The 288358-nt window shown below is 43.6% G+C and overlaps 3 protein-coding genes and 1 long non-coding RNA gene across 8 annotated transcripts; 1 reads left to right on the plus strand and 3 right to left on the minus strand.

Annotated features, from left to right (window-relative positions):
* Positions 1 to 1804: 1804 nt before the first annotated feature.
* Positions 1805 to 13683, minus strand: BNIP3L (BCL2 interacting protein 3 like). Of its 2 annotated transcripts, XM_059490876.1 has the most exons (7): positions 13512 to 13683; positions 9041 to 9227; positions 8485 to 8557; positions 7113 to 7216; positions 6184 to 6333; positions 4956 to 5047; positions 1805 to 2200 (listed from the first exon to the last, which is right to left on the minus strand). In XM_059490876.1, exons 1-6 carry the CDS (start codon positions 13594 to 13596, stop codon positions 4999 to 5001), a joined length of 648 nt encoding a protein of 215 aa, XP_059346859.1. In that variant the 5' UTR covers positions 13597 to 13683; the 3' UTR covers positions 1805 to 2200; positions 4956 to 4998. The 2 variants fall into 2 exon arrangements, with proteins under 2 accessions (XP_059346859.1, XP_059346858.1); XM_059490875.1 differs by having other exon boundaries at positions 1805 to 5047.
* Positions 13684 to 19656: 5973 nt separating this feature from the next.
* Positions 19657 to 63851, minus strand: PPP2R2A (protein phosphatase 2 regulatory subunit Balpha). Of its 3 annotated transcripts, XM_059490769.1 has the most exons (11): positions 63789 to 63851; positions 60051 to 60114; positions 55666 to 55740; positions 28185 to 28282; positions 25200 to 25365; positions 24626 to 24738; positions 23509 to 23686; positions 22722 to 22886; positions 22030 to 22199; positions 21449 to 21540; positions 19657 to 20642 (listed from the first exon to the last, which is right to left on the minus strand). In XM_059490769.1, the coding sequence occupies exons 1-11, from the start codon at positions 63834 to 63836 to the stop codon at positions 20363 to 20365; spliced, it is 1449 nt and encodes a 482-aa protein (XP_059346752.1). In that variant the 5' UTR covers positions 63837 to 63851; the 3' UTR covers positions 19657 to 20362. The 3 variants fall into 3 exon arrangements, with proteins under 3 accessions (XP_059346752.1, XP_059346754.1, XP_059346753.1); XM_059490771.1 differs by lacking the exons at positions 60051 to 60114; positions 63789 to 63851 and adding an exon at positions 58163 to 58266; XM_059490770.1 differs by lacking the exons at positions 60051 to 60114; positions 63789 to 63851 and adding an exon at positions 56352 to 56388.
* Positions 63852 to 69699: 5848 nt separating this feature from the next.
* On the minus strand, positions 69700 to 71924 carry LOC132085304 (uncharacterized). The gene is made up of 2 exons (XR_009420194.1): positions 71844 to 71924; positions 69700 to 69897 (listed from the first exon to the last, which is right to left on the minus strand). It is a non-coding gene; the product is annotated as an uncharacterized LOC132085304 (long non-coding RNA).
* A 22119-nt stretch (positions 71925 to 94043) lies between these two features.
* Positions 94044 to 226132, plus strand: EBF2 (EBF transcription factor 2). 2 transcript variants are annotated; one of them, XM_059490873.1, is made up of 17 exons: positions 94044 to 94540; positions 96614 to 96770; positions 97737 to 97800; positions 98064 to 98119; positions 98479 to 98552; positions 104376 to 104444; positions 189860 to 189941; positions 200682 to 200799; positions 201479 to 201481; positions 202556 to 202686; positions 203576 to 203702; positions 209235 to 209323; positions 211636 to 211701; positions 212341 to 212518; positions 214783 to 214968; positions 216658 to 216825; positions 223788 to 226132. In XM_059490873.1, the coding sequence occupies exons 1-17, from the start codon at positions 94410 to 94412 to the stop codon at positions 223817 to 223819; spliced, it is 1731 nt and encodes a 576-aa protein (XP_059346856.1). In that variant the 5' UTR covers positions 94044 to 94409; the 3' UTR covers positions 223820 to 226132. The 2 variants fall into 2 exon arrangements, with proteins under 2 accessions (XP_059346856.1, XP_059346855.1); XM_059490872.1 differs by lacking the exon at positions 201479 to 201481.
* Positions 226133 to 288358: the final 62226 nt, after the last annotated feature.

A 288358-nucleotide genomic window follows, 5' to 3' on the forward strand; every position in this document is an offset into this window, starting at 1 on the left:
AATGGTCACACAAAGCTCCTCCCAGCACCTGGGGACAAGGACCCTGCCTGCTGCTGCCCACAGAATGAGCTGCAAGAACCAGGGGTGCATTTTGTGTCTAAATTTCACCATGCACTCTTTACACCTTGTTAGCTCATAAGCTCACGTAGCACTGTTGAATTAAATGAGGAATTACTATTTTTTATAATGAGAGGCAAGGAACATGCTTCACTCAAAATTTTGCATATAAAGTTTTTTCTGTTGATAGTTGACAGTCTCCCAGCTTGTATTTAGATGCAGGTTACATGCCAGAAGTAAAAGGCTCTGAGAAGATTGGTCTTAAAAGAGAATTTTAAATTAAAACGCTTACTTAGAAGACACAGGAAAATGCAGTTGAGAGTCAGAGGCTCCTTGATCTACCATAGAAAGGCATTCTAGGATCCAGGGGCTGAAATTTAAATTTCAAAGTAAGGTAGAAGTTAAAGACTGGAACAGCTCAAGGTGTAGGTTCTGCACAACTCCACACACTGACAGCCTTGCAAGGATGTGTCCTTTTGTAACCTAAATTGTAACCTCAATACACTGCAAGAACTTCAACAGCTGTAGGCCTATTCTCTTTTTTTTTTATAAACACCAGAATAAAGCATTTTCTGGCCTTAAAATTCACTGATTTGTCTTCAGATGACAAAAGCCAAGTTACGCAAACAGCACCACTAAAAAAAAAAATCTCAAAACAAACTTCCCAGTCTTATCAGAAAAGCGTTAGGAAACAGTTTAAAATAGAAAAATGCATGTTTCCATACTCGAAATTCTCTGGCAGCAGCTCAGAAAGTGAAGTCATGTTTACTTTCCTTCCTGGAAAAGCACCCCTCGCTCTGCCCCTGATGTCAGCACAGCCCAGCTGAGGCAGCTCAGCTCACCTTGGGCAGGGCACAGAGGCACCCAATGAAGTGGAAACTGATTGAGCTTTCTCTTTTTCATGGGATGCTGTATCCAGCACGAGGTTTTCCAGGAGTACCTCCAGGTTTTTGTTTTGTTTTGACAGCGCTGGTTGAACTACAGGGCAGAGTTCAGGAATCCTGGTGGTTTATTTTGGTTTTCAAGGCCCAAAACACAAAGGAGTCTTCACAAATCACAAACACAAGGCAAAGATCCTTGCAGGGAATCAGGGCTTCACTTTCAGATAGTGAAATGCATACTTTACAGGTATGCATTCACACAAAAGTGTAAATAATGTTTTTATAGTGAACTTTGCCACTAAATTCAAATTCTAAGCTTTTCATATGTGTACAGTGAAGCCTGAATGCAGCGTAAGGAAGACTCAACATCCCACCACTGAACTCAACCACAGAGCACCTGGAGATTCCCTCAGGTCATGGTAGAAAGGAACTTGCCCAGAATCTGAAATCCCTGGACAAGAATGAAAAGAAACTTGAAGACAGTCCTCAACTCCATCAAAATGTGATTCACACCAGAATAATGCCAGAGCCAAGAAAGTGCTGCCTTATGCAAGATGATCTTGTATTTATTCTTGCATTGTAACCAAAAAGGTTTTGAAGCAATTCAAAAATTCAGGCCCAAGTTTCACTGTGAGACCTAGAGAAAGAAACTTTCTGAAAGTAGGGTTTATAACTTTTGCTTATTCCTCTGGAAAAAGAAAATCCCATTTACACGAAGTTCTGGATTTACAGATTAAAAATATAGAAAAGAACTAAAATGGGTGGTACCAGGAATCAGAATGGTGCCTTTTCCACCTAGAATAAACAACTCTCCTCTGGATAAACAGAAATAACCTGTGCTCTTGAACCAAGAACAGGGAGGCAGATTAACAATTAGGGTTTATGTCCCTTACTCTTTAATCTGCAAATTAAACCCAATGAGGAAACAGAAGAAAATACAAGGAATACAACAGAGTTGATCAATCATACAAAATCTCAGCAATTCTACTTTACATTTAATATGCCACCACATTATTTTCCTTCCAGAGTTTTTCCTGGACAAGGTGCTGGAGGACTTGGAGAAGGTACACAAAGCCATCCAAGGGGAATATTTTTATTAAGTGCTTCAGGAAATGAAGCGGATGATCCCATGTCACTAAAAACCAAAACAAAAACAAACCCAAGCAATCTTTCAAAAAAATTATTCCAGTCTATAAACAGCAGCTTCAATGTTCATGTCACCCAGAACAAAACAGTTCCATAAAACATCTTAAAAAGCAGACCTGTAAAAAAAGGGGAAGAGAAGAAAGACAAAATAAAGGCGCAGCATGAAGTCATTTCAGACAAGCAGTTTTGTGAGAGCTTTAATGGCACAAAATGTTTATAAGCTACAACTTATACATGTAAACTGTATATAATGTTACAAAGTGCTAACTAATTTATGAAGAATGCATAATCACTTTGGCTCAGTTAACTCCAATATTTCAACAAATGTCAATTAAAAATTTGAATTTCTAACAATCTTCAGCTTTCACTTTTGAAAACAGTAAGTAAATATGCATTTGCTGCAGTTAGGTCAGCCTGCATCTTTAATGTGCGAGTTTATGCATTTTTTCTTGATCCTATTTACAAGTCTAGGCCAGTTTTCACTGAATGTAAGAAAAATGAAGCCTATGCTTTTTTTTCCAAAACTGTAAACAGGTATAAAGCTTTTTAAACAACATTTATCTTAACAAAACATCAACTCTCAATAATTGAAACCCCTTAGTGAATGATACAACACTCTATTCCTGTTCATTGTAAAAGTGGAAGTTGCAGATTTCCCTCCAAAGCTTAGAAAGGGTCTCAATAAATACTGCATTGTATCCCAGGCAGTGTTCCAGTGAGCACGGGGCATTCCTCAGCTCTGGGTTTCACAGGTTTCACTCCAAGTGTCATTAGTGGTCTTGATACTCCAGCCACAAGTTAGCACTGTTATTTATCAGATATTCTGAAGAATTACTTTTAATTTAGAAAGGTGTAATTCACTGGGTTTTCCTCTTTAAAAAATATTCCCTACTAAGTAAAAATCTCTTTTTCCACTACTCCAATTTCATACAAAACAAAGTGCTGTGTTAGAAGTAAAAGTGGTCCAGCCTTTCTCCTGTCCCCTCAGATTTTAGGGCTGTAAAATGAAGTATTTGATGCTCTCTAAAACACCCTCCACCAGGTTCCCCTGCCCACCCCCACCTCTGGGTGAAACCCAATATCCACACCCAAAGCAAACCTGCACTTGTGGGCAGCTCAAGTGCCACTAAGTACTCACAACTAAAAGGAAAAAAAAGCAGATTACTCAAGAGGATTTGTTGCTCACCCTGAAAGCATTCTCCGACAGTATTCAGAAGTAGAGAATGAAAATAAATACAGTTTAGCAGTGGATTCATACTTAACTTTTTCACTTCCTGGGAGCTAACTGAACTTTTTTTAACCCTAATCTCAGCTGGGATTTAGCTTCTATGCATCAATTGGTTCATGCAATCACTGCTCTATCAAATAATCAACTTTATAAAGTCTGATGCAAGCAAACAATCATAGGTAGCTGTTTTCACCAAATGGCTGACTGGATTTTCTTATTTTCTACAAGTCAGCCGACTAAAGTCTTTATTTAAATGAGATTTTTGCTAGTCTAAAAATTAGCATTGGTTCCCTAAATACTTAGTATTAAAGTCTATACCATATATATATATATATATATTCATATATATATATATATAAAAGGAGTATTCTATCCTTCAGAGTTCATGCTACATGTTCTGAAATCCAATAAAATATACTTAGGGACAAGACTGTCCCAATGCTTTGTAACAATTTGATACTAAAGCTTCACATTTTGAAAAGAAGTGTCACTGAAGGAGGACAAGGCTTAATGTTCCCTAAGATAAAAGTTCAACAACATCAGTGAGAAATCTACCCTAACATGAGACATCACAAGTGACTTTCAGGTTCCAAGTATCCCCAAAAAGGAGATTGTACAGTAAACAATGAGAGAGAAGAATATTGAGAATTCATTTGCAGAAGATATTTCAGAGCTTTTACAACTTCTGAACCTTTATGCACCTGCAAGATTGTCCCCCTTGAGGATCAGCCAAACGCTTTTCCTGCTGAAATCGCCGAATCTTCAGAGATGTAAATGGGTCCACCACAAACAGAATAATTTCCTTTTACACAGAGCCTACCTACACTACAGCTGCTGGGTTTTTCCTTAATTTAGAACTACTGTGAAAAGGAAAATTTCACGTTGAAAATTTTCCCTTAAGAAAACAGGTAAAGAAAAAAAAAGCTTCTTCACATGCAAACAATGCAATTTTTCTAATAGTTCCTAGGTATCAGACAGGTTTTCCTACAAGGAATAAGGAGCTGACTTCATAGAAAAGACAAGATTACAACAATTACCTAGTATTAAAATATGCTGATGGATTTAGTTATCCTACTTTAAAATTTATGCAGTCTTTGCCTCCTGCAATTCAAATGGTGTTTGTTACCCAATACAAGGGGCCGAGCAAATTCCCCCCGAAAGCTGATTTAAACTGGATCTTTATTGCCAGTGATTTCTTCGTTTATTCCACAACCAGCTGCTTTTTTACAAAAGAACAACTCTTTCCCACTTCAATCAGTAATTTCCTTCCAAAGAGACTGTTTTATCACCACCATGCAGTCAACACTTAGATCATGCACAACTGCAACTGAAGTCAGGTTGCACTAAGGAGGCAACAGCATCACTGATAAAATTAAACTTGCTGGTGGCATTTTGCATTGAGAGAAGCCCTTGCAACATAGAGACAGTTGTAAACTCCATCCAGCAACTCTGACGTGTCTTGCAGGCCAAGAGGCAGGGGAATGGGAGAGAGGGAAAGAATGTGGATAGCCAAACACCTCAACAGAGTTCCAACACAATACTGAATTCCAGAGTTAGCAAAAACCTGAATATGGAAGGAAAAGGTGAAGTCAAGGTCATGCTTAAAATGGTCTCAAGTCAAATGTACTAAATGAGACAGTAACACCTTCACAGGTCACATGGGGTCCAGGTTTGCACTCCATGGCTTCAATAAGTGCTGGCTGAAGGTGTGGTCAGGCGTTTCCCAATGTAGATGCTGAAATAAAAAGTATAAGGATAACATATTGCACAGGAATACTCCCTGCTTTCCCACAGTCCCCACACACCTAGCTGCTCTAATCCCTCTCAAGTCTGAGATCCATCCAAAGACTTCTCCAAAACTACTTACAGTGAGGTTTTGCATGAGTCTGGAAGGATCAATGCTCTCAGTACTCACCCAAAGTGGGTTTTCCTCCAGTGCCAGCTCAACTGAAAACCCCAATCCAAAAGCTTTTGTGTTTTGAGTACCTGACACAGCAAACCTCTCAGACAACTGAGGTAAAACATAGCAAGTGCTGCCTATAGGGAGTGAGGGGAGCTTTAAGACTCCATCCAAACACTGACCACAAGCAAGATTTCAATCATTGCAGAAATGCACAATTTTGCTGTAGTACAAATATTTCACAGTATATCCTCCCATATTCTATCCTAATTTATTTCAAAGTTTAGAAGAATTTAAAGAGAAACTTAAACTACATCCACAAAATCAAACACAAAGCTAAACAAAACCATGTTTTGAGTTCATGCCTTTGCCTCATCCCAGAATTTAAGTTGGATAAACAGAACGTAGGGATTTAGGCAAAGTGAGAGATTATATTGGATTACACAGGCAATGAAAACACTGCTGAGGAGAGACACAGCTCATCTTGCAGGACACATCCAATTTTTCATCTCTCTAAGTATCAAACTCTGACTTTCAGTAACACCACACTGCAGCATTACATTGGAAATGACAGGGTTTGTGCCACACACACCACCTCAGCATCATTATTTGTACAGTGGAGTTTCATATTGGTCAGTAGAAGTTATTTTTCATCTATTCTAATTTTCCCCCTTATAACCTGAAGCATTTAAATAGAAGGCACATAATCAAATTGCATATGTTACAATTGCAAAGGTTATTTGCAAACTCATCCATGCATATTCAATATAACTTGATTTATTCTAGAAATAAAGCACATTAAAGGCTGCAAAGTTCTAACTGCTGCAAAGTTTTCCTGCTTTTGTAAAAGTACACCAAGTCTGAGTGATGGCCAAAAATCATTCCTCTAGGAAAAGCCCTTTTCAGCAGGACCTGACATATAAGCAAAGTGGAAAGGCAAAAGCTGAAGTGAGAATTAGGTTAATACTTACCCTAGTCCCAGAGCCAAAACATGAGATATGAACAGAGATGGAATGAAAACCTTAAGAAATTCTGCAGAGAAAATGCCACCTTTTTTCATTGCTCCACTTTTTCTCATACTTAGAGACACTGAACGTTTAGGATGTCTGAAATGGAATTCCCTGGAAGAAGAGGGGGAGGGGGGAAAAAATTCAACAAGACTTTTTTGTTTCTTTCCCCCCCCCCCTTTTTTTTTTTTTTTTTTTGCACACAAATGCACAGATCTCTGTAGGAACATTTTTTTTTAAGTACAAAGAGCTAGAGATCAAAGCCCAAGATCCCTTACACAGAGTAAGGAATCAAAGAGAGTAAGAGGAGGGATTGTGCAGAGACCACTTACACAGACAGTATAGACACAAAGGGAGCAGGAGCTGCAGAGAGAGGTAGGTCCGAGAGAGGGAATTTCAGCATGATATTTGTTAGCAAGAGGCCTCATTTTTTGTTCCAAACACAGATACAGAAGTCTGCCAGATTTAGACAGCATCCTCTATTTTAATAAAAATGCTTTGCATTCAAGGATCTCAAGGTTTCCCCTTCCGTGGATGAACATTACATATTTTACATAGAAAGAAAAAAAGGGACAGAGAATTTAGGAGACTTGCTCAACACTCTTCCATTCAATAAGCCAAGACTAAATCTCATGAATCCCAGCTCCAAGTACCCAGCTCTCCCACTAATTAGAATTTTGTCACAGCTTGCCGTGGCTTTGTATTACCTTCAAGTCATTCTGTTGCTATTTTGATTTTCATACTTCATTTTTTCAACCTTTTTAGCCTCCCGACAGAGAAATCAATCTCTTCCTAAGATAAACTTATTTTGATTGTGAGACTGTGACAATCTTTTCCTTCATCTATTCATTAAAATAGATTAATATTCATTAAAAACACGGAGTTTAACTCACTTGGGAGGAATGTTTTCAGGCCTACTTGACCAGTCTGACACCCAGTCTGCACTTTTCTTCAAAACTTCCAATTCTTTCTCTCCTTCTACTGCTTCTTCTTCGGACTGAAACACACAGGGGACAATTGTAACACACGATCAGCTGCTCCTCAGGGTGTTACATTGAGAGTGACAGCAACAGTGGTGACATGATAAGCACCAAATGGTGGCACCTGATAAACCAGTAACTGTTCTTGGACTGCTGATTACTTCAAAGAGATTTGATTTTGCCAGCAGAAGTTAGGAAACCACAAATTCTATTACTGTAGCCAGGATTTCCACATTATTGCAAGCTATTTGTTTTTTTTAACTAACAAAAACAAATGATTATTTTAATCTTAAATGTAATAAACCAGAACTGTGCAAAAAATATTTACAAATGGCAAAGAATATTAGGTTGATGGCATTCCATTTAAAGCCCACGGAACGTGACTAAAAGCATGGCAAGTCAAATAAAATGGTTTCAAAACCAGTATTTTGACTTTTTAAAGGTGTTATTAATAATTTAAAATTTACATTACTTGCAACTAGTAGCTTGGACTGGGTGAATCCCAGATGCAAGAGGGAAAAGCAAGCACTCACTCTGTATATAAAGATTTAACTTCACATCAATAGATGCAAATGTTATCATACAAGAAAAGAAATAAATTAGGGACAGCAGAGAACACCACTGACTTTAACTCCTACTTAGTATTAAAACAATCTCCTCAGTGACTCTTATTAAAATAAGATAAGCCACTTAGAACATTAAGTGAGAAGCACAGCAAACCCAGAGGTAATCAAGTAGCACAGTCACAAGTGAGACGCAGAGCTCACCAACACCTTCATTCAGACCCTGTTGGCTCTCAGGGCAGAACTGCAACAGTCCCAGGTCTTTGACAAAATTAAAGGCAAGGTTTCATTCTTCCAGGAATGCTTTTTATTTATACTGCTGAAGACAGCAAATTTTATGAAATTATCCAACTAAGAGTTCAGCATGAGTCTCCTCTCACTTTGTGTTATGGAGATTACTCACTGTCACGTGAGTGTCTGCACAGCAATCACTGAACACCCTGAAGTCTTGTGCAGAAATGTGAACATTTTAAACCCAGCTTTGACACCCAGGGCCAGCAGGGTTACACAGTAACATGACTGCCAGGAAAGAAGCATTTCCCAGCTGTACAGATGGAGACTCATTTTTCCCTCACTCCAACACTATTCATCTCCAAGTCAAATTTAAATTAATAGAGAATATAAGTCTTTTGACATCACAAAGAGCATGTTCTATACCTCAAGCCCAGATCAAATATCCATAACTTACAAAAGTATATTTTAAAAGTTAAGGAAGAAAATACCTGAGAGCTACTGTCTTTACTTGTGTGCATTTCCACATCAAAAGTTATCTGTCCATCATCTTGAGGTGACGGGCTAAAGAGAAATTGATATCATAATGTCATTTTGTCAACTAAAGAATCATCAGTGTAGGTAAATCTCAGCTGAATTATCTCCTCATGTACTTTTGGACATCATTCAGCTGAGTTACTGACTGCACCACCCTTCAGATCCCAAATACCAGCACTAGAAAGTCTTCCCAACTCCCCTGCCTTTTCAATTATTTTAGAATTTATAATCCTACCTTTCTCCACAGAGTTCACAGTTGCTCCCCAAAGCAAAGAAAGCACTACCCAAAAGTTCAGCTGCTACAGAAAAGATGCAACTCCCTTTGTTCTTATAGGGAACACTACCAGTACTGTGAATTACACGTGTTTTTGTATCATCACACAGTTACCACGAGGAAGCAGCTATTCCAAATAGCGCAGCACAACAGACTTCACCCTGACAAAAAGCTCGACCGATCCGCAGGACAAACTGGGCCATGAATCACAGGCAGAGTAGCCAACACTCCTTTACCTGTCACAGTGGGAACTACCTCTTGAACTGCTCTGTCCTGACTCGTGCTGGGCATCCAGGAGGATTTTCTCCATGTCTCCATTGTGGATGGAGGAGGAGGATGGCACGTGCTCCAGGCCCCCGTTCTTGCCGTTGCCGTTGTCGTTGCTGTTGCCGTTGCCGTTCATCTGCAGCTCCACCCAGGAACCTGCGGGGCAGCCACACGTCACCTCACGGACAGCCAGCGCTGCACACACCTTCAGTTTATCAACTGCACCCAGAGGGAAACACCAGCATGCTGGGCTCAGATAACACACACCGACCCGAGAGAGCTCATAAACACAGGACAGGGACAACAGCCACAGGATTCTTCTTTCACCAACACAAACACCCCCAAAAGCTGGGCTGCTGCTCCCTAACTCTGGAGCTGGTCAGTAAGATGTCTCCTTTCTCCCCAACTATTAATTCTTTAATCAGCCACATGTCTCTGCAGTTTGTGAACTACAGATTGCTCCATTACACCTCATCCTGTTCTACATTCCTTTCTCAAACAGAATTTTCATTCCTATGCCCCTACTACAGAACTCCCCCCTGTGCAGCTTTATATCCTCCTTTCCTTTACTTCCAAAGGCCTTGGATCAATCCCCAGTTTTTCTATACATCAGGCAGCCTGCCATTCTCAGGTCTCCTTCAGCTTGCTTTGGCCTGGCACAAACATCTCTCATAAAGCTCCAATTTACTGTTTTCCCCCCATTTTTTGGTAGTTTTACCAATGGGATATCTTCACGTGCACTAAGATCCAACAAAGAGCAAGAGTGTACTCTAGGTGACAAGGGCAGCTGCTAAAAAGTTCACACACTGTGTAGATAAAGAGAGGATTTTTATTTTAAAATGTATATCACTTCTATTTTATGTGCAGATTAGCCAAATATGAGAGTGTATGTTCTGATACATTCTTTAGTGATATGTTTCAATTGGTGACATGCAGAGATACACGTCACCACAACTCCTCTGTAATTTAGTTTATTCCACCTGAAGCAAGGAGCTTTCAGGGTTCTTTTTGTATTTGGTTAACTATTTTTAAAAGTTTGGACATCTTCCCCCAGGATGGAAAAATATCCAAGTAAGAAAAGCAAGCCTGAAGCTACAAATACAACATTTTGAGCATTATTTGTACAAGTCCTACATTTTAACACTGATTTTTGATTTCTGAAATGCACCTGGGAGTGCCTGCACTTATTTTTTGTAGCATGGTTTTGTCACTGGGAGCTCCATCAGTGACACAGGAAGGGATGTTTAATAATGAGCCTGTTTCCAAGTTGATTTGATGAAGAATTCTCCTTTAGCACCAATTATTCACCGTGCCATTACAGAGATGTCCATGGAAGCACCATGCTCTGGTGGTTCCCAGCCCAGCCTCCCCAGGCTGGACTCACAAAAGGGAATTTTGGGAGTGCCCAGCCACTGCTCAGCACTGCACATCAAGCTTTCCAGACAAGCGGGTGTTAACTGGGAACAGGCAGCTTTGCTCAGTCAGCAGCAGACAGAGACTGTGTCATTCCAGATTGCTGATGATTGCGCTGTCCCAATCCCTAAATAAAATGGCCAAACTCTAAGAGCTTCATCAGAAAGGTTGTTCTGCCTTGCACAAGAGACCACACCTGCAAAAAAGCAGGCAGCAAATGCAATTAGCAAGTGGTCAAAAGTTAGGTAAAAGAGCTTTATATTCCCCAACAACCACTTGTGGCTATTGGAAAAACCAGGATCTGCAAAGCATCTAGGACCAAAAAAATCAGCAGAGGACAAAAGCGTGATGGGATGTGTTCCTCTGACACTAGAACACCCAGAGGATGGTGATCAGATCTCCTTACTCTGACACACAGCTCTAAATCCACTGTCACAAATAAAGTTTTTACTCATTTACCTCGGGCTGACAAATCCTGTGTTTATCTAAAACACACTGTGGCCGTAGTAGGAAGAAATCCCCAATTTTCCTGTGAGTAAAGAGTCCCTGGGAGCTGAGTAGGAGTTGACATGAGGAGCAGCACGTTCCCAGCTGACCTCACTGGGAATGACTCAAAATACATTAAGGAAGCATAATCTGCCATCAAGCTCCTGCACGCTGCCCACTCCCACGGCACTCAGGGAGTGGGGAATGTGACAGGGACTCATCAGAGGGACATAAACCTCTGTTCCTTTAAAGAGATGGACAGGAATGTATTGGAGAATAACCTGCCCAAACAACAGAGAATGGGGTTTGCCCCGAGCTTTTCTGTACATTAATCACCTGCCTGAGAACTTTTACTTTCACATCTTTCTACCTGACAGTAAAATAGGAAATGTGGCAGAATGAAGAGCGGTAGATTTAAGAGTAATACAGTAAAGAAATGTGGCAGCATCTCCTCCCTTCACAAATCACATAACACACACACTCTTTGGAGAAAAAGAAAACACAAACAATTGTTCATATCAATGGTATTTTTCTCCAAAATTGTCTGAATTCTGGCTTTGCTCTATAGCTAATTATTTCACTACGAATTTATATACACCGACTTTAATTCTATGTTTTTCTATGACTTGGGGGACTGTTTAAACAGCAGGGGTTAAACATGTTGGGGAAGACTGGTCTCATTTTGTTTATTCCCTCTGATTTCAGCTCAGTACATGAAGTGGAGATATCAAAGGCAATATATAAATTAAATACTGTACACATTTTATAGATATAAAAATACTCCAAGCTACTACCAAGTCAGTTGCTCACAAGTAGTCTGAGACATGATAGACCTGAATTAACTAATAAATATTACTTTTACAATGAAGTACAACATTAACAACAAAAAAAAAAAAAGAAGAGGGAAAGGAAAAGAAAGTCAACCAGACTCCCAAAATGGTAATTATTAAGCAGATTTTCCATGACAGAACTAGATGGGCTCTTGCCTAAGGTGGGATTTTTTTTGTCAATATGTAACAGAGCTTTATAATAATTAAAATATAGGAAGCATCTAGAATTCCCAAAGCAAGCAACTTGGGTTTTTTATCTCTTTAAACCCAATAAAGCACAGGTTACCAGTTTTATTCCCAGCTCTTCTGCCTTCCAAGTGCTATGGGAATCTTTGAATAAAAGGCCCTAAACACACACAAATGACACACAGAACACCATGAAAAGGTGTCTCAGTTCATTAGGCTGAAAAGTTCACTGAAAAGCTGAGAGAATGGCAGCAAAGGCACCTCTCTCACCAAAGCATTGTGCAGGGGCTGAACATCTAAAAGCACCACTGAGTCTGAGGGGAACCGACGGGGTGCATTTGTTTTGTTGCTGGGGCACAGCATCCAACATTTCCTCTGGTACCTGGTGAGCTGGGTGAGCCTCTGAGGTGCCCCAGCAGCAAAATCCCCGTGGGCAGCTCCATCCCCGGCTCACAGAGCTCTCAGCTCCTGTCGCCCCTGTCAGCAGCACATTAATGACTCCCGGAGCTACCACATTGCCAGAAATTAAACATAAAATACACAGACATCAAATCTGGCCATTTCTGAAGTAAGGATTGAGTCAGGCACCCAGCACGTCACAACTTTAACAGCCTAATTGTTATTTAAGTATAACAGGCCTGAATAATTTGCCAAGATTATTGACTCGGGTAATATTGTTTAAGGTGCCGCGGTTATCACACGATGGAGTGTTACCACAACACAATAGCAGCATTATGAAAAGGACACAGCTTATTCTTCCTTTCATACAATTTCCACTGAGTTATGGAAAAGGAAAAATAACGAGTTTATTTTGTGGTCAGCTAAACTACATCGTAAACCACGGAGGTTACAGTTAACCATTAATGCAATTTATTCACCTCTTCCATCCTTAAAATTTAGAGATGAAAAGACATACCGAAGGAGCTGTTTATAACGAAGGGAAAGCATTGGCCAAGTAAGTACCAGAGCCTACATGATGTGCCTTACTAGTGTTATCCTAGGAACAAAAGGATGCAGCAAAGCAGCTGACAGAGATGCCGGATATAGAGGGAAATAGCTCACGTCAGTGCTATTGACTCAGCCACTGAATAAATTTATTCCCACAGCCACGCTCCTCCCCCTACCCCGCTGTATCCCATCGTCGCTGTTCGGGTAAACTCCGTGTAACCACGCAACGAGCTCGGGCCGTTTCTCGGGGGACTCGATGGCCCTCAGTCCCCTGCGAACGGAGGCGGCTCGGGTCCCGCCAGGGCAGCACTCTCCCGGCACCCGGAGCCCGTTTGATCCAGCCCAGCACTGGCGCGGCCCTCGGGCTCTCCCGAGCTCCCCCGGCCGCTCCCGCCGCCAGCCGGCCCCTCACGGCCCCCGCCGGGCCATTTATACCCGCTGCGCCCCGGCCATTGGCCCCCGGCGGCTCGAGCGCCGCGTCCTACGCCAATGGCGGCCCGGAGCGGCGCCAGGGGGTCGCGGCCCCTTCAGGGCCCCCCGCGCCATTCCCCGCCCGCGCCCCCGCGGCCGCACTCACTGTTGAGGCCGGGCTCGCCGTGCGTCCCGTCCGCCGGCGGGTTGTTGTTGTTGTTGTGCTGCGGCTGTTCCTGAGGGCTGGACATGGCGACGGCGGCGCGGCTGAGGCGACTGAGGAGCCGCTGGGGCAAAAACAACAAACCCGGACTCCGTTCCGGGCCCGGCCGCCCCGCCCCGCCCCGTCGCGCTGCGCAGGCGCGGCACGCGCTGCTCCCGCCCTCCGCCTCCATGGCGCGACCCGCGCCCGCGCACGTCCCGCGCGTGCGCAGGCAGGGCGGGGACTGAGGGAGCGGGGAGGGGACGCGGGGACAGGGAGCGACTGAGGGACCGGGAGCGACACAGGGACCGAGAGTGAGTGACACAGGGACCGAGAGTGAGTGACACAGGGACCGGGAGCGACACAGGGACCGGGAGCGACACAGGGACCGAGAGTGAGTGACACAGGGACCGGGAGCGACACAGGGACCGGGAGCGACTCGGAGACAGGGACCAGTAGTGACAGAGGGACCGGGAGTGACAGAGGGAGCGACAGAGGGACAGGGAGTGACAGAAGGACAGGGAGAGACACAGGGACCAGGAGCGAGTGGCGCGGCCCGTCAGGCTGGGAGAGCCCTCCCAGAGCCCCGAGCCCGAGCGGTGCCCGATCGCCACCTTGTCCCCTCTGAGTGCCACCTCCAGGGGACCCCTCCAGGGATGGGCACTGCAACCCTCCGTGAGCAGTGCCAAGCCCTGAGCCCCCTTTCCGTGGGGAAATTCCTGCTGTGCCCACCCTGAGCCCCCTTTCCATGGGGAAATTCCTGCTGTGCCCACCCTGAGCCTGCCCTGAGCCCCCTTTCCATGGGGAAATTCCTGCTGTGCCCACCCTGAGCTGCCCTGAGCCCCCTTTCCATGGGGAAATTCCTGCTGTGCCCACCCTGAGCTGCCCTGGCCCAGCCTGAGGCCGTTCCCTCTGCTCCTGTCCCTGTGCCCTCCTGGCAGGAGCTGGGCAGAGCCACAGCCCCCCCCCCCTGCCCCCCGACTGCTTTTCATCTTGTTCTTTTCATTCTGTTTTGTTGTCACTTCAATGTCAAGATTTATTTGGAGGCCTAGACTCTTTTTGATGTAATTTTGTGACTTCAGTTTCATGTCTCTAACACGTATATCTATATTTATAAGCATTTTGCTTACCAAAAGTTGTAAAGGAGCCTTTTACACCATAAAGTCCTCCCATCAACAGCCACAAGAACATAAATTGTGTTTTTTTCATTACTCTACTCACTGAAGGAGTTCAGTAACAGCAACACTATCAGAGTGAAGCCACGCAGAAACAACTCCAGTAGTGTTCTTTGTTTGCTCCCCATTACAAATGTGAAAAAATCACTTCTTTCTGTGTCAACTTTTTTTTAGCGAGAGAAAAAGCTTGTATGCACAAGTGTCACAATCATCCTATACTACAATACCTGTTATAAGTATTTTTTATCTTCTATTCCTCTACACTAATGTTGGAGGTTTGAAATCTGCCTTTTGTAACAGCCTTTCACTTCTCTTGAATTTGACTGCAGGCCTTGCATGACTGTACCAAATATCTGACCCTGTGGAAAATCTGGATGGCTCTGGGGTAGCACTGGGAGAGAATTAGCTATGTTAGTAGTAGAAAGAAAGCAGCAACTGAATTAATTTGACAAAACATCTATTTACAGGTGGAGGGGCTGCAGAAACACTTGAGATTGAAATCAGAACAATGAGCTACTTGTGATTTTAAATAAAAAACCTGCCCAGGTAACCTAACCCTACTTTGCAACCCTCAAATCACAGGCTAACATGAGCATTTGTCACCACCCTCATTCAGGAAGCATTTGCTACAACACTTGTGACATTAATATTTATCAGTCAAGTGTGACTATTAAAATTTCTGAGTCAGAAATAAATTGATCAAGATTATAGAGTGAGTCAATGCAGAGCCAGAAATAGCATTCACAAGGCCTGACTTTCAGCCCTGTGCTCAAACCACTCCACAGGTTCCTTGAGGCACTTGAATGATGTAATTAATGTTTGTAATTTGAATCCTCGGATGGAAAATGCTGTGACAATGGTGGCATTGGATGGACACAAAACCACCTATTAATAGAAGAGAAACAATGGCCACAGATTCCTGGGAAAAGCTTTTTGTACTGGAGTGCAATACAAAGGTTTTTCTTCCAGGAAAAAACCCAAAACCTTTAAGTCAATTGAAATCAAACAGTTAACAAAACCTGTGCTAAGATAATCCCATGTCACAGGGCTTGCAAGGGTTGCAGGATGAAGAGAGAGGCAAGAATCTTGACCTCATGTTCAGAAGTCTTGATTTATTATTTTATGATATATATTACATTATGACTATGCTAAAAAGAATAGAAGGAGAAGTTCTCAGAAGCTAGCTAAGCTAAGAATAGAAAATGAATCAATAACAAAGGTCTGTGTCTCAGCAGAGAGCGAGACCCAGCTCTGCCGTGAGTGGTCAGTAAATCCAAACATCCACCCGAGACCAATCCCAGATGCACCTGTTGCATTCCACAGCAGCAGATAACCATTGTTTACATTTTGTTGCTGAGGCCACAGCTTCTCAGAAGGGGGAAAAATCCTAAAGAAAGGATTTTAATGAAAAGATGTCTGTGACAATCCCACTGGGAATATCTCATGGTTCCAAGGTATTCTAAATGTTTGAAACAAGTACAGAAGGAGAGCTCTGTCTGCCCCTGGATCCCTGGAAGTGTCCAAGATCACGTTGGATGGGGCTTGGAGCACCCTGGGACAGTGAAAATGTCCCTGCCCCTGGCAGGGGATGGTACTGGATGGGGTTTAAGGTCCTTTCCAACCCAAAACATTGCATGATTCTCAAGCCTAAAACATGCCACGATTATTTTTATTTGGTTTGTTTAGTATTTCAATTCCCCAAAGCTGAACAAGTGCCCTTTCCTGAGCTGGACACACCCAGCATCCGCCCTGCACAAGGGCTCTTTGCCCTGCACACCTCGGCTGAACTCTTTGTACTGCATTAATCCACCCTGGAAACGTTTTTATAGTCAGAAATAGCAACAAGTGATGGCTGTTGATTCCGGAGGTGACTTCGAGGGACAGTGACCACACCTCGCCGTGGCCGCTCGCGGTTCCAAACCTGCACCTCTCTACGGTAGCGTTTGCCTCCTAGTGGAGAGCCCTGGCTCAGAAAAGCGTTATCAAAACCAGCCAGGGCTGTTTTCCTCCTTGCAAAGGTTGAGACTGTTCAGATTGGAGGGTAAAATTCACTGTGTAGAGAAATCGAATTCACAGTTTTTGTTCTCGCAGCTGGGAAACAAACATTGGTTTTAGTCCACTGCTTATCTTTACAAGCCCAAACCAAGTTAAATAAGATGTTTGCTGCAGGCAAACAAACAGCTCCAGACAGCCACAGTCAATACACAGCAGCCTCACTCCCAGCACACCTCGATCCAAGTCCTTCCCTTTACAAGAGCCAATTCCATGGAAAAGGGCAAAAGGAGGCACCTTTTATTCAATAAAAGGAGTGTTTGATGGGAGTCAGGATGTTTTACACCTCTACAGCCCGAGGGGAAGAGCAGAAGAGCAGCACACAGGAAATTGCTTCCCAGCTCTGCTGTGCCTAAGAGGATGACAATAAAAGTCTCTATTAAAATATTGGTATTCCCTCTCCAGGAGGGGAAATCTCACAGGTTTTTGCTTGTCAGCACCACCCGAGCTTTTTCCAATCAGGCTGATAATAAAAGGATCTGCAGTTAAGCAATAAATGATCCTGTCCTCCCTGAACAGAGCAGTAGGGGAGCAGGTGCTGCTGCATACCCAGCGTGTTTTCCAGGCAGCAGCCACATCCTAGCGGGGAAATGACAAAGGACTTGAGGCACGGGGCTCTCCTGCACCTGGGCATTGTGTCAGCTGGACAAACACTTCACTCTGAACAGTAACTGGTGGCACGAGTGACACTGCTGCTGTCACATTGTAGATACAAACGACCCAAGTGGTGGTTGGTGGCATTTCAGTACCATCAGTGGCATAAGGACAAGATGCAGGGAGGAGAATGCCTTCCCCTTGTTCAGTCTGGCATTCAGGGACTGGGAATTGCAGATTTGCACTGGTTTTACTGGGCACTGAGGATGCTGTGTGACTGGAGCAGCTGAAGGCAGTGACCAGAACCATCCTGCCCACGACAGGAACAGGGACACAGTTCCCCAGGCACAGGGAAGAGACCACTCATTCAAAAATACCTGCAAACACAGAATAGGGGCAGGAAAGAGCATAAAAAGCATCCTGACAAAGTGTATTCTCTGTGTACTTTTATTAATAAAATATATGATTTACAGCATGTATCAGCGGACAGTGTGCTTAGAGAATTCTCTAATGGATAGTGTGACAGCACAGGCAGGAGCTGGGTTTGGTGAGGACAAGTTAAACCTCAGGTGAATGACAAGGACCACCATTACCAGCAAACCCGAACCCTTTCCCACAGTGAGCTTTAACCCATCCCAGCAGGCCCAGCTGTGATGCCAGAGGAAGCTGTACTGGAGTATTGCTCTGGGTGACTGCACCCGGTCACTCTGTGCCATCTTCACCTGCTCAGCACCTTCAGTGCATCCCTGGGGCTCTGGTGGCACAGGAACAGCAGCCTCAATACCATGGCCCTCATCTTCCCAATCCAGCATCCTTGAACCTACACCTTCACAGAACAGGATTTTACCAGCTCCACAGCAAAAGCATCTCATCACCTCAGTGCCTTCACAGCAAGATAAAGAATATAAGCTTTGGCCCTGGAAACAGCTGCACATGTGATTAATGTTACTCAACGAGTTGTTTCTCAAACTGTTGGAAGGTCTGGTTGCTGGAGTAAAATTAGTCACATGCTACTAAATAGGAGTAGGGCCCACTTATTTATTCACCCACTGGAAAACAGCTTCTGTTCCTGGGGATATTCATTTGTTTTACAAGGCTAACAGGTGAAAAAAAGGTCAAATCCTTACAAAGGCTCATGGTCACGCATGCACGGTACAAGACAAATACTGTATTTAAGAGAACTGGATTAATAAATATTAGAATTTTTACATTTTCACACCACTGCAGAAGGACTTAAAAAAACTGAAGAGTGATTGCAATAGTAGTCTTGTTAATAACCTCTAACCCAGCCAAAATTTTACAGCAGAAATAGTATCTCAGTTGATCAAATCATAATTTCATTTTAATAACTACCTCTAAGCCACAGAAATAATTAAATACAGGTAACTCAAAAGCAAAAATTCTGCCAGTCAAGGTAAATTCACCATGAATTCAAACTTTACTGAACATTTCCATGAAGGAGGAACAAAACCTAAAAGCACAATCAGCAAAAATACTGGAAGTAAAAACTCATGAGCCTTATAAAGCATCAATATCTAGTTAATCTTTGGATAAGCCTTATGTGCTGAGGAGTTGAAATCTCTCACATCACTATGAACACTTATTTCATGCAGCTTCTGTACTCCACGTTTGGCTCCTCGCACCAGTGAACATTTCTATAAGTGCAGGAACTTTGCAAAGCCAAAAGCCAGAAGAAAACATTTGCATGGTTAAACTACATTTCCAGTTAGCAATAAATACAGAAAATAGAGCAGCAGAATGCAGTGCAGTCATTAGCTATGGAACCATGGTGCTGGCTTGTACTACAGAACACCACACAGGAGCTTGGACAATTTCTCACAAAGCCACAGGGGACTTGGTGCTCTAAACAAGGCATTAAAGGTATTTTATCCTAAAACAAGGCATTGAAGAAACCAGGATAAAACTAAACATTAAGACATCTGTCCCAAAAAATGGAATTTAAAACCTGAAGATTCTATTCCCTTTCTGATTAAAGCAACAGGTTAAAAAGAGGAGCATTCAAGGGCACAGGAAGTGGCTGCTCAGATCAAAACCTGACAGCAGTTATGGTGCTGAGATGGAAGTGGTCATACACTGGCTGGTGCCCAGATTGCTCAGGAGTGAATGCAGGTACCTGTGAAATCCCTCCCTCTCTTCATTCCCATGAAAAATAATTAATACTGGTTAAAATCATTACAAAAAACATAATTTTATTTTCATGCATCTAAGGTAAAACACAGAGTATTTGTATAAAGAGGTAGATTAAAAAAAAAAAAAAAGAAAACAGATTCTCCATTCTTTGTCACTTTTATTCAGTAGTTTGTTTTTTCCTTATTTTCTCTTTTTTTGGTGCCAGACATGGCAAGGAGTGATTACAGTCAACTGTTTATTAAAACACTTGTTGCAACACAGACCCCCTTTACCACTGACCCCAAAAGGACCCATTTTATGTGCTTTATTTTGTTTATTTTTTTTCCATACACCACCACCAAGGCGAGGTGGAGGGGGGACGAGGGGGAAGGGGGAGTCCAGGAGGCCAGAAGGAGGAGGAATGCTACAAGCCACAGCAAGAATGAGCTGTATTTAATAAAAAAAGGGGGCCACGAATGATACAGTAATGAGGTTACACAATTAAATCCCATAGCATGATTGAAGGCTTTCCCTGTGTCGGACGTCATCACAATGGAAGGCATAAAAAGTGGAGTAAACCGATGTTGAGACAGTCCAGTCTAGTCCATTAGGCAAGATGGTGCAAGTAGTCATTTAAATTAAAAAGTGCCCTATCCTCACCTAAATGGCTAGCAGGAACGGAGACAACAGAACCACAGAGCCTTCTCCATGGAGCTATAAAAGTGTGTTGTCATATGGCACATTTTTAAACACTGGAAAGGGGTGCCATAATGGACCTCTCACTTGCTTTTGTTACAGGTACAAATGCTAGATTCAACTATTTCAACTATGCAGGAAGTGACTCTTCAGTTAGGAATGCCAACCCTAATTCATCTTGTCTTGAAATATATACAAGTTGTTTGTGGTAGCTACAGCAATGATGTTCTCCTTGGGGTGCCAGGCTGTGTGCAGGATCTTCTTGTTGAAGTCTAAGCTGTCGACACTGATCTCGTCCTTCTTTCTCTTGCCGCTGGCGCACACCTTGCGTGGCTTCAGCACCGTGCGCGGTTTGTTGTTCTCCCGCGACGCCTCCAAGGTGATGTCTCGCTTTGTGTTCCTGTCAAACATCCTGAAGAAGTTGTTGTAAGACCCTGTCATGACAATGCTGCACAGGGGGAGAAGGAAGAAGGATATCAGTTAGGAATGCCTTCTCCTTTTAGCAAGCCAGAGGGTCTCGACTGAGATCACGCAAATGGAAGGCAGGTGGCATCACCCACACCTGCTACAGCTAAAGGGAAGCAGGTTTTATAAATCTAAAACTTCCCAAAAATACCCTTTTACCTTCCCTGGGCCCTTTGAGATATTTTGTTATCTAAGCACCTCGAATGTCATTATTTAATTTGCTTTTCACACACACACGGGAGAGAGCCAACACGTTGGATTTTTAGTGACACACAAGGTGGGCAAATTTAGGTAATAAGCAGCACATCTAGTTTGTGAAAATTCCTTATAGCCCCTGATTCTGCATCAGCTGTTCAGTAAGAAAAACAGATTCACAGGTTTCCTTGTCCTTCCTCTGCCTCAAAAAATATTTGAGCAGACAGATGTCAGATTTCAAAAAAAATAAAAAGAAGCACACCATGTCTGACAGTACTGACAAGGAACCACTGAGCTGCTTTAAATGCCACAAATAAGCAGTTAATGGCATGATTAGCACAGAAGCAATAGCTGTCCTAAGTGGTGCTCTTGGCAGGTCACTACCATGGTAAATCACTGGAAAAAGAACATTCCTGGAAGTTTTACCCATGGGTTCCCCTAGAGGTCTGGTACAGATCCTTACAGTTAATAATGCACCTTACAGTCTCCTAAAGTACTACTGCATTGTCCAAGTCCAGGTATTTGAGGTCCACTGCCCATTTTAAGAATAATTTGGAAAGATTTGAAGTGCACAGGGATAAGAATTCCACTTGCCTGTCTGATCCATTCCAACAGCATTCAAACTTGTCAAAAATGCAATCATTCTCATACAGTGAGCAGAGTTTACTCCTGAGGTATTCATGCACCTGGAAAAGAGGGATCAGAGAAACTGAGTGAGCCTTAGACTCATACCTGTAAAACAGCCTTCCCAGACTGTCCCAACAGCAAGGAACCTGAGACTGTTCACAAGAGCTCTTTCTTATAATGAAAACAGCAACTTTCAGTGGCAGCTAAAAACATTTTACAAAAAGGAAATGTTTCACCTCCTGTTTTCTTCAGGACAGAGCGCAGAACATAAAGACCTGTCCTAGTCTCATGGCTGGAGATCGCCTCTCCACATCCCAAATCCCCACTGGGTAAGAGTGATGCTTTTCCAGGCCCAAACATGGCTTTGGGTTCTGCCACCACCCTGCAAACAGCACAACCTTTCAGCAGGAGTGTGGAATCCCCAAAGCTCAGGGATGCTCTGCCTGAATCTAGAGACAGAACTGTAACTGCCACATCAAGACCATCAGTAAGATTCACCCCTTGTCCATGTTTTTTAATTCCCAGCCCACATGATTTTCACCCAGTACCTGGTATGTTTCCACAGGTCTATTTTCCATATTTAAATCCCAGATCTTCACTGACAGATAATCTCTAGTCATCATATATCGACCACTGTGGCTAAATTTGACATCAGATATGGAAGAGATGATTTCAGAGAAAAATGATCTGTTGCTAGGATCCTCTGGTTCTTCAAACACTGCAGGAAAATAAGACAGACATTTCAAGAGGTCAGTTTGTGTCTCTTTGATACAAGATACACCTGGATTACTTTAACATTGTCTCAACAAGCTGTCTACCTTGTGTTACTCTGTGTTACATAAAATAACTTTTCAGAAGAAACATTGGTAATACAGTTGCCATACCCTCTATTGTAGCAAGCTGAGGTCAGCTCCTTAGTGAATGAATTATTTGGTAATATGTAAAGTCTTGATTGACACATGCACTGGATTTCCAGCACCAAGTGCAGACCAAATGGCCTTTAACCACCTGAAGTCTGCAAAAAGCCATTCCTGGTGTCCAAACAGAAGCTGCTACTCATTTTACTCACTACTTTTACTCCAGGAAAACATAAATATAAGATTTATTTAGATTTTAGGCTTTAAATATAATCAATATACTACAGGAATTCTATACAAATCCACACAGACTATTCAGTGTTTGATATACTCTAACAGCAAATGTCCTCTGGCACAGGGAGACACTGAACTGCAGCACTCACACTTTGAATGTCTGTCACAGAGGGCTGATGCCCTCATGTCACACAGGCGAATTGTGCCTTTGCTGCTGCTGTAGACAAACGTGCTGCAGCTGTTGGGGTGGAACTCTGCAGCTGTGATCACCTCTGTCAGCTCCTCCATGTTGGCAGGCTTGATATCTACAATATCTGCAGCAGCTCTTTAAGGAATTGCCTCCAGTAAATGGGTTTTTCCCAAGGTATTTTTCAGTTTTAGATGCTTTCAGAAATGCTACCTCAGGCTTGTGGGACCCAGGCACAACCCAGGTAAGAGTTAAAATCAAGCCACACAATTTTTCTACAAAGCAAGGTGGTAACATCACACTCTGAATCGGTTTCAGGATAGTTCTTACAGCAGCAGAAACCTGCTTCAGTTCTGCTCCACACTCCAGCAGTAATTAATTCTATACTACAAATTATCTCCCAAGTATTTAATATAAAACTTCATTCTGCTTAAATTCTAATTATACTGCTATGTTATAAAACGCTATTTTGTATTAAAAACTTCACACAGGTGTGGCTGCTCCATCCCTGGAAGTGTCCAAGGCCAGGTTGGAGCAACCTGCTCCTGCCCACCTGGATGAGCTTTAATGTCCCTTCCAAACCAAACCATTCCTTCTCCAGAAGTAAAAGCCCTTACAATGACTAGGGAGAAATAGCCAGGATTAATGGAGATGAATTCTCTGTATATATACTAAACACTTCTCATGGAAGGAACTAAAACCCAACAGTTTTCCTGTTCCCATCCCACAGAACAATGGCAAAAGGATACTAAAACTTCTGTCAGTGATTTCTAGGTGCCACAGGTTGATCCGCAGGTCGTCTGCAGACAGGTACGTCTCATAGTCACTGTTGATGGAGATGGAGTTGATGTGATACGTGTGAGCATTGGCAAATATCCTGCGTGGGCTGGCTTCCACCATGAGGTCCATGGGCCTGAACACTGGCACCTGCAGCACACAGAGAAGGGCAAGAGTGAGACCCCAACCTAGCACAGATAGCAGCACTGCTCAGCACACTCCTTCAACGTCCCAAGCTGGATGAAATATCTTACAAGTCAGTATTCCTGCCAAGGGCCAGCACAGGAAAGATGAAGTTAATGATGTGGTGGGTGGTTCTGTGGGATCTCAGCACCTCAGGATGGAGGTGCAGAGAGGCCGAGACCACCCTTGGGGGGCTCGGGAGTCCTGGAATGTTGCCAGAAGTGTCTGGTGGCTGCACTTTGATCCTGCACAGGAGATGACACCTGTATGAGGACTGGGAAGGTTTCACTGGGTGAATGGTGAAGGGATAAGTTAGTTAAAGTGTAAAACACAGCGTTTAGGATTTTAGTACAGGGGGGTCTAAAGAAGTAAGATGGAGGAATTGGGGCGTGTCCTGTCCTTCTTCTTCTTCTTCTTGGCCTCCATCTTCTGTGGTGATGGTGGCACTTTGGGATTGGTTATTACTAGAAGTGCACCGGTTAATAAGGGTAGAAGGTATTGGGGAGAAATGATAAATATTGTACACGTAACTTCGGGTATAAAGATAGGTGACCGCCCCGGGGGCTCTCAGTGTGCCCATGGCTGACTTGCTGTGCAGACCTCTGTCGGGCTGAAAGAAAATCTTTTAGATAAACAATTAATAAACACCAAGACCGAGACAAGATCAGAAGTCTCTCCTCGTCCTTTGAAGCGCTGGGCTCTTCAAGGCCATCCCTGGGCCTTTCCAGAACACCTAAACAACACCAGAAAACTTACAAGCCTAAACAGCCGAGAAAACTAACAAGTGGCGTCCCTGAGCTATCATCTCTGGTCAATAAATCTGCCAGAAGAAAACCGAAAAACGAACAGGTTCCTCCAAGAGCCATGGGCTGGGAGAGGGGAACGAGCTGATTGTGAGCTACTCACCCGTAGTGTTGTAACTGTAGTAGGATCCCTATACCGTCCATCCTCCTCCTTTAAATTATAACCCTCGGGTCTTTTGTCCCTTTCACTGATTTTCCATAACTTTATTGTTTTATCTGCAATGAAACAAGCACAGGTTAAAATGAGAGCTGTGGAGAGACACCAGTCATCGCTGCTGATGCCTTCTAAAAAGACAAGGCCGCCCACGCGCACAAAAAAAGACAAAAATGCTGCTTGGGGAAAACAAGACAAAAAGCATTAAAGAACCTCCTCCAGAGTTTGTTCTTTTTATAAGAGCTCCAGCAAGTTTCAGTCAGGACAGGGACTGCTATGAATAATTAATGTAAGCTCTGCCCCAGGGACTCTCACACACAGCAAGGTCTCAGTGAGCTGCACACAGGGGCTGTAAAATCCCAAATACCCCACCCTGTGCTGGCACACCTGTGCCAGGGAAGCCACAACCACGTCACCAGATCCCTGCAGTTAAACCCTGCTTGATTCCAGCCTTTTGGAGAGAATTAGACCAAATCCTAATAACAAACCTACATAAGAACATGTTATGGTGCAAAATACTTACCATTTGTAGACAATAAAAACTGAGCAGCATTTTTCTGGGGTAACCACCTAATTTTGTTGATCTTCTCTTCAATTTCTAAACTTTTCAAGTAGTCAAACTCTGGTTCATGGCTTTGAAAGGTACTGTAAACATTGTACTCTCCCCTACTGTGAGACTGGGTTTTGTTCTAAAAAGAGAATTAAATGATCAAGACATGTATACAATGTACATTTGGGTACAACCTACTTGATTTTCATGATCCTGTCAACCAAATAAGATGAGCATCATCTCTGCGGCAAGAAATTTATTAAAGTTTCTATTATTTTGGCTAAGAAAACATCAGAGAAGAGACAGTTCATGCAGCAGCTTAAGTTTCCAGAAACTCTCCACAGAATGTAACATCTCCAACAAGTTTTCACATTAATGCTGAGCAGCTGAACAAACTAATATTTTACCTATTAAAAAAAAACAAAAAAAACCCCACCAAAACAAACTACAACTTATTTCATCTTTAATTTTTCCATCTTTGCTGTTTAAAGGGAATATTTCTTCCCCTGCAACACAGACACACAAATGGCAAATCTACTCTGTGAGTACACTCAGCTTTCCAGGCACACTATGGAAATCCCACATGGCACCTCTAAATTTATACCAGCAGCTCCACGATTCTGGTTTATAATCTCCAAGTCCCCTAGTAGCTTCTGAACTGCTTAAGCAGCTTTTTCTTCCTCTTTCTAGAAGGGGAAAAAGCTCATCACCTCTGCTCTGGCATTAGAGTCACCCCTGCAGTTACCTGACCAGGTGTACAACTGGTTTTACAAAACTGAAAAATTGCACAATTCCTCTTTCCAAAAGCTGTGTCTTAAGCACCAAAATATTGCACTGCATGGACTGAACCTTGAATTTCATCCACTGGGTGCAAAAAATTGGATCCATTTCTGATGTAGTACTCCCCATGTTCACTTGTAGTGGTTTCAAGCTGAGTTTTGTGATTTATTCCTGTCCCACCAACTCCAGAGATTGCACCATCAGATGCCTTTGCTGTGATATGTCCCTGGCTGGGGACTTTGCTCCTTCCTTCTCTGGCGTCTCATGTCCATGGGCTCATTTAATCCCTGAGTAGCTCACCAAAACACATCTGATACAACCCTTGCTAGCCCACATTTGTCACATTCTTTGCATCATTTTCCCATGCTTCATACCCTGAGAGCTGGCAGGAATTCTTGTACTTGAAAATAAGCTGGGGGCAGGGAAGGGATAATGGGGCAAAACAGTCAGAAATCCCATTTTGGCACCAGATTTCTGTACCACACCTGTCCCTTACACTGCTTTTCCCACCCTGGAGAATGGAAGGGACTTTGTTCTAAGCCTCAGTCAGAACTAACAACTGAAGCTGGGTCACTGCATGGAACAACTTGGAAAGGAAATCTATTGTGCTTTAGGAAATGCCTTAGGAAATCCAGGGAACTGGGAACTTTTCTTCAAGTCCAGACTGACCGTAACGACTGAGGCTAAATATTCTATGTGTGCATTCTAGTAAAACTTTACAGGATCACAATAATACATAAGCCCAGTAATATGTGAAATCCATCCTTGGGCTAAAATCCAAATTTAAACTCTCAGTCTCATGGTGCTCAAAGGAAAACAAAAAATTCCAAACAAGGCGAGGTGTTGGTCCAAGCGGCCGATGTTAAATTCCAGTTTAGGTAATTGCACCGTGCCCACGCAAATTCCTGCTCAGTTTCTGGGAGCTGTGGGATTCACTTCCTGCCTGGCACCCAGCTGATGTCACTGGCTGCCACATTCCAGCCCGGAGGTGGCAGCACTTTGGCAGTGGGGAAGGCACACAGGTCTGCACAGCTCCTCACACAGCCCTGGGCAGTGCTTCTCTTCCTGCAGGCGTGGTCTGCAAAGCTCTGCAGGGAGCGTGGCAGAAAGGGGCACAGAACTGCAAACAGAACACTTCTATTTGATATACTTTCACATAAAATCTGCTCTAGACAGTTTGTTGGAACAAATCATTCCCTAAACACTGAGAAGTAAAAAAAATGCCAAAAACAATTCTGCGCAATTTCACCTGACAACCCAGCTGTTCTTCCTACCCCTGGATCCCAGCTCCTAAGGATGTGAGCTTGGATTATGCTCCAAAAACCAAGGAGTCATTGAAATACAGCTCACCTAAAAGCAGGCAAGGAATTACTGCAACTTTAAGCTACACAAGAGGATTCTTAAAAGTGTCAAGCGACAACTCAAGAATTAAAAGTAATAAAGAAATAAAAGGAAAACAATAAAAAGCCACAAAATACTCCAACAGCTGGTGCCACACAGCCCCACTAGATGTCCCCATTGACCGAGGGGAGCTGCTGGCACAGGGACGGTGCCTTGCCCACAGATCAGCTCTCTGCTCAGGGAAGCAGAAATGCCAAGTTTTGGGAGTTTTAAAATGGACATTGAAGGAAAAACTACACAAAACTAACAGCGGCATCTCCCTGAAATACATTATAACCACAAAAACTTCCAACTTCCAGCCTCGGTTAAAATCAGGCACTGCAGCTCAGCTGCCCAATGACAGAGGTAGAGCCAAAAGCCCAAAAACCAAGGGTAAAGGAAGAAAAGAGACCTCTGCTATGGGGATTCTGTGGTTTTACTTGATTGATGTGGAAAAGGACATCTGAGGTCACAGTCACACACTTACTAGAGGGCAACTTTTAATATCCCCAGTTCCACTGAAATCATCATCACAGCCAGAAGAGTCACTGTGTAAGAACCAACTTCAGTTCCCTCAAGGGGCTTTTGTGTCCTACCCCTTTTTGGTCTTCCCTTTCAACATTCTTTATACCACAACCAAAGAGTGTTTAAAATAACTTCTATCACCAAGTTAATTAAATATCAGTGTTGTAATCACTTATCACACAGGCATGCACTTTGTGTAAGGGGTTTTATAAAAACATGCTCCTTGTCTTTGAAAAGGGAATAGGAAAAACAATGGAATTAGACAGCACTCACCTCCTGCTCCTGTTGAAAGATGACAACTCTCCCTCCTTTGTCTCCTGTTGCTAACAACTCTCCAGAATGGTTAAATTCTACTGTAGAAATTATATCCGCTGCAGAACAACAAAAATAAATCCCCCACGTTAATCATTCTTCTAAATACCAAGTGGCCAAGAAGGCCATGATTAAAAAAACCCCCAAACCATTAAAAAATTATACTTTATTTAAAGGACACCTATAAAATGCAAGTAAAGGTTTCTTCCAAAAAATAACCCTAGTTTTTCAGCTGTAGATTTGAGAAGCATTTCTAGATGACCATGCCAGAGCTACAAGCACAGTGTTGTGCATTACTTTGTTCCTAAGGTTTAATATCCTCAGCTTCTTAGAACTGCTTTTTCTACTCTGACTCTAGATAATACAGACTGTAGCTTTCTAGAGCAACTGTGCACCTTTATGTTCTCCATTTTTCCTAATGCATGATTTAGATACAATCATTATCCATATCACCTCAAAGCACCTTTGTTTTTTAAAGGACTTCGTACACATTTGATAACTTAAAGGCAAAAGGTATCAGGGGAGAAAAGTTCAGATATCTGTGTTTAAGGAATGCAAAGAATAAACAGCTGCAGAAAATCAGGAAAAAACCTCAACAGTCTTCAAAACACCCAAGTACCTCTTCTGGATGACAAAGGTTTACATTATCACAAGTGGTTTTATAGGGAGTGCTAGAATTAAATGATAAATATACAGCGACACGAACAGCAATCCCTAGTATCAAACTGAGCTGTTCATACATCAGAAAGGACAAATTACAACTTAAGCTCAAGCCCATCCATTCACATTTCCAAAGGTACAAATGCTCCTTGGACTCCCAAATAGTTGAATCAGAAGCCAAACTATTTTTGAAAACACAATTCTATAAATCTAATTTTCTGCCACAGAAACTACTTGAGAGTTTAACATCCACAAGTCTTAAGGCCATTTCACTTTCATGCCAGCCAGCAGTAGATAAACAGTATTTTCTGTGGGATAGTTTCTTTTTTCTCCATTGCATTCATAACATTTTAGACTTAAACAAGATCAATACCTGCTGGACTTGGAGCCAACCATCAGCTCCACAGAGTTTTGTGTTCTTTGGCACAAACTACCCCAGAGACCCCCCCCAGCAATGTCCCTGCCACTGCCACTGCTTACACTGGCTGCAATGTCTGCAGACAGAGCTAAAGACACAAATACACCCACAGCCTGTGCCTCACTGAACCTGGACCCACATCACACACACACAAACTTTCATTGCAGAGCTCATCATCTTTTCATTCCAGAAGGCAGCAGTTACTGCAGCCATTCTTCTATGTGTCACCAGATGAAGTGATTATCTCACATCTGTAAGGGGCAAAGCACTGAGCTGCAGATATGGTATTTCATAGGTACCTCTCCCAGGTGAAGGGGGCATGGAGATAAGAAACAATTCATCCATGTGCAGAAAGAGGGAGGTGCAAACCAAGCAGTGCCAATGCAAAGCACATGGTTGTACTCCTCCAATAGGAAATGACCTTACTTAAAGAATTATCAATTAATTGAAGAAAAACACACTAACACATCTCAGCAGTGAGAAATACACAGAATAATTACTACTGAGAAAAACAAAGACTTAACACTACATGCTCTGACAGTCTTGAAACTGGTGAGAAAATACAGTGAATTATTAGCAAACTCAATGTGTCCAGGTATGTGGAAAGAGCATAGAAAAAATGGCCTTAGAAGTCTCATATATCCATACAAGAACAAATGGATAAATTAAATAAAGTACTTATTTCATGAAAGTCGCTGGAAAATTTAGAACAGGCAGCAACAGCAGCCACAAAAACCTTTGTTTAAGGACAAAAATCTCTATTTTCCTAGGTCTGATAATGCTATATATTGTATTTAATAATAATACAAATCTCACATAGCAGAAAGACAACCACTTTTCTGTAGATCCCAGACATTCTTGCCTTTTTGATTTTCAGGAGAATCCAAGCTTTCCCCCAGTGATTTCCAAGCTGATGCAGATCCAGCTATCACAGACTCAAATGCACAAATAAATTTTCAGCACCCATATCCCACATCTCCAAAGAGTCCAACAGGCTCAGGCAGTGGTGACAAGGTACTGAAACCTCTCCAGTGCCTGACTGACACCATGCAGATCATTCCAAGGATTGGATCAGTTTTAAATTAAAACCAAATACATTCCTTAGCAGTAATGAAAAAATATGAATTTGTTTTAAAACTCAAGATACATCAATAAATCCAATGCGCCTTCCACAGTGTAATCTTGGACTATTCCCTCTCCAAAGGAAAAAAAAGGTGCTAAAAATGTGACAGAAAAAAAGTGATTTCTGTTTAAGTAATCCCAAACCAGGGCCAAGATATAGATTTTACAAAGAAATCTGTACTAGAAAGCAAAGAAGCAGCTGTACATGCAAACCCAGCAATGCCCTGTTTGCAATTCCACATTCCCACACCTTCATCAGAGCAAACACTGGTGCTGAGCTGGGTGGGTTTACAGGTGTTGGAGAAAGGACAGAGGGAGCTTTTCAACCTCCCCAGTGCCTGGATTTGCTTGTGGGCTCTCATCTGTGTTAACATCCTCATTGCCCACAACGTGTACCCACCTTACTCTGCTTTTTTTCCGGTGATAATTGTAATTTTGGCCCTTCAGCACCACCAGAGAGTATCCCCAAGCTGTGGTGTTTCCTCTCCTCTCCCAGGTGGGTGCCTGCAAACAGAGCTGCTCCTGCTGTCACACACTGGGCCACGATCCCCTCCCAGTGCCAGCAGCTCCTGAAGGGGTGCTGCAGGGAGAAGCAGCGGTGCAGGGCCCCACTGCCACCTCACTGATGGCTGCTGGAAATGGATGCATTTCAGTGCCCTTTTCTTCAGCACAATGTCAGAGATAAACAACCACTGAGCCCTTATCTGATACCCAAACCCCTGCCAGGCCACAGCTTATCTGCTGTCACACCATCAGCTGGAGATCAGATCTGTCCTCTCCTCCTCTCCAGCATCTCAGGACATCTCTGACACCAAGATGTGACAGTGCCAGCGCTGAGGGTTGCAAACACTGCATGGCAGCATCAATCGTAGGAGATGAAGACGAGATTGTGACAGAGGCAAAAACCAGGACACAGCAAGGTACACCTCATTCCTGCAGGGCACCTGCAATACCAGCACCAAGTGAACCAGGTTTCTCCTTCTTGCATAACTTGGGACAAAGAGTTCAGAGGTTGTTACATCATTTACAAGTATGTCTCTGCACAGATCTAGATCTGTGTCCTTCAGTTCCGTTCAACATCCCTTCACAGACATTTACTGTTGTAGAAACACTTCTGAGACTGCTAAATGGTTTCAAATAATGTTTTTAGTGACCTGAAAGCAAAGGGGTAGTGGGGTAGGAATCACCTACATAACCTGAAATCTATTTATGAATGAAAATGTTCTACAGCAGGTTGAGCAAAACACTATGGAAACACAGAGCTGCTGCACAGTTCTATCTCCAGCTCAGAGATACAAAACTCTATAGTCAAACCAAGGCACTGATCACAAACATCTCAAACTCAAGAGAGGTTTTGGTCCCTGATCCATCAGCACACAGAGACAGGGCAGAGACTGCTTCCCCCAGAGCCATCCAAAGCTTCCTACAGCTCTCCCTGATCCTGGAGCTACAATCTGGCAAAGCTTTCCTCTCCTTCTGCACAGCATCTTTATTTTCACAACCTGCTTCAAGTTTTTTAAGTTTCAATGAGACATCTTCACTTTTCAAGTGCTCCAACAAAAATCAAAACCACCAGCAAGATCTGGACACTTGACTGGATTCAAGCAGGACTAAATACTTACACAGCAGACATGGAGACAGAAATTGGAGGAGCCAATAAAATAAAACCAAAACATGGTGTTTGATAGGGAATAGGAAAAGGACAAAACACATCTCAGAGCTTCAGGTAAGGCTCTGAGGCCACTAGGCCAGTGCACTGGAAAGAGAACCAGTTCAAATTTAAAAAGAATAAAGGAATCCAACAGACCTCAAATGCCTTTTCCCCTGTTAAAAGCAGTGTTTGGAACCAGAAAAACTCAGTGACAAATACTCAAACACTTTCACACTCTGGGGGCCCTCCACACATTGCAGTGAATGCAGAATGTGTGCACTGTCACCATCAAGTTTTCCAAAACTTTAAAGAAAGGATTGTGATGGAGTTTTATCAGTGTCCAAATGTCTATGGAAAAAGGGAATAAATCAGCTCCATCAATCCAAACCAGCACAAGCAAACTGTAATCCAATGACTTCATTCCAGAGGCCCATCACAAACCTGAAAAGCAATTCTGTATTAACTTTGTTTCCAATAATATAATAAAGAGGATTTTATTAGTAGAGAAGAGGCTATCTGTTTTAATGTTCCATGAACTTTATATAAACTCTGCTTAGAAAACATGCTTGGTAGGCAAAACATGTCACCCACTCTGCAGCAGTGAGTCAATCATGGCAGAACAAAGAGAGTCTTTATTTCACCAGACCCAAAAGGTTTCTGTGCAAGTTTCTGGAATCACGTTGATCTGCTGCCTGAACAGAGAGCAAGTAAATCAGTGTTTACACAAGTGCAGCAATCTCTTGATGTTTCCAAGGACTGAACAAAGAACTGTAACATTTAAAAAGCATTTTCAAATTATTTAGAAAGTACTGTTTATATACTTTCCCAGTGGCTCAAAATACCATTTCTGGAATTTTCCAAAGGACCAACTCAAAATAATCTTTAAAAGATTATAAAAATCCATAAAGCAGAGCAGATGATTTACAGGTTGGCAATTCTGTCTTGGCAAGTGAAAACTGAATTTGCTGACCTAATGTGGAGACCACATCCTCAGTTTATCAGCCTGGAAAAGCTATTTTCATCAAATTAAACATCAATCAATCATTCCAAGGACACTTCAGAAATGGTCTCAAAAGAAAAACATTAAGAAACCAACTTTTAGGATTAAAATTAAAATCCAGGGAAGCTCAAACAGCCTCAAATTGAGGAAGCAGCAGAGGAGTGGATAAACATAATGAGAGATAGAGACAGTGAACTATTTGAATTCCATGCAGAATTGCTGAATATACCTGAGTCATTCTTCTTAGAGAGACCAAGCGTATCTGTCCAGGAGAAGCTGCACACATTGTCTGGAAATCACTTGTGGGTTGTTTGGTCCTTTCCAATCCAGGGTGAGGCAAAACCTCCCTGCTTCAAACTACTGAACAGATGCAGCTTCCAGAAACTCCAGCTCAAGTCACAGCTAATGACAGAAATTTATGGCTTTTGATTGGACTTTCTTGTTTCCAATAATGGTTTTGTTTTGGAATTATGTACTTCATCATTGGGAACAAACCCCAATCAAACAATGAAAGACACTGGAGAGAAAACAAAAGCTCTTCCAAGGCTTCAAATATTTTAAGTAGCTCCACAATGCATTGAGTCATCCCACCAACAACCCACTGTTTGTGATTTGGATTTACTCCTTTATCCAGAGCCCTGATGTGTTGTGTATTTATCTCTGAAGGTAGCTAGTGATGTGTTAATCCTAAAGTGAACAGGAAGCTGTTTAAACGAGGTTAAGGCAGGGTGACCACATGTCTGTGTGCAGAGGAGAGCTCCCAACATAGGGTACCCCAATTTCACAGCCCAGGAAAAGAGTGAGAGCAAAATGCCATGAACTGTTTAGTGCTGGTGGTGTAAAAGAAAACACCCTCTGCATTCCAGCCTCATCCCTCATTTAAGTCTGTGGAGAGGGGGAAGGGAACACAAGGGTTGTGTGCTCTAAAGTTGCCATGACCAGTCTTACTATTGACTTCATTTCCCTCCTCATTCACTTGCCTGAAGGATTCCCTGCATTCATTCCACCTCCCTGAGGTGACCAGGTAACAAACCCAAAGGCAGCTGGGAGAAGGCATTCTCACTGCTCAATTTCCTACTTGAGACTCATTCCAGAAGTCCTTTCAATAGATCTCTTCTCTACTAGAGAGGGCATTCAAAATATATTAATTCCTTAAAATCTGGGGACAGGAAGAAATGCACATAGACATAGACAAGGCAGAAAGGGGTTATTGCCCCTTGTGGCAAAAACCCTCCCACTGTGCCATGCATCTCTGCCAAAGGCAGCTGGTTCCTTGTTCTCTCCCAGGTACTGGAATTCTGCAGCACAAAGCTGCCCTCCTTGCCAGGGAGGGGAACTTGTCTGATGGCAGCTCTCTCCTCAGTGCTGCTGCCCTGCAGGGGCAGACACAAACGCACAGCAGCCAGCCTGCAGCTCCAGCACACAGTGATTAGGCTGGGCTTGCTGGGCTTTGCTTTGCAAACCTGGGAGCTGTACAGACAGGAGGAAGATTTACTGAGTGCTCCCTGCCCTGCACATTCACTCCAAGTGAGTGAGCTCACTTGAACAGCCCTGGGAGGCTGACAATTCAAAACACGACCATGACAAAGTCATCATGTTCCTGCTGATGCTGAAAGCATTCAGTGCTGTTTGGTGAAGCAGCACTTGAGAGCTGAGACTCACCCAGTCCTATTTACATCCCTACCCACATGTAGCATACACAAGATACCAGTGGCCAAACAGGGAATACACATAGTATTGTATCCCACAGCATAAATTACTCACCTAAGTAAAATAATCAAAATATAAACCTCGTCAAGCAGGCCTAAGCCACCGTAACTTCACTCTAATTGCCTGGACTCCTCTATATTCCCTTTTATTCACCATTTCTTCTCCCTTTCCTTCTCCAACTTTGCCAATCCTTTGAGGAAAGATACACTAGGGAAGTTCTAGTTCAACAATGAGTTCAACTTTGGATTAGAAAGCCATTATTATTACTCATTATTATTACTACTACACGTTTAATTTTTAACTTTTTATTTAGCTCCCTAAAACAAAAGTTTGATACTGCTTGATTAAGCTTTTCCTGTTACTTCCTAAGCCTGTCCTGCTCACTGTGGGCTCCCAGGTAAGCAGGACTCTACTCTTGCATGGCAAAGCCCAGCTCACGCGCCACATCCTTCTGAGATCACTCTTGGTGCTGTCAAATCCATGCAGCAGCAATGACATCAAGAACACTCTGTTATCACCAGTCTGTAGAAGCAGGAGCTGGAATGAGTCACTTTTTTTAATGGGAGGTGGAACTGGAGGCAAGGGAAAGAATCAGTACTCCAAGACTGCACAGGATTCATGTGCAGCATAGAACTGAATTTGTAACACATAGCTAGAGATAATGCAACTCAATACTCAAGTACAAAACAATGTTATTTTGGTGGTTTTGCAAATTCATGCAAATAACTTTTGTCAGGCTTCATGGCTTCCTAGAAAACACAAGAGCAAACTTCCATCCCCTCCCACAGCAGAACAGTGGCACCAGCCCTAATCTTGCTGCCATTAGTTTCATGCAAGGCTGGTAATGCTCCTAAATTGCTTTATTGGGCACTGAGAGCAGAACAACTCCAAATCCATCTGGCCCATGCACCAGAAGCTGCTCCTCCCTTCAAAGCCAAAGTGAGAGGATGGCATTGAAACTGCAGAGAACAGGATTATCCCAGAAGTGACTCCAAAGCTTCTACAAGTTGGGATAGGAACAAATATGTAGATTAAGTGTTTTACAAGATCAGAGTAAAGCAGAGAACAGAATCACTATCTGCTAATCTCTCATCTAGAACAGCAGCTTCTTATGCATCCAGAAATCTTGATGGGATCTCAAGTTAACTGTGGCATCAAAGTAACATCCTCATTTCAATAGAATTCTGAGAAGGCACAATCTATGGTCAACACTACAATCCAGGTCAGATAGGCAGCAGCACACTGAAAGTTTTAACTCTTGTGTTTGGCACACACTTGTGCCTCCCTTGGGCAACTGCTTCAACACCTCCACTCAGGGCAAGTTCCCACCACTAAATTTACCATTATGTTCCCCCACAGTCCATTCCTGGGCCAAGGTAAGAGACCAACAGAGAATTGTGCAAACCCAGCACCTCTCAATAGGAGCAGAAATCACTACAGGGAACACTTCTAATCCTCCTCAACAGACACCACCACCACTTCAAACTTCTGTGAACAATGGCAACACATTTTATTTCTGTTAAACAATTTGTGTTCTGCTAAGCTAACAGAGCTCACTGAGACTGAGCTGAAGGCATCAGATGGGCAAATCTGCAGTGGGGGAAAGCAAGGAACACAGGAGCAACCACATCTCCAGCTAGACAACTGGATTTACACAGGCCATCGAGCCCACACCCAAAGTGCCAATGAACTGCATTTCTGTATGCAGTCTCCACGAGCTTCCAGCTACATCAAGGCCAGAATCTAGCTTTGCTAGAACAGAAAGAAAACTTATTTAAAGCTCAGCCCCCTGGCTTCCTGTCTCCATCTATAGTAGGAAACTCGAGTCTCCAGCACACAGGACTCCAAGACACCTGTGGTGGCAGGGAAAAAACAGAGATGACAAAGAGCAGCACACCAAAGCACTCTGAAGACAGAGGTGTCAGATACTGATGTGGCCCTGCTTCCTACCACTGAAAATGCATAAAATTGCTCTGAATTTTATCTTTGTGAAGAGAAAGCATTCACACTGATAAATAATACCATGAGCTTTAGGAAGGAACTTTTACACCTTAAATTGATGTAGAACTGTGACCCACAGGGCAATACCTGTCCCATGCTCCCTGTAACCACTGGCTGTGGGTTTTATTTCTGCTCACCAAGTCTGGCACCACACTCTGAAACTCCTTTCAAGCCAACTTCACTACAAACCTACAGAAGAGAGAAACCCTATGGGGTTAGGATTTCTTAGCAGGAAACAGTCCTGAACTGGCCCCTTGAAACCCTTGCATCTGATGAGAGAGTTTAATAGTTTTGGGGTTTTTAACCCCAAATAAGTTTTTATTTGTAAGTGTTTCAAAAATTATTGTGAAAAATCATCTCCTGTTACAACAACAGCAGACAGAAAAATGTTCTCTCTACAAAAACAAAGGCAAAACTGTTTGGTTTCTGGATAGAAACCATTAACCCTCATAATGCTGATTATTGCTTTCTATTTTTAAACATTAAGACATGACTGCAGTTCCCTTCAGAACACATGCAAGGAGATCAACAGGAAAATTCCCTCCTTCCAACAAGAAAAAGAATATCAACTAAATGCATTTAGTTCAAAAGATGCTGCAAAGCAAGTTCCCAGTACATGCATTGCCCATTGGCTGGACGTGATCTAGCTGGGAGAACAGAAGAAGGCGCTGTGGGATCTCAGCACCTCAGGATGGAGGTGCAGAGAGGCCGAGACCACCCTTGGGGGGCTCGGGAGTCCTGGAATGTTGCCAGAAGTGTCTGGTGGCTGGACTTTGATCCTGCACAGGAGACGACACCTGTATGAGGACTGGGAAGGTTTCACTGGGTGAATGGTGAAGGGATAAGTTAGTTAAAGTGTAAAACACAGGGTTTAGGATTTTGGTACAGGGGGGTCTAAAGAAGTAAGATGGAGGAATTGGGGCGTGTCCTGTTCTTCTTCTTCTTCTTCTTGGCCTCCATCTTCTGTGGTGGTGGTGGCACTTTGGGATTGGTTATTACTAAAAGTGCACCGGTTAATAAGGGTAGAAGGTATTGGGGAAAAATGATAAATATTGTACACGTAACTTCGGGTATAAAGATAAGTGACCGCCCCGGGGGCTCGCAGTGTGCCCATGGCTGACTTGCTGCGCAGACCTCTGTCGGGCTGAAAGAAAATCTTTTAGATAAACAATTAATAAACACCGAGACAAGATCAGAAGTCTCTCCTCATCCTTTGAAGCGTCGGCTCTTCAAGGCCATCCCTGGGCCTTTCCAGGCCACCTAAACAGCACAGAAAACTTACAGGCGTGTGCAGAGAAGCAGGCAAATAAACACATTTACAACAGACCACACAAATAAACTGCCCAAAAATTCCTGCTAACTGGGCTGCCCACACCAGGCACTGCATATTTAACAGGTAAAGGTTAACCTGGCTCCTGTAGTAGCTGATGTGATGTGAGAAATGTGGAACACCTGGGATCAGCAGAACAGGAGGCACGGCCCTGGCTGCAGCTCCCAGCCCTGAGGATGTGTTTTACAGGTACAAGGCAATCTACCCTACAGTCCAACCTGGAACTGAGGGCTCTGTGTCTGAAGCTTCTTCCAGAGCTCCACAACCCTGGGGGACTGCTGCTGTCCCAGTAACTCCATGTGAGCACTGCTGCAAAGTGGGGACCTCACCAGTTCAAGGCAGAGTCATTTTTCAACTCAACATCAGCTACATCAGCTTGAAAATACTTCAGACTCAATAATAAAGGATTATTTAATACCTGACAAGAATTCCCTGGAGGCTCCAAAGGCATTTTCTGCCCAGAAACCACACAGAGCAGTTGCAGCACTCTGTGAAAGGCAGCTCCTCTCACTTTTTAACTTTTTATTTAGCTCTCTAAAATAAAAGTTTGATACTGCTTGATTAAGCTTTTCCTGTTACTTCCTAGAGCCAAATAAAGAGTTAAAAAGTGATTATGAAAGCAACAACTAAGTCAATTACCCCTTTTTAATCTTCATTACACAGGTATTGAGTTTTCCCCCAAAGAATATCCTAAATAATGTATTCAAACAGGGAACTCCACCTTATGTTAGCAGCACTGCAAACATATTTAGGAAGGTAACAGAAACACACAGGGAACATTTTGCTGGGGACAAAGAGCAAGTGATGAGCATTTAGTGCACGTCTTAATAAACACACTTCCCAAACTCAAATATTCCTTCAAATATGACAGGAAGTGCCTATTTGCTTTTCCTATTCATACTAATTCAGGTCTATTGTTGGCTGAAACAAAGCTCTTTCAACCTGCAGAAAGCGTTCCCAGGACATTTGACACCAGTTTATTAATATCATTAACAGGAGAGGCCAGAGTGGCAGAAATCCAGCCCCACTCCTGGTACCCAGCTGAAATCACCTCAGAAAGGAGGGTGAGTGTTTCACAGTTTGTGTAACTACAACATTTATCCAGGACCAGGAATGAGCAGTTGAAAGTCACAGCATCTCCTTGAGGCTTTTCCTTGCAGCTACTGCAATATTACAGAATAATAATAATAATTAATTTTTTTAAAGGGCTCAATCTGTCCACAAGCTATCCTCCTTCCAAGCAGAATTGTTCTGCTTTTAAACAAAAATGTAATCAGCAGTAAATCCAGCGTTTCAGCATTTTAAAATACCAGACACCTGTTTGATGAAAAAGCTACTGTAGGGTTCAGTTTCCCAACAAGACAAAATTCAGCTGCTCAGAGCTTCCAGCTCCTGAAGCTAAAATCTATTTTCAGGCAGGGAAGAGAAAAAGAAGAGTGGCCCTCCTACTGAGGATGTGTCACACTCACTGTTGCATCAATCCCCTTTCAATTACAGTGCAAACTCCTCTTCACTCACAGTCTAGGATTACCAAAAAAAGCCTGGGAGCAGCAGTTATCCAGAGGTTAGATAACACCACAATTGGAGGCTGTGCACCTCTAAGCACTCCATGAGAAATTATGACTTTGATAGGAAATAGGGGGGAAAAAACCAACCAGACACATAAAATTTAAAAAAATCCTACCTAAGCAACATTTATGTTAAATATATTATAATTCTTAAGTCACTTTGTTTCAAAACATCATCTGCCACAAAATCCACCTGACACCCTGGGTACCTGGCCTAGGTTTGCTTGCGCCCTGCTGCTATCACAGCCACGTCCATTACACTTCATCTGGAGAAATTGTGTTCCTGTTTTGATGCAAAGCAGCCCAGAACCTCAAGCTTCCATCCAGTGCCACAGAATTCTGGGAACCAATGAAGTTTTTAACAACCCACAAGAGTCAGAACCAAACCTTCCTTAAATGCACTGAAAAAAATGGGCATGCACATGTTCTTTGGTGCTGCAGCAATAAAACTCTACCTAAAAGTAAATTTCTTTTATCCCCAAGTGAAATATTTGCTAAAAGGCAAGAATATGAAACCTACTGTTTGTTTGGAGACTGGCAGTGTCAGGGTACTCTGCTTCTACAGTTTTGAATACAGATAAAACATTAGGGATCACTGTAACACAGAGATAATTTGGCTAAATCACACAAGAACGAGTTTCCTTTCCTTGGAATTTTCCTGTTTCAACCACACCTCATCCCTTTAAACAAAGCAGCTGCACTGAGTGCTACACACAATCCACACCAGCTCCAGCTCTTTCAGAAACATTGCAGCTACCAAAACCTACACTGATTTCTGAGGCAGAGATGACAGAATGGTTCAGTTACATTTGTGTTGTGTGGAATTTAGTTTCGGAATTACTCATCATTGCTGTCCTTTGTACAACTGCATACAGATCATACAGATCTAATGACAGGGGAACAAAATTAACTCCAGCAGGATCCAACTCCATGCCCACAATTGCCTAATCTGAGATCCCCTCAGGTGCCTGAACCGTCTGTCACATCACTCACAAAACCGGGACTTGTTGAGCAATAGAAGGAAAACTGAGACAAAAAAACTTATAAATAACAGATTGGATTATTTAACTTCTAACACAGCATTTGCCTGGGTTTAATACTCTGGTACATGACTTGCTCCAACATCTCTGCCTGCAGAGCTTTAACTTACAAGCTTGATGACCTCTCATTAATAAACTGCCTATCAATTTCCAAGAGGGTAACAACTCAATTTTAGCACTGCTGAAGCCAAAAATTCATGTTTACTGATTTTCCAGAATAAACTTCATGCTGAAACAAAGAAATTAAATGTCTATTTATGACATTTGTGAGCTGTAGAAAGCACCCTTGCAGACCTGGAGATAAAGGAATCTACAAAGATTCAGGAGACCCCAACTCCATCTCATGCCACCACTGCCTGGAAAACCTGCATGCACAGAGCTAAGGCACAGTTCATTCTCTCAAAGCTCCTCAGGGTTTATCCATAATGCTCACACAAGTGCTCCATAATTCTCCTAAGACATGCTTTGAAATGCAAGTTACACAGAGTATAAGGATTCCCCAAAATGCATTAGAAGTATTTGACTGAGCCTTATTGAAGCTTTAAAGCTTTATTTCTTCTCTCCATCATAAATATGTTGGCAATGTATCTGTTTTGCAAGCCCAGGCTAATTACCCCTTGGTAGCAGGAGCTTTGCTGAGTGCAGAGCTGCTTCATTTACACTTCCCAGTTTCTCAGGGAGCTACTCTCAATGTGCCTCCAAAGAATGAAAAAGAGTGTTCATGAAATAAAAAAATGTGAACAAGCTCAGAAATACCACCTAGGCCTTCAAGAGGAAAAGGGTGTCAGCAGTGCAGCTGCTCCTCCTACCGAGAAAGATGGAGAGGGTCTATTTACAAGGGCCTGGAGACACAGGACAGGAGGGAATAGGTTCAAACTGAAAGACAGTAGGTCAAGATGGGATATTGGGAAGAAATTCCTCCCTGTGAGAGTGGTGAGGGGCTGAGATTGAATTCCCAAGGTCTGTCGCTGCCTCAGACCTAGAAATGTCCAAGGTCAGGTTGGACAGGGCTTGGAGCACCCTGGGCTAGTGGAAGATGTCCCTGCCAATGGCAGGGGGTGGCACTGGATGGGCTTTAAGATCCCTTGCAATCCAAAGCATTCCAGGACTCGGTGACTCCAAGTTCTCCCCAGTTCCAGCACAAAGTCAGCGCCTCAGAGCTGTGTCAGAGCTGATCTCCACTGCAGCCCTGTGGGCACCCCACACCCAGGGCAGGAGCTCCTTCAGCAGAGCTGACTTCACACACCCCAGGCTCTGGGGAGTGAGGATCTCAGAGGTTCTGAGACTGCTCAGCGGCCACAGCTGAAGATTCCACATAAACATCCAAGAGGGTGAGAGACCTGCACTGAGACAAAGTCCTCGGGATCTCCTGTGGGGCTGCTCCCAGTGATCCCACCCCTGCTCTGACACCTGGCAAACACATTTGCTATGGGAACCAGGGGCTAAGGACACTCCAGAGTCCCCACTCTGAGCAGGGATTGCTCAAATGCCAAAGTTATTTTTATGCTCTTTGATTGCTTTTAAAATAGGATTTATTCTACCTTAGAAAAAAGTTTATGAGCAACAGGACCAGCAGAGAATCTGCCCTGTGACCCAGGCAAAACACACAAGTATTTATTCACCTCTTTTCTATTTCACAGGATGTTTAAAAGTTCCTCCTCAAGACTACAAGTCACTCAAGACAGCTTACACCAATTATAACTGAATATTCTATAAAATATTACTGTATTGCTTATTCAGGTGGGTGTTTACCTACACAGCACTGAAAAATACAGCCCATCTCCCAGTGCAGATATTAATTCATATAACAAACATCCAATCAGCACAAATTTTGATGTCTGTTCATGGAAAAAATAAATAATTTTAATTTCAAGTTGTATTTACTGGAACCCTAACCTAATGCTTAGTTATTACCTAATAGCTTTTCTTTTAAAAAATCCAGAAAGAGAATTTATTTGCTTCTCCTCATATTTATTTTTTATTATCCTTTTTTCCCCTATGCTCAAGACAGGTGATTTGTGAGTCCTTGGATCTAATCTGATTGCTAATTATTTACTTTTTAATTCCTGCTGACAGCCCCTACATAACCCTATAGAAAAATTCCTCATATCCAGCACACTACCTACCCAGAAGTACACACTAATAAGAGGCTAAGCAGTCCCTCAGCAGACCTTACCTCAGATCTTTTCAGGGTTTGTTTGTGTTCCCAAGTAGTACAGAGCTATTTATGGAAAAATCTCTGCTGGAATCACAGCCAGAATTTCAATAGGCTGCACAGCACAGAGCAGCCAGGAGCTCTGCTCTGTTTGCAAATAACAATATATTTGGAAATAACATACTGGGCCATTGTTCTGCACCCAGAGAAAAGAAGCCTTCAGGCAGTGCCTTTCTTGTCACTGAGAAAGCTACAGACAGAGCTCTGCAATACCTTTGTTTTCTCTTTTTGCTGAAGCCACTCCAGAACACACACCACAGGTTAAAATTTAGCATTATTACAGAAAAACCAATACTTCAGCAATGCCTTTCAAAATTAGAACTCTCTGAGTTGATGGGCATTCCTGTTTTAGATATAATAAAAACAACTCCTCAAAACTGTCCTGCCGTTTCACACCCTTCTAACATATTCTTGGACCAAAAGATTGATTTCAGGTGCAAAGCTCAGGCCAAACATTTGGAGGCTTTTCATCTTGGTGTGTAGAATGCAGGAGGCAATGCATGAAGTGCCTCCTTGTAAGCAAGAGAAATGAAATCAGAAATTCCTCCTGCCTAGCAGAAAGGCAGGGAGGGAGGGCAGGAGGAAGGGCTGCTCTCCAGCAGAATTTCAGGCAGCCTGCTGGGGAGCACAGGGCCTGTGAAGGTCACGAGTACAACTGAAGTTTCCAGCAGAGATAAATACACAGCTCCATCAAGTGACTGGAAAATCCAAATTTCCCATTACTTCTCACACTGTGGTCACTCATTCAGCTCTCAGATCCTTTCAGTACCTAATGCACCTTCAGTAGCACTTGGAACCCTAAAGAACAACCCTGCATTGCCCTGCTGCCTTTTCCTCCCCCACCCCCAGCCTGGCAAGAGCTTCCCTGTGCTTCTATTCTGGCCACGCATACATGCTTCAGCTTCTTTGAAAAAAATCATTATTAAACACAAGCCAATTCTAATTTCTGGCCTGGACTTTGAGAATCCTAACACATGGAATCTTGACAACTCCAAGGCATATTTATAACACCTCTTAAGATTATATATATAGTCCACTAGTCAAAGCAAAATACCAACCTTTATTTTTAAGTGTTTGTTCCAAATATGTCTGTTTATAGACCAGGACCTTTTCTGTGGGTTTTGGAAGAATTGTATAACAGATTATATATACATATATACATAACTATATATGTAAAAATTATATATATATATGTAAATTATTAGATATAATTTATATATATAAATTATATTAATTATATACAACTTAGAAATTAAATATATAAATTATATTTTAATTTTTATCTTTAAATATATAAAAATTATATATATAAAGATTAAAATTATATATTTACATTTGTTCATATATGTTTTATATATAACAAAGTTGAGTATTTTAGTAGCGTTAGTGTCCTGCAAGACTGTCAGAGATCACTACAAAAAAACTATCAAAGGCTTTGGAACCTTATTTTGGGAAACACCACACAGGTCTCACAAGTAGGGAAAATAAAGTAGGGAAGGAATAAAATTACTCCAAAGAAAACAACTGCGATGAATTCCTTCCAGTTATCTCCATTTCTAGTCTTCCATCAGTCTCCCCACTATGCCCTGGGACAGTGACACTGAAATTGAAACTGAAGTTGGCAAAAAGCAAAAGAGTAATAAGAGTTCTGTAAGAAAAGGGACCTCAGACCAAAGACCCTGGTTAGAATAAACATGAACTGGAAGATGCCAAACAGCTTCCAGCTGAATACAACATAAAACCACGGAAAAAGAATTTCAGTGTATGTGGGATCTCAGCACCTCAGGATGGAGGTGCAGAGTGGCCGAGAACACCCTTGGGGGGCTCGGGAGTCCTGGAATGTTGCCAGAAGTGTCTGGTGGCTGCACTTTGATCCTGCACAGGAGACGACACCTGTATGAGGACTGGGAAGGTTTCACTGGGTGAATGGTGAAGGGATAAGTTAGTTAAAGTGTAAAACACAGGGTTTAGGATTTTAGTACAGGGGGGTCTAAAGAAGTAAGATGGAGGAATTGGAGCGTGTCCTGTCCTTCTTCTTCTTCTTCTTGGCCTCCATCTTCTGTGGTGATGGTGGCACTTGGGGATTGGTTATTACTAGAAGTGCACTGGTTAATAAGGGTAGAAGGTATTGGGGAAAAATGATAAATATTGTACACGTAACTTTGGGTATAAAGATAAGTGACCGCCCCGGGGGCTCTCAGTGTGCCCATGGTTGACTTGCTGTGCAGACCTCTGTCGGGCTGAAAGAAAATCTTTTAGATAAACAATTAATAAACACCAAGACCGAGACAAGATCAGAAGTCTCTCCTCGTCCTTTGAAGCACCGGGCTCTTCAAGGCCATCCCTGGGCCTTTCCAGAACACCTAAACAGCCTAAACAGCTCACAGAAAACTTACAAGCCAAAACAGCCGAGAAACCGAGCAAGTGGCATCCCTGAGCCATCTCCGGCCAGTCATAAATCAGAGAGAAGAAAAACATGAAAATCTTACAAGTGTATACATAAAAAAGTCTATGGGCATAGAGAAAAGCTTATCTTGACAACTCCTGCAAAAGGCCAGTGAGCAAGCAGCAGGAAGGAAATGCAGGATCCAACTCTCCCAGGCATTTTCTAACACAGACATGCTGCTAAGCAGAGTGCAGAAACACCTGGCAGCAGCGCTGCACCCTGACCTGGCTGCACAGCGGTGATGCCAATTCAGAGCCAGCAGGATGATGGACATCCTCCAGAAACAGGCAGAATATTCTATTATATTAATATTCTAAACAGGCAGATGTTTGGTACTGCCAGGCTTGGGATGAGCTTCCTCAGGTCACAGCAAGCAAAAGCATCCCCAAGCTGCAGGGAGCCAAGAACCTCATGTGCAGAATATCCAAGGATTTTGTTTTGTTTCAAACGCTCTTTGTCTTCCTCCTGCCCTTTCCTCTGAGGCACCTCATTACTGGGAGACACAAACGAGCTGGGTTCAGCACAGCACGTGTCCTGCTGCAGGAACACAGCCCTGCTCTCAGCTCCTGCTGCTTTCCAGAGCAGGTCACCACTTCCAGAAGGATCTGGAATCAAATGAAAGACTCTAGATGCTTCTTTAACATGCACACACACAAAAGAAAGGAGTGTAGGATTTAGCTTAAACAAACAAATAAAACTAAACCAAAACAATGACACAAAGCTTTGAGGAGAACTGACTGAAAAAAGGCAGAAAGGATTATGCAGAAAGTTTTAAACTTTGGGCAAAAAGCCATTCCTGCCAGTTCCACATTCCAGTAAAACAGCCTATGAATGTTTGACTATTACCTCTATAAACAGTGCCATTTCTCACTGCTGGGCTATAGAATGAACACTGTAGGCTTCAACCTCAACTGCTGTTTGTTCATATTGATCTTTGAGAAGAAATGTCCTCAGATACAAATCTCAGCGCACTGAAAGCTGAATTTTCATGTGAAAGGCAGACATGAACAAGCAGGGATCAACTGTGAACGTGAAAAGGCTGAGGAGGCTGAATTGTTCCCAAATCCACAGATCCCCATGCTGCCTTAGAACCATGACCAGCTCTCCACGAGAAGCAATCCGTCCTTGCACCTCTCATCCCATTCCTGTAGAACTCCACCCATCCCGCCACCACCATCTGCTAAAAGCTGGACAAATTAAGTCCAGAGAAGCTGATGTGGAATAAAATGAATCCAAAAGGAATCCAAGAGATGTAATTTTCATTTGGGTTGGTTTCCCCAAGTGCCCACCCTGGAGCTCAGGGATCCCCTGGCTCAGCTGAAGGCACTGACAGGCAGAGGCACCAGGAAGGACCATTTCTCTCATACCTGAAGTGACAACAAACCTACAGGCAGGCTGGGGTGGAATCTGAATTCTAATTCCTCTTCCCACACCAAGGTCACACTTCAAAACAAGCCAAACTGGGTATTTATTAAAAAATAATCCAAGTTTTTCTTTATTATCTTCAATATTTCTATATATTATTCCCTACTCAATGCACCAAAAGCAGAACCAGAGAAGTCGGGGCTTGTTAGGCAATTCCACTGGAAAATAGCCCAAGGACGCTCAAACAAGTGTCTTTGAGAGTCATTACAATTTTATGAAAGCCAAAGCTTTATTTCAGTATGTAGTTCTTGTCCACTGGACCAATTCACTCCCAAGTTATCTGAAAATAAAGCAAGGCCTTCAGACTACATTTATAAGCACTATACACAAACACAGCTCATGACTTCTCAGATGACCATTTAACAACAGCACAAATGACAGCTAAAATAACTGCTTCTAAGGATCAAAGAATGGTCACTGAAATACTTTTCATAGTCATTGAAAAAACATTGAAAATATAGTTACTGGCATTCAACAAACAAGAATATAATAGAAATTACACTGTATTTACCATATTTTAAATAAGCAACTATAATATGAAGTCTCAGCTACCTCAACTGTTCCTGAATTAATGCAATTATCTTTGCTGATGTTCTCAAAACCAGAGTGCCAACTGTGTATGTTTGGAGCTCTCATTATTCCCAGAGCATTACTTTAAGAACTTCAATTGAAAATGCAAAAGGGAACATTTCCACACAAAACACCTTCTATATATTTGGGAAAAATCAATCTCTCTTACAATACAACTCTTTAAAACACTTTTTTCCTGACCCTAAAATTTTCTTCCAAAATTAGATGCAAACAGAACTGCCTCAGGGACTGCACATGACCTAAATATGCTGGTTCCCTTCATGGTGCTGTCACTTGGGGATGGCTGAGAGGAAAATCCATTTTGGTGAAGAATGGCTGACCAAATGAATAGCTTCTCCTCCCGTGCCTAACAAAAGATTGATAAGTTAGGAGAGGAAAGCAAGAAGCTTCCAGCCACTTGTGTTTCTCTCACTGGATTACAGGCACACACAGAAGCCTCAAATAATTGTTTTCAGTAACATCAGTGCACAGCAGCAGAACCTGATGGTGGTACTGAATTTCAAAGGGAAATGAACAACCCAAAACCTTGCAGCCACTACAGAGCCAGGCAAGAGCACACTCATGGAACAGTGCTCCACAGCAGGCCTGTGTGGGAAGCCAGAAAGTGAGCAGGACTACATTCAACCAAGGAAATCCTGCTACATAAAATTATTAACAAGTGTGCACACACAAGGTATCAATATTTTACCTTTTAAGACTTTTTTTATGCTTTCCCCATTTTCAAAGACACAGAAGAAGGCAATGTCCCATCTATTTCCATTTACTGACACACTGACCTTACAAAAGCAGCATTTAGCTGGTGCATGTTGCAAGAGCACAACTGAGCTGACTCAATGTAACAAAGCCATAATTACACGTGTTCCACTCAAGTTTAAAGCCTAGGAAACCATCCCTGCATTGTTATTTTGACTGCAAGAGCTACCACTGCTTCGTTAAAGAGATTATTCCAAATTGGTTTGGATTAATAAATACTTCCTGCATTTGTCTGCTCTCATCTTCACTGGAACAGGGTAACTGTTCACACTCACAACCTAAGCACCAACCTAAGCCAAGGCTTTTTACTCCTTTCAATAACTTCTTTGAGTGCAAACCACAGTTTCACGTGATTGCTGAACATTCATTTATGCTGCTAAACTTTTCACTCCACACTAAAAATACTGCAGACACAGTTATGGTGCTGCATATACTACAGAGCATTGAAAACAGGAGAAAAGGTCTGAAAAATACCCTTAAGGCAGTTATTAAAACATCTTCTAGAATGAAATTATTGTGGGAGCACAGTGTTTCCCACAGATGAAAGGACAAACTGCAGCCTTAACTGGGTACCATCAGTAATTGATGTTTTTGCTCCACGAGGCACACAGAGCAGATTTAATTGCATACACACTTTAACAGCAGCTAAAACAATGGCAGACTAATTCTGCAGCATTTCATGCAAGACAATACATCCATTTAGGTGAAGATGAAACCCTAAAAAAGGGATCCATATTTCAAATCATATTAAGACTGATAAAACATGACAAGAAAAGATTATAATTTGTCAGATTATCTTTTTTTTAAAGTGCTTTACAATAAAGCAATCAGTAATAACCCACCTCCCATTTAATTGGTATTATTTCCTACAACAACTTCAAAGAAACTTAACTTGCACTGATATTAACGAGCTCATTTCACTAACAGAGCTCAAACAACAGTGAATAAATCCCATTTCCACAGACTGCTTGTGTGGACACAGTGGAAAACCCACTCCATGTGTATTATAAAAAAATACATCACAAAATAATTCTGATACTGTAACAGTGATTTTTATTGCTGGCCTGCAGATAGCACATGTTCAAAGTATGGAGCTTGAACAGCAAACTTTAAACAGGTTTAAAGTTCTTTTTAGCAGCTGATTTTACCCTTCATAGTAGCACGGCATTCAGAGATCAATCATGGTCCTGCACTGCCTTGCTCTTTGTAAGGTCCTACAGAGAGACCGATCTTCTTCCAGAGCTCCTCCTGCTCCTCTGAGCCACTTGAGCACTCTGCACACTGCCATGAGCACAGGCAGAGCTCTGACAATCACAGCAGGGCTCAATTCAGCCGAAAAAGAATCCAGTGAAAACCAAGATTTTACCAATTTTTCAGATGGATCAGCTTCCCCAACAAACTCACCGTCCTCTGAGGTGAGCATCCATGCCAGGGAGTGGGAAGGAGCGCCTGTAACAGAAACGCCGCCAAACCAAACTGGCCAAACCAAACTGCAGCTGCGGCCTGAACGGGCAAGGGAGGGGAACAGAGAGGGGGCGGGGGGACAGAGAGGGCGGCTTGGAACACCGGAACCCCCAGCTTTAACCCTTCATTGGCACCCCAGCTTTAACCCTTCATTGGCACCCCCAGCTCTAACCCTTCATTGGCACCCCCAGCTTTAACCCTTCATTGGCACCCCAGCTTTAACCCTTCATTGGCACCCCCAGCTTTAACCCTTCACTGGCACCCCCAGCTTTAACCCTTCATTGAACCCCCAGCTTTAACCCTTCATTGGCACCCCCAGCTTTAACCCTTCATTGGCACCCCCAGCTTTAACCCTTCACTGGAACCCCCAGCTTTAACCCTTCATTGAACCCCCAGCTTTAACCCTTCATTGGCACCCCCAGCTTTAACCCTTCATTGGCACCCCAGCTTTAACCCTTCATTGAACCCCCAGCTTTAACCCTTCACTGGAACCCCCAGCTTTAACCCTTCATTGGCACCCCAGCTTTAACCCTTCATTGGCACCCCAGCTTTAACCCTTCATTGAACCCCCAGCTTTAACCCTTCATTGGCACCCCCAGCTTTAACCCTTCATTGAACCCCCAGCTTTAACCCTTCATTGAACCCCCAGCTTTAACCCTTCATTGAACCCCCAGCTTTAACCCTTCATTGGCACCCCCAGCTTCAACCCTTCATTGGCACCAGACAGCACAGCCTGGAACACCCAGCTTTATTTAACCCTTCATTGGGACAGCACAGCCTGGAACATCCAGCTTTAACTCTTCCTTCAGCTCTGCAGCCACTGGGAGATTTAGTCTTCATTTTAGCTCTGCAAAAATACATTCTACAGCTGCTACAGCAGAAATACATTCTACAGCTACTACACTTTTCATGCATTCAAGACAAACTGAATTCCTACAGTAGAACTAGCCAAAGCAGAAGCATTCAGGTAGCAGCCATAAGATGAAAAGCTAAAAGGTTTCACAAAGCTGATGCAGAGCTGTTCTCCATCCAGATTGCTGCTGACAGCCTAGCTTGCACTTGTGTGTGCTGTGGGGTCTGACCACACTCCAGCAGTGCATTTCCAACACAAAAACCTTTTTAATAACTCATTTTTAACTTCGGACAGAGATTCCAAGAACAGCAACGCCTCACAGGGACAGAAAAATCCCTGAGTGACAAGCTGGAGTGCCCCAGCATCCAAACCCGTGCAAGAGAGAGAACTGAATTACTTCTGGGGAGCTGGACAGTTACTGCTTATTTATCTGCCTGCTAAATGCTCTTTGTCTGGGGGACTGCACACTTTAAATGCACACTCTAGCCATGCAGAGCAGCAGCTCCTAGAACACAGTAGCCCATTTCTCTCTCCAGATACATTCTCTGAACAGCTGAAGAGCTCAAATACAGAAGCACACTCAGGAATACAGAACAGGACTATAACCTTGGCTCTTTCTTTTCTCATCCACAGCATATTTCAAACTAGCTCTTAAAAACAAACCTATTACTAGGCCTAGCTCCCTGTAAATGATGGTACCTCATGAGCATAGAGAACATAACCACAGCTCTTAAAACCCAAATTAGCTTCCCTCCCACAACTATATCCCAATCTTCCCTCAGCAATATTATTGCAACCTCACTGTCACTCTTATTCTCTGAGAGTTTTTTCTCCTCTCCAATTCCATTGATCCTCATAGAAAAAGCCACCAGAAAAACAAAAAACCACTAAACATAAGAATCCCAAAATAAAAAAAAAAAAAAACAAACAAAAACCAAAAAACAAGCCACCAAACAACCCAAAACCTGCAGATTGCAGTAAACAACCTTTTTATAGCCATCCATATTCCTGCCTTCAAGTCTCCTTATTCAGAAATAACACTTTTCATGCATTCAAGACAAACTACCATTGCTGAAGCGACATCAGTCCCCATTGCTGCTCTGCAATTCTGAAACCTGTCAAAAGTAAGTATCAAACTACACTTGACAGACATAACACACCTAGAACCAAACACAGAAAGCATTCCTGAACCAGGGAAATGCCCAATTTTGTTTCAGTCTTCTACCACACACAAGCCAGGGACAGAATTTTATCTGATCATCATTTGCACTCTAAAACAGACACAGCCATGCTTGGCTCTAAGAGAAGACATGAAGCAAATCACAGCTAATTAACAAAGCATCACAGAAAGGTTAAGCATTAAGCATAAATAAAGTTAGTAATAGCAACCACAGCAGATATTCAAATGCTTCTTTAGGCATGAAACAGTTAAACAACTTGTCCAAGATGAGCAGTAATCATTCAGGGTTAAAGCTTAGGACACAAGTTCGTGGCTCCCAGCCCTGGACCTGGACTATCAGACCTTTACATATCTTTGAATTACACCTGAAAGAATATTGATAGAGCTGCTTGACTCTTCTCCTTCTGTTGAGCAATTAAATTGACTGAATGAGTTCTGAAGTACAAACTCACTCCATTAAGCAAGTGTGTAGTTTGCAGAGGCAGTTCAAACTCAGAACTCTCAGCCATTCCCAACTGCAGTTGCTATTATGTCACATTCTGAAGAACAGCAAAAGAGTATAACCAACAAAATCTTTGTAATCCTTTTCTATAATTATCCTCATAAAAGAAGCTTCCACTAAGAAAACACCAGAGTATTTCTGGACAATTAAGTCTCACTTGTACGGAAACTGTGATGGCACAAAAGTAAGAAATCTGTATATTACAGACACTTTTGATAACCTGATACTGAACTTATCACAAACAGGCACTCCGCATTCTCCAGCCCAGAAGACCTGGCTATGAAACTATGAAAATACAAAACTAAGTAGGGAGGAAAGCTACTTCAGAGAGGCAGCACACACTACAACAACCTTTGTCCTCCTACAACACACTGATAAATCACTAGAATCAATTAAAATTAAGGACCAGAGTTATAATGAAGCTGACACTGGTATTTCAATTTATAACCTGATTTCTGTGCTCAACTGTGATCTGACACAGCCAGGCCACAGCTTACAAGCAAGGGTAAATTCCATACATGCCAAGGGAACAGAGGCTACTTCTGCCCCTCACATTCACATTTTCAGTAGAAAAACTTTGCCACAGCAGTAACCCATGCAGGCCCCACATGCAAGTTCAGTACCATCCTTGCCCAGGCTTTAGTGACACAAATTTCTTCCCCTTCCCCTTCCATGTCACATCCATCCATCACACAGTGGGTGGAAGGCCAGAAAATTAACGACTGTGTATCAGAGTTCATGTTTCAGCCACCAAAGCCACCAAATATTGACTTTGTAACAACTAGCCAGCCTAGTGCAAGTATCTAAAGAACTATAGGTGATACATGTGATGGGAAGGCTGGAGGTCAGCTCTGGCCTGATCCATACTGGAAGCTACAGAATAGCATTTTGCACAGGCTTTTTAAAGTTGGTACAACTGTCACTGTATTAAAAATGTTACTGTCCAAAATGTTGTTCTCCACGGGCCTGTTTTATAGACAAAAACACGTAGGGAGACCACTGGGTTTGTATCCTATTGATTGATGCAATTAAATGATCTTGTTTTCCTGGTTATCTCTGCTTTAGTTCAGTTCAGGACAGCTTTCCAATGTAAATATTGCAACACCAAGTTACCAACAGAAGGAAAACAGAAAGTAAAACTCCCAATTCTTTACATTTGTTTTCAGTGAAAGTTCAACATTCCACAACAAACTGCTATTTAGATTTTGAGCTCTGTAGCTGTTCAAATATCAGACCTTCACAGCCTTGCACACAAACTGGTGCCATGCTCACCACAGGTGTGACTGGAGTGCAGACCTGCTCTCTGGCAGCCCACAGTGGTTACAGAGTCATTACAGCTTGAGACAGAAGATTTCCTTTAGCTTTCACTGCAGGCCTGCCCCAAGAAAGCAGAAGGAAAGGCAGGGAACAAAAAAGGTCCTCAGACTGCACTTGGACCCACCATCAATTTGGCATTGGACATTCCAACAGACCAGAAGCCGCTGCTCCAGTTGGTGCAAGAACCACACCAGGCTCCATGTCTGTGTGAAGTGAACCATGAGGTGAACCTTAAAGCCAGAAATATTGCTAGGAAATGGAAAAATGCAACCATCCTTATACATAATGCTTCCAACAGAATTACAGCGAGACACTGTGATGTATAACCAGAAATCAATAGAAACAACTGCTTTCACCAACTTCCAGTAGGGGTTGTGGGAGCCAGACACACGGGAAGAGGAGAATTTCAGCTCCACACACGAATTACAGCCAAGCACAACATCAACAACACTTGGGATCTCTCCCTGGGCAGCTCAGTTTCACAGCACCTCGCAGTACAACACACTTTGGACCTCAAGACTCATCCCAAGTCAGGTATAGCTGACAATGACACAAAATTTCTTTTCACTCTTTGGGTCACAGATTCAGAAGGCTATAAACCAAAAATGGGACATAGTTACAGTGTTTTGGAAACCAAGCTGCCTGCCTTGCTGAAACTGCAGCCAGTTAATTCTCTCAAAGGCTTCCCTGAAGTCCACCCCAGGATCCCAGCAGGGCTCAGTGCAGCCCCCAGCCTGGCAGAGGCACAAGGCTGGCAAGGCACCTTTCCTCACACACTAAGGGCAACACTTCACAACAGCTCAGTCTGTCCTTCCTGCCTATTTCCTCACTTCTGAATTCCAGATCCCTGTAAAGGCTTTTTTTCTATACCTATATATAAGTTCATTACTACTAGAAGCATATCAACATCTATCTTAATGAAGAATTATTTGCAAGCACCACAACTTCACCATAACCACAACTTCTGCAATACTTGCACTTATTAAGGATTTTGTTTGATATGTAAATAAAACAAAGGTTACAGAATTTTAAATCTGTCAGGGGAAAAATTATACCACATTTAACAGTACTTTTGAGTTCAAGCTTTAAAATCTACTTCCTGTTTAATTTAAAATTAAACTTGAAATTGTTATAGATTTCTCATTTCCAAAAAACATATTCCGACTTGCAAACAACAGAAGCCTCGGGGCATAGTTTGCCACATGCTGCAGCTAATAAATAAAAACAATTCAATTCTGTTTATACCCTTATTTTCTTTTGGCCTTTGGAAGCTACTCTGAACCACATGTCAAGCAGAGAAATAGTGGAAACTGTAGTTACTGCTTTTCTAAATATAACATTCATCTCATTTGTATGCCAGAGCATTCAAGATATGCAAGAAAAAGAAAAAAACCCAGGAATTACATGTGACAAGGCCAACTGCTTGCAAAAGACAACTTTTAACTCATGAACTTAAAGGCTGCTTGGTGCCAACAGGACTCTATGGCCAAAGAAATTCAAAAGTCAGGGGATCTTTCCTCGAGGACAATCACAGCAGAGATTCTGCTCTCCAGCACAGAGAAAAGCACTATTCCTCCAATGATCCCAAATCCAAGGGGAAAAAAAATAAAAAAAATCAAACAGTGCAATTTTTGCAGTGAAATTCAGAGGCAGCCATCTTAGTGTAACATGACACTTGTCACTGCCAGCTTGGAAAAGTTTCAGACAATTTCCAGTATTATTTCAAAGCCAGAGCTGCTCCTCACGTATTAAGTAGGCACGCACAAATATTCAGATTTCTTCTGCCTCTTGTTAATAGGAGCTAGAAAGATTGGGGTAATTACTTTATCTAGTACTTAGATCTTCAAAGAGCACAAATGTTAATTCTAGCAACACCTCCTTGTGGAATTAAAGTATCACATTCCCCATTTTGCAGATTAAGAAAAAACACAAATCGAAAGCCAAAAAATCTGAAAAATATTAACAATCTTAGAAAACAATTCCAGCAAAAAAAAGTTAGGAAGCCTGAACTTTTTTACAAGAGTGTTGAATGATACTTTCAAACCACAGTTTAAACCTGAATCTGGATATGGGAATGCACAGGAAATGTCCCTTTGCTTTGCTCAACGTGCACTCAGCAGCACTGGGATACATCCACATCTCCCCACCTAAGAAATGGTTAAAAAGTCAGAAAACAGTAAAAAATATTATTCTTACCTTCTGCTACATCATCATCTACAGCGCCTTTCACCTGAGAAAAACACCACTGAATGTCATTTCCTCCTCCAGCTCCTAAAAAAATGAAAACAATTCAATAAAGGGAGCCCCCCCAAGAGCAGCAGCACAAGCACACAATGGTTGCAGATTGCACATTTCAGAGCCTGTGCACGCCCACTTCCTCAGCAGGGCTGAGGCACAATCACACACCACCCTCCCCACCTTTTTCCTTTGGATATTGTTTTTGTCAGCCTTCGATGCAGGGTTTGTCAAAAACAGGGAAGCACAAGCAGAGTAAAAGCCTCACTCAACCAAAGCTCGCTGGACTGAGCAACATGAACTCTGAATTTAAAATTCAAGTGCACTATCGGCTGTGTTTCACACAAAGCTTTGAGCAGTCAGAACCCCCCAAACACATACAAACAGCTTAAATATAAACTCTCAGAGCTGTGCTTTTTCAGAAAATTTCAATCTCCCAGCCAATACAAACCAAGCACACAACTCATCTCCTCCTTTCACTAACCCACTGTGCCGACCCTATGCACTCAAAGCTAAAGAAAAAGAATTTTACCACAATTTTAGAGTTTCTTCGCAGAAGTAATGAAAGCAATTAGCAGCCTAAGAAAAAAGCAGCAAATCCGAGCAGAAAAGCAAACAAGCAATGGGAGGAAGGCAAGTTCTACTACCGTAGAAAACGGATCGGAGAGAAAACTTCAGGAACATTACTGCCTCGGCTGAAGGCAGTGATTCATTTGAACTGTGCCACCAAAACACACACCAAAAATCACCACCCATTTCTTTTGCATTTCATTCTGAGCAAATCACTGCAGGGCTGAGGACATACAGGAAGAGCCAGAAATGGGCTTGCCTCAGTTGTTTTTTTTTTTCTGTTTTTTTTTTCCTCCAAAAGCCACTGTCAAAATGGAACTTTTCCTCCACACAACTCAAACCGGCTGAGCAACAGATGGCATTTACTCATTAATCCCGAGCTCTGGTAGGGCTTTGGAGATAACAAAGAATACAGGAGGAGACTCTTCCCAAGTTAAGGGAGTCAAAAAAACTCAAAGAGAAAGAAATCAGAAGCCTGAAAATAATCTTTCCAGAAAAGACGAAGCGCCTCAGAATAAGAAGTCCTGGAATAGAGTTTGCATTTTTCACTTGCTTTAAATTCTTCCCTGAAGGATTACATCGAGCTGCATAACCTGAGGAGGTGAAGGCAAGCAACAGAACCAAGTTATGCAGGAGATGGCAAAATGCTTTCCCTCCCCCATCATTCCCCCAAAATCCTACAACACATTCTCTTCTCTTCAACTTCATTTGTCATTTAGCAGCCAGCACCACAGCAGCACTTAAAGGGAACAGCTTGGAGAGAATCACTGCTCCTGCTACTTCCAGCTCAAGTCCTCTTTTCCATACAATTTACTTGAACTAAGTTGGCACTTCTTTCCCCCCACGACTAAAACGGCAAGAGGAGGGTGGAGCATGTGCATATGGTGTAGGGGGGAAAGGCAAAGCACAAGCCTCATAAAGCCTCCTATGCTTTGCTCCTCCACATGCAAAGCACTGAAAAGACAATTCATGTGCAGAGGAGGGGGATGAATAAATTTCCAAATGAAGGAATTGCAAGGAAAAGTAAGAGGGAAGAGATCCGTTCTGCACAAACACTCCCAAGCCTACCAACTTCGGGATGTGAAATGGGGAGCAAGCAGTGGAAGGAATGGCAAAGAAAACACAGCGAGACCTGTGCTGTTTAATTACGCCCTGTGCCAAATTTTACTGGCATTTGCAGATGCTCAGAGGCTGCTCCCTACAGAAGGGTGCGACTGCAATCTGGACACCGCCTGCACCTGGAACCTCTCCGTGCACGGCAGCACTTCTGAGAAATAACCACAAGCACCAACCCCAAAGCCCCAAGGGGGAAACTCTTCACCAGAGCGTGTAGTGACAGCACAGGGGGGGAATGGGCTCAAAATCAAAGAGTAGGTTGAGCTGGGATATTGCGAAGTAATTCTGCTCTATGAGGGTGGGCAGGCCCTGGCACAGGGTGCCCAGAGCAGCTGTGGCTGCCCCTGGATCCCTGGAAGTGCCCAAGGCCAGGCTGGACGGGGCTTGGAGCACCCTGGGATAGTGGAAGGTGTCCCTGCCCATGCCAGGGTGTGGAACTGGACAGGTTTTAAGGTCCCTTCGCACCCAAATCATTCCATGATTCCACGAAAAGGCAGCAGACCCGCCCTGCCTGCAAGCTCTTCAACTCCAAAACACACCACATCCCGCTCCACCTTGCTTCTTCCATGCTTTTTTTTTTCCCACCGAGAACGGAGGGAAGGAGGGGTGGGTGGGAGAAAAGCACGAATTCCAACAAGAGAGGATAAAAAAACCCACCCCACAACCAGCAAGGCGCAAGCGAGTCGGAATAGGAGAGGCGGCCGAGAGCCAGAGAGGCAGCGGGGAGAGCCCCCCGAGCCACGCCGGGGCAGGGGGGGCAGGCTGCCCTTACCTGCCATGTTGTGCTGGCGATAGCGGCCGCGGCGGGTCGGGCGGAGCGGGCTGCGCGGGCGGGGCGGGCGGCGCGGGGCGGGCGGCGGCGGCGGGCGGCGATGGCGGCGGATGGAGGAGGCGGCAGCGGCGCGGCCGCGGCGGGGCTGGGGCGGCCCCGCTCCGGCCCCCCCGGCGGTGAGCGTCCAAAATGGCGCCGGCAGAGCTGGGGGTGACGTCAGCGTGGGGCGGGAGCGAGCCGCCCTCAGGAGGGCGGGCGGCGCCACCATGTTCCTGCCCAGCCCCTGTCAGCCCTCATGGCGGGGGTGCTGCTGCTCAGCTCGGCATCGATCGGCCGCCCTCAGCCCGGCTCCACCTGCCCTCTTGGCGGGGCTGCCGCCCCTCAGCCTAGCATCGACAATCCCCGTGGCGAGGCTCTGTCGCTCATCGGGGGGGGGGGGGGGGGGCTGGGGGCTACCGACCCCCGCTCAGCTCGGCCCTTGCCCGCCCTCATGGAGGGGTTGCCGCCTCTCAGCCTGGCATCGATGTGCCGCCTTCATGGCGGCGCTCCGTTCCTCAGCTCGGCCCCAGCCCGCTGTCACGGAGGTGCTGCCGCCCCTCGGCCCGCCATCGCCCGCTCTCAGCCCCTCCGCGCTGCGGTGTCCGCCACCCGCTGCCCCCCGGACTCCCCTGCAGGAAGCGCTTCCTTCCTTGACCCCTCTCCCGCAGGCTCGCCCTTCATGAAGTCAAATATCCAGAACTGGAAGGGACCCACCGGGATCATCGATCCAGCTCCTGGCCCTGCACAGACACCACAAAATCCCACCCTGTGCATCCCTGGCAGCGTTTGCTCAAATGCAAACGGCCTTGGGGCCGTGCCCACTCCCCGAGTACCTGTTCAGTGCCCCTGTTCAGTACCCCACCGCCCTCGGGGGGAAGAACATTACCCTGATAATCCCTTCGTGTCTCTTAGAGCATCTCCCTTTCATTTGTCCTTTGGTTTTGTGGTTTGTTTTTTGTTGGTTTTTTTTTTTTTTTTTCCCCTCCCTCCATTCCTTTTGCTCCCTTCTGCCATTTCCCCGTGCAGCAGCCACACATAACCTGTTTGCTTGTGCAGCAGCCACCCCCTTGGATGCTTTCCACAATGTCCAGGGCTCAGTCTCTTGATTTCACTCCGTTCTCATTGCTATTCCCTGCATACACCAGCCAAGCTCCCGAGCCATTTTTAGCCTCCATCCACCTTTCACACTGAGAGCCAGCAAGATCCACAAAGAAGGGCTTTCAGCCGAGCCAGCTTGGCTCAGCTCCTGCTGGCTCAGGAAGGATGGAGGCTCCTTTTTAGCTTGCTGGGTCCCAGTTACAGTCTTGTGTGTAGTTAACTACAGGACTGGGATAATTAATTCAGTACAATCTATTTAAGATCTTGTGAAAGTCATCAGTTTCCCTTAAAAGATGTTTGTGCAAACATTTTCTTCTTGGGCTGGGTAGATCTTGCTAATCCAGATTTCACTTGGAGATTCATAAGCTCATCCTGCAAACCCAGTGCTGCCACAAACTTGAAATGTGACTTGGAATAAGCCTCCAAAACCATCCCATACACTGATTTCTGCATTTCCAGGTCTAAACACCTAAGAGGATGCTTTTATAAATGAAAAAAATCTTTGAATTGCTTGTCAAGTCTAGCATGAAATAGAGCTGTGGGAACTGAATGCCACTGATGAACACAAATAGACAGACCTCCACCAGAAACCCACAACTGGCCCAAATTACAAGTTATTTTGGAATTCAAATTTGTCTCTGCATCCCCAGTAAAAAAAATTGCACTGGCAAATAAATCAATCTTGGAAAGAACAATAACATTTGAAAGAACACTCAGCATGTATGGGATGTTCTAAAGAATTGCAACTTACCTAAGTTTGGAAATCTCCAAAACCAAGTGTTTTGCTTAGATTGTTTTGAGAGCAACCCAAAAACCTAAAAACAAAAGCACTGCATGTTTGGAAAAAATCACAACAAAGACAAACTCCCTCATCCCAAACATCCCAGTCCACATTTCCCTGAGCTCAAGAGAAAATTCAATTCTACAAATTTGTGGCTATGTTTACTTGATACCAAATCCTGCATGAAAGCTGGCGTTCCTCTCTTTTCAGAATTCCTTAAATTCTGAATTTAAATAATAAATTAAATTAATTCTTTAAACATACTCTTTTCAACCTAAGCAGAATTGTCCTGCAACTGTTTAGCAGGAAAATTTGTAAATCTAGTCCAATTCATCCATTGCCTTCTGTATAATTACTGCAGAATTTATCCTCATAGTAGAATAAGCATTGGTTTAAGAACTTCTGTTGCTAAAAAAATTTAAATAAGGAAAAGAGACCTGCAATTAGCTCTGTAATAGAAACTAATGAAGCCTTAGTACAAAGATTATAATTAAAATAAAATTTCTCTTAGAAAAGATTTAATATCATGGTGCTAGGACGATGGATTTGAACTCCAATATTTCAGGGTTTTGTTGTGAGCTAACTGAGCTAGAGAAAATAATGGAGTGTAATAAATAAATAACATTAAATCACAGCCAGAGCAATTAGCAAGACATCTTGGAAACCACAACCTTTGCCTGGGTGTTCACTTGCTTGGTATTTCAGAGCTCTCACACTATGAATGGTTGGTGCAAATTAGGCAGATTGTGTTCCATAGCCCTGATTCAAAGTTTGTCAGCACATACTCAGATTTCTCTGGAGCTTGAGCATTGGTTGAGGTGCTCTGGGGGGATTGTAACTGTATGATGTTAAATTTATACACAGCCACCAACAGCACAGAGCTTTAATGAGCATTTGTGTACCTTTAATGACTAATTCTTACTCTACACACAAACTCCTTCAGCTGAGACTGAAGAACACCTCTGGGAAGTGGGAGGGACTTACAGGAACAAGGACTCACAAAACAGCATTTCTGGATCTGTTTGCTGTGATATTTGTCAGAAAACTACATAAAGAATGGTCAGTTCACAGCAGCCTAGACCAGGAACTGTGGAAGTTAAAATAACCTAAAAATCAAAATATAATGTGACCAGCAACCAATAAAAACATATAATAATGTAAAATGACTGATCAAACAACTGAGGCTCCAAAGAAGAGCACTATCAGCAACTCATTTTGCATCTGCTTTAGTTTTCCAGTAATTTGACCTATTAGATAAGACTATAATGAATTACAACAATTCAGTTTAGAAATAAAGGGAACAATTATCACCAGAATTATCACTGGAATTTAGTAATAGCAGAGCCATCTGAGGCCATGAGCACGTTAACATCAGAGCAATGTAATTCCCTGCTTTCTGTACTTTATTCTGTTCAGCTTCAAGTGTCTCACTGAGAGGTTTCCATTGTGTTTTTGCAGAACATTTCAGAGAATAACAGCCTTAACTCCTAGAAAATATTTGCTAATGTTCACCCCCCATTTCCCACTCTTAATTTCACATAAACAGCTATTACCAAACCAGCACTGAGTCACATCTTGGTGCTGCTGCCGGAAAGCTGAACAAAAGGTCAGGCAGACCCTGCTTCTGCAATGAGTCTCAAGGAAAATTACCTGTGGGACAAGTCCCAACCCATCCACTCTCTTCACCTCTTACACCAAGCTGGCTCAGGCAGCTGGGTCCCTACTGCTGGTCTTGGTGCCAGCTGCCAGTCCAGGGCCTCTTCTGTGGGCACACACAATTCCATTTGCTTTTTCTGGCTTTGCTCAGCCCGATTTCACCTTAACCAGGTTCCATCTGCAAACTCTCAACTGCCAGTGGCCACAATTTTTCAGCTAAAAGCCAAATGAAAATAAAGGTTTAAGCATTTCCAGTTCCTGCCACACTGTGTCCTAAACCTAAACACTATAAAGATATTTCTTGTGCTCTGTATCACTGGGGCACTTCCAAAGTCACTGGGCTTTATTTTTGGAAAGGGAAATGTTGAAATTAAAGTTTCTTACATAACTGAGCATCTGTGCTGTTGGGGGAAATCATGGAATGCTCTGGGATGGAGGGGACCATCTACATCCATCCCCTGGGCATAAAATATCATCTGATCAGTCACTAGGTAGTTTAGTTTAAGTCTCATCAATGATAAAAAGTGGAAGAGGATAATACATATCTTGCAGTTCACTTTACAGCTGCCAGGAATTTTTTAGTGACCCAGTTCCAAGAAAACCCAGTCTAACAACCAGCCAATGGTTCTGCAATTGAGTGCTCCAAACTACTCCTCATTGAGAAAACCTCTGCCATGGAAACTCACTAATCCTGGTAACAAGCAGTTTGTGTCACCCCAAAACTATAAAGTTTATTGGATTAAAGCCCTGCTATTACAAGAACCCTCAGCATTTTTTTCCCATAAATTATTATGACTTTTATTCTTAACTTTAGCCTGATATAAGTAAACAGAAGAGGTAATTAGGCTTGGAAAAACAATTCATATGTTCATTACAGTAGTAGTTTGCAAGACAGGTTTAAAACCAGTTTCAAATTTGATCTGTTTAGAGCAGGGCTAAGACGCTGTTACTGAAACTACAATTTGCAACACATTGCTTTAATTGATTATTTAAGCACATTTTGTAGAGGATTCATGCACCTGAATTTTATTTTAAAACAAATGCAAAAATACAGGGAAAGATAAGGGGAAACAAAGCTCCTGGAAAAGAAGGGAAAAACTGTTAGAGGTAGTCAGGAAGCACCTGTCTGGAGGGAAGAAAACAAGTATTTTTCAACTTGGAGAGCTTGTTGGTGATGAGAGGAGTGTCCCAGTATTTCAGAATTAAAAATTAAGAGAAGAGGGGTAAATTGAGGTTTATAGAAAATTTTCATTCTTATTTTTGTTTATTTTACTATTGGGTTTTTTGTTTGTTTGTTTTTGTGTTTTGGGTTGTTTTACAAGCTGTAGTACTGTGGAAAGATGAGTCCAACGGAAAAATAAGAGAACTGATATGGCATGCTAATAATCCTATTAAAACTAGGAGAGGAGCCATAGGAGAAGATAAGAAGTTCACAAGGTATATGTTTAACCCTCCCTAAAAAGAGGTAGCTACAATTAAATGTTTGGTTCAGGATAACCTGGCACTTGAAGTCTTCCAACTCGGGATAATTTGGACATAACTTGGAACTCTGAAAGCTAAAACACTAGGAAAACAACAACATCAATGAAACCAAATGAGAACAGTCATCCCAAACTACACGCAAGGCTCTCACAAAGTGGTTTTATTCTACCGAAAGTGATTAAATACTGAACTACATTGCCAGAAAACACTTACAGCACACCCACTACAAGGCACTCTGAAGCCCAGAGTCCCTTCCAGGGATCAGGCCAAGTAGAGCTTCTCCCTGCCTAAGGGTAAGGGATGCTGCTTTAGTCTTTTCCAGCCCCAGTTTCATCACCCAACAGAGAAACAGATTCTGCAGTTGAGAACACAGGTTCTTTGTACCAGTGACAAAATCAAGTTACACCAAAACCAATAAATCCTTACTCAGAGAATCCTTTTAAAGCTATTAAATTCTCATCCTATTCAGTCTTTAGAAAGGGGATAATTAATATTTCTTGACTCTTTGAGTACATTTAGATCAATGAAAGGAACATAACAGAAATAAAAACAATAAGAAGAAAAAGTTACCTTGGGGGGGAACCTCAGCCCTTGATGCACAGCCCTATCAGATAGCATGGTGCAGTGCTCAGGAGCACAGGTAACTGAGATGAGAGGTGCCTCACTCATCCCCACCATCTTTAGCAGGCACTTTCCAGGAAGGGGAGGAGCTAGCATACACAACTCCAAAAGCCTTGAGGAGTTTTCATTTAGGGTTGGGTTATTTTTGCTTTTTAAGCCTTCAGACTCTCATGGCCTATACACAGAAATGTTTCTCCTTTTGGGTGAAGTATTGCAGGGTTATTGAAGGAAAAGAAGTATTAATTTTACCTTACTAATAAACCTGCCTAGGGGATCTAAATAAGTGAAAGAAAAACCTCAGAGACTTTTATGAAATATTTTTGTTTAACAAAAGCAGGAAGCTGCAAAGCAAGCATGTTAAAAACACTGCTATCCATAGGATTTCCCTGTTATTTTTAACAGTGAGCTTTAATGTCTTCTATTTTAGATTCTTACTAAGGCAAAGTGCTTTTACACATTAATTGAGTTAACAAGCTATTGTCCTTCAGTAGAAGACCAAAAAATTAAACCTGTGCAGGTGTATTTGAAGAGGGTGATGTAACTACTAGTCTTAGCTCAGGCCTGTAGTTATCTTGTATGTATCACTGAAGCTGTTACTAAAACACACCTAAAAAGCCAACTGATCTAAAAGGAGCAGGATCAGCTCCTTGGAATCATGTTTTTGCACTTTGAAGAGGCCTGTAATTTTAGTACCATTTTGCAGTAAGAAGTTGATTGGTAGTTCTGAGTGGTGCTAGCAGGGAATATGAGCTTATCAAAGATCCCACTTTGCCAGAAAAAATGTTCCTTAAAAACCATGGATTGTGGGGAATGATGATTAAATATTGAATTTGGGCTAAAATGTCACCTTAGGCTTTGAGCTGAGGCATTCTTGCTCTTGATCCCAGGCCATAGACAATTTCAATCAACTTGGTGTTACCAAATTCCCATAGTATTTGGTAGGGTGTGAATGCACTGATGTCCTAAGCCCTGGAAACATAGAAAGGCATGAAAAATTTTCAGATTATATTTTTCCAGGAGCTTTTAGCTCTTGATTCCAGGAAATGTGAAAATGTAACTTAAAAAAAAAAAAAAAGAGGAAACCAAAGGTATTGTCTCTTTAAAACTCCGTTGATAGTAACTTACTCTGAGTAGTAACACTATCACTCTAGTGTTGCTCAAGTCATGTGTACAAAAAATGACATGTGCAGGTAACTACCATGATTAGTCATTCATTAACTTACTCCTTGGCTTAGGAGTTAGTTTACCTTTTGGTTTCATTTTTCATAAACAAGAGCACTGTATTTTCAGGGTATGAAGCACTTTTTCTAAAGTGCTTCAAACTTCTTTAAGCAAACAAGTATATAAATCAAAATTCAAGTATTTGCAGCTGAAATATTTGTTCTGAAATGTTCTTTTCTTGCTTTGCTTTGTCCCACAGTTCTTCTGGTACCAGATTTGCAAGAACCTGAAGGTAGTGCCAGGAATGAACTGAGAAGGGAAGGAAGGGAGGCCAAAATAGCAGAATTAATTGTTCCATTCACATGGCTTTTCTGCTTGGGAATAAGTTCACATTGTAAACAGGAGAGAGGTGTGGTTTGCAGATAGGACAGGAAATCCTTAGTTCTAATCCTTGCTGTGTTGTTGGTTCCCTTGGAGACCTTCAGCAAATGCATTCTGTCCCTGGATTTTTAATTGGAAGTCAACTGGGGATGATAGCCCTTAACTAGCTCAAAGGAGCAGCCTTTCACTTTCATAAACATTCAAAATGTGTGTGAAAACAGCTCATGGCACTGGGGCTTGAACTCAACTCATCCCCTGTTCTGAGGGTATCTCCTTACCCTCTCTGCTCTGAGGGCCTTTGGGGCTGGAGTCACCAGAGCACACACGGGGCTGTTTCTCTCACTCATTCAGGTGTAAAGCAGATGCTTCACAGGGGACAGAAGGAAATGAGCTCTCCTATTGCCTGGTGTGATTTTCTCTGTCATTCTCTGGGCCAAGTGTAATCACGTTTCTTACGTTTTTCACCTTGGATTGCATCCTCGTGAGTGAGGGCGTGTTAGGGGGAGGCTCCACTGAGGAAAGTGCCTTTGGAGGTGGGGCTGTGCCTGACCCTCCTTAGAGGCCTCAGCTCTGGCTGTTGAGCAGTGGCAGTGTGTCACTGACATCTTTTCATAAAAATCCTTTCTTTAGGATTTTTCCTCTTCTGAGAAGCTGTGGCTTCAGCAAAAAAATGTAAACAATGGTTATCTGCTGCTGTGGGATGCAACAGGTGGATGCGTGATTGTTCTTGGGTGGATGTTTGGATTTACTAACTACTCATGGCAGAGCTGGGTCTCACTCTGTGCTGAGACACAGACCTTTGTTTATTCATTCTTTTTCTATTCTTAGCTTAGCTAGCACTTTGAGAACTTTCTATTTTTTTAGTATAGTCATAATGTTTTAGATATAACCTAATAAATCAAGCTTTCTGAACATAGAATCAACATTCTTGTCTCTCTCTCCACCCTGCAACCCTTGCAAGCCCTGTAACAGCAGTGCCCTGTCCCCTGGAGCCCCACACCCCATTGGGGGCTGCCTGGCAATAATTCAGCCATGGCTGATGGGAAGGGTCCTGGAACCAGCAGAGGATGGTGCTGGGAATCATGCAGGAACACAGAGCTGAGAGATGTGACAGCCCTGCAGGGAGTCAGGGCAGAGATTCTCTTTTTTTTTAGTGCAGATTCTCTGTATTGAGGTAAATGATGGTGTAAGTGATGAATCAGACTTACAGGCTTGTCATCCTGCTTTAGTTAGGGAGAACTGCAGTGAAAGTGTGTGCTAATAGTAGCAGGAAAAGGCTGAAGTCCAGACTTGTGGGAAGTGTCCATACCTCAGGTACTTCACTTTTGTTTCTCTCTCACTGCTTACAGACACAATTTCAGAGCTACTGAGCACACACAGCTTGTGCTAGTACTAGTCCAGAGGAGTGATGGAAAATATCTAGAACTGAGTGACAATTTTCTTCCATCACATAATTAGAGGAGGAAAACTCACTAAAGAGTTGTCTGTTACTTACCAAACCTTGTTGGCTTTTCACTTGACTGCAAACATTTTGAATTGTCAAAACTTCTAAACTGTTGCTGAAATTTAGACCACTTTCTCAGTGCTTGTTTGTGACTACTGGTATTTAAAAACACATTTCATCCTTGCCCTGAAAAGCTATTATTAACTAGGCTAAATCTGAAAAACAACATTGAGAGCCTAAAGAAACTTGGTTTTGATTTGTGTATCATTTGTCCTGAGCCTGGTATGATGTCCTGAATTTAGCCATGAAGTTTTACATGTGTAGAACCCTATTCTCTTTTATTGCTGAGCTATAAGAATTGTAGAATCAGATTCATAGAATAGTCTGGGTTGGAAGGGACTTTAAAGATCATCCTGTGCCCCCCCACCCTGCTATGGGCAGGGAAAACTTCCACCATCCTGGGTTGCTCCGAGCCCCATTCAACACGGCACTGGGCACTTCCAGGGATGGAGCAGCCACAGCTGCTCTGGGCAAGTTTTGCCAGGAGTTGGCACTCACCACCCTAACAAGAAAGAGTTTCTTCCCAGTGTCCCATCTAACCCTTCCCTCTGGCAGGGAGAAGCCATCCCCCCTTCTCCTATCACTCCGGGCCTTTGTAAATAGTCTCTCTCCATTTTTCTGTTGGCTCCTTCAGGTGCTGTGTGGTGTTCGCAGGGGTCCCAGGACAAGGGGAGAGATGAGGATCTGACTCCATGTTTCAGAAGGCTGATTTATTATTTTATTATATATATTATATTAAAAGAAAATTATATAATAAAACTCTACTACAAGAATAGAAGAAAGGATTTCATCAGAAGGCTAGCAAGGAAAAGAATAGGAAAGAATGATAAAAAAACCTTGTGACTGACCAGAGAGTACAAGACACCTGGACTGTGATTGACCATTGATTAAAAACAATCACATGAGACCAATCAAAGATTCACCTGTTGCATTCCACAGCAGCAGATAACCATTGTTTACATTTCATTTTTGAGGCCTCTCAGCTTCTCAGGAGAAAAGATCTTTTCATAAAATATGTCTGTGACAGTACTGGAAGGTCCAATTAGATCACCCTGAAGCTTCTCTTCTCCAGGCTGGACAATTCCATGTCTCCAAGCCTTTTCTCCCAGAAGAGTGCTCCAGCTCTCTGGTCATCCTGGTACCTCTTCTGGACTCTCTCCAGCACCAACCTGTCCTCCCTGTGCTGGGATCCCAAGGCTGGAAGCAGCTCTGCAGGTGGGGTCTCACAAGAGCAGAGTGTCCACCTGTCTGTCCAAAAGCATCTTCCATTGTTTGCATGATCTATTCTTCCTATGTTTTCCCATTCCTTCTTACGTATTTTCTGTATATTCCCCTACTTCACTTCCTCCCCTTCAAAATCCAAACCTTTGTATGTCAAAGAAGCAAAACCAGGACAAAAGTTCCAGCAAGCACATACATTTTCTTTTCATTTGACTGCACTGTGCTAGTTCCTCTGCAGGGAAGGGCCAGTACATGCAGAAGGCCGAGTAACTCCTGTGTGGTTTCCAAGATCAGAATTCTGATCACTGAATTATGTGTTCGTGCTTCAGACAACGTCGTTTTCAACTTGGCAAATGGGAAGCTAATTATAAGACACCAATGAAAGACACGGTTATTTGTAATTAAGCCTGGCAATAGATCACAACAATACTGCTGCAGCCAAGTACTGCCATGAAGGAGGAAAAGGTGTCCCCTTCTACAAGGAGAACTGCAATGGATCCATGATCTGCAACAGAAGATACAGCTCAAAAGGGCTGTGAAGGGAAGACCCCTGAGAAATTGGAAAAGGGCAAGTTGTTTAATGTGATTCTTAGTCGGTCAAACCTAGATACTGTTTAAAAATCCTAGACAACAGGAAGCCCTGGATTACTTTCCTTATTGACTTTCTCTCCTTTCCCTTTCTGTGCCTGTATCATCTTTGCACTGCACTACGTGGAATAGAATAAATTTTCCTTTGAGGTTCCCTGTACGTACTGGCTTTGACGTGATCTTGCTTCTTGCTTTGCCCATCAACAGAGGGACCTGGGTGTTTCTATCCCAGGGGAAAAAGCCATTTATTTTTTAAACTGAAAGTTATCTTATGAAAGACTCCAAGAGGGATGGAGGGATAGAAAGTAAAAACTCCTTTACTGATACTTAACTATCAATTCATTCAAACTATTCTTGGCCAAATATAAGTGTGCAGAATGCCAGAATTAGGTATCCAGGGGTCTTTGAAAAGAGCCATCCCTATAAACCAGGTGGAATTAGAATGTGGTCACACAAGGACACAAGATCCAGCTGATAATGTCTAACAAGCACTGCACTGAGCTGCAATAATTAGTTACAGAACATCTGCCCAGCCTGCTGCATGCAAAGAGAAATTAGTTCATCTGAGCCACTAGCACAAGGTTTAACTATTAAAAAGGGGTTCAGATTGACTTTTTTCACTTTGCTTAACAGCAGATGAGATTTTTCATGGAGTTTCAAGTGTTATTCCCAGCCTTCAGCCGGACCACTGGGTAAAGCTATATTTCTGCAGTGTCATTGTTTTTGTTTTATGGTCACTGACATAAAAAGTAAGCTTCTCCTATTCCCATTGCTTCAACCAACATGAGGCTTACATGGTCATGGCCTCTATCTCTACAGATAAATTCCTATTTCTCTATTTCCATATGGGAACTTTTTCCTCAATTATCCATTCCAATTAAGTTTTATAGTAATAGATGTTCCAAGAATATTGAGCTGCTAACAACTTCAAGAAAATTAAATTGAGTTTTTGCCTGCGCAGTTAATTTTGACCTGGTAAACTCCAGAAAATATACACTGGAAAAGTGGTATTAAAATGATTTATCTGTGCAAAACACCTTAATCAAAGTTTGCATCCTTCTGGACAGCAGAGAGTCCCACCATGAAGAATATGTGTCACAGGGACCAGACTTGCCAAGTCCTCCTGCTTCCCAAGCTGCTCATTTCTGCTTTTTGTGTAGAACTCTCTCCTCTTGGTGACATTGAATCCTAGGAAGAACCACCCTGATGGACAAAACCACAAGGTTAGAATAAGTCAGTTTTCACATTCCGTATTTTAGCACACTTGCAAGAAGTGATAAGAAAGTGGGTGGCAAATGAGACCCGCTCTTTGAAATTACAGAGCTGTTCTCTAGAAAAATCTGAGCCATGAGAGAATGCACGTAAATACTCAGTGGCAGAAAATTACCCTCTACCCAAAAAGCAAAAGCATTTCTGGTTTGAGAGAAACTTCTTCCTTCCAAAACTGGACAAAGCTAGGAATCTTTCCCAGAATCTGGAAGTTCTCTGGACTCTGGGAAACCAAGAAGTCAATCAGTTGTGTTCCTGGTGGTTATACAAGAAAGGCTGTAGGAGCAATGCATCAGTTACAGGCAAAATGTGAAAGTTTGAGAACTTCCAGTGCTTCAAATGGAACATTTGGCACTCAGCAAAACAGTGTGTGGTTTCTCAGAATGTGTTTGAGCAACTCTTGTCAATATTGTGAGCACAATAATGAGTTGAATCAAACACATTGACAGCAGCTATATTGTACCATAGCTGGATGTTGCAGCTGAAATAGCTGCTAGTAAAGTCCAGGGTAAGGAAGCAAAAAAGGGCCCTTGCACAGTATCCACATGTGAAAAGTACATATTATATGGCTCTATGCAGATATTTACTATCTATATATTTTTGTATTGATAAATAGTGCTATCTTAACATTTTAATAATATGGTAAATGTCTTTTTGTAGTTAAAATAAGACCTATGTATGTGAGATTTTTTAAAAAGAAAATAATGAAGTACTTGCACCAGATAGCAGCCACAGAACACCTAAATCTTTCAGAGAAAGAGAATTTATTGCTCCATTATCAGAAGAAACAAACTTCTTCCTGCCTCGCTCAGCCCTAAAGACACCATTTAAGATTAAGAAAAAGAAGTTGACACTGACCAGACGGAATCCTGTGTTTGAATGGAATTTATGCATCATGGATGAGGTGTATGAATATACAACAGGTTGTTGCTTTTAAGGGTTAATCCTCTGTTAACGTGGGTCCTTTTTCAGAAAGAGGTACCCAGCCTGTCTGTAACTCTTTGTTTCTATTGTCTCATATTGTCCTAATCTAAGTTGTCCAAATTATTATTACTCTAATTATATTGCTATTTTTTATAACCATTTTATTACTATTAAACTTTTAAAATTTTAAAAACAGGTGATCGGCATTTTTCAACCACAGATGTTTAAATCAGCCACGTGGTGAGATGCTCAGGTCCCAAAGCAAGACTCGTGGTGGGAGTCCAGGTTTCTGTGTCTCGAGAGGCAAGGGCTGAACAGGGGCATGGGGCAGCACAAAGATGAGGGCCAACAGGGGAATAGGGAGTGGCTGAGGGACATAGGAACAAGGGGAAGGAGCCAACAGCCTCTGTTGATATTATATTTCTAGAGTCCCATACCTTCTGAGTGGTTTTCTCACACACAGCTCTTCACAGCAGTGTTGTTCCTGCTTCCTCATCAGGGCTCCTCCAAGGCTCTCCCTGACCTGCCCAACTCACTCCCTTTTATCCCAGTTATCTTCATTAGCCACAGCTGCCACCCAATTAAGGACATCACAACTGCAGCCCATTTAGAACAACTAGGACTGAGGCAAGGCCACTTATACAATACATATGTTTTACTAAGACTCCTACTATATTTCCCCCTTTTCTTTTACTTACAGATATTCAAATACAATATAGATATTCAAGTACAATACATACATTTCCCCAGGACTCAAAGGCCATGTACAACACACACAGCTCTGTGCTCAAAGGCCATGTTCTTCTACAGCTCTTGGCTCTCCTATCTTCTATCACATCTTGTTGTTGTTATATTTCTAGAGTCCCAGCTCTCGGGCTGCCGCAGCTCTCAGCTGTCCTATCTTCTATCACGTCGGGGTCACCAACAGTTGCTATTGTATTTCTAGAGTCCCATACCTTCTCTGTCTGGCTGGTTTTCTCACAACCATCTCTTCACAGCAGTGTTGTTCCTGCTTCTTCATCAGGGCTCCTCCAAGACTCTCCCTGACTAGCCAACCCACCCCCTTTTATCCCAGTTATCTTCATTAGCCACAGCTACACAATGAAGGACATCACAGCTGCAGCCCTTTTAGAACAACTAGGATTGGGGCAAGACCACTTATACAATACATATATTTTACTAAGACTCCTACTATAGGCCTCTAACAGCTTTTCTTGTGTCTCCCAAACTAAGGGAATGCCTCTCAGGGTCTCCACACCCAGAGACAAAGCTAATTATAGCATTTTATTTAAAGAGAGGCTGTAATCTCAGTGAAATGGTCTAAGATAAGAAGAGAAGGTGGAGTGTTTTGGTTTTTTCTAGCAAGGGTTTCCCATACACAAGAGGGTTAATTTAAGTTCTTGTTCTGCTTGATTCTGCCCAAGTTCTTGAACTTAGTCTGCCACACTGCAAATCAGTGCCCTAGTTAAATTTGTTGCTGGCCATCATCAGCAAAAGCTGAATCTCTTTCTCTGTACTTTGCCAAGTAACAACAAAAGGGTTTTAAAAGGCCTTAGTTTTTCTACATTGTAGAAAAAAAGAGTACATTTCAAAGCTTGGAAAACTTCCTTTCCCAGCACAAAAATAAAATGTAAAACTTACAAAATCCTCTCTGCCTGCTCTTACCCAGCACTAAGGAAACAGGCAGACTCTTCGGGGATCCTCAGCAACAAAGTAGTTGTTGCAATCAAAACTTTGGTTTACTTGTACTCTCTAAAAATCAGGTCATTTTGAAAACCAAACATAAAACCCCTCCTCATAGCAGGTTATTTGAACACATCGACCATGACTTTAGTTTAAAGTACATATAAGAACTTCTGTCTGCAGGAACCAGCCTCTAGTGAGGGACCATAGCCCTGGCACCTTGCTTCTGCTCTCCTGCTCAAAAAGAGCCTTCTATCCCTTCAGCCACATACAGATCCACCTTCATGTCCCTGCTTTCTCATTTTTTTGGCCATGTTTTTGCTCAGAGCTTCTCTTCTTGCATCAGCTGGGATAAGGAGGCAATTGTTTGCTTAAAGCACTATATTTCTGTTGTTCTCTTGGAATAGTGAGGAGCCAACTGGACTTATGCTCTGCCATGAGAAACCAGAAGCTGCAGTGTTCATTTTGCAGCAACCTGAAATAGATTCTTCCTCTGCTGCTCCTCCTGGTTTCCCTGTGCAATGCCAGCATCAGCAGAGCTGTTGCAAACAGCCTGGGTGTAGGACCAGTTTCATACAGCATTGCCAAAATGTGCAGCTCTCAGAGCCTGCCCACTCCTTCCCTCCCAAGCTGGTGGTGTGTTTGCCATCCTCACAGCTTCTGCAGAGTGCTCCAGATCAAATTGGGCTCCTCTGGAATGAGCACCTTGCCTTTACTTTCCTGGTGATGGGTGGTTGTTTTACCAGGAGAGTCCTGTGAAATCTGAAATGTGTTAAATTGTGGATTCATTGCCACATCCCTCCAGAACTGGAATGGGACATTCCCTTGAGGGGGAGGCTGGAGAAGCAATAAACAGAGCATTGGAAAACACCATCTACAGGGCCCAACCTGACATCCCTAACTCTGCATGAACCTAGAGGATGTTTATCCAGCTACTCCTTGCACTTGGAAAAGAGGTTTTGGCCACAGGGCAACTCAAACTGAGAGCTCTGTGAGGAGCATTCCAGTCCACCTAGGTCTTCTGTTGACAGCAGTAATAAGCTATCAAACCTTTGTTTTCCCAGTCTCTGATATTTCCAGGACTCCTGAAGAGGGTATGGTGATGTGCACTGTTAAATATTGCTGTTCCCCATTTTGTTCTGGTCCACACCAACAGAATAATCCAGGCAAGTCTTTTTACTTGCATCATGTCAAAAATCACTCCAGAGCTGAATGTGAAGATAAAAGAAGTTTATTGGTCTTGGAAACAAGCTTTATTCCCTAGGAATCAGCAAACCCAATGATTCTGTCATGGTTTTAAGCTGAAACTTCCCTTTTTGCTTGACAAATTTCAGTTGTATCTATTGTAGGATCTGATTCATGTAGCACTGAAATGCAGCCACCTCTGGGGTAGGTTTTGAAATCCGTTTGGTGGAAAAGATCACATCATGGATCAAAAAGAAACAGATCCTATAGTTTTATTTTACAGAAATGAAGGGCAAGTTCTTCATTAGAAGATTGAGAAGGACCTTAAGTGATCTAGATTTTGTTCTCTGCTCTGTTTCATGTTTGGTGTGCCAGCTAAGCATATATCTCATTTCTTCCTTCCTTTTTCTTCTAAAAGTAGGAACAATAATGGCTTCTTTAGCCAGATCCATACATTTGGACATCTTACTGCACCTAGCATTCAAGAGCCTAACTTCTTACTGCCACACAAATGTCTAGAGTTGCTATTTACTAAGAAAGACCTGAAAGTCTTTTGGATCTATGTGTAAAATAAATTCTGCGTAAGATTTCATGTGATCTCAGAAAAATTATAAAAGAACACAAGATGAAGACATCATAAAATGAAGAAGGTCAGGTTTAGATTAAATATTAGGATGTAATTATTGCTTGTGAGGGTAGTGGAAGGCTGAGATGGAATTTGCAGAGACGCTGTGGTTCCCACAGCCCTGAAGGTGTCCAAGGCCAGGTTGGATGGGGCTTGGGGCTGGGACATGGGAGGTGTCCCTGCCCATGACAGAGGGGGGCACTGGATGGGATTTAAGGTCCCTTCCAACCCAAACTATTCCACGATTCCATGGTTCTATGTAAAACTGGGAAACTGAAGGCAGGGAACAATGACCCTTGGTAGAATTCAGCTAAGAACGATGAAAATAACACCCTGAAAAAATATATAGCTATAAAAACCTCTTTAAAAACACTAAACATGCGAAGGAAAATGAAGTCATCATCCCTTTAACTGTATACACAAGGCTCTTGGGTTTTTATTTCCTGTCTGGGAAAGTGTTGGGTTTCCAGGGCCGTGCCAAGCACTGGCCATGCTGCTGGATGCCCCCAGGCTGAGGGAACACTTGCTGGGTTATTTTTGGCCTCATGAGTACATCACTCAATGCTGCCACTGTTTGCAGCTGTGACAAAGAGAGGCCTCTGTGTCATAAAATTCGAGTGGATGCATGGAGGAGGGGAGGAGAAAATGAGGAAGGCATCACCCAGACCACGTTTTGCTAACAAAATTAATTGCTAGTTTAATTAAAGAGTTAAATAAGTTCAATCTGTGTGGTAGACAGAACAATTAATTGCAGGCTAGTTGCATTTTTCAATTTGTTTAAAGAAAACAAAAATGAATTCATCATCATCATTCCCCTGGATTTTGCTTACCTCTCAGAGCACTGATCTGATCGATCCTTTCTAGGAATCATGGGTCATGGCAGAAGAGATTCCCATGCTTTAGGGAGGTTATTCAAAAAAGAGTGGAAAAATGTACTAAAATAGGAATGGCAGCTTGGTTTGGGTCTCTTTAATACAAGGAATTTCAGCGCAATAGTTGAAGAGGGGAGGAGACTATGGGGAAGAACTTCGCTGGAGGAAGGTGTTGGAGAGTCACGAGAACAAACCAAAAAATCAGATTTTTAAGTTTTATGAATATCTAAAGAACAAATGCAAACTTTCCTTATTTTTAGTGGGAATGGGTGCTGTTTTGTTAAAATGCTGTGAAAGAGGAGGGAAACCTAGAGAAAATACAACTAATTTTCAGATCCTTAGAGTAAAACTATTGTCAAAATAACAATTAATGTGAGATTTTCAGTTTCTTTTTTTCTTTTTTTTTTTTTTTTTTTTTTTATGTAGGAGCCCCAAAATGCTTCAAATCAAAATTGAAATGGGAACACCCTTCACCCCCCAACTCTGAAATCTGTTTTGGATCCCTTCAAAAAGATACCCTGAACAGCCTTGGTTGGGTCCCTCTCATCTGTGTTCACTTTGTGGAATTTAATGTCATCCAGGAACACTTCCAGGATCTTCAGAGCAACTCAGGGTATTTGTACTTGAAGGTTAACATTTGGGGTGGGCACAGTGTCGGCTGTGGCAGGAGTTTTGAGGTGGGATTTCACAAATCTCAGGTAATTTCTGTCCCAAGTTTCCATTGTCAGTGTGGTTTGTAGAACAGGGAATGTCTTCAGCCTCCTTTAAAAGGATTGGTTGATGCTTTTGCCTTTTCCTCCTTATTTTTGGAGATGGAATCAGCTACAAGAGGGGAGCAAAAGCCTCAGTGGGTGAGGCAGCTGTGACACAGTAGCAGGGAGGTGCCAGGCAGCTTTCTCTGGGACATTTCTGTACCAGTGTCCTAAAAAAGAGATGAGAAAGGGGAAGGAAGAATTCTGAATCACATGCACGTTATGAAGCTGATTGAGCAGCTGAGGAAAATCAGCTTCTGGAGGCTTCTGCTCCTCCTGTGGGGGTGGTGGTGGGACTCTGAAAATTACTTTGTAGATGAACCTCTGTTTTGGGGTAACCCCCTTATTCTGTCTCTGAAAGCAAAAGCTGAGTTTATTGATAATTATAGGCCTGTTAATAGCCACAAATTATCAATCCAGCCATAAATTATCAATCAATTATCATTATTAAGCCTTGTTTGGCTGGAATTCCTCACCCTTCATTTCTGTAAAACAAAACTTTAGGATCTTTTTCTTTTTGACCCATGCTGTGATCTTTTCCAAAAAAAGATTTCAAAACCTACCCCAGAAGTGGCTGCATTTCACAACTGGATTTTAAAATGCATCGCCTAGGTTTGTATGGCAGCCTGGTCTGGGTGACTGCACTACAGAAATAAAATAATTATTTCCTAGAAGGTTTTTCCCATAAGGGAGATTCCTGTCCATGCTGAAGCATCATCCTGGTCATCTGGATTTCTCCCTAAAATCCTGCAGTAATGCTGCCACCTATGGAAGGTTCTCCAGTCCTGACCTTTGCAGGCTGCCTGATGCATTTACAGCTGTGAAAACAGGATCTGAGTGTGCTCCTCTGACCTGCTGATAAAACTCCCTATTTTCTATTGGATATTTAATCCTGACATGAAGAGGCACAAATTCACTTCCTCACAAATAAATTAGTTTTGAAATTGAAATTGCTTCTGGAAATTGGCCCTTAAGACAATATTTTTGCTTGACAGTGGCAGCTCAAGGTCCCAAGGCAAAACATCATTTTAAGTGCTGTAAAAACACCACAAAGAGCTGGGCAGCATTTCCAGCTCCTTTTTTTTTTTTTAATGATACAGCTGAGGAAGGTTTCATGAAAAATTCCTTCTTCAGGGATATACTTTAACTTGCTGAGTGTATATATTTTCTATGATGTATATGATGGGGAAGTTCATCCCCATCTTGTCCCCATATATTTTCTAGGATGTACATGATGGGGAAGTTGGGGCCTTTTCCCTTTAATTTGTGTCACTTTGGGTATGAAAATAGAAACCTGGTAGGAAATTTGCACATTGGGTCTGGGAAGAGGCCACATTTTTGGAGTTAGGAGAAAGAGGAATGTGCTTGACCACTGCTACAGGTTCTACAGTCAAAAACAGTCTCTTGGCATCAGTGCCTGTTTTCCACGCTGGGACTCACAAGACAAAATCAAGATACTCAAAATGTTCAAGAAATGTTGAAATAAATGTTCAGCAAATGCTGAAAATGTGTTTTTCTCTGCTTACTGGGTGCTGTGGAAGCCAACCCCAAAGGCTGGAGATAAAGCTCTGTCTGCAAGTGCTTTTTTCTTGGAGGAAAGCAAGAAAAACTTTGACCACCCCCCACCTTGCACAGGGCCCTGGAACAGAAAATTTTGATTAAAAAGTGATAAAAGTATTCATATTTCTCTTCTTGTGGAGAAGAAAGGAAAATATTAGGAGAAAGGGAGGGGGCAAATTAGCTTTAAAGGCTGTGGGGGGAGGATGAGAAAAGTTACATCAGGTGTGAGCTGTGCCAGGTGTTTCCTCTGAAGGGCTGATGGCTGAGGGGGTGCTGAGGGGGCTGCAGAACCTTCCAGAACTGGGGGGGCCAGCCCTGGTTCCTGATGTGCTGAGGTCTCCTCTCCCCCTTCCCTGGGGCAGAAGGTGGTGGGGAACGTTCTGTGGTGGAAAAACAACTGTTTGAGAATGCTCTCCATGTAGGAGATGATTGAATTTGCTGCAGCAGAGTGGTAGGATGGAGTCATGCCTCTATGTGATGCTTGAAGTAATTTTTTTTTCCCTTTGGTTTGCAGCTTCCCGTGGTCCTGCCCAGATGGTGCTGTTTGCTTTTGAGCTTCTGGGAAGTTTTGGGAAGGGCTGGGCTGCCCCTTCTTGTCTGTAAAATGGCTCTTCAGCTTTCTGGCGGTGTTCTTGGGTTGTTTCCAGTTTAGGGGGGTTTACCGTAATTGGTGTACTGAAATGAAACAAGGAGCAGTAAAACTTCTCCAGAATGTTGGTGGGGTACCTTGAGGTGAAGCACGAAGGCCTGCAGAAAGATGAGTTTATAAATATTCACAAATGGTTTTGTTCTCTATTTTAGTCCTAAAAATATAATAAATGGAAGATGCTTTTACTGTGGGGTGAAATATGGAGAGGAATACCAGGAAATCCAGGGATAAATGAGAGCATTGCTGTTGCACCTTTTAGCAGGAAGGGATAAATTTTCAAATTCTCGGGTGCTGTTTATAAGACAAAGTTCAGTTATCACTAGCATGGCTTTTGTGTCATAATCTGGCACTCAGTTGCTGCAGGTAAGATTGGAGACTTTCCTGTGTTTATGGTCACCTCTAACTTGCCAAGATGTGATTTTTCTTCCCCCTGAGAGTTTTGAATGCACACAAAAAGACAAGTATTTAGCAAAATTTAGCACAGATATGCTGCTATCTGTGTTGCATTTGATAAAGCATTTCCTGCTGACTCTTTGTTCTGCCAGCTATTTAAAATGCCTGTAAATCAAATTCAAGCCCTAGACCATAAGGTTACTTTTTTCCCCCCCATATGTGCTTTTTATACTAATAACTGTGCAAATGCCTGTTGGTGATGAGGATCCTGTTAAGTGTACTAAAAGGGCTGTAAAGAGGCTATAGAGTTTGTAATTTAGATTAAGAGGTTTAAATATAGCATGTGAATGTAGCAAATGCCAGTGGGATTTAGGGGGAAGACTTTATGGGCTGAAACTTTCAAAGAGAGCCAAGGGAATAAGGTGCTCAATTGCATACAGAGATTGGACCCTAGAACTTGTCTGAGCAAGGAAAATGGCAGGAATGACTCCATAGCTGTTATTAATCTCTCCCAAAGCAGATGTTTCCAGTTCAAGATCCTGGCTTAGATCGAAGATCCTGGTCTCGATCTGCTTTGGAGAAAATGAGAGCAGTTTTAAAAGGCTGATTCTGTAATAAACTGCTCCAGCCACCCTTCCCCATGGTTCGCTGACAGACCTCTGAAGCTGCTCCTCTGAGATGGGAAAGAAGCAGCAAAGTAAAGAAAGAGAAAGGTAGTAGCTTTCAATGTTTCTGGAATGAGTTTGACCATGATGTAAGACTCTTTGAGGTCCATGACTATTTGGCAAGTGTAAATTGGAACAATGGAATTGCAAAATTAGCTGGTAAAAGAATATAAAACTGGCAAGGCGGTGCTTTTGTCCAAGAGCAAACAGAGGATAGAATCCTCTGAGGAGGATGCTGCAGGCTGACAATGTGCTGTTCGTGGCTCTGATGTTACCCTGAATCTGTTCTGTGTTCATCAGGGCAGGAAAAATTGTTGTCAATGCTTTTGTGCACTGGAAAGCAGTCTGGGCTCACATCATACTGGATGTCTTGATTGTATCAGTAGAAGATATCCAAAGTATTTTTATATCTTTATGGTAGCTTCAGATAGGGTTTTTCTACTTAGGATTTTGCAATAAATGCTCATGTGACCAAACATGAGAAGTTTGATATCCACTCTTCTTTTTGCCTGTCACCTGAGGGTCTTTAGTCACACTGCAAAGGCAAAACTCCTTAGCAGAACCTGGGATTGTTAATCCTCCATTTGACTTGTGTGGGCACTGAAAGCTGGATCTAATCCAGAGGGAAATCTGCCTTTATGCAGAACTGCTCTGGAGTGGTGGGGACAATTCCTTCCTTTCCTCCTGTACAGAGCATCCCTTCAATCTGCGCTGCCATTTGTGCTTGGGGGACAAAAGCCTGATGTGGAGGAAGGCTTTTATATCCTGGCTCTGTGGAACTTGGTTTAGATTGAGGCCATTGTGTCTTAACAAATTTCACTGAGTGGGGCTGTAAAATTGGGCTTCTGCTCAGCGACCTGCAGGGCGAGTTACTGTCCCAGAGAAACTGCCTGGTGGAGATGATCTTGTGCTTGAAACAGGCAGCATGTCCAAAACAGCCAAAAGATGTGCTTCAAATCCATCAGAGGGGCTGCCACTGACTCCCGAGACAGACAGTGATTTGTGTGTGGTTTGTTTGTCACCGACATCTTTTCATAAAAATCCTTTCTTTAGGATTTTCCCTTCTGGGAAGCTGAGAGGCCTTAGAAATGAAATGTAAACAATGGCTATCTGCTGCTGAGGAATGCAACAGGTGCACCTGTGATTGGCCCCTGTTGGATGTGTACAATTAATGGCCAATCAAAGACTGAGCTCTCTCTGGAACAGAATCAGAGAGAGCTCCTTTGTTATTCATTCTTTTCTATCCCTGGCTTAGCTAGCCTTCTGAGAAACTTTCTTCCTATTCTTTTAGTATAGTTATAATGTAATATATATCATAAAATAATAAATCAAACCTTCTGAATATGAGGTCAACATTCTCATCTCTCTCTCACCCTGAAAACTCTTGTGACCACTGTCACATTTGTTCATGTTGTTGTTTGGGTTTTGGGGGTTTTTCTGAGGCCAGGAGCTGTCCAAGTGTTCCCTTATCTTCCCAGGTGGTGGCACCAGGGTAGTGTGACAGGGAAAAGTCAGGCTTGAGGTTAAAATATTTCCCTTTTGGTGAGGACTGACTTTTGTGGTGCTGCTTCTCTGACTCTGCTGCCACTGCTGAAGTAATTCCATAGTCAGAGTCATTATCTGTGTGTGCCTGGGCCGCATGGCAGGAAATGTTCCATCCTCTTGGAGAGCAGGCAGTGCTGACAATCCTGATTTCAGGCAGTAAAATAGTGGCAGAACACTGAGTTTCTGCTCTGAACATAAAGAGCAAGCAAACATTTCTATGAAGTGTCACTTGGGAAGCAAAATATGTACCTGTACTGCTCAAAGTGGTGAGTGGCAAGACTTTATGGGAATCAGTTTGACCTCAAGATGCTGTAAGGAAAAAGAAAAGTTTGGATGGGAAAGCCTGTTGGAATAGAATATGGTTCAGAAGAGAGAAAAGGAATCTATTCTGGAATAACAGTACAAAAAAGGCCATTTTTCAGAGTTGCATGAATAGGAGGTATTGTGCTCACTGGGTAAGTGTAACTTTGTGTTGAGAATAGGTATTAATTTGTGCTAACACTAGCTAAAAATCGTATCTAATTCAATTGAATCAGTGGCACCCTGCTAGGGCTGTTCAGCAGTGGGGTTTGAGCAAAGGTCCCTCAAAAGAGAACAGCAAGCAGCTCTAGGTTCAGTCCCAGCTGAAGATGTTGGGATTGGAGCAGAGTTTCTGTGCAGACCACAAGGTGGTGGCATTGCCCAGGTAAATGGTCCGTGAAATATCATGATTTTAATATTTCTGTGTGTTTGAACTGCAGGTTTGTCTTTTGTACCACCATTATTATGGGAAAGGAAATACCAGTTAAAATATTTGACTCTGTTGCATAATTAATCAGGAATGTAAAATACTTTTCTTGATGGCAGGGACTCTTATTTTCACTTTTAGAACATTTTCTTCTCCTGCTTTCCCAATACTAAGCAATTTGAATAACATTTAGCTGTGCTACAAAGGGTCTGAGTGCAATTGTGCTCTGAAAGACAGCTCTGGAAAGTGGGAGAGCGGGGCTGAGTTCTTCCTGTATTATTTCAGGAAAGTGGCTTAAATTTCATGGACCTCGTTTCTGATCTGTAAATTGGGAATGTGCCTCTCCCTTCTATCCTCCATGTCATGTGCAGCTGCTGCCTCCCTCACTAACACCCTCTCCTTTCCTGAGTATTTAAAGTGTAATCCTTGCACAATCAAGAGCCACAGCACCAAAACATCTTTCATTTGGTCGTTGTTAATAAATTTGCACAAATGAGTTGAGTGTTGGGGGTTCAGTGCTAGGAGCAGCTTGTGTTGAGGGAGTGCTGATCCCAATTCCCGGACCTGTGCACTTGAAACTTGAATAAGCCTCAACACTCACACCTCAATAACATTTTAAAGATCTGAGCCTTGTCTTTCTACCTGAATTTCCAGGCTTGGGCTGTGGGACAGGGATGTGCTGCCCCTGTGGTCACGTTGGCAGTGCCCCCCATGTTTGTGGTACTGAGGGGGATCAGTTTAGGTGTTGGTTCAACCACACTGCCTCCTGCTATTCCCTACCCCATCCTTTCCCAGGATCTTTCCCTGGCCTCTTTGGGGCCTTTCCCCGGTGCTGTCAGAGCCGTAGCAGCGTGTTCTCCATCACCTTCCAGCTCAGCCCTTCCTCCTGCAGCACCTGAGGAGAAAGTGGCCTGTGTGAAGGTCCGCCCGAAATGAACGGGTGACGAATGATTTTTGGGTGCAAAAATAACCAACACAAGGCACAGGGGTTTTGCAGTAATAAATCAACAAGGTGCAATTTATTGATTATAACCACAGCTAAATATGCGTTTGGTTAAGGGATCCGGGGAAGAGAAGGGTAGGACAAGGAAAAAGGGCATGGCGTGTTCTGCAAACATCACTTGTGAACACACTAGATAAGCAGGAGACTTTCTTTCCCAACCGGCTCAGCAGTTTTAACCCTTTGGTAGTCTTTTCTCATGACAATTGTGAGGCAAAAAATGAAGGATTTTTGGATGGACTTCTACAGCCTGACAAACTCTTCACACTTTGTAAAGTTTCAAACAAGATTGGTGATCTTCTCCCTTTGCTTTTCTAGGAATTCTCTAGATCTGAAGGTGACTTTTGTAGTAGGATATGGGGGAAATGTAGATCATAATTCATCTGCTTTGTTCTGAAAAGCTTTAAAGTGTGTTAAAGAGTTTAAATCACAGAACTGTGATTTTATATTGTTTGTGTTGGGCTTCTGTCAACTGAATGGACTTCTGCTTTTGTACTAATTGCTCTTTTATTCTCAACCTACACACATATCCTTTTTACTTTCTCTAACCTGTATTTCTTGAGTTGCACACAGATTCTGAATTCCTGGATATTTGGAGTTTCTGGGTCACACTGCACAGCACAAGAGAAATTTGGTCTGGAGCTGGGGATTTTCTTGTGACAAAGAACAAGTCTGGGGTGTGTTGTGAAGTCAGGGATCCAAGAGCAGCTTTGCTGTTGCTGAAACTGAGAGTGAAACTTCACCAGCCCATCAGATCCCTGATTCTCATCTGTTGTATCATGAACAACAAATGTACCCAAGATCTGGGGACAGGAATTCAGTGCAGGTGTTGACACCTCAGATGAACAAATATTTAGTTCCTGTCTTACCAAATAATTAGGCCAGGTGTAAAACAGGAGATCTGCAAACTATTAAAGCTTGTAAATCATATTTCCCATTTTAGAAATGGTGTGGTAGTGGAAACCTTCCAGCCATTGAGAGAACATTTTATCAATAGCTGAAGTTTTACCTGTAGTGGCAAGATGAACTTTATAATTTTATATTAGAGATGTACATATCTTATACATGCGTACCATGAATATGTAAGAGTGTGTAAGTGCAGTAAAATCAAGTTTTTAAATGATGTTGTCAATCCAAGTGAATGTCTGTGGCTCATGTAACCAATCCTTGGTGGAAAGGCAGAAGTTGTTTTGCTCCCAGCCCACAAGGACATTCCCTAAAACAGATGTTTGTGTTTTGGCTGGCTTTGGTACTTGTTCAGTGTTGTTATTTTGCAGGGCATGTGGCAAATGTGCCAGTAATTGAGCTCTGGGGACATGTTTGCATGTGTCCATGGATGGCATTGTCCCAGGATTCAGGAGCTCCTGAAATCCATTTCCATCCTTGCCGTTGACCTGAAGAACTTTGGCTTCCCTGTGCTCCCACCTTGTATGGGACAGGAATGGTACAGCAGCATTTACCTACAGCAGATGCTGAGCACCAGGGCTTGGTGTTCACTGAAATGGGGTTTGTCACCTTGGGTCCGAATAATGAGCAAACAACCCTTCTGACTCTGACTGGATTACATCATTTTATTGAATATAAACTACAGTGCTCAACAAAACCAGGGAAAAAAGAATCGAGAAATGAAAACCTATGGGAAAATAGGAAGAATTTAACTGTGTCAGTTCTCCCAAGCTGGACTAGTCACTGAAGAAAACTTCTTTCTTTTACGGTTTGGAGATTAGAAGTGTTTCTTGATATGATTTATTAGTTAATACAAAGTATTTTGCCTGATTGGTAATGCTGCTTATCCTAGCTGATTTATAAAAAAAAAAAAGGAAGAAAAAAAAAGAAGTGCAGTGGAATGGTAGAATGTGTATTTTTTGTTTTAAAATGCAGGTTGTTACCACTTGGCCAAATCTGTTTAAGCTGACTGCTGTGCTGGACTAATAATGCCCAGAAAAATTCTGCTTTCTTACTTATTTCATCCTGTAGTCTTATTTCTTCTCCCGCTTGAGTTCTCATTGGAACTCTTTATGATATCCAGTGAACAGCTTAGCACTGGGGAGCTCTGGATTCTTGGTTTGAGCCTTCATGTGCTGTTTGGACAAAGGATGATAATAAAAGTAGGGATTTCTTTCATTGTCTTCCCAACCTATGTTCTGGTTTGGAGCCTTGGCAGCTGAATATGTGAATAATAACAATTTCCTTATTCATTAGAAATATATATTAAAAACCGGGGCAGGTATGTGTGAAACACAAATTTCTTCCTGTCTGCTTTTTGGGGGATTTAAAAAAAAAATGAAAATATAATACATTTTCTTTGTGTTTTCTCACTGGAAACCAGTAATGCCATGTAATTCCTTAATGGCCACTGGTCCTAGACTGGAATAGGAAGTGCTGGCTGGCTGTGGCAGCTGGCAGGGAGCCAAAGCAAAGTTTGGAGCTGTTTGATACCTGCCAAGGCCTTTTATTGCCTGTAGGCTCTGTCACCATTAACATTATTCATATTGTGCCACAGGAGAAATCAGATGCCACAGAGCATCCTGTGGTCAGGCCTTCCCCTCCAGGGCTGTGCTGTTCTCCAGCCCGTTCTCCCTCTGTGTGTGCCCCTGCCTGCTCACCCCAACAGAGCCAACCTGGGCTCTGGGGGTGCCTGGCACAGCTCAGGGCAAAACCCACGGCTGGGGGGTTTATCCTGGGGTACAACCCATGAACACCTCAAATTTTGTAGCTCAAATATCAAGTCTTGAGTGCTTTGTAGGTTTGAGGCAGTGCACATATCCAGGGCTGTCCCTCCTGTGCGTTACAGGGCTCGCAAGGGTTGTGGGATGAAGAGAGGCGAGAATGTTGACTTCATGTTCAGAAGGCTTGATTAATTATTTTATGGTATATATTACATTATGACTATACTAAAAGGAATAGAGAGAAAAGTTCTCAGAAGCTAGCTAAGCTAAGAATAGAAAAGGAATGAATAACAAAGTTCTGTGTCCCAGCAGAGAGTGAGACCCAGCTCTGCCGTGAGTGGTCAGTAAATCCAAACATCCACCTGAGACCAATCACACATCCACCTGTTGCATTCCACAGCAGCAGATAACCATTGTTTAAATTTTGTTGCTGAAGCCACAGCTTCTCAGAAAGGGGGGAAATCCTAAAGAAAGTATTTTTCACAAAAGATGTCTGTGACACCTGCAGGGTGATGTCCTCCTTCCTTCTGTCCTCTGGGTACTTGGACACTGCTCTGAACAATTGGGAAGTGAAGGGGAAAGTCAGGGAACATCAAGTTCTTTAGTTACTTACTAACGACATTGTGTCGTCCTACTGATAGTGGAGCCCTGGAAAAAGTTAAAGATAGAATCTAAAATGTTAATCTTTGTGTTTTCCCAGATCAACTGCACCTGCGTGAGCAGTATGATAAATGATATAATTGTTAGATGTGATGATTGTTTAGTAATTAAATATAATTATTATATAAGCATAAGAAGAATAATGAGAAACTATGTTGGAAATTCAGAGAGGGGCTAAATTTATGTATACAATAGAACAATATAAGTTTAATAATTAACATGAAAGTTATGTAACGATAGAGTATAAAACATGATCATTTTGGATGTATGGTCGGAATCAGATTTGGGTTGAATATACCCCGATTCCCAGAGCTCTTAATAAAAAATCCCTCTGTGATTATGTGTTTTTGAACGCTAACACTAAGTGTTCTGGTGTTGTATTTTCTCCTCCTGGCTTCCCTGTCTGTGCCTCTGCTCCATCTTCATTTCCCTCATTGTTTCTTCTAAAGTTTGGATTGTGAGCAGTGCAATGAAGGAGCTTTATCTCATCTAGGTTAGACCTAGATCCTATACTAGGATGGTGTAAAAGCACAAAGTCAGTTGAAAGCATCATAATTTGGTGCTTTGGCCTCCAAAATGAGGCATCAGTGGAGGCAGAGGGCAGATAGAAAATCTTAGAGGTTTGTGACATGTCTTAAAGATGTGTGACGTGCGTTTGACCAAGCAAATTGCTCAGCCCATCCACAGCAATGGTCACTGAACACTTTTCTGATACTCACGTGCCTCAAGATGATGCTGAAGACAAAAAATGACCTTGGCTGATCCCAAGTCCCCAGGACATCAGTGACAACAAAAGAGATGAGCAGGTTCAGAGGGTTTCAGAGCACCCTGAGCTGACCCAGCTCTGCGGTCCACAGGCAGTCTTTGGCCTTAGGGAAGGAAAACACCCTCTGTTGTTTTCAAGAGCACGTGTTCAGAGCATCTGAAGGCTGGAATATGTGTAAGCATATGGCATATAATTTCCTTCCTTTCATTCACAGGCTGCAGCAAGATCAGTCCTGGTAAGAACAAGCTCCAGCTTTCTTTTGAAGATATTTCTGTAGCCATTTCTGTCTAGCAAGCAGAGCTAGAAATTCAGAAATAGAATCATATTATTTAGTAAAAGATATTATTTTTTACTCACCTAACTGATGAAAAGGTGGTGGTTTACAACCAGGCTGAGCAAATTCTTTTAAGTATCAAAACTGTTTAGGTGTGAGACACTTTCAAAGCATTGCAGTTTAGCCTGTTAAAATCAGTGATGAAAGAAACAGTTCAAATGGTAAATTGTAATTAATCAGTGCAGAAGGCCTAAAACTCTGGGAAAATTTCTTACCTTCTGGAGGATAATGTTTAGACTAACCTAGATTCTGATGACTTAAATTTTGAGCTTTTGTTTTTGGTATTTTTACTGGTTATGGGAAGTAAATATGGAAAAATCTGATGAGAGGAGCTGGTATCACATAAAATCAGCTTCCCTGCTTCTGATACAAGTGCAAATCTTCTCACTATCAGAATCTGGCTATGTAATTTGGCAGCTTTTGTAGGGCAATGTACTGAGATCCTGTTGGCTTTCTGGAGTGAGGTGTGTTAACAGTTCTTTTCCACCAAATAACCTGAAGTTTCTTTGTTTAATGTGCTTCAAAAAAGAGCTGAGCTGTCTCTCCAAGGTTGTAAACCTTTAATTGTAGAATTTTGGGCTTTTAAAAGCCTCTTTCTTGTAGCTTATGGAAAGAATGTAGGAATAGTCAGATTAGATTAGATTTTTTTTGTGTGTGTATTTCATTTTAACTTCTGTTACCAGATGCTTTAAAAGAAGGCACAGGACATTTTACAGGAGGGCAGGTGTTATGATTATTGACCATCCTAGTGATTTTCCTAATCTTAATGTGCCCCACCTTTCCTATCAATCAAGGGCAAAGCTGGCAAATTTGGAGTTAAACACAATTTGCATATTCCTGCTACAATACCAGTTTGCATCAAGATTGTTTTATATCCCTGTCACTCAAGAGTATTCTAGTTTAAATGTTAGGTTGTACTTCATGGAAGAACTACAGAAATCTACAATTCTTACATTTTTAAATACTTTTTTAAAAGAAGGGGTTTTGTCTAGTGAGTTGCTTAAGGTTTGCTGACTTTTGAGCTGGCAAAGTGTCCCTGTGGCATCACTTGAGAGTCACTATTCATCTAATTAAAGTGAGACACCTGTTTAAGGCAGAGCTGCATTCAGTTGAGTCAAGAAATAAAAATTAGGCCCTCACTGTGCAGATGTTTGAGCATGATGTTAAGCACGTCTCTATTGTCAAGTAATTCTTGTAAAACCACTTGAATGACTAGAGTAGGTTAAGTGCCACTATAACAGTGTTTGCAATTCTGGGGACCACTTTTATTTGGTTCATATGTTAATGAATTAATTGAATTCTGGTCTTCAGTATGTCTGCATTTATCCAGTTGCTTGTGGAGACTCTTTCTGACAGCTGGGGTTGCGTCCTAAGCACGCACCTGGAACTAGAAAGGCTGTGATAACCTAAACTCCTTCCTGGTGAATATTTCAGCTAGTTTATGTACAAAGACATATTGAAAAGTTTATTTTGATTGCTTTCCATAAAGTGCAAAATGAGGGAGAGGATCCCAGCACAAATATACACCCCCTTCAAGTATTTTTCCTGAGTGTGGTTGTTGCTTCCAACCTCCATGTGGTTACAAAAACAAACTTCAGTGCTACGACTCCTCAAATTTGCATTATAAAATAAAATGGAACACACGCTCCCCATGGTAAAATATTATTTGCTAACGTGTTCCAAAACTATGCTAGGCAAAAGGCAGTAAAAGTATCTTTTAAAATAAAAAAGTTGGATATAAAATGGAGCAGATGTGTTTTTCTGTTCTAGTGAAAAGAAAAACACCTACTTATTGGAATGAACAGGATACTCAGAAGTGGATCTGATGGATACAATGTTTTCTCTCTTTTGGGAAAGATGAGGTGGGGAGGACGTTATTAAATGTTTACTTATGCGTTTGTGAGTTTGAAAGCATTCCTTTGTTCACTGCTTATAAATATGATTGGTGAAATCTCTGCAAGTGGCAGTTTGTGAGGGCTGATGAGTGTGGAGAGCTGCCTCCAGTAAGTAGTGCCTTTATGGTGCCAGAGGGAAGGGGGAGAGAGAGAGGCAGAGACCAGGTAGGCTTCACAATTTTCCAGCTGTAAACCCCTGCTTCTGCTTATTTACTGATGGCCTGGGGAGCCTGTGATGAGGATCTATTGTTTTATACTTGGGAGTTCAACTTTTTCCAGCAATCACATGGAGAGTTCTCTTCTGAGAAATGTGTTGATTGTATAAAACCAGGTTTATAATAAATATAACGGAAAGCACTGCAACACTTTAGACCCTGTTTTGCAGTTTCCACCGTTAAGAGCTCAAGCTGCTTTCAGGATTTAGTAGCTCCCACCTGAACCACTTTAAACCTCCCCTGTTAAAAAGCATTTTTTCATTTTGTATGTTTTTATTTTAGTTACATGGAGAGTCGTGTAAATCCAGAGTAGTCTTGTATCAGCTGGAGCAATTTTCTGCTCTGGTTCTCTCTGCAGTGCTCTGCCCTCCTCACACTCTTCATTCCACAGCTTAGGACTCAGCCTGCTCCTGATTTTTGTAGCCACAATTCTGTCACAAGCTGCAAGCTATCCCATGCAAGTAAATATTTTGTTTATGCTGATGTTCGGAACTTGAAAGTTTTTTTCGGGGACTTCTTTGTTTGGTAAATACCGTTACTGTATTGCCCAAAGTGCAATTGATGTGTGCTTAAACACATGACTCAGAACTGGAAGCTGTTACCAGCTTAAGAAAACATTTCTAAAAGGCACATTTATTTTTCTGGTACAGGTGTACTGGAAAAATGAACCTTCCAGTGAGATTAGTGGATAAAGAGGAAAATATATTAGTTGTCCTTCTCCGTTCTGACACTCATAATTTTAACCTCCAATTCGTTCCCTTGAGGCACCTGAAGGTTGGTGAATTCTCACAAATGAATAGGAACAAGAATTAAATGTTTCCTTTCAAGTGTCGTCTTTAGCATTAGTTCACTTTTTTTTTTTTTTTTTTTTTTTTCCTTCCTGCTGGCATTCTCCCCTCAAACCTGAGAGGAAATAATAGTACTTGAAGGTTATGCTTTTAAATGGGTTAAATATTATCTTCTATCCATCTTTCTTCGCGCTGGGAGTTGGTGAGATGTGCCGAGGAGCGAAAGTTGACTCCGGAGTATGAAACGACGCTGCTAAAAACCTGCTAACAAAGCCGAGCATCTCTCTTTCCCACGTCGAATCTGCCTCACCTGTCACTTTGACCCCTGCATGTGGAAACGAGTGCGGCAGTCCGGAGGGGAATAACTCTTCCTGCAGGAGGGAATGATCAGCACTCACCGAACCAGTTGCTTTGCACCCTCTCACACCCCCCACCCCCCGCTTTCTCTTTCAGTCCGAGGAGGAAAATCGCTCGAAGCGCTCGGCAGAATGAGCCCCGCTGGATGCAGAGCTGCGGGGATTCGGGGGGCCGGGAGGGACCCCCGAGCCCGGGGGGTGCCCGGCCCGAGCCCTTCCCCTCCCTCCGCCCGCAGCGCCTCTGCCTCCGGAGCCCCTTCCCCAACCTTCGGCTCCCGGTTGTAGCTGCAATTGTATTTAGGGCTCGGCAGATGCTCTGCTGGACCCTCCCCGCGCTTTCCGGGGGCTGCAGGGCTGTTTTGGGGCTGTTTTGGGGCTGTTTTGGGGCTGTTTTCCCTCCCCGAGTCCCGCGGTGCTCTTTACCTGCCGGTGGATCCGACTCCCCGAGCCGAACTGCGCAAACCTCTAAAGCGCAAATCCAGATTTATCGCCGATCGCACGGGTTTAAACACTGCTCTTTTTTCTTTATTTTTTTTTTTTTTTTTTTGTTTCCGGAATGAATTTGCAACAGAAGAGTCCGAGCGATGGGCTTTTCCCTCGGTTTAACTACAATTTTGGCTTGAAACGGGGAGTCTAGGTCAGCGGTCTATAATTTCAGAAGTATTCAAGGACTCCCGTGCTTTTGCAGCGTATCTTAAAGGCGAGAAACTTGGTTGGAGGACCAAATTCTGTCCCCGAAGGCGCTTCCGTGGCCGGAGCGGTGCAGCTCCCCCGCTTGAGATGGTGGGGAGGGGGCGGCCCGCGGCCGCAGCCCCCGCGGGGCCGGAGGGGACGATGCTCCCGCATCTGCGCCCCGAGCGCCGAATTCAGGCGGCAGCTGCTTGGGGCGAGGGGAGCGCTTCCCCCTGACCTCGCTGCTGGCCTCTGACCCGCAGGGATCCCCCCTGCGAGCGGGGTCCCCCGGGGCCGGGCACACGAGTCCCCTTTGTTCGCGGGGCTGCAGCCCCCGGCCCGGGCTGGACCCGACCTGGCGGGGATGGGCTCGGCTTCATCTCCTGGGGAGATGGGCTCGGTTTTTTCTCCTGGGGAGATGGGCTCGGCTTCATCTCCTGGGGAGATGGGCTCGGCTTCATCTCCCGGGGAGATGGGCTCGGTTTTTTCTCCTGGGGAGATGGGCTCGGCTTCATCTCCTGGGGAGATGGGCTCGGCTTCATCTCCCGGGGAGATGGGCTCGGTTTTTTCTCCTGGGGAGATGGGCTCGGTTTTATCTCCTGGGGAGATGGGCTCGGTTTTATCTCCTGGGGAGATGGGCTCGGTTTTTTCTCCTGGGGAGATGGGCTCGGTTTTATCTCCTGGGGAGATGGGCTCGGCTCATCAGGGAGCGTTCTCCCCTTGCGAACGCATCGGCCAAGGTTGCAGCGAGAGGGAATTCCGCCCCCTCCCCTTCCGCCCCTGCCTAGGGGTTAGGAACAAACGTAGGAAGGGTCGGAGCGGTATTGCCAGAAATTATGTTGGGGCTTTTATTCGAGGAAATGTATCCCCGCCTATTGCAAAAGGGTAAAAAAGCCCCGCTATAATATGCCTTACCATCGCCGATATATTTATCTTAAATGCTCTGGTTTTTCACTTTTTTAAAGTATTAAAAAAATATCTTGCCCTGTTTGGGCTTTCTAATACAGAGAAATTGCGTCTCAGAGGTGCTAAGATCATATCTTGAAAGATTAACCTGCACCCTCTAGCTCCGTCAAACTGCTGTTGCTTTTCTCTAATGTTGAAATAACGCCAGCCTCGCCTTTTGCTAACCTGGCAAAATCATTTCCTGCATATTTATCAATTTGGGGAGGTGGGTTAGCATGGCGAATTTCCTTGAACAAAGATTGGGTGAGATGTATTAGTTCATCCAATACCATGTCTGTCACTTATGTAGACAGAATAAATCTGAGTCCTGGCTTTGCCCTCAATCGTGCCTGAATTAAGGATACATTTTAATGAAAGTTTCATGGGAAGATTTTAATTTGAGATTGTTTTTGGAGAGAACTGTATAAAACTCCGTGAAAATAATCTTGCATTTAATAGGTGGCATTTTGAATCGCGGCTGAACGTGGATGGAAGGAGTTCCGATTTATTTGGAAATGGAAATTATACTTCGATCCCGTTAAAAAAAAAAAAAAAAAAAACCAAAAACCAAGCAGGTTAAAGAGAGGAGCTGCACATAATGAGTCAAGGAAATCCTTGAATCCTTGTGCTGTGCCTTTAACTACCGAACATCTGATTCCCTCATCTGGCAGATGGTCTCTGAGCACAGATTTGCATTCATTGTCTTGAAATCTGTTTTCGCGTTGGTGTTATATAGATTTCAGAGGCAGATCTATACACAGATCAGAATACAAAAGGGCCAGGAGGAAAATATCGCCAAGGCAGGGCAGTTTTAAGAAATAAACTCAAATAAATGCAGACGTAGGTATGGTCTTGGGTCACCGCGGGCCGGGCTGGGGAGAGCTCCGGTTTCCTTTAATGGGAAACGCTGCCTCCATGGGATGTTAGAAAAAGTTCTAAGGTGAGACCTGACAGCTCTCAGGGTGTAACTTTGGAGTCTGCCGGGTGCCTGGCAGCCTTGGGCTGGCTCTTGCCCCGCAGGCAGCCTCTGCCTACACCCTGCCCCAGACCCATTGCTCTCCCTCTGGGCAATTTTTCATTTCAAATCCCGCGCCGGAGAGCGAAGCGGCCGCTACCCGTGCGGGGCTGTGGCAGCCAGGGCGGTCAGACGGACAGAGCTTTCAGCGGGCAGAGCTTTCAGCGGACAGGGCTTTCAGTTTGGCTGTTCTGGGGCAGGACAGCTCGGGGTGAGGGTGCCGGGACACGGGGATGAGCCCGGGACACCGCAGTGATGAACCCGGGACACAGCGATGAACCCGGGACACGGCAGTGAGCCCTGGGCACGGCGATGAGCCCGGGACACGGCGATGAGCCCGGGACACGGCGATGAGCCCGGGACACCGCGATGAGCCCGGGACACGGCGATGAGCCCGGGACACGGCGATGAGCCCGGGACACGGCGATGAGCCCGCGGCTCCCGTGCCCGGCTCCGTGTGTCCCGGGACGGGCGCGCTCCTCCCGCTCCGGCCCCGCGCTTCCAGCGCACTCTGTGCGGGCTGGGGCCGCACTGCTCGGTGTGAGGCTGCCGGTCCCTGGCCATAACCTATCCCGATAACCCGTCACGATAAACCGCTGTTCCCGTGCCCGGAATTCTGCAGCCGCGAGGCGGCCGGCGGGCGTGCTCCTGGCAGCTCAGTCCCGCAGCTTTAGCACAGTTTGTGCGTTCTGGGGCAGCGCCGTTTGCTGTGGAGCTGCCGAGCTGTGGCGATAAACCCATCACGATAAACTCGCCGTTCCCCTGCCCGTGCTCCAGCCGTGCCAGGGTGCGCGGCGGGCGCGCTGTTTCCAGCCCGGTGCCTCTGCCCTAGCACGGTTTGTGCGGTCTGGGGCAGCACGGCTCGCCGTGGGGCTGCCGGGCTGTGACCGTGACCCGTCCCCACAGCCCGATCGCGACATCCCGGTCGCGACAGCCCCGGGCGCGCTCCCTCCAGCCCGGAGCCGCGCGGGGGGCGGAGCGCGGGCTCGCCATCCAGCCAATGGCGGTGCGAGATGCAAATGAGATGTCCTTATGTGGTCTGGGCCCCGCCCCCCGCCCCGCCCCTGTGGCCATTGATGGCGCGCGGGAAGCGCCGGGCGGGACCGGCCGCGCTCCGGCCCCGGCGCTGCTGCCATCGCCCCGCGCATCGCGGCTTTCCCCCTGCCTTCCCTCCTTCCTTCCTTCCTTCCTTCTTCCTGGATTAGGCAGATCAATCCTTCTCCCCGTTGTCTGTTTGAGGAACGGGTGATCCTCGTTAGCGGCGATCGGTTTCTGGATGCGGCTCCCGGGTGTGCGTGTGAAGGATGATGATACCCGGCGAGGCTGAATCAGCGTAACTTTCACTTGGCAAGAGGAAAAACTTTCTTCCCCGTTTGAAGGCGTTAAAAACACGAAGCGTTAAATAGCAGAAGAAGTTGGTTTTAAAGCTGAACTTCACTTTCCTGGGATTTGTGTGTCAGATTCAAAGGCTGCGTCGTCTTGTTTTTCTTTTTTTTCCTTCTCCCTTATCTCCCAAAAGGAAACTGTTGCTAGTTTGCATAGACTTTTTAAATGTTTGGAATTCAAGATACTTTAGGAAGAGGACCAATTCTGAAAGATAAATCTCTAGGTTCTGAGATGGATTCCGTCAGGTCCTGGGTCAGAAACGTTGGGGTTGTGGATGCAAACGTAGCAGCACAAAGGTAACTGAGACTATTTCTCTCCCACTTTACCTCTGCTTGGTTGTTTCATTTTTTTTTTATTTTTTTATTTTTTTTTTTTTTTTTTAGCAAATCTTTTCATTATGCCCCGTTGTTAGCACAGGAGCCCTAAAACCCAGTGCGGGGCTCAGATGACAGCGAGACGGGATTACCCTTTGATTTTCTGCCCCGGGAAGATTGTGGGGCTCTGGATTGGTTGTTCCCAGCGATCCAGGGTACTCCTCCCTGCTTGCTCGGCCACACAGCCGAACAGAGGGGACCAAGTTAGAATTAACTTCAATGCAGATGTCAAACCCGAGCTCCCCCGGCCCGTCTTGTTTTGCTTAATTCACGGTGGGCATTGCCGAAATGGTCACCGCGGTTTCAGGGCACAAGCACGGCGGATCCCGCACCCTGCGGCCATCCCGTGTCTGCAGCACCTGCCCGAACGTCCGAGAGGTCCCTGCTGGGCTGAAATGGCTCCGAACATCCCGAAATTGGGGCCTGGCTCTTCGCTTTCTACTTGTTCGGGCGGGTTATCACCCTTTTACGCCCCCTTTTTATTTTCTCTTCCCAGCCAAGTCGGCACAGGACAGTTATTGCTGTCTCTTCCCGTTAGGGGTAAGATGATTAAAACTCTTTGGGGTAATTTTTTCCCCCTTGGAAAAAATTTCCAGCCCCTCTGGATAACTTAAAAAAAAAAAAAAGTTAAGTAGTAGCGTCGGGCAAGACTAAATTGGGAACCCCAGGAGTAAGCAGGATTTTATTTAGTATTAGAGAGAGGTGAAAGGCATGAAACAGCAGAGGGGACTTCAGATGAAGCAGATGTTTTAGAAATAGCACATCCATGCCCCCACCCACGGCCTGATCTGGCAGCAAGGTTTTCCAAGCACCATGGGAGGAGTTATCAGAGTTTCATGAATGTCGATAGAGTGTTTAATAAATACGGTTGAGGGGGAAGAGTTTTATCCTTGAGGAAACTGAAAGTAAAAGGAAACAGCTTCTGACAAGGCTCCAATTCACGGGAGCGTGGAGGTGCAGCTGTGTTGTGCAGCCTGCTGGCATCGCCAGGTTTTTCTCCCAGATATTCCTAACAAACCAATAAATCCCAATTTTTACACGCAGAATGAGAGGAATCCCCAGGCTAGGTGCAGTTGTGGCGGATGTGGTGATTTCACACCGTACCTCATTGGCAAGGAGAACACCGGGAAACATCTGTAGTGCTCTGAAAGAGCCAAATACTTTTGCCAGTGCCGTGGATCTGTTTTGGGGACTAAAACCCAAAGCTGTCCAACTCCTAACTAGTCTGGCACATAGACTTAATTTGTCTATTAAGTAATTTGGAGGTGCTCATACTCACCTATTTTCTTCTCGGTAAGTAGAAATTTGCTTTAGGGAGAGGGAACTGCAACTAATTTCACAAAGAAATAAAGCTGCAGTCGGGGATATCGTGGGTAAACAGAAGCATTTGAATCTTCCGAAGCCGGGAAATGCGTGGGAAACATCACAACGTTTTCTGCAGTCAGGGACAAGAATTTCTCAAGGGCTGGCTAACCCGAGACTAAATTCTTTCAGCTTAAATCAGAGATTCAATTCACAGGAATCAGTTCAAGTCAAACTTCGCAGCCGAGGCAAGCGGCTGCTCTGCTCGAAAGTCGTTGTCTCTGAGCAAAACGAGGGGTCCTCGGGTTGACATCCTGCCCGTAGGAATGATTTTTAGGGTGGCTCGTTTTCTCCTCCAGGGAAAGGGAGCAGGACCGGGATGTGCAGGGAACCCTTCCAGCCCCTCTGACGCTCGCAGCGCTCCCCACCGCGCCGCATTCCGGCAAGGAGCGGTGACAGGCAGGGAAACAAGCGGGGCAAGGAAAGCACTCGCTGCCTTTAGCACCAAGCCCTCTGTAAATGAGCGTGTCCTGGGCTGTGCAGGGAGCGGGGCCGCGCCGCAATCGGGGCTGCAGGGCAGGGACGGTCCGAGCGAGCTCTGCCTTTGCTGTCGTTGTTCTGCCCTTTCTGCTGCACAACCTGGTAATGTCTTTGTCTCTCCCCCTCACCCCATCCCGTGTGTTTCCTCCACAGCGGAGTAGCTTTGTCCAGAGCCCACTTTGAAAAGCAGCCACCCTCCAACTTGAGGAAATCCAATTTCTTTCACTTTGTTCTGGCTCTCTACGACAGACAGGGGCAGCCCGTGGAAATAGAGAGGACAGCTTTTGTGGACTTTGTAGAAAATGATAAAGTAAGGCTCCTTACTCTTCTTCTTCTTTTCCTCTCCAATTTTGATCTTCTCCCCGCACTGACTGCCAGCTTCTAATACCTATAAAAAAATATAACCATGGTTTGGTCAAGGTTCAGGTGCTGTGGTAGAGCTGTAACCCTGTGTGTGCTGCTGTGGTTAAAAAGGGTTGGAAGCCTCTGCTCTGTGTCGTGAATTTCATTCACCCACTAAAACGAAAATAAATAAAATTCATGGGGGATAAATGCACTTAGCTTTTTTTACCTACCACATCTGCCAGGTTTTATTAGTACCCAAACAGAAGTGGAATCTGACCTGTAAATATGTCAGATTATTGTTGAGTGTGGTTATATGTATTTCCTAAGGCTCCAAAGTCAATGGCAGGACTTGAAAAGCATTTGCTTTTGGATTTTAATTCCATGTCTTGACCACTTTGCATTTTTTTCTGTTATTTTCTTAGCCATGAACAAGATTTTTTTGAACTGTGAATCATAAATAATTATTTTACAGGAAATTACATTAAAAAGGGACATAAGAAATATCCCTGTAACACAACCTTCAGGAAATAAATATCAATTTTGACTCAAAGTAACACTATTGAAAAGCAATGATCACAGTAAAATCAAAAGCCATTGTGTTTTCCTGGTGTCAATCTGCTTTATATTAAATTATTTGAAATGCACAAATTCTTCTCAATGTATTCCCTTGAAAAAGTTGAGAGCATAGTGGCAAATAAAAGAGGGAAAGAAGTTCTTGAACTCCTACAGGAAAAGATGTCAGGAGTATTTTGTAGTTTGTCCTGGGTCACTCGGAAGGTTAATACATCCCAATCAGTGGATTCACCTCTTGGAATTTTAATCAACTTTGTTGTCACTTCCATCATGATTATCAGCTCTTGCATTTTAAATGTGCCAAGTGTAAGTTCTGGAAGGATTTTTTCCCCCCTCCTTTTTTCAAACTCCCTTTCAGGAGCAAGGCAACGAGAAGACGAACAACGGCACGCACTACAAACTCCAGCTGCTCTACAGCAACGGTGAGCGCCCTTCCCTGCTCCTCCTGGGGCTGTGCAGCGAGCCAGGGTCTGCCCGTGGCTGCTGTGGTGTCCAAAATACACTGAAAGTCCCTTGCATGAGCCTCTTCAGCTCAGGGATGGGCCCTGGGCTTCGGATGGGCTTGGGAGCCACAACTGCCTGGGATGCTGAGGGTGTTTAAACTGAGCGGGTTTGGGTTTGTTCTGCTGCTCTCAGGGCAAGGTGCCTGTGGAATGTGATTTATCCCCGTTCTCCCTCACTCCAGGTGTCAGGACAGAGCAGGATCTCTATGTGAGGCTCATTGATTCTGTCACCAAGCAGGTGAGCAGGGCTGATCTGTGCCATGCTGTCCTGTCCCACCTCATCTTTCCTGTTTGCTCAACATTTCCTTGCATGTTTTTCCTTCTCTGTTTCATTTTGATCTCTTGCTCAGCTGTATTGCAGACCTATTTTGGAGAGTAATTGAAAATTGTGCTCTTAAGTCTCTTTTTTTTTCCCCTCTGTGGACTGTTGGTTTTTATCCACTTTGTAGCAATATTTCTGTAAAGCTGTTTTCCCTGCACATAAAGGGGAAGACGTTTGTTTGCAGGTGGTAAAATCCCTTCCCCTCACATCTGAAGATTCTAAGGAATAAATAACCCCCGATGCTCCTGGCTTCACCCTTCTCTTAATTTTTGTAGCCCATAACTTACGAAGGGCAGAACAAGAACCCAGAGATGTGCAGAGTGCTGCTCACCCACGAAGTCATGTGCAGGTAAGATGACTTGATTAAGACATCATTTGTGAGCTTTGCTTCCCAAAATGTTGGAAAAGCCTCTCCAAGGAAATTTTAAGTAGGGAGATTTTGATTTTGTTGTTTGTTTATTTTGTTGCTAGCTCAGAGAGGGTCTTCGTGTAGGAAGACTTTGTCTTTATGTGGGTGATGCTTGCTTGGGTTCAAAACACATTTTTGGGGCAGGTTTCCTGTTTTTTTGCTATTAATTTTTCCTGAAGGAGATTCAGCAACCACAGCTGCACTATTTTTGTTTAAAGTAGGCCTTTGCATGTGTTGTTTAAATCAAGACTTTTATATGCTTATTGCTCATAAAATTTCTGCTCACCTTATGAGTTTAAGTTTAATTTATATATTTTTGCCTGGAAACTGCAGGATGTTCTTAATGCAATTTCCTTTGGTGAAATATTTTCATTTTCTCAGTTAAAGTGGCGTCATTAATGTTCTTTAATTTTGGACAGTTCTACCCCACAAGAAAAAACCCTCAAACCCTTCCTTTCTCTACATGTGAACAATATTTAGGGGCCTTCTACTTTTTAATTAAAACAAAAAAAAGGACACTATTTTTAGCATTTAAATTTATAAATTAGAGGGTGAAATGACTTGAGGATGTTTTTAATAACTTTTGTATAAGTCTGAACTTACATGTACCTTATGTATGTATGTCGTGCTTCCATGGTAACTTATTACTTTTCCTGTTCTGGGGTAATTAAATTTTTTTTTCAATACATATAATAATGCAAACAGTCAATGTTCTTGTATTAAAATGTGCTAAAATGTGCATAGAACGTTCATAAAACAAGAGACAAAAACCATTCGTGACCTTTATTATACCCAGTTTGTGATTTATTGTATCAGTGGGAGAGGGTTAAGCTGGTGGACTCAATGTTGCTTCTTTTAATGGCTCAGCTTGCTACCTGATTGTTGTTTTTTTTAATTAAAGTAGCCTTTTTAAGTTAATGTAGCAGTGAGAGAAGCCTATTTGGACAGAGTTTTTATCAAGGGGAAGTCTCAGTTTCAGTACTTAATTATGTCAACAATTCCGTTACTTTTTAATAGAATATTAATCAGGTATTCAGTATGAAACAAATGTATTGTTTCTCTGCTGTGTGTAGCTCTCCTTAATTAAGTAAATTAGCTTTCGAACAGTATTTTCATATTTATGCCCAAACACAATGTATATCACGTATGAGGGTTACACTGGGTGGGCTTTACATGGGTGATGTAGTGGCAAAGATCAAAGGTGTGTAAGGGACTTTCTGGCACATTTAGAACTTGTGTATATAATTATATATATATATATATGTATATATGCATCCATGCTGTTGAAAGGTTTCACTATAACCCGTGAGAATTAGAGAAGAAAAGTCTGATTTCTCGTGCAGTTGGGTTGTGGTTTGTGATAACATAAGAGCAGTGAGCCCATTTCTTTTCTCCACTCTCCCTGCACAGAGCGCAGCTCTGGTTTGGAAGTTCAAGTATTTCAGCACCTTCTCATCCAAATGGACATGTTTGATTTAAAATTAATTTGGGCTTTCCCCCTGCTGCCTCTCCCTGCCTTTATGCTATCAAATGCTCTGCTCAACTTTGATATTTCTGAGCTCCAGTGATGCCTGCAAACCTCCTCTGTGCTTGATTTAAGGTAGCGTTGCACAAATCTAAGCTATTATTCTGATTATTCTCAGCTCTGCTGCTTGATAGATTAACCAAGGAAGAATTACAACTCAGGGACGTCCTTCCCATGTAAAACACAGATTAGTGAAGGGAATCAAAAGCACTCTGTAACCTAATGAAGACATTTGATTTTAAATGTCGTGTTTTCCTGAAGTATCTCTGAGCAGGACGCTGTGTATTCTGAAGAGGCATTACACACATCACTTTGAATAATGCCAGGGGAATGGCTCCAACTCTAGTTAAACTTGACATTTTATTTTATTTCTTTTAAGTACAATAATCAAATCTTCCTCATTGTGTGCTGCTTAAGTGGCAGCATCAATTTTTAAAGCCTCTAGTTTAGTTTGCATTAGGAACAGTACATCAAATTTTAATGCACTGTACCCACTCTGCTGTCGAAATTGATGCCTACTGCTTCTGAAAAGGAAAACAAGAAGGGTCTGTCTGTCTTTCTGCCCCCCTTCCAATCCTCCCTGGTTGGAGGTAGGGTGTTTTAGGGGGGATTTTTCTGTACATAACCACACATGAAGATATTTTTTGCTGTGTGGAGACGAGCTCCTCGGAAAGTGCCCGTCTCTCCCTCAGACGGTGACAGATGCCTGCTTAGCAGGAAAGTTGTCTAAATATTGATATGGCTGCACCAATCTGTCACAGCCATTGAAAGTCCAGCTCTCAATAATTAGTGCTTTCAGCGCTTCCAGTGCAAGCCTCTATTTATTCATCTCCAATCTTTTTTTTTTTTTCCCCATTTGCATCTTATGGCCTAATAGGAACAGTTCCTATTAGGTGTGTTTGTGTGGAATAAAACATCCTGAGGGTTGGAAATCAAGGTAAAACACCTTCCTCTTCTGGAATAACTCCCCCCCATCCTCTTCCTTTTCTTCCAATTATCCACTAAGAGGAAACTCGTTGTTATGCTGCTGCCAGCAGCCCCCTACGCCCTCAATGCTCAGAGGGTTAAAAGGTATTATAATTCGAACAGAAGTAGTCTCAGGGTCTACAGCTGGCTAATAACAGAGTTGTATTGAGTGGAGTGAGCCCCACAGCTGTGACTTTCGCCACAAGGCTCAGACTAGACGGGAGCTCTAATCAGCTGGGCCAGGCGGCCACTGGGGCCCGCGTCTTTATCGGCCAGATGGTGTGAATTTAGACACTTTTGTTATGCAATTGCAGGGAGGAGTTGGGCAGAAGAAAACAAAACAAAGGCCACCATGCTGTGAGCTTATTTGAGTTTGAAATTAGAGACAGATTTTTTTTTTTTAATTTTTTTTTTTTTTTTTTTTGTGTGGGGTGAGGGATGAATTTTAAAACCATTTTAGTCAAGTGCGAGGAGGGGAAAGGATGGAAGTTTGGCTTTGGCATGGGGTTTCTGGGGTGCTCAGTTTGTAGGGCTGGGGTTGTCCCTGGGAACTTTCTGGGTTTGGTTTTAGTTTTTTCTGGACCATTCTTAACATAAACCATCACTTTCACCATGTAGATCTCACTAGAAGAGAAAATATAACAAGAAAAGATATGGAAAATCATCTTAAGCCTTGATATTCTTGTCTTAAGCATATGAGCATCTCTAAAAGTGTGTTCCCAGCCCAACACTGTGGCAGAAATGTAAATGTTGGTGAAGTTATGCCAATAATTTGCTTGAAGAGAATATTGAAGGCTTGATCCTGGACCACCAGCGTTTGGGGGTTTTGGCTTGGACTGAAATTGGAACCAGCCAATTCTGTTACAGACAGCACTTGTGAAACCAACCAAGTGGAAATGTTACTGCTTGGATATGGGGTGAAACCCTTGGAAATGGGGATTTAAAGATTTAAGAGGTATTTTTGCTATAATGTTGGGCTGAAACATCCTCAGTCCCACTCTGATTTATGTGCAAACAGTAATTCCTTCACTGGAATTACTCTTCTCCCTCATCAAGATTTTTTTTCATATATTTGGGCTCAGAAAATACTACAGTCAAAGGGGAAAAAGTCTATCACTTACAAAGATCTTTCCCCAGCTGTGATAGGCACGTAGATATCAGTGAAATATTTGGAGAACTTCAGCTGCAAGCCACAGTTTTAGAGGGAAAATGTTTGAATATTACAAACACAAAGTTCAGAACTGCAATAATAGTGGAAATAGAAATAAAACAAGATGCACTTGCTTCTGAACCCAGCCACATTGTGCTCAGTCTCACAGAATTCATCCTAAAATGCTCTGTCAAGAAGTGCCACCATCCCTGGAATCACTACAGATTTTCTTTTTTTCTTTTTTTTTTTTTTTTTTTTTTGCTTTATTATAACAGCCTGTAAAGCAGCAAAGATTTTATTCCAAATGTTATTTTCCATGTGTTGCTATACTGGACATGTCAAAGTACATCCCAAACTGATGTTCCTTTGAGGGGATTTTCTGCTTTTTTCGGGGGGTTTATTATAATTTTCTCCTTTAGAAAGCATTCCCATCTTGGCTCCTGGTACGAAAATAGTCCATTCTTTCTAAACTCTGGTTAGGCACTGAAATCCATAAAAGATGCACTTAAAATAAAGTTGGGAGAGGGAGGGAGAGTGATGTTGTGTGCTGGTGTGAATTACCAGAGCTGCACTGAAGTCGATGGAGCCATGACAATTTACAGCAGCTACAGGGACTGCCCCAGGGATTTTTAAATATTTAGTGTATCCTTTTATTTTAAAAGGAGTAGCATCGATGAATAAGTGCAGGTTTGAGGCAAGGGGAATTTAGGAATGTTGAAACAGTTAGAGCTGTTATTCAAATAGATCTGCTCCTTCCAGATCATGTGGATGGGCAATTTCAGCCCCAGAGCAGGAACTACCTGGAAACTGGAGGAAATGTTGGGATTTTTCATAGCTGAAAGAGGGTTTTTGGTGTAAATGCTCATTTTAGGCATTTATAATTAAATATTAAGCATATAAAGAAAAAAATCCCCACTTTAATATTTTATTCTGCCTTTAATGAATTAAAGTATTTTATTTATTTCTTATTTTAGTATTTATTTATTTATTTACTTAAAAAAATCTTATTGTGCTTGGAATTGCTCCCCAGCTGGGAAGCTCTGACACTCAGAATGCTTGAGAATTTTGCAGATGCATTCAGCACCCCTGTACAAAAACCCACCAAAATTTCTTCATCCCATGTGTGTAAATTTGAACAGAAACCTCTGCAAAATATGGAAAATATCTTCTAGAAAAGCATCTGATCTGGTGACTTTTGAGGGATGTGGGACTTCTGATAGAGACTTTTTAAACTTTTGGGTACGTCCATCCGCCCTGTCCCATGTTGGCTTTGACTGGAACAAAAAACCTGAGCATGAAAACAGCTTAAATCTTCTCTGTTGCTTCAGATTATTAAAAGTGAGGATTTCAGAGCAAGGACTGTTTTTAAAGTCTGTTTAACTCCCGGTACTCAGCTACTGTGTGTGCAGGAGCATCACCCATGTCAGTGATTATATCAATGGAAATAATGAGCTGTCGATTGATTATAATTTTTTTTTTATTATTTATTATAATTAATATTACCACTGAATGTGTATAAATTAATACTTAGTCTTAAGGGTTTATCACTGAAGCAATTGCAAAGGGATTGCAAAAGCCAACCTGAAAAACATCTCTTCAGATCCTTTGTAGCATCTAAATATGTTCAGTTTCTGGCTTTTCATGGAGTGCTGAAGTTTTCAGTAACCATATAAAACTTAGATATTTAATAATAAAAAAAATACAGTAATATAAAAAATATTATTGGAATATACCAAACCATTAGGTTGCTTGTAGTCAGTTCTAACACCTTTTGATGGACTTTTAACCGCACATAACCCATTTGGTTCTGCCTGTTAATGACATCTGTTAATCACTTATTAGACCTTTATGAATATCACCTCAGTCTCAAGTGTGGCCATACTGCTGCTCATTTTTGGCTGGGTAATTCAGAATAGTTTACAGGGAGCTAAGTGCCAAACTCCAGCTTGAACCAGCCAGGACTTGGGCACCCAATTCCCTTAATTTTCCCTTCTGGAAAGCAGAAATTTTACCCTTCCAGGCATATATCGAGTGCCGAAGGTTTTCCGCCAGACTTTGAGCTGGTTCTTTGCCCTCATCTGTCCCACTGGTTCTTTAATTTTGCTTTTCTTTCCCTCTCCAGTCGGTGCTGTGAGAAGAAAAGCTGTGGCAACAGAAATGAGACTCCATCTGACCCTGTGATCATTGACAGGTAGGAGATGAATTCCCATTTTCCTGCAAAAGCATCCCAAAATTATTGGTTTTCACTTTGAATCATCAGAGATTGTTTCTCACTGGTTATTTGTTGATGTCTGCCATTTGGGGACCTTGACAAAATTTATGTTTATTTTTAAAATGAAATTCTGTTTTTATTGTGACCAAATATTCCATGTGTGCACCTGGAACATTCTCTCCTCACCAGGGATTGGATCCAACTGGATTACTGAGACAGATAAAGCTTTGAGCAGCCTGGCAGCTTCACTAATGTTCTTTAACAAAAGAGCAATATTTTTGTAGAAATGTGGGGGGAAAGGGAGGGGTAGAAAGGCAAAAATGCAACATTAAATCTGACAGGTTTGGGATTGTGAGCAATTTTATGTAGAACAGCTTTGTGTTTTACTCAGTTTCAGTTCCAGGTTTAGGTTCTTTTGCTAGTTTTTAGGTCAATAACATAAATGGGGAGAACTGCAGTTTGTTAAAGCATGAAGTGGCACTGTAAAAATTGTGTATATTTGGGGGAGCTTAAAAAACTTCCTTGTGGAACTCACTGACATGGAAGGGTTTGAAATCTGGAGTTCAGCAAGGCTCAGACAGGGAAAATAAAACCAGGCAGAGCTGCTTCAGAACGGAGCACACAAACAAGGGCTCCAGAAGGGGAACAGTAAATAAGGAGAAGCCAACAAGAAAATGTTTTCCCCCAGATTATTCTGTAGTAACTGTTAAAGGGTTCCTTTTCCCTGAAGCAGATGCTACAAGAGAGCTGGTGGTGGAGTGGATTGATTTTAGAGCCAGTTTTTGTGCCTGCCTGTGTCTGGCCTGTTCTGTCTCCTCCCTAATAAGCTTTATTTGTCACAGTATTTCTGGTGGACTTGTTTTGGCATTCAGAGCAGTGAAGCTAGTTTGAATAAAGATCTGCCATAATTTCCTTTTTTTTATAATCACAGAGTTAATCTAAATAATTTTGGAACTCTGATGAGGCGATGGGTTCTCCTTCTCCCTCTACCCCATAGTTTTGCCTTTTAATTCTGTGCTCACAAGCTGTGGCAATCCACAGAGCAATCCAGAGCAATGAACTGGGCTCTTTGGGGAGCAGAAGTCCTGGATGTGCCATCTTGACCTTTCCTATGAAATTTAAAGCTTATTTTTGGCTGTGTTGATGCTTGGTATGAATGTGCGTTTGGGAACTTTCCAGCCTCAAGTCTGAGTTTTCTGGGAAGCAGCTCAGGATGGAAGGCCCTGGATTGAGACCTTGACAGGGACAGTTCCTGCCCCAGCTGAATTTGTAAACCCAAGCCAGCTGCTTATCCTCATGCAAAGTGAAGATTCTGATGTGTCCTGGGGGGTTTTGGGATCTGCTGATGTAAAATGGAATGGAAGCTCTGAGAAAGGACAGGATTTTTCTTTCTAACAGCTATGTGTAAAATGTGCATCACAAATCACCTGTTGTGTTCAGTGAGTCCCAACCTTTTCTACTTTGTTCTAAGACCTCTCCTAACTTTGTCTAGACCTCTCCTAATTTGTTCTGAGCCCAGAACCTTTTTCCTGCCTGCCCTGCTAACAGCAATAGACATTCTCTTGGCACGGAAGCATCCTCCAGGCTCAGTCTGGCAGTTCCTTTTTGTGTGTGGGTTCTTCCCTTTCTCTGTGTGTGTGTCCATTCCAGGTGAACTCCAGAGCTCAGTGAGGGTAGATGTGGGAGATAAGTCAGGGGTGCAGCCTGATAAAGCTGCTCCATTCAGTTAAAGGCAGTCACTTTTTAAATCAGATTTAGGCTGCAGAGAGAAGAATTTATCCCAGCTCTGCCCTGCTGTCTGGAGGAGGCTTGGCTTGCTGAAAGAAGCAAAACTCAAACCTAAATATTTTTCTTTTTTCTACCACTGACTGGTGGTGCAGCATCAAGAGAGCGACTCCTCCTTCTGGCAGAGTTACTTCTGCACAGTTATTTCTGTTCTGCCTCCTCACCTGTGGGATCTCAGCACCTCAGGACTGATGTGCAGAGTGACCGAGACCACCCTTGGGGGGCTTGGGAGTCCTGGAATGCTGCCAGAAGTGTCTGGTGGCTGGACTTTGATCCTACACAGGAGACGACACCTGTATGAGGATGGGAGGATCTCACTGGGTGAATGGTGAAGGGATGGGTTAATTAGAGTGTAAAACACAGGGTTTAGGATTTTGGTACAGGGGGGTCTAAAGAAGTAAGATGGAGGAATTGGGGCGTGTCCTGTTCTTCTTCTTCTTCTTCTTGGCCTCCATCTTCTGTGGTGATGGTGGCACTTGGGGATTGGTTATTACTAAAGGTGCACCGGTTAATAAGGGTAGAAGGTATTGGAGAAAAATTATAAATATTGTACACGTAACTTCGGGTATAAAGATAAGTGACCGCCCAGGGGCTTGTGCAGTGTGCCCATGGCTGACTTGCTGTGCAGACCTCTGTCGGGCTGAAAGAAAATCTTTTAGATAAACAATTAATAAACACCAAGACCGAGACAAGATCAGAAGTCTCTCCTCGTCCTTTGAAGCGCCGGGCTCTTCAAGGCCATCCCTGGGCCTTTCCAGGCCACCTAAACAGCACCAGAAAACTTACAAGCCTAAACAGCCAAGAAACTGAGCAAGTGGCATCCCTGAGCTATCTCCGGTCATAAATCAGAGAAAAGAGAAACACCGAAAACTTACACTCACCCAGCGGAGCAGGGCCTGAGGAGTGAGGGATAATCCTGCGAGCCACATCTCCATCAACACATGCAGTGCAAATAAAGCAGCAGAGCTGTGCTGTGCCTGCCTGTGCACAGAGACACCCTTGGCTCCTCTCTCATCCTCACCAACCTGCACAGCACCAAAGCACAGCGGAGCTGCGCACTCCACTCCTCTGAATGCACCCTGTGGGGTCATTTTTTATTGTCTTTCAAACAAGGTCCTGTGTGCTCTGGACCTGCTGGACAGCAGCTTAGATTTATTTAGAGGGTCTTTCTAGAGCTTCTTGAAAGGAAAACACCTCTGCCTAGGGACTTGGCAGCAGGTGGAATGTAATTTCTGAAGTGCACCTTGCAGCCATGTGGATCGATAAATATGGTGATATTTTCAGCTCAGTGATGCCTTCATGGTGGGTTGCTGTTAATGTAAAGTGAACTACAGGTTTTCTTTAAATAGTGATTGAAATACAGGTGTTTTTCCCTGGTGTGAAATCATAGGTCAGTGTAAAAATATGCCACGTACCAACCTGGCTGTGGCATTGTCTCATGTCTCAGGAGAAGGGAAAAAAGGAAAATGGAGAGAGGAGAATTGCAAAAACATCTTTGTTTTCTACAGAGCTCTGCCTAAGCAGTGTGGGCAAAGTGAATCAGAATTTCCATGGAATAAAATTCCAGAATCTTTGAGATTAGAAAAGTCCCTAAGATCACTGGGTTCAACTGTAACACCATCACCAATATAGTGATTTCCCCTTTATTTGTTTCTCTCCCCACTTTTTTACCTGCTGTGTGCTGGAGAGAGACACAATTCCCTGGTGTTCACCAAATCCTGGGGACTTGTAACCCTGTTTGAAAAGCAAGAAATAGTTTAGTGGGAAAAAAATGTCAGCCCCGTTGTTGTTGTTGTTGGGTTTTTTCTCCTCCTTGAAAGAATTCCAAAAGTTCTGATGCTGAATAAAACATTTTTGCAGTGACCTTTGCTCTGGGGACTGGATTTAGATCCGAAGGCCCTTGCAGTTATTTTTCCACTCCCTCTTGGAAATGAGAATGTTTCCATACGAAAGGGAACTTCTCTGCTGAAATGCAGCGTGTGCCCTCTCCTGCTGGCAGAGGTGTGCAGGATACATTGGAATATTTTGGTTCCTGTGATGTCCTGAGCCAGAATTCCGGTGTAACTCTGGACAGAATTGGATTTCAGAGCGATGCCTCTGATTTAACAGGGATGGCACAGCTCAGGTCCTGCAGCGCTGCTGGGAATTCCACAGGAGCACAGGGCTGGAGGGACCTGGGATTGCATTTTTAATCCAGAAGCACTTGCATTCCAAGGTTTTGGACAACATGAGCCAGAATCAGTTCTCAAAATGTCACAGCAAGCTTTAACTTTGTGTGCACAACCAGAATTAGTGAGAGCTAAGTTGGTTCTGGTGTTCCTGTGGTGGATTCATCCTGGATTTCTCCTTGCCTTTGGAACTTGGTATCTGTGGAATTGGTTGGTTTAAGAGACATCAAATATGTAAATATTATCTTTTTCCCCCCTTCTCTCATGGCTGAAGTGCTGGTTCTTGATGTTCCTGGTAGTTCCTTGAAATTGGAGAGTGAATTTTGTGTTTCCTTTATGGAAATTACAGGCAGGGACATGAGATGTGGGTGCCGGGGAACTTTTGTGTGGAAGGGTGGATGGAAGCTCATTCCTTTGAAGATGGCACTGCCAACTGAAAACTGTATTTTGTTACACCTGTGCTAGAATTACTCAGTTTGTTGCCTTTCCTACCCTGTTTATGCTAATAAAAAGAAACTTGGTATGAGGATTAAGAGGTCGTGGAAGAGGCAAATTAATTTAATTAATCATTTTACTGCAGATTTTCTCTCTCATTGTAGGTGAGTTGTGTAATTTTGGATATAAATTCGTCAAATGGCAATGACCTTTTAATTTTTTGTTAGTTTTCTTTGTGTTCTTGAAGATTCAAACTCTTTAGAGGAGGTTGTGTACTTGTTACTCTTAATGCTTTGCTGAGTTTACTTAAGCTGTGGTTCAATTGAAGCCTCTGTGGTACAGGGGAGAATTGGTGTGAGATTTTTAGATGAAAATTTTGATTTTTTGGTTTTTTACCTTTCCCCTCCCCTTTCCTAATAGAGAGAACCAGTGAAAAGAAATTTACATGTAATCCAAATGAAACATCTTAAACGGTCAAAAGAAAATTTCACGTCGTTCAAATGAATATCTGAATTCAATTAAAAATGCAGTGTCACTAGGGTGGGACAGATTTTTTTTTGTTCCTAGAAGGGAAACTTGTCAGAACAGCAGGAAAAGCTGGGAGCACAAACCCTGTGCTGTTTGTGGCTGCTGCCTCCACGGTCCTGTGCTCCCTTTGGGCCCATGGAATGAGGTCTTTCAGCTCAGGTTCTTTTAGAATCTGAGACATTGGGTCCAATTCCTTCTGCTTTTAACTAAACTCCTTTTCCTAAACCGTTCCTGATTGTCCTGGGAAGGGTCTGGTGTGTGTTGCACGTTTTATTAATTTATTTATAGTGATTGTTGCTGGGTAGTGAATGGAGGGGACTGGAGGGGATGGTTGGGATGGAGAGCAGTGCCCAGCATCTCCAGCTGGGTCAGCACCCAGTGGCACCAGCTCAGCCCTGGGCACCCTGCTTTGGGGGATGCTGAAGGGCACCATGGAGCAGCTGCTGCAAGAGAAAAAATGAGGCTTTTGTAGCTGTTCTTTAACAAAAAGCCAAGGCCTGAGCACAGCTGGTGACTTGTAAGCCTCTCTGGAAGGCGCAGAGGAGCCTGGATGACATCCCTGTGCCATGGGGGTCCATCCCTCCACGTGGAATTGAAGTTTCCATCCCTGCTGGTGCCCTGCCCTCTCTGCTGCAGGGACCGAGGGCTGAGCTCTCCCACAGGCACTGAAAGTCCCTTCAGGGTTAATAGGGATGGGCTTTACATCTCCTCTGTGTGTGTCTGTGCGTGTGTGTGTCCCTCCCTGCCGCCCCACCTCCCTCCCTGCCCACTGCCCTCTGCCTAAAATCCCCAAAAGAACACATAGATGATTTTTCATTTTGAAGGCGCTAACTTCAGATAAGTGCAGAGTTCTGATTGGGATTTTTTTATCTTTTTTTCTTTCTTTTCTCTCCATCTCAGCCACCTGAAAAGGACTTTATCCCTTACACCTCCCTTTGGGTGATTCCAAAACCCACTGGGTAACACAAGGATATTTCCTCATGCTCAGAGGCAGAACAGCAGGGCTGGAGAGGCCTGGATCAAATTCCCACTGGCAGTGGGTTGTCCTGTCACCTTTAGTGACATAAGTCTGTGCCTCAGTTTCCCCCTTAATACAAAGCATTAGCAACTACCTGGCTGTGGAAAGCGGTTTCAGATCCCTGAATAGGAGTTTTTGGGGTTTGTTTTTCACATTCCTGGTGCCAGGAGGATTGAATCTGCATGCAGAGTTGGATTGTTCCTGTTCTGCCCTGTTCTCTGTGGCCCCTGTGAGTCTGCCAAGGCAGAAGGGATGTCTGGGGTCTGTTGCTGCTGTGGGGTGAAAGCAGGAGCTCTTCCCTGCCTGCCCCAGTGCCCCCTTCCAAGCCCCCAAAACCCACAATGATCTCTCCCGTTGTCCTAGGGAGTCAAAGTCCTTTGTTCACTGCTAAACCCTGCTCTCCTGCAAGGAGCTGCTGTTGTGCCATCTGTCTCTTTATGAATTTTTTAGTAGACTGGATGTTTGTGGGGAGTCAGTAACTTCAAATTGCACTATCCCAGCCATTTGACAAGTGGTTCTCTTAGTGCCTAATTTGTTTGTTTCTTTTTATTTTCTCCTTTCTTTCAGACAAAAAGAAAATTCTTTACTAGTTTGCTGTCCAAAACATCTTGAAATCTTTGATGTGTGCAAACACTTAAAGCTTGTAAACAGACTAAACTGGAGAGTAGCTTGTGTCATTTAATCTTTTTCATTTAATGTTGACAGACAACAGATTTTCCAGCAAGCTGGTGAGTCAGAAGAAGCTTAAATATCTTTCTGAGTGTGCTGGAAAAATGAAGAATGGACTGGTTGGGTCCGTGGAAGTCCTGGGTTCTGCTCCTTTCTTCCCATCACAGTCCCTTTATTTTTGTAGCCATTCACAGGGTCTGTGTTTAGCTATAAACTATGTATGTGATTTTCTGACTTTGCCTGATAACACAAAGACACAGCTGCCGAGGACTGACGTGTGGAAATACTCAGGATTAGTGCAATTTGTAAAGTTTCTCTCCCCCCAGCACTGTTGGTTGCTGCTGCCTGGGCTGGAGGTGCTGCTGCTTCTGGAATGGAGCAAGAAATGAGATGGGTTTAAATCACTGCTGGTTTCAAGCATGGATTGTTGGGGAATTAAACAGAGCTGGAACCTTATTTCCACCTGTTTCCATTTCTGTTTTGTGCAGATTTTCTCCTGGCCATGCGCTGTCACTGTGAGCATCTCTGCCCTCAAACAGAGAGAAGCCTTTTAGGATGTGTGGGAGTGCCCACCAATACTGATCACTTCAGTTCCATTAAATCTGTAACAACAACACTCAGCTCATGTCCTCATCTGAGAACTGTGAGGAAAACATGGCTGAGCCTAAGCAAGGGCACCTTATATAATTTATAAAATAAAATCTAACTATTTTTGCTACTGCCTGGAAACCTTAAGAAAATAAGTCCAATGAAGACAAGACCCAAAGGATTTTTTAGCAGTTTTTTAGCAGTTCTGCATAAATCAGATAAAATTCCCTGATGCTCTAGAGCACCCTGGACACAAGCATGGATGGATTCCAGTCTTATTAGATCAGCTGAGATAAAAATGTTGATGGTGCTGGGGCTAAATCCTGCATGAGCAATGCAAAGATGGGAGTAAAGCTTACACATGGTGTGGGAGATCCTTGTTTATTTCTAGATTGAGGCTTTTCCCTGTAAATAGGGAGAATTTGGTGCAGTTTGTGCTCATAAACAGTGAATGAGGAGGTTAAGGGGCTGCTGACCTCAGAAGGACAGAGAGCAGAGTAAGGAGCCATTGGAATCAATGAGGTTGGAAGTAGTGGAAAGGGGAATGGAGAACAAGTTTCCCATGGACTGAAGCACCTCTGGGAATAGAAGTTGAGGATAAATTCACTGTGCAAACAGCACAGAAGAAATTCAGGTTATGTAGAGCAGCAGTGTGTGACATGGGATCTGCACAGCTCCACTCCTTGGCTCTGTGTTTGCCTGGCTCCATCTGCACTCATCAATAAAAATGCCAATATTTCAGAGTATTTGCATCCTAATGAAAGCATCCTCTGGGTATTTATGACCTGAAATACTCTTCTCACTTTTGCACTCCTCTTGGCCTTTGTCTGGACCTGGTTTTATGGACTTGTCACTTCATCTGCCCTAAGCTTGTTAGTTACTGCCTCTGGCTTTCCTTTTGAACCTTTTGTTTTTCTCTTCATCCCTTCCCTGTGTGTTCCTTTCACCATCTGTTTCTGGTGGGATCTCCCATATTTTCTGCCCTGTAAACATCCCAGGGTTTCAGCCTCTCTGAAGGTGATTTCTTCACCTCAAAGTTCTCCCAATTAATGTGTTTCTGCTTTCAGATGGGAGATGAAACAATTTGTCCTGCTTGGGACATCACCCCAAATCCTTGTGAAGTGAAGAAAAGATTGAGGCTGAAAGTACAAAATGTGCATCTGAAGCTTAAATCAGTTGGAGATGTGATTTCAAAGCTGTGTTTTGCCCAAGATGATGTAGGAGACAGGATGTAGGACACATTCCACACGAAGGAGTGGAACCCAAGTCCTGTATTCCAGGCTGGATCATGTCCTGGAACAGCATTTCCCCCTGCAGCTGGGACTCACATTCCCATCTTTCTCCCTGCTTTGGATCCTTAATGTGCTGCTGCCATCTGAGCCATCCTTCTTTTTACTCCTTATTATTTTTTCCTTTTTCTCCCCATCTCCTCTGCTACTTTTCCTCACAAATAAATGCTAATGTCTCCATGGGCATCCCACTTACAGCTCCACATTTGGTGGCTTTTCCTCCAAGTGGAGTCCATCCAGCCTGTGAATTGTATTGGATCAGCGAGCCCATAATGAGGCTTCTGAGTCCAAACAGTGCAAGTCTGCTGGGATTTTATTGTTCATAAAGCTCCTTCCCCGGGGAGTGATAGAGCCATTAGGTGTGTGCTGTGTTTAATATTTGGTCATGACAGGAAGCAATAATTTTCTATCTTTTACTGTGGCTCCTGAGTTGTTTTTAAGCAGTCAGCTTGTTCAGTTTCAGTGGCTGCCAACCCATTAGGCAAACAGCTCTTCCCTCCATGGGTTTGTGTCTTCCTACAAAGGCTTGTTTCAAGGAAATAAAATAAAATCAATAAAATCAAATCATTAGGCAAACAGCTCTTCCCTCCATGAGTTTGTGTCTTCCTACAAAGGCTTGTTTCAAGGAAATAAAATAAAATCAAGTGGCAACTGGTTGCTCTGTGGTGGCTTTTAATCCCTTGCCCTTCTCAGTGGCTATCACTGACAGGGGTTAACATAAGGCTGTTTTCACCAAAAAATAGCATTTTTCATGCTGAATGAGATTAAAAAAAAAAAATCAAAATTATTCCAGCAGAGAACAACCACCAAAGCTCCCATGTGCATGGTGTACTGTGGGTTTGGGTATTTATCTTGTGCAAATCCATTATTTATTTCAGTGGAAGCAGCAGGAAGGTTGTATTTAAGTATTCCAGGAGTGGTTTTATCTCTATATAAACAGAAAAAAAAATGAAAACAATAGTTTTGGGTGTAGCCTGTAGGAAGCTTCTCCTCTGACTGTCCTTCCCTCGCATTCCCAATGCTTCTCTCAAAGAACCAGGCAACTTTCTCCATGGAATGTGAGAGGAATTCTGCACATTCTGTACTTTTCAGCTTGATTATTGCAGGTGTTCCCTTGCTCTCTGCTTAGGTCTCTTCTTTTGCTCCAGGGGAAAAGTTTTCCACTTCTTCATTTCCCCTCTGGGTCCTCGTCTTGGCTCTCTGCAGCTCAGTGGGAGAGGTGTGTATCAGAAAGGGAAAAAGGAATTGTCTGGCTCTGTGTCCCAGAGCTGTTGTGAGGGCACAGCAGCACCAGGTGGGTTTGCATCAACCAGGAACACTCAGGTTCTTTTTCCAAACCAAACCTGAGAGGAACATCCTGGAGTGTTTGGGAAGGGTTGAGGGCAATTCCAGAGGCGCTTAAAGCATTAAAAACAGCACACAACAAACACATGAAACCAGCTCATGGCATAAAGAAATTAAAGCTGAGTGCTGATGTCTTACAAATCATATTTAATTAATTTTTAAGAGGTGTGCTTAGGTTTTCCTACCATAAAAAGTTAATTTAAATGGATCCTGGTTCAGCAAAGCAATTAACACTTTGTATTATCTAGCATCAACACCAAGAAGGGTGTGTGTAAATAGTTTAAATGAAGTAAGTCTTGAAAAGAAAAGTGAAACTGAAAAGATTGATATGAGGGGTCCTACTTTCTTTCACAGTCACAACATTTCTGTAAGAAAATTCAGATCTTGAAGGTGCCTTTTTTGAAAAGATGAAACTTGAGGTTCTTGTGTTTGGATGACTCTAAACCACAAAATGCAGTTTTGGGTGGCTGATAAAGCTGAGTTCTGCCTCCTACACCCACCTACCTTTAGTTTTTACTGTGGAGGTGATCTTGGAATTGATGGCTGCTAGAAAGTTTCCTGGGTCTTCAAACTTGCATGTGCTGGATTGTAACCTGGATTAGGAGTGCTTCAATATACATTGTAATTTGCATTAGGAGTGCTTGCATTTGGTTTTCCAAATCTTTACTCTCTTTGGGAATGTGGGTGCTCAGGGCCTGGAGGAAAAGTAACCACAACTTTTCCAGCTGAATCCCTGCCAGTATAAATCCTTCCCTTTGATGCTGACAAAATATCTGCTCAGTCAAAATTCCTCGGCTAAAGAGGGGAGAAAAAGCTGTACAGTGTTGTGTCAGTGTCACTTGGTCACAGAACCTCAAAAAAACCCCCCATCCTCTGGGATGTTTTGGATGTTTTGGTTTTTTTCCCCCTTTCCTCATTATCTGAAACATTTCCCAGCATTCCTTCAGGGACATCTGGTTCTCTCTTTTTCCAGCTTTCCTTTGGTGCCTTCAAAAGTGTCACTGTCAGTTCTTTCTCTTCAGCCAAGCAGCATAGGCAGGACACTGGTTCTGTCCAGCAATTTATCTATATATAAATTTATAAATAAAATGTAGCTGCCCTCCAGAAGCAGAGACTGAAACCATTGCTGGGATGGGAGTGTGTGTACCCCTTGGGTTTTATTTTTACAGAGAAATAGATACATTTATAATATAATATTTTATACAGATATATTCTATATTCTATATTCTATATTCTATATTCTATATTATATATTATATATTATATAAATATATTGATATATAATATAGTATGTAGTATATAGTATAATATTTATATATACCTACAATACAATAGATTTTAAATAGTTACCTTATACATTATGTGGTGTTATTATTATATATTAAATTATTAGATATTATATTTTTTACAGACAAATGTAACGTCTTCATGAAGTTCAGTTTTTCTGCACTCATAAATTGATGGCTCCTTAGAATAATAAAATATCGTCATAGAGTTCAGGATTGTACTGGATATGTCCAAGAGGATTTAATTTAGAGTTACTTCTTTTGTCCTAATTCTAGCATCCTGTAACCCCTGAATGAGTTTTTATGAGGAATATTCCTGTACTTCAGATCTTTGGTGTGTGAAAGATTTCCCTTTCATATTGCTGCAGCTACAGGAGGGTGTGAGGTTTGATCTTTCTGCAAGCTTTAATAAGAGTGTTAACAATAATAATAACAATCATCATAATAATTCTTCTCTGTATCTTCCGTGTACTTTACTTTTCTCTCTATCTGAGAAACCCAGAGCTGTTTCAGAGCTGTTTTGGGGCAGTGCAAGCACTGGCAGAGCAGCACAGGGTGTTTTTCAGCACGCCAGCTCCATATCCCAGTATAAGCCTGCAGCACAACTGAGCTCATTCCAGGTACCAAACCTCCAGGATTGTACCAAAACCCCCAGGAATTTGCTCAGGTCATGATTTGAGCCTCTCTGCCACCACCACCTCCTCCCCCACACACAATATTTCAGGTCCTTCATGCCCCTGAACAGTGAAGTTCAGTCAAGACACGACTGGATTTGAGTTTCAGCCCCTTCCCCTCCGAGATATGGAGCTGAACTTGGAAAATTCCCTGAGCCAGTTTCTCCCTGCAGCTGCTGGGGAGCACTGAAGGGCAGGAGTGTGCAGCAGGGAGGGAGCCTGGCAGCTCCCTGTGGGTAATGGGCTGGTGTGTCCACTGGCAATGGCAATGGGAATGGCAATGGGAATGGGAATGGGAATGGGAATGGGAATGGGAATGGCAATGGGAATGGCAGCTCCAGGAGGGAGGGATGGCTCTGGATAATGGGCTGGTGTGTCCACCCAGGGCAATGGGAATGGGAAGTGGTGCCCACTCCTTTCTTCTGTCACCCGTGGTATGTCAAGTCCCCTGGATGCAAAGGGCAGACAGCTGCCAGTGACATAAATCTTCAGTTTTCCGTGTTAAGGATTCATCCCCCTTTGTCCCCACAGGTCTGTGTGAGATATTTCATCCCTGCCATGATCCCTGTCCCTCTGACGCAGGGTGATGGCAGCACATCCTCTACGTGTGTGCAGACCCACCTTGGAGCAGCACATTGTCCCTTTCTTGCATTTCCTAGACACTTTCTTGTCTCTTTCTTGCATTTCCTAGTGTAAAAATGTCCCTTTCTGAAGGTTTGGTGCCGTTGCAGATGTTTTTTATTGAGATTTCTGTGTTTGGGTGGGGGAAAGGGCTCTGCACTCTCACGCTCTGTGTGTCTGTGTCACTGACGTTGGCTGTCACCTTGTGCAGGTTGGTTTTTCCTCTGGAGGAACTGTCAGGAGATGAAGGGTTGTATTCCCACCTCTGCCTGAGCCCCATCCTGTGCCTGCTGTCAGAGGAATACTGGAAGTCCTATTGTCTGTATGAACTTTGTTTTGTGCTGTCTCCTGCAGAAAAGGGTCTGATGTAAAACTATTTAATGGAGAATCAGTCTGGAGACAGCTGCAGAGCACTGTGCTGCAGGAATATTCTGTAATACAACATTTAAAAGGAGAGTGTAGTTAGTTAGTGACAAAAATATCAAGATCCAGTTTTTATGCTGTGGGTCCTCTGCACTTCATTGACTGCATTAAAAGCCTCACATTTGGCTCTTGCCTATATTAATTTAAATACATCTTTTAGGCTCCTCATATTTTAGGGCTGTCTAGGACAACTGTCCCATTTTTCTTGTGTTCCAGCTATTCTTTCTCTATTCTTTCTCTCTGGGAAACTCTGGCGTGCAGGGGGTTTGTGCTGTGCCTAAGGAATTGGGATCCTGCTCTACACTGAGTCTGTGGCTGTTTCCTAAACAATGCAATAATTTCAACTTGCCCCTAATAGTGATTACTGCTATACATGGAAATGTGTTTGTTTATTAAATGGATTCAAACAAAATGCTTATTTTCTCCCCACACCACAGCTGTTTGAACCATTGTGTGTAAAGTAATTCATAAAACTGAATAACTATTTAAATATTTTGGTAGTTTTTTAAAAATTGTATTCTAGAATTCTTCATAATTTTTTTTTTTGATAACTGGCAAAATATTTCAGTAGGTTTTGTCACTTGTTGAAACTCTTTGAAAATAAGAAATTTTTCTTTATAAAACCTGGCTCTATACTCAGCATGCTCATGTAGCATTCTAATTGTTTCACCAAGATAAAGTAATCTCAGATTAAAAAGTAGGGATAAAATCCTTAATGAAAATTATTCTACTCTTCTGCCCCAAATAATCCTTGCTAACGATGTGGTCTCCTGTTTCCAGACTGCTGGTTCTAATTGATGCAATTTGATCTGATCTGTTTGCTGGGCACTGAGTGGCAACTGGAACATGAGATGGGTTTTGAAGGGTCTGTGTGAAAACAATTTACTGCCATGGTGGTGTCATTGCAGGGCTCCTGGCTGTGGAGGGAATTCCTATTGTGGGCAGACACAGAAACTGGCTTTTAGTCCATTTTTGTTTGGGCCAGGTCTCATATCCCCAAATATTTGCAGTAGCATCATTGCAGAGGGCCCAGGTGGGACACCTGAGTGTTCTCCAGCACTCAGGGCTTCTGTGGGATCAGCGATTCTGTATCACCCCCATCATTCACACAGAAAACTTCCCCTTGTCTTGCTGTATAAAAAATCCTCCTCCCTTCTCCCAGTGAAAATTTCCCCTGCTCCACAGCCCCATCTCTGTCTCCTGAGCCATGCTTTCTGCTGGAGTTCACCATTGTTTTGCCAGCCCACCCCTCACAAAGCAGAGGTCACATCCACATGACCTCCTTGCTGCTACGAGGAGGCTGCTAAATAATTCACGTGGCCAACTTGATTTCGGGGTCCACATTTGTTTTTTCCACTCTCCTAATCAAGATGCTCATTTAATTCTATTCCAGCACCTGTTCAGCAATTAACACCCTACAATTTGCATCTTACCCTGACATTTGCTATCTTTCCAATTAGTTTTTATATCAGTATAATTAGGTAGGGTTATTACAGTGCATCAAGCAGGGTCGAGGATATTCCCAAGCCTTTAAGCTCTTTCCCAGATTTGTTTAGGGAAGCCACTAAGGGTAAATGGTTGATTAGGATCACTGTTTTTCTTCTTCATTCAGATCAGGCGAAAACTGTTTCCCCATGTGGCCCATGAAAGATCAGGGAAATATGTCAGTCTGTAAGAACTAATATTATGTAGTTCGTGACTTTTTGGGTGAATTTACAGGGGATTAGGAGTAAGGGTCAGGCTGTGCAGTCCCTTGCAGCACTGTTCACCAGTAGCCTTCACTATGCTCTTGCTTTATGTTAAGCTGAGCAATTTGCAACAATAATTTTAATTTTTAAAATCTTTTTTGTTTTATTGAGTTGACATGTGGGTGGGTGAAAAATCCAAATTAGAGGGTGACCTGACCATATTGAACACTTGGCTTAATTGGTAAAGACTCTGGGAGTGAAATGACTACTCCTAACACCTTTTAATTTAAATTTCACAGAAGGAAGCTCTTGCTGTTCAGCTGTGATTGGTTTGGGTTGTGGGCTCCTCGAGTCAAAAATAGTCCTGCAGCCAGTGTGGCAGGACAGTGGACCTTCCTAAACTTGCTGAACTCTAGCTGGTCCCTCCTCAGTAGCCAGTGCTGACAGAAGTGTGTGTGTGGCAGTGGGACATGGGGACATCTATAGTACAGATCAGAGGGGAGAGCATTTTTTTCTTATCTCACACCACCCAGCTCTGCACATTCTCCTTTTTTTAAGGTTCAGTTTGAAATCATCTCCCTGCAGCCCCCAAATTCCCCTGCATGTCTCTTCATTCTGGAGATGCACACAAAGGCTGGTGTTATCAACAGGCAGCATTGCCTGTGGCAAGATTGCAGTGAAGAGTGGGATTGGAGGAAGATTCACATTGTGCTGGGGAAAGTGAAGAGCTGGATAAAAAAAACAAAACTGCCACATTTCATGTCTGAATCTTGGTATTTTTCTGAGATATTCTGCAATGCACCTTAATGATGCTCTCCAGGCCTTGGCAGGGCCCTGCTGGGACCCCAAAGGAGGGATCAACCCAAATTCCCCTGCCTGGGGAGAAGCAGAGCTCCCCTGTGCTGTGTTGGTGCAAGGAGTTCTAATGTTTGTAAGGCTGCAATAGATTCACCCTTGCCCAATTTAATATTATTTACTATAATGAGCTTCATCTCTCCCCATTCTGTTGGGGTTTTTAATCTCCAGTTGCCTTATCTTGGTATCTGAACAGGCTTAGAAAAATAGTGGGGTGAAATACCCTGGGGGATTGGGGCAGCAAGGAAGAAGTGAGAGGTGGTTTCATGGAGTGGGAGAAAGGGGTTGGATGTAAAGAAGGCAAAGTAGGACACAGAGATGATGGAATTCACCTCCTGTGCCAGTGCCAGAACTAGCCTGGCCCGTCTCCCTCCTCAGTCTGTGAGAGCAGAATCTGACCCCAAACCCCAAAATATTCCCATTTATTGCTTGGAAATTTGAATCAGACTGTACCGGTAGAAGTTATCTCCTCAAATTATTAGAGCTAAAGAGAAGAGCAATAAAAAAAAAAAAAAAAAAGGAACAAATTTTTGTGAGGGTGAAAGCTCCACTTGGGGAGAGCAGAATTGACAGAGGCCCCTCAGTGGATGCTGTGCCCAGCAGATTTCAGAGCTCCTGCCGTGAGCAGGCAGAGCTGCCTACCTGTGCTGACAGGAACTGTGGGCTGTCCTTTTCCCAAGGTTTTGTCTCAGCCTGGAGCCTTGCTCTTGGGCTGAGCTGGGTAAGAATGGCCCCTTTATACATTGAGTCCTACACATGAATGGCTGTAAATGTGCTCTGAGAAATGGGGACAGACAATTTGTATAAATGTGACTTAGAAGGAGGAAGAGTCTATATTAAGGAGACTTTTAATGAGATTTTTCAAGCTCCTCTGCTTAGCTGGATGCTCATCTAAGCTAAACCCTGAGCAGCAGCAGTTTTCCCTGATGTTTCCCCCTGTATCTTCTGTTGAAACCTGGAGCCTCGTGTGCTGGGTAGGTGGGTGGAGGAGAAAGTCACCAAACAATTCCATTTACCACAACCATGCCCTGTGTTGTGCAGGATGATGCCATTATCTGATCAGCTTGTCTGCACTGCCATCTCACACTTCATCTTTTGCCCTGAATGGGGTTTCAACTTGGAATGCAGATGCACTTTGTCACTGGTGGTAACACAGAGCCTGGTTGCTGTGGCCCAGCAAGGCTTTGTAGCCATCCATCATTTGAGAGTTCTAAAAGGCTTAGGAACTCCTAAAGGAGTGGCAGGAGGTCTTCTTACAGTGACATCAGGACAGGTTCAGCACTGAAGGGCTGGATTTTACCACTCTGGTGGCAGACTGTGTCTTAACCAGCAGTTGGAAACCTTCTCTGAAGCTCACCTGCTTATTCACCAAGGTCTTGGCCTTCAAAACTTGAATCTTTAGCTCTCCCATTGCTATTTAGACCAGATCTGCCATGCTGCCTAGGAGTTTAAAGCAGTAATTAGAATCCAAATCTACTGTCTGGCTTGGAAAAATCAGCCTAAAGGCAGCAGCTGATGTTATAGAAATTGCTGGCTCCTGAGAACTTTTGAAAATGAAGCCCTCTCCAGCATATTGCTTTTGAATTTAAGGATTCTGTTCTAGATCATTATATCTAATGTACATAACATGAGTGTTCCAGGAGAGAGAATGAGCTGCACCTTTTATCAGGGTCCAAAGAGAAAATTTAACCTGCAGTGTCCACAATGTGCTTGCGGTGTCCTTCTCTGTGAGTCCTCCAGTTTTGGACGGCTTTGTGAGTGGAATCAGAGTGATAAAATTTGGGTCTTTTCCATTTGGATTAGGTCATCCTGTGCACTCCCTGGTGTGGTCCTGCTCAAGAATCTCTTGCTGTATTTTATTAATAATCTCCTGCTTGGAGAGTTGCTTCCCTGAAGGCAGGGGTCCAGCATTGGTGGGAGTTACATCCACTGGCCCAGGGACGTGGCAGACCCTTGATGTACTGTACCCAGGAACAGGAGAAGAAAGAGCTCAATGAAGTAAATGAATAATCACATTAATGATGTTTGCTAAATCTCTCATCCAGTGCACCAGCCAGTGTAATTGCTTCAGAGCTTTGTGTGAAAGCCAGCAGGCTGATGGAGAAATATAAACAAAATTATTCCCTTCCCTTTACCCCAAACAAGGATTTAGCCATTAATAACGTCTCTTTGTTTCCTAAAAACCTAAAAATAGAAGCATGATGTGTGAGCAGGCAAGGTTTGTGTGTGTAATCAGTACTGGCTGCACTGCCACCTGTATTGAATTTCCTCTGTTTAGGGGGATCTTCCAGGGCTTTTGCAGTTGTCTTCATAGAAATGAAGTTTCTCTGCATGAACATCTGAATATTTGTGTTTGAGAACCAGCAGTGATCAATTTTGAGCTGTTTTTCCAACCCCAGATTTATCAGTATATTCTTAAACAGAAACAATGCAAAACTCTGCAAATCCCTTTTTAATCTTTAAAAGCAAATTTGGGGGAAACAATAATAATAATAAAGGCTTACATGTTCAGTGTTGAAGGCCAAGTTTAAAATAAGATAGGAATCCTACAGGTTAGGTACCATCAGTAGGGTGTTTGACTTCTCAGTTTTCCTCCTGTAAATCTCCTTGGGTGAGCTCAGTGCTTGTAAGTTGTCAGGTACAGAAGGAGGTGGCTGCTGTTTGGAAATAAATAAATTTGTAGGATGAAAAGTCACACAAAATATTTGGGAGTTCTGCAGCTGACACTGGGGGCAGCTGCCTGGATTTCCTCCTCAAGGTGTTGCTGTGTTATTTTGGGGGATTGTAAGAGCCGAAATGAGGGATGCAGGACTCCAGGCGGCTCTTCAAACTGCGGATTATTGTATACAGAATGCAGTCCATTGTATACAAAAGGCAGTTTATTGTATACAAGATGCAGTTTATTGTATACAGAATGTAGTTTATTGTATCCAAAATGCACTTTATTACCTCCAAGGTGTCGCAGCAGCCCAGGGCTGTGGGTGACAGAGCTGTGCCCACAGCTGTCAGCTCCAGCTGCAGGCAGGCCTGGAGACCCTTTGGTTTCGGTTACATTGCATTATTTACTTTTCTTTTGGTTACAATGCATTATTTACTTTTCTTTGCTGAGCATCTTCATACAGCAGAACCAATCTATACCTTAACTATTATCTATAGCCTATCATAACTGCTATGATTACCATATTCATGTTACTGTTCTCCAATCACTAAAAGTTAGTACATCACATTTTAAGCTAGAAGTTGTTTTTCAGTTTTCTTGTAGTGGAAAATTCTGAGACTTTTTTTCTACTTGCTACATTTGCTGACTTGTTTGCCTGTGCTCTCTTTCTGCTTGGTAAAAGCATCTTGTTTGGGGTGGGTTTATCCTTTGCTCTAAGCCATAAAAACCCTTCTAACTCACACACCCTTTGCTTCCTTGGTTATCCAGTGAGACTGGCTCAGCAATTTTCTCCTATATCAAAACTTGCTTCCATCTCTATTCCTTCTTCAGATTCTACATTTAAAAAATTTTTCTGGATTCCCTCCTCAAGGTGTTGCTGTGTTATTTTGGGGGATTGTAAGAGCTGAAATGAGGGATGCATAAACACACATATCCGTGAGACTTTGTCGTCAAACTTTCGTCCTTCCCAACAGGGGTTGTTCAGGGGGGAAAGGGACAGGGGGAGCCCGGTGAGTGTTTTGCAGCCGGGAGCAGGTGACCAAATTGATGGGGAGGAGGGGTCACGGAGGAACAAAGCCCCGTGTGCAGGGAGGGCTCTGCATTTTAACACCTTCCCTGCCGAGCAGGAGCCGGCTCGGGGTGCTGATTGCTGGCTGTGGATGAATCCGAGCGCTGATGGCTCTGCGGGCTCTGCCCGGCTCCCGCAGCCGCTAGGGAGCTGTCTTTAGCTCGCGTTTCACAGTCAGCTCATCAGGCCAATAACAGCACACACTCACTGGCTTTTTCTTCAAGAATTTGTCAAGCCAGGATGTATTTATGGAGTTATAGCTTGACAACAACAATGTTCCCCCTCCCTTTACCTGTTGCGATGGTTTTCTCACAGAGATTGGCTTTCCCTTTGTTCCTACACGCTTCTCTCTGTGCTCATCTTGTGTCCTAAAAGGAGATTGAGATTGCTGAATTCTTTGGCTCTTCTCAAATTTGGGAGTTGGCCTTCTATTTTGAACAATGGGAAAATATTACACCATCGTCCCAGCCATTAAGAAAATCTGTCCTGTAGGATATGAAGAGATGAGACAGCCCTGCTAATTATGATGCAGGAAAAGATATGGAATTACCAGAAAAGCAGTGTTACAGGGCTTGCAAGGGTTTTCAGGATGAAGAGAGAGACGAGAATGCTGACCTCATGTTCAGAAGGCTTGATTTATTATTTTATGATATATATATTACATTATGACTATACTAAAAGAATAGAAGAGGAAAGTTCTCAGAAGCTAGCTAAGCTAAGAATAGAAAAGGAATGAATAACAAAGGGCTGTGTCTCAGCACAGAGTGAGACCCAGCTCTGCCGTGAGTGGTCAGTAAATCCAAACATCCACCCGAGACCAATCACAAATCCACCTGTTGCATTCCACAGCAGCAGATAACCATTGTTTAAATTTTGTTGCCAAGGCCACAGCTTCTCAGAAGGGGGAAAAATCCTAAAGAAAGGATTTTTATGAAAAGATGTCTGTGACAAAGCAGAAGCCAGGGACTCCAGTTTTGATTAATATCTGATAAACTTCCACTTAACCAAGTAATTTAAAATGTCTTTACTTCAATTTTAGCAGACCTGACTGGTTTGGGTAGGAAGCCCTCAATTAGATTCCATGAATAAGAGGGACAAAACTGTGACAGAAAAATAATAAAAAGGTTAATATTTTTCAGTTTCAGCTCTGGTATGGAAAAATTGTGACTTGCAGCTTTTGAGCCTGGTCTAGGTCATCACAAACATCAGCCTGGCTTGTTACCAATGACATTTGGGATTGTTAAAGCAGAGCTGTGGTACCATGGCTCAAAGTGAGAGTAAAGCAAGTCTGGAAATGTGCTGTGTAATCCTGCCTGGAACTTGCAGAGTGCTTGGAGCAGGTGGGAATGCTGTGGCAGGGCGGGCAGGATGTGATCTGAGGAGGAAGGATGTGAGTGCACTGTGACCTCCCAGTGTAACATGTCAACAGCCAGGGCTTGGCTGTGGCTGGGGAGCCAGGGATGGATATCAGGGATGTGCCTGCTCTCCTCCACAGGAGAAATGACTCAACCTGTCTCCTGTTCCCAGACACCTGATGGATTTAGGACTGGAATAGAGAGAGGAAAGCTGGAAGCTAAGGGGAATCAGAGGTAAATGTCTGTTTAGATAGAAGGTGACAATGTTGGAAATTCAATGGCGCCTTTCATGGCTTTTAAACAAGGAAGGAAAATCCCTGAACTAAGCTAATACAAGTCTTATTTCTGCTCCATCAAAATACTCTCTCAGCTTTGGATGTCAGCCTAAAATTTGTCCAGCTGGTATATCTCTGTATGAGAAATAGTCCAAATAGGACTGACAGGCAGCTGGTGTCCAAATTTATTTTACCAGAGTAACATAACCATAAATAAATTTGAAAAAAAGTAATGCAGTGTCAAGTTGGTTAGGAGAACTTGATAGTGGTGACTTTTCCTTATCAAACAGAAGATGTGGCTTCCCTTGGCTTCTAATTTGCACTTGCTTTCCTGAGGGAAGGTGGGTTTGTATCTGGTTCCGTAGCTGGAGCTGACACCAGCAATGATTTATCTGTCACAGCACCTCCTAAACTCTGTGTTTGCCCTGGAAAAGCTGTGAGTGTCTCTGTGCTGCACTGGAGGCACCAGTGTCCAGTTGGCATTTGGGCTCATTCCCTGCAGGAGCCACGGGATGAACGAGTCCAACACAGCCACGTCTGCAGAAAAGCACTGGCAAGCCGAGTATTAATTAAACAGCTGATAAAGTTTCATTTGGTTCATTTTCCCTGCAATAAACCACTAATTATGTCAGAATGGGAATGTTTTCTGAGCACAGCAGCAGGATGGGGCTGAAATGGCCGTGGTGGCTGTGAGTGCAAAGCCACCCACACTCTGCTGCAGTGACGGGAAAAGCACAACAACCCCGGAGCCAAGGGATGAAGTCAGGAGGAAGTGGTGGGTTCTGATGGACAGATCTTTCACTGAATCTCTCCTGTTTCAGCACACAGCTCAGCATCTCTCTGCTTCAGCTGACAGGAGGAAACTTCCACTCAGATGGTTGATAATTAAAATGGGTTGGAAGCTCTTTGGAACTTTGTGTTTGCAGAATAACTCTAAAAAGTAAAAGTAACAAAATTTTTCTCTCTTGGAAAGAAGCTCTTTGGAAGTTGTAAGTGTATTTTCAATTATTGCAGAGAAAAAAAATGGCATTTTTTCAACCAGTAAATGCCCAATAAGTGTTGCACTGCAATACTTCTTGAATCCTGAAAGGAGCAAATTAATAATGGAGATAAATTATTATGACTGTTGAAGATTATTTTTGGTAGATTTTGTTTTTTCCTTCAGATCCCCAAGCCTTTTTCAAAGGATTGATTAGCAGTATTTCTGAATTATTTAAATTGATACCTTCTGTAGTAATAAAAATATTTTTCAGTTAATATTTCCATTATCGGTTTCCCATTTTGGTGATTGTGTGCTAATTTCAGGACAATTTTCCTAATAAAAACCACTTCCTTTGCAATTTTCAAATTGAGTTAATGGATTTTGCTTTTGAAAGCATAAAATAGCCACCTCCAAGTGTCCAAATTAATCTGTGACTGGGACTTTGTTATGTGTTTGGAGTATGAGTATGTGGGATATGAGACTCTATGATAAGGCTGATGTTTAGGGAAAGATCCATAATCCCATCTTGAAAGGGTTATGAAATTTCTGGTTGGAAATTTGGACAATGTCATTGTCTGTGCCCAGGCCTGAAGGTAGAAGAACAAATTGATGTCCCTCCAAGGTCTCTCTCAGTGTTATTTTTTAAAGATTGAGGGTGGTGTAGCCTAATTTCCCTCAAAATACAACAACTCTGGGTGTTCCTGCCCTGGTAAGGGCACTCCTGGAAATTGAGCTTGTTGGGATCCATCTGGTAGCCGGTGTTCCAGGCAAGGTATTCCCAGATGTTCCCAGATGTGTGGCAGTTTCATGCATGATTTTCTGTAAGGCAAACCACGTTTTTAGGCTGTGTCTCATCTTCTCTCCTCCCCCATCCTCATGTGGTTGTTTCTCCTCTGAGGTTAAGCTACAGTCAGAGAGAATAAAATAATGAATGCAACGAGGAAAAGAAGCTGGGGTTTCTTTTTAGCATTTTGGTTTTATTTCTTTCAAATGACACTTGAGGAATTGGAGCCTGTTAAAGCTCCCTCCAAGGAGCAAGGTTTCTTTTGAGAGGAGAACCATGGGGAAATGCAACAGCAACAACAAAAGTGCACCAGAATCCCTCAGACCTGGGCGTTCTCCAAAGAGCTCTGGCTGTCGTAATTTACACACCTTGCCTAATTCAGAGCACATGTCTCAGCTCCAAGAGGCATTCAGCAGACATGCTGCTGTCTTCCTCACAGTGGGCCTGCTGTGAGTTTGTCAGCAGTGCTGTTAACAATGACAAAGTAGTTCATCAATGTATTTCTTCTTTCTTTTTTTAACACCACGTTCCCAGAAGCAGCAAAAATCTCCTGTGTTGTTCCTGTGCTGTAGCCTCAGGGAGAAACTCAGCAGTAATAGAGCTGCTGCTGCTGCTGGGTGCTGAAAGCCTGCTCTTTAATCAAGGAATTGGCAGTTTGTCCTTTCATATCCCTGTCTGTGGGTCGTTCCTGTATCCAGGTGGGATTCCCTGGGCTGCTGGTTGTGCTGGCACAGAGCTCACAAATGCTGCTGGGCCAAGGCCTGTCCAGAGCTGGGAGCATTAAATGCATCCCAGGCAGAACCACCTGTGCTCCTGCATCATTATTTCCCAGCTCTGCTGGGTTTGGAAGGGCTTGGAAGGGTCCAACCTTTGAGCCTGAGCCTGTGTCTTCTGTGTGGAGCACAACCAAGTTAGCAAATGCTCATGGATCCAGAAAAGCTTGGAAATGTGATGTGGAGAGATGTCTGAGCTGGCTCTGCAGGAAATCCAGCTGGGTGATTCAATTTCCTGGTGATTTTCATGCCACTGCCATAGCCTGAATGGCACTTTATAATCCAAAAATCACCTCTCGCACTTCCCCATGGATCTCTAATCTGCCCCAAAATGACCACTTGCACTTTTCCATGGTCCTTTGATATGCCCCAAAATCATCACTTCTCCATGGACTTTTAGGCTGCCTGTTTGCCTCTGTGGGTCTGATGGGAATGGAATAGAAATTTGTGGAAATTAAAGACTGATAACCCAGCAAAAAAATCAAATGGAGCTGTTGAAAATTTCTGGGAGCTTCTGGAAGTCCTTTTAGGAGTAGATTCTGGAAATTGGTGAGAGTAGATAAAGAGTAAGAAGGAGTGGAAAAGCCAGTCCAGAGCTGGGAGCTGTGGATTTCACCTTGTTTCAGTGTGAAAGTGTTATCTAAGGTTTATCTTCTGCTCAGGCTCCACTGAACCCAGGAGACCCCAAGTACTGACCCTGAGGCCTTGGGCACCCACTAGAAAGTTTATGGTCAATAAAAAAATGAACTCCACCATTTTCATGCTGATTTAATGATTTCCTTAATAGTCCTCAGTCTTCAGCTGCCTGGTGGGACTTTTTGAGGGGGGTATCTGTACTGGGGTTTGGAATGGGCAGACTGGGAGCTGACCCCTCTTAGCTGATAAGGGAACCTTCCCCTCTCCCCCTCCCCACAGCTCAAGGAGCTTGGTCTGACTCATGTCTGGTGTCTACAACATATGGTAAGAGTTAAGAGAAAGAAAAAAAGGAAAAAAAAGAAAAAAAGGTGGGGGAAGGGTAGGACGAGAGGGTTCCACTGAATTTAGTAAGAGTCCTTAGAATTTCTGCTGAAGTCCTACAGGGAAAGTGTACACACAAACACACACAGTGTTTCTGTAAGTTTAGAGCCAAGAGATGTAAAATTTGGGTGGAGGTGTTCAGAAAAGACACAGGGCTTGCACGTAGAAAAAAACGAAGAAAGAGGTGTTAAAATGAACATGAAGTTAGACCCTGGGCTTAGAGGAAATAGTCCTAAAGCTGTTGAATTCCCACTCCATTGGATACCAGCTGGAGGTCTATTCTTCTCCCAGAGAATGTTTAGGAAGAACTGGTGGAAATTGCCTTTGGCTGCAGTGTTGGGTGAGTGTTTAAGGAAATAAAATGGATGCTGTTCAAGCCAAAGTTGCAGAATCCATGTTCCCTTAATCTCATCTGTATTTTTTTCATCCCCACGGAAGGTGGTTTGGAATAATTTCTGAGTGAAAAGATTTGTTCAAGACAAGATTTGTAGAGCTCAGCTGCAGGAGTCTCAGGCCTGGGTTTGCTTCATGCCCAGCCTTCCCACTGCCTTGATCCCAAATTGTGGGAATTGTTCTTGAGTCAGGTCTTCGTGCAGATCCTACAGGGAGAGTCTGTGTTTCCCTGCAATATCTTAAGGCCACGTTTGTCGTGTTACCTCTGTGTGGGCTTTTTGGCTGCCCTTGCACTAATTTGTTGACATAAGAATAGAACCATATTTTCAAGCAGCATCTGCTTGTCTTTCTTCCATGAGTTCTGCATATTTTCTGCTCTGTTTTTCCAAAAGCTGTTGGGCGTACATCCAATAACCTCTCCCCAGCTCTTCCAAAAGTTGATCCCTGCAATTGCCCAAGAGCCGGAATAAGGATGAGAAAAAAAATAAAACAGGTTATCTGCATGAGAATGATAGATAGACAGATTGAGAGAGAGAGAGATCGACTGTAAGACCGCAATAAAATTGGAAAAGCTAAGTCCTCCCTCCCCAGGAAAATGTGTGATCCATGGAGTCCACAGCCATGGAGTTTTAAAAGCAAGGCCTTGGGGTGTAGTTTGAGCAGTGCCATAAAATCAGTTTGAAATCTGCTCATTTAGGGCTTTGATTTGTGTTTATTTACAGTACATTAGCTCACATGGTAGAGTGAATCACAGAATCCCAGAATGGTTTGGGCTGAGAGGGGCCTTAAACCCCTTCCAGTGCCACCCCCTGCCATGGGCAGGGACCCCTTCCACTGTCCCAGGTTGCTCCAGGTCCCATCCAGCCCGGCCTTGAACACTTCCAGGGATTCAGAGGCAGCTGGAGCCAACAAATGTGCCTGGATTTCACTCGCATTATGGACAAAGATGTGGCTCAAACTGCAGCTGAGTTGGGTTTAAGCCAAGCTTAGTTCCTTTTACAGGCAGGTAAATGCTGTTTGTTTCCCTCTGCTCTGAGAGGAGTAACCCCCAAAAGTCAGAATTATGAACTGCTGAGGGCAGAAACTTCTTTCAACCTTCCCAGGTGGGTGTGTGAGAACATCTCTCAGCTCTTCCTGGTGCAAGTCTAGTGATAAAAACTAACTGAACAACACATAGAGTGCACAGAGGATGAACTTGCGGGCCACCCTTGTGCTCCATGAGTTGTGAACGTAGATCATCAGCTCCTCTGGAAACGAGATGAGCCTTGTCATGCAGTGCCAGCTACAGCTCTTAATTGCCCTGTTGTAATGTGCTATTCCTTTGGTAATAGTTTGAGTTATTTCTTTGTTAACCTTTACACGGCCAATAACAAATTAAACATCATTATCTGAGTTTAAAATAGGCTGTAAATCTTGAGGCTCTGCTTGGTTCTCAGGTGCTTACAACGAGGGAGCAATAAAAGGGCATTTAATGATGCTCCCAAACACAGTGTGAGGAGTGTTATAAGCAAAAGGGAGGAAAACAGGGCAGTTCTGGAATGTCCATGGGAAGATTGGTTTGCAGAAATGATTGGTGGAAACATGGTCAAAGTGGGGAGCTTATAAAGTTGCAGGCAGGTAACATGGCTCCAACGCTCTGAATGGTTTTGATTAAGCAAAATTAAAGGCCTGTAGGAACATTTGCCACAAAATCACTCAAATAACTGCCTGCCTCATCCCTGGAAGTGTCCAAGGCCAGGCTGGATGGGTCTTGGAGCAACCTGGACTAGTGGAAAGTGTCCCTGCCCACGGCAAGGTGTGGAATTAGATGAGATATAAGGTCCCTTCCAACCCAAACCATTCTGGTGTTATCTTGTTGTATTTCATATTTCTAGAGTCCCATACTGTCGCAATCATATTTCTAAAGTCCTGTACCTTCACGGTGATATTTCTTGGGGGCAGTTCTTCACAGCACAGTCTTCTTCTTCTGCTTGTTGCTGCTTCTTAGTCAGTACTCCTTCCAACCTCTCCCTGACTGGCCAAGGCCACCCCCTTTTATCCCAGTTATCTTCACTAGCTACAGCCCATCAAGAACAACCAGGGCTTATTAGGGCAAGGCCTATATACAGATATTCAAATACAATACAGGTACTTTACTAGGACTCCTACTATATTTCCCCCTTTTCTTTTTCTTACAGCGACAGGTTTTACATATTCTACTTACAATTATATACAATACATATATTTTCCCAGCTCTTGGCTGCACAATACAATACAACTAGGACTCCTACTATATTTAGACCCTTTTTACAGAAACATATTTAGATGGACACAATACACTACATACATTCTACCACAGCTCTTGGCTGCACAACACATATATTTACCATGACTCAAAGGCCATGTTTCCCCACAGCTTCTTGACTCAAAGGCCATATTTCTCACAGCTCCTGGCTGTCTTAACCTCCATAGCTCTCAGGCTGCCACAGCTCTTCAGGCTGCATATTCTTCCACAGCTCTCAGGCTGCATTACTCTATCACATCAGGGTCACCACTTGTTGTTATGTTGGTGTATTTCGTATTTCTAGAGTCCCACACTGTCGCAATCATATTCCTAAAATCTCATACCTTCTCGGTGATATTTCTTGGGGGCAGTTCTTCACAGCACAGACATCTTCTTCTGCTTGCTGCTGCTTCTTAGTCAGAGCTCCTTCCAGGGTCTCCCTGACTGGCCAAAGCCACCCCCTTTTATCCCAGTTATCTTCACTAGTTACAGCTGCAGCCCAATTAAGGACATTGCAGCTGTAGCCCATCAAGAACAACCGGGGCTTATCAGGGCAAGGCCTATATACAGATATTCAAATACAATACAGATATTTTACTAAGACTCCTACTGTAGTGTTCTGTGAAACGCTGGATGTGGGCTAAATATTGCAGTGCTTTCAGGCTGGGAGGTGGTAGGAGAAGGGTGGGGATGAGTTTGGAAGGTGATTTCCCTCTTGTGTAGAGAGAATGCTTCCTGCTGAGATGTGCAGGAAAAGCCCTCCCAGCCCATGGTGTCCCAGCTGTGCCCAATGCCACCTTGTCCCCTGCCCAGAGCTCTGAGTGCCACCTCCAGGCTTCCTTGGACACCCCCAGGGATGGGCACTCCACAAGATTCCCTTCTTCTCTCCCCTGCAAAAAGTACCTGTAAAACACCCCAGAAATGACTTGTAAACCATCAACTGATGTGCAGGAATGCAGTGACAGAGAACTTTGGTGTGAGACACTGCATTTGTGTGGCTGTGGCCTCTCCTGTACCCAGTAATTCAGAATAAACAAGGACCAACCACCATCTGGTTTCTCTCTGCATTTTATTCACTCGCTAAATCTGAGAACAAGAGGGCTAACAGAGGTTTGGCTGCATCCTGGGGTTGTAGAGCTGTCTGTGTGATTGTGCACCAGCTAGATGTTTTTTACTTGTTTGGAGCACATCCCTTACAATTTTTTGGCCAGTCAGCAAAACCTTTTGGTCTTGTCTTCATTGTGCCTCAGGGGTGGGGACCTGGAGCATGGCCTTCTCTCTGCTGGGAGGCTCCCAGTTCCCATCATCTCCAACCTGCTGATCCACAGGAACCTGCTGTCCCCTGGGATGATGGATTAGTGGAGTTCATCCTTTTATATGCCATCGCCTGGAAGAGAGTTTTCAATGGGATTTAATGAGAGAATATGTCCAAGCTGAGGATGGGGGGCTGTGTGAGGAAAAACTCTTCCTAGCTGAGTGAATTTCTTGGTGTTTTAAATATTTTTTAAATTATTACAATTACTATTAGTAATTTATCCCTTTTGGGGAATCAAGTCTGTCCTCCTGCCACCTGACATAACCCAACAGAAAGGTGAGTTTCCTTCCTGCAGCACAGAATTACTTTGGCTTCAGGCTCAGAAATTTTCTCACCTAAGGTACAAACCCATTCACAGAAGAGCTGGGCTGGGGAAGATGTGACAGAAAAGCAAGCACGGACTTTCAATGGTTTAACAAAATATCTTCACATATATTTATGCCCCACCCCTGGAAGTGTCCAAGGCCAGGTTGGACAGGGCTTGAGCAACCTGGGATTGTGGAAGATGATTTTAAGGTCCCTTCTGACCACTTAAACCATTCCATGATTATATAATTTATATATTATGACAACAGAATGCTGTCAAGCAATACTTTTGTTGTTGCTTTGGTGACCCCCTGGCACAGCCAGCTGTGGTTGGCTCAGGGTATTGAGGATCTGAGCTGTGGGATTGGTTCCCTTGGCCAGGCTGGGAATCTGAGCTCTGGGATGGGAACCTGGCATTTCTGAGTTGTAATATTTTCCTTCAACCACTTCACTGTGGCATCTTCTCCCTTGTACTTGACCCTCGTGGTAGCAGCTGTACATCAGAAATAATGCTGTCTAAACCTGCCTCGCCTGCTGTAGAACTGTGCTGCTGCTGAGCTGCAGCCAGATTATAAGTGGTGTCTGTACAGAGCCCCTGAAGCTCAATCTTGGATGTTTTCTTCAACAAATTCCAGGGTCAGACATCAGGAACAATCTTGCCTGGGACATTTCCAGGCTGTGCATGTACCACATTTATGCTGCAAAGGGAAATCCCACCAGCTCCCACCCCAGTTCCTGATGGGTAGAGTTGGCTGACTTGGTGGAGGACAGATGCCAAGCAGACTGGATCTTTTCCTTACCTTCCCAGAAGATCACAGTGTGTTAAACCCCATTTTATTTCTATTTTATGATGAAAATATGTTGTGGCATTACAATACTGTGATGGTTTGTTTTGGAAGGGGAATTGATGGCCCTTATGTCCTTGGGGCAGATCCTCTTTTGGGCACTGGGTCATCCCATTCTACCTGTGATTCCTAGTGAGGTTCTTCACTAGCATTGGCCCTCTGTGCTGTGACCTATACAAGGCTCTAATTCCTGCTGGCACTACTTGGATGTATTCCTTCCATCATAATTTCTTTAAAACCTGTGATAGAAGGTGTTGTGTGCTGGGCTTGGCTTGGGAAGAGAATTAGAAACTGTTTTTCTGTTTTCTGCTCTTGGTGGTTTTGGCTTCCACCAGCCTAAGCCAAAGATGGCAAAAATGTGGGGAGAGGCCAGACCTGGAGTTGCTCCTTATTGAGGTATGGACAGCTCCTCTGGTCTCCTGCAGCTCTGCAGCAAACATTTGCTGGGTTGTATCTACAGACAGGACTTTTATTGATTTGATTTTTAAATTTATTTCTTTGCAAAGGTGCTCATTCGGCTTTTGAAATGTTTCACACCTGTTATCTCCTATTGTGGCTTGAGCTGGAAATGCTTTCAGAATATAAAAAATATATATATAAAAAAAAGAATCAGTTTTTGAGCTTTGTGTTGTCTAATAATATGGAGTTCTGTTGCAGAATGAGCCATTTGTCGGGTGAGGGGAAAACTCGGGGCTCAATGTGAGTCATCAGCAAGTTCCATTTATTGAAGAGAGCATCAGACACTTATACAGCAAGTAATTAGCTCATGAATATTCTGTAATCTACACCATCCATTGGCCACACTACAACACCAGCTCTTCCCCATTCCTCAGGGGTTACATCTCTCTTTTCTCATGTCTCTTTCACTATTTGTTATCATACTAGGCCCAAAGACACGCTATCTTGCAAGCGCAAGACTTAGAATTAGCCACAGCCTTGTACTTTTCCAGTCTCTAGTTGGCTAAAATCCCAACAGAGTCTGCTTTTTTTTACCTGGAACAAAACCTACACAGAGGTTGCTGTGGCTCAGAGATGAGTGATGAACCTGAGCACCTGAGCCCTGATGTCGCTTTGAGGGGCCAGGAGCAGATTGTGCAGCTCCTTGGGGCTGCCCTGGCTGTTTTTGCACTTGGGAAGTTTGTGGTGCTTGGGGAGGGGGCAGCAGGACCTGCAGCAGAAGGAGCTGGGCTGTCATTGGAGGTGTCCCAGGTCCCAGAATTGCAGATTTCCCCATTTGCCTGCCCCAGCCCTTCCCCAGGGGCCAGCACAGGGGTGGAGCTGCAGCCCCAGCCCTGCCCTCCCCTCGGGGTAATTCGGAATTTACAGCCCCTCTCTCCAACAAGGTCTATGGCACCTCGGGGACCCATTGGGGGAAGAATGCTGATTCCCTTTATGAATTTTTGATGGGGGAGGAGGAGCAAGGGAGGCCACAGGGGGAACTTGTGAAATGTTAATATTTTTTTCTTTTTTAGTGGTGCTGTGAACATCCCCTCTGATTATGTTTGCTAGTATAAACTTCCCTGAATGTCTCTTCTCTTCAATTCCCCCCTTCCTGCTTGCAAAGCAAGAAACAATAGCCAGAAACTCTCATTTCCATTCCACAACTTCAGTAATGACAGAATTTTCAGCTGCTGTCCTCCTCCAAAAAATGATGATGCTCAGTAAACAGGATATTTTCCTTGAATATGCTCGAAATGAGCCTCCTTTGTTCAGCTTTATTTTGGTGGTCCATGGGGGTGGCACTCCTGGGACTGGGAGTGTCTGATGTGCTTCACTGCCGAGGAGGAAATGAAGGGTTTGCTTTTATTAGAGTGTATGAATGCACATTACTCAGCTGTAATTTTTCTTCTTCCCACCATCAGCACAAACAAATGTTCACCCCTGCCTTCTTTTGGCAGGTGAAATGTTCCCCCAGTGTGACCTTAACCACAGCTTTAATCACAGAGGGGGTCTTGAGGGGGTTTTTTTGAGGTGTTTTGTTGGTGTGTTTCCTTTTTTCTTATTTGTAATTTAATCAAAGCTTTGCAGAAATAAATCTGATTTTGTGCCTTTCCCTTTGTATTTAATTATAACTTTCTTTGGCTTAGAGTGATGCAAAGTCTATGTTGTAACAAAGAGGAACCAGTTGTGCTTAATTTTTGTAAGGGACCATCAGACAAGGGTTAAACAGGGCAAAGGGATCCAAAGTTTCATTGATAAGAAAAAACAGAATTAGATGTGGTGAAAGAAGGGAAATGATGACACAAGTCATCAGTTCACAAGTTCAGATAGTGATTTTGGGGAGAAGAATATCTTTGACTTTTAGATGAAAAATGTGTGCATCAGAAAGGAGGTTTGCCATGATTTTCCAGAGGTGCCATATCCTTGTAGAGGCAGGGAGTGGATGAAATAAATGCTTAATAAATAAATAAATAAATAAATTCCTGATTCTGTGAGCAGCTCCCTGTCTGAGTGGCCAGGACACGTTTCCCCTCCCATGGGGGTTCAGGGGTGTGTGTGCAGTGCCCTGGCTGTGGCTGGGCCCTCCTGCAGCACCATCATCACCCTCAGAGGGCCCTGCTGCTGCTGCAGCACCATCATCACCCTCAGAGGGCCCTGCTGCTGCTGCAGCACCATCATCACCCTCAGAGGGCCCTGCTGCTGCTGCAGCACCATCATCACCCTCAGAGGGCCCTTCTGCTGCTGCAGCACCATCATCACCCTCAGAGGGCCCTGCTGCTGCTGCAGCACCATCATCACCCTCGGAGGGCCCTGCTGCTGCTGCAGCACCATCATCACCCTCAGAGCCACGGGGGCTGTGCCCAGCTGGGGTCAGGGCACTGGGGCTGCAGCCTTCAGGCCTGGCATTGCTGCCCTCCTTTCACCCTGCTGTTGCAGTGTGTTGCAATTTCCTGTTTTACTTCCCAGCCCCTTCCCAGGTGTGGCAATACCCCTCTCCCTTCCCCCTCGCCCCCTTGCTGAGTGAGTTCTCTCAATCAGGCTTAACATTCCAGCAAGGCCATCGTGTGGTTGGTCAGGTTCAAAGGATGCAATTCAGGCCTGGGGTCATTGGCCTGTCTGGGTGTCCCTTGTCCCCTGAGACCCTGCCCCTCCCACCTGCTTGGTGCTCACCTGTCCCTTCCCCTCCCCCTGTCCCTGGGCTTTAATTGAGCCAGGACCATGTGGTCAGCATTCCATTGGAGCTGTTACCGAGATCCAGACCTCTGTGACCATGGAATAAAACTCTGGATATTAACCCTCCAACAGAATCCATCTCCCTTTCCTCTTCACCCTCGCCTGAAGCCTTCCCACCTGAGGTAAACTGAGTTTCTACAAGCCTGGGTTTGTTTCAGTGCCCAGCTGCAGCATCCAGCCAGCCAAAGGTGTCTCTGGGGTGAAACACCACAGCTGCTGCCTTTGGCCCAGCAGCAAGGGTCAGACAGGCCCAGGCACAATCTACCTGGAAATATTGGGATCCTATTCCAATACCCTGTGAAAATCAGCATCTGTCACAGATGGCACTGCAAGGTGGAGGGCCAGGAGCAAGTTTTAGGCACAGGCACAGCAGCACCTCCCCTGCTCCCTATGGGGCTGCAGACACTGGGCCTGCTCTGCCTCTGTCCCCTCTCCTGCAATCCCTGCTCCTGGCTCCATGCTCACTCTGAGGGCACTTTGGGCTCTGTTGTTGTGTTTTCCCTCTCCCTGCCTGTTTTGAAGTGTCAGTTTGTGAGATGCATTTTTGGGTGCAGCAGGCTGGCAGGTAGAGCTGGTTTCTGACAGTACAGCTCACCTGGGGAATTCCTGGCTCTGTGGTTTCACTGGGGCCTGAGCACTTTGGATTACACAAAACTCTTCACGGTAGAAGAAGGAATAAAAAGGAAATAAAATTTTAAAATAGAATAAAACAATTAGATAAAATAATAAAATAAAAAGGAAAAGGAAACTGTCTCCTCCCCATTTGGAGCTGGCTGCTCATTCTGGTTTGATTTGTGTTCTGCTTTCACTCACATTCTGCTTCTTCTTACCTTGAATTAGGATTTTGTGTGTGCTTGACAGTCCTATTTCTGTCCCTAGAAGCTTTATCCACTTTTTTCTTCATTTCATGAGAATCAGAGCTGCCCTCCCCGAGCTGTGAAGCCTCTGAGATGACGCAAAATGATGTTACAGAGCTCTCTGTCAAAAGCTTTGCATGCTGTGGTGAGTTGAGCCTCCTTCCCACTGCAAAGTGATACAAACATGGCTCTGATCAGTCAGGAAAATCCAAATGCCAGTAGGACTAAGAGATTTTGAGATTATTATTGAGATTTTAATATTATTATGGGCTTTTTACTTTGGATAGGGCAGGTAATAAATCCAACATCTGCCATGTTTTGCTTTTCCTATTGATTGATTCCCAAACAATGTGAAAGCAGAGGCAATTCCCAATGGAGCCTCGATGCTGGAGACACTGAGAACATGTGTTTAACTTTGCCCTGGGTGCAGTGCTGGGGACTCAGCCAGGGCCTGGATTTGGAGGTCCTGATGTGTTAGACCAGGACAGAGGGGATCAGAGCTGTTGGTGTCCTGCCCTGCTCTGAGGGGTGGAGTTGTCTGGGAGAAAAGGGGATGAAGAAAAGGGCATCAGGGAATACAGAGGGCCTGGTCTGGTTTTGACTTCAGAAGAGTCAAAAAAAAAAAAAAAAATTGGAGGGGGAAAAAAAAAGAGAGAGTAAAAAAGATGTCTGGGCCTCTGCCTTGGATTTCTCATCTGTCCCATCTGAAAGATTAAGATACTTTCTTTGCCTCCCATCAGGGTGTAAAACTTAATGGGTCAGATTGGCTGCTTTTGATGGCACCTGTTAGGTACTGTATTTTCAAGTCTGGTGGGTGCTGTGTTCCCTTCTGTGAAATCTTTATTCTTACTGCATTTTGCAAAACCAAGACAACTTTATTTTTGAGTTCATTTTCTCTTCTCAGACTGATCCTCCACAATTTGACTTTGTTTCAGTGTTTTCCCTCTCTAAACCAATCCTCAGATATTTTTCTTTTGTTGTGTTTCTCATGCTCTGTTTCCCTTCATGGCCAATGATTTGCAGCAGACTTGCAAGGTAAATTTGATTTTTGTTCTGATAATGATGTCAGATTATTTTCCAAAAAGCTTTTGTGCTCCCTTATCTTCAAGAATCACAAGCTCAAGGTGAATCTTAATTTCATAATTCCTTTTTGCTGCACCAGAACTAACTTCTTACCTCTTCCCTGTTGTTGTCCATTCCAGACCTTTTTATGAGTATTTTTTTTTTCTTGTTCTCAAGTTGTTAAAATCCTTTGGGAACTTAGAAAACATCTCCCAGACTCTTCTATAAAATCACCTTCAGCACTAACTTTTGTGGTGATCCACACTTTGCCATCTTTGCCTTCCTTCTTTCCTCTGGAGCGGGCTGCAGTTTGTGTAGGAAACCCAATGGACAGGCAGTGTTTGTGCAGGACATTGCCAAACTCACTGAAACTTCTGCCAGTTCTTTGCAAATATTTGTTTCCTTACGTGGAAGTCTTGTTGGGAGCAGCTCTATGGATGTGGAAAGCTTTTAGTATCAGGAGGTCCAGGGACAACAACTCTTCTACTTTGTTACAGCAGCAGAATATAAAAAGCCTTCACACAAATGTGTTAAAAGGAGGCTGTTAGGACCTCTTAAATAAAGCCTCCAATATAATTAGAGTGAAGGAGGCTGTTAAAAACATTCATTCCCATCATGATGAAAGTGGGCAAATGCAAACATTGGTCCAACCCCCTCTGTCACACGAGCAGAGTCCTGCAAACCCCTGCAGGAACCTCCCCATCCCCACAAACGTCCAGCAGACAGCCAGCATTTCACAGGAGCCTTGCTCACCATAATAAAAGCAAATTAGCCAGGCAAATACCACAGGCATCTGCCAGTAGAATCCCTGATCTATTTTGAGTAACTTGGAGCATCTTGGTTCCCAACAGTCATCTTGCCATGTGGCTGCACCATAAACTGCTCAGGGAAAAGCCAGGCATTTAGGAGTCGTAAAAGAAAAGGCTTCCTGCTGCTGCTGGGGAGGCTTTGCTGCTCCCCACACCGCATTTCCCTGCTCCTGCAGCAGCTCTGCTCCTTGCTGAGCTGCAGGTAAACCTGTCTGAGCTTTGCTGGCACGTCTGTCTGTCTGTCTGCCCGTCAGTGTTCCTTTCAAGGGATGCAGCTCTTTGGTTTCCATGGCCTGACAAGATTTCAGTGACGCTTGCGATGTCACCAGCCTGTGACAACGGGCTTTGCTGCTGGATGGGGCCGGTGTTGTTTCATCTGCTCCTTCTAAAGTGACAAGGGTCATTTTTTAGCAGAGACCAGGAAAAGGGCAGGTCAATGGGGACAAGAGGAGAAAGGCAGATTCACTCCTGTTTCCTCTTTCCTGGTGGCTTCCTCCATAACCCATCATTCATGGAGACAAAGTGCCTCAAGTGTTGGGACCTTGGCAACTCCTGAATGGATTTGACATTCAGTTTCCAAAGCAAGAACTAAAATTCCCCTTTCCTATCCCAGCACATAAGAAATCCTTCATAATCTTAGCAAAGCACTCATCCAATTAGGGAGTAAGAAAATTCTTCCAGTTTGATCCTGCAGGTACAGCTCCTCTTTGGTTTGGTGGCAGTGAGGCAATCAAGCAAAACCAGACACCTGCCCTGCATCCCCAGCCCCTCACAAGGGGTTTGTGTCCCTTCTACACCCTCCTCCTGTGCTACAGGAATTATAAATTGTTATATCTGCTTAAGTTAATGGGCTCCTTATTGCTAAACTTGCTGGTCGGTGGCGGGAAAGCACTGCCTGTGTTACACCAGTCCCTGTGTGTTGTATTAATTGATTGCAGAGAAACGTATTCCAGTGGTTATCAGAGGACAATACTTGTTCTACTGGGACCCTTAATGTTATCAGGTGTGGGAAAAGAAAATAGGGCTGAAGTTAAGATTAAATGCTTAAAAGTGGCCTGCTTTCAATAGGGGATTTTGCCACGAGCTTCCTTGGTGAGTTGGGGTTACTCAGTTCCACAAAAATTTTGCTTTCCTGTCCAGGAAATGGTTTTTGTAGTATTTTCTTATAACTCCTCCTTGTCTGAGATTCTGGGGTTCAGTACTCACAGTGTTTAATGTATGAGGAAGATCCTAAAAGGGCTGAAAGTTGATGATTTAGTGCAAATATTTCCCACAGTTTGCTTTGAAGATGATTCAGTGGCTGGAACGCTGCTCCTGCTCTGTTGGGCAATTATTTTGGAGGAGCTGTTGCTGTTCAGGATCTCATCTCTTTCCATTGTAACTTCTCGTGAGTAAACAGAAAGCATCAACTGCTGCTGGTGGTTATCAGTGAGTTACTGCTCTGGGTTGTTTTGTTCAGCTCCAGCTTTGGAAATGCCTTTTTTCTCTATTCCCTAATTGGATATCAGTCAGAAAACAACCCAGCCTTGGGAACATGAGATTTTAATGTGCAGTGAAAAAGTACCTTGAGACTGAAGCCTGTCACTAGAACTCATCTGGAATTGCTTACCATGGAGTAAATTTACTAGAAGCTGTGCTTAATACTGGAGTTTAAAAGGTGGCACCTAAAGAAATCCTCTTAATGTCTCAACAAGCTGATGTTGACAAGTTCTTTGCATTAAGGACCTATGGCAAAGTCCAAATCCTTCCTCGGTGCGTTAGACAAATAATTATAGGGAATTTTTATCTGGATTCTTTGCTCTGAGGTATCCATTCATAAAATATTTACAGTAACTGCAGAGAAAGCAACAATCATTTTGAGGGGTTTTTTTTCTTCCTTTCTTTTTCTTCTCTCTTTTCAGAACTGTAGGAATGAAACCTAGGCTTTAAATTTTTAGCAGAGACATTTCCTAGGAGAAATTGATTTTTTTCCCCCTGTAAACTTTAATAAATGCAAGAAAATATGGGGAATCATACCCAAATAATCACTGTGCTCAGAGGGTATTTTTTGCAGCTCGTTCCCACTCTGTGTCATTTTCCAAAGTCTCATGCCCAGACTGTTATGAGAGGTCCTAAAGATGTCAAGTGAGCACTCAGCACCTACCGGGGCCCACAAACCTTTATGGCAGTCAGCAATTTCGGCACTTGGCTGGGCTTTAAGAGCAGCCTGTGATGGAGATTGCCAAATTGGCCAAATTATCCTGATTTTGAGTCTGAAGTGAGGAAATAACATGGAAAAAGTGCCTGTGGTTTGGAAGAGCTCTGTTCAATAAGGATTTAACCATTTTAACCACATCTTATTAAAAAAAAATTAATTTCTTTGTATGAAGTGCTTGATGCAATGCTTCATCTCCTGAACATCTCCATCAGAATCATACATTACACATAATTTCTATTATTTATAAATGTGTGCATGGTTGTCTATTTTTAAATTGGTTATTGGTTTAAACATTATTTAAGAGTCTTGTAAAGAGTTAAGCCAGTAGCATCAATTGATTTTCTTGGTTTAAATTTTGACTTTTCATTGGTAGCTATATAAACTCTGACAAACATTCCTGAGAAACCATTACTATTTTAATACAGTTACATGGCTTGTTGGTGTTTTTCAAATACACATTAAATTTGTATGGTGCCTAATTCTCTGTTTTGAAAAATAACATTGATGTAAAGTGGTTGAATGCTTGTGGTGCTTTTTAATTGTTTTGGATATTATTTTGTGATGAAAGTAACAACATATTTTGAAAACTACTATTTAGATAAATATAAAAACATGCATTGGGTGCCTCTTCTCAGTTATTTTGCATTGGAAGTTTAAAGTGCAGATAGAGATGGAATCGTTAAATCACGTGATTTAATTAGGGAACATATTGAATGAACACACAACTACATGTGTTAGAGAATGGAAACACTGAATCTGATCTGGATTCTTAGTTGGGGTATGCAAACAATTCCTTGGAAAAAAAAAAAGAGGAAAATTTGCTTTTCTACTTATTTGCTTAATTTTTTTTTATTTTCCCCAGAAAATGATTTTGCTACCTAATTTATCAAGCAAATGGTGATAGTTTATAGCCAGGAATGAGGGAATCAATGTGAATAATGACAATAACAATAATAATAATAATAATAATAATGATGATGATGATGTGATGATAATGATGATGATTATGATGATGATGATGATGTTGGACTTGGTCGTTTGAATTTTTTACAGAACCAGAGGTTAATTCAGCTGCTGCTGGATTTCCCAAACATGAGTGTCTTTGTTCCAGGTGTTTTCAGAATGGCTCAGAGAAAAGGCCCTTCCTGTCTCAGGGCACTTCCAAGAGTTTCTAATTTTACATGATATAAACCCATTAAAAAATGTAGAAATTCTGCCCCTGCTAAGCTCCCAGAAGTGTCACTTTGGCCCGGAGTTACTTTGAGCTGGATGTAAACTTTCATTTGTATTTTTTGGGGGGTAGATGTTGGGTTATGACTTAAAAGAATGGAAGCACTGAGGGAAGGGGTCATCCCCAATTAATCTTGTGCCTTGGGGTGTCCCAGTGCTGGTGGCTGTGGCCATTCCTCTCCCCCATGGCAGCCCAGTAACGAGGGGGGAGGCACAGCCAGGAGCTTGATTGTTCTGGATGAACTCTCAGCCATCCCCTGGGAATTCTGGTGCCTTGACCTCCCTGACCCTCAAAGTGCTGAGTGTGGAAAATGGGAAGTCTCCACGGACCTCAATATGCACAAGATGTCAGGAAAAATGCAGTTCTTGGAAAACTGCACCTTTTTTTTTTTAAACATTGCATCATTGTGCTAACATTACAAGCTTTCCTCCTTTTTGTTTGGTTTTGTCCCCAAATGCATGTTTTGGGGTTTTTTTTTGTTTTTATTTTGTATCCTTGCAGTAATGTTCATGTTTTTATTGCATTTTTGGGTGTTTGCAGCTGTCTAAAGAAATGAAAAAAAAAAAGTGAGAGAGGATTTTTAAGCACATTTACATTGCAGAATTTTGTTGTGCTCCTTCTTCTTCCTCCACACAGGGCTGGGATCTCTTTTAATAATCTCTTCCCCACATTCAGCCAAAAATCTCTGCTGAACTTGAGTAAACTTCCTACAGCTCCTTTTGGGCTCATTAAGGGCTGAGCTATATTTCAATTTTGATATTTGGGTGTTTCCTTGGCAACATTTTTTTTTTTTCATTTGGAGGCAGGGCAGGTTATGGATCCTTCACTTGCTGCTCTGAATTCCCAGGGATTGTTTGGGATGGGGCTGCACAATAACAGGGCTGATTGCAGAGGGCCTGCTTGGCACTGCTCTTGCAATTTCTGGGCTCACAGGAGCTTCCAGATCTTTTCTGCCAATACCCAGAGATGTGTATGGAGAGCAGACAACTTGCAGAAAGTTTAGTCAACAGTTTAAGGTTTCAGCTCCTGAGCCAAGGTTTAATTTTTTTCACCTCCCCCTCCTTGTTAGAGGACAGGAGAGTGTATTTGATTTACAGTTTCTATAGTGCTCTTTTTCAGGGCTTGGATTTGTGTTTTTCTTGGTTTTTTAAATCTAATTATATATTTTTTTTAATGAACACACTTGCCCTCCCTCTTAGTTCACTGCAAGTGTATTCTCCCCTTTTTCCCAATGTGATCCACAATGCTGGGCATGGACTGAAGAGTTGAGAATAAAAGTTGAGCTTAGGCTGAATAAATTAACTTTTCACTGTCTATGCTTTGGTTTCTGTATCTTGAAGGAAAACCCCCAGATGTTTAGGTCGAACTGAGACTGGATTTTGAAGGAGTTTAAATGATTTGCTGTTGCAAATGAGCTCCTTATCTCAGCACAGATGCTGAGGCAGCAGTCAGGCCAGGCATTGTTCTGGATTTGCTAAATTATTATCAACATTCCCTGGCTCTTGATGGGATTTCATTACTGGGCCACCTTAATAGAGAAGGTGCACTGGCTTTTGAATTTGAATATTCTTGACATGGATGATGGGGATTTTTTTTTTTAAGATGCTGTTCTTGATGAGGTGCAATCGTTTAGACATGCCAAAAATTTCTTAATTAACAGAAGAAATCAGCAGAAATAACTAATATAGTTAAAAATATTTGTACTGTATATGCAAAATTCTGATCTTTTACTCTTGAAACAGGAATAATTCTTACTGTGTCTGGTCTGCTACTTGAAAATAAAAACAGAAGGATGCTGAACAGTAACACCTTTTTAAGGGATACAGGAAAAGCAAAAGGGCTTCTTTATCATGGTCACTTTAGACCTTTGTGAAAGTTTAAATCAAAACTGCCTCTGTTTTTCAGCCAGTTCAGTATTGTCAAAGCAACAAGGCCCTAACAGAGAAAAATCAGGTTTATTGTGCTCCACAAGAAAAATTAAAAAAATTACATTCAGTACTTTATCAAATGAGCCTTAAAAAAAAAATTGAATTCTTAATTCCTGCAGACTAAGTCCTTATTTACCTGAGAGACCAAACATCTCCAGTGGTGGTTTTCTGGTCTTCAAGGTAAATAATGAACCCTTTACAGAAGTGCTTACTTAACATCCTTAGCTGAGGTCTCCCCCCGGCTCCCTGGCGTAAATTATGTGTTTTATGAGGCTGGTAAGAATTAAACACACAAACCAACATTTAAATAACACAGGGAGGGTTATGAGAGTGTCCTTGCACTCCCATCTGTGCACAAGTGGGCCTGAGCCTAAAGATGAAAAGTTCTGGCAGGAATTATTTATAGCTCAGATGATTTTGTCTTTGCCTTTTCTTTTCCATACGAGCCAGAATTTGTTACTATCAGCCTTAGCTTTCAATTTCCTGGGCTTTGTCAGCTTAAGCCAGACACTTAACCTCATTCAAAAACTTTTTTATTTATTTAACTTTTTTCAGATTTTATGAAAATTTGAAAATAAAAGGCTTGGCTCAAACAATATTGAAGAGTAAAGTTATTTTTCATTTTCTTGAAACAAAGGGAAGGTGAAAAATGCTGGTTTTTTACCACTACTCCCCCAGAGAAAAAGGGGAGGCTGAGGCAGGCAAATGGCCTGGCTGTGTTTGACTTTGCAAGCACAATTCCAAAATCCAGATGTAAAATGAAAGTCAGCGAGTCAGAAAACTGTAAATATTGCAGTAGACTTCAGCAGCACACAGGGCTGCTGGGGCTGCAACAAAGACAAGATGAGGGTGTTTTTTTGGTTCAGGAATCTTCAGCAAGTGTGACACACACACAAACATATCAATTTTAGTGAGACATTTAAAATGCCAACCACCATTTGCCTGCAATCATTTTTCTTGCAAACTGCTCCTTCCAGACTTTGCTACAATATCATTGAGGGTTTATAAATCAACGTCCAGAGCCACCAGTGGTGCTTGCATCCCACCCTGGCATGTTCCTGGGGGTTTTCTCTCAGGAACCCTTTTCGGAGGGGTGTGAGGTTTCCAACTCCCAGCTCTTCCTGCATTTCAAACACCTCTAGAGAACGCAACTGTTGTTGTTATACTTCTAGAGTCCCATATTGTTGTTGTTATATTTCTAGAGTCCCATACCTTCTTTCGGTGTTTTCTTATGGCTGTTTTATCTCTGCCAACTATCACACCGGGGTCACCAATTGTTGTCGTTACATTTCTAGAGTCCCATACCTTCTTTTGGTGTTATTCTTATGGCTGCAGATCTTCACAGCACAGACTCCTTCTTCTGCATGTTATTCCTTCTTGGTCAGAACTCCTTCAAGGCTCTCCCTGATTGGCCAACCCACCCCCTTTTATCCCAGTTATCTTTACTAGCCACAGCTGCAGCCCAATAAAGGACATTGCAGCTGCAGCCCATCGAGATCAACTGGGACCTACCCGGGCAAGGCCTACATACAGATATTGACCATATATTTTACTGGGACTCAAAGGCCACCTCTGCTATATTTCCCCTTTTCCTTTTACTTAGAAGAACAGGTTTTACATAGGCATATTTACATATTCTACAATACAGATATTTTACTGGGACTCAAAGGCCACCTATATTTCCTCAACACAATACATATCTTTCACTGTGACTCAAAGGCCACATTACAATACATACATTTTCCCATGACTCAAAGGCCACCTCTACTATATGCAACCAGTAAGTTATGGAATAATTTGGGTTGGAAGAGATCTTAAAGTCCATCTTTTTCCACCCCTTGCCATGGGCAGGGACACCTTCCACTAGCCCAGTTGCTCTATCCAAACCATTATGAGTACCTCAGTTGAGTGGAAGGATTTCAGGAAGCTTCTGATCAACTTTCCATAAATGTTGGTAGATCTGGAGAAACGGCAAATTAAGTCAGTTGTGGGCATGGAGCAGTTTTTACACCACTGGAATGTCTGTGGTGAAAAAAATTCCTGATTTTACATGGACTATAATTGCCAGGGGTTCTTGGAACAAAGAATGGGAAGATCAGCCATGGAGACAACGCAATTTGGGAGACAGCTCTGGATTCAGGGGCACCTTGTAGGTTATTTTTTATGGCCCTGAAAAGCTGAGGTATCTAAGGGCGTGTGTAGAGTCCAGAATGATTTTTATAAAAATGATGAAATAAGCTGAGTTAGAAAAGCCAAGCCTTTGCCTCGTGCACCTCAGTTCCCCATGTATGGATCCCACTACCTTGGAATGGAGAAATACAAATATTCTTGCAGATACTGATGAGAAATGGACAAATGATGACTTTTTTTAGCAGATTAATGGTATTATTTCCACTGCAGTGCTCCCAACACTCCATTCTAGCTGGAAGGGTTGGGGCAATGGGGTCTGTGCTTTCTCAGGAGTTTGCAGGATTCAGAGATTCACAGCAGGATCCTGCCCTCTGATGATGGGTTTTCCAAGCCACAAACTCAGATGAGGCAAAACCAATTCCCCTAAACCTTTCCTGAGCATGGAAGTGCTCCAAAATCATTCCCAGTCTGTGCATTCCGTGGAGGTGTGAAAGTCTGGGAGAAGTGACCCAGGAGCGGCTCAGTTTGTTGTGGGCTCTTTTATTGGAGGGAGGAGAGCAACTCTTGCAGTTTGCAAGTCTGAGGAGAGCTTAATTAAACTGATTTTCTGTTAGCTAAAATACCCCTCCACCTGCTTCTGTGGGACTCAGGGATGCTGCTGCTCCCAGGAGGCCGGGGCAGATGGGGAACACTGGGAGGAGAGAGTCAGGTTTGGTTCTTATTCATCCAGGCTCCTGAGCCTTCAGATGCTATGTTTGGATTTAAATATGGAGAAATAAAAGTGGAATTTAGGTGGCTTTCATGGGGAAAATTCCCAAATATGAGTAAATTCTATATATGTTAAAAAATATATTTCTTATCCAATAACACTTTAGTTTTCCAAATGCTATGTTTATTGTTTAGTTATTCACAGCTTTTTGAAAGAGTAGGTAGACAATTATTTTTTCTTTCTGTGTATTTAATTTAATTTAATTTAATTTAATTTTATTTAATTTCATTTTATTTCATTTTATTATTTTATTTTATTCTGGGATCTGTATATAGAAAATTGATGTTGGAGAAGAAGACAGCAAAAGGAATAAAAATGTAATAAAGCACTGTCTTTCTCCCTCTTGCCCAATCATAGGAAAAATGTGGGGGAGAGGGTACCCTCAACAACAAGTTTGTTCATTTAAATTTAAAAAATAGTATTTCACCAGATCTGATTTTAGAATAAATTATTGCTTGTACAGCCCAATCTTCTGATGGAATTTTGGTGTCATGATGCAACATGAAAAACATTATAAATAAGTATTGTATAATACTTATTTATGATAATAATCACTCGGGGAGTATGTGGCACAGGTGATGAAGCCACCTGGTGCGATGCTGAGGAACTGCAGGTGGGATCCTGGTCCCCAGCATCCCAGTGACCCCAGGAGATCCCGGAATTCTGCTGGAGAGTGAAGGAAGGGCTGTCCCTGCTCTGCTCCCCCATTCCCAGCTTGAGGGGAGGAGAAAGGGAGTTCTGGTTCATTCCCCAGGGTCTGGGTTTGTAGTGAAACAATCAAGTTTAGCCACAGCCCCGTGGAGAATCTAAATAATAGATTTAGATTCTGACACAGCAGCAAAGAAGCTTCCTGACTCCAGGGCCATCCGCCCTATACCCTATCCCTATAGCCATGTAAGGCAACACCTTGTTAACCCTACTATTGGTCACTTATGGTCCCTCTAAACTGTGCATTGGTCAGGATTGGATCCGGGCCAAGGGTATAGAAGTAGCATACTGTACCCCTACTAACTCGGAAGAAGAAGAGCTGAGACCCTTCACGAATCCCTCCAATAAAGCCATACTCGTGGAACAGCTGGTGTCTTCTCCTTCTCCTCTCTCTACTGTCTGCTGGAGCCTCAAGCCAAGGGAAAGCCACCTAGCAAGCAGGGAATATGGGTTGGCTCCAGGAAGGAAAGGATTTCCCCGAGGGTGCCAGGACAAGGATTTCCCAGAGGATCTGGGGGTGAGGAGATGCTGCTTTGGGACCCTTGGACACTGCTCCACCCCTCTGGCACAAGCCCTGAGGATTTACAGGGCTGGCCACCAGCCAGAGCAGAACCCAGGGCAAGCTGCCCTGACTTTGATGGAGTCCTGTTTATCTGCAGCATCACCACGCCCTGCAATAAACTGTTAATTACTCTAAAAGCTCATTAACATGAACAGTTCCGTGTAAAACTGGTGAGGATGCAAACACTGCCTTCGTGCAAAACGTTTGCAAGGCGGTGTTCTGATATCAAATTGTCTCACTGGTACTTGTCCTGCCTCTTTAAAGCAAATGTTTCTCTTGCTTAGAGGATGTGTGGAAATTTGGGGTGACTTCTTTCTCTTTTTTTAAAGTTCCCTTTCCTATTGCGCTGTGGCCTCTTTGTCTTCTCATCGGTTCAGCCTCTGCAGCAGATTCCCAGGCTCCTCTTTTCCCCTCTGTTCTCAGCAGTGATTTAAGAAATACATTTCAAAATCACTTTTTCCTTTCTCCTCCACCCAGCTGCCAACTCCCACCCCCAGAATGTGCATCTGAATGTGAACTGAATTCATATCCGCAGGCACTGATTTCACCAGAACTTAATGTGATCTGGACTTCTTTATTTTAAAATAGTTCCTTTTTTATTTCTTTTTTCCCTTCTCCCACTGCCTGTGTATTTTGGATCTGGGATGGAAGTCCATCTCACAGTTACAATGTGAATTAAATATTAGACTATGGAGAAAGGGAAAATCAGGGTGACCAGGTCGCAGTTACCACCAGATACTGTGCTGATTCTTTTGCCAAAACTGGCTAGCACTAAGTAGAATTCACTAAATTCCCTGACCAAATTTGCTCAGTGGCACAGTAAATATTTTAGTTCTTGTTGCTTAACATTTAGCAGCAGGATGCTCAAATGCAGTGGGACTTCTTGATGTGTGTGTGCAGCTCTGCTTTCCAGTGCTTGGATATTTATGGGAATTTTCTGCTTCTGAGACCTCAAATTCAATTTCCATTGGCACTGATCTATGGCAATTCCCATGGATTTGGGCGGCACTTACAGCACAGAATCTCTGAGTATTTCAGTGCAGCACTGGAGGACAGGGGTCTCTGCTTTCCTTCCACTGTCCCAACCTGGCTTTGGACATTGCCAGGGATCCAGGGGCAGCCACAGCTCCTCTGGGAATTCCATCCCAGCCCCTCACAGGGAGGAATTCCTTCCCAATATCTAATCAAGCTGCACCACAAGGCTGCAATCCTCAAATTTCCCTCTCCCTGGACTGCTTTATCTGGCATTATCTTATCTTTACTTTAAACTTCCTTTTGCTTCTCGTGTGCAATAAATTTAGATCCAATTAATGCATAACAAGGAATTAAATAGCAAAGTTCTTGTCTTCTGTTCATTCATCCCCGTGGCTGTAACGAGTGCAATAAAAATTCATGCAAAGGAAGGAGTGGTTTGCTCTGAATAAACTCGGGACAGAACATGGCCCCAAGATTCCTACATTTAATGTACTTTAAAACCTGCATTTCTAAGCTGGTCCTGCTGCCCTATTGCTAAAAAGCAAAAGCATTAAAGACCTGAATATAAGTGAAGTAATGCAAGACAAGATCTGTCAGCACAGGCTTTAATGTTGCTTAACAAAATATGTTACAGTAAATCTTTATAGACTGTATAAGTACGTCGAGTTCCAACTAAGTAAACCAAAGTAAACATTTCTCTTATGGGAAATTGAATTCCATGTGGTTAGTGCAGAGCCATGATTAATTCAGAGGCAATGAGAATATAGTAAAGTTATTGACTGTGTCTGAAAAACAATTTGACATCAGGGAGAAAAAGGGGGAGAAAAAATAAAAAGTTTAAATACCAGATAGTAGGAGGGGAAAAATAGAAGTGGAGTTTCTGATCTTTAATTATAAATGAAAGCATTGATGCTGTAGGTATTAAAGGGGCATCAATTATTGATAATGAGCTCGCTGCAGTAGTAGGGAGGAATTCTTTGCACTGGAGATCCCGCTCTGAGGGGGTGTGTGTGTGTGTGAGCACACGAGTGTGAATTCCCTCTCTGCCCTGCCCAGGAACAGCCAGCCTCCAAAGGCTCTTGGACAGCAGCCTCAGCCCCAGTGCTCAGCTTCATGATGTTCGCTTTAACTTTAAATGATTTTTAATATTCCACATATGGTTTCATGGTTTTAAGCCTCCTCACTGGGAATGAACAAGGCTGTGGTATTATGATGAATAGTGGATCAAGTCCAGGAACACCCACTTGCTTCCCTACATATCAAACATGTGGTGCTCCCATTAAATATGGGAATCTCCCTGGGGATTAGGGTTGTCCTATCTAATCCAGTCCTGGTTTGTTCCCCCGACCCGAATTGAGTAGGATGCATTGTTCCCATACATTCTTCTTTTAATTAAATGCAGTAGATATGTCATGTCAATGAAATATTCCAGGTCTGTTTTTACATCTGTAGCCATTTTCTCCTCCTGTACTTCCATTTGCCTTCTTGGAAAGAAACTCTCCATTAAATACAGCCTTGGATTAGTTGATTGGCTATGTGTGTGTGCTGCCAGAACAGTTCAAATAAAAACCTTAATGTTGTTTTTTTTTTTTTTTTTTTTGCCTATGTAAAACTAGACCATAATGTCACAGAGACACTGCTCCTCTGAGAAGCTGGAGAAAACTCAGCCTCCAAATTACCTGTGTTTATTTTGCCAAGTGGATGAGGTTTGCAGCAATAGCACTGAGCCTTTTCCACCTTGTTCCTGCTCTAATCCCTGCAGGAATTAGCATGATGGACACTGAACTGGGCTTGTTTTGTAGATTTGCTGCAATAATTTGGTAACTGATCCATTGGATACAAAGATGCACCATTATTTAAAATAAAAACCCTCTCTGAGTATATGCCACATGGATTATCCAGTTTTGGAAACTGATCTCCTTTTAAGAAGCCAGCGTTCAATTATTATTTTTAAAATGCTGGATTACAGCTACGAATTCTCTGGAGGTTAAACCAGAGCCTTATTATAAGGGGAACTACAAGTAAACATTATTAATTATAAAAAAAAAATTGCTTAAATTAGGTTTTTTTCACACCTGCTTCTTTCTTAATTAGCTCGTAGTCCACATATTTCAGTCAGTTGAACTCTTTAGTATTTATTCAAGCATACTTGACATTAACATACTGTTTGATGTTTGATATCCTGAGTTTTTAATTTACCACATGACAACAAATGGTATTTATGAAATATCAGTGAGCTGGAAAAATATCCTGTGTTGCAGTCGTGTGCTGGAGTGAGCTGAAAGCTGCTTCCTCTCAGAGGTTTAAGAAGGGCTTAAATGCACAGGGGGAATTTGTGCCTTGTGCTGATACCCCTGGTTTTTATCCTTAGCAAGATTTCCAGGCTGCAGAGGGGGCAGAGCTACCAAGAGGGAAGCAGACTTGATCTGGGAGGGGGGAAGAGCCACCAAAATACTTTCAAAATGATGTCATAACTTAGAGGTTTCTTACAAAATGGGAATTTGTTCTGACACACCAGTCACCAGCAAAATATGTGGCATCTATTTGTCTGGGTTTATTCATGTTGTTACATTTATTCAGATTATGCCTTTCCCATCTTCTGATAATTTACAGTGACATTTACAGTTATTTGCATCAAAACTTACCAATTTGTGTCCCAACAGTGCTGGGAGCTGGCCTGGCTCCGTTAGGTGCTGTTCACCACAGTCCCTGTCAGAGAGAGAACTCGCTTTTAACCAGATTGTGCAAACACAGAGCCCAGAAACCACAGCAGCCAGTGGAACAACTTCCTGAGGGTTTCACAGCAGGGCAGGGGCAGCACCAGGATTAGTGTGTATTCCCTAAATCCCAGTCTGTTATGACAGCATTTTACCATGGTTCTTTTCTTTTCTTTTCTTTTCTTTTCTTTTCTTTTCTTTTCTTTTCTTTTCTTTTCTTTTCTTTTCTTTTCTTTTCTTTTCTTTTCTTTTCTTTTCTTTTCTTTTCTTTTCTTTTCTTTTTTTCTCTTTTCTTTTCTTTTCTTTTCTTTTCTTTTCTTTTCTTTTCTTTTCTTTTCTTTTCTTTTCTTTTCTTTTCTTTTCTTTTCTTTTCTTTTCTTTTCTTTTCTTTTCTTTTCTTTTCTTTTCTTTTCTTTTCTTTTCTTTCTTCTCTCTTTCTTTCTTCTCTCTTTCTTTCTCTTTTAGTTATTTTTAAAGTGGGCAAGCTGAAGCATACAGTGCCCAGCTGGGTTTTTTCTGCTGTTGGGGACAAGCCCCATTCCCTGCTGGGTCTTTGGGTGCAGAGCTGGCCTGGGGCTGGCTGAGCCCCTCTGTCTCTGGGTGAATAATCTCACATTTGTCATTTTTGAGCTCCTGGCCAAAGATGACGGTGCTGAGTGCTGGCCAGTGTTAAACTTGCAAAAATTATTGCCAAAATCTTGATACCTGCTGTGCTGGGCTTGGTGTGTCATCTCTGCAAGGTTGCAGGGGCTGGCTGGGCTGGGGGTGAGGCTCTCAGTGAAGGGTGGGGGAGATGTGAGTAATTTGTTAAATCTTGTGCAAGTCTTGTCCTCCCCAGGCTCTTTCCTCTCTCTCTGACTGCAAAGTTTTCTCACTTTGCTGAATGGTTCTTGCATTAAGCAGAACTTGGTATTTTCCACAAAGGTGTGCTGTTAATCAACTTCTTTATATATTTTAGAGATCCCAAAGGAAAAGTTTTGAAATACTAAAAAATTCAAGCCAATTTAAGATTAGAATTTTTCATGATTTTGAGTCTAAAAACTAAATTCTGTCTTAAAATCAAACTCCTTATTTTAAAAGGTGATAATAAAATATTTTTGCAGTCTTAATGCCTTTGCTCCCTGTGAAAAGTGTAACAAATGGTTACAAAACTCCTTTTGCTTTTGGCACACTGAAAGTTGAGGTGTATTGAAACTGTATTTGTAAAAATGCTGTTAATCACTATGATGACATTTTTAGTTTTTTTCCTAAGCCATGTGGTTAGAAGATTAAAAGTGCAAAATTTTTGAGGATAAATATGCATCACTTTTGTGACCCTTACTTCTGGGTCAGCAGGAACAATCAGAATTCCAGCAGGAATATCCTTCTAGTGAAGAAAAAACTGGTATAATACCCTAGCTTCAGGATAATACTTGTTTTTTAAAAAACGCTTGCTTGTTGTTTCAGCAGACACAAGTTTACACTGATCTTGATCACCTGTAAATCACTTTATCTCACCTGTAAATCACTTTATCTCCAGTCACTGGCTGTGTGAACACACCTGTGTTATTGCTGTCTGGCTGCTGCTCCAGTTTGATGGCAGGGACTGGCTCTTTCCGTGCCATTTAAATGCTGTTAATCAATAAAAGGAGGCAATAAAAGAATATTTGTGCTTGCACCTCATATCTCAATGCCCCACAGCAGGAGATGCTGCTGGGGTGGGGCTGGGCTGGGCTCAGGCTGTGCTGTGTGACAAATGAAACATGTAAAGAAATATTAAATACAGAGGGTAGAGAAAATCCCTTGTGTTAGAGGAATGTTCTACACTGAGGACAATATCTTCATAGGAATAAATGGGAGACAGATGCATGGATTGCAAGGGCCAGGATGAATGGAGTGGAGAGGAAGCTCAGGTTTAATGTTCACACTTGTTAGCAGGTCAAGATAACAAGAGAGAGGACAGAGTTTTATTTAGAGTCACTGGAGCTCATTCATACAAAACTGCATTCTCTTTGCTGGGATCTGCACTCTTAATTAACATGGGATAAGGATGCACTTAGCTGGAATTGTGACTTCTGAACAGAAAGCTGATGTCAGTGGAAGGCTTTCACTGACCTTGACTGACCTGGTCTGGAATGTGGGGTGGGAGCTCTGTCAGAGTGCCAGACACACCAGTGGGGTGAAAAACTCTGGGTTTAGGGATTTGGAAATAGAATAATTGCTCTGATGAGTTCCCGGTCCAAACAGAGCGAAGAACAAGTACTGACCTTGAGGATGAGGAGGCAGCACTGCAGGAGAGATGAACAGGAGAGCTCACACCAGTCCTGGGGTGTTGCTGTGGTTCATGGAACCCACACTGCCCTTCACACCCTGCTTGACTGTCTGCTTCAGAGACTCACAGAGAAAACAGATTTTCCAAGGCTTACTCTTATTCCTGGCCTGCCAGGCTGTGTCACTCCCTGTCTGGAAGCTGAAACCTCACTTTATTCTCCTCATAATTACAATTTGTCTCTGGCAGGTGGACTTGGCCACACGACTGTTTCCTTTGGGCAAAGCTTGTGGAAGAGCTGTGAGAGGCAGTGTCAGCCCCCAGCACTGCTGGAAAATGAGGAAACAGGACCGCAACTGTGAAAAACCACATTCCTTTTAAATTTACTATCATTACTTTGAATAGAGCAAATAAATAAATAAATTAAGAGACAATGTAAAGAGGTTTGCAACGCATTTGTGCCATAAAAGCTTCCAAGGAGGCAAAACTGCCTTTGAAAGGCTGAGCTTGAGCAGGAAAGGAACAGGGACAGGAAAGGCATTGGAGCACAGTGCACACTCAGGGCCTGACATTTTATCTGTGTCTGGGTGTGTTTTGAACCCAAGTGTTGTTGAGTTCTCTCTCTCACAGGGAGGTCAGTGAGAAGCTTAAGGGACAGAGTGAGACTGCAGAAACCAGCAGCTCCCGATAAAGTAAAGGTCTCCCTCAGAATTAGGTCCTCTCCTATCTGAAAAGGAGAAGAAATATTTGAAAAATGATAGTTCACTGTCCAAAGTTCAGATCTGCAGTTGTTAGGTTAAAGGGAAAGGCCCAAATCTAAGGAGGGGTGAAGGTTTTGAAAGGTGCAGGCTGAAATTCTGAATTATACCAGAGGGGAAAGAACAGAAGGACCTAATTCTGCCATTACTTCTTGGGAGCAGGAGTTATTTTGGAGAGGGGATTGCTGCAAATAATGATGTCAGGGATATTAATGTAAATTTAAAAGTCCTGAATCAAATTGCTTATGGAGTGGTCAGCTCTCACAAGAGTGGCAGAGACTTAGGGAGAGGTGGAGAGGTTTGTAAGGATGCTTTGAAGCAGAAGCCCAAGAAAATGCATTGGGATTGCTGCAATGAGCTGAGCTGGAGCAAGGAGGTGTTGAGGAGACGCTGATCTAGAGGAAGACTTGATGATTATGGAAGAAAGTCACCAAACCCAGCAGTCAGGAAGGGAAGAGCCAGCCTCTTCCATTTTGTGCCTTGAGGTAAACACACCCCTGTAACCCTGGTTTGTTCAGGCTGCTTTTACCTCAGCTCTGGTTCTTTCCCTGATGCTCTGTGACCTGTTGGTGCCTGACACCTGCTCAGGGTGAGTGGCAGCACTGGGACTCTGCTTCCCATTCATTAACAGCATTTCCTTTATGTGTGAAAAGGGGAGAGAGTTTTTGCAAGCCCCCCAGAACAACAGTTCCGTATAATTTAGAACCTGGAAAGTTCTTTAACTCTGGACAGTTTTAGTGACAACTTCAGTTCTGCTGCAGTTCAGCTTTTGGGCTCCACCTGCATGAAACACACCCTCAAATGAGCACTGAGAGGATGATTTTTCTTTACAGACCACAATCCTAATGCCAGATTATTCCACATGTCCAGAGCCAGATCAACAGACCTGTGTAAACAAGACACCACAGACTCTCTACTTGATTTTTGTTTTTTGATTTTCAGCCATTAAAAAAAAAAAAAAAAAAAAAAAAAAAAAGAAGTATAAAGAGGCTACTTCAGATTCTGCAGAAGTAATAATAAAACCAGACCTAATGGGTCACCATATGTGGAGAGGAGTTCTCTTGGGTCTTAGGATATACACTTAGAGAGTGAAGTAAAGAAAAGGAAAAAAGCAGTAATATTGGCAACTGTTGTTAGGTAGTATAAACAATAGCCAGCCATTGGCTTGGAGCAGGGGATCAAGTTCCAATAGCACTCAATAGGGAGCCTTCCTTAAAAAATTAGAAGAAGCTGGGTTGGAGCTGGTCCATGCTGGGAATGGCAGAAGAAGCAAAAACAAGAGTAAATGAATGGAAATTAAGCAGCAGGAAATGGGGATTTGGCACAAGGTTGGAATTTGAAACTGCAGAGAGGTGTCAGTGATAAAGGTTGGATAGAGTTTCTGGCCAAAAACAGAAAGAAAGAATGCAGATGTGTTCATTGAATAAAGTACAGATGTAGAAACAGGGAGAGGGGGGCTGGTGGGGAGAGAGGAATAAAGAAAAGGAAAAAAAAAAGAAAAAAACTGAGGGGAAATAATGCTGAAAGTAGGTGCATTCATGTTTAATGTTTTTTTGGAACAATTTCTCTCTGGGTCCATAGAGAATGACAGGTCTGGGCTCAGCTCGAGCATTGTGTTCTACAGGGAGCAGATTTTTACATTTAACTTATTCTTACCCCTTGTGTGTTTTGGCCCCACATTCCTTTGGACTGTTCCACATGGAGGTGTGAGGTGGGGCTGGGGATCTGTTCATTTATCATCTGACAGAATCTCCTCAGGAAGAGGAGCTGATGTCATTTCTGGGACTGCACGTTTATATTCTGGACCTCTCATAAAGAGCCTGGGATGTAAAGTCTTCTGTGCAGGTTTTTATTGGTGTTATCATTTTCTCAATTGTTTTTATTCCTTCCTACCTCTCTACAGCGGAGTATTTATGCCCAACTCCAGGCATATGGCAGCACAATCAAAATTTATCATGTATTATTTAAATAAGCCCACACTGTGGCCATTGACAGTGGGTATGTTCTTGCTAATTACAAAGTAGGCTGATTTGCTTAAACTGTTGTGAATAGGAGCCCATTTCCCCCTGCAGTTGGGCAGGCTAATGACAGGTTTGTTTCCCTTTCTGCACTTCATCTGATGAGTGATGCTGTTGTGTTCTTTCCCCAAAGTCCTTTCATGGCCCTCTCTGCAGTTGCTTCTGATTTCTTGTGTGGGGATCTGGCTTCTCCCTGCTCCAGTGATGAGGGGGAGTCCTGTCACTGCTGCTGAACACCCAGCAAACCCAAAGCCAGGAGCTTTGGAGGCGCTCAGCCATTTGTCTCCTATTGATCTGAGCCCACAGAATAACAAATATGGTGTTAGCAACTTGCCAAGTAATCCCACAGCCTGGAGCAGAGCTCAGGGCAGGATCTGGACTTTCTAAACTTCAGGCTGGGCTTCAGCTATTGAGCCAATTCCTTCAATGCTGTGCTCACAGAACTGGAGCTCAGGGAATAACCAGCTCAGGGAATGTCCTCTTTGCAGGGAGCTGCCTCACCCTGAAGATCCTACAAATGTCATTACTTTTAATGGATGCTTTGTGCCTTGAACTCACAAGGCACAAATCTGTGTAAATATAAAATCTGTTACAAATGTCGTGGTGGGTTTCTGGAGGGCCTGATTCTCTGCTGACCCCTGTCCTGTGTGTCATTTGCCAAGCAGCAAGTTGATATTTTGTGTCTGCTCCACAGTCAGTGTTAATAAATGACCTGCAGGGCTGCGTGAGGCCAGAGCTCCCTGCAAACAGCAGCCAAAATGAATGGCAGCCTTTGAGTGATGCTGGACCAAACAACTCTGTGGCTTATGGATTCGTGGTGTTAGACCCTCATCTTGTAATTCAATCTCTCCCAGGCCCTGTTGACTTTAAAGAGCCTGTCCAGGAAAATTGTTTCCCTGCAAAAAACCAGCTACTGATGTTTTAGCCCTTTCCATGGGTAAAGGTGGATAACCCCTACAAAGGACTGGTTATTTGACTTTTACCTTCAAAGTTCACAAAGAGGACTTCATGTATTATTGTGGCTCAACCCAGGTGAGGGAAAAAAGGTTAGAGAAGTTGAGTAAAAGGCAAGGCATGGAGAGATTGAAAGGAAACCAAAGCACAAAGGGGTTAAACAACTGCTTTGATAAAGATGATAGGAAGTTTAATGTAAAAACAGGGATTTAATAAGAGAACTACTTATATGGATTTAAATCTGCTCGCTCCCCCTAACCCTCCTACCAAGAAAGATGCAATTCATCAAATTAATAAAAAGAAAGCTGTGAAGAGACATTAAAGCTCCCATTTCAAGGCTTAATGATGAACTTTTTTGCTGCCTTTCTTCTAAAATGGTTCCTGGTGCTAGCTCAGGTCAGGGGCAAGTTTGAGGTTGAAGGGCCCAGTGTTACTGTAAAAGAACATGGAACAAGGTAGGATTGCATGTGATGTGCCAATCCTTGTGTTTCCTGGTTATTTTTATATTTTTGTGTAACCACTGGACAGATTCCTGATTAAAGCCCCTGGCATCTTGCTGGTACTCAGTGGAACCAGCCCAAACTTTCTGGGTTTTTTCAGTCTGATCATTGAAAATCTGAGGCTGGATTGTCCTGATGAAAACTCTGGCAGGTGCTGTCAGCCTCAAAGGCTTGGATCAGGGAAGTGAGGCCAAAATATGGACAATTGGATTGTCTCTGAGCTCTGTCCTAGATCTTTGTGCTTTGTGATATCAGCTTCTACAAAATATTGCAATAGAAATTGTTATCTGAGACTTCATGAGAGCTTAGATCCCATGATCATGGCAATTAATGAGCCAGGTTTTACAGAAAGGAAGACCTTAAGCAACCTAAACCAACAATAATAAATAAAAATTTCTGTATTACTTATAAGATATTAACTTTATATATTAATAAACTCATTGTAGGTTGTTTGCTCTTTTACTTCTAATTTTTGCAGTCTAGGACTTGGCTATATGACTCCAGATTTTATTTTTTATTAAACAGAAAATAAATGGTATTTTGGCATCTAAGCATCATTTGGTATTTAGCTCGAGTAGCTTCACTCCAGAAAGTCTTTATTGTCTTTTGAGCTCTAGAAGGAATTTGTAGCCTTTTCACAGCTGTTGTTTTGCTCTTAACTGTGACTAGTGGTTGCACAACATTTCCTTTATGTTTCAGGGTATTGTCGAAAAAAATAAACCTGCAGAATGAAATGTGTTTTTAACGGACAGAAAATTTAAAGGAGTGTTATCCCAGGTTTTTAAGCAGCATCTGGCCACCTTCTTTATTCCATTTCTCCATTTCTGCTTCATATCTCATCCCCTCTCCCCCCATCCTTCCTTTTATGGAATCTCTTAAGTGTAGATGCTACTTACATGCCTAAACAGCTGTAAAACTACCAGTGCAAACCCCCTGGAAATGCTGAACAGATGTGCAGGGGTGGGATGCACATCTGGGCAGCACTGTCACCACATGGGAGCCTGGACCCTGCCCCTTTTCCCTCACTGGGAGGGCAGAGTGAAGAAGGGCTCTGCTCAAAGGTTTAACTCCTTTTGCTGAAGGTTTTCACTGGGTAGGCTGGGAAGGGAATGTATCCCCATGGAATCCTGGAATAGTTTGGGTGCCTTAAAGGGACCTTAAAGCCCATCCAGTGCCACCCCTGCCATGAGCATGGACACCTCTCATACCCCAGGGTGCTCCAAACCCCATCCAGCCTGGCCTTGGACTCTTTAGGATTCCATGATAGGGTCTGATCCCAGGCCTGGGTTAAAATTTGGACCAGTGAGACGAACACAGGAGAAATCCTATAGGCATATGAATGAAAAAACTCTGTGTGAGCACAAGGCAGAGATGCCAAAAGGTGTAAAATTAATGATTAAGCCCCTCAAACCCTGAGGCTGGGGTTGATGAGATTATCTTGAAATATAGAAACGTCTTGGAAAAAAAAAGGGCAAGAAAAATGCTCAACAAAGCAAGACACAAAAAGGTGAGAAACAAGAGAGGTGCAGAGGGTTGACATTTAGTGGTTGTTTATTAAATGCTTTGAAAAACTGCATCTGTAGACACATGTCTGCTGCTGAGAACACATGACCACACTAATGATCATCTATAGATTACAGTATTTGGCACATGTCACCCCAAAAGTGTTTCCAGGAGAGTCGCAGGCCCATTGCAGTGAGGGTGGGGAGAGCAGTCGGGCAGGCAAGAGCTGTCCCATGAGGGCAAAAACAGCTCCTCAGGAGAGCACCAAACCCTTCCCAGCTCCACCCAAAATTCACCCCATGAATACCAAAGTCAATGCTGGGCAGACAGGCATTTCCATCTCCTTCCACCCACAAGGATTGCTGGGGCTGTCTTGTGCAGGACTTTGGTGATCCTTCCAACATATTTGGTGATTCCAGGATTCCACCCAGCCTTCCCACCCCTATGTGCTGTTCCCACACCCTGCATGGAGCGCAGGAGAGCGGGTCAAAGGAAGGGGATGAAGTGTGAAGAGAAGCAGCAATTTATTGGAAACTAAAACAAAGAGGAAAGGGGAATAGTTTTTGCAGACAGAATAGGCCTGGAAAAAAAATCCACCTTCTGATTCATGCTGTCAGGGAACTGATGTGGGATGGGCAGCTCTTGGATGTGGTTGGTGCTGCCATCTCCTCTGGGAATGCCCTCCTCAGTGCCCAGGGCTCTCTTGTGCCCACTGTGATGAGCTTGGGTTACATTCCCTATCTGAAAGCCCTGCTCCAGTGAATCCCTGACTCATTCCCTTTCCACAGGCTGTATCCCACACCAAAAATGAGTCAACTCTTGCATGACACCTCTTTCTAATCACCCACTTCACAATAAAAAACCCCTTTGCTGCCGAGCAGTGGTTTGTGGAGAATCACCCTGTTAATTTATCTGAGAATGCTGGATGGGATCTATATCAGCGACTGAAAGGTTTTGTCATCCACTGGAATCAGAAATATTTCCACAGCTCAGATCTTGCTGTCTTATGTGCAACTCTGGCTGTGACAAAATTGATCTCAGTTTTAAAACTCCAGATCTTTGCAATGTGCTTAAAATGATCTGATTGAGTTTGGGCAGTTGTCTGAGCTGTCTTTGTGTGTGATGGGATTCCCATTTCAGCCTGAATCATTCACTGCTTTGGTGGGTATCCAGTTTGTGGGGACATCCAACTTTCCTGATTCAAACCTATGCATGAGATTGTTGCCCAGAGGATAAATGGGACATGGTGGGACTCTCCTCTAATCAAGGTTCTGGGCAGTTTTATTTTATTAACAATGGAGGGAGGTCAAAATACCCAACCTCTGCTTTAAGGCACATGTAAAATTCTTTAAATCCTATATTTTGTGCAAGATGTGGAACTAGCAGGGAGACTGGAGAAGGAAGATGGTGCATTTCCACACTCAGAAATAGGACCAGATTTGCAAATAAGGTTGAGAGGACTTCCTGATCTGTGGGGGGTGGCTAATGGGGCTGTTTTTGTGTTGAAACTATGTAAAAGCTGCAGCTATGAATAAGGATGTGTCTGAGCCACAAGGTTTGGATTCATTTCCAGATTCACAGGCATGGGCGTTGGGATGTGAGGTTGCAGTCTGAGCTACTCCTTGGGCTGGATCCAGTCTAGATCCTTGTGTTTTTCTTTTTGAGCTTGTTTTGTTCCCTTCAATTTGCAGCCTGAACTGGTGGAGGTTTGTACCCTTGAATTTCCAGCGTGTTGTCAGGGAGGGCAGAGTTGTGCTGGAGTCAAGGAACTGTGAATCTCCTCCTGAGGAGGGCTGTGGGTCCAACTGGAGATCTCACGTGCCTGATGAAGCATTTGCAGCTTGGATGTTAAAGCAGCAATGCGTTGGCTGGGCATTGGGCTTGCATTAAAATTGGAAAAATTGCTCCTGCCTGGCCTCTGTGTGATCCTTGCACATTGCCCAGGTTTTGGATTGCAGTGTGCAAATGGCAATTCCTGCTGCAGGGAAGCTCTGAGGCCCAAGTTCTGTGCAAACCATTACTGCCCCAAGCACATCCCTGGAAATGAGCCTGCCTGCAGCAGGGAAGTGGGATTTGCTTCTTCCCCCAAACTGCAGCTCCATCACATCCCCCCAATTTCAGTAGTTGGGCCAAATGTTTAATTACTGCAATTACAAAAGGGCATCGTGCTGCATGTCAATCATCCTGCTTGGCAAATATTTGCACATAACCAAGACTGAGAAGAAAACAAATATACAGGATGTGCATATGTTCTAATTTCAATGTGAAATACTAATCTTGGAGCCTGTTAATGTGCAGCAAGATTGGAGCAACACTTACAGAGACTCCCTCTGAACTGGCTGAGAGCTCCGAGCTGGGATGAGCCTCCTTTTGTTAGGAATGTTAAATATGAGTTCTGTGACTTTTTTTGAAAAAAAATCTAATTTCTCCAAGTATTTTGACACTTCTGTGAACATATCTCTAAATCTTGCATCAATGTGAATTAATTCACCAGAGTAGTAGCTGGAAAAAATATTTATTTCTTCCCTCTTGGAATTCTACTGAGTAAATATCCATAGGATCCTACATGCTAAATTATGATAGAACCATATGGTTTATTCCCTACTGAATATAGGACTTCTGAAAAGGAGGATGGTGGCATAAATTTTTTTTCCGTACAGCCATCATTGTCTATTTACATCAGTTTCACAAGTATATATTAGGGAAATGAAGCTGTTAAAATATTCCATTTTCTGTTTTTTTTTTGAAGGGCCACTGTGGGATGGTGGGAGTCGATTTTGATTCTAAGAGAGATGTTTCTGACAGTCAAGCCTGTGAACAAATATGGAAGAAAAATCTAGAAATGTGTGACTTTTTTGTTGGCTGATATTTGATTCTCTGTCATATCTATTTTTTTTTTAATCAAGAGACTTCCTTCTGTGCAACTGTTGAAAAATCATCTCTAGATGGTGACACACTTGCACTCCCACTCCTGTGGCTTTTTCCTCCATTGCAAACCAGATGATGTCATTAGGATTTCCTTCCTAATTTTCATTTCTTTCAGGTATTTATTTGGTTCTTTTTAGCTAAAGCTCTCTGAGATACATCTGGATCTGTAAAATTCTGCACAAGGTTAAGATATGAGGCATCTCGGTGTATTTTAAGCCAGACAGACTTTTTAACAGCCATGTAGCTAAACTGATTTATTTTTTTTTCTTTCTCCTTAATTTCTTTTGACTCTTGGTGGGGGGAGGGGGGGGGAAGGGGAATAAGCAGAGAGGAAAGAGAAAAAAATAACATTAACACAAAGGAGCACTTCTTATTAAGAGTAGGTGGGTAAAGGCATTGGAAAAATAATACCTCAAGATGCATTGAAACATTTTAGGGAATTAGGGAATTCTGATCTCCTGCAAAAGAAAAAAAAAGGAGGGGAGGGGGGAGAAAATTAATATTAAAGACAAGCTGTGAGTTTCCATCTGGCCTTGCCGCTTTCGACTAACGCTTCCATGACGGAATTCATCTGTCCATCAACTGTCAAAAATTCTCCTGTCAGTAAATCCCTGGGCACTCTTTCTCCAGCCCACCCCACTTAAAAATATTCCAAGCCACAGAGCCCTCCGAATTCCGAGCGGCCCCCCTGGCTCCCTCCCTTCCCGCTCTGCTCTCCTGGCTCCCAAACTTGTGGGGCCGCGTGTTTGTTTGTTCCTTTATTTATTTGCTCCCATCCTCCCCCTCTGGAACCAGGGGGTGGGAGGAGAATGGGGGAGCCCTCAATCATCTGGAGGTTAAATTCCCACCAAGATCCTCCTCAGTCTCCTCTCGGGCTGACAGCAGACAGCCCACATCTGTTTTAAAGCACCGAGTGCTTGTGAAGTGTGAACTCCCCACTGTTTAATGTAACTACATGACTATTTAATGTACACGGTGGTGGAGCAGCCCCCAATGCCAAACTGTTGTGACATGCCTGAAGGACATATATAAACATAATATACAGTGGTTTATTGTGACAAAGTGCATCTATACCACAACCAGAGAGGTATTGCTTTGCTCCTGAGTGGAGTCAAATGGGAGCAGAATACCATTTACCACGGGCTGTTTTTTGGTTTGCTTTTTTTTTCATTGCAGGCATAAGACAAATATATATGAACTTATGTTCCTTAAATTGCGTGGAGTCTATTGAAATTCTCCACAGGAATTTTTTTTGTTTTTTTAGCTGAGGATTCATCCAAATTTGTGTGTTCTATACTGTTATTGATTGTGGGAATAGGAGGGAAGGAAGCAGGTAGGGAATTCAGACATCTCCTGTACGGCTTCATCACATCACATGGCCCAAAAATCCCATTTCATAGTCATGATTAAAGGGGTTACACCTCCAAAAAAATTTGTGCCTACTCTAATCTTAACCAGAGTATTGATTTTTTTTTATTACATTTTATTTTTTGACTAAAAACTCAACTGCCTTTGAAATAGTTGCCTGTTGTGGGGTGGGAAGAAAAGTGTGAGAAACATAAAATCTTTAAAACTACATTTTATTTCAGTGTTTTCCCTTCAAAAAAGTGTTGGTTACTTGTGGCTTCTGACACCTCATTAATCAAGTGATCAGAATTCTGCATTTTACAGCAGCAAACCCAATTAACCTTTGCTAGCTACATAGCAGCCAAAAATAATTTCTAATTGTCAAAAGGGGAAAAAACCCTCACCCCAAACACTGCGTCTCTGAAGCATATAAAGATTTTTTAAAAAGTGAGATTTCTCTTTTATTTCGCCAGCATTTAATCAGAGAGGAATTCTAAACTCTGCCTACGTGGGTTTCTTTTTTGCACTTCGAAAAGAATGAAGGGATGTGGAGCGGGGAAATTTCAAAGGTTTGACTCTGCTTGTTGTAGCCCAGAACGTCCCCAAATCCCTTTGGACACCGGGTCAGGCTCCCCTTCCCGGGAACTCGAGGTGCTGTTGGCTGAAATCCCTGCCTTGCACAGCGAGGAGGTTGCTGGGAGACAAAAGATGATGGGGAAAGTCTCAGCTCAGACCGTTTTACTCGGGTGGAAATTTCGTTGCAGCCTGTCCATTGCTCTGTGCAGCGCCGCTCCCCTGGCAATGGGGCTCCCACGCTGCAGGACCACGGGTGAGCATCAGTGCCAGAGCCTGGTGGCACCAGGGAGGGAATTGTGCCAGCTGGGCAGCTCTGAGGGCACCTCCCCACCTGAAGGTTCCCTATTACACCCCAATATCTTCAATATTTTCACTCCCGCACTCAAAATTAATAATTTTTTAGTTATGGGCTGGATTTATTGTTTGCAGGGAAATGACAGTTTTAGAGGCAATCAGAACTAAGCATTCTCTTGGGCAGCTTTAGATTTTGAGGGAAGATTATCTTAAAATGTCTTTTAAATATTAATGGAGGAGAAGGATACTGTGGTAAGTTTTTTGTAAAGGGGAAAAATTATCCAATTGGTCCTTATTTTCTTGTTAAGGATAAAATTTCTTGTTAAGGATAAAGATTTTGTCAAAATTCCACTGTGGATCTTCAGTTATACCCAATTAACCAGTTTTGAGGGAGGGGGCCCCTGTATGCAACCTGCTTGTGTACCACACAACCATCTCCTGCTTTCTAATTTCTCTCTCCTTATTTCTCTATTATTTTTATGCATTTATTATATTATTTAGTTTTCTATCTTTTTTAGGTAATTTAAGCTATCAGGAGATCTGACTGCAAAGTCACACTGAGGTTCACATTCTGTACGAGCTTATTAATGAGAGTTTTATTGCAAGCTTTTACTTAATGTGATGAAATTTGCAGTCAAAATAGAGCTCAGCTTGTAAATATTTTCATTTATTCCTGTCACTTAGTATGATTATTTTTTTTAAGAGAATGGTAACTTTCATTTTTTTAATATGGTAACTTTCATTTTTTAAATATGGTAACTTTCATTTTTTTAATATGGCAACTTTCATTATTAAATACGTTTATTACAACCCAAAATTTGATTCAGGCATTTGAATCAAATTTTCAAACGCGAGGACTCACCTTCAAGAAGCATTTCCCATTCTGGGTATTTTTTTCCTGTGAGTTAGATTTCACCAAACATGATTTCATTACAAGCAGGGCATCTCCATCCTCACTTTGGGCACAAAATGCATCCCTAACCTGGGCACAAAATGCATCCCCAACCTGGGCACAAAATGCATCCCCAATTCATCCCCAACCTGGACACAAAGTGCATCCCTAACCTGGGCACAAAATGGATCATCAACCTGGACACAAAGTGCATCCCCAACCTGAGCACAAAGTGCATCCCCAACCTGGACACAAAGTGCATCCCTAACCTGGGCACAAAGTGCATCCCCAACCGGGGCACAAAGTGCATCCCCAACCTGGGCACAAAATGCATCCCTAACCTGGGCACAAAATGGATCATCAACCTGGACACAAAATGCATCCCCAACCTGGACACAAAATGCATCCCCAACCGGGGCAAAAATGCATCCCCAACCTGGGCACAAAATGCATCCCTAACCTGGGCACAAAGTGCATCCCCAACCTGGGCACAAAATGCATCCCTAACCTGGGCACAAAATGCATCCCCAACCTGGACACAAAATGCATCCCCAACCGGGGCAAAAATGCATCCCCAACCTGGGCACAAAATGCATCCCTAACCTGGGCACAAAGTGCATCCCCAACCTGGGCACAAAATGCATCCCCAACCTGGACACAAAATGCATCCCCAACCTGGGCACAAAATGCATCCCTAACCTGGGCACAAAATGCATCCCCAACCTGGGCACAAAGTGCATCACCCAATTGTGTCTCAGGGAAGACCCGTGAGATTGGCGGTGTATTTCTTTTATTTGTTGTATTTTTCCCCTCCTGCCCGCGTTTCTCCCCCCGCCGGGCCAGGGCGGCTCAGTCCCTCGCAGGCGGGGGCTGTGGCGGGCGCTGCCGCACACGCGGAGCCGCACACGCGGGGCCGCACACGCGGAGCCGCACACGCGGGGCCGCACACGCGGGGCCGCACACGCGGAGCCGCACACGCGGAGCCGCACACGCGGGGCCGCACACGCGGAGCCGCACACGCGGAGCCGCACACGCGGAGCCGCACACGCGGAGCCGCACACGCGGAGCCGCACACATGGGCTCCGGGCGGGTCGGTGCCGTGTGCGAGCCCCGGCGGGCGGAACGAGGGGGGCACAGCCCGGACAAAGGCGCGGCCCGGGCAGCGCTGCCCGCACGGGCCCGGGGCCGCAGCTGCCGCCGCGCATTGTTCGCGCACCCTGACAACAGCCACCGCCGCTGGCATCCCACCCCGACATCTGTTCGGCTTTATTGATGCTCTCCTGGAGGAATTCCCAGTGTAAACAGGGAATTCTCCACGGGAACCCCGTGTTGTAAAAGGGATGAGCTGCATAATGCAAAGATTTAACCACTATTTAAAGGTGTGACACTTGATTGAGAGTGACTTGATTTTTTTTTTTTCTCTCTCCCCCTTCTCCCCGACCACTCTTAACTGTATTTGGCACAAAATGTCTGGATTGACTCTTTTTAATTTTTTTTTTTGTTTTTTTTTCAATTTTTAAATTTTGGGTAGATTTCTCCTCCTCCTCTTCCTTTCTCCCCCCCCCCCCCCCCCCCCCTTCTTTTGTTTCGTTGTCAGGATGAATGAAAACTAGAAAAGGGAGAACACCAAAAATGGAAGACGGAGCAAAAAAATTGCAAAGGTGGGAGAGAAAAACTTGGTTTGCATGGAGAGGAGTCTGGTTACTCCTCTAAAAGCTGTCAAAGCCCACCTACTCCTAGGACTGACAACAAATGGCTTGAAGATCTTTGTGTCTCTCTACTGATAATTCCTTCTGAGGGGGCTGGAAACTGGGACAGAATGCTCAACACACAGTAATAGTAATGAAAATCATGTACTGAGCCACGAAACCTCTTTATTCCTGTCCTTTCTCCCAGTACTTTTAAAAGGGAATCCTGTGTGCTTCCATTGTGCCTTGGCTTTCCCCACGAGCAGCAGCAGACCTGCTCCTGTGGAAATGTTCCGCTGGATTTTGGCGCCCAAAGAGATGATCCAAAACCCAAAAACCCAAAAGCAGCTGATGAGGATCAGCCCATGGTCTGGAAGTGGCTCTGATGGGATGCTGAGGTGGCTGGAACAGCACGAAGGGCTGGGAATTGCTGTGTGCTCTCTCTCATCCAGGGAGCACCACAGGCAGAGCAGAGCTGGCAGTGTTTGGGCTGCTCGAGTTGTTTAAATAAATATGTGAAAATAAACGGGGATGCTCGAAATGCAAACAGGAGGTTCTCTGCTAATCAGATCAAGCAAAAATGTCCTGGAAAAAAAAAAATCACTCTACGAAAGTCCTGTAGTATTTTAACAGGATATAAACTGATATTATTTTGCTGGAAATGCTCTATAAAGCATTGTGTCTCAGGGTGGAGGTCCAGCTGAGGTTCCCCAAGCCCAAACATATGGTTATTTAAATTAACTCTGGATCTGGCCTATAAATCCTCATTCTTTGTTCAATTCTGGAGTATTTCATTGTTTTAAGTTGTGTGTTATGTATAAAAATTTCTGTTATTGGATGACACACAGGTAGAAGAACAAACCCCCAAACAGTGAAGTGTAATAAGAGACACCAAACCTACACTAAAAATTACACAGAAGGAAATAAAATGTTATAAATGTTTAAAGAACAGGAAGAAGGGCTTCAGTAAAGAGAAATCTCTGAAGTCTGAAAATGTTATACTTAAAATCAATTCAAGGTTAGACTGTGTTAGGCATGGAGAATACTCTGCAGTTATTTTGGTTCTTCCTGGGATATAATCTTCCAGGCTGAAGTTTTTATTAAGTTTATGACATCACTGGGATGAATAAAGTAATCTCAAACTCGTAGCAGAAATGCATAGTCTGTACTGGTTTGGATTAATAAAAATTTCTGAGGTGGTTGTTACGAGGAAAAGTCTTAATGAAATAACAACATGAAATTTTATTGGATTGTCTCTAGGATTTCACAGTCAGTTGTGGTTTTATTCCATAATTCTATTGGATTGTTTAAAAATATTGCATATCTACTAATAGCATCTAATTTTTAAAAGAAAATTAAATTTAAATTGGAATGATCTTATAGGAATTTCTTTTAGGAATCTCTGGCTAAGTTCTATTAGTGCCTTTTGGAATTCTTTGCAAGAAGTGGGGTAAATGTCTGAGTTTTTTAAAAAGGAACAAAAATACGGAAACATCCTTCTTGCCTCAAAGCCAGTGGCCAACTGAGCATCTTTTAGTGGAGCAGGTAGGAAATGTGTTGGAAAAGATGATCTTCAAGGTCCTTCCAGCTGAAACCAGTCTGGGGTTCTGTGGAATGAGGGGTCTCAGTGACCAGAGGGATCATCCAGTGCCAGCACAAGTCCTTAGCAAAGAGAGGCAGAGCTCCCAAAAAAGCCAGAGCAAGATCAGTTCCTGGAGATTATTTTGAAATTAAAACCAGGATTGTAGGGAAAGAAACAGGAGACTCCTGGTGAAGTTACAGAGAGGTGGCTTTGATGGCATTTGTAGGAGTGTCTCTAATTAGAATGTCTCATTTCCCCCTGCTCCTGGCAGTGGAAAATCAGGAGTGCAAACACCAGGGCCGTTGATGGATGCCCAAAGTTGTGGCCAAATCCCACTTTGTGCTTCCTGTACAGCTCAAACTGAAACACAAAGAGGAGTTGCTACTGGAATTCTCCCCAGCAGTCAATCAAGATCACATTTACAATGGAAAATTCAGCTTCCCCTCAGAACAAACCTCTGAAAGATTTAAGGATGTAAACAATTCCCTTGTAAGATTTCTTTGGAGCATGAAGTGATTACTGTTTCATTAGAATCTGCCTCTTGCCTGTGTCCTGAAATGCAGCTTTTCTCCCTTACTAGGTGTAGATATTTGGGGAAAATATTTTTTTTCTAAAAAAAAGTTAGAAAACGTTCTGTGTAATTGTCTTAATGTGGGAAAAGTGACAGGAATAGTGTGTTTATAAACTTAATAAATGTGTGTATAGCACCTATATGTGTATGAATGCATATTTGCACAAATATATTTGCATCCAGGTCAAATAACAGCTGTTATTTTTAAGTTCAGCTTTTATTATCAATTTGTTGGTAGATTCAGGCACTATTTAAAACCAAAAAAACCCTCCAAACCAGAAATCCACATCTGAGCTTTTTCCTAATCAGTTCCCTCATTTTGCTAATATTCTAACGACTGTCAATTTACTTCAGTGGTGCCATTTGCAGAATTTTCCAATTAGCAGGAAACCTGTTCCACCTTCTCCCGTAATTACAGGGGACTCGCTTCAGATCAGCTGTGGCCAGACAGCATCTGATGCACTTGCCAAAATCTGTGCTCTGTGGGCTTTTTTTTTTTTTGGTTGTTTTTTTTTTTTTTTTTTTTTAGTGTGTGTGTGTAATTTTTTTTTAACCTTTGCATGAGCTGGCACAGATTTTACATCTCTGTTGTAGGCAGGGATGTCCCTCACTAATGGCATGTGTCAAAATACCCCAGTAATTCCTGATAAACACCACAGTGAGAACACAAATACCAGTCTGGCCGTGCTTTGACGGGGTGTAATGGACGCTTAGGGCCTTGTACTGACACATATCTGTGCACAGCTATGACAATCAGGTAAATATTCAGTCTGGGCTGTGTTCCACTCACACCAGATAATTTTATTCAAAAACATCTATTTGGTCACTTTTTGTCACCTTCATCTGCCAGTGTCTATCACACAATGTCCTGACACTCTGATATTACCCCAGCTGATCAAAAAGCAATCAGCCCCTTTTTTAGAGCTGCTTAACCAGCTGATATCACAGCCCTAACAATGGAGCAGCAATAACTATTATTGTTACATGAAAAGAAAATATATTTAATAATAAGCTCATTGATTTTTAACAGCATCTCTGTGTTGCCTAATTGATGGGAAGTTGTATGTTTGTGTAGCCAACGGGGGTTATGAATTAAATATGGTCGTCATTCCTTGAGGGATGCATGTCAATGCAAGAAGGATGGAGGATCTACATCTCCCCCAAGCTAAACAATCCCCTTGTAAAAGACACAGGAAAGCCTGGAATGGGAGGAAGGGGGTGGGCAGGGGAAAGGGAATAAAAAGCATCCATCACTGTTTATTAAGTGCTGCTACTTGAAGGTAAAAGGGGTATTGAACTGTTTTTAAACTGGAAGAAATGTAGCTAAACAAAACAGTGATGGTAATATTAGGGTGGTGACAAATTTTATTCATTTGTCCACATTTATTACAGCAGCAGTTTGGAATGATTTATGCCTCTTGCCCCTCTGAGCCTCTCTGCATATGCACACTCACCAAAATCCAGTGTCTTCAAGTAAGGAAACAAAATTCTTTTGATGGCAGCCATGAAAATATTGAGTAAAAGCATCTGGAAATGTTGGATTTTAAATTTAAGACACTGAAGAGGCTGGTGAGCAGTCTTGGTAAAAAATAGGCTCATCTGAAGATGTCTCAAAGTGGGCACTTGATAGAGAATCTCAGGGCACTTGTGCAGACCTAGGCCAGACAGTGCCTGGTTTAGAGGGATGTAGGCAAGCTGGGGAATGCAAAGGACTAGAGAAGTTTATTTTTTGGAGATTTTAAAGATATTAAGCTCTCCAAGAAGCCCAAGTTCCCCTTGAGCCTGAAGTGTAAATGAAAGGGAAGCTCTGAGCTCATGACACTCCTGACAAGCAGAGCATGGTTCAGTGCTTGTATGAGCCATCTCCAGCATCTCACTCATGTGTGTACAGTCTGTCACAGGGCCTAAAAACCCCCCCAAGGCCCTCCCATGCATTTATTGGTATGCTTTCATCAGGAGTATCCTGCACACTGGTGCATTTCTCCCCTGAGGTGGCAGTTCTTGGTCTGTAGTGAATGTGATGGTTGTTACCTGCCACTTTTAAAGTTTCTCTTGCCCAAGTTTCATCTCTTTCTTCCCCCATTGTAGGATGACTTTCTGCCTGTTCAGAAGTTCAACTTGGCCAAAGAGGGCAAGGTTTGGTGGGTGTCAGTGGGCAGTAACTGTTTGACCATAAAATGCACATGGAAGGGCAAGAACAGCACAAACTTTGCTGTCCCCAAGGAAGTTCTGAGGGCTGCTGGACCATCTTGGTCTGAGTAGGGCTTTGTCAAAAATTCCTGTTGCAAGGTCTCTGAATCATAAATGCCATTCTATTTTCTTCTGTCTGCTGCTGTTCCATGGTCAGATCTATGATTTTGCTGTGATTAATGGGGATAATGTGATGCAGAGCAAAGTTTGGGGTGATCCTATGTGTGCAAGTATGACTCTGGCTGCAGTAGAATATTAAGTCTTAATCATCACAGAATTCCTGCTAACTTTTAGTAAGAAATGGAGCTGGAATATTTGGAGTTGAGTTTGTCAGAGCAGGATTTGTTCTTGTAAACAGCTATGACAAAAACAAAACCACCACCACTGGGATGGAAATTCAATGGGTGGTTCAATGGGATGGTAATTCAATGGGTAGGTTGACACCAAGGCTGAGACAGGCAGTTTGAAACATTTAGCCCAAAGTTTAGCCCAAGCAGGGAGTTCCCTGTGTAGGGAGTTCCCGATGCTCCAGGAAAATGAAAATCACTCTCCCACCCAGAAAAGGAACAAAATGCTCATGGTGGGAGGGTTGGTTCTGGGAAAGCAGGAGGATTTGTTAACCAGGAGAGTCAGAGTTTTGAATAATTTCCTATTGTCAGCTTCACCTCCCACTTCAGACACTCTGAGGTGGGAGCAGTTATTGGTAAAACAAAACTTCTGCTGGACCCAAGCAAGGCTTTGAAGGCGATTTCCCCTCGTTGTTGGATCCTTAGAGGCTCAAGAAAGGGACTGCTCTGCCTCCTGCTTTTTTATAACTGCTGGGACAGCGAGGCCCTGATCCCTCTTTAAAGGTTTTGGAGAGTCTTTTGGTAAAAATAACTCCTGTCACTGAGAGGGAAAGATGTTCATGAGTCCCCAGGCGTGGCAGCCCAGGCAGTCACAGCCACAGGGAGCCAAACCAAACCGTGGCAGGGAATGGGAGAGAAAAAGCCACACAAAAAAACCCCCACAATTTCACCTTTTTCCAGAGTTTTGTCCTTTTCTAAGCTCCAGCACAAACAGTGCCAAGCATAATAACTGCCCTATTATTTTTGCTCAGGTGCTCAGGAATATGAGCTTACTCAACACAGAAAGAAAATGAGCAGGCTTTTATTTTATTAGAAAGAAATGCTCTGTTGTGTGCAAAAGACACTTTCCCCCTAATATTTTACTTGCTAATGGGTAAGTACAAAGTAATTATGTAGGACAGATTAAATGGTTTCTAATGCCTCATTTCAAGAATTGTAGTGAATGTTTTCCTAAGCTGTCCTCCAAATTGGTAGTCTAATTAAGCAACAAAAAATTATGTTGGCATTCACTGAATTATTACAAAACCAGAATTGAGACTGAAACTGTTCAATTTTTTTTTTTTTTTTTGGTGGAAGGTAGAGAGGAAGAAGAGGACTGGAGAAGGGAGGGATTTGGGATCATTATTAGAGGAACTGATTAATTGTCTAAAAATTTTTAAGTGTCCTGGCAGAGATCAGAGTTGTTGCCTTGGCATTCATAGGTTTGATGATTTCTTATGAGTGTGATCAATAGATTTAAACCCCAAGAGCTTCAGAGCTGTGGCACATCCTTGTAGGACAAGTATTAAGACGTGCAAATCTTTTAGTTTATCTATACTAAATCCTCTTCTAGAAAGAGATATAAGCTTTTGGTTGTGGGTCCCCAAGAAAACACATTTTGCAATAATTAATGTCTGTAAAATCACCTAGCCCTAAACCTCTGCACTGAACTGAATTTTTGGATGTAAGGCCTCACAAGGCAAATGTTGTTGTAGTTGTCCTACTAAAAATGATGCACAACTTCCCATGGAGACCCTTCAGAAGCATCTCTGGGCAGTGCCAGTGCAAACCCAGCTCAGGCTGAGGTTCTGGGGCTCTGTGAGTCCACAGCTTTCACCAGAGCTGCAATTGCCCACTTAGGTGTGAAGGAACCTCGCAGAGTTAATTTTCTTCATAGCAAAAAACACCTTTGAAAATCTTCTGGTCTTTTATGGAGCATTTTCCCCTCTCCTGATGCTGTTTTAAGATGGATTTTGGGCCCAATAGATTGTAACTCCTGTAAAATTGCTGTTCCACAGATATGCCAGGAGATGCTTCCTAACAGCTCCAAAGGAGGCCTTACAAGGGATTGCATCATGATGTGGAGTCATTGAAATCTTTCTGCATTTTCGGGGAAACCTCAGTTGTGCAATGAAGTTGAGAGAGAATAGACAGGAGCTGATTTCATGGATAAAAGACTTTACCTGCTCCAAATAGTTATAACTTCACAATATCTCTGTGACTTTACATAGCTGAGTGTTTGAGAAGATCGGGGAAAAGGCCTGTAAGAAATAGTAGAAAGTTCAATCATCACAAGGCTGTCATCATTCTCAGTTACAGCAGTAGAATTTAGGAAGTGATTTTAAAAAGTCAATTTATCAAAGCTACTTCCGACCTGCACATCGTGTTACTTTTTATACTGACTTGACTTCAGTGAGGCTAAGGTTGGTTTTTAGGAGGTTCAAACTGAAACAAAACAAGAGTTTAACAATGGAGGGAAAAAAATAGAACAGCAAATTCCAGTGCTTTGAGTAGAACCCACTTTTCCTCAGACTGAAAGTTTCACGGTCAATCCTTAAACCTCAAATCAAAGCAACCCTACTTAGGCTTAAGTCAAGCAACAACTGCAATGTTTCATTTGGGAGCCTCAGAAACCTCCCTTGATGTTCCATGAGCTTAGTGAGAGGGTCTGCACTGTGGAGAAATGGGAATATTACCTTTTTAAATGTTTTTTTTTAAAAGCAAACCATATGAAGAAACAGAAGCTTCCATAATGGCAAAGCCCAGGATCTATTTTCCCTTACAAGCTCTGTGCAGTTTGTACCAAACCTTGCTCAGCATCTCTCTGAGTGTCAGGGATTGCACTGATTTAATGTTTTCCAACAAGCTGCACTCCTTCCTTCCCCTAAGCCATCCTGACAGGGCAGGGACTGAGTCCTTATCCAGTGTCTCATCCTACAAGCTCTCCCTAACGACAGCACGACTCCCATTAGCCCTCCTTGATGTCTATTTACCATAGCAGCTTCTCAATTATTTAAAATGTAAACATCTGGATTCCATAAATGAAGAAAACATCCAGCAAATGTTTCAGGCACTCGAAAACTTTTCTCCAGGAATTATGGCTGCAGTAGAACTTGGGAAGGGAAAAAAAAAATTCCAAAATTCACTGCACACATCAGGCTCTTGTCACACCAGGGACGTGGGCAGGAAGCCCTAAAGCTGGGAACTGCCAAGAGACCTTTTTTCAGTGGAGAGCACATTGTGATGATGCATCTGGAATGGTACCTTGTTATTTAAGGCATCCAAACAGGACGATTTTCCAATCAAGAAGCCAACTGTTGGCTGGCAATCTGTGCTCTCATGGACGTGTGTGTGCCTGCACATAAAACTTGTAGCACATGTGCACAGAAATGTGCACATTGATGTTTTGTTGGACATCTCCAAGAGATAAAGGAGGTTGGCTTTTCTCCCTGATAAGTCTTTCAAGCTCAGTTCAGTGTGGGTTTGTGTCCAGCTTTGACACTGCCGCACTCTTGACAGAGCCTCATCTCTGACTTTTGCAATGCCTCCTTCAGCACCAACCTCAGTCCCTGGGATCTCCACAGACTGGGGAGGAATACCAGGATTTGAAGTGAGTAAAGGTTTGGAAACATCTGGAGTGCTCACACGAGCTCATTAGTCTGCTCATAAAGCAGAGTCTTGCAGAAGTCTTCCCTTAATGGAATTTAAACCGCCCCCAAACAGCCCCTGTGGGAATGACCAGCTCTTGGTGACTTTGGGGGGCTGCTGGGGCCTTGGGGTCTTTGTCCATCACTGGATGGAGCTGTGTGATCAGAAACTGGGTGGGATAGAAAGCTTGGTCACTTACCCACAGTGTTCAGCCTCCTGCAACTCCCCTGGAGGAGATGCAGAATCATGGAATGTTCTGGGCTGGAAGGGACCCGCTGGGATCACTGATCCAGCTTCTGGCCCTGCACAGACACCCCAAAATCCCACCCTGGGCATCCCTGGAGCAGTGTCCAAACCCTCCTGGAGCTGTGGCAGCCTCGGGGCCGTGCTCATTCCCTGGGGAGCCTGGGCAGTGCCAGCACCTCTGGGGGAAGAGCCTTTCCCAAAATCCAGCCTGACCCTCCCTGGCACATTCCCAGCCATCCCTGGTCCTGTCCCTGTCACAGAGAACAGACAGGAGCTGCAGACCCCGATGAGTCTCCCCTGAACAATCCAATGCCCTCAGCTGCTCCTCCTGTGGCCCCTCCAGACGCTTCACCATTTCTGTAGCCCCCTTTAGATATTTTGAGTCCAAAGCCAGGTCTGTAACCACCATGGAAAAGGGGCACGGTAATGAGATATTTTTGCATTTGGTGCAAGAGAAATGCAGGTGCACCTTCAGTGGGTGGAAGGTCAGGAGCTGAAATTACCAAGGGGTAACTCAGGGTCTCCCTGGGCATGCTCCTGGCTCCAGCCAGAGGGAAAGGCTCTGCAGCTGAACACAAAACCTGCATGAATGTACACACAGGTATGCTGGGCTGATCAAGGGGGAAAACAAAGCTGAGACCTGTGACAGTGGTCACAAGGCCCTTCAGGGTGAGAGAGAGACGAGAATGTTGACCTCATGTTCAGAAGGCTTGATTTATTATTTTATGATATATATTACATTATGACTATACTAAAAAGAATAGAAGGAGAAGTTCTCAGAAGGCTAGCTAAGCTAAGAATAGAAAATGAATCAATAACAAAGTTCTGTGTCTCAGCAGAGAGCGAGACCCAGCTCTGCCGTGAGTGGTCAGTAAATCCAAACATCCACCCGAGACCAATCCCAGATGCACCTGTTGCATTCCACAGCAGCAGATAACCATTGTTTACACTTTGTTGCTGAGGCCACAGCTTCTCAGAAGAGAAAATCGTAAAGAAAGGATTTTAATGAAAAGATGTCTGTGACAGAGACCTTCTCCACACAGCCTGTGCTGGAGGAGCAGCTCCCTCAGCACAATTGTGTCCTGCTCAAGCCAACTCTGCACAGGTGAGCTCAGGTGAGCAGCAGGTCCTGCCCTGTCTGCTGCCATGTGGGAGGAAGTGCCACAAATCCTCACCCCAATGGAAGCAATCTCATGCTCCAGGGTGTCAGTTGATCACTGGGAAGGGCAGGCAGCAATTTTTCTCTGCTGTTAACATCATTGCACAACGTGGGGTGCGTGGGGCTGTCTGTGCACAGGGAGGGAGAGCAGGGAAGCAAGGGAAGCAATTTCTCCTGTAGCATGACGTATTGGCCAGGGGCAAAATAACTTCCTGCAGCCAGGAGTTTCCAGCAAAGGAACTGCCCCAGGGCTTGGATTTTACCTTGCTGGGTGCTCAATTTAAAGCACCTCTAAGGAGTGTGGTTTTGGTGATGAATTTCAGGAACACTTGGGCTGTTTTGGAGCTGAGACTTGGCACCTGTATATGCTTTTCTTGCATTAAACCTGTTCTTAGAACTTGTCCTGGTCCTTCCCACAACCTCCTGCCCTTTCCTAAAGCCCCACATTAAGATCCTGAAAAAAACACATCAGCTTTCTTCACTGATGCATCACCTGTTTGCAAGTTAACAGAGTTTGTACCCCAAAATCCTGCTGCTTTTTGGTCTCTGTATGTGCTGCATCAAAGGGTACTGAAAAAGTTAATTAAATTTGGAAGCCAGTACCCAGGTATGAATGAAATGATTGCAGTACAGGGTGGGATCACTTTAAATGAACTCATTTTTTTTACAGCATGTAAGGTATTTTCTTGTTCCTCATAAACCCAAGATGGTCCATATGTGTCTAAAATAATAAGTCTCTGGAAAACAAGTGGATTTCTGAGGATATATGTTACAAAATAGGAAAAGGTGGGGTTCAGAGTTCAGAATTTTTATCTTTAAAACTAAATTGCATCTCCATACATAGGCAGATGTGCACACACACAGTCTTTATCAGGAGTTGAAAATACAAAAAAGTGAAAAATCATTTCATCTGTGGCAGATTGCGTGGCCAAAGAGCTGGGAAGTGGTGGGAAGCCCTGGACATCAGAAATCTGAACGATGTGGGTGTTGATATTTAGGGTTGGCCTCACACTGTGCCTGCAAAACTGGAATAGCTTTAAAGAATGTCAGGGACTTGCTCACGTACAGAACCATGACTCTGGAGATACAGATTCTATTTCTGCCCCAGCCATGGGACCTGGGCATCTTTGGGCCAATTCATCCGTGGTTTAAAAAAACCCAATAAGTGCAGGCAGAAATGTGGAGGGAAAAAATACAGGCCTAATGCTGATTTTATTTTTTTATATATATAACTCATTACATCTTTTCTGTCTGCTGAGTTGGGATATTGGAAGATAAGAAATGGAGATGGATGAGGCAGAGAGATGTTTTCTTTGTTCCCCTTTAAGTTCCTTTATCATCTGCTGATGTGTCCAGTGGCTATTAAGAAAACGACATCTGTTGGGGCTGTCTGTAAATTTATAACACAGAATTGTTAGAGCTGTTTCCATGTTCAGTCCTTCAGTTCCACGGTGAATTCATGATATTGCTGTGCTTTGGGAGTGGACAGGATTCCAAGAGTGCAATTTTTTTGTATTTTTAATTTCAAAGTGATATTTCTTCCGCCAAAGAGAGATTTTGTTCAACATGTGCCATTCAAAGCACCTCTCTGCTCTGAAGAGGTTCTGCTGAGTTCAAGCACAGCAGAATAATTTCCCGTCTTCCTTGGGCCAAAAAGTTATTTGGTTTGATTTTTATTTTTAAAAAAGAGTGTTTTCCTATGGACTGTCCAGTAGGAAATACTAGAAAGAGGCTTGGTTGGCACACTGTGCCAAGAACTTGTCCTGTTTAAGCTTTTATGTTTTCTGTTTATGCCTAACCCAGGTCAATTTAAATGATATATTTATCTGAAAAAGGGCACTTGTCCAAGTTAATAAAAACAACAGAAACTTCAGGCAGAAGTGCCTGATGAGGATGTTACATGCATTGTTTGGAGCAGACAAGCCACACTGAAAGACCTGAAGTGGTTCAGCAATTTCCTCAGATAAGAATTAATTTTTTTCTTGCTTCCTTTGTTGGGAATTAGGAGGTCTTGTCACAGATTTTGCTTACTCACAATTGAGGCAAACAAAGGGTGATGTTGGCGGTGCTGAATTTGAGGAGGATTGAGGGGAAGACAAAACAAGGAGCAGTAGAGCTGAAATACTACATCCCAAAGTAGGTAAATAAATACAGGCACAGTGTATGTGAATAAAAGACTCATATTATTGTGAATAAAATACTCATATTTTTGTGAATAAAATATTCATATTTTTGTGAATAAAAGACTCATATTATTGTGGGCACCCAGTGTTTGTAAATAAAAGACTCATATTATTGTGGACACCCTTGTTTGCACAGTATTCTGTGTTGTTTTGGATCTCCCTCTTTCCCTGCATGATTATTTTAGGAAGATGTATTTCAGATCTTAAGACTGAGCTGTTTTAGGCGCAAGGATTCTTTGTGCATCAGTTTGTGGCCTCTAACCCAGCCCATTTAAACTTGCTCTGGCACGTGCCCTTCTCTGCAGCCCAGCTCTCCAACATGAAAACACAACCCTTCCTTTTAATCAGCAGAGAGTGAATCCAGTGCTAATAGCACTTAATTGTTTCTCTAAAATGCTCTCGGTTGGTTTTGGCAGCCGGGATGAAAACAATTCCAAATCCCATCAAAGGAGCTGCTCCACACCCAGCATGTCCAGGGTGAGGGGTTGGGAGCCAGCGTGGGGTGGCCTCAGATCCTACACGAGGCTCTGTCATCCCTCCCTGCTCGCTCCGTGATCCTGGAAGGTCCGAGGGGTAAAATTAAAAAAAAAAGGAATAAAACAGACACAGAAAATCTTGGTCCATGCCCCTGAAAATAATGTGCTGACGGTCTCTTCAAGCACACACCTCTATTAATCTTGACTTTCTTGAAGCCTGCCCGCTAGTTTGAATTTGTATGCGACATCAAACATACCTTTTCACATATGTTCTTTCCAGATTTTTTTTTAACAGTTACTTAGCAGTTTATAGAAGGAAGTGAATGATCTCATCAAGCTGCTTAGAAATTAAAAAAAAATCTGTGCTTATTAATTATGCAGGATTAGTCTAATTATAATTCAGCAAATTAATTAGCGACAGAAGGTGTTCTGAAACATTGGAGTACATTTGCATGTTAAATGGAGAGGCTAGTCTGTAATATATGTAAATTTATGCATGGCTTCATAGTTTAATTTAAAAATTTGCAGCTGCATATGGTATGGGAGCAGGTGAAAAGTCAGTTTTAGTTTAATGATGCTAACAAACATTGGATGCTGTCCTGTCTTAGGGAAGGAATGCGCTGAATGCACCCCTATCTGCCAATCCATAAATCTGTCATAGGAATATAATGTTACACCAGTGCTCGGATTCAAGGTCATCTGTGCCCAGACCCAGAAGTACAATAGGTGCAGATCTACCCTCTGAATAGCCCTGCAGAAGGGAGAAGGCAGAATGTGCCTGGATCCTGAGCTGCTGGGATGTAAATCTGCCTCTTTAGCAAATGAATGCACGTTTATTCCGTACAAACCCAGTTTGGGGACAGAGCCTTCACAAATGAGTGAGAGCTCTGACCTGAGTGATTTCCACCCTGGCAGGTGTAAAATGGGATCCCAGCCTCGGTTCCATCCCTAATGTTCGCGTCAGTGCAGCTCTGTGATCTCCTGGACTCTCTGGGAAGTTATTTCCAAGTTCTGCATGAACTGCAGGGTGGGGAGTTTTTGTGTGCCAGGCTCTGCCATCTGGCAGCAACAGTAAAAACCAGCAGAGCCAGCAGAGAGAGGCCACTGGTGTAATTGGTGCTCACTGCTCAGCCTAGCATGGCTCAGCACACCGAGGTTTTGGAGAGACATGGGCTGGGAGGATGGAAGAGTCACAAGAGAAAGGAACTGCAGGTTTCTCTCAGTATGGAAAATAAAAATGTGTGGGGATTTGGGTCGGTGCTCATTTGACTCCTCTGTCAGCCTTTCTGGGATCTGCAGGGTTTGCAAAGGAGATCTGGAGATAAATGTACACCTGTGCAGAGCTCTGAGGGTGAAGTGATACCAAAAATGACTGGATTTAAGCAGGACTGCAGTGTCCTTGGGCCTGTGTTTGGTGACACGGCCCAGCTCCAAATCTTGTGTGTGCTGCTGATGCTGACAGGAGTGTGAAGAACAAGAATTTGGCCATGTTTTCCAAATCCTGCTGGGTGTTTTGTGTGGAAGCAGCAATGAGCTCTGTGAAATTTGTGTCACTATTCAAATGAACCAGTAAAATCCCAAGCAGGACTTGCAGGAATGGGATGTGGCGGTTGCCTGGAAAAGCCACTGGCTCTGAATTTCCCTGTGCCTCAACTTCCCCGTCCCTGAGCTGCACAGCAGCATTTCCTCCCTGCTGTCCTTTGTGCCTCCCCTCCTCAATAACAATTTCACAGCGTGGCTGGGCCGTGCCCAGCACAGTTGGAGCCCACAGACACTGTAATAAACCAGGGAGCATTATCTGAAGGTCCCTTTCAGCAGCCCGTCAGCTCAATCCTCTCCTCTATTACCTCCCTGCCTATTGACTTTTGATTATGCTCTGGCATTTGGGTCTGTGCCAAATGGCATGAATAATATGGAACTTACAGGATAAATAAGCTTTTACCATTGTCTTGGAAGTTACTGGAAAGTTTTGGTGTGGGAGGAAAGGGGAAAGCCCAAAGGATAAAGGGGAAAGTGCTCAAATTGCAAAGAGTCCTCCAAAGACTTTTTGGAGAACAATTGCAATTACAAACACACTGTTAGTGTTGTGTTTCATTTTCAATTCGAGCCCATAGAGTTCAATTATTATTTTCATTAATGGTGTCAGGTTTTCATCAGAGTGCACAAACAAGGAGGTTTTCCTTGGAGATTTTGGTTTTTTTCCCCCAAGCAAATGTGGCCATGGGAAGGAAATGCATTGAGCAGCGAGAAATCACTGCCTGGGTACCTGGCAGGGCACTCTCCCCCAGCCCCTGCTTCTTCAAAATGGGATAATTTTGTAGCAGAAGAAGCATTTATTTACCCCAAAGAGTGTGAATTTCAGTTGTGGGGGTGTGTCCCTTCTTTGGGCGAGAGGGACACATTCTGCTTCAGATGAAAATTGCAAAACGTATAGAAAATCCGCAGGAAAAAAAAAAAATCAAGTTTTCTGACACGTTTGGAGGTTGGGTGACACATTGCATGTTTACATTTGGTTATTATTGGTTTGAAACTATGCTTTTTTTTTCAAAAAACAAACAAATCCACTAGATAAAGGATGGAGAGAAATATGTTGTTCCAGGCTGCAGAGAGAGGGGATATTTGAGGAGGAATTGTTTTGTGGCTGAGGAAAAGGACTGGAAGTTGGACATGGATTCATTGTTGTGGACTTGTGTGCAGTGTTCTCTCTTGATCCATCTGAAATATTTTCACCCCATTTCTTCTTTAATCCATTGCAGAGAGTATTATCCACCCAAGTGTGAGCAGGACATCTTGGCATAGCAAAAATAATACAATTAGAGGCAGTTTTAAGATGGGTTCTGCCATGCTGCAGCTTTAAGGTTGTTTTTTAAGTTGTTCAGATCTCTTGGACTCCCTAACCCTGTTTTTGTTCCTTTTTCACACCTGACTCAAACATTGGCTTTTTTGAGCTCAGAGCCACAGGAAATCAGACACTTCTGCCTTCCCCCAGGTGGCATTTCAGGGATTAGATCCTAGATAACATTCCCACATCAAAACTTAAACTTTAAACCTAAAATCTAAATTGGAGTGAGTGACTGCAAGAAAAGTCACTTAGAAAAAAGTCGAACCAGACTGAAGAAATTGCTTTGAATCAAGGCAGGAGGATGGAGAAGTGTTTCTGGTTTGTCCCATCAGGAAATGTGGTTTTTGTTGGGTGTAGGAATAACAGGCATAGTGTTAATCTGCTTTCTGGTTTGTTTGTTTGGTTTTTTGGTTTGTTTTGTTTGGGATTTTGTGTGTGTGTTTTTAGGGGTTTTTTTTTGGTTTTTTTTTTTTGGTTGGTTTGTTGTTTTTTCTGTGCAACTGGAGTCTTTCTATTAAAAAAAACCCCAAGTGAGAAATGAGCAGCTAACTCCTCTTCTCCTGGCCTGGGCTTGGGCTCTCATCATCCGACTCCTGCTCCCTTCTCTCCCAGAGAATCTCTGACAGACTCAGAAAAGTCTCCTGACCTACATATGTTGGTTTTCACGTTTGTTAAACTGGGTTCACACTTTATGCACAGGAGTTTCGTGAAGATTAATTAGCTGCTGTTTGTGGAGTATCATATAAATACTCTGGCTCAGTGCAATAACCCCACTCATTTCTCACACAGTGCAAGGTGTACATTCATTTAAAGTGCCTTTGTGCACTGCCTGATCCCACACTGGCTGTAACTCCTGCAAAAAAATGGGAAATTTTCTCATCAGCTCCCTAATAATACACCCTGACATAATAGATCGAAATTACTCCAGAGATAAATATTCAGATTGCAAAGAAGTCTTCCACTCTGATATTCATTAAAATCAGGATGGTGATATCAAAGAAATGCAATTAATTGATTTGAAACAGCGACCTGCAAATGTGGCCCTTGGAAAGGCAGGAGTTTGAAGTTGTGTGGGGCACTGGGCAGGGTCTCTGGTCCCACTTTTCTCAGAGGTTGCCATGCCAAGACACACACAGGTGACCCAAGGGGAGGATCTGACCTGATCCAGAATTCCCTTGTTCTGATGGAGCTGGAGTCAGGCCCTCACTGCAATAATAACACTTTTGCAGTTCACAGAATATTTTAATTGAATATTGTTACACTGATACCCATAGTAGCAACTTCTGGTTTTTCTTTGTTCTCTTTGTGAGGTTTTGGAAGCACTGAATTATTTAAGCAGAATTGCACTGTATCTTTATATTTTCATTAGGTTTTGGGATCACAGGATTTGCTGGCAGGCAAATTCAGAATTATCCTAGATGGTAGGTGTCTTCTCATGCCAAAAAATGACTGAGGCCACAACTCCAAATTCCACAGCAACCCCAAAAAGCCAGAAGTATTTGCTTTACAAGGGAGAATTTTTAGTTATGTCCAGAATTTTAGGTGCATCCACAGGCTGTTCCCAACATACGGCCAATGTTGGACCTCTTGATTCTGTACCTCTATTTTAATGAAGCATAAAATGTGGATGGGGGATAAAAATTATTAATTGATTTATTTTTTTTTAAAATTACACTTTCTGCTGCATGTGGGACTGAGCTTTAGGGCTTCTGCCTAGTCCTGCCAAAGTCACCAGGAAGGTTTTTCTGACTCCAGCAGGATTTGATTAACGTCAATTTGATTCTCCCCACTCATCTGAGGTGGATAAACATCCTCACAGGTGTGGAGCACAGGTTCCAGTCCTAGCCAGGCACAGAACCTAATTATTGGGCATAGACAGGCAAGATGGGACTGTGGGTCTAAACCTGCTTTGGGAACAGTTTAACTGATGCAAGACCTGGCTTTGTTTGCCCTCACCCTTCCTCCATGTCCATGCACCCCTCAGCTGTGTTGGGAGCTCTCCTGGTGCTCCCCACCGAGGATCGCTCAAATAGAGTTGAGAAATAAAATAAAATAGAGTTGAGATAACACAGCTGACGCTGTCCTGGAGCGGAAAAGGGGAAATTGAGCCATTCCCCAGCTGAACTCCTGGGCTTGGTGGGAGCTCCCAGCAGGAGGAGCAGTAACTTTTAAAACAGCTCTAAAAAGAGGGAGGCAGAGTTAAGGCGGCATTTTGGAGACCTCTCAAGTGCCTCAATCTGTGCCCGGAGAGGTCAATGATGAGAGAGATGCAACAGGAACAGAAATCTGTACTTATATCTTAATTAATTTTATGTCTGTGCATTAAGTCAATCTGCTTTTCCATAGCAATGCCAGAGTTTTCAGGGGTAGTTATTGAAATGTGTTTAGATTTTCCCCCACCACCCTGAAATATTGACAGCATGGGCCAAGGTCCCTTTGCTTGGCTGGAGCCAGAGTCACCTGCAAAACTCCCCCCTAATTCTGTCCTCAGCAAGGCTAAAGATTGGCCAGAGCCATCAAAATCAGCTATTTTTTTATAATTCTGTTTAAAAAAATAATTATTGTTTTTCATGTATATATAGGTTAAGGCCAAAAACTGGCTAAAGTGTCTCATTTAAAGAAATTAATAAAATCTTTCTGCAATTCTCTTGTTACCCCTAAATCAGCTTCATTTAGTGCTGAACCTTCCCTCCTCTTTGCTCCCCCCCCAAGTCATTTTTATTCTAATGCTGCAATAAATATTAATGCCTTTCCCAGATCCAACATCTTAAAAAATACCCCCACATTTGTACATGCACAAACACACACATATATGTATATGGGTATATATGTGTGTATGTGTATATATATACACACATAAATCTCCCAAATACTTCATACAGATGCCCACTTGCAGCTCAAATTTGACTGAAGGAACTCTGGAAAAGAGAAAAAGAAAGGTGTGGTTCAACTGGGAAAAAAAATTAAAAAATATAAAAATCTTTGTGTGGGCAGCTAAATGAAATTAAATCTAAATTTTGGGGTGATAGGAGGGAAATTGTCACAGTGCAGCATATCTAGTGATCTCCAACAAACATCTTAGCAAAATAAATATAAATTCTGCCATGATATTTAAGCACTAAAAGAAAACCCATCCCTTTCTGAATTTTGTGATGTCTTAAAGCAGCAAAACTTTCAGCATTTTGAGCTGTTCATCAGTTCCAGAAAGTGAAGGCACCTCCAGGAGCCCTCGGTGGGATGCCCAGGGTCCAATGCCCAGGCTGGCCGTGCCAGGCTCCGTGCCTGGGATGTGTTTGGTGCAGAGCAATCGGGGAGGATTGGGAGCCTCAGCGCTGCCGCAGCTCAGGGACTGGGCAAGTTTTGTTTTCTGTGCTTTTTTTAATGGCCGTTGCCCCCCCTGGCACGAATCAGCCCGGATTTAATTGGAGCCCAGCTTCATTTTCAGGTGTGCTGTTGGTTTGCGTTTGCTGGGGGGCTGAACCCTGGTTTTCTGCAGGCATTTAGCAGAAAAAGGGGATTTTTGTTCCTCGCCACGCCGTGCTGCAGAGTTTGCTCGTGGATGCTGTTAAATGCACATTTGGAAGTTTTGCCTCTCTGAATCTGCCTTTTAGGGGTTGTGTCACTCACAGTCCCCCAGGATCCGTCCTCTTCCCTAAACCAGCCCAGCTGACACCGCAAGTTCTCTCCCAAACACTTTGCCCTGCTCATTTGCTTCGTTCTTTGGTTCATGTTGATAATTTTCTATCAAAAGGGATGCAAGCATTCAAAAAATTAAAAAATAAGCTGGCCATTTTTCTGCTTAATTTATTTCTTATTTCCTTAGAAGTAACAATTTGTGAAATTTTTTTTTTTTGGTGACTTTCCTGCAGGATGATCAGCCAGAGGCTCATTGATTTTCATATAAAAGTTCCTTTTCTTGGTTCATTTTATAGTTTGGTTTAATTCTGGACTTTTCCTTTGCACAGACACATCTATAAGCTTTTTATATATCTGCAAATATTCTTTTTTATATCTCTAAGAAGAGGGAAAGAGAAAAAGGAGTGTTTGTGAGTAAGATTTATGCCTCACATTATCCTGTGAGTCTCTGAGATTGTCAGCATGCAGGGGATTTTTTTCCTTCTGAAAACATTTTTATGGATAAAATCTCACCAAATCTTTCGTATAAAAGAGGTCACAGGTTTTAGCATGGACTTGACAGGACTTATTTAATAAAATATACTCAGTGCTGCTCCCAAGGCATGAAATTCTGTAAGATTTTTAGTTTGGAAGCCACGGAGGTGCCCAGGGCTCTGTTGGCAGAAGTTGCCCTGTGAGAGCTGAGCACTGACCCCTCTGTCCTGCTGAACCTCAATGTCCTGCTGAAGGGAGGCCTGAAATGAGAAGGAAATGTGGAGAAAATAACAGTCTCACCTTGAGAAAATAAACATTTTAAAAATATCTAACGTATTTGTGAGATATTAAAGGGAGTAATAGTTAAAAAGAGGACATTTTAATTGAAAAGGGTCCCTGGTCATGGTGGGTTTTGGGCAGTGGTTTTATATGGTACAATCTGTGTCTTTTTTGTGGGTGAGGTTTGCAGAGGGGTTTGGTTTGTTCAAGCAACACACAAATGGTTCCAACCCGTGGCTTTTTCTTTGTATTTTGGGCAGATGGAGGAGAAATCTTGTGGTGGGAGTAGTGCAGAGAAAGTGGCACTAACAAGGGGAGCAGATTTCTGCATTATTGTCTTGTGCTGGGGCTGGTTTGGAGGGTGTTGCTGGTAAACCCAGGAAATATCCATCTTGCTCCTTTAAAGTTCTAATTCAAGGCATGAATGTGTGAGTTCTGAAGGGACTTAGGGACTGCGGTAAAAAATCGTTGTCATAGTAACAGAAAGGGAAATAGGCCTGGCTCACCTGGGACTTTAACTTACTGCAAAAGCAGATTTTTTTTTTTTTTTTAAAGGCAAGCACTCAGCAAGAGAAATAAATAAATAACTTGTTCTTTGTATTCAAAATCAATTCTTCAACTATTTATTTTTTCTTGTATATGACTCTTTTTCCTTCTAAATCTATCTCAAAGTCTTTGATTTATTTTTTTAATTATAATTGTTGTGGTTAAACCCATCTTGTCTGACAAATAGAAATGGAAAGAATCACGGCGAATATTTTCACTTGCAAGAGAGGATGCCAAAATATTTCTTGCTTCTGCCTAAATTTTGAAAACTTGTTTGTTCCAACAACTGTGGCTTTTCACACAATTTCTTCACCTCTGAAGTGTTCAGATTCAATCAGAAAACAAAGGGGTGAATCCTTTCCTCCATGGATGTGAGACAAAATTTGGTGGAATAGCTTAGGGAAAAATTCCTGCAGAATATTTCTAAACTCTAAAATCTCCATGCAGTGTTGGGTGAGTCACCAAACAGGCTGGAGATTCAACTTGGGTACATGACAAGCTAAACTCTACAGAATAATAAACCATATGAAGATGGGTGTATGTGACAGAACAAAAATAATTGGCGCAAGAACTTTGTGGGATATTAAGGGGTTTATCTGCTCGGACAGCATGAGCTGTCATGTTTCACTTGAGCTCGTGTTCTCCTTATCCTCCCTCCGAATCTAGATAGGAACAGTCTGGGCTTTTGGCAGTTCTGTTCCTCTGCTTGTGTGACAGGAATCTTCATCAGAAAGAAACACCATCAGAATGAATCCTCATCAGGTTCCTCCCTGAGCTGTGTTTGCTCCTGGGTTTTTCATACATTCCAAGGCTTATCTGCCTCGGAGTTGCCCTGTTGGTTTTGTGGTCTCCACAATACCATTATCCTTCTATATTGTTTCATGGGAAGTCCCTCCAGACAGCCAAAAAAAGACCTTGAATGTGAGGGAGAGATAAGAAAAGACTAAAATTGTGTGATCAAACCTGTGCAGAGGGACTGGGTGTAGATCAGAGGAATGATGTTCACTTACACCACAGTGGATTTCAGTCACACTGGGTATACTTTACCTGCTGGTTTTTGTAAATTCCATTTATTAGAGTTTAGTTTGTTTGTGTTTTGATAAATTCTTGCAGTCCTGTAAGACCCAGTATGATGCAAACCACTTCATGTACATTTTAAACCAGAATATAACTACACCTTTTGCTGTGGTTAATAGAAGTGATGTGGTTCTTTCTCTTTCCAGATTCTTCCTAAAATTTTTTCTCAAGTGCAATCAGAATTGCTTGAAAACAGCAGGAAACCCAAGAGATATGAGACGGTTCCAGGTAAGTCTTACAAGGCTCAGCATTAACCTGTCTGCCTCTGTTCTTCTTTTCCTTTCCCATCTCCTCTCTCCTGCACTGCCCCTAACAAACACGATGACAAAAGCCATATCAGACAGCGTTCAAGTTTTTCTCCATTTGTTGTGTTTAAACCTTTTTTTCCCTTTTCCTTTCTTTTCCTTCCCTCCTTCTCCACCCTGAATCCCCAGGGGGAAGTGCTGTACTGTACCAACCAGCAGTGGATATTTGATTTGACACCCTCGGGCAAAGCACTCGCAGATCCAGCTGCCCACAGCAGGGATCGTGCCTGTGATATTTAGATGCCTCGGAATTGTTCAAAGTAGCTCTGTACGTGCTACACAAGCAACCTCCTCATTTCCTACCTCTTTCCCTGTTATGTTTTGCTTTCTAACACTCTCACATCCTCCCTTCAGCTTCTGTAAAAAACAACAACAACAAACCAAGAAGCCAAAATAGCAATGGTCACTTTGAGATGTGAGAGGAGAGGAGAGGAGAGGAGAGGAGAGGAGAGGAGAGGAGAGGAGAGGAGAGGAGAGGAGAGGAGAGGAGAGGAGAGGAGAGGAGAGGAGAGGAGAGGAGAGGAGAGGAGAGGAGAGGAGAGGAGAGGAGAGGAGAGGAGAGGAGAGGAGAGGAGAGGAGAGGAGAGGAGAGGAGAGGAGAGGAGAGGAGAGGAGAGGAGAGGAGAGGAGAGGAGAGGAGAGGAGAGGAGAGGAGAGGAGAGGAGAGGAGAGGAGAGGTTCTCCTGCCCTCACCTTTTCGGCAGCTCTGTTTAATAAATAGCTTCCCCTTTAGCTCAGCCCCTGGTAGAGCAGCAAGGGGATGTGCAGCTCTGAGAGCCTGGATGTGCTGTCAGATGTCAGAAAGTGGGGCTGGAGCCGGCTCTGGGGCAAGGCTGAGGCACAGCCATGGAATCAGGTGGTTGGGCTGCACCCCAGCTTTTCTGGGGGACCTTTGGTGAGCCATTTTACCTCTCTTTTCATCTCTGATTCCAAATGGGGTTACTTACATGAGCTTCCTCATTTATAAACAGAGTTAAAACTCCACTGGAGTTTACAGAGTTGCTTCAGACTTTCCATCAAAATGCATTCTCAAAATGCTGTCATTTTTATTTTTCTTCCGCTTCTGCTAGCGCTGAAAAATTTAATAATTTTAAAAATAAGTTTCAACTTTTACGAGAAATCCTGCAAAACAAAATTTTCTGAAAGCTCAGAAAAATTAAAGAAATGCAGCAAAAAAAAAAAAAAGTTTTATTACCTTTTAGTTTGGAGCATGAAGAAATTTCAAGAAAAATTCCTGACCAACCTAATTTTTTTCACCAGTAGTTTAAAGAGACTGCAGTGACTTCTTCACTCTGTGTTCTTTAGAGATGATAAGACATGAGAAAAAAAGAGGTGCTCATTGTTAGGGAATTTATACTGAGGTTTTTTTTCAAGTGGCAATTTCCATAAAGAAAAGAACCAGCAATTAGTTATCATCTGCCAAGAAAGCTAAAAATCTGGAAAGTAAAAGAAAACCTCTTTTACAGCATGTAAACGCATCTTGTTGGCTTTTGGAGCCAGCAAGAAGAACTGATTGCAGAATGTCAGGAAACATAAATAATCTCCTTTTTGGGGGGGGGGTTTTGTTCTGAGTTTGTAAAAAATCGTGCCCAGGCCTCTCCTGATGAACACCTGGGGACCTGAGGCACTGCCATAATACACAGAATATTGGCTGTAGCTGCCAAAAGAGAAATCCTGGACCCAAACACATTGGAATATTGGAGAAATTAAGCTCTGATTTCAAACCCATGCTGGCCACTCCCAAAAAATCCTCAAATCCTTGATGTCCATCAGATGCTGAGCTGAAGGAGGAGTTTGGATCAAACTTTAATCTGTCTGTGTTCTTAGCATTATCCCTGGTGTCACCTCACCTGAATGGGGACGTGACAGAGCCCAACAGCCTCAGATGTCCAGGGAAACCTGAAACAGGGAAACAGCACCAAATCCTGCAGGGTCCCGTGGATGAGGATGGAATTCCTCCATTCCTCAGCCCATCCACCGGGCAGCTCTCCTGCCTGGCCTTACTTTTGGTCTCTGCACCAAAATCAGCACTTTATTGAGGAGAATGAGCTGGGATATGCGGGGGACGGGGCAGGTAGAAGTCCAATGGTGTCAGGAACCCACGTCTTAAAAAAGGAACCCACTAGGCCGGGCAAAATATCCAAATATGGATAACATTGTAACCAGACCAGTGAAGAGATTTTTGCTTTTATTTCCAGCACATCAGTCTCAAAATACAAAATGGAGACATGACAGCTCACTGATCCACACCAAAAAATGTCTCCCCCAACAGCGCTGGTACAGCAATACATAAAATCATCTCAGACTACAATTCAGCCAATCAGACACAGAAAACACATATTGACAAACATTCTATCCAATCTTATAAAACATACAAAAAATCGTAGCTAAAACAAAGACTAGATCATAAGAGACAAAGAACAGAGTTCTATTCATGCTAACCTTCTAAAGGTATACATTAAATAACCTTGTTGCCATCCTAAAGCCAATTCCTCAAAGACCTATTGTAGTTTGTCACGTCTACTGCTTGGGAAACTTTTCTGCTTGCATGGGAAACTTTTCTGCTGTATTTGCAATGCTAACAAAACTTCAGTCTGAGGCCTATACTTTTTTAACCATTTCCTAAAAACCCTCTAACCTTAAGGATTCCAACAGGATAGACTCCTCAGCTGGGTTTTCTGCCTCCAAACATGCCAAGCTGGGCAAACAGAGCCAAGTGAAGCTCCAGGGTTCTGTTTCTCTGGGGTAACTTCAACCCCTCCTGCGCGTTCAGTCAATGGGAGTCTCAGTGTGAGAGTTCAGTTCAGGCCCCCAAATTAATCAAGATCAACCTTTAAAACCACTAAGTTCAGTTTAGTTTATATCAACACCCCCCAAAAATGTCAACCTTTTCTCAGAGTTACAGAATGAAAACATTTGAGACAAATGGCAGAATGCTTGAGGTTTTGAGTGAGAGCAGGATCTTCATTCAGGCTGCTTCAGAGCTGGACTCATGGGTTGCTGAGCTTTGTTCTGGGCTGCAGAGGTCAGTGTGGATAAAAAAAGATACAAAAAGTGGCTCAAATTGCTAAAATTTGACACCTTGGGAATAACAAAGCTCCGTGTTCCAAAGCAAATTAGCCATGATGAACAGTAAGGACAATGGGCAGAGACAGCTTGTTTTCTGTCTGCCTCCTGGTTTCTAAGGACACCATCATTACTTCCCTGAACATAACCAGAGTTAGGAGTGTTCTTAAACACTCCAGTGGCCTCTGGACACTTCTTTTATTTTTGGTTAATTTTTTTTTTTTTTGTGTTTGTTGAGTTTTCTGTTTTAAAAGTTTGATAAATTCTTTTTGCCTGCTGCTTGTTGGGCATGGCCTGTCAGCAACCCTGAAAGTCAAAAGTGGGGGGAAAAAATTACTTTAAAATATTAGTGGTCTGTTTGCACACTTTGGACATGTTAATTTTCATTTTAATTGTTAAGATATTCACCAGGCAGAGTAATGAATGTGCAGAGTTGTCTATTAAGTTTGAAGGGGTAGTTGTGCATCCTGCCAGTGCAGAAACCTGTGAGCAGAGTAAAAGCAGGCTCAAAAACCACAGGGCAGCAGAATGGTTTATTAATTTCATTATTTAATTCATTATGTTTCAGTCTTGGGCCATATCTAAGAATTCTGCTGGTTTTCCCCCAATAAATGATTTGTACAGCTGTTGTTATTAAGTCCCTCCTTTCCCAGACACTTCCAAGCACTTGGCTTTCCTTATGCAAACAAAATTCTGCAGCAATGCTCATCTAAGTGTGCTTCAATTCCTATCTGTGTTCTTCTGCAGAACCAAATATTTTCATTTTCAATGGAGTAGTGCTTGTCAAACCTCCAGGAGACATCAGGATCTTCCTTTTCCTCTGTGGTTATTAAGCAAAAGAGCAGAGAAAATCCTTCTACCAAAGTTCTCATTTAAATCACTGCTGAAATCTGGGATTGAAAGGGTCTTGTCCAAGGCTGTTTTTGTTCTTTAATGGAGCCTGAATGAAAGCCCAGAGCTGAGGCACAAGTACAAATATGAGATGTGGAAATAGTGCCCTGCAATGCATCCTACTGAGCTTTCCAGCACAGAGCAGTGGTTACTGGTGATGGAAAAGCATCAAGCAATGCTTCTGATTAAAATGGGTGTGAAGCTGCACGGTTTGGGCTTGGCTTGGCTCATCCCCAAAGCTCCAAAGCACTGGATCCAGTGGCCAAGCCTGGCCCCAGCCTCACTTCCAGAGCCATTACAAGATTTAGATATTTCATATTATACTAGCAATATATTAAGATAAATTAAATCTTAGATTTCATGTGTATCATTAAAAAAGGGGGTGGGGAGAGAAAGGGGAGGAAAGGTTGCATTAACATTGTGTTGTAAATTTAATGCAGCTCCAGATGCCTGAAGAGTTGTGGTTTTTTTACAATAATTCTTTAGTTTGGAGAGCAACACCAGCTGCCTTGTGATCCTCTTGCCTTCCTTATTTAACCAGATGCAATGATTTTGTGCTGTTGAAAACTATGTTTTACATCAAAAGTTAAGGAATGTGTGATCATTATTTTAATGAGGTTTTTGTTCCCCCTGTAGTAACATGATTTTATTGTGAATCACTTCTTCAATGTCTGTCAGTGGCTAAAGCAGGGAAAGAGACTCTTTCTAGAACTAAAGGAAAGGGAATATTTCTAGAACTAAGGGGTACTTTCATAGTTACTTGATGGCTGCCCAAAACCCACAGGGATCAAGCAGTATGTCCTTGTGAATTTAACTGAAAAAAAATATTGGTTATTTATAAATTAAAATGTTTCCAAATAAAGCTGATGGGTGGAAAACTGAGGCAAAAATCATCCCAAAATTACTTATTTAAACAGAGGGTTTGAGTTCAGCTCCTCTGCAAATTGAGTTTACATGGATATTGTTAGTCAGGGCTGTGTTCTCAGTGAGGGATTCTCCCAGGAATGGAACTTAAAAATAAAACCCCCAAAAACTATGCCCTCCATTTAATGAGGAATTCTCCTGCAGAACTTGATTGAAGCCCAGTGATACTTTAATGGTAACGAGTGGTGTGTGAAGGGGGGACAATAATTCCGTAGAATTAAGCTGAGGCTCTTCAGCTGAGACCCGGTGCTCACACATTAGGCTCCTGTTGGTTGGGAATCCTGTTTCCTCCAGGAGCACAGGGATTAAACAGGGAGGGGTAGCAGGCAGCAGACATTGGTTCTAACAGTGATCAGCTTTGAACCAATGTCCTTTCTTAGGAGCAAAATGAGAAAGGTCAGTGATTGCCCCCTGTTTTCAGCAGAAAACATGACATGGAATGTTTCCTGGCAGGTACCCCCACTCCTCTAGATGCTCTAGGGAGAAAGAGAAAGGAAAAATAACAAGGTGCACCCCTGGGGAGGTTTCCTTCCTGACCTCGGAGTGGTTGGATCAGTTCATCATCAGGCACGTGCGCAGAGCTGGCTGGGGCTGGGATTTCACCCAGCTCACTCTAATCCAGAGCTCTGAGGGCTCTGTGGCACTCAGGGACATGGAAAATGATGGAGAGGGGTGGGATGATATTGGGAGTTAGGAATGAAGGCTGCAGGAAGCAAAAAAGGATGGCAAGGATAAAACATCACTGCTCTAAATGAGAATCCTGTTCAGGCTGCTGGGGAAGGAAAGTGCCAGAGACTCCTGTGGTCAGGCTGGGATATGGACAGGGATCACTGAGCTGCTGGTAGAGGTGAACACTACATGGAACAAGCATGATGGGAGACTAATTTCCCAGGCAGAGATTGCAAAACAAATGCAGCTGCTGTCAGCAGAGCCTGGGCCTGTTCCTGGGGGGGGCAGATTTCTTCATCGGGTACTGACTGGCCCAACAAAAGGTGATGTTATTTTATATTCTGAGTGAGTAAGGGAAGGACTGACTCAATTGCAAGAGAAAAAGTACTCAAGGAGCTTAATGTGCTCAGATCTGAAAGCCAAATATCCATGGGGAAAGAGAGTTCCCAGAGTGATGTCTCATCCATTAAAAACAAACTACAGATGAGATCCACTCAGCCTCAGACTGCCAGCACAAAGGAGGCAGATTTGTTGTGTTGGGCCCCTCTGAATTCTTGTTTGGGTACAATACACTGGATTAACTACAGCCAAAGGAGAGCAAAATGACATTGGAACAGGTGCAGGAATGGGTCATTAAGGGGACAGGGGCAGGACAAGAGCTTGGCTCAAATACTTGCACTGGGGAGGGGTGGAACTGCTCTCTGAAATTACCCTCAGGAAGGTCAGGAAGGGAAATAATAATGTTAGAGCTAATGTTAAGTACAAACTGACTAGGAATAAATTTAGGCTGTGAGCCATAAATTCCCTCATCACCAGGCTTTAAAACAAGACGAGTGTCAAAGGCAGAAGGTGGAAATGGCTGCAAATGATTTTAGGAAAGCAGCTCCATGGTTTGTCTGTGGATAACAGCAGCAGACAAGGTGTCAGTGACCCAGGAGTGGTGTCCAAGCCTGTGTCCCAAGAACCTTCAGCTTCCCTGGGTGAAGGTAGGGTGCCCAGTTTGCTGTCAGCCCCCTGTCTGCAGGATCAGGCTTGTGGAGAGGATTTCCCAAAGAATTCCATGGAAGTTTTGAGCAGAGCGAGGCTGCTGGCATTTTCCACATTGTTTATCTTATTCCCAATCCAACTCTGAGGCAAACCCATCATATCCAGGCTCTCCTCCTGTGTTACTCCCTCAACCAAAATTCCTGTTGACATCAATGGGAGCTCTGTCCAAATCCAGGCAGCAGGATGAGGCCTGACATCTTTCCTTCCACTCAACTGGATAATAATAATAATAATAATAATAATAATAATAATAATAATAATAATAATAATAATAATAATAATAATAATAATAATAATAATAATAACAGGGTGGGGTTTTTTTGAAAAGTTAAAATAACATGGTGCTGTGACTAGAGAGTTACAAGGGAAAGTGCATCAGGAATGCAATATTGTTTCCAGATGTACAATGTCATAAAGAATTTTTTCCACACTTGGAATGGTAACAGGAATTTTTTGAGAGAGATCATTTACACAGTGATGAGATATGTTACATGTAAGTAAATGCCTGTATGCCTGGAATGTTTGTACCATATGTCTAAATAGGTGTCTGTGACTGATACAGATTTTATATCTGAGGATGTGAATGGATTTGCATATCTCTGATTTGAAGAGCAGCACACTTTAGAATATAAAAATACTGATATAACACAGCTAGGGGAGGGAAATTTGTAGTACCCAGGTGAAGGTTTGTAAAGAAACCCAACCCCCTGAGCTGTGCAGGGAGGTGAAAGAGGGGCAGCAGGGCTCAGAGAAGCCGAGTTTAAAGTGTTAAAGACACTTTGGCTGGATGTCACGGGAGGTGAACCCTCCCTGTGGGTTCTGAGCAAGGATTGCATTACAGAAATCCACCTGGGAAACAAAAATAATGTGGATACAGCTCCAGCATTTCCCCAGGACTGCTGGGGAACCACAGCTTTATGGCTGTGGCCTCTCAGCTGATAAGAAGACCTTTGCAGATTGACAGGGAGAACCTCAAGGAGCGTGAAAACAGCTTAGAATCCTCAATTCCCCCGGTGTTCTGAGGGAGATGGGGTCTGTGTTTGGAAGGATGAAGGAATAACACATTGTCCTCTCTACTTCTTGCTTGCTTGCTGTGCTCTGAAACCTCAGCAGAGGTTACAGTTTGGTCCAGCTTTTGGGTGGCACAAAATCTTAAGTTTTTAGCTGTCTGTGCCTAAAATTTGGCCCTCAGCCTCACTTACCAGAATCCACGGCCTACATGACCTATTTTGTTGTTCTCAGATCATTCCCTTTAGATTAAATTTTGCATTAACAACTGGTGTTAGGTAAAAGATCATCCACAGAGAATAGGCAAAGAAGCCAAATTATCATACACGAGAAGTGGTGGCATCAGGGCAGGAGAAGAAAAACTCACCAGAACCATTTGCCAGCACTGTGGGCAAAAGTCAGAATTTAAATCTCCAGGGAAGTTTGCACATCACCTTTCATCAGCTCTAAATTCAGGGTTTTTTAAAAAGAGCTTGGACTATTTTACGACGTTGGGAGAACAAGTGTGGTTGATAAATACGTGTTCAGGAGGGTATTGGCAAAAGTGCATAGAAATGGTTAACAAGGTAATGGTAAGAAATGTTGACCTTGATTTGTTTAGCTAAGATGTAAAGATTTTTGAAGGTCAAAGGTGTTCTTGTGTAGTGTTTTGGAGTCTAACTGTGTCTGACCCTCTAACATTAAGCTGCTGTGGCCTGCAGTTTTGAAGAGTGAAGCAAACCAGGGGGAAAGAGGGAAGGGGGAGAGAACAGGAAATGGAGTGAGGTGTTTCAGGAAGTTGTCAGGAGTTGACTGATTGATTCCAGATGGAAAGGGTCACCCTTCATGACCCAGGAAATACTCACTGGGGGAAAGCAGTTGGCTTGTGAAAGGGAAGGGCCTGGGAGTTAGAGACCATGGTGGAATGCACATTCCTCCTCCTTTTATCCATAAAACATTGGCTTTTAATCTCCAGAATAAAACAATTGTATTGTGATCTCCATCAGGCAAGAGGGAACAGCTGGGGCAAAGTGAAGAAATTCAGTCATTTTGATGTCCATGTTCTCACATGTCCTTTTTCTACACCGTGGATGAGGAGTTGGGTGGTGGTGGTGGTGTAGCAATGACAAAGATCTCTGCTGAAATTCAGGTTACAGCAAAAAAGGTCCCAAACTTTGAGAAGGTTCTGCTCCACATCTGAACTTTGCATCTTATCCTGTCCATGAGAATGCTCTGTTTATTCACCCTGGCTCCCAGCCTGTGACAGGCCAAGTGGCTCTGGCCCTCCTGTCATGGATGGGAGAGGTGGATAAAAATGGAGCCACACATGGAGAGAGGTCTGGAAGTGCATCTTCCATTCCTGCTGGCTCAGGGAGTAGAGGATGCTCAGCACTTGTCTTCTGGACTGCTTCTTGCCATTACTCTGCCATTGCTGTGGGGGTCTCTACATCTCCTACCAAAATGTGGCCCTTGTGTTGTGCACAACCCAAATGGTGATTCCAACACTGACCTCTGCTCTGGGACAGGGACAGAACCAGGCAACAGCTGGAGCTGTGCCAAGGACGGTCAGGCTGGAGACCATGAAAAGGTTGGGGATCAGGGAAAGGTTGGATTTTGGGAAAGGCTCTTCCCCCAGAGGTGCTGGCAGTGCCCAGGCTCCCCAGGGAATGAGCACGGCCCCGAGGCTGCCACAGCTCCAGGAGGGTTTGGAAAGGGGTGCCCAGGGTGGGATTTTGGGGTGTCTGTGCAGGGCCTGGGGTTGGACTGGATGATCCCAGTGGGTCTCTTTTCCACTCAGGACATTCCATGACTCTATTCTATGTGTGAACACTTGAAGTCTGCCTCTGTTCTCTTCCTGAGAGCAAGTGGGTGTGTATTTACCCACTCGTGTAAGTGAGCTCAGAGATGTCTCTATTCCAAAGTGCAACTGTATATACAAGACACACTTTTTATTTACATTTGGTTGCAATTTAAACACTTGTCGTAAATATCTCAGACACTGGAATAACTCAGGCCTATTTCCCTTTGCCACAGAGTGTTCTGGGCTGGCCAGTGAGAGACTAAAATTTATTTCCATTGTTGAAGGGAAAATAATGAAGTGCATCTGAGTGGGCTCAGCTATGTCATGAGGGAAACGTTCCCTTTGGATGGAGTCACACCCCACCCTAATGGGAATGAGGAAATCAGTTGGCACACAAAAGCAACACATTCTGTGACAAGAATGCTTGAGAAGTACAAGAGTACAGGATGACAAGAGCCTTTTGGAATGAATTAGAGTTGTCTCGAGAAAGAAAGTATTCTTTAAGCTCGCCTAAGCCTGGGGAGGGCAAGGTCTCTCCTGCTCTGTGCTGGATAGAGTTTTATCAACAATTAGAGCTTGACATTCTCTTACCTCAGCTGTGACATCTGAGGCTGTGAAAATCCATGAACACATGCAGGGTTTGACTCTCCATGGCTGTGCTGTACTCTAGGTGTGGCAGTGGGATGGAATTAAGCTCATTTACACCAACTAATGGTCAAAACCAGTCAATCAGAAGGCATCTTCTTTCAGGAGTTAAAACACTTGTTTTTCCCAAAAGTTTGTGGTTTGAAGTCACATATCTTTATCTGGATTGATGGGATTTAGAGCTTTGGATACTGTAAAAACTAAAATGAGATTAATTAATATATACAGTTATTTCCTCTAAGAATTCAGATTGGAACCCAGTCATGGAGGTTGATGTTTAAAACCTGTTCTTGGTTTGGGGTGCTCAGGCTCAGATGATTTTTCAGGAGGCACCATATCAAACCCAGGCATGATATTAGGTCCTGTTTTCATGGAGTTTCCATCCTGCAGGAGCTGGGTCATTTTACAGTGAGACTTCTATACAGCCCACAGGATGCTGTGTTAAATGCAATTAATGCACTGAATGAAGGGTGAAAATATTTTTTCCCCTTCTTAAACCCCTGCAGTGTGTCCTGCCATTTTACAAAACAAGGGTGTAAAGTTTAGCCGAACTGAATAATTAACCCTTAACAAGTTGAATTTCAAATAAATTGTTTACCTGGCTGTTTTCTCCTTCTCTTTCTAAACATCCAGGTGGTGCTATCAACAACAGTGAACGTGGATGGGCACGTGCTGGCAGTGTCTGACAACATGTTCGTGCACAACAACTCCAAGCACGGGCGGAGAGCAAGAAGACTCGACCCCTCAGAAGGTGGGACTTTTGTCTGCAGAGCAGAGAAGAAATTACCCATTCTTCCATTTCTGTTTGTTTTCAGGAGGGAAGGAGAGCTAAGGGGGAATTGCAGAGCCTCAGGGGGTTTGGGGAAGGCAGAGGCAGGAAAACAGTGTCTACTGCATGCAAAATATGATCCTCCTCACATCTAAGGGACTGACTCCCCATCCCCCTGCAATTTATTAATTAGTATGTACTGCAAAGATGAAAAACACAGAAACACTAAGTATTATCTAAATTTCAGCCCTCTCATTCAGCTGGGATAGATTTGATTTCAGGCAAATTAGGCAAGATGACATCTTAGTTAAACAGAGCCGTTCCAGCACAAGATGTGTATGAAAAAGTGTCACTGGTTCCCTTAAACAAACTGTGCACGGAGCCTAACGATGCGCAGAGGGAGCTGACACTAATTGATGTGAGTTTGTTTGGCTAAGCCAGACTCATGGCCAGCTCCAGGATGGGTTGGGGACTGTATTCAAGCAATTACAAATTCTTGTATCTGTTAAGTTTCAAAACGTTCGGCCCCTCCTCTCCCTCTTCGTTCCCAAAACATTCCACCTCCCTCATGCAGACAGTGCTCAAAACTGACTGGAAAATGCTGGAAAGTGCTATCAGTGCCTGCTTTTCCCTCTCCTGCAGCCACTGAAAGTGAGAAGAGCTGGTGATGTTAGTAGAAAAGACAAGCAAGGATATTATTTCATTATAATGTTTTGCTGCCCCACTTCTTAACTGTGCCCTGTATCAACCTAAAAGAAGAATTAATGAACTGGAAGAAAATGATTGAATCAGTAAAGAATTCGGAATGGTGTTAATTCTCCCCCAGCGGGCAGTGAAATGGTAGAAGGAAAATCCCAGGATTCCTAGCCTAGGAAGCCATCCAGTTTTTCCTTGACTGATTGGATGTGATTGACTGGCTGTTCAAAGGAGTCTCATGTTTTTGGAGCACTGCCAAAGTTCCCCTCCACCTCTGACCCTGTCAACATTGGGAATGGAGTGATGGATTGACTTTGGTTATGGCCTGGAAACCATATTGGGTTCCTGATGGGATGCATAGTCCATAGGCCTTGAGCATATGGAAGAGAGAAATAAAAAAAATAAAAAAATAAAGGCCCCATAAAATCAGGAAAATTATTATAAATTATCTCCTGATATGAATTGGAGGAGACATTTGATATTCCCATATCTTCTTTCACCCATTGATAAATGTAATGAATGTGACTGTACCTTTTTTTCCAGAGGGTTTGTGTCTGTGGGATCCTATGCTAATCAGTGGGTGTTATTTTGGTTTTTTTTAAGCAGCCTCTGCACAATCATTTAAGCATCTCATTTTTACACCCACTACAGTTGGCCTATTAGGCTTTAATGACACGATGTTAAGTGCCAGTAATGAATAGGCAAGTAATTAACACTTGCAAGGCAGAAAGCACTTATTTATTTATTTATTTATTTATTTATTTCTCAGCATACTGGGGTTTGTGGAGTGGTGAGAAGCCTCAATGGGTGAATGGCTGGAAGGGACTTGTTCCTAGGCCTCTGCTAGCAGTGGGAACTCAGGAATTCCCAGGTGTGGATGGGTGGAGCTGCTCTCCACCAGTGATGCAGGTTTTGCATCACTTGGGATGTTTGATACTTACAGGAATTGCTCCAGGGATTTACAGCCAGGCCTCAAAGCTGTTGGGAGGATGAAAACAGACACCTTCAAGAGCTGTTTTGATGGTTTTTTTGTTCTGTGCAGCCACGCCCTGCATCAAAGCCATCAGCCCAAGCGAGGGCTGGACCACGGGGGGAGCCATGGTGATCATCATCGGGGACAACTTCTTCGATGGGCTGCAGGTGGTGTTTGGGACCATGCTGGTGTGGAGCGAGGTGGGTACAGCTGCCCCCGTGCCCCTGAGCTGGGGAGACTTCCCTTTTGTGAGGAGGAACGGGGTTAATTCCTGTTCCTGTTCCGTGCTGTGAGGTGGGACACAGAAGCTTGTGTGAAGGGAGTTTATGGAATGTGTTTTCCTTTCTCTGTGATATTATTGAATGATACCCAGAATGGAACTGAACAATTCTAGGTGTCTATAAAATCAAAGACATTATTAGAAATTGTCTTCTGATATGAGCTGAAGGAGACATTTGATATTCCCACATCTTTTTTTTACCTACTGATGAACTTAATGAATGCTACTCTACCAATTTTTCCGCAGGGTTTATTATTTAAACAGGTTTATTTACATAAGCAAAGGTTGAGAAATAAAGAAAGGGTTTAAGTTTAGGAAGGAGAAAAAAAATCCATCTGGGCCCAGGAATAAGCCATCAATTAACCAATGGGCTTAACAGTACAAGTTTCTTGATGACAATTCATCCTAAAATGTGTGATCCTCTCCCTGGAAGCGAGGATCTAACCGAGGTGTATCCCTCTGCTGATCTATAGTGATAATTTTTTTAAAAAGAGATTTTACTGAGGCCTGTGATGGTAGGACAAGGGGGAATGGTTTTAAAGTGAACAAGGGTAGAATTGGAAATGAGGATGACATTTTTTAGGGTAGGCTCTGGTACAGGTAGCCCAGAGAAGCTGTCGCTGCTGCATCCCTGGAAGTGTGCAAGGTTGAACAGGACTTGGAGAAATCTGGGATAGAGAAAGGTGTTCACTGGGGGTGGGACTGGATGGTCTTTAGGGGTCCTCCCAACCCAAACTTTTCTGTAATTTACTGGTGAAGTGAAAGGATAGAGCAGAGCCCTGATGGTGCTGTCGTGTTGCCGTTCCCAGCTGATCACACCTCACGCCATCCGCGTGCAGACGCCGCCCCGGCACATCCCCGGCGTGGTGGAGGTGACATTGTCCTACAAATCCAAACAGTTCTGCAAAGGAGCACCAGGCAGGTTCATTTACACAGGTGGGTGCCTGGGATTTGGGCTGCAGGAGCTGTGTCAGTGACTGGTATTGGTTTGAATTAATTAATTTGTTAATTAATTTACCCTGTTACTTGTCCAAGGCCACTCTGGCAGTGGTGACACATGGGGGAGATTTCATAAGGCATTTTTACTCCACATTAATATTTTTCCCAACTGCTGTCACAACATGGGTCTGCCTACAGAATATACAACCAAATATTTACATTCAGCCTGATTATATTTGACCTTTTCTTTCTTTTTTATTTTTCTTTTTTTGGAAGGAATCACACTAAGATTGTTTGAAACTATTGGAAAGATTAATATAAAAATTAGCTGCACATTTCAAGGGTAAATCTAACTGGCACAGTGAGGCTGTTGTGGGAGCTCACTGTGTCCTGTAATGTGTCTTAATGTGTCTTTGGGCTTCTGCAAAGTGTGCTGTGCTGGCACTGCTGCACTTCTGGGGCTCTCAGTGCTTCCACTCCCAAGTGTTCTCACTCAGGGCTGCTGCAACCCAGCCATCAGCCTCCTCTCCTCACCAGAATGGGATGTGTGGACTCTTCCATAAGGTTCCCACATGGAAAACTTCCTGTAGGAGTGAAGCCAGCAGGGTTCTGTAGACATGGAACGATGTGCTGGGGAGTAGAGCAAAAGCCCAGACAAATGGCTCGCTGGAGGGGAATGGCAGTGGCTGAACTAACTTTAGCAGCTGAAGGAAGAGATGAAATACTACAAATGAGAGAGAAAAGCCTGTTTTTAAATTACCACATAAGGAGCTGCAAGGAATGGGAGCGATGGATTAGCCTGGAAAATAAAACTTTATTAGTGAAAATAACAAAAGGTGACAACCACAGTTTACAGAGGCAGATTCCATGGACTCGTGGGCAGGGCAAGCACAGCCAGGCATGGGGGCATCTGAGGGCAAAGGTCCCATCCCAAATGTGAACCCAGAACCTTATCAGCAAAGGGTCCTGATCCAACAGACATAAAGAACTGGAAAGCTGAGCCAATGTAGGACAGTCCTGACAGCATGCTGGCTCCCAGGGACCCACAGTTCCCACTGTCACCCAGCTAGGTGCCCCCCCTCAGTCTGCTGTCCACCATGGGTCTGAGGTCAAAACCCTCTCTGAAAGCATCTGAGGTAAAAATCTTGACAGGATGAGATCCCACAACCACACCCAAGCACTTGTTCCCTGCGTGTGCCTTCATCTGGTGAGGATACAGGTTGCACACACATCCCTGTTCTGAATTGCTTTCATTTCATCAGCTGCTCCTGGAATAAAAAGACATTTGCTCTCTGCTGCTAATCTTGCTGTAGCCTCATCTTCTGCTTTTAATATGACACAAATTCAAATTCTCTGCTGCTGTAAGTGGTTCCGTTATAGTTCCCTTGGCTTTAATAACACACCCGTTTATGCCAGCTGAGGGCACGTCTGTAGGCTTTCCTAGTTCAGCTTTGATCACAGCTCTGCATTTACTTTGTCACAGAGATGCTAACCTGGAAATGTGTATATCAGGGAGATTTGGAACATAATTTTCCTTGCTGAGCAGAAATCCTCCAGGGGTTACCTTGTCAGAGCAAAGCAATATAAAATCATCTGTGGGAGAGGCTGGGCTCTGGGTTGTGCTATATCAGCCTCTGTGCCAGGATCCAGAGATGGGAAGGTGCTGGTTTGCTAAATCTTGTAAGGAGACTGGAGCTCTTGTTTTCTGCTTGTGAGAAACAACATTTACAAGGATGCAGAGAGCTCCATAAATTGGAAGAGTGAGTTCCCTTGGACAGAAAAAGCTGAGGTGACAGAGCATTTCCTGCTGTCACTGCTTTAGCCTGTGAAAGGCATGGGGAAACAGAGAATTCCAGGATCTGAGGGGGCTGACAGGAAAACCAGAGGGAGACCTTTCATCAAGGTCTGTAGTGACAGGACAAGGAGTAATGCGTTCAAACTGAAAGAGGGGAAATTTAGGTGAGATTTACTGAAGAAATTCCTCCCAGTGGAGTGGTGAGGACCTGGCACAGGTTGCCCAGAGAAGCTGTGCCTGCCCCGTCCCTGGGAGTGTCCAATGCCAGGCTGGACAGGCTTGGAGCATCCAGGACAAGTGGAAGGTGTGACTGCCCATGGCAGCAGGATAGAACAAGAGGATTTTTAAGGTCCCTTCCAGCCCAAACCATTCCATGACTCAAACTTTAGTGTCACAGGTGCCTTTTCTCTGTTAACACCTTAAAGGTTGGGCAGCCCACTGCAAAAACTGCTCTCCCTCTGCCACAGCTTTATGGGTTCAGGATATTTCTAGAGATATGCAGACTTTGATTTTCCTGTTTTCCCTGTGCTGTGCTTTGTGGGGTGAGTCCAAGGTGAGCTGCAGAGCTGTGCTGAGGCCCTTGTGTCACAGCGGTCACAAGGGTTGCAGGATGGAGAGGCGAGAATGTTGACCTCATGTTCAGAAAGCTTGATTTATTATTTTATGATATATATTACATTATGACTATGCTAAAAGGAATAGAGAGAAAAGTTCTCAGAAGCTAGCTAAGCTAAGAATAGAAAAGGAATGAATAATAAAGATCCGTGTCTCAGCAGAAAGCGAGACCCAGCTCTGCCGTGAGTGGTCAGTAAATCCAAACATCCACCCGAGACCAATCACACATCCACCTGTTGCATTCCACAGCAGCAGATAACCATTGTTTTGTTGCTGAGGCCACAGCTTCTCAGAAGGGGGAAAAATCCTAAAGAAAGGATTTTTATGAGAAGATGTCGGTGACACCCTTGGACATGGCCCTTTCCCAGATCTGCCAGGGTGAGACCAGCAGAGGCTGCTCCACTCAGGGTCCATCTGCACCCTCCTCCTGCAGCATCTGATGTGCTGGGATGGGTGGGGGGACAGTGACCCCTCCCAGTGCCTGCACTGCTGGCAGGGTGTCACAGCCAGGCCCTGCAGACAGGGCCAGATGCAGCCACGGGCCATGGAAGAACCTGCTCAGCTGTGAGAATTCTCCTTCCCCTCCTATCCCAGCAAGTCAGAATATGCGTTTAAGGTAAAAAACACAGCTTTTGAGGGGTAAAGAACATCAAAGAAAGGGCATTGTCCAGACTCTGAGCCTCACATAAACAAAGTCAGGTAGTTGGTGACACATTTAGATCCATCCTTACTCTTATACAACAAATCTGTTGTTAAAACAATTTTGCTAGGGAGAGGTTTACAGGCTCACTGATAATTTAGCTTATTCCCTAGATGGCTTCTCTTTTTGTGCATAAATTATCTCATGCCATGCCCAGATTTTTAAACTCTTTTGGGAAGTTAAAGAGACCCCTTAAGCCTGAAACTCTGGATTTGAGGTTTGCCAATGGGATTTTGGACTTGAGTCCATTTTCTGAGGGGTTTCATGTCAGACATCTGATTTCTAGGAAACAATGAAGAGCCTGCTTGTGTGTCAGACCCCTTTATGGTCTCTGAATCCATGAACCCCAAAGAATTTGGACATAATTCCAGCATATTTCTATGTAATACACAGATAAATCACTCCTGACTCAGCAGCTCTTTCCTCAGTGGAAGCAGAATTATTGGGAAGCCGCTTAAACTTGCTGGTGGATTCTTCATCTTTGGCCTCCACTTGGCAAGGTGCAATTTACTCCTCCAAATACTTGGTACTGGTTTTTCACAGGATTTCACAACAGAGATATTTTTGTTCCATTAATGAGTAAAACCAGTAGTGGGCAATTTTGTTGCAGGCTGTACAGAAAACCTTTGTGCTGAAAGACATAATGTACACATTGATTCAGGATGGCTGAGTCCTGTGAACAATTCAGCATTGTTGGGAAATGATTTGCTGCTGTTGATCTATCAGGATGGAACTGTCCATGTCAATCCATTGGAAAAATGTTTGTTGAATAATAGCCAGCTTCTTCTTCCTGAATTAGCATTTTGCATATTCCCACTAGCTATTTTTAGTAAGTTTATATATATTTGAATCCCTGTATATTTCACATGTTTGAATTTCTATATATTTCACATTTCTTTAGCTTTAGCTATATCACTTAAATGAATAGATTTGTGATCAAGAAGAGAAATGCCACATAATGATGAGAGAATTGGCCTCTAATTCTCAGGATTATTGGCAAAATAGCCCACCCCCCAAAAACTCATCTTCCCAAACGGGATGTAGATTCTGTGGCTGTTGAAATGTGTATTATTAAACTCCTTGAGCAAACCAGAATGGCTCCCAGTGGAGAGCAAAGACATTCTAAGTATAGCCAAGACTAAATTCTCAGGTCTGGGTTTTCTCTGCTCAATTCCCACTTGATTATCTCCTGTAATATTTAAACTTCATGCCATGCCATAATTATTTAATAAAAAGTAAATATAAAATGTATCTCAGTGGTGAATGTGACCTTTTACCTTCATGGTGTTACACCAAAGGCAGGCAGGGACAAACAGGGAACAGAGATAAACAGGGAACCTGGATCAGTGTAAAAGTCTGCCTCTTCTGGTGCTCCTGTGTTCTCCTGTGAGGTGCTCAGGATACTTTGGATCATTCAGTAAGAACCATCAGCATCTCTTGTAATCAGGGGTTTTCAGCTGTGCCAGTGCCAGTTATTTTTAAAAAAGATTTTTTTCCCCTCCCAAAAGAACCACAAATGGTACAGGAAGGTCTAAACCAGCATTGACTGAGGGTAGTGCTAAAGGACTTACATATGTTACTTATTAAATGTGTCATGGAATTCTTCACAGAATCCTCAGCATGAATGTGTCATTTGTACTAAATGTGCATTCTGAAGAATGAGGGAATTCAAAGAAAATCATCCCTGTAACTGTGCTGGTGCTCAGTGGCACTGCTGAGGTGTTGGAGGCAGAGCCTGAGCACACAGAATGCCGCAAGCTGACTTTTGGGTTCTGCACCAGTTTAAATTGGAGTTTGAACAATCAGAAATCCCAGTATTATTGCTGCTGTTTCCTAGCAGAGACTATGAAAGTGTCTGAAGTTTTCTGAAATCATCAGCGGTGCCAGTAGGGCTCTGCCAGCTATTGCTAACTGAGGATCTGGGTCAAAATATCCTGGTTTATCCACCAGAGATTAAGATCATTACAGGGAAGTGGCAGCGTATGCAGAACACACAAGTGGGGAAGGGAATGTGTCTAATGAGTAGCTGTGCCCTACTTCAGGACTGCAGAACATTGGGGGCGTGTGTGGAATGTGTTTATTAGAGGAGCAAACAGGGCTGTCTGATTTCTGGCTCTGCAACCAGCAGGAGAAGACCTGTTCTAGTGTGTATTTGTCTCATAATTTGCTTTATTGCTGTCATGGTTTTGTCCAGAGTGAAACATTAATCTTTAAAGGTGTATTTTGTGACAATGCTGCTGCATCCTGCAAATTATTCATTCAGCCCTTGATAGAGGATGAGAAGGCAGCCAGGGAGGTAGGAGCAGTTTTAAGTGCAGAAGTTGTGATTTCTTTGTTGCCCTGTTGAGACAGAACCTTACAAAAATACATGTTTAGATACAGTGATATAATGTGGTGGGGTTTGATGTTTTCTTTCCAGCTTTAAATGAACCTACCATAGATTATGGCTTCCAAAGACTGCAGAAGGTCATCCCAAGACATCCTGGGGACCCTGAAAGATTAGCTAAGGTAAAATAATTTTAAGCATTTCATTCAGCCCACCAAATGTGTTTTTTCACTTCTAATTCATAAAAGAAACACAATTCCATCTTAAATTACAATCACATCAGAATTCACCAATTAGTTGTAAAACTGGCAAGAATGGGACTGGGTAGAACCCACAGTGATTTTTATATGTTAGAGTTCAAACGGTTTCTGTGTAATTTTGCTGCTAAACTGAATTCAGTGAACGTTCCCAGTTCATTGTCCTTGTGCTCTGCCCTATCCCTGGTGGCACATCCCTGAGCCCAAAGGCTGTGTCCGTGTAAAGGGATGTGCTGAATCCTACACATATTAATGAATCCATGTAAAAGGATGCACTGAACCCTACACAGGTTTATGAGTCCGTGTAAAGGGATATGCTGAATCCTACACATGTTTGTGTGTACGTGCAAAGGGATTTAATGAATCCTAAACACGTTCATGTGTCCATGCAAAGGGATGCACTGAACCCTACACACATTTGTGTGTCCACACAAAGGGATGTGCTGAATCCTACACACATCCATGAGTCCACGCAAAGGGATGCACTGAATCCTACACGTTTGTGAGTCCATGTAAAGGGATGCACTGAATCCTGCACATGTTTGTGCGTCCATTTAAAAGGATGCACTGAATCCTACACACATTAATGAATCCATGCAAAGGGATGCACTGAATCCTGCACATGTTTGTGCGTCCATTTAAAAGGATGCACTGAATCCTACCACATCCATGAGTCCATGCAAAGGGATGCACTGAATCCTACACACATCCATGAGTCCATGCAAAGGGATGCACTGAATCCTACACATGTTTGTGTGTCCATGCAAAGGGATGCACTGAATCCTGCACATGTTTGTGCGTCCATTTAAAAGGATGCACTGAATCCTACCACATCCATGAGTCCATGCAAAGGGATGCACTGAATCCTACACAGATTCATGTGTCCATGCAAAGGGATGCACTGAATCCTACACATGTTTGTGCGTCCATTTAAAAGGATGCACTGAATCCTACACACATTCATGTGTCCACGCAAAGGGATGCACTGAATCCTACACGTTTGTGAGTCCATGCAAAGGGATGCACTGAACCCTACACATGTTTGTGTGTCCACGCAAAGGGATGCACTGAACCCTACACATGTTTGTGTGTCCACGCAAAGGGATGCACTGAATCCTGCACATGTTTGTGCGTCCATTTAAAAGGATGCACTGAATCCTACCACATCCATGAGTCCATGCAAAGGGATGCACTGAATCCTACACAGATTCATGTGTCCATGCAAAGGGATGCACTGAACCCTACACATGTTTGTGAGTCCATGTAAAGGGATGCACTGAACCCTACACGTTTGTGAGTCCATGTAAAGGGATGCACTGAACCCTACACGTTTGTGAGTCCATGCAAAGGGATGCACTGAGTCCCACACACGTTCATGCGTCCATGCCAAGGTTTCCATTGAAGTCCCCGGGGGAGCGGGCTGGTCTGGGGTTTGTCTCTGTTTCTGGCACTGCTGAGGTGCAGCAGGTTCAGGACTCTGGAGAGCTCCGGGTCATGGAGCAGCCCCGCGCTCGGCACGGCTGCGCCGGGGATCGGCTCCCGCTGGCTCCGAACGGACTCATGCTTTGAGGGGCTGCTCTGACCCACTGGGAGGGCTTAAATCCCTCAGGGACCTGGCAAATAACACCTGAGCACAGCACCTGAACGCACCCGGGCTTCAGAGTAACCACACACAAATACTGGAGTCACTTGAGAGAATACTTGCTCATGGTTTAGTTATTTAACTATTCTATTCTATTCTATTCTATTCTATTCTATTCTATTCTATTCTATTCTATTCTATTCTATTCTATTCTATTCTATTCTATTCTATTCCATTCCATTCGTCTATTTATTGTATTTATTTATTTCAGGCTAGTCTATTCTGTCTTATTTAATTTACTATTTTATTTATTTTCCCGTTCTATTTTATTTTACCATTTTATTGTGTTTATTGCAATTAGTTATTTGTTTGTATTTTATTCATTGCATATTTATTTAATTAATTGTATTTTGTATTTATTTTTATTTTCTTATTTATTTTTATTGCTATTTATATACTTTTATTTAATAATTGTAATTTTATTTGTTATATACTTATTTTTATTGTCCTTTTCTTTATACATTTTTATTTCATTTATTATATATTTCATTTATTTTAATTTTTATTTATTTTCTTTATTTATTATATATTTATTTTACTTCATTTTATTGACCAGAGCTTGCCTTTACAACACCTCTTTCCCTGTGCCCCACAGGAGATGCTGCTGAAAAGAGCTGCTGACCTGGTTGAGGCCCTGTATGGGACGCCCCACAACAACCAGGTCAGGCTGCCGGGGGTGGGGGTGCAGCCGGCCCCGGGGGGTACCTGGGGGTTCCCGAGGGGTTCCCAGGAGGTTCCCCAGGGGTTCCCAGGAGGTTCCTGGAGGGTTCCTGGAGGGTTCCCAGGAGGTTCCCAAGAGGTTCCTGAGGGGTTCCTGGAGGGTTCCCAGAAGGTTCCTGGGGGGTTCCTGAGGGGTTCCCAGGAGGTTCCCAAGAGGTTCCTGAGGGCTTCCTGGGGGGTTCCTGGGGGGTTCCTGGAGGGTTCCCAGGAGGTTCCCGAGGGGTTCCCAAGAGGTTCCTGAGGGGTTCTTGGGGGGTTCCTGGGGGGTTCCTGGAGGGTTCCTGGAGGGTTCCCAGGAGGTTCCCGAGGGGTTCCCAGGAGGTTCCCAAGAGGTTCCTGAGGGCTTCCTGGGGGGTTCCTGGGGGGTTCCTGGAGGGTTCCCAGGAGGTTCCTGGGGGGTTCCCGAGGGGTTCCCGAGGGGTTCCCAGGAGGTTCCCAAGAGGTTCCCAAGAGGTTCCCAAGAGGTTCCTGGGGGGTTCCTGGCAAGTTCCCAGGAGGTTCCCAGGGGGTTCCCAGGAGGTTCCCGGGGGTTCCCGTTGCCCCGTTCCTGCCTGAGCTGTGCCCCGCTGTTTCCTTGCAGGAGCTGATCCTGAAACGCGCGGCCGACATCGCCGAGGCGCTGTACAGCGTGCCCCGCAACCCCGCGCAGATCCCCGCGCTGCCCAGCTCCCCTGCCCACAGCTCCATGATGGGCATCAACTCCTATGGCAGCCAGCTGGGCGTCAGCATCTCCGAGTCAGCGCAGGGCAACAACCAGGGTGAGCCCCGGAGCGTTCCTGGAGCTGGAAACCCCAGCCAGTCTCCTTCCCAATCATTTTTCCCAAATCTGATTTCCAGCCTCTCCTTCCCAATCATTTTTCCCAGATCTGATTTCCAGCCTCTCCTTCCCAATAGCTTTTCCCAGATCTGATTTCCAGCCTCTCCTTCCCAATCTCTTTTCCCAGATCTGATTTCCAACCTCTCCCTGTGCCCAGTGGTGCCTTTAGCTCTGGGCATTGCTGGCTGGGGGTCTGTGCACAGATCCCCAGCAGGATGGGGCTGCTGTGGGACGCCTCTTGAGCTGTTTTATTTTCCAACATCAGCCTCATTCCATGGTTATGACAATGGGAAGATGCCACCAGCTCACATCCTAGGCAGCAGACAAAGAACTTGATGCTAAAACTCACTTTAAAAGCTTTTTGGCCAATCACACAAAGCAAAAGCACATTGACAGTAGTTCTATCAAAGGTCAAAACAATGCTTGCTTCTCTGTGCATTGTAAGACTTAAGATACAATGCAAAGAGCTCCATTTTTTAGCTTAGAACTTCCTAAAACCTCACTAGATAAACTTTTCTGTAGCTTAGGGAGTAAGTCTAGACAAGTGTTAGTACACAGACCGTTGTTCTATTTGTCCTTACTTTTCTACTTTTTACATAATTTTTCTGCTGACCAATCTCACGGATACTGCTTAGCTCCAATCACAGTTCTGCTGTCTCTGAGGCCTGCCTTTTGCAGCTTTCCCAAAACCCTCTGATTTTATGGATTCCCACAATTCCCCCTCTTGGTTCACCTAAAAAGAAGCTTTCCCAAAACCCTCTGATTTTATAGATTCCCACACTGGGCATCCCAAAGGGTGGTACTGCCCCTGTGTCTTATTTGAAATAATTTTTGATTACTTTCAAAACCAACTTGCCCCTGAATTCCCTCCCTGTCCCCCTTAAAATATCAATATTTTTTATTATATCTCTGTTTTCACAAATAGCAATGGCAGCAGCTGGAAAAAAACCTCACACAGAGGTGGGAAATGTTCCCCTTTTTTTTTGTTTTTAAGGTAGCTGCTTCAGTGTTAATTTTACCAACATTCACATGTTGTATGTATTACACTTAGTCCAGATACACTATTGATTGTGAGGAAAACAACCCATAAAACAATGTAGCAACACTGAAAGAATTTTCTTGAAAGAACTTTCATTGAAAGAATTACCAACTTTTCTGCATCCTGAACATTTTGATTTTATCACACACGGTCTGTGGTTGATCTTAATAATTGGCTGTGTTTAACACTCTAAGGCAGCAAACCCAGGTCGTTTAAAGTTAATTTTCTATCTGTCCAGTTAAAATCCATCATGAAGATAATTTTGCTCATTTTTTTCAAGGTCTTACCAGCCCTGAATTAGAACCTCATAATGTAAATGAGCAGAAATTACCTGACTTGATATACCTAAATATTATACCTAAACAGTGACTACTCTTAATGTAATTATTGTATCAATCTCTTTACTGAAAGCTTTTTCTATGGAAAGACCCTTTATGCAGCTGGAATACTGATTTTGTCCTTTTATGCTGGTAGCTATCATTTTAAGCTCTCTTTTTGGAGTAAAAAAAGGCTAAATTTTGTCTCTCAAATATTTGATAGCATTTTGTAATACAACAAAAGTGGGTTTTTCTTATCCAGTTTATTCTTTCTCCCAAGTAGAGGAAATTAAAAATTAAACTACAAACTTTATACAGGTTATCATTTCCCCTTAGTAATGTACTTGCTCTATCTGCAATTTATCTGTAATTTAACAATTCAACAATAATTTGAAGGGTAAAACCTCTCCCATTCAATGGTAGAAAATCCCATATATTATAGATTCTACCCCAGGTAAATATAAGCACATACACTGTCATCCAGGTTTTGAATAAATTAATAAATCAAATTTGATTGGGAAAATGTACATTGGATCACTTCAAAAAGTTGCTTCAGAACTTTAACTGCAGGAAAAACCACTGAATTTACTGGTGTTGCCAAAAGCTTTTAAATAATCTGGGCTTCAATGGCATCTATTAAAGCGGCGGATGTGCAGGAGGGAGTTTTAAGCCACGGAGGGGTTCTGAAACATGCTCTATTTCCAGGTTACATCAGGAAAAACCACTGAATTTATTGTGTTGCCTAAACATTTTAAATAATCTGGGTTTCAATGGCATCTATGAAAGCAGGGGATGTGCAGGAGGGAGTTTTAAGCCGCTCAGGCGTTCTGAAACGTGCTTTATTTGCAGGTTACATCCGTAACACCAGCAGCATCTCCCCCCGGGGCTACTCGTCCAGCTCCACCCCGCAGCAGTCCAGCTACAGCACGTCCAGCAGCAGCATGAACGGCTACAGCAACGTGCCCATGGGCAACCTGGGCGTGCCCGGCTCGCCCGGCTTCATCAACGGCTCCCCGAGCGGCTCGCCCTACGGATGTACGGCCCTGAAAGGGGTGCCCTGCCCACAGACCCCAGAGGGAGCAGGGAACCCAGCCAAAGGGACCCCCAATGACCCAGAGACCCCAAAAGGAGCTGGGAACCCAGCCAAAGGGACCCCCAATGACCCAGAGACCCCAAAAGGAGCAGGGAACCCAGCCAAAGGGACCCCCAATGACCCAGAGACCCCAAAAGGAGCAGGGAACCCAGCCAAAGGGACCCCCAATGACCCAGAGACCCCAAAAGGAGCAGGGAACCCAGCCAAAGGGACCCCCAATGACCCAGAGACCCCAAAAGGAGCAGGGAACCCAGCCAAAGGGACCCCCAATGACCCAGAGACCCCAGAGGGAGCAGGGCACACAGTCAAAGGGACCCCCAATGACCCAGAGACCCCAAAGGGATCAGGGCACACAGTCAAAGGGACCCCCTCTGCCACAGAAACCCCAAATGGATCAGGGCTCATCCAGCCAAATGCTCTCTTTGGGGTTGGGTGTCTTAGGTCCCAACGAGAGAAAGCTCCCATTTTCTGAGTGTTGAACTTTATTTTCCTCCTTTTTTTATCCTTATTCAGATTCCTGAGTGGTGAAGCCACTGTGGGAAATGAGGTGCAATTTGCAGCTTTATTAAGGGAGTAGCCACTGCTTTTAGCACAAAGACTTGGCAAATCCTGGGTAAAAAACACTCTGAAATAATCTTGATGAGTTTGAAAACATTATCAATACCTGAGAGCTGAATTGGGGATTAATTTCCTGTGAAACCATATTAACTTCATAACCAGAAATATAACATATAATAGAATTAATCTCTCAATTTCTGCTTGTTTTACTATGAACAGCCACTTTTCCTTCCATACCTTGATAACTCTTTGTCTAGGGAATGTGTCAAAAACAACAACAACAAAAAATGTATACACCACCAGCTATGGTGTAAGTAAATAATTATATATCTGTTATGTATGTATATTTATATAAACAGGATGCAGAGCTAAACTTCTTCTTCTTCTTCTTCTTCTATTATTATTATTATTATTATTATTATTATTATTATTATTATTATTATTATTATTATTATTATTATTATCCCCTCTTCTGGAGCTTTCCATAAGGAAAGGACCAGGTCTCTCTTGTGTTACTGTGCTTTCAAACTAATACTACCAAGAGACCTGGGAATTCACAGGAAATATTGTTATTTTTTTCCTCCTTTTGCTGAGGAATGGCTGATATTGTTCTGGAAGCTCAGCAAACAGTTCCTGGACAAGTTATTGGACATAGAAAGGGGCTCTTTTATTGCAAGGCACTTCCTTAAAAAGTAGCCAATTTAGGATAAAATCTAAGCAGCAGCTTGAAACCAAGGAAAATTAATTTTTTAAAAACTGGAGAAGACTCAGGATTTGCCAACCTTTCCAAATTCCAAGGACACTGAGTGGACAGGACATTATAGTTCCTATTGACTGTTTTTCCCTTGAAGATTTTCGATTTTCTGGCACCCTCACCCCTAATTTTGAAATAATTAAGCACTGTTTTTTCTGAACTATTCAGTTTAAGTCCCTCTCTACTTCAGACTTACTCTAATTTTACTCACTGAGAGAATGTGACCTCCTTTGAGGGGTAAAACACGGAATCACACAATGGATTCTTGAAACAGTTTCACCGATTTTCTGACAAGAAATTCCTTTTCTCCCTTTGGCAGTGATGTCTTCAAGTCCAACAGTCGGCTCCTCCAGCACTTCTTCCATCCTCCCGTTCTCCTCCTCGGTGTTCCCTGCAGTCAAACAGAAGAGTGCCTTTGCTCCTGTCATCAGACCCCAGGGCTCCCCCTCCCCTGCCTGCTCCAGCGGCAACGGGAACGGCTTCAGAGGTGAGCAAAGTGCTCCTGTTCACCCATACCAAAGTGGGATGTGCTCCTGTTCACCCATACCAAAGTGGGATGAGCTCCTGTTCACCCATACCAAAGTGGGATGGGCTCCTGTTCACCCATACCAAAGTGGGATGTGCTCCTGTTCACTCCTACCAAAGTGGGATGTGCTCCTGTTCACTCATACCAAAGTGGGATGGGCTCCTGTTCACCCATACCAAAGTGGGATGTGCTCCTGTTCACTCCTACCAAAGTGGGATGTGCTCCTGTTCACTCCTACCAAAGTGGGATGTGCTCCTGTTCACCCATACCAAAGTGGGATGTGCTCCTGTTCATTCCCATCACAGTGGGATGTGCTCCTGTTCACCCATACCAAAGTGGGATGTGCTCCTGTTCACCCATACCAAAGTGGGATGGGCTCCTGTTCACCCATACCAAAGTGGGATGTGCTCCTGTTCATTCCCATCACAGTGGGATGTGCTCCTGTTCACCCATACCAAAGTGGGATGGGCTCCTGTTCACTCATACCAAAGTGGGATGGGCTCCTGTTCACCCATACCAAAGTGGGATGTGCTCCTGTTCATTCCCATCACAGTGGGATGTGCTCCTGCTCATTCACACCAAAGTTTCCATTGGGAAAATCACCCAAGTGCCACCAGGCACCACTGAGTGCCACCAGGCACCACCCTGAGTGCCACCAGGCACCACTGAGTGCCACCAGGTGCCACCCTGAGTGCCATCACGTGGCTACCACAGGGCTCAGGAGTGAAAACCTGCCCCAGCCCAGCTGTATTAGAGGATCAATCCAAGCTTTTGGCTTTAGAGCAAGGGCCAGGCACTGATTTTCACAGGAATGTTCTGACCCAATGAGTTTCAACCCCAGAATGGTTTGGGCTGGGAAAGGACCTTAAAGATCCAGTTCCAACCCCCAGCACAGGCAGGGACACCTTTCCCTGGAATATAGGGGAATATCAGCTCTTTTGTGGGGAATGACTTCTCCTCAGGCTTGGGGGAGCTGTTAAACAGAGCAGAGTTAATCCCCAGCTCTGTCCAGAACACAAACCTGCTGCAAGGTTTAGGCTCAGCCCGGGAATTGAGCCCCACAGCCCATTTACAGCCCTTTTAAAGGTGATCTGTGAAACAAATGTGAGCAGTAAGATAAGAATGGAAACCTGTACCGAATTCTTGCTTTTAACAGGCTGGGGGGGGTGTGTGCAGCACATAAATATGCTCCAAGTCTCCATAAAAAATGCCTTTATTGGGCCTGGGAAGTCATCTGGCTCCTTCAGACTTCACTGGAGATAGCCTAGGAAACACAGCTCTGGGAACTGAGCCGTGCCAAGAGCCAGTGGTAATTCCAAATGAGCCCCACAAACAGCACCTGTTTGGCTGGGTGTGATAGAAACCCTTAGCTGGGCCACAGGAACTTGCAGAAAGTGTGATTATTGTATGTAATAAGGAAATTCTAAGTGTGCTGAACAAAAACAGTAACATTTTTAAGAGCTAACTCAGAGAATTCTGAAACAGCTTCTTCCCCTGCCTCAATTACAAGAAAATCCACTCTTTCCTAAGGTAGTTTTCTTCTCATGAATGGCTAGATCCATTGATCTCACCATGTGAATGCACAGATTTAAGTCTGCTTTAAACTTGTCTAACTGTTATGTAAAGAAGGCCTAAATATTAAGCCTAAATACTAAGGAGTTACCCGAGGTGGTGCTAAACACAGATCAGAGAGAAAACCACTCAGGCTGCTTCTGGGAGACAGAAAAAGGACAGATTAAGAAATTACTGAAATATTTAAATTAATAATTTTCCTTAAGGTAACACTCAATGCTCTGCTTAGAAAGAGTTTATCTCTCTTTCAACCTATAAAGAAATAAAGTACTGGAGATCAGCTGGTGCCATCCATGCCATTTGGTGTTCACAACGTATTTTATCCAGTCTATAAATCAGTAATCAATGAGAGATTCTAAAAATTGAGCTTTAATATTAAATATAACAAAATCTCAAAGCTAAAACCTGACATCCATCCATTTCTCCTGACCAAAGTCCAGTCCTGAGCTGGTCAGGATTAATCTATGAGTTAAGGTTGTGAATAATTGCTGAATTAGCAAAATCAGAGATAAATAGATACAGACTTTATTAACCACATCCCTTTCTTTGTGGGATTTCTACCTGTACATCAACACAAACATAATTATACTCATAAATTTAAGTATCCAATAAAGCAGGACTGGTCAGTGACACAGCAAGCAGAAACAAGGTTTGTTACACCAGGTCTTGGTAACTATTGAACTCTTTCAGCCATGGATGCAAATTCCAACTGAAATATTTAAATTGATGCAAGCTGGGGAGCACATGCTTTGGAAAAGATCCAGGTACACACAGCCTGATATCCAAATTAACGTTCCCACAGTGCTGACAGACAGATGTGGCCAAAAAGTCAACAGGAGGCTCCCAAACAGGCTTCTTGCCTGGACTGAGGCAGTGGGAGATGGATAATGCCCTCTGCCATGCCCCCCCTGGGGCTGGAAACCAGGGATAGGTGTGCTGGGCATGGAATTTAGGATTTATTTACTTATTTATCAAACTTAGGTATCCAAAAATGCTGCTGGAGAGAGAATAGCAAAAGCACAGGGCAAGCAGTGAATATGTGCAGGCCCCTTTCCAAAGCCCATTAAGGCTGAATTTCCCCACCCATAACATGTGGAAAACATCTCCTCAATATATCATAATAATAGATACATTATAGAATTATATATCTACATTTAGAGGATGATAATCTTCTTCTCTTTCTCTATCTCCTTCTATCTTCTTTGTCTTCTTCTTTTTCTTCTTTGTCATCTTCTCCTCCTCCTCCTCCTCCTTCTCCTTCTCCTTCATCATCTTCTTCTTCTTCTTCATCTTCTTCTTCATCTTCATCTCCTTCACCAGCCCCTCAGAGCATGCCACTCTCCTTACAGGCAGCAATGAAAATCTAGATTAGAGCTTCCATAAATGTTAACCACATCAGTATTTAAGCCTGGATTAAAACCAATCTAAGCAGGAGCAGTTGTGCAATCTTCATCCTCAGATTTGCATTCCCGTTATTCCAGAAGTTTACAGGGAGTGTTTTTTCCCCATGACTGTATTTTAGGAGGATTTGCTCCCTGTGAGGGCAGGAAGGAGCTTGGGTGGAATTCCCAGAGCAGCTGTGGCTGCCCCAGCCCTGGGAATGTCCAAGGCCAGGCTGGAGCAGCCTGGGACAGTGGGAGGTGTCCCTGCATGTCAGGGGCTGGATGAGATCTGCTGTAATGTCCCTCCTAAACCAAACCATTCCATGATCCTGGAGTTCAGCACTAATTCCCTTCCCAGTTCTCACGTTTGAATTGCAGCGAGTCCTTTTCCACTCCAAGACAGTTTTCCAAAGGCCACTTGTACTCACCAGGCTTGTGATCATTATTAATTACACCCATTAAAGGTGCCTATCACCAGATCATCTGGGTGCTACCCATCTTTAATTATTTATTTATAAAAAAATTCTCCAACCTTGTGACAATTTTAATCAAGTGTTTCAGTTGATAATTGCAAGCTGTCAAGGTTAATACAATAAGGCTCATCTCTAATTCTTTTTCCATTTCCCTCCAAGAGAAAAAAAAAGACCCTCTGGGATAATGACTGGTGGTTGCTATATTCCCAACTCATCAGGGAGTGTCCTGCATTGAACCACCTTTATTGAAAAGTTACATCGATTCAATATATAGTAATACAGGCAAAAATAATTACAGCTTTGCTAGCAGTGTAAGACCTTAATCCAAACCTCCCAAACATTCAATAAAAAGCGATCCAGGCTGGGAATAGGCTTTTGACAGTGCAGCCCCAACGGGGAGTGGAGGTGGGGTGGAAATGGGCAGAGCAGGGTGTGTGAAAAGAGAGAGAAGCTGAGAGATGAGCTGGGGAAAACCAGGTGAGAATTCCAGCCAATATTCCTGCACCAACTCATTCTTTGTTGCAGGACGAGGTGAGGCTGAGAATGAAATGCCGGTGACACATATCAGGCTTTGCTTGTATTTTCTGTGTCAGAGAATTTGCTATATCAGATTGTAGAATCACAAAATCCCAGGATCATTTGGGAGGGACATCAAAACCCATCCAGTCCCACTCCCTGCCAGGGCAAGGACACCTTCCACTGTCCCAGGCTGCTCCAAGCCCCATCCAACCTGGCCTTGGACACTTCCAGGGATGGAGAAGCCACAGCTTCTCTGGAAACCTGTCCATTCCAATACATACATTATTTATTATTAATATCTCTAATCCTACAGTAAAAAATGGGCTTTCATTTAAAGCGAAGCAACTTCCCAAAATGATGCATCTACAAGTTTTCTCAAAATATCTTTGAAGAGACATGGCAGAAACTCAGGTTTTAGCTTTGCTTTGCTTTGCTGGAAATTTTCCTTGATTAAAAAAAGAAAAAGTACTGTTAATAAAAATAGCATCACAAAAAAGCTTTTATGCCATTATGGACTGGTTCTCTTGGGAGCAGAGCTGAAGCTACACTGGCACCAGCTCCTGAATGGCTGAAATTAGGCTGTGCTCAGCTGCTCCAGGGGTGCAGCCCCTGTGCCCAGACATCCCACAGCCAGGAAAGGTTGTCCTGGATGGGGACAAGCCAGGCACTGTCTGTGCAGGTGCTCCTTTACTTGCTTCAGGCAAAGACCCAGGCAGGACACCCCAGACAAACCCTTTAAACTCCTGCAGGCAGCCTGGGTGATTCTGCCTGGAGCAGGGCACAAGGATCTGCTCCCCTGGGACACCTGTGGGATGGTGAAGCAAAGTGAAAATTTTCCAGAATAGAAATCCATTTTAATTTAGGTGAAATGTACATTTTTGAGTTGAGTCTGTGGTTAGAACCCATAGTTATTTAGCCTGACTGCAAGGCCTAAGCTCAGTGAAGTTACTTCAGCGAAGGACAGAGATAAAGGGGGGGGAGACAGAAGATGATAGAGAGAGACAGGGACTGCTGTAAGGGCAAGGCAGCCTGACCCCGGAATTCTTTCTGATAAAAAGGAACTAGAGGTAAATTTCACACAAAAGCTATAAAAATGAATATGTATGAACCTATTGTGAAACTGTATGCATATGTATTTGAGGGAGAGTTAAGAGACCTGAAGTTCTCAGAGGCACACATGCCTTTTTGAGGAGAGCAATCTCCGCATGCGTCCAGCGCTGTAACAAACAGACCAAGCTTTACAACTTTCACAGAGTTGTGGGGTTTTCTTCTTTTCTCTGCAAAACAATGGAGCCAGCACAGAGGGCACAAGCTCACCTCCTCCTCCAGCCCAGCAGAGCCTGGAGCAGGGCACAAATCCAAGGCTAAATGAAGTTTTCCTTTCTAGGGACAGAGAGGCAGGCGTGGGGTCAATAGCCAGCTCTCCATGTCACTCTGGGACACCTCCAGCAGGATTAGTTTTGGGGTTTGGGGGTGAGGAGAAGGAATGGCGTAGCATCCTTGGTGTCATCATAAAATCTCTCTTCTAATGCACTCACACATATCCCAAAAACAGGCATGAAAGTGTTTACCTGTTTTATTTAGGATTGAAAATATGAAGCAAATTCCAAAGCAATTACAAAAGGTATCTGTTTGACTTCAGGCTGTTGAGTTTCACTTTCCCTTTCAGCTATCTGCTAAAATTGGCAAGGACTTTAGCCTCAATCAGTAAGAAAATATGAAAATATTTATTTTCCTATTGTATTAAATCACAGACCATATCCACAGTTGTTTAAAAACACAGCTCCAGTAACAGACTTGTGTTAGCTGAGGAACTTGCCCAAAGCACTTTTTTAAACCCTCTCAAGGAAAGGGTGAAATGAATTCTCAGTGGGCCGGGCCTTTAAACACAACAATAATTCCCCAAATTGCAGTGAACACAAATCTTTGCAGGACTAGGACCCTGCACTGCAGCGAGGCCCCTTTGAAAAAGTGACTGACTCATTTTTTATATAAATACATCCAAACTCAGCTTACCCCCCAAACCTCGGGAGCAGCACTGGTCCCGGGCAGCTCCAAAGCTGCTGCTGGTGACTACAGGAGCTGCAATTAAAGGCAGGAGGGTGCCTAATAATTAATTTACTAATAATTGATAAGCCCAGTGCTCTGGGAGGGTGCCAGGTAGGGCTGCAGTGACTCAGACACTGGGGGAAGCACAGTGAGGAAGTGAGGCCATTTCCACTGGAACCAGACTGGCAAACCCAGGGCTTGGAATTCCCTGGTTTGATCTTGTCAGAAGCACTGGGGAGCTCCCTTTGCTTCCACACCTCTCCCTGCTCCCAGCCCTTCCAAGCTGAGTGGGTAGGGAGCACAGACCCTGCTCAGTTTTGGGTTTTGAGGATGGTTTTGAGTGTTCAGCTTGAGAAGTCTGAATTTGGGGACAGTTCTGAGCAACGTCCACCTCCAAGGACTTCTCTCCAGAGAAAAGAACCCAAAAATGGGAAGGTTTTTCTGCAATTCACACACGTGAATTGAATGAATCCTCTCCCTTTTTCATCCATTTAATAACCCTGGTGGGCCTGGGCTTTTCACAGAATCAGAAAACCATGGAGTGGTTTGGGAAGGGCCTTAAATCCCACCCAGTGCCACCCCAGCTCCCACTGTCCCAGGGGGCTCCAGCCTGGCCTTGGGCACTGCCAGGGATCCAGGGGCAGCCACAGCTCCCTGGGAATTCCACCCCAGCCCATCCCCACCCTCACAGGAAGAAACTGATTCCTTTTTACCCTGGAGCAGCCCTTTGCCCATTGCCTGTGTCACAGTCAGTCCTCACAGATCTCACCACAGCAGCCAAAGATTTAAAGACACAAAAACTCTAATGTGACCTCAGATCAGGCCCTTCCTGTGATTCCTCACTACTCACAGGAGGGTGAAGGGCTCAAATAGATTTTGTTCCATAACATTTTGTCACAATTTCATCTTTTTCACTTTTCTTTTTCAGCCATGACTGGTCTTGTCATTCCCCCGATGTAAGGAAGGGGCAGCTTTGCAGCTCTCCCTCCCTCTTCCTTTTTTTCCTCCTTTTTTTTCATTTTTCTTTTACAGCACAAAACTACTTATTGTGATGGACCACTAAAAAGAAAAAAATAGCACTAAAAGCTCTTTTTTGGGGAAAAGCCAGGCCCAGGAAAAAAAAAGGAACATTTTTTATGGATTGGATGAGATAGAAGTCTGCATCTTTTACCTGTTTCATATTTCTGACACAACCACATCAACTCCTCAAACATTGGGAACGAAGAATCAGCAAGAGCCAGGATGAACAAGAGTTGGCAGAATGGAATTAGAAATGCAAAGTCTTTCCTGGAAGAACGAAAACCTTCCTAAGATTTGTAAAATATTCAAAGGAAAAAAGGAAATTGGCAAAATGATTCAAGGTTGATATTTTGGATACAATTTGTTTTACTTTGTAGGGGTAAAAAAGTTGAAGTTTCTATTTTCTATGGAGCCTTTCAGATATCGATTTAGTTTATGCAGAAAAACAATTCAACAAAACAGGGTACCAGCATGAAAGAATTTCTAGGACAAACTGACATGAATGATGGAACTTTGGTGTATGTGTGTATTTGCTTATAGTTTAACCTCTTTAAAAAATGTAAGATGTTTTACAATTATTTAAATAAATAAACTTGTAACTTATTGTATGTAGAGGTAGAAATTAAACCCTGTTTTGGATTTTTTCCTCCAGTTGTACAATGAAGACAGATGATGCAAAAATGTAGTGATAACTTTGAGATATATTATTACTGCTGCAATTGCTCCTCACTTCCCCCCACCCCTTACTGAATTCATGTGCAAGGATGTATAGGATTCTTTCTGATTAACAAAACCCTCAGAAACGTTTCCCTACATTGTGGTAAACAGCTCATGTAGGAGTTTTTTCACCCTCCTCATCTTTCCCCTCTTTCCATTTTTTGCTTCAATTAAAATATTCAGGTACTAAGATTAACTGCTAAGTCTCAAAGACCCAGCTGATGAGTGAGTGGCACTTAGGGATTTGAATGAATCAGATTTTTCATGAGGTACTGAGTTTATTTTATAGATTCAATGTATGAATTAGGAGGGGAAGGGTTCTCTGGGGTTTTCCATGTAGTTAGAACACCTTAAGTTCAGTTATGCTTCATATTAAGGGTGCATTTATAAAGGGTGAACATGTATTTGAATGATTTATGCACTTCTATCCTGAGTCATTAAAAATGGTAAGTATTTGCCACTTATATATTGAAGTCATAGAGGTAATCAATCGCTCTGAGTTTTTCTGCATTTCAGCCTAAAAAAAGAGTTTAGTTCTCCTTTGCATCTCCTCTCCTGAAATTGGAAGGTGAGGGCAAGTCTGATAAAATAAATAATGAATTATCTAACTAAACCAGAGAACACTCAAAAGAATTTGGTTGTTGGAAAGCCATTTTTAGTGGGGGGAAAAATAAAATCAGCTACACTCCAGAGACCCCTCTAAAATCCACACAATTCATGGCTGCATGGACAGTTGTTCCTATGGAAACATCTTGATGTTAAACCCTAAATAAGGCCCCAGGATCTGAACTTGTCCATTTGCCAGTAGTTTAATGGATGGGTAAGGAAAATTGTGGTTTTGGTGATCTTTAGGGATGGTAGAAGTTGAGCTGGGCTTGGGATGGTGAAACTGGGACAACTCACACGGCTGAGCTCTTCTGGGGCTGTTGTGGAGCTAACTGGGATTAGGGAGAGCCAAAAATCCTCTCCAGGTCCACAGCTGGGTGATGATGGGAGGCTGAGGGGGATGATCTTAAAGGTCTCTTCCAACCTAGAAATTCTGTGATTCTGTGATTCTAAATTCCAGTTAAACCAGCAAGACTTTGGAATCACTGCTTTACTGACACAGGTATGTCAATCCCCAGTAGATATAGGTATGGTCCCTGAGCTTTTACCTGGACTCAGACACTTGGTGCTTGAAGTGATTAAGAGTGGTCAAATACAGGAATCATCCACCCAGGGAGGTGGTGGAGTCACCATCCCTCGATGTGTTTAAAAAAAGTTGGATGTGGCACTTGGTGCCATGATCTAGTTGAGGTATTAGAACATGGGTTGGACTCGATGATCTTAAAGCTCTCTTCCAACCTAGAAATTCTGTGATTCTGTGATTCTAAATTCTAAAAATTCCAGTTAAGCTGAAGGACAGGGTTTGGGAGAGCAGGGCAGGGAATCAGAAAATCCTGGAATGATGGGGTGGGAAGGGACCTTAGAGCCCATCCAGTGCCACCCCTGCCATGGGCAGGGACACCTCCACTGTCCCAGGTGCTCCCAGCCCCGTCCAGCCTGGCCTTGGGCACTGCCAGGGATGGAACAACACTTCCAAGGATGGCACCGGGTGCCCCAGGTTCACTTTCCTGGCACAGTGCACAGTTCAGTCCATGGGGTAAATCCATTCCCTGCACGTGGAATTCTGCAGGAGATCTCAGAGGGACTGGAGACACCAACTGGGCTGCTCTGGCCATCCCTAAAGGAAGTCCCACTTGTTGGGAAGGAGTTTTGTGTTCCTGACTGTGCTGGGAGGTTTGGCAGGGTCTTCATTTGGTGCCTTCTCAATGTCATTGAGTCCCATTTTGAAAAGGTAGAGGAGGGTTGATCTCTTCTAAAACTCAAGGCCCAACTTATACCAGCAAAAATGACAATTTAAGGAGAGATTTGGCGGGAATAATGTGGGCTTAAGAAACATGGATATAATTAATATTTCACAGTCAGAGTATTGAAACTGAGCTCCAGAAACAATGGAATGAAATAAATCCCTGTTAGTTACAGCTGCAGGCTGGTTGTCCTTTGGGGTTCTCTGTGTGCCCCTCGTGCCACCAAGGAGGTCAACCAGCACCCCTGAAACCAAGCGAGTTCTGAAATATCAAAGGATCAGAGATGTTAAAAGTTCTGGAGTTGTCAGTGTATCTCTGATAACAACAGGGTGCAGGGTCTGACCTGGGTGTTCCAAACAGCAAAACAGCAACAACAAAACCCCCAAAATATTTCATATATTCATAGGTAGTGATATCCCAGCAGGGCAAAGCAGGAAGTCCAAATTCATGTTTGGAATTATGCATTTATCCAGGGATAAAAATGGATTAAGGACCGGAGGAGTTTGGATTAAAACTTCCATAATTTTCAGTGAAAACACATTGAGTCCTAATTCCAAAAATTATGTTACCAGGCTCATTCTATCAAATCCCTTCCTCCATTCCCACAAAACCCCAAACAGCTCTGAAGCATGAAGATTCTGAATATTCCCCCTGCCCTTCTCTGTACAGCCTACTTCTAAAATTGATCTTTAAATACACTCAATATTCTGTCTGGTAAATATTCCAGATCAATGGGAATTTCTAGACCACCTGCTGGAGAGCAGCAGTTTGCTACCTTAAATCCTCTTATTTTTTTCTTAACAAACGGGATTTTCATTACAAAATCTCAGTCAGGAAAGTTTCCAACTGAAAAAAAAGGAGATATTTCATGGGAAAAGCTGGGGTCTGTCCATCCTTCTGTTTTATTTTTGCTTAGCACAGGTAGATGAAAGAAAGATCTACGACATCACTGAAATGTTGGGAAGATTCAGGGGTGAAAATGACAGTTTGGGAATAAAAAATAAAAAAAGAGGAAAGTTTCTGGAACACTGAACATTCCTTTCACCCTTCAGTTATTTTTATTAGTTCTGTCCAGTTGCCCAGTTGCCATGAGTCCAAGTGAAAAAGAGAAACCTCCCTGAAAAGCTGCTCCAAGCATTTGCAGAAGAGGAATTGCCTGTGTTATACAAATATGAAAAATCTGGTTTGCTTTGAGCAAAAAAAAAGAAAAGAAAAGAAAAGAAACCTAGGAATTATTTACAACATGGATTTTGCTCATGCAGGGAAATCATGGTACTAGAGATGAGTGTAGAATTAATTGAGGTTTACAGAGAAAAACACCTTTAAATAAACACAATCAGAAATCTTGGCCATGAAAAAGGACTTTGGCAGTGGCAAAACACTCGACCAAAAGGGAAAAGATGATTCCAGAACTGATGTGTGAGAATGTTTTCACTGTAAGAAGCAAACCTGTCCTCTTTGAGTGGCTGCTGTTGACAATTCCCTGAGAGTTTTCCTCTTTGCCACTGGGAAGATGAAAGTGTTGCAATAGGTAATGACAGATTTCATCATAACTTCTGAAGAGTTGGTTTGATCTCATAATTTATCTTGGTACAGCATCTTCCTCTCCCTCTTTCTTTGCACATTCCCAATATGCATGGTTTCTCCAAGCCATTCCTCCCTCCTGTAATTTAAGGCCTCATTTCTCCCTCCTGTATAGTTTTGGGGTTTATTTGGGGTTGGCTGGTTGTTTTTTTGGGTTGTGTTTTTTTGTTTTTTGTTGGTTTTTTTTGCTTTGTCAGTTATATACAGTATGAAGTTGCTATGCACAGAGCTTTTGTAAAGATAGCTTTTTGGGTTTTTTGTTTACTGTTTTTAATGGTCCTACTTATGGAAGAATATCTTGTTTGTAAAATGAGTATGTCTACTTCAGTTTTAAACTTTAAATTATCCTAACAAAAAAAAAAATAAAATTTTTGTACTGTAAATAAGGGGGAAATTATCTTAATTTCAGTGTTCAATCTGCTTCTTTATCATCTTTATGGGTCACTCACAGTAACAATAACACTTAAAAGTGGTATAAAACGTTATGTGAGAGTTTTTAAATCAAGATTTGAAGATTTGCCTGTAAAACGTCCAACCACATTTGGGAGAGCCAGGTTGAGATTATGCTGGGCATGGAATAATAGGATAATTAATGGTCTTTTCTGACCATTCCTTTATTACAAATGGACAACACCTGTGTGAGAGTTCAGTCCTTTTTGGGGGGGGAGGAAGGACTCAAAGGGTTGGGCAGGGGGAATTTGGCACCTTTTTGGACACCTCCCCTTTTTGTTATGAGCATACAGTTGGTCAAAGAACAAAATCAAAATTAAAAACTGGGCCTGACTGAGCCTGGCCCTTCCCTGGACTAAATCTGGGCTTGGTCCTGTTTTAGGCATTTTGTCTTTGGGCAAAACTCTGAGCAAACAACAAACTGATGCTGCAGAGGTGAATCACATTGGCTCCCAAAAATCATTTGGATATATTTACTCACTCTTGTGCAGAGTGCATGTCTCAGCCACAGGGATGGACAAAACAGTGCTGAAAACTGCTTGGAAATCAGTAATTGGTTATTTGAACCAGGAATATTCCATTTTCTTCAATGAAAATTACTGGAAAGGTTCAAACAAATGAAAATTTAATGATGAAGGTCACTTGTGCTGACATTTTCGACAGAATGTGAGTCAGTATTCAAATTATTGCCAGATGTCAGTGAAAGCATCTGAAAACATGAGGCAGTATCAGGCCAAAACTGAGGAGAAAACAGAGTTTTTTGGTACTCTGCACCACTCCTCCTTTCAGGATAAGGTGCAATCAGCAGCTGAAACCCAGGCTTTCCACTGTTCTGGTGAAATATCCTTCATCTCCTCTTGAACAGAGGCCCATTCTCCTCAAAGTCTTGTTCAGCTCCTTTCCCCCCCTAAGAAATCCCAGCAGTGTTTTAAGTGATGATTTTGGTGATAAAACTCCTGGTTCCTGTGAAAGAGCTTCTCAGAATGAACAGGGCCCCACTGTTGTATCCCAGGGAGGAAATGTGCTGGGCAGATGAAAGCTGCAGATCTGCTGTGCCACTCCTGCTTTTCTTGCATCTCTCAAGGAGCTGATGATGGACAGACAAACACCAGCCTGGGATGTGTCACCCTGGGCAACAAAATGCTCAGGGAGGGAACAAGGAGATGTGTGACAGTCTCAGACCAAAAAAAATCAAGTTTTTAACTCAAATAAGCACATGAACAACTGCCTCCAAGACAATTTACCTCAGATTACCTAGGATTATCTTCACAGAAATATCTTGAAAAGCAAAAAATATTCTCTAGGATTAATGTCATGAACATACTTCATTATCAGTCTTACTCCATTGTGAAAAGAGATTTTTTGGTCAATGTTAAGGCCAATAAAGTCTTGGAATCTCCTCACATGTTAAATCCTGGCTCACCAGGTTTTACAGGAAGATCAGATGTTCAGCATTCCCTCCAACTCTGGGTAGAGCTGAATGACTTTGGTCACATCAGACACACAAAGTGGCCCTTTTCCAAAGGCAAGGTGACTGGGGCACTGAGAATTTGCAGAGTATCAGGAAGAGCAAAGGAACATTCTTCCTAAGAGCAGTGGGAATGGGAATTCTAGGAGTGCAGGCTGTCCTTCCCCAGGGAGGGGACAGTCACACCTGGGCACAGCCAAGCTGATCTGCCTTGCCTCACAAAGGCCTTCTACAACAGCACATCCTCTCCCACCCTGGTTTTTTGTTTGTTTCTTTCTTTCTAGGTATTTTCTAGATGGAAATAATTTTAATTTCACTTCAATAAATGGTGAAACAAAATCCACTCCTTTAGCCACTAGTGCAGGGCAGGCAGGGAATTGCCAGCCCAGTTCAAATATTCATCTCTGTGACAACACACAGCTGCTGAGGTGCAGGATCTGCAGCTCTAATGGCAGCACGTTATTCAGGCAGGAATGTCTCATTAACTTCGGGCTGGGCTGGCTTAACCAGCAGCTGGGGAGGGAGCTGGAGGTGCCCACAGAGCAAGGGAACAAACACCAGAGGAGATGAGGGAAGGGAAACCCAAGACTTGTCCCTCCTGAGAGGGAAGGCACCAAAACACGTCCCATGGAGGCAATAGAGGAGCTCTGGGGAGGTGGGGAAGTCTCAGGGGTCTCTGTGGTCCTGGCTGACCCTGAGGTGTGTCACAGTCTCTTTTCCCAGCCCAGCAACAGAAGAAGGAGTCAGGATTGCTCTGTTGTAGTTCTGAAGGTTGTTTATTTTCCGTTATCTATAACATTCTTCTCCTGATCTGCTGAGGTCCGTTCAGCAGGCCAGTCTGTGGCACACTGCCCATCCTCAGGACAGTGTTGAGTTTTTATACTAAAAATTATGTGTACTTTACTTACAATGACTTCCCAATACCTATCACCTGTGTTAGACAGTGTGTTCCTACTCTAAACCAATCCATAAGTGCCACCATCACCCAGAAGATGGAGGCTAGGAAGAAGGAGAAAGAAGGACAAGGCATGCCCAAATTCCTCCATCTTGGGACCCCAAGCCCCCATTCTAAAAACCCTAAAATTCTACTTTTCACCCTGAGACAAACTAACTATCATTCTACTTAAACTTTTGTGGCTTGTAATTCGTCATATAAGGCTGGTAATGTCAAAATCAAGGGGACAGGGGTCTGGGGCTCTGTGCCAGGGTCTCTGAGCCCCCTGGCAGGGGCTGGAGCCCTCCAGGACAGCCAGAGGGATGTCCTGGGATCTGACAGGGAAGGGAAATAGATCTGTTGTCCTGTGTCAGGTCTGGCAAGGTTAAAACATGAGAGAACAAGCCTGGCCCTTGGCACATCCTTTTCCACAGGGAGACCTGGATGCAGCCCCCCACCTTCTGGAGGCACAGGAATTATTGCACTTTCCCAAATCACCTTCTGGCCTATTCATAGGAAAGGGAAGATCTCTGGAAATACGGTGCACCGTTCAGAGAGGCATTTTACACTGCTGGTTATTCCTAATTTTAGTTTATTTAGTTTACACTGCTGGTTATTCCTAATTTAACATATGACTGAGTTATTTCTAGAGAAAAAATATTTCCAACAGCAAGTAGCCTTTTGAGAATGCTTTGGATCAATTTTAAGAGTGTAACTAACCTGGATGAGAAATTCAAGCACCCTTCTTTTCTCAAGGCTCCCTGGTTTAAGCAGTGGCAGCACTGCATCACAAGAGTGGGGTTTGTGCAGGTTTGGGATGGAGAAGGACTTCTCCCAACACCTCCCTGCCATTGCAGAGACTTGATTGGAATTTACCAGCAGGGTCCCTCTGACACTGCAATTGCTGCAGTCATTTCTTTGTCTTTAAAATGCCATATAATTGCTAATGTAATTAGTGATGTATACAGAGGGGGCCCATGCAATTACCAAGTCCTAAGATCAAGTAATTAATGTTCTGTCAACAAAACAGCAACTGTTTCATTAACAACTGTCTGGGTTTGAAAACAGATCAACTCAGAACGTACTCACTCAGCTGAGTTTGGCAAGAGCAGGGATTTCAGTCAAACCACAGCAGCCTGGATCAGCTGGGTGTGGAAAAGGGGATGCTGCCATCCCACCTCCAGCTCCCAGTTATTCCTCCCCAGCAGGATGAGGATTCACCAGTACTGCCCACAGGGACAGGGCTCACAGCTGGAGCTCCCAGTTTTATGGATGAGCTCAGGTTTAAAAGAAATTTGCAGAGGGTTTCTAGGACCTGCAAAGCTTTATTGGACTGCAGACTTAGGATTTTGGTTGAGGTGAGGCCTGTGATTTTGCTGATCTCTGAACTTTGTGTACCCAAGGTTTTCTTTGCTACTACAACCCTGAGCACCTCCCTCAAAGGGACAGGAGTGGAATACCTGCTCTCATCTGACTTTTCCCTCTCCTTCCTTTATGAATTTGAGTTTTACAAAGAGGTTTTTAACCAGGTTTTCACCGTGTCCTTTTCCTCACAGCTCTTCTTGGAGCGCTCACATCCCTCCAAGTGTTCCCCAGCCCCCCTTTGGTGTCTCCTTGTCTCAGTGCTTCCATCCAGAGCCCATTTTAAGGGTGAGACCCTGAAGGGTGAGGCCTGGAAGGAGCTGTGCTGGTGCCACCCAGCCCCAGCCCCTGCTCCGTCCCCACTGCTCCTGCTCTCTCAGGTTGCTGTTTAGGGAAGGATTCCAGGTCCAGCTTTCCCAGGACACACCACAGACTTGGAGTCCTGATGCAACACTTCAAATTGCCAGGATGGGAATGGTCCCTGTCCCCTCAACACCACATCTGCTGAGCCTTCAGTAAACTCAGTGCCTCACTCACTCCCTCAGAGGATGGAATTCCCAATCCTCCAGATGTTACTGTCATATTTTATGAAAAATCCCTTTGCCAGGATCTTTTCTCCTGAGAAGCTGGGAAGCTTCAGCTTCTCCATGTTTTGCTACTATGGAATGTGATTTGGAGAATTGTTTACCCAGCATGTGAATTGTTTTTAATTAATGGCCAATCCACAGCCAGCTGTGTCAGACTCTCTGAGTCTGTCAGGACATTTTATTATTCATTCCTTTCTAGCCTTCTGATAAAATCTCTCTATTTCTTTTAGTATAGTTTTAGTATAGCTAATATAGCATAACATAATGTAATGTAATGTAATGTAATATAATATAGCATATATATATGTGTATATATATATATATGCTATATATAATGTATATATATAATATATATAAGCATATATAATGTAACATAACAATAGAATATAATATAATATAATATAATATAATATAATATAATATAATATAATATAATATAATATAATATAATATAATATAATATAATATAATATAATATAATATAATATAATATAATATAATATAATATAATATAATATAATATAATATAATATATCAGCCTTCTGAAACATGGAGTCAGGATTCTCATCTCCCTTGTCCTGGGACCCTCATATTAATAATATATGTATTAATGTATAATATTAATATATAATATTAATATATTATATTATACACAATATATGCACATAATATATTATATTATACACAACAATTAATGACCACCTCCAGCCACCATACCTGCCCTCCCTGCCTCACACAGCACAGGACACAGGAGCTGGGGCAGGGGGGAATTAAGCAGCAGGAGCAGGAGGGATCAGCAGGGATTTCCAGGGAGATTTGAAACACAAACAAGCACGAGGAACTCTAAAATACACAATTTCTCCTCCCGCTCTGCGCGTGTCGTTTTATTACAGGGTAATTAAAGAACACTTTAAAATTTTGATTAATGGGCTTTTTAGCTTCAGAGGAATCACATCTTTGATGTCAGTTGCTTAAACATTCCGTTTACTTTGCCATTGAGGAATGGAAATAAATAAAGAATGCTGAGGATGCTTTTATCCCCTCCTGCTTTCTACTAGGGAAGGTTTGTAACAGTCACATGGATAAAAATGGGATAACTGCAAGCAAAAAATGCCATTTCAGTCTGAGTGAATGAAACCCTGTCACCAGGACCAGCTCTGGTCACACTGTGCCACAGTGTGACTCCAGCAGCACTTGGTGTTGACACAGAATTTGGAGGTTCCCTCTTCTGGGAAGCTCCACACAGCAGCAATAATTCAGATTACTGGATTTTAAAGGGGGTGGGGAAGCAACTGTGGTGATCCAGATCCCAAACCAGCACCAGCAGCCTTCACAGCCCTTCCCTGGGGAAAAGACACTTCCCTGGATGGAGGGAACGAGCTGTTCCTGGTCTCTCTGGCAACACCAGCAAATCTCAGGTGCCCAAAGCCTTGTTTGCTGCTTAGTTTGAGGCACTGATTGGAGCAATACCTCTCCAGGGTGCTTGTTTTTATTTCACAGGACTATTTTTAACCATGGATGAATTTGCACAGGGTGGAGAGCTAAGGAAGAGATCAGCTCTAATTGCCCTTATTTCTCCTTCCATTTAAGATGTGGGGCTCCAACACCACCCACAGACCCTTGATAGCCTGAACCCCACACTCTTGTGATAAAGGTTATGGAGGTGCTTAGTCCCATAACAGTATTGTCAGCCCCCTGCCAGCCTTTTAGCCAACATTTTTTCTTAAAGACTAGTTTTCACCTTATTTTTCTCAATTTCTCTTTTATCAGCCTTTCCCTCTACATCCATAATTATAGAAAAAAATTTTAAAAGCAGGTTTTGGAGTTTGAAAGGATAAATTAATCAGTTAGCCTATATTTAAACACCACTTTCTTAAAATATATTTGAAGCTTTATTGAAGTTCCTTTATATATTTTTGAAGCTCTGTTATCAGTGGGGGATTTTTGCATAAATCCTGCCACACACACACAAACACACACACACACTTTTCCTTCCAAATATCCACCTCTATGCAGATTAAAATTATGGATGCTTTTCATTCAGCTGCTTTTGGAAGAAAAAGGGAGGAAAGGAAAGAGGGGAGGGGGGAGAGCAAACTTTAATACTCTACAGTAGCACAACCCCCCTGGGCATGAAGCAGTGCTCAGGTAGACACATCTGGTGAAATGCATCACATCAAATTAGTATCAAGGGTATTGAGATTCTGAGACGCCTGGCAGACAATTCCCCTTCTAATGCACTGCTTTGGAGCTTGTTGAGGAAACTTGAATCCCAAATCTCCAGTGAAATGAGTGATACTAAACATGCCTGCTCAAATACTGAAAGTGAAGATCAAAGAGGCAGTGTCCAAATTGGCTTTGCAAACAAAGCAAGCCCGGGGATCCCCAGGAGGACGTGGTGCTAATTTTATCAGATCTCCTTGACTCCTTCCTCCCAACACTTTGTCATTTAAGAAAAATAATAATAATAATAATGAGAATGCATTTCTGGCTGGCTGGCAGGAACCTGGTTGTGAGACAAACAAATTCAGCGCCTCTGAAGGGTGTGCTTTGCAAGGCACCTTAATGAAGTTAAAGTGAAAAATGAGAATATTTCCCTCTGAAATCTGCCCACGCCTGGGTCCCCAAACCACACATAGACAAACACATGGGGCCATGAATATTTCAGTACAACTCAGGCCTTCAGATCAATACAGGCAACTCTCAAGTTCTATTGATTTTTCAGAGGTTTGGCTCACAGGGGTGATAAAATATTTCTCAAGTTATGAAACCTGAGCTAGGGAGCTTTTGCTGATGCCTCAGCATTTACCAGACACATCCCTCTCCCCTCCTTGTGGATTTATGACTAAGCAATAAGTCTTGGAAAGGTGGGCACTGCCATCCCACAGGGCCCACTTAAGGTCAAAAAGAGAAATCAGGGCGGTCCTTCAGGTCACCAAACTTCTGTTTTCTGAGGTAATCACTTATTCTTTCCCCTGCAAGTCCTTATTCCAAGATTCATTAGGCAGCGAGTGAAATTCCCTTTCAGCGTCCCCTGTAAGCTGTCAGAGAGAAAGGGACACCAAAGCAGACACCAAATAAAGCAACTCCCTGCTGAGGCAAGGCACTTAATCCTCTCCATATGGAAAGGAAATACACTTAATTATGTATTTATGCATGCCATTGCAGGCTTATATCTTGTTTCACTTTCATCCACAATGATCCAAACCTATTTCAATATAATGAGTAAACATTTCTGGGCTTACAATAACAGAAGCCTACGGTCACTCACCATTTCCCAAGCATTTCCTTGCACTTCTGTGCAGTTTTTATTTGTCCTGGAGCAGCACCCAGGGAATGCTGTGGCTGTAAGGTGTTTATAATCACAAAACCCAAAGGAGCTGGCCCCAAAGAGCTTAAAACTGAGTGGAAAAAGCATTTTGAGTGAGAAAAGGGAGTCTGTGGATGCTGCTTGCAATGTTGCAGTTATTCCCTCCCAAAATGGCTATCTCTGCATAACCAAAAATTACCTTTTTAATCCAGTGGGTTCCCCAGGGTCCAGCACAGTCAGTCAGGGACTGAGGTCCTTTGCTGGCCCCACCAAGAGGCCTGGCGTGTGTGAATTATGGATCTTAAGTTGCTTTTTGGTAGTTTGGGAGGAGAAACCTCTGTTTGTTTGTTTAAAGCAGTTTTGATTATTATTAATATCAGAGTTTTTTACCCAGAAGCACCAAGGAGCTTCAAGAGCCAGGGACACCCTGTGCTCCCTGTGTCCCTCAGGTGGCAGGACAATGTCCCAAACAACCCTTGCCAGTTACAGAGAAGGTTTCAGGGGGAATAAACAGCAGAGAAAAGAGACCTGTCCAGATCCACAGGCCAAGAAATGGGGGGACCCTCAGAGACATCCCCAGAGCTGCAGCCTGCAATTAAAAAAGGCGACAGAAAGGACATTTTCCAAGTGACTCACAAAAAAAGAGAATTTGTGTGTGTGGGCAAAGACCCACTGGCACAGTACCACTGCCCTGATCTGTGCATGACCTCGAGAGAGCACCTGAACTGCACTGACACTCAGGAAAGCTCATTTAGAGACCCTTCCCCAGGTGCCAGAGCTTGGAGTGGGAGTCCAGCTTGCCCAATTCTCTCTTTTCCCCTGTGTGATGGTCTTTTATGACTTTCAGGAAGCCAAACACAAAAAACAAGCCCTTCTTTTCACTTCTTCAAACCAAATCTGGCTTTCACCCCCCTTCCTGGCAAAGAGCATCCATCGTCCTCCTCATTTAAACGTGTTCCAATGGGTTCTGCAGCCCAGCCCTGTGAAATGCTGCTGCATCCCAGGTTGGCACTACAAAAATGCAAGCTCACATCATCCCCTCCCCATGCAGCCCTCCCCTGGCAGCAATACCTGGCAAGAATCCTCAGTCAGTTAAAACCCACCTCAAACCCCCACATTGGCCATCTCTAATCAAATTACACTTCTCAAGCTGTTCACTCCCCATACCCCCTCAAATGCTTTCTAATATTTCTCCCACAACTGGTGTTAAGCTGTAATTGCTCACTGCATCTTTTTGCCCCTCTTGAATAATTGGTGTTAGATTTGCCACTTTATAGTCCTTGGGAATGTGACCTGTCATTATAAAGCTTCTCAAAAATCTCTGTAAACACTTCCCAATTTTCTCTCCTGTATTTCCTCCTGCAGCAATGGATGTGCCCTCCCTGAACCAGATACCTGATCTACCTTTGGAGCATAAAAAACCTTTCAGCAATAATTTCTGCAGTCATTTACACAGTAACACCTCTAACATGCCTGGGAAAAGAGAGTCAGGTCTTTAACGGATGTAAACTGGCAGAGCTCCACTGATTTTAATGGTTACCTTGGTTTGCACCACTTGGAGGGTTCACTGAGAATTTTTGCACATTTACAAGCTCAGACAAGCTTATTTCTCATTATGTAAAAGGCTCAGCTTGAATACTGCATAGAAAATCAAACTGAAGTGATAAGAGCAGCTGTTATTAAATAAGAGATTTCCAGACGACGTGGAGCCTGTGTTTCAGGACATGCCTAATGGGAGGTCTATTGAATCTATCAATCTCCTCAGTTATCTCCTTGAACTGGACCCTCAGTTCATAGGTTCAGTGCCTCATTTCCAGCATGCCAAAACCCCACACTTCCAGTGGCAGATCTGTGGGCTGGGATGTGCAGAATGTGGGATTTTGACAGCCATAGCCAGGAGGATTCTCATTTGGGTAAGTTACGCACAAGGTTCCCTTTGGAGAGGAGGGATTTGAATACAGAAAATGTCCTGGATGGCTGATATTTTCTAGTGCAATCACAAACTTCTGTAGCCTTTTCCTTCAGCAGGTTCTTGGACAGTTCCAGCAGTGGCTGCTACTCTGACTCCCATCTCCCAAACCCTGAATCCCAGCTGGCATTCACGGTGCTCTAACACACACATACAACCTGCTACTATGGCTGGCAGGACCTTTGACACTTTCTCTCCAAGTCCCACACTACTTAAATATAAAAGATTTAAAGCACATTTCTTGACCAAGGGTTGCCCAAACTCTTTATAAAGTGGCTGGAATTCCTCAGCAATCCTGGGCTTGTCCATTCCTCCTTCCCTGAACGTTCCAGCCCAGCCTGGTGTCCTGTTTGCCAGCTCTGGGGAGGGGAAGGCAGCTGGCTCTGCCATTGCTGCTCCAGGCTGACCCCTGGCCTCTTCCAGCAGCCCCTAATTCCCCTTGTTACACGATTCCTAATGGCACTTCTGTGGCGCTGGACAGGGCAGAGGTCAAGGTCTGGAATGTCACCAGAGCTGCTACTTAACAGGGACAGACAATTAGGGGATTGTCTGGGTGAGGGAGCCCGGGCTGGGTGTGATAAGCTGCCATCAGCCCTGGGAGGTGATAAGAACAAGCTGCTGAGCCACCGGGCTTCCCTTTGCAGCCTCCTCCTCCTCCTTGTCTGACATCTCTGGAGTTGCCCCGTGCCAGCTGTGGGCATCCAGCTGCACACAGAGCCTTTCCCCAGCCTGCAGCCAGAGCTCTGGGGCTGGGCCATTCCCAGACATTATTTATGCTTACTGAGATGTTATTTATGCAAACACAGAACTCCTAATCCTAAAATGACATCCATTCCCTGACAGACACACACACACCCCACAGCCACTTGCAGAAAGGAGCTGAAACTCTATTCCCAAAGCCCAAAAAGCACATGAAGCCACTGAGTCACTGCATTTTAAATAACAAATCTAACCCAAAATAACCAGGCAAACCATTATCCCCAAGCATCTCAGGCTATTTGTCACATCTAAATTATATGTTTAAGATGACCAAACCTCATTTATTCAAATATCACCCTGTGTTTTTTTTCCTGCAAAATACTGATAATGACATTACAGTTCTCCAACAACTCTAATTCCAATGATCTCCCAGTATTTTATTGTGGCCCTGGTTCACCAAAAAAATGTAATCACAGAATTAAAATCCCATTTACTTCAGCAGAATGTACTCAAGTGCTTTGCTGAACTGGGGGACTAAACTATTAAAATTTACATGCCCACAAGGCAGGAATTATCTATCCTGGTTCACAGAGGAGAGCAAATGAGGCTTGCAGAGAAACTCCCTCAGACCTGCACTTGGTGATTCAAGGTATGTCCAAATCAAACACAGGGATGCAGGAGGATCCAAAAACAACAGGCTGCAGGCAGACCCTGCTTTAAAGAGTTTGATGTGCTCATCGCTGGGCCACAGAGACCAGACTTGAGTGGAGAAGAAACCAGACCCTGTGGGAGGGGTGAGTCCATGGGCACTGAATATGAAAAGTCTGGAGAAATTGCATTAATTGCTCTTTTCCCTCAGAACGGGCACCCAGCTTTTGCTTTAGACCTGGCAAAGCAACACTGACTCAACATCTGAAAGCCAAATTTTGCCTCTGGGTTCACAGGATTTATGGAAATCTGAGCCTTTTCAAGCAGGAAAAGCCCTGTGGATGTGTGTCTTACCCAGAGCTGTTCTACAGGACCTTCTCAAGCAACACAATGTCCTGGGAATCCTTCCCTCCACTGTCTGAGTGGCTCTTGGGGAGAAATGCATCTCCAGGGGGTCCTGCTGGTGTCTGACATTGAGCCCACACACTTGTGGAGGGAGGGAGGGAGGGAGGGATGGACCTTTCAGCCCCTGTGCTATGAGGGTACAACACCTGAACTTCACAGTTCCTCCCTCACCATCCCTTCTCCCTGCCTTGCCCTAAGGAGCCCCCAGGAACCTGGGACAGAGCAGCAAACACAAAGTGAGCATTAGGCAAGGGCAAACTCTCTCTTACATGAGCCAAAGTTAAGAGAATATCCAGGACATGTTTTATTTACATTCCTCAAATAAGGCACTTGGGGCTATGGGGTTGTTTTTTTTTATTTCTTTTTGTTTCAAACCAACTTTGGTTGGATGAGTTTGTCTGAAAATTTCTTGTAAAGCCCTGAACAAGTTCTGCTGAGCAAAAGCAGGCCTGCATTTACTATTCTCAAGCTTCCAAGGCACCTTCCTGCACCATAAATGCACCGTCATGGAGCACCGAGGGGAAAAAAAGGAGGGAAATGAATCAGGGCTGGTCATATCCAAACTATTAAATGTAAAACTTCTGTTTGTGAGCCTCAGAGGCTTCTTAAAGTGTGGGGAACGTCATCAGTCTGACCATGCTGGGGGCTGGGGGTTGTTTAAAGCTTGGTGTAGCACAGTTTCTTTGAGGTTCAGACCCACTTAAGCCCTGCCTCATGTGAAGTGAGAGGTGCTATAAAAACTGGGAAAGAATGGCTCACTTGGAAAACATCTGTTCAAATGTTCTTTGTCGTCTAAACCAGTGACAGACTCAGATCCAGAGGAGTTCAACCACTACAAATGAAAGAGTTGCTGAGGAGAGAGAGAATGGAGAATGGAAGTTGTCATGCACCAGCTACAGCTCTGTCTGGCTCAAATTCTGGAAGGATTTCTTCACAAAAAGGGTTGTTAAACATTGGAATGAGCTGCCCAGGGAGGTTTGGAGTCCCCACCCCTGGAAGTGCCCAAGGAAGGCCTGGAGGTGGCACTCAGGACTCTGGGCTGGGAACAAGGTGGGCTTCAGGCACAGACCAATGACCCTCGAGGCCTTTTCCAGCCTCATTTTTTTCCATGATCCTCTCAAATGACTCTGGGAGTCAAAACATCAAGTCAGAGTCTGCCTTTCCTTTCCTGAAATGCCTGATGCAATAGGAATCCATTCCATGATATTTCCATTGCATTATAAACAATAAAAGATGAGTGTTTGTGCAGCCTGGGCAGAATTGGGAACTACACTGGGTACAAACCTTCAGCTTCTCTTGCTGCTTCTGTGCTGAGTGTTAAATCAGCTGCCACTGGTACAATTCTCCTGCAGAAAGAGGCTCTTCCTCCTCCCTTCATATAATTTGACCTCAGGGCATCAGAGCTTTCTCCTCTGCAGCTCTTGCCCATCACTGCATCTCTTTTCCCCTTCAACTCATTCACACTCTCTTCTAAACTCAGCTGGAAGCATCTCTTTTCCCCCTTGCCCATGAGTCTTAATTTCTCTCTCCCTTGGCAGTTATTTAACTCATTAACTGAATTAATTTTAACCCTAAAGCACTTTGGGTGAATAGATTTTATGAAACATCTGAAGCGAAATGAAGTCTTGGGGGCCTTTTTTGGCACTGTAGGTGCACAAAGAAGCCTCAGTGTGCCTGAAAAGCAGACCCTTATTTCCCAATTTCTACGTGGAGTTGAATCTCAGAGCAACTCTCAGATTCCATTTAATGACAAAGTGGCTCTTTGATTGATAAAAGTCCCATGCCTCTGATGCAGACTAAATAGCCAAGCATCCTGAACAGTGGAAAAATTATTCTTGGATCTGCATGAAATTAGGTTTGCCATCATTTTCCCACACTTGCTCCTTAAAAAAATTCCTTTTCATTTTAAAATGCTGTTTTATTAGGAAATATTAAAAGCAGAGGAGACTCCAACACAGTGGTTTTGCCTTTTGCTCTGAAAGGTGGCTGTTTGGCAGGAAAAAACCCCAGAAAGTCAACAGAGAAATAACATGGAAGTTGCCCTACAGATTATTTATTTTGTTTAGGAGCACTGGTGGCTTTGAAAAGCAGTTTAGTTTCTCTTTCAGGTCAATAACACTTTTGTTCACCAAAATTGCACTGGAGACAAGAGTCTACCAACAGGAGGTATTGATTGGAGGCTGCCAGCACCCAAAAAGGAGCATTTTCAGCTGGCTGGGCAGAAGTGGTTTCTGAAGCTACAATTTTCCACAAAAATGCTTGGACAAGGAGGAAGGGAGCATGCAGGAGTGTGATGGGGAGGAAAGGGAGTGATGGCTGCTCAGCACAGTTTCCATGGACATTTGTCCTAGGGTGACGTTCTGATGCTTGTATCCCCATTCCTGTGTTCTGTTCATGCTGGATATCATGTTCTGTGCCTTCAAGCCTGGCTCTGAAGAGCGAATGTTTTGTTTTGGTTTTGCCATCAGCCACTCCCCCATGGCTGGTGGGACACAGAGACAGGGCAGTACGTGGTGCTGCTCTTGCTTTTTGCTTTGCTCTTGCTTCTGCTTTTTGCTTCTGCTCATTAGTTAGTTTAGCTAAGCAGTCTGAATTTTTCCCTGGACTTTTTTTCTTTCCCTTTCTTTTACCAACTTGAGCCTGCTCTACACTGGGCCCCTTTGTGGCCTAGCAGGGCCTGCTCTGGGCTGCAGCCTTTGGGACTGAGAACAGAGTGACCACCGCCAAGAGAGACTTCCTGAACTTGTCATCTCTTTCAGAGCAGTGACAGAGTGGTGTCATCCGGTATTGTTCATTTTGTGTGCTGGGGGGTGCTGTGCCTGTTAAATAAACAGGTTCTTTCCACTTCTCTCTGAGAAATCCTTCCCAAACCAGTTAAGGAGAAGAGCTGCGTAAGTTTGCTTTGTAGAAAAGACCCCTTTAGAGGTTTTCTCCCGAGTTTGCCCATAACCAAGACAAAATTGCTCATATTCCATGACAGGAAGGCAGCTCCTGAGAGGGAGTGTTGTAAGGAAGGAGCCTTGGTAAGGCCTGGAGCACCCAGCAGGACTGAGCCCCAGGCTCGCTGCTGCCTCGGAGAGCTGGCAGGACAGGCAGGATGGGATCTCCAGAAACTGGGTTTGTTGGTGCAGGAACTGGGTCCAGGCACAAAGACAGGGTGCAAGCTGAGGGCGCGGGGTTTTACTGGGGATGATGAGGGTGGAGCTGAGGGTCAGGGTCCAATGGATTTGGGGAAATGGTGCAAAGGACGGGTTAAGGTCAGGTCAATGGGGAAACAGGGGCAGAGGAATGCAGCAAACTGAGGCCAATGGAGGGACAGAGAGAGGAGAACATTCCAGACACTAACCAAAGATGGGTAATAGGGATTGAACTGGGGTAACCGGGCCAATAGGGTAACATAACTTTACAGAAATCAGCATGTGCCTGCAAAGATCTATGGGAGAAGCAAGTTTCTCACCCTAACCTAAAAGCTTTGATTGGGACCAGTCTTCCACAGCTGGGTGATTGGGACTCTGATGGTGGACTCCTGGGTCTCCACACTGACTGACAACTTCATGGGATTCAGACCAAGTGAACTCAGATATATCCACAAATTTATCCATTTTCATATCATTACCTATATTTTAAATTGATGGTTGCTGTCTCCCCTCCTCTTTGGGACTGAGAAACTCATTATAGCCAGACCATCCTTTCCAGAAGCAGCCAATTTTCCCTGCAGTTTACACTGTTTGGGTCTATCACAAATCTCAGCTTTAAAGAGCATTTCTTCACCAATAAAACAATTAGAGAACTACAGAACTAAGAGTGGCCCATAAAATCACCTTCTGTTTCCCATCCCTGCCACTTACTCACTGAATCACCTCAAGCAAATCACCTCCCAAATCCTCTTTTATTGCCAACCCTTCCCTGCTCAGACCAGCAGCTACCTGGATGTGAAAGGTGAGCAGGTTTGATGTCATGGTGGCTCTGCAGCTGAACAATGTTCCCATAAAAATACAAATACACAAAGTTACTGGAATGTGCTCCATCCCTGGGGGTGCCCAAGGCCAGGATGGATGGGGCTTGGAACAACCTGGAATAGTGAAAGGTGTTCCTGCCTGTGGCAAGGGGTGGAATGAGATCTTTAAGGTCTCTTTCAATCCAAATAATTCCATGATTTATGATATAAACAATGGGAAAATAAAGTCCTGGTTGGCTGCTATCCTGTTATCCTGAAAGGAAAATCAGCACCTATTTGAAGACCAGTCTGGAACACAAAAGCTTCAGCCCATTTTTTATTATAACATATTTATTTCAGGGTGTTTGAAAGCTTCATCAGCTTCTACAGCAGGAGCAAACTTCCAGGAAAAGGGATAAAAGCATCAGGAGCACACCGCTGATGGGCTTGGGAAAAGGGGGGGAAAAGGAGGAGCAGGGGAGAAAAAAAGAACTTGTCTGCAACTGCTGCTATTTTCTCCCTCCCAGCCTCTCACACGCTTTAATCACAGGCACTGAAGACCCTGCTCTGCTCCTCTCGGCACAGGTGACCTTGCAGCTCTTTCCTCACCTGTAATTCCTGGATTTCAGCTCATTTCACAGAGGCTGCTGTGAAACGACCCCTGGGCAGAGCTCAGAGCCAAAGAGGAGCCCCTGCACCACGGGCACGTCCCTCTGTCCCTGAGACATGGAGTAAATTGACCCCAAACCCAGCCCTGGAGCTGCTGCTGGTTTTCCCTGGAAGCAGAAAATAAGGAGCAGGGCTGAGGAGCTGAGCCAGAGTAATTTGGGCAGTTATTCTTTGCCTGAAAGGTGATCCTGAACTTTTATCCCCTTCTCGTTAGTGGCATCATTCAATCAGGACGGCTCAGCCTTGAGTGAAGGGATTGCAGCCACCCAGGGAATTCCTCATTCCAGCCAGGAAATGTGGGGTTTGTTAGTTCAAACAGCATCTGTAGGAAGCTGGTAAACAACAGCTGAGATGATGAAAGATCACATCAGCTCCTTGCTTTGAAGTAAAGATACTAAAACCTCGAGTGCAGGAGTTCTTATTCTAGCTGAGCCCCCCCTGCCTGCTGATCCCCGAGAACCTGGCATGGCTCTGGCTGCTGCATAATGAGCTGGATAATAAAAACCCCTAAAAATATCAACAAGACACTTGGAAGTGACATGAAAAAGCCAGGGAGGCCTATTTCTGGTGATGCTGCCATTAAAGGCAATTTGTTACTCAATTCCTGGAATGAAATCAAACATCCTTCCAGGCCCAGAGTGACATTTCCAGTCTCAAAAATTTAGGATGTTTCATCACCTGGATGGGCACATTATGGATATTCAGAGGCAGAGCCATCAGCATCATTTGTACACAGAGTCAGCATCAAGAACAAGGACAAGGGGTCATATTTTAACAGACTCGTGAGGCACTGAGCTGTGAATTCTCCCATTTGCAAAGTCAGGTGGATTTTTGTTATTAATTATGAAGGCACAAAAACAAGTTTGGGAGCCTCTGCAGGGCTGCAAGTCAATGCCTACAATGGACTTGATGACCCTGTGGGTCCCTTGCAGGTCGGCTTGTTCTGTGATTCCCTAAAGCTGCTGGAAAAGCCATGGACACAGCTGCTTATGGAAGTTCTTCCCAGCTCCCTGAGAGGCTCTCAGCACCCGAGATCCAGAGCACACATCCCTGTCAGCCCACTGCACTCCTCACCCACTGTAAACCAACACCTGGTGGGGCAAAGTGAAAATTTTCCAGGATAGAAATCCATTTTAATTTAGGTGAAATGTACATTTTTGAGTTGAGTCTGTGGTTAGAAACCATAGTTATTTAGCCTGACTGCAAGGCCTAAGCTCAGTGAAGTTACTTCAGCGAAGGACAGAGATAAAGGGGGGGGAGACAGAAGATGATAGAGAGAGACAGGGACTGCTGTAAGGGCAAGGCAGCCTGACCCCGGAATTCTTTTTTATAAAAAGGAACTAGAGGTAAATGTCACACAAAAGCCATAAAAATGAATATGTATGAACCTATTGTGAAACTGTATACATATGTATTTGAGAGAGAGATAATAAGGGACCTGAAGTTCTCAGAGGCACACATGCCTTTTTGAGGAGAGCAATCTCCACATGCGTCCAGCACTGTAATAAACACACCGGCGTTACAACTTTTACAAAGTTGTGGGGTTTTCTTCTTTTCTCCGCAAAACACTGGGCAGAGCTCAGAGCCAAAGAGGAGCCCCTGCACCATGAGCATGTCCCTCTGTCCCTGAGACATGGAGTGTTTCCTTCCCCAACACTCCCAGATGTTGGGAAAACCCAACCTCTCTTTTCCCACCTCTCCTCACTCCCCTCGGCCGTTGGTTCTGTGCTCCCCTTCTCTCCCCCTGGCACCAACCTCTGCACCTCGATTTTTCTCTGAGCTAATTGATCCCATCATGTTTGCTACCCTTGGAGAAATGGCATCTCCAGAAGCCAGTGGAGAACCCTGGCCTGGGATGGTGGAGGCCCCTTAATTCCAGGTGCAATCCCAGTGCTGCTGCAGTGCAGTCCTTTCCCTCTCAGCCACTCTGCTGGAAAACAAGAACAATTTACATCTTCATTTGCAAAGTGCTCTGAAATCTCAAAATGAAAAGAGCCAAACAGCAAGAATGAATAATAGATGAGAACTACAGGACAAGAGACGGCTTATTCCTGGTCCTAACATGCCAAGTGCAATATTTTTATATATGTAAATATTTTTCCACAATAAATTATTGTTAGTAACCACTTTTCCTCTGGTTTGTTTGTTTGTTGATTTTAGTTTTTGTTTCTGTTTGTTTGTGGGGTTTTTTGGTTAGGTTTTTTAAATTTGTTTTGTGGTGGTTTGTTGTTTTTTTGTTTGGGGTTTTTTGTTGGTTTTTCTTTGTTTTTTTTGTTTGTTTGGGGTTTTTTTGTTTTTTTTTTTGTTTTGTTTTTGGTTTTGGGTTTTTTGTTTTGTTGTTGTTTTTGTTTTGGGGGTTTTGTTTTGTTTTGTTTTTTGTTTTTGGGTGGGGTTTTTTTGGGGTTTTTTGGGGGGGGTCTTTCTTTGAAGCCTTGAGCATTCAAAATTGCCTGGTCAGGGAGACCTCTGGTAAATATAACTGTGATGATGTGGACTCTCTTTCTAGTGCTACTGTACATCCCCTTGTACTCCAGAAAAGGACCCTAAATTGTGTATTTAATACACATCCAGGCATCATTACAAGGGTGGAATAAGCACAGAAAGTCAAATTCAAACTATGGAATGAGCACATAAAGTCAAATCCAAACTACTCATGTTCCTGTGTCGGGAATGGGTTATTTATTCATTACTGGGCATGCACTCCACAGCCCCCGCTCAGCTCCCAGCCCAGGGTGGAAAATGAGGCATTTCCCTGCTCCAGCCAGGGCTGAGCCCCAGCAGGGCCAGGGTTTGATGCTCAGAGCTCCAGGGGCTGCTGCTGGGCAAACAGGACAATCCTGACCCAAACACTGCTGCTGCTCTCTGAGGTGTCTCATTTTTCCAGCTCTGGGTCTGGTTCCATCAGCCTCAGAACGCAGGGTGTGAAAACAAATCTGTTCAAGTTTCTTCTCTCTGATTGCAAGACTTAGCACGTCTGCAGGATGAGCAGGGAGAGCAGCACACACTCTGCAAATGAATTAATTAGAGCTCAGGAAAGAAGGTGTGGGCTTGGAGGAGGGTCTGAGCGAGCAGTTTGCAAAGCAATAATGGGGGAAAAAAATTAAATTGCATTCAATGGGTGAAAAAAATGAAATTACATTCCCCAGTGCCCTGAACAGGATGGATCAGAACAGCCAGGGCAAAGAGAAGGGTGCTGGACCATGCTGTGGTCACCAGGAATCTCTTTGAAATGATTGTGGGCTGTCAGAACATGCTGGGCTTCAGTCACCTTCTTCCCACCCCAAAGGGATCTGCCTGCATTATGGGGCTGCAAGTAATGCCATAAAATAAAATCCAGTTTCATTTGACTCCTGTTGCTCTGTACACCAGGGCTGCCTGCTTTACAAGTCTACCAGAGTGAAATAAAAAGTAACACTTCCTGCATGTCTGCTCCACTTCTCAAGGTTATGAGGCAGAGAAAAAAAAAATCATCAGTAATTGCTTTACATATAAATGTGAAAACAATTTTAGAACTCCCTGGCCCTGCATCAACATTCATGTGCCTTTTACCAGCTCTGAGCTGGGTATTATCCTAACTTCAGAGCAATGATAAAGGAAATGGTTCTGCTCCACAGCTCTAGGTTAGCCTGTTTGCATCCAAGGATTTGCAGAATTACTCTTTTTCTCCTTGAGGTGTTGCTGGGGATGCTGAGGGCTCTGCAGTTTGTTTCATTTGGGGAAGGGTAACAACATAAAAATCTGAGAGCATCTCCCTTGGCCATGATCCACTCCAAAGCTGTGGAATGGAGCAGGAGGAGGAATCCAGCACATGAATCCAACACAAGTGTGGCCATACCATCAGTGTGTGGGGCTGTTATGGTTTATATTAATGCACAAAGTACAGTACAAAAAGGGGAAGAAGCTCAGCTGTGTGTATTTCATTAAATCTGTCATGAAAAGCCAAATTCTGTGTGGCTCAAAGCAGGAAAACTTGCCCCAAAAAACTGGCTGGGTTTGAACCCCAATACAATTTTATTATTTCAGAGCTGATCCCTCCACACAAACCAGCCCCACGTTCTGCTGCATCCATCAGCAACAGAGCAATGCTCCACCAAGGAAAAGAGAAAATCAATACTATGCAATTAAAAATATTTCTTCTAAATAGCAGCAACCTGTCTTTTCCTTTGGCAAAGACAGCCAAAAGCTTGTACAGTACAAACACAACAGAAGTAAAGCGAGTGGACATTCTCCTTCAGCATTCATAAGCAAACCCCAGGGAGCTGAGTGCCACTTGAGGGAGAAACAAAGCACTTACCTCAGTGTAATGCAGTGCCAGAAACCATTAAAAATAAAAGCCCACCAGCCTCCAGCAGCCCAGACACTGCAGCTCCTTCCCCTGCCTGCTGGGGATGGCCCTGCAGCCCAGCTCCTGCTCTGGGAACTCCAGTTAAAGCATCCCAGTTCAGTCAGAGCCCTTGGAAAGAGGATCAAAATTCAGAAGTTGTATTAATTAACGCATTGGCCAGGGCAGGACCAAGGCAGGGCTGGACTCTGGCTATGGAGGAAGCCCTGGTAGCCAGAGCTGGTGTTCTGTGGCCAGGCCTTGTGCAAAGCCACTGTTACTGTTTGGGGTGTGCAGAATTCCTCCCGTGGGCCCAGAGCCTTGCAGTGATGTGCTGGATCTGAAGGGCAGCAGGGCCATCATTTACCTCCCCTCCTGTGCAGCACAGCCTGGGCAATTCTCCCAACACCCTGAGCTCACCAGCTCCTGCTGCTTTCCAAAAAGTCTCTCAGTCAAACAGGGGAGAAGGGGAAAGGCTGAGAATCCATCACAGTCGTTGTCCCAGGGGCAAAGGCTAAGTTTAAATATGAGACAAACTAAACTTCAGCCAAAATAATTCTGTCAAAAAAAAGCAGATTTTTTTTTTCCCTCTGCTCTCTATGCCCCTACAACATTTCCAAAAAAATCCCCCTGAGCCAGCTATACTTTTCAGGTTAAGAGAAGTGAAGAATTAGAAAGCTGAACATGGGATATATGTGGAACAAAAATACATGAGATATTTGTAATAAGCTGCAGTCTGATGTTCTTCTGTCCTTTTACACTGGGCTTTCATTTCTAAAGGGAACAAATTCCAGATCCTACTCCATGAGCACAGCGGGGTCCTCCTGTCTCTGGATGTGGCTGGTTCCAGGTGCTGAGAAGGAATTTTCAGTGCAATCAGTAATATTTACACACATTCGAGTTACTTCCTTCCCCATCCTCACCTCTCTCATTCTTTAACTCTTCTACTCATTATGCCATATCTAAAATTTAAAAAAAAGCACAGTGACAAATGTGTCTGATCCAGAGGCAAGGAAATGCTTCCCTGAAGGAGTCTTTAGTCCTATGGAGTCACCAGGATTTAACAGTTGTTGTGTAAAGCTCTGGAGGGGCAGATACTAAACCCCCACTTTGAGGAGATCAGAAACCATGGGAAATGGGGAGTGTTTCATTCCTAAGGAAAGCAAAAGATCAACAGGAAAACCAAGTTGGACTTGGACCTGAGCCTTGGGAGCCAAAGGACTCGGCCTGAACCCTGCCCAGGATGTTTAAGGCTCTGATTTAGTGCTCAATGAAATCAATTATTGATTGCCACAGGAACTGGAAGACGTCTTGTGTGAGTTGCCCAAAGGGACACAGGAAGTTTATGGCAGAGCTGGGAATCAGCCCAGCTCCCCAGACCTCCCGTGGAACCATATGTCCATGTGTCCTTTCAGATTTCCCTGCCTGATTTCCAGGAGCCATTTCCCCCCAGCTCTGCCCCCCTGCTCTGCTGGGAGGGAGGAGATGGCACTTTCCCTCTCCCAGCCGCGCTCTGTCAGCTCCCTCTGCCACTTGGGATGTGTTGTCGCTTCCATGGAAACAGAATCATGAATCTTTTCCCAGGAAATGCCTCCAAACTGCCTTCATTTGGTTTTGTTGTTCTTTCTAGACAAGTATGCTGCATGTGCACGCTGAGGCTGTAGGACTTCTGCTGATATTTAATGTAGAAATGTCCTTTTGGGGAACCAAACTGGGTGCAGCATTAATTTAAGTGGGAAATATCCTCTTTTTTCCAAGGATTTCCCCTCTTCTGCCTGGGGCTCCTTTGCCTACATTGGCCTTGCAGTTTGAATGGCACGTGGGTATTAAAATATTCACTGATTTCCCTGCATCTGTCATGGTCAAGAGAAAAGAGGATCACAGAATTATGGAATATCCTGAGCTGGAAGGGACCCATGGGATCGTTGATCCTGCCCAGACCCCCCAAAATCCCACCCTGGGCATCCCTGGAGTGATGTCCAAAGGCTCCTGGAGCTCTGGCAGCCTCGGGGCTGTGCCCATTCCTGGGGAGCCTGGGCAGTGCCAGCACCTCTGGGCAATCCCAGGGATCTGTCCCAGCAGGTCCAGGTCCAGCCCTGTAGTTCACCCTCACCTCTCCTATCAACATGAGGATGATTTTCCATGGCCTTGTTAAGTGCTGGGGGTTAGGACTGGGAGGATGTGGAGCTGCTGGAGAGAGTCCAGAGGAGGAACCAAGGGCAAGCAGCACCTGAATGTAAGAAGTGCTCCTGTTTTGGGAAGCATCCAGAAGTTGCAAGTTAATCCTAGAAAGAGGTACATGGATTTAGCAGAATATCAAAACTCAGTGTGATACAATTGCTCAGGAGAGTAGACTCCCGGTCTGAAACCATTACACAGAATTTTCGTGGGATCCTGGAATCCTGGAAGGGTTTGGGTTGGGAAGGGACCTTAAAGCTCATCTCATTCCACCCCCTGCCATGGGCAGGGACACCTACCACTGTCCCAGGGTGCTCCAACCTGGCCTTGGACACTTCCACAGATTCAGGGGCAGCCACAGCTGCTCTGGGAATTCCATCCCAGCCCCTCACACCCTCACAGGGAAGAATTTCTTCTCAATATCCCACCTAACTCTGCCCTCTGGCAGTGGGAAGCCGTTCTTCCTTGTCCTGGCACTTCAGGCTCTTGGAAAACTCCCTCTCCATCTTTCTTGTTGGCTCTTTCAGGCCCTGGAAGGCCACAGTGAAGCCACCCCAAAGCTTCTCTTCTCCAGACTGAACATTCCTAATTCCCTGAGCATTTCCTGCCTGCAGAGCTGCTCCATCCCTCTGATCATCCTCCACTCTCAGTAAAACAGAACCCAGGATGGGAACAGGAGTGAGCAAGGTGCCCCAAACCCCTGTGGGAGCAGTTTGTGGAGCCAGCTCAGCTCTGAGAAGGGTTGAACTGTTGGAATCATGGAATTGTTAAGGTTGGAAAAGACCTCTAAGACCATCAAATCCAACTTTCACCCAACACCACCACATTCACTGCTAAACCACATCTTGCAGTGCCACATGCCCAAATGTTTGTAACACTTCCAGGGAAAGAGAAGCTGTAGGAACAGAGGAAAGTTTTTATTCTCGTGTCCTTGGACCAACTTGCCACGCACAACAAATGATTTTGGCTGCCAAGGAGAATTCTCCCTCTGCTCAATCTGCAATGCCGAGTGAGCCCCAGAAACCACAGTGTTGGTTTCATGTCTCACAACAGCCTGGGGGAAACTGTATTCCTTTCTTTTTTTCTAATTCCATTCCTAGCTCTTCCTATTTCCCCTCCATCTTGCAAACAATTAATTATAAAGCTACACCTAAATTATAAATTACCAACTTTGGGGGGCACAAAAAAAAAAAAAAAAACTTTAAAATTCTGAAAGGCTGAGATGTCAAGACTGGGAGAAGCAGCTGTTTTGGAAATGTTGCCTTTTTTTTTGTTCCGAATGCTATTTAAACATTGGCAGGGGGCCTCATTAAAGATGAATCGATGAATTAGTAAGTAGTGTTGTAGCCAGAAGAGACAGCATGTGCTCCTGTGGTGAAAACAGATTTACACAAAAGAAAGGAAGGGGGGGAGAAAGCACCCCCCTCTCAATGTGTAACAAAGTCGGTGTTTTCAATATTCTATCAGGGCTGCACCAATCCCGGGCAGGATCCATCAGAATTTCCAATCTAAATTCATATTTGGGGGCTTAGAATTTGGAACTGGCTGCGAAGTTTCCTCTGGGCTAAAATGGAATAGATAAGTTTGGAGCCCCAGAGCATTTTGGTTACCAAAATGTTATGAAGTGTGAAATAATAATAATTAGGGGTATGGCATGGGAATCACAAACCAGATATAGTCCAGCTGTGAAAGCAAAGAGAGATATCAGCTCAAGCACCACCACTGATGTCTGCAGGCATTAACATGGAAATGGCACCTCACTTTTGGCACCAGGCTTTGAGGGAAGTCCTGGAAAAAAGGGTCAGCTTGAGCTGTGGAACCACAGGGGGATCCCGCAGGGCCCAGCATGACGAGGGGAGAAATATCAAGGGACAGAGCCCGAGTGGAGCAGCTTATCTGACTCTGAAATACAAGGAAGTCCAGGACAAAAGGCCTGTCACAGCTCCTGCCCCCAGCATGGGACCTGTTCTGACCTTTTCCTCCTGCTCCAGTCCCGGAGAGGTAAAACTGGAGCAAGGTGGTAAAGTGTTTGCATGCAGCCCCAACGAGGGGAGAGAATGAAGCATCTGGCTCCATCTTATCAGGAGGCCAATTAATTACTTTATTATACTATATTATTCTATACTATATTATTTTATACTATTATATTTACTATAATGTAAATAGTAAATACTAAACTATTTACATTACATGTAAACTGAATCTGCCAAGCACTCAACTCTGCACAGAACTGCGCTCATCTCGTCTGCCAACAGTCCCCACACACACCTCTGGCCCTGACAGGCCAAGGAACCAAACACCATCACTGTGGGTAAACAATCTCCATATTGCATTCTGCTTTGGCACAAACACAGGCACAGCGAAAGATAAGAATTGGTTTTCCTTTCTCTGAGGTTCAGAGAATGTGAAACCCAGAAATATTCTTGGGAAGAATTGTGCCTTGCTTTTCTCTGTGAAGAGAAATGTGGTGACAAGGTGGAAGTTTCCACAGAGAGGATTGGGAATGGAGCTCCCAACATACCTGTGGTGCCACCGGCACGTCCCCACCTGGCCCTGGGTGTGGCATTGGGCACCTGGGCTCGGAGATCCCCATGCATGTGCCACCAGACACCTCCTTCTGTGCCACCAGACATCCTCCCATGTCCCACCTTCACACACAACCTCCCCAAGTGCCCCAGACACCTCCCCAAGTGCCCCAGACACCTCGTTATCAGCTCAACACCAAGCTGAGAGCAGCCAGAACCAGAGCTCTAATTTTGGCAGCACAAACCAGCTCCAAGCACCATCTGAATATTTTTGAAAAGCCCCAAGATGCTCCTCATGAGCATTTCAAAGAAAAACATGAGGTTCCACAGTATTTTGTCATTCAAAACCAAACCATGACAATTCCAAAGTGCCAGAAGCTGCACCTGTATTTTAAAACAATGGAGAAGAAGAAGCTTGCACAGAACCACACAATCCCAATCCCATATTGCTCCATGAGACTTCATTTCTCTGATAATAACTTGACCTCTGCCAATTCAGAGAGATGTGAAATTTTGGGGTTTTCCTGGAAAATTATAGGAGAAACTATAGGAGAAACAATCCTTTATTAATAAATAATTAATTACTGATAACCCACTAATATCACCTGTGTGCTGCTAATTCCTCTCCCTTTGTGCTGGGCACAATAGGCAGAGGGTAAAAGAAACATTTGCACAGCACAGAGAATATTTTAGATAACCTAGTGCTTATATTTGCTCTGATTTTTTTATTGAAGTTCTGAAAGGGAAGAATTGAAGCCCAAAGGGGTTTTGTGATTCACCCAAGGTCACCCTGGGAGCCTCCAGCAGAGCCACCAGCTGAACCCAGAGCTCCCATATTCAATATCCTGCATCTCTGACCTGTCCTGCAAACCACAAAATGAAGCAGGACCAGAACTAACCCAGAAACACGAGATTTCTGAGGGACTCCAGTGCATTTTAGCTCATATATAAAATATATATATAAAAAATACATTGCTCCAGCTTCCCAGACCCTGATTCATTTCAGATCTATCACTATTAATAAACCTCAAGAAAAGTCCTAAATTCTTGCAGGACATTTGTTGGGTTTTTTACCAGAGGTCCATTTATCCTACTTTATTAAGTGTGAAGAGTCAAAATGTTCAACTGCTTTAAGTTTTTATCCACACCAAGGATTTGGAGCAAATAAAAATTAGTGTCATTTGAGTCGATTCCCACAAGTCCATTCCTCCTCCATTGTTTTGCTATTTTAAACAATTTACTGTGGTAGATCTGCAGCAAGACACTTTGAATTTGAAAGATTTGGGGGGTTTTTAAAGGAAAAAATAAGCACTTTGTGCTGAGCATCACCTGAATTTATGACCCCGAGGCAGGCTGCAGGTGGGAGACTGGTGCATCCTGATTGGGCACCAGGACTGGAATGGAGAATTCCTGCATTCCAGCACTGAGACCTTCCCACCACCCCTTCCCAAAGCAGAGGAACCCACAGGGTTTTCCTCCCTTGTTCTCCCTCCCTCCCATGCAATCACAGGACAGTTCAGGTTTGAGAAGACCCTTCAGTTCATCAAGTCCAAACATCAACTTAGCCACTGTGTTCCCCACTGAGCCACGCCCTCCAGAGCCACATCCACACGTTTAGGGATGTGCAGAACATTGAGAAGAGGCTGTTGGAAAGTCCCTTTCAGAGGGAAGACTCTGATTTCAGCCTGAGGTGCTCCCAGCTCTCCCTGAGCTGGAGGTGGAGCGGAGCAGTTCCATTTCCCCTTTACACCAATGCTGAGACCTTGATGTCGTTTTCCATGTGTTAGCAGGGATATGAAGAGCAGATTTTTTTTTTTTAATTACCTTTCTGTCCCCTGACTCCTCCCCAGGTGCTCCATGCACATCATTATTGCTGTTGCCTCCCTGTGACCGTGACCCAGATTGGGACCATCCAGGAGGAGCAGGATCAGCTCACCCTGGGCAGCCACTGCAGACCTGGCTTGATGGCTTAAGTTAGAGCAGCCCAGAGGGCCCTCTAAGACACCTTCAGGAAAATCAGGTGCCACTAGGATTTTTGTGTGGTTTATTACCCCCATCTCCACAGGAACACCTTAATTTAGAGCCTCCCTCCATTAATGTTCACCATTGGCAGGTAAATTCCCATCGCTTTGCACCACGTGGGGAAAAGCCAACTGGTAAAACATGGGAAAGTTGGGGGAGTAAATAGAATTTAATTCCTTAAAAATCAAATTAATTGCTTGCAAAATAAAATATCACTCAGCAGAAATAAAGGGGAGGATATTTAGACCAGAAGCCACACCCTGATTTCAATGAACTACTGAATAAAAAATATTGAGGATGGGGGAGATTCTCCAGCAGGTTGTTTTCTAGCTCAGATTGGCAAGAACCAAGAGAAATGCCAAAGGTAAGATGAAATCTGAATTATTTAAATCCAGGGGACAAAAATGCTAAAAAAAGGCTGAAAGAGAGCAGTGAGAGAGAGGAATATAAAATAATAGTAAGAAAAAAGCTGGTTGAGAAATACTTGGCATTTTAATGCCTGAGAAATATTAAGGCTATAGCTCTGACATTGTTAAAAATTCCTGCAGCAGAAACATGCCTTAAAAATAAATAAATTAATAAATTAATTAATCTCAGCTCTCTCTTCTCCTAAACCACCATGGCTCCCACTCAAACTCTTTGTTTCATCCCAGGGCTGCTCCTCTGACTTCACTGCACTTTCCCAAGGTTGGTCATAAAAAAAATATTGTACCTTAAAAAAAAAAAAAAAAAAAGGAAAAGAAAAAAAGAAAAAAAAATAGAAGTACTTGGATCTATTGATTTGTGCTGTAGCAAAGCCCTTGACATTCCAGCACGATGAAGATATTGCTCTGGACCCTGTGTGCCTCCTCATACTTCTCCTCTGCTTATGAGGGTCTCCAAGGATGGTATTAAAGATATTGTAGTTCCCACTTTCCGACTCTGGGATATCAGCGAGATTCTCCTGTGTAAAGAATAATTATCAGCACTGCTGTTACCTCTAGTAAGTGTGTAATTACATGCTCTGTTTTGTGGGCTGTAGGCTGTGCAATTTTAAATTATACAGTAATGACAAATTCTCCCTTTTTTACCACCTTCTTCCAAATAATAATAATAATCATCATCATTATCAACATCATAATGAAAGAAAGAAAACCTTCTTCTCTGGTAGCATTAGCAGTTTGTGTTTGCTTGTGGAATTATTTTAAGGCTGAAAGGAGCCTTGAAATCGAAAATTTTTACTGAAAAATAGAAGCAGGTTAATATGGGGAGAAGGGGAGTGAATGAAAGCACAGAAAAAGCCTTAAAGGGAGCGAGAGCAGCCATGGGGTGGGATCTGATCCCAGTCACCCCATGGACTCTGCCCTGCTTTGTTTGGGAGGGCTGGGCAATGCCAGGGGCAGGAATGGGGTCCCTAGGAAGGGAAATCTCCGTTCCCCAGCCCTAAAGGGAGGTTTCTGTGCAGGGCAGGAGCTCAGGCTGAGGGAGCAGCCCTGGCTGGGGGACCAGCCCTTTCCCAGGAGGGGAAATCTCTGTTCCCCAGCCCTATTTCTGTGCAGGGCAGGAGCTCAGGCTGAGGGAGCAGCCCTGGCTGGGGGACCAGCCCTTTCCCAGGAGGGGAAATCTCCATTCCCCAGCCCTATTTCTGTGCAGGACAGGAGCTCAGGCTGAGGGAGCAGCCCTGGCTGGGGGACCAGCCCTTTCCCAGGAGGGGAAATCTCTGTTCCCCAGCCCTAAAGGGAGATTTCTGTGCAGGGCAGCAGCTCAGGCTGAGGGAGCAGCCCTGGCTGAGGGAGCAGCCCTGGCTGAGCAGGGCAGCCCTTTCCCAGAAGGGGAAATCTCCATTCCTCATCCCTAAGGGGAGGTTTCTGTGCAGGGCAGGAGCTCAGGCTGAGGGAGCAGCCCTGGCTGAGGGAGCAACCCTTTCCCAGGAGGGGAAATCTCCATTCCCCAGCCCTATTTCTGTGCAGGGCAGCAGCTCAGGCTGAGGGAGCAGCCCTGGCTGGGGAGCCCTGTGGGTGCAGGGTGGGTGTCCCTGCTCAGGGTCAGATGTCACCATGCCCCCACCCTGGTCATCACCCCAATGATGATCCCAATCATTCCCATAACCCCAGTCAGGGGTTCCAGATTAAAACAAGGCCACAGCCAATGTTCAGGCATTGCTGGGGGCCACCACAACCCTGCTCTGTGCCCACACAAAGAAAGGAGATGAATTCATTGGGACTACTCAGAAAACAAGGGATAAACTTTAAATTCATTTGCAGCTCAGAAAAGGAGAGAAACCTTTTTTTCCTTTTTTCTTCAGCTGCTTTATTCATCTTGTAGAGAGTTAAAAGAGTTGATATTTGCTGCAAATTTGGTTCATGGCTCTATTTTTATTTTCCTGCTCCCACCAAGGTCTACATATATTCATGTTCCCTTCAGGGAAAGTTTTATAGTGATTACTGGGGAGAAAGCCAAAAGGGACCTCTATAAATACACCTCAAAACACTCCAGGATTTAAATCAGATCATTTCTGTGGGTTATTTCAAGGATGAGGCTTGCAGGGTATCCTGGGGAATGCAATGGTTTGGATCCAATCCTCAATGAAATTCTGTAGGAATGTCACAAAATGGAAAATTCATTATGGTATTATTTTCTAATTGTGGGGAGGAGAGGGGGTTGTTGATTTCTAGCAGCTTTCATTCCCAATATGAGAAGCTGTAATTGCTGCACCATTCCCAAGTAAATATTCACAGGAGAAAACCAGGTAGGGTCAGGTCCTGAGGGCACCCAGGGGCTTGGGGAGCATTCTATCAAGTTAATCTTGCCTACAATGGGGACAAATAGATTAATAATTTGGGATTTTGGCTTGCAAGCTGCTCTTTGGAAAGGAAAACCAGTAGTTTTATTTGAAGAGCAATTACATGAGATTATCTGGAAGCCCAGGACTGTGTTTTATGACTCAGGCAGTAAATAACTCTAAAGGGATGGAAACAACTTGGGCTTTACTTCTACTCCATTCCTAATATCCTGCTAGGAAACAATTGTCCCACTGCAGCCAAATCCTGAGCTCTGATCAGGCAACATCCCAGGGCTTGGAATGAGCTGGACTTTGAGGTCCCTCCCCAAATCATTGTGGGGTTCTGGAAATAAACAAAGAGCAAGAGAGGTGAATGGAGCAGAGAGGGGGGAAAAGCACCTTCCCAGATTTATGATGGAGTGGGTATGGAACCAGCCCTGGAATCTGAGATTCCCAGCTCCCAGGCAGGAGTCCACGCCACGGCCTGCAGGCATTGAGCTGTCTCAGCTTTTTCAGCCACCAATGGAAGGACAAACCTGCCTGGACAGGGGTACAGCCAGAGGTACTTTGGGTGCTGTCCTGGGCTGCCAAGCAAATTGTGTTCTGTTCCCCATCTCTATGGCAGTTGTCTCCTGTTCAGTGGGCAGTTCTCCTTATCTCTTCCACAGCCACTCCTCCCTGTGGGGAGACATCTGCTGATAAGAGGCCATTGAATTTCACTGCATGGCTGATAAGAACCACAGCATCCCATTGGGAGATGTGAGCCCAGAGGGAGGAACCAAGCATTCCTGCCTGGATATAATCTGGAGATTCTGGAACACCAGCCAAGCATTCCTGCCTGGATATAATCTGGGGATTCTGGAACACCAGCCAAGCATTCCTGCCTGGATATAATCTGGAGATTCTGGAACACCAGCACGGCTTCTGCACTGGATTTCCCAGAGGAACAGCGGCTGCCTCTGCCCCTGGATCTTCAGAGGAGACTCCACCCTTGTCCAGGATCCCTGCTCCAGCAGAACCAGCCCTGACACTGCAGGAGGGCTGAGCCACAATTCCAATGGGACTGCTGCCAACACCCTGACCCACAGGGTGTCAGGTTGGGTTCTGGCTCTGTCAGTGTTGGTTTAGTTCACTGCATTGTTTATTTTATCCTTTCATTTTCTTCCTTATTAAAGAACTGTTATTCCCTGCTCCCATATTTTTTGCCTGAGAGCCCCTTAATTTCAAATTTATAGCAATTTGGAGGGAGAGGTTTACATTTTCCATTTCAGGGGAGGCTCCTGCCCTCCTTAGCAGACACCTGGCTTTTCAAACCAAGACAGGTGTTAGAAAATATCAATAGTTTTTATGCTGTTTCAGGCCACCTCTGAGGCAGAAAGAGTTTAACAGGTGAGGCCAATTCATTGAATTTTGGATTAATTTGTGACTAGGTCCAGCTTCTCCAAAGTCTGTATTAATCCTATTGTGGATGTACAACTCTCCAGGCACAGGCCAGGGCAGAAGCTGGGTCCCAGTGCCAAAGGCAGTGATGGGATGCGTGTAATGGGTATGGGAGTGCTCATCCAGAACCAGAAATCTGGGGTCACATTTCTACTGGTTGGTACAAGGGAAGACCAGTTCTTCTCTCCTCATTCTCCCCAGGCAGGGACAGTTTTGACCAGGCATTGAACAGAGTCACTGTTTACAGTGAGCAGGAGAACAACTGTCATAGTTTCATTTTACTTTTATTTAATAGAAAATAGTGGGAAATCATCTCCTTTTCCTATTTCAGCATGTGGGATTTAATGCAAGATCCAAAAGGTTTCGAGCAGTGCTAAGGGAAATTTTCTCCTCCTGTTTTACAGCTCCTTCTGTCCCTGTGTCACAGTTCTGATGTGGAAGGCAGGAGGGCAGCTGGGATTCAGCTCCCTCTGGAATCCAGAGAGATCTGGGGACCAACTCAGTGTGGAAAAATCCTCTGTTAAATCTGAGGGAGCAGAGCTTGAGGGTGTTCTTGAGTCAGCCTCAAAAGACAAGAATCAAGCCCTAAAAGAACAAGGTGAGGGAGAGGCACGACTGGGACATAAGAAATAGGAATTAAGTCAAGCATGCAAAATTGTCATTAAAATTTACCAGGCCAGGGACTAAATATCTGCCTCTCCTTTGCAGAGCCTGATGGAGAGAGTCTCATAAAAATTAATAGGCACTGAGTCAACAGCAGTCTATAGGAATAAAACAGGATGCCATGGAAATTACTCCAAAATCTACAAGGACAGGTGAAGTTTTAAATACGTTTTCTTTTCTCATATGCTCATATTTTAAATACTGCAGTAGCAGTAAAAACTTGAAAGAAGTCTAAAAGAGGAAATAATTCACCATTAAATGCTATGAAGATGCAGGGGAAAACACACTATTGTATCTTGAAATATGAAACTACTTGTCCAGAGCTGAGAGAATATTAGTCCTGTGTTACATCTCAGCTGAACTGGAATGGTTTTTACTGTACTTGAGAAATGTTTTAGGAAGTTCATGTGAATGCCATCTTTACTCTGTGTTTTTAGTGTTATTGGATTTATTTAGTTCTGGGACACAGGAAAAGCTCTGCCCACACTCAACAACAGGTACCTCACAACAAGAAAAAGCAAATCCTTCATAAATCAAGGCATGAGACCTAAATTAAGGATTGAGGCAAAGGGCTCAGATGCTGATTGAGGTAATAGGGAAATAAAAATCGAAATTTGGGCTATAAAAAAAAAACCCAAACCAAACCAACAACAACAAAAAACCCAAACCAAACAAACAACAACAAAACAAACAAAAATACACACAAGAAACCGCAAAAAACCATCAACTGCCCCCCAAAAAACCCAATGCCCCTCCGAAAAAAAAACAACCACCACCCAAAAAACCCAGCCCTACAACTGCAAAAAAACCCTCAAGACAAATCAAAAAATCCCCAAACGAAACCACAAACACTTTGCCTGGTGCTTCAGTTCCTCTTTTCTTCCAACCTACCCCTGTATATCCCAGTCTGACCACTCCAAGGAGGACCAGCAGAGATTTGTTTCCCCAACTCCATCAATAAAAGCTTCACTTCAGTATCCTCTGGTGAAAGATGCCTCATGACTGCTAAAAATCATTAATAAACACCTTCTCTAGACATATGAGATCTTTTTAACCCTTCAAAAACAGCAGGAGGTTGTTCTCCTGTGACTTCCACCACAAATCCATATAAATGGTAAGTGCAGGCTTTTTTCCCCAGCAGTGCTTCCTAATTTGTTAGGACAGATTTGGTTCCTCTGTTTAAGCTCAGTGGGGAAAAATGCTGTAAAATTTCAGCTGTGGATGATTTTTTTTTCTCTCTGAGATAGAGAGAACCCAATCTAATTTCTTTGTTACTTACAAAGACAGTTTTGAAAAGCATCCTCAGGCTCCCCATCCCTTTTCTCGAGGCTCACACTTTGGATTTTGAAGGGATCTCTTTTCCCAGCCTCTAATTGACAGTGAAAAGCTGATTTCTGGAGCCAGTGTAAGGTACTGAAGGTAAGTGATCAAAACACTGCCTCTGTAATAAATCACTGGAGCCCAGGTCAGGGGCTGGAGTGTGAATGCAGCGTTCAATAAAGAAACACTCTGCACCTCTCAGCTCCAAAGTGACCCAGCTAATTGACCTTGTTGTGCTCCCCCCATTCATCATCCTGGCACGGGGGCCAAGAGGCAGCTCCACTGCACAGGGTGGGGGTGGAAATATAAGGTGAGATGAAATCATAGACAATTCTTCCTTAATTAACTCATTGGATTGGCTGCTCTGGGAGGTGTCACTGCTTTTCTGGTGGAATAGCAGAAATAAGATGCTTGGTTTGCCCAGTTTTGGGTCATTCAGCCCATGGGTGCCCAACACAGGAAATTTAGGGGAATGTGAACAATTGCCTGGATGCAAAATCACAGAGTCTTGAATGACAGAATCAAACCCAACAAAAATCACCAAGTCCAAATGTTTGGGTTTCCAGTGCAAATCCAACCCTCCATCCATAAAAACTTCACATATTCACATAAATCCTGTGCATGCAAATATTCCTGAGTCACTTACACAACACCAGATAAATGAAATTACTGATACACCTGCCCAGGGTTTCCTGCACAGATTTTTCCATAAGAAAGTTGCATAAGATCATGTTGGAAAACCATAAAGCCAGTCCTGCATCCCTTCACCCATTATCACTCTTCATTCAAGATTTCAAACCACTGTTTAGCACCTAAAAGTCATCAGCTCAAAGTTTATCTATTTATCTGATCATTTAGAAGCATCATCCAGAGATTGTGGCCATGCTCATGTGAGGAATTTCAACAGTCTAATTGAAGGAAATCACTTCATTAATGTGGAGTTAAAGTCTGTGTGTAGACTGGGAGCCTGTGTTCCATTTTCTGAAGAAAATTAATTTTTGGATTCCAAAATGGTCAAGTTAACAATGTCATTCAAAAATAGGGCAGAAAAAACCCCCAAACAGTGAGAGACAATGGAATTTAATCTCCAAAATCTCTGTTGAAAAAGGATCACATGAGCACTTTTAAATTTCCATCCATCTGAGGTTTGTGCCTGATTTATTTTCCTTTTGTCTTAATCTGTTTATAGGCTGTGAACAACATGATCTAACCCAAAAGTAGCTGAGCTTGGAGTGGGGGATTGGAGCAATGACCTCCACACATCCTTTCAACCCAAATTATCCTATAACTCCATTAGAGAAGGATAAGGATGGACTGAAATCAGCCTTTTAAACACTGAAACCTCAGTGATCTGAGCAGGAACATATAATTATTTGTTAAACCACCAGGAATTTCTGGGGAAACAACCACCACAAAGCTGAGATTTTCAAAGGATTCCCATCGCTTTGCACCACATGGGGAAAAGCCAACTGGTAAAACATGGGAAAGTTGGGGGAGTAAATAGAATTTAATTCCTTAAAAATCAAATTAATTGCTTGCAAAATAAAATATCACTCAGCAGAAATAAAGGGGAGGATATTTAGACCAGAAGCCACACCCTGATTTCAATGAACTACTGAATAAAAAATATTGGGGATGGGGGAGATTCTCCAGCAGGTTGTTTTCTAGCTCAGATTGGCAAGCACCAAGAGAAATGCCAAAGGTAAGATGAAATCTGAATTATTTAGATCCAGGGGACAAAAATGCTAAAAAAAGGCTGACAGAGAACAGTGAGAGAGAGGAATATAAAATAATAGTAAGAAAAAAACTAGTTGAGAAATACTTGGGATTTTAATGTCTGAAAAATATTAAGGCTAAAAATTAAAGGATTTGCTGGAAACCAAAGACTTAAAGTGAATGAGGAGCTCAAAACTCATGTCTGCATTCACAAATATTACCCATGTTCACAAATCACTGGAAATTTGGGAAGAAGGTAAATATTTAGTCTCGTCTTCATACAATATCACAGTGAACCTACTGATCTAAACTGGAATTTCACAGTGGAGTGTCCCATGAATGCACAGATGCTCCAGCCCAAGGAATTGCTTGTAGTATCAGGAAACCCCACCATTTACAGAGACCCTGAGCATTTAAACCAAGGTCCTGGAAACCAAGCATCCCTGTTTCTGCAAAGTCTCCCATTTGTGAAGGCACACTCCAACCTTCCCTAAAAGCCTCAGCTCTCCTTCCCCATTTTTCTCCATTTAGGGGCACTGAATGCTTGAATGCTTCCCCAGCAGCAATTCCACAGCAAGGACAATCCCCTTGGAGCACCAGACACAGAACCTATTAATAAGCAAATGGAAAGAGCTGGAATATATTTCTCATTGTTTCATTCAGCAGAGCCTGAGCTCCTCTGGGGGCTCACCCAGGCACAGGCAGCTCAGAGGGAGATGACTCAATGCTCATGTGGAGCAAACAGCCCAAACTCATCCCACACCCCAGGGGATGGAGGTGATCCCTCAGACAGCCAGGGCTGCGCTTTCAGGGCAAGGAGCCTTTAACCCCCTGCTGCCCACACCCTGCTGTGTTGCAGTGTGTTGCAATTTCCTGTTTTACTTCCCAGCCCCTTCCCAGGTGTGGCAATACCCCTCTCCCTTCCCCCTCGCCCCCTTGCTGAGTGAGTTCTCTCAATCAGGCTTAACATTCCAGCAAGGCCATCGTGTGGTTGGTCAGGTTCAAAGGATGCAATTCAGGCCTGGGGTCATTGGCCTGTCTGGGTGTCCCTTGTCCCCTGAGACCCTGCCCCTCTCACCTGCTTGGTGCTCACCTGTCCCTTCCCCTCCCCCTGTCCCTGGGCTTTAATTGAGCCAGGACCATGTGCTTGGGATTCCATTGGAGCTGTTACCGAGATCCAGACCTCTGTGACCATGGAATAAAACTCTGGATATTAACCCTCCAACAGAATCCATCTCCCTTTCCTCTTCACCCTCGCCTGAAGCCTTCCCACCTGAGGTAAACTGAGTTTCTACAAGCCTGGGTTTGTTTCAGTGCCCAGCTGCAGCATCCAGCCAGCCAAAGGTGTCTCTGGGGTGAAACACCACAGTTGCTGCCTTTGGCCCAGCAGCGAGGGTCAGACAGGCCCAGGCACAATCTACCTGGAAATATTGGGATTTTATTCCAATAATGCTGGGTTGGATTTTGGGGTAGGAAGGATGCAGAGTCTGGGAATGACACGCTCTGCAGAGCTGAGGAGCTCTGGGAAGGGGCTGGGTAGGGGAGCAAGTCCCTGTTCCCAACTGCAAACCCATCCTTCACTTGTGCTTCTGGGGCTGCCTTAACCCCCTCCTCTCCCAGATCCCTTCTTCCCTTCCTGTAACCCTGAGCAGCCTAAAGAGAACTCAAATCACCCTCTCTGAGAGAGACCTTCCTGTCTGCCTTCCCTTTTGTGTCACTTTTGTGTCACTGACATATTTTCTGAAAAATACCTTTGCTAGGATTTTTCTCCTGAGAAGCTGAGAGGCCTCAGAAATGCAATGTAAACAATGATTATCTGATGCTGGGGAATGTGGCAGGTGCATCTGTGATTGGCCTCATGTGGTTGTTTTTACTTGACAACCAGTTACAGTCCAGCTGTGTCAGACTCTCTGGTCAGCCACAAGATTTTATTATCATTCCTTTCCAGCTTTCTGATGTCTCCTCGCTGTTTCTTTAGTATAGTTTTAGTATATAATTTTCTTTTAATATAATCTATATCATAAAATAATAAATCAGCCTTCTGAAACATGGAGTCAAGATTCTCATCTCTTCCCTTGTCCTGGGGAAGCTCAAACACCATCACACTTTTGTATCACATCAGGGTTTGCTGAATTATTCCCATTATTTTCAGAAAGAGATATTTTTTCAGCTGTTTTGGTTTTTTCACCTCATCCACCAGAGATTTTGCCCAAGCACTCCAAGGATCAGCACAAACATTGCCTGGGAAGGGACTACTGGGTTCTAGGTCAGGCTCAAGGGGAAGGAGGCAACGTAGATTGTCCTCAATGAGTTCCGCACTTATTCCACCCTAAAAGCATTTTCACCTCTGCTGCTGTCTATGAAAGGACATGGTTCTGCCAAGCAACAGGAAATATCAACTCTGATACAACAAAATACAGGAATCCCCATTTTTTCCTTTAAACTGAGCACAAACAATTGCTGGGCCCAAGAACATTTATGTTCTGTCCCAGGCTCATCTTCTCTTCCCCAGGATAAAATCTGCAGCTTCAGCTCCTCCCAGTGTCTCCAGGTTTGTTGCATTCCTGCACACAACACACCCAATTTGCTTACAGATACACCAGAAATGTCCTGTGAGGAGAAAAAAGCAAAAATCATCAACACCCTCTGCCAAAACCCCCAAACCTAACAAGCTCTGCATAATCACCCTGGTAAAAATCCTCTCCCACCTCCCCTTCCCCAGAACCCCCATCCTGGCCCTTCCCAGCCTGAGGACAAGTTCTCAGTTGTGTGTTTCAGTTCCAGGCTGTGTGACAATCCTGATGGGTGCTTAAATCATTGACTTGTCTTTCAGATGGACCCTTCCTCCAGTGCAGCCCAGCACAGAATGTTCCAGAGCCAAGTGGAATTCAGAGCAGGCTCCACAGTGCTCAGCAGGATTGGAATATTGTGAGCAGCCTGTCACACCTTCCATCCTCATCCTCCCTCTGCTCTTCCTGCTGGATAAATTGGGGTGACCAGAGAATGACAATGATCTCAGGCTGATGCACCACTGTTCATCCCCCTGGAGTGCTCAGTGATTTCCACATTTCACCTGTGCTTCACTGCTGGGTGATTTCCACATTTCACCTGAGCCTCACTGCTGCCCCACAGCCCTGCCTGGTGGAGCTTTGGTACCATGGGAAATCACAGCCTGGGTTTCAGAAGGAAAAAATGGGAATAACCCCATTATAAAAATGTGTCCAAATGGCCCTGAAGAAAATGTGTTGATTTTTCTCAAATCCCAGTTGCTAAGGACTGTTTATGATTTAGTATTTTGGATGTGTCTGTTTTGCCTGTTTGCTCTGTCCATGTATGCAGGCACTCAAAATTAATCATTTAATCAAAACTCTTAGAATTTATCAAAACTTTATCATTTCAAGGTCAAGCCTTCACAGCAGACCCTGCAAAATAAACCTGCCTGTTTCACTACTGCTTTGATTTATTAGAATATAAAAAAATTAGGCACTTGCTTATGAAATCAGCTGCACAATTGACTCTGCTTGGACGCACTGAAAGTCTTATGCTGTGAAGGGTGACAATATGGACAATTCCCAGCCTCAGGGATGATCCTTTTACTAGAAATCCCAGCTCTCACCTGGGGCTGGAAGCTTTGTAAAGGCTCTGTAAAATCCAGCTTCAAGGGGCACTGTGACTTCAGAGCTCCTGAACAACAGCAGATCAGAACCAGCCTCTGTGGTGGGTGGGTACTGCTGTGATTCACCCAAAAAGCAACTTCTGTTAACGAATAAAGGATGTGTTTGAATAGAGAACCAGGCTCACACACACAGCTGCAGTCAGAAATCCCAACTGCTCACATTGTTTTCCTGAGGTTCCATGAAGAAGTGCCCGGGGCAGAGCTGAGCCCAAATCCCATCCCTGCCCAGGGAGGCAGCCTGGCCATGGCACGAGTGGCACCAGCACAGTGACAAAGCAGCTCCCGATGCCCTTCAGCTTTCCTGGGTGATCTCCCCGTGCTGCCTCCAGAAATGTTGGAACAGGGAATATTTTCCGAGCCATTTCCACGTCCCTGGTCAGCCAAAAATCAGAAGAGTAATGAATGGCAGCGCTGCCCTTTGGAGGAGCAAAGTTATTATCCTAATGCATGGGGAGGAATGATGCATTAAGGCATTAAAGAATCAAAACAATCACATTAATGCCTGACAGCATAAGCAGGAAACAAAAGATGAGAGCTGTAATCCAAACCATATGGCTTAATAACTAATCTCTCATTTAAGCATCGTTATTAAAACACCTCCTGAACGTTTGGGCCTTACCAGGACATTCAGCATTGTTATTTTACATATTCAGTGTTTCTTTCTCTCCTCCCCTGCTCCTCTCACTGATCTTTCCCTCTCTAAAACTGTTTTGTTGTGGGTTTTTTGTTTTGTTTTGTTTTTTTTTGGGGGGGGGAACATTTTCAAATTGTTTCTCCTTTCATGAAGTCCAAATCCTACGTCAACCCAATTAAGCCTCCACAGTCATAACAAATGAGGGTTGTCACTTAGGCTCACTTGAGACACAAACTGCAGCTAATATTACTCAATATGCAGATGTTTTCTGTCTCTTTCTGTTGGAAAAAAAAAAGTGTTATTCAAATGGATTAATGATGAATTGCTGTTAATCTGAAGAGGGTATGCTGCAGGATGACACAAGGTTGCAGAAATGTCAAGTGGAGGAGATGTGTGTGAACAATGAAGTCCTCTCCATGTGCTGGTGGGTCTCCATAATTCCTGAATTGTTGTGCTGCTGGACCACACCAGCTCTCCCTTTACAAAACTACCCCAAAAATGTGTTGCATTAAAATGTTTGGCCCTCAAATGATGCTCAAACAGATCCAGCTGGGGATCTGTCACAGAATTCCCAGTAAAACCACTGGGATCATTTTCAACCCTTACAGAAGTTTGTGGGAGTCAGGAGTCCTTTAAGTGCCCCAAAATCAGATTACAGCTGACTCTGCAGAGCAAAGTTACCCCAGTCTATCCAGTGGCTGCAGCTCCAGTGACTTCACTGCAGCCACCCCAGAAACTTAAAAATGAGAAATTGATTAAAAATTCTCTCCAATCTGCTTTAGAAGATAATAATTCCCTATATTATCAATACCAATGTGAAATGTCAAAAGCTATTTAAATGCCTCAAAAAAAAAAATCAGCATCTCTTTCACTCAGCCCCTGTAACTCTGTGAATTTGTGTGAAAGAAGAGAAATTTTGCTCAGATAGACAGAAAAAATTCCTCCCTGTGAGGGTGGGGAGGGGCTGGGATGGAATTCTGGAATTCCCAGAGGAGCTGGGGCTGCCCTGGATCCCTGGCAGTGCCCAAGGCCAGGTTGGAGCCCTGGGGACAATGGGAGGTGCTGGGGCTGGAGCTGGATAATCTTTAAGGTCCCTTCCAACCCAAACCATTTCATAATTCCCTGCTTCTTTTATTTTCATGCCACTCTTTCCACAGCTTTCAATATTTTTATGTATTTATTTCACAGATTGACATCAATGGCAGAAAAAATTGCAGCTGAATTTGAAGCATTTCAAAGCTTGGGAAAGCTTCAAATCCTGAGCCAAGGATTTATCCTTAAAATAATGTTTGAGCAACAGGTGCAGAAAGGAACTACCCCAGTGGAGGTGTGGGAAAAGGCTTCCAAAAATCTCCTAATGCAGCATCTTGAATTTATTTTTGATTGAAGAAAAGGCTTTTTGGAGGAACTGGAAGGAGGTAGGGAGAAGAAATAAAACCTATTTTGAATTGCACCAGAATGCAGGGTTAGGGCTTCATGCAAATATTTACAGCCCTATGAGTTTTCCAGAAAAAAGAGAATAAAAAAGTACATGGAGAGTTTTTCTTCCTCAAGCACCAGTAGCTGCACTTTGGGCTTCACCAGACACAAATTCCTCCTGAGCTGCTAAATAAATGGTAATGATCAGGATCATTCTTTTCTTTGGGGTTTTTCCCTCTCCTTTAAAGATTTCTGTGGAGTAACTGAATGCTCTGATTTATCTCCATTAGAGCCAGCAGAACACTGAAGACAGAACACTGGTTTCATTCAGGAATAGTTTACTGGAAAACAGCCAGAGTTGGAAAGTTTGATGATGGGTGGGTTTTTTTCTCTTTCTTTTTTTTCTTTCCTATTTTATTCTGCTTTGTTTTCAAAGCAGTTTAACAGGGGGTGAAATGCTACAGAAAAATCAAATTTGCAGTAAAAATGAGCATGTGAATAACTTCTAGATTTAACCAGCCTTAGCTTGTGTGTCATGTGTGGAAATTCCAGTTATATCTACATTACACAAAACAATATCTTATTTTTAAAAAACTCTATTTCTACAAATCAAATAGTTTGGAATGAGATTACAGGAAGTACCTAGGGCTGACACTCCTGTGGCTGAACTGGGGTTTGTGAGAAGGAAACCAGGAATTACCAGAGCTGCTGCAGATTCTGTGATCTGAGTTAGATGTCAGCAGACTAAAGTTAAAATCAGTAATTTAATTTTTTTTTTTTTACTTTCCTCCTGCTCTTTGGTGTATTTAAAATCCACACATTTGTTGCTACAATAAAAAATCTGTCTTTTGATATCTTAGACTTCTCCTGTGGATTTGAATGCAAGTATTGGCTAAACAGGAGCATAAATTTGATGCTCTAAAAATGAGATACTGTAAATCTGATCATGATCTTAGGCTACAATTGAGTTACAACGACATCAATTATCAGTTTCAGAGGCGTAAATTCATTTACTTCAGGCACAGAGATAAAGGGGGATCAAGTTCTGGGGTAAAAGAATTTGACTGTTATCCCCTGGCTCATGGATTTTCCAGCACTGAGCATCACCTGTGCCCCAGAATAAATTCCCCCACTGCTTCCTGCATTCATTGCTCACAAAAGGAGGCAAGAAAAAAGCAAAGCACAGAGGAATTCCAGTTCCAGGCTGTGGGAGAGAACGCAGAGAAGTTTGGGGTATTTTATTTAATTTTTTATTCCCTCATTTTATTTTGCATCCTCTGCTTGGCAAAGTGTGTCAGCTTCCTGCCTTAATTGGAGTGTCTGTCTACTGAGATCCACAGTAAGTAATAAATAGATTCTCACCTCCCCACTTTCCAGAGCTATTCAAAGCCCACCTGGGCTACTGATGTTCCTGCTTACAATGGAGAATAGAGCAGGAGCTGAAGGATTTGACACTGCCTGAAACAGACACTTAATAAATAGTGTTCTCTTGGAATGATTAAAACCAGCTGGCCACGGAGAAGCAGTGTAGAATTTAACTCAGGAGAATGAAATAAAGATAAAGTCAGAATAAATTCATCTTCTACTTCCCAGCCTCGCTTTCCTCAGCTCCTCTCCCTTCCCCCAAGGCAGCAAACCTGGTTTTCATAACTGCAAAGAGAAAAAGAGGGGGGGAAATCCAAGAATTACTACTAAAAGAGATCAGCCAAATGTAAACTGTTCCAAAAAACATGAAAACCATTTGAAAATCTTCTGTATCTCCAAGAGACCAGTAATTCCCAACATTTGGCTGCTCAGCTTCAGAAACTGAGAGGGAGGGGAGGAAAAAAAAGAAAAAGAAGGGAAAAGGAAAATTTAAAACACAGGAACAAGATTTCCAGTCATGAGTAATGATTTTCAGGGACCCAGAGTGAAATCCAGTGAAAAACACCTGCCTTGCTGATAAGTGATTCCCTTTCAGATAAGTCAAACTGGACAGCCCTGGAACAGATTCACCTACAGTCAGATTTTTCACTTTGGAAATAAAACTTAGCTCCCAGATTTGCCATTAATATAACATCAATCTTGGTTTTTTATCCCTAATGGAGTCACAAAGTGTTTCAGAGGGAACCTCAGCGCTTGGCTGAAGTTCAGCCCTGGGGTGAAACCACAGCAAAACTGCACAAACACGGAGCAGGTTGGGCATTCCAGCCAAGGGCAAGGGCAGGCAAAATCCAAAATCCTTTCCCCAGCAGGACAGCTCCAGTGTCCACAGGCAGGAAAAGGTTCAGAAGTTCTCCAATGCCCACGTGGTTTGTGCTTTCCTGAATTACAGAGAGGAGCAATTCCTCCCTGGGAGGGTGGGGAGGGCTGGGATGGAATTCCCAGAGGAGCTGGGACTGCCCCTGGATCCCTGAAGTGTCCAAGGCCAGGCTGGGTGGGGATTGGAGCACCCTGGGACAGTGGGAGTGGGAGGAAGAGAGAGTGGGGGAGTGGAATTGGGTGAGTTTTAAGGTCCCTTCCAACCCAAACCATTCCATGGTGATGAGTTTGGGAAGGATGTTGAGATGCTTGAGGGCATCCAGGGGAGGGCAACGAGGCCGGTGAGGGGCTGGGAACACAAACCCTGTGAGGAATGTTTGAGGGAGCTGGGGCTGTTTAACCTGGAGAAAAGGAGGCTCAGAGGTGACTTTATTGCTCTCTACACCTTCCTGAGGGGAGGCTGGAGACAGGTGGGGTTGGTCTGTTCCACCAGACAGCACTGACAGAACCAGAGGAGACAGCCTCAAGCTATGGCAGGGAAGGTGTCACAGAATCACAGAGTCACAGAGTCACAGAGTCACAGAGTCACAGAGTCACAGAGTCACAGAATCACAGAGTCACAGAGTCACAGAATCACAGAGTCACAGAGTCACAGAATCAAAGAGTCACAGAGTCACAGAATCACAGAATCACAGAATCACAGAATCACAGTCACAGAATCACAGAATCACAGAGTCACAGAGTCACAGAGTCACAGAGTCACAGAGTCACAGAGTCACAGAATCACAGAATCACAGAGTCACAGAATCACAGAGTCACAGAGTCACAGAATCACAGAATCACAGTCACAGAATCACAGAGTCACAGAATCACAGAGTCACAGAATCAAAGAGTCACAGAGTCACAGAGTCACAGAGTCACAGAATCACAGAATCAAAGAGTCCCAGAATTACAGAATCACAGAATGATGAGGTTGGAAGAGACCTCTGAGATCAAGTCCAACCTGTGCCCCAACACCTCACCCAGACCATAGCACCCAGTGCCATGTCCAGGCTTTTTGTAAACACATCCAGAGATGGTGATTCCACCACCTCCCTGGGAAGAGCATCCAGTACTTTGTTATTCTTTTATATTGGTCCAACCTATTGGTCTCTTCCACCAGGCAGCACTGACAGAACCAGAGGACACAGCCTCAAGCTACCTCAGGGAACGTATAGGTTGGATATTAGGAAAAAATTTTCACTGAAAGAATAATAAAGCACTAGATGCTCTTCCCAGGGAGGTGTAGAATCACCATCTCTGGATTGTTTACAAAAAGCCTGGACATGGCACTGGGTGCTATGGTCTGGGTGAGGTGTTGGGGCACAGGTTGGACTCGATGATCTCAGAGGTCTCTTCCAACCTCATCATTCTGGGATTCTGGGATTCTGTGATTCTGTGATTCCATGAACTCTTCTGGAGCTGGATGGACACCCTCCATGATGCAGATCCAACTGGGACACCCCACACCACTGTCCTGTTGGATTTCCCCCCCCCCCCCCTTTTCCTCTTTGCAGTTATGAAAACCAGGTTTGCTGCCTTGGGAGAAGGGAGAGGAGCTGAGGAAAGCGAGGCTGGGAAGTAGAAGATGAATTTATTCTGACTTCATTTCATTCTCCTGAGTTAAATTCTGCAAATCCAACTGGGACACCCCACAGCCGTGTCCTGCAGGAGCTGGCTTCTGTCAGCTCACACAGACACCCGGACAAACACCCAACACCCCAAGTGCTCCTTTCCTGATGCCTCTCAGGCCCCTCCTGAGCCCTCCCAGCTGGGATGTGCCCCTGCCCATGGGAGGCTGGATCCCAGCAAATCCCTGCTGGCAGTGCAAGAATGAACATTTTCCCTTTCCATGCAGGTTTACAGCCAACTATGATAGCCCAAGGAGAAATAACCTCAAATTGAGCAAGGTTCAGGTGGGACATCAGAAGGAATTTCTCAATGAAAAGAGTGGTTAAACATTGGAGGGGCTGCCCATGGAGGTTTGGAGTCCCTGTCCCTGGAGGAACCCCTGGAGGTGTCCCTTCCCAAAGTGATGCACTAGGCATGGTGGGATTTGCTCAAAGACTGAATGGATTCACTTGAAAGTCTTTCCCAACCTTTATTAATCAATAAAATATTCACCTTTAGAACCAGCAGCTAAAAAGGTGCATCAGAGGTGAAATGACACCTAAATCCACTGCACAGGTGAAGGCATTCACTGCAGCCCAAAGGATTTTCTCTGCCTCAGCTTTCTGTCCAACACTAAGAGGCACTGAGTTGTTTTTCAGACAGAGCAGAGTAAAAAAGAAGAAAAATAATATTCTTAGAAGTTTCAGTACTCCAGAAGCTCATTTGTCATGTGACACATGATAAGTGACTTGAAGAAACGCAGGCACTGGCTTGAAAAAAGAGGAGAAAATCATTAATTTTTGAGTTTGTGTTCAGAGGTCACAAGCCTGAGGCTGAAAGTTACTGGAAGAACATTAAGGCACAAACAGGGAGGGAAGAGCCTGATTTTTCTTACCAGGACAAATCCAGAAGGATTCCTCTGATAATTTAACAGACCTATTATGTAATGTCTTTAACGTGGATCTCTTCTGAAAAGTAATTTCAAAACATTCAGAAATTGCAACAACACCTTGAAAACATCTCATTCACAGCACATGAAATTTTGGGGGTTTTGTGTTGTTTTTTTTTTTATTCAAGAAACCTGAGAAAATTATGCACCAAATTCTACAGCTGAAATAAGCAGATCTGAGATGGAAATTCCTGCTGATCTGAGAGGGGGAAATTATTGTGCTCACCATTTTAAAGCAAGTTTTGTTTGTTTCCTAAACAGTCTGAATTACCAAGGCTGAAAGACATTAATAGGCTTATCCCAAACACAGGAGTGCAACCTCCCAGTGAGTTCTCCCATCCCCACTCTTCCCACTCACACAATTCAATGCAATTCTTGCAATAGCAAGAAAAATATTTTTTTCCATGTGTCCCAGATCAGGCTGGATGGGGCTTGGAGCACCCTGGGATGGTGGGAGGTGTCACCATGGCAGGGGTGACACTGGATGGGCTTTAAGGTCCCTCCCAACCCAACCCAGCCCAGCCCATTCCAGGATTCCATTATAATCAGGATTTATAATGTATTATCATGCTTAGCTAATACAAAGTACATGAGTTTTCCCTATTTTTTCTGGAAACACAGGTGGACTCTCTGCTAGCATGCTGTGCTTTACAGAAAGTCTAATACAAAAAGTTTCGTTTCTTTTATTTTTTAACACAAAAGCTCTTTCAAGATACTTTTCTGAAGAGAAAACTTCCCTTTAGCTCCCCAGCCTGCTGTTGGGGAAGGCCTGGATGTTTTTCACTTAGTTTGATTTAAAAATTAGTATTAGCATTTGCTGTTTTACAAAACTTAGTTTGATTTAAACCCAAAAAACTTGTCAGGAGCCAGGGAGTTTATTTGAACAAAGGGCCCTGCTCAGCTCCTTTACCCCATGTCCCAGTTCAGCAGTGTTGATATCTAACCACACCAAGCCCCCAACACCAATTTTTACTGCAGCCACCAGGGTTTAGACTCCAGTTGCCTCCATTTTATGGGGAACTGCCTGATCAAATTCCTTGGGCTGCACGGGGACATCCTGAAAGCAGCATATTTTCACTGAATTAAAACCAGAATAAAAATAAAAAATCCCAGTTGGTGCAAGTAAAATCCTTGTAAAGGCCCTGCCACCTCCTCAGCTCTGCAGGGCTTGGCTGGGGGGGCCTGGGAGGGGAAACAGCTCCAGCATGGGCTCATCCAGTCCCCTGTTCTGCTGACCACCTGCTCCAGGGGTTCCTTTGCACACCAAATTCTCAGCTTTGGCCATTTAGGGGTGAATTTATGACCTATTCTGCACCGTTTTGCCAGCTTAAAGCCAACAGGCACAGAATGAAGTCACAAGACAGATCAAAATCAGGTCTTAAATATCTTGGCTCTCATTCCATTTGAATAAAATGATGGTCAGCTCTGGCACCAATCTCTGTTCTGGACATTCTGAAGCAGTGTTTGGGACAGAGGTCCTGTCTCTGTGCCAGAGATAGAGGAAATGGACTCAGGTCAGGCCAGGGAAGGTTTAGATTAGACATTAAGAATTATTTTTGTCATGAAAATTGTCCTAAACCATTGGAATGTGCTGCCCTGGGTGTAAATTTTTCGGCGTTCTTCTTTTCTCTTTGCTGGGCTGATTTATTACCGGAGATAGTTAGCTCAGGGAATGCCATTTTTGCTCTATTTCTCGGCTGTTTAGGCTGTTTAGGTTTTCTGCTGTTTTAGGTGTGCTGGAATTCTCAAGGATGTCCTTGGAGAGCCGACGCTTCAAAGGACGAGGAGAGACTTCTGATCTTGTCTCGGTCTTGGTGTTTATTAATTGTTTATCTAAAAGATTTTTTTTCAGCCCGACAGAGGTCTGCACAGCAAGTCAGCCATGGGCACACTCCCGAAGCCCCCGGGCGGTCACTTATCTTTATACCCTAAGTTACGTGTACAATATTTATCATTTTACTCCAATACCTTCTACTCTTATTAACCGGTGCACTTTTAGTAATGACCAATCCCAAAGTGCCACCACCACCACAGAAGATGGAGGCCAAGAAGAAGAAGAAGAAGGACAGGACACGCCCCAATTCCTCCATCTTACTTCTTTAGACCCCCCTGTACCAAAATCCTAAATCCTGTGTTTTACACTCTAACTAACTTATCCCTTCACCATTCACCCAGTGAATTCCTCCTATCCTCATACAGGTCTCATCTCCTGTGTAGGATCAAAATCCTGCCACCAGACACTTCTGGCAACATTCCAGGATTCCCGAGCCCCCCAAGGGTGGTCTCGGCCTCTCTGCACCTCCGTCCTGAGGTGCTGAGATCCCACACCTGGGCAGTGGTGGAGTCACAAACCCTGGAAGTGGCACTTGAGGGTGTGTTTTAATGGTGACCATGCTGGTCCTGGGCTTCCAGCTGGACTTGATGATCTTAAAGGTCTTTTCCAGCCTTACCAATTCCAGGATTCCATAAAATGGAGGCCCAGAGCTGTCCAAAGTCATGTGTGAAGTGTGGAAAAGAAGCAGGAGCAGATCCTGAGAGATCTCCATTCCAGCTCTCTGCCCCAGCTCAGGCAGAACCCAACAGTGTTTGAAGTGTTTGCAAACCATAAATCCACACAGAGATGAAGAACTGGACAAGCACTGGGAGGGAGTGTCCTTGTCCTGGGAAACAGGGAGGAAAGTGGGGCAGGAGAATTCATCAGCAGAGGATTTGGAACAGAAACCACAGAATCAAGAGATGGTTTGTGTTGGAAGGGACCTTAAATCCCACCCAGTGGTTTTAGGGTCCCCTCAAACCCACACCATCCCATGATCACACAATAATTAGCAGCAGGGTTTTAATTGCCTTCAGCAGGCTTTGAATCAGGCTGAGGGGTTTGCAAAGCAGCAGCTCCCCAGAGCCAAAACCCTGGAATGGGTCCTTAAGGTGGATTCCCATCATGGGCTGCAAATCCTGCCTGGCAGAGAAGATTTTCAACCTGGCACTCCCTCTTGAGCCAGAGCCTGGCTGTCCCTGTTCAGAGAGCCCCTCAGAGCTGCCCATCTCTGCTCCAGGAGGAAAATTCCTGCCAGGCAGACAGCACAGATTTGTTGAAGTGAGAGAAGATTCTCAGGCTAATTTTAGGGATCCGAACAGAAGGTGACACTCCAGCTGGGAGAAGATTTCCACCGAAAACAGTTTTTTGATGCAAACCAGGGGGTGAGGGGAGGGGGGAGTTTCACAACATTATTTCCCTGCTTTTCCTAAACCTGCTTGGTGGAATCCACATGGGACATTCCTTGGTAACAGCCATTAGCGCTGAGAGAGCTGTGATGGTCCCTGCAAAGGCTGCCAGCACAAGCAGGAACCTTCTGGAAGGAGCAGAGATCCCTCCCAAGGAATTTCACAGTGGGATGGGTGGTAGAGGGAGGCAGAGGATGCTTCATGAACTGTTTACATGAGTCACCCCAAAGAACAGAACTCTTTGGGACGCATGTAAACAGTTCGTGTCACACACTGGATTTAATTCCTCAACAATTTTTTGTACCTGGGCACTGGGAGTTGCAAAGAGACAAAAAGAAAAGGTCCTCAGCCTGCAGAAATGGTTATCCTTCCCTTCCTCCAAAAGAACCAGGCTTGGAGAGTCTACCTGAGATTTCTAACTGGTGTTTTTGAGCACCTTTGGCTTTTTTAAGGAAAGGCAGAGAGTTTAACTCAGTCAAACCAGCAATTTTCTGAGAAAGAGTTTAAAAGCAGGGTGGTTTTAATCAACCTCACTTCCAATTCACCTGTCCCACAAGTAATGCAAAATTTCCTCCCTTTAAGGACAACAAAAAGTTAGGAAATTTTCTAGCCAAGAAAGGACATTTATTCATTTAAAAACACACAAGTCAGATCTTGCCAAAATGTACATTTAAACTACACATAAAAAGCATCCAGAACTCAGGGTTACCCTTAGAATCGATCTTGTAGGAAGAACTGAACTGGCAGGGGATGCTGAGATATTTTCCTGGATATTGCACAAGGTGCCACATTTTCTATGTGACATTAAAAATCTTCTATCATTAGACCAAATAAATTTGCTTCTTAAAGTCTTCTTCGGATAATGTAAAACATTATTTTGCTGTGAATAAAAAAGGTTTTTTCCTTTCCTAAGAATATAGTAATGTCACTGAAGGCTGGACAGACTCCCCCTCCCTGTCCCATCCTGTGCTCCAACACCCCCTGTCCTGCTCTGCCAAGGAACGAGACCCTGGACCCGGAGCTGATGTCCCCTGGTGCCCATCCAGCCCTGCTCCAGCCCAAAAACTCTGTCAGGTTGTTCAAGAAACCCAAACAAGTCTTTCTAACTTCCTGCCAGGCTGGATTGCAGAGAGCTTTAAGGCCCTGTAAAATCTGTGTTCCCTCCTCTCTCCTGACAATGAAACCCGGGCTGAGCCATTTCTGTATCTGCAGAGCCAAGGCTGAGACACCCCAGCTTTCAACACCCCCTCCCCAGCACCTCCAGCTGCCAGATCTCCCTTCCTGTCCCATGGCCAGCCCAGGGCTTGGCTCCATCCATGAGTGTTCCTCGACCAGCCCTGATTTCAAAGATAATGGAAGGCACCAGAGGAAAATCCTCCCAGTGGCAGGTTTAGGTGAAGGAAAATCCTCCCAGTGGCAGGTTTAGGAACGAGCAGGAATCCTGGCAAAACCACAGTGGGGCTGCCAGGAAATTCTATATGGTGCAGGTGCAAAGAGGTTTGTGGGGTTTTTTATTGTTTGGTTGGTTGGGTTTTTGTTTGTTGCTTTTTTGTTTGTTTGTTTGAATTCAGACTCATTAAAATATGTATTTTGCAAAATGAATGAAATTAAAACATCTGGGAGTGAGGAGGAAAGGCAGGGGCTGGAGAGCAGAGCCAGGTTGATCTACACACACACACACACACACACACACAAAATTACTTTGTTTCAAGTGAAAAAAGTGGATTTGAAGGCCCAGGACTTCACCAGGACCCATAATTGTGGGAAAGTAACCTGAAGATGCCAAACAACAGGAAATTACCAGAAGAATCTGTCAGCACAATCAGCTGCTATTTTCATTGTTCTTTGGCAAATTTCTACACAGTCGGGAACACCTGGGCTGGCACCCGGCCCGGCCCCGACTAATTGCCAGGGGAGAGGAGCAGTCATTTGTCTTCAGTGGGGTTTCCTACGCTCGCTCCTCCAAACATGTGGTTTCACTTTTCCCCTCTCTCTGCAGGAAATGGCAGGACAGTGAAACGCAGAATAAATGAGCTGGATTCCAAGAGGTTGCCTCCTCAGAGGCCACTCCAAAAATAACTGTCTTGTGAGAGGCTGTTAATAACTGAGATTCTCTGCACTGTCTGCAGCAAACAGCATTTCAAAGGCAAGGGGCTCCTCTGCTCCCCCAGCCCCTGCACGCTTTAAAAACATTGTGGGGGGAAGAAAAGGAAGGGAGGGAGAGGAGGAAGAGTTGTGGACCCGGTGTGTTTTTGTGGGGAATTCACACTCTCTCCAAATTGCACCTCGAAGAAGTTGTTTGAATTTTCCTGCAGCAGGACACTGTTGCTTGCCCAGCTTTATTGCAGGATTGAAGGAGGATTTGTTGAGCAGCTCTGTGGTGGCTCCTCAAGGACATTTCTCTCCCTCCATCCCCTTGGAGCACGTGGAATTGCTGATCTCAGTGGGATCACTGCCATTTACAGCAGGCAGAGGCTCCTTACAAGAAATGCAGAGCAGTCTCCCCACAGTGGGGGCTCTGATCCCCCTCACCCACAGGGATGTCCCAAGGTGTGTGACAGCAGGGCCGTGGGCTCCGTGCTTCACATTTCCAGGGTTCATTGCTCTTGCAAGCAGGTATTTGCTGCATGTGTCTTATATTAAAAAGAAAGCAAGTGCCTCTCCAAATGCAAGCTCTGAATGGGATTTTAAAGCCCTGTGACAGACACCAGAAGAGTCCCAGCACTCACCTGTGTTACAGCTTTATCTCTGCCCAGACTCTGACATGCTAAGAGTGCACTTTAAAGATCACCTCTTTACAAGAACCACCTGTCTGAAGCGACAGCTTTTTCCTTTAACCTCCCAACAGATTTTTAAGGTTAGCATACCATTTAAAAAAAAATGCCCCCTCCTCCCATTACCACCAATTCTCAGCAAATCCAGGCTGTGATTTCCCCTTTGTGCAGCAAAAATACGTTTTGTCTATTTTGTGTATTTTTCTTTTAAACCTGGCGTGCTTTTAATTTAAATTTCCCTGCATTTACCATTGGGGATGGTCCCAGCAGCAGCATGTTTTATATTGACGTGCACAACCACATTTGGGATATTTTCACCTGCATCTCGTCCAGTCCCTACAATGATTTAGCATCTTGGCACTCTGACAGCAAAGAATCACTCGAACAAAACAAAACAAAAAAAACCCACCCAAACCCAAACACTAAAACACAGCAGATGATCATTAGGGTGGCTGAAGGAGCTAAAGGAACATTTGGGTTTCATTTGGCTTCAGTTGCAGCCTCCTGAGCTGGGCAGAATTCGGCCATAATTCTAAACTGACCCAACTTTTCTTCCCTGCCCCCCAAAAAAGGTGGAAAACCTGAAGGAACATTTCATAACACGCAGCACATCGGTTCCGCTGCAGCACTGAGAGGGCTCAGACTTGGCTTATTTTCTCTAGGACTGAGATGTTTTGACATGTTTATTTGTTTAATTTGTTTATTTTGACTAGCTCTGATTATAATTGGCAGCAATGAGCAGCATTAACATTAGGCAGTGTCTTAGACTTGTCGGTTACAATAATGCAAAAGGCATTTGAAGCCAAATTCTCCAAAGGAGTGACAAGAGCTGGAGTTGGGTTCAGCAAAAAGCAGGGAGAACAAACAGGGCTGGAATTTCATCTTCCCACTGATGGCAACAACACAGGACCAGCCCCTGAAACAAAATTAAAAACTATTATTGTCAAAAAATCATAAAATCTGTAGCCCCTAAATCACTGGATTTTTAATCAGAACCATATGTATTATCTATATTATATATATATTACATGTTATATGTTATGTTATATATGTTATATATAACATATATGTTATATGTTATGTGTTATATGTTATGTTATATGTTATATGTTACATATTATATATTACACATTATATATTACATATTATATATTACACATTATATATTATAGATTATGTGTTATACATTATATATTATTTATTGTGTATTATATGTTATATATTATTTATTGTGAATTATGATTTATATATGATATATATTATAGTATTTGCAAAGTGCTTTTGCCCTCAGATGCACTCCTTTTGTGCCAGGGGCAGTGCAGGAAGCGCTCGCGCTCCTTCACAACCAAACTCTTCATTTATTCCTTGGAACTTGTTCAGGCAATGAAGGCTCTCATTGACTTCTCCTCCCCAAATCCTTAATTTACTTTCTTGCACTGGAGCTGTTCTTTAGACCAATAAACTTTTCTGGGTTTCTCTTGGGGTTTTTTTGTTCTTAATTGCAGCCACAGAAACACAACCCGAGTTGGGAGGGGGAGGGGAATCTCTTCAAGACACGCACTGCAGAGCATTTCTATAATTTTTTTTTCCCAATCCAAATGTTTTGCCTCCAACAGCATGTATTTAAACTGACAAAAGCAGGGATATTTTCTGAGCTGCTGCCTCCCTCTCACAGGGTACTGTGCTGTGATATTGCAGCCCATATGTTCCAGGATCTCACACTTCCCAGCACTACCTGGCTGATGCCAACAAATCCCCGTCTGTGCCTGCAGCCCGAGCAGAGGGTGGGCTGTGGATCTGCACCCAACTGCCAGAGCTTCCTTTCTGCACCTCACTGTGCTCTGGACCCCTATTCCCTGGTTTTTCCCTGCTCCCCACCCCAAAACACCATTCCAGGTTTTAGCACCCCCAGGTTCTCAAATGAAAACTTTGCCAGAACATTGCTCTGCTCCATTATTGAGCAAATAAAACACCCCCCAAACTGCCGAACCTTAAAACACCATCCTCAACCTCTGCCAGTTAAAGACTAAGACCAAATACTCAATGCAAATCTTTCCCAGGATTCCAAAAAATCCCCTTGCTGCAAAGTCCAGCTGCAAAGTGCAGATTCTATTGCACAATTCCAAGAGCCTGACATCTTTAATTCAGGATCCAAGCATCTCTACAGAGCCATGGAGATTCAGGCCAGATGTCAATGGCTTCCTCCTTCCCAGAAGGAACATTCAGATCATCAGAGATAAACTTCAGACTCTTCACCAGCAAATCCCAGAGAACTTGGAAGGGAAGGGAAAATAAAACCACAGTAGGTTTTCAAGACAGGAATCTGAGGTACAAAGGAAAAAAACCTGATGTCAAACATAAGAAAGAAGCATAGGATTTAACTGTACTTAGTTTTTGTTATTATTTTTCTTTTCCTAGAGATTGTTTACAAGAGATAGAGTAGACAAGGGGGGGAAAGCTTTAAACTGAAAGAGAGTAGGTTTAGATGGGATACTGGGAAGAAATTCCTCCCTGTGAGTGTGTGAGGGGCTGGGATGGAATTCCCAGAGAAGCTGTGGCTGCCCCTGGATCCGTGGAAGTGTCCAAGGCCAGGTTGGAGCACCATGGGATAGGGGAAGGTTCCCTGCCCATGGTGTTCACACCAAACGCTGCAGAGTTCACCTGGCTGAATGGTAGTTTGATGCCTTTGCTTACTTGTTTTGCACTTTTAAACTATTTAAAGTGGTTTGAAAACACATTCCCTCCACCAGGACTCTCCAAAGTTGATTAAAATTAAAACCCTAAAATACCAACAACACCTGGAAGTGTCCAGGACTTCCCTGCACAAGGTGAGCAGCTTTGGGCCTTGTGGTGGAGAGCAAGCTCCCCAGCTGTGTGCATTCAGTTTAAATATTCAGCCCATCTTTCAGTGAAGATTCATCTGTGCTGTCCCTGGGCACTCTCCAGTCTAATTATTGAAGGCTACACATTCCCCTCCCCACCCCAGAGCCTGCTGGTTTTTAAGTGATAACACACAGCTCAATCCACACAGGGGTTTGAGCACACAGGGTTTTGAGAGGGCACAAGGTTCCCTCGGCTGCCAAATATTTGTGGAAATGGTCAGAATTTCCCATTTCTAGCCTGGACTTGAATAGATCATGGGATGAGAGGTGGTGGTGTCAGGCTTGCACTGAAAATGCTCAAGTCCACCTGAAGAAAACACTGAAAATACCCTTTGGCTCTTGTGGTAGAACATCCTGGAAGGTTTTGTGCCTCAGTAGAGAAATTCCTGCCAGGGCAGTTGCAGGGAAGGTGCTGCTCACACTGCTTTGGATTCTCAGTTGAGTGTTTTGCCGCTCCACAGCATCTTTCAGCAAACCAGGCCTTTAAATTCCCTTCACAGGACTTTCCAAAGCACAAAGCAAACAAAAACATCCCCAGCACATGCTCAGCAATCCTCCCCATACAGCACCACTATGGAATCACAGAATCATGGAACTGGTGAGGCTGGAGAATCCCTCCCAGCCATGGAGTCCCAGCTGTACCCAATCTCCACCTTGTCACTGAGTGCCACCTCCAGGTGTCCCCTCCAGGGATGGGCACTCCAACTCTCCCTGGGCAGTTCCAAGCCCTGAGCCCCCTTTCCATGGGGAAATTCCTGCTGTGCCCACCCTGAGCCTGCCCTGAGCCCCCTTTCCATGGGGAAATTCCTGCTGTGCCCACCCTGAGCTGCCCTGAGCCCCCTTTCCATGGGGAAATTCCTGCTGTGCCCACCCTGAGCTGCCCTGAGCCCCCTTTCCATGGGGAAATTCCTGCTGTGCCCACCCTGAGCTGCCCTGAGCCCCCTTTCCATGGGGAAATTCCTGCTGTGCCCACCCTGAGCCTGCCCTGAGCCCCCTTTCCATGGGGAAATTCCTGCTGTGCCCACCCTGAGCCTGCCCTGAGCCCCCTTTCCATGGGGAAATTCCTGCTGTGCCCACCCTGAGCTGCCCTGAGCCCCCTTTCCATGGGGAAATTCCTGCTGTGCCCACCCTGAGCTGCCCTGGCCCAGCCTGAGGCCGTTCCCTCTGCTCCTGTCCCTGTGCCCTCCTGGCAGGAGCTGGGCAGAGCCACAAGGGCCCCCTGAGCCTCCTTTGCTCCAGGCTGAGCCCCTGCCCAGCTCCCTCAGGGATTCTGCAGCCCCTGCCCAGCTCCCTCAGGCTCTCCTGGGGCTCCAGACCCCAGGGATGTCCATTCCCTGCCCTGCTCATCCAAGCCTTTCCCAGTATTTCACAAAAATGAATTTTGAGCGCCCTGGTTTTACAGGTGGGAAGTTGAGGCTGGGCCTAGAGTCCCCCCCAAAGCCACATCCTCAGGGCAGCCTCTCCCTCAGCACAGGGAGCAGCCCTTCCCGAGCAGCCCTGCATGTGCAGGGGATAAAATGCCTTTTAGGAAACCCGTTCTGCTGGGATCCTCCCCAGGGGCAGTGACAGACGTCCAACACCCTGGCAGGGTCTCTTCAAACAAAGGCAGCGCGTCAGACACGGCTCAGACATTTCTCCACAGAGCCCAAGGCAGCAAAGGTCACTCACTCCGTGCTGAACCTCCCCACAAAGTGCCCGAGAGAGGAGGGAAGCCCAGATTGCTCTCTCAGGGCTCTGTAGGTGGCTGCTTGTTGCCATCTCGTGGATGAAAAATATACACCAAAATCCCAGCTGCGAGCAAAGGCCCAAAGTCTCCTTCTCAGCCCAGCTCAGCACCTTTCCCTTTGGATTATCTCTGAACTCCTATTCCACTGTGTTATCAGCTGCTTGGTGTTTGCTTTTCTGATAAAGGGACTTTTTTTTTTTTTCCTGTTGACTGAAAAATTCAGTGAAAGGACAGCCTGGGTCAAGTCTAACTTCCTTTAATTAGTTTGAAGAGCTGGCTGGAAGATGAAAGAGAAGGGGAAAGCAGATGAAACTTGCGCCAAATGGCAAACAAAGGGTTTGCTCTGCAATTTCATGGATCAAGCGGTGGTCAAGGGGTGAAAACCTGAAGTGAGGCATTTAAAAGGGCACTAAATTAACGGTTATTGGGTAAAAGAAAAGTTTTCTTTTGTCATGAACAATGTGATCCAAGTTCCCTCCTGGCCCTTCCTCTCCCAGTTTACCCAGGGATGAAAGGGTTTAATGTCATTTATTTGATGCCATGCCATGGGACAGTGCTAATTCTGAAAAATGGGAGGGTTTGTGCCCTTTTTGAGTTCCCAGTTCACAACAGCGAGAGAGGGAAGCAGGAGCTGGGGCTGGAGGAGTTGTTATTCTCAATCCTGCTCCTGGAGATTTATGGATATTGGGTTAAATCACACATTGGCTCAGTGTCTGCCAATAAAAACAGCTCAGACATTCACATCACCTGCCAGATGACCCCAGAAAGTCTCCCTGCCTCAGTTTCCCCACAGAAAAAAGTGCAACTCATCCTTGGACCTTCATCTGTTAACCCCCCTTGAACTTCTCAAGTGGCAACTCCTCCTAGAATTTACCTATTATTAACATGCCATTTAAAAAAAATCCTCTGAGTTTTGCTGCCAGCAAAAAGACAAAATGATCACAAAATCAATGGTAGCACATATAGAAAAATAAGGACTGAGAAGATATAAGGAAGATGCCATGAATCAAGCACTGATATTAATTCCAACAGAGATATTCATTCATACCCAGTCAATCAAAATAACAGGAAACCAACCAAAACCATAGAAAAATCTACATTTAATGAAAAAACCACTAAAATAATAAACATTAAAAAACATTTGAAGAAAAAAATCATTTGCAGAAAAAATCATTTGCAGAAAAAACAGTTAAATAAAAACATTTCAAGAGAATAAACAAGAAAAAAGTTTAAAGAAAAGACATTTAGAGACATAAAATACAATACAAATAAAAAACAATTCAAGAAAAAATTATTTTAAGAAAAAGTTTTAAAGAAGAAATATTTGAAGATGCTTCACTTGAAGTGACTCAATCACCCCTGTTAGCCCCACACTGAGCCCCCCAGATCCCCAGAATGAGCACACTGATGTCTGACACTATTTATCCTTTAAACAAGGTGTCAGGGAAGTCAGTTCATGTCCATGGAGGTTTTTAGGGAGCAGGAAGATGTTTCCCCATTATTTTCTGGCCCCAGGCAAAGGGGATGAACATTTTCCACCCTGCCAGGGACAGCATCCCACATTAAATTGTGCCAGATGAGTTTGGGGTCATGGGCTTTACTGGTCCCACATGGTAACTAAAATGCTGTTGTTTGACAGCAAAGGTGATCAGAGGTGGTTCTGATAAAGTGATGAAGTTGATAAAATTGGTTCTGATAAGCAGGGGACAGCTTCAGAGGGCAGTGGCCACTCCCTGCTTGGGGCTGGACCCCCAAGTCTCACAACGGCCCTCCCAGGACCTCTCAGCTCTCCTGAACTCCTTACTCTGCAAAAATCCCCCAGGTTCCCAAGGAGAGCTCACCAAAGAACATTTTATTCACCAGAGGCTGGGCTTTGGTCACTTTCCTCTGTCACCAGGCTGGAAACACCTGAAAAAGCCAGAGTGTGACACAGAAAACACCAGAGCAAAGTCCCTGGAGCTGTGTTTTATCCTGGCTTTGCTGTATGATCATGGGGGCAAAAAAAAAGGAGCTCAACATTCTTTGTGCTTCCTGTGTCCTCCAGAACATTTCTTGAGGTGCTGTCTGGGGAGGAAAGGCTTTTTGGTGTACGTACAAATCAACTTTTCTTCTTCAATCACAGACCCTCAAGGCAGGGAAGCACCCCAGGTGTGGGGCTGGAGGTGGACAGGGGCCTTGCAGTGCTACAGCTGGGAGAAACCTGGGGAAATAGCCCTGGCAACCTGGAGAAGCCACCAAAAATCTTCATTTACAGCCATTTCTCTCCCAGCTGCACTATTTGTGGGCTCTCACCTGGGAAAAGGGCTCCTGAGCTCAGCTCTTGGGTTTGGAGATCTCCAAAAACCCACAGAGCAGCTGGAGAACCAACAGAGTTCCCAGCTCAGCATATCAAGATTACCCAGCCCAGATTTTGGGTTACCCTCATACCTAAATGAGGTAGTTTGAAAAGGGAATTATCACAGCTATTTCAGCTTAAATCCATCACTCTGAATCCTCCCTTGGCCAGAGGGGACTGGAGGATTCCTGGCACGCTGAGTTCCACGGGCTTGGAGTGTCCAGGAACATTTTCAGCTGGAAAAGCAGGGAAGTTGTCCTGTTACCCCAAGCCCAGGGAGCTCTGTGAGCCTGAGCAGAACCCACCTGCACAGAGCCCCAGGGAATGGAGCAGGGCAGCTGAAAATCCCCAGGGGAACGGGTGCTGGTGACCCCAGTGAGTTCCTTGGTGATGGTGCATCAACATCTGGGCATCCAGGGTCAAAGGCACCACTGGAGCCACCAGCATGAAGCCAAACTGTCCTCCCTGCACAGGGATGAGGTGCTGGAAATCCATTCACAACACCTCCAACCTTTCAGGCAGGACAGCACACCCCAGACAGCACCTCAGGGCTGATTGGTGGCACTGAACCCCACCAGCCGATTTCCCATGTGCTGGAAATACAAGAAATCCGAGAAATAAACTACCATGGCAAGATGCCCCACTCCATTCCTGCAGATGTTCTGATAAATATCCAAACATTCGGGCAATTCTCCAAACTTGTGCTGAATTACAAACATTCTCCATTTTATTCTTCAAAATTCCATCCAGTTTGAACCATGAAGGACTCGAGAATTTTTTTTAAAGTGCAAAGTCAGTGAACAGAAGGGAGAACAAAAGTCACCAACCTCCCCTGCCCCATTTATTCTGCTTTCTATCACTTAAAAAATGAACACCGAAGCCAGGGGCTCTCTTTGTTTAATGTACTGTAATTTCTCAGGAAAACTCTTTGTGAAAAGTAAGCAATATATCCTTGTGGATAAGCTGGAACCACAGTTTCCCCCACCATGCAAAACATCTGTGCCCTTGCCCAGAGGTCATTGCTGCAGTGGTGTTTCTCTTTACTTTTAAAGAAATGTCAGGCCATTTTTTATCCCAGACTTATGACAGGGTGCTGTTTATTGTATCACAAAGCCACTATAACTCCAGCACAAGGGAACTGCCATTATTTGGGGAGTATATATCTTCCTGGCTAGCAGTAAGGATGAAAATAAGAGAGGTTCTTTTTTGGAGAGTAAAAGTCAGAGTCTCACCTACTGACATGGGCTTCTTCTGAAAATTTCAATTTCTGGGCTGCTCAGCCTGATCAAGGCTCACATTTTAGGCTGGGGGCTTCTATCAAGTCACACAGCTCATCTTCCACTCAGAGTGGTGCCAAATTCACAATTTTTGAGGTCCCTCACGTAACCATCAGATCATTTTAGCTACTCAACTTCAAATGTCAGTTCCCACACCAT

Source organism: Ammospiza nelsoni, chromosome 30 (assembly GCF_027579445.1).
Source record: "Ammospiza nelsoni isolate bAmmNel1 chromosome 30, bAmmNel1.pri, whole genome shotgun sequence".
NCBI classification, from domain to species: domain Eukaryota; kingdom Metazoa; phylum Chordata; class Aves; order Passeriformes; family Passerellidae; genus Ammospiza; species Ammospiza nelsoni.

Bases quoted from the DNA above. Each gene is read 5' to 3' on its own strand.
- PPP2R2A (XM_059490769.1), bottom strand. From the start codon at position 63,836: ATGCTATCTGATAGGGCTGTGCATCAAGGGCTGAGGTTCCCCCCCAAG. The intron at 28,283-55,665 runs GTAAGAATAATA...GTTGTTCTGCAG, and splicing joins AGATGATGATGTAGCAGAAG to CGGATATAATTTCTACAGTA. The intron at 23,687-24,625 runs GTGAGTAGCTCA...TGTGTGCTGCAG, and splicing joins CTACAGTTACAACACTACGG to GTGCCAGTGTTCAGGCCCAT.
- BNIP3L (XM_059490876.1), bottom strand. From the start codon at position 13,596: ATGTCCAGCCCTCAGGAACAGCCGCAGCACAACAACAACAACAACCCG. The intron at 8,558-9,040 runs GTAAAGGAGTGT...ATTTCTCTTTAG, and splicing joins GGTAGTTCCCACTGTGACAG to CCCGTCACCTCAAGATGATG. The intron at 7,217-8,484 runs GTATTTTCTTCC...TGTGTGTTTCAG, and splicing joins GTAAAGACAGTAGCTCTCAG to TCCGAAGAAGAAGCAGTAGA.
- EBF2 (XM_059490873.1), top strand. From the start codon at position 94,410: ATGTTTGGAATTCAAGATACTTTAGGAAGAGGACCAATTCTGAAAGAT. The intron at 97,801-98,063 runs GTGAGCGCCCTT...CCCTCACTCCAG, and splicing joins CCAGCTGCTCTACAGCAACG to GTGTCAGGACAGAGCAGGAT. The intron at 212,519-214,782 runs GTGAGCCCCGGA...CTTTATTTGCAG, and splicing joins AGCGCAGGGCAACAACCAGG to GTTACATCCGTAACACCAGC.